Raw genomic sequence first — 261,422 nt, 5'->3', positions numbered from 1 at the left:
TTTTACAGACAAGGAATTTGGGACCCAGGGAGGGTAATTAACAACATTGGATAGTATAGGGAGTGATACCTTATTCTAGATACCGTGCTCTTTGCACTCTGCCACCACAGCCTTTGCGAGTCCTCTCCACTAGCAAAAACCAGGAGAAATCTGTCCCTTTTTGCAATAAGAGGGCATAAAGAGACACCTCTACTAGCTTTTCCCAAAGGAAGCAAGCTTTCTGCTGCTTAATGAGATGTTGGGACTGGTCTTGCAACTTGCTTTGTTTGGAAGTCCGAACTAAACAAAAGAAACTGAAGGTTGTGTTCCTTCATTGGAAGCCTATGGTCAGTGACCACGTGGGCACTCTGCAATCTCACACACTTCCTTTCAGCCCTCAACCTAATGACTTATCTGCACACACTTGAGCAGCTGCACTTTCCTTCTTTTTCACCATGACCTCTCTAACTGCCACACCCATCCTGCCTTTTAGATTGTTTTCTTTCTTCCTTTTAGCGTTTATCAGGATGTCAGTGGTGGTGAGGTTTCAGGGACCACTGGAGAGAGTAGAGTTATTAATAGTTGGAGGAAAGAATCACAAATCCAAATCTTGTGATTTTGAAAGTTTCTCTCATATTTGTTGCATTGCCACTTCCTTTGTGCCATTTTTATTTAAAATTAAGATAAACCTCCTTTTGGAAATGATTTAATAATAACTGTTTACCTTTCAGGAACAGGAGGAGTAGATTATTCAGGGCTGTCTGACAACTGATATGTACTGATGCAAGGAAGAGGAAACCAGGCTTTTTAATCTTCATTTTCTTTGTTTATCATATTAGAAAGCTTTGTTCTCTTTCCAAGTTCACAGGCCTGCATGCCAACCTCTGAGGACAGAGGGTACATGCTCACTCATTCCTGATTTCACAGTGACTCACCCTACAGTGTCAAACTGAGACCGAAACAGCTGTGAGAAAGGTAAAAACTAAAGGAAAACACTATGAATGAAAGATTTTCTATTAAATTATATTTTTTGCCATTACAATCACCCTTCTAAATTAATATTTCAGTGAGCTAACACCAGCATATAACATGTTCACCTAGCCCTATTTTCTGGGGCTCTCAGCAAGAGACAATCTCTACGTTTCAAAGTTAAGCTAATTTGGCCTCTGCCTCTGAGAGAAAAGATGCCTCAGCATTGTCTTTGGTGGATAAGTGGTGAACTGCATTAGAAATAATCTATTTTTCACCATCGTGTCCCTAGGTCCTAGCCCTAGTGGCTACCATAGAGTAGGAACTCAATAAGTATTTGCTGAATAAATGCCATATTCAAAAGCCTTCAAACTATATTTGTGAACTATATTTGTGGTTGAATTAGAATAATTTTATGTAACACTTTAAATCTTAAACAATTATGAAAGGGATGTATTCCTATGAGATATTGTGAGATTTTAATTTCTAGATGTTTCTCTTTCCACACTTGAAGGGATTATCATCATTTTGGGCTGTTACCCTGGCTGAAGGTGAAGGTGTCTCTGGAGTCTATTGCAGTCTGTGGTACACAGTAGTCACTTAGTGTTGAATGTATATGAGAGTGGCCTCCAAGGAGAGGGGGTGCTCTACCTTCCGAGCAGTCTCCATTCACCCCACTTTCCAGAGTCTGCCCTGCCGCCAAAGCCAGTGCTCCCCAATCGCACCTTCTACTTTGGTGGGTTCAGTAGAGCTGGTGCACTCAAGTGTGCCAAGCCCCAGCCACCACTGCCCAAGGATAATCCGGTCCTTCCTACCAATTTGTCCTCTAGTTCATCACCCAAACCTGACATACAAAATATGTAAAACTGCTGTTTTATGACTGGCAATTTTTCATTTTATGCTAGATATATAACCGTGTAAAATGACATTGCACACTTTTTATAAAGTCTGGGCAGTTTCTGGATCATTTTTATACACAAAGGATGATTAATTTGCTAGAACAGCTCTTGGAATTCATGGAAACACATTTACTGATTTATTAATATAAAGGATATTATGAAGGATAAAGATGAAGAGATGCATAGGTGGTGTATGGGAGAAAGGGTATGGAACTTTCATGCCCTGACCAGGTACACCACCCTCCAGGCACCTCTGCAGGGTCAGCTATCTGGAAGCTCTCTGAACCTAGTCCTTTTGGGTTTTTATGGAAGCCTCATTTATGTAGCTATGATTGTGATTAAATCATTGGCTATTGGTGATCAACTTAACCTCAGTCCCTCTCTTCTTCTTGGAGGTTAGAAGATAATCTTGCCTGGTCTTTCCTGTGACCAGCCCCATCCTGATGCTACCTAGGTGCTGCCAGCTGCCAGTCAACTGGTGTCAACAGAAAGACGCCTATCACTTGGGAGAGTCCAAGGATTTTAGGAGTTGTATGCTAGGAGACTGGGAGGATGACCAAATATATCTTTCACAATATCATACACACATGGACATAGAGGATCAATCCAGAGGGAGTATAAGAAGAGACTAATAGGAATTCCAGAAAGAGCAGAAAGACAGAGGGGAGAAAGATAACAAAGAAATAATGCAAAAAGAGCCTTCTGAGTGTTCATTAGGGGGAATGGAAAAGGCCACACATTTTTTGGAAGTTTTAGAACAAGTTATACAGAGAAGATCCTAAGAGCTTTCCAGGGGTAGGGGAACACAAGCTTCTACAAGAAATTAGAATCATGCTGATGTTAGATTTCTCATCAGCTACACTAGAAGCAGTGGAATAACAGCTCCTGTTAACTTAAAAATCACACTATATATTTGGAAAGGAGAGCTTTATTTCTTCTAAATGGGTATAGGCTGCAGGGTGGCCCTTCTAACAGGCTGGGAAGCAGAGCCTCTAGCCAAAGACCAGAGACTGGCACTTTGAGAGAAGGAGGGGTAAGACAGGAATTTAAGCTTAACAGGTTGGTCAAGTATACATATTCAACAGGTTACAGGAGGAGCTATGAATATTCATGAAGGTGGTCCTGACCCATGCGTCTAGAAAAAACATGCATGTAACATTTGACCCATGTTCCCTTGGGTCATATGTTACATAATACATTTAATTAAATGTTACAATTAGGCCCTATATGTCAAAAGGTCTTTTCAGGACATGAAGGCACTCAAGTGCACAGCCTCTGTAAAACCAGCCAGAACCAGTCCATGGTCAGTGGTCTTTTTATCCCCCCCCCCCTGCAGTCAGTATAGTCAATCAAGGTGGTCTTGTTATCAGGAGAAAGTTACTGAAATCAGCCTTTTGTCCAACCAAAGCTGTAATTAGGGTTTATGGAACAGGGGGTGGGGGTCAGTGCCCGTGATGAGCTGCACTTGTTTTAATAGTGCGTATCCTGAGGCCAGTGCTTGTTTAGCTGCTAGAGGAAAAGAAAACTTTGTGGTGGTTAGAACATAGTTTATTCTTTAAGTGTCAGGGTACGTTACTTAACCCTTGCCTGGCATGGCCTTAGACCCTGTTTATAATTCGGTATCTTATTGCCACAAAAAGTCTGTTCTGTGTTCTGTCAGTCTTATGATCTCTATTTTAACTTTAATGCAGATCAGTTGTTGTGTCTAAACCCTAAAAGGGAGGGGGTACAATGAGGTGTGTCTGACCTCTCATCCTATCGTGGCTGGGAATCGATTTTTCACATCTGTCTGGGGACCCCTTGGCCTAGAGAGGGTCCGTTTAGTTGGTTGGGGGTTTAGAATTTTATTTTTAGTTTACACTTCAAAGTTAAGGGGGCAAATTATTCTTAACTTGAGACATCTATATGCAGACAAATTACTTGTGAGAGCAAAATAAAGACATTGTTAGACATGCAAAGACTCAGAAAGCTTACCTGCCAGACACCTTTTCTTGAGGAGTTATTTGAGCATACACTCCATCAGTAAAACAGCAAAGTGATGCAAGGAAGCCGTGGGATTCAGAGAGCAGCAGATGTGACCCGGGATGTCAGCTTTGTGGGTGACTTAGCCACCTACTCGTATTTGAGCAAGAATGGGGGATCCAGGAAAGAAAGGGATTTCACAGAACACAGAGTTGGAGGGACTTGAAGATACACTACAGCCAAAGGTTGAATGAAAATAAGCACCTAGAAAGTATTTTTTAAAAAAGACTCTATAAGAAAATCATAATGTAAATATGAATCATGTTAAAATAAGACATTAGTGGGCTTCAGAAAGAAAAAGATTCCAAGCAATAGAATGGGTAAAATGGCACAGATTTCCTCTTTCAACAACAACAAAGAAAACTAGGGGAAGGGAGGGAGGAAGGAGGGAGAGAAGGGAGAAAGGAAGGAAGGAAGGAAGGAGGGAAGGAAGGAAGGAGGGAGGGAAGGGAGGGAGGGAGGAAGGGAAGGGAAGAAAACTAACCATAATTTTGAGCAGGTGAGCAGCCCAGGGTTGTGATGCTGTGATTACAGAGAAGGAAAATTAATCTCAGCACACTACTTGGCTCTGCTATGAACCAATATTTTCATGAACATGATAATGTTAATACTGTTTTTTGGTTATGGTCTGTTAGATTCAACTTAAGGACAAACTACGGAAGACTTAATTATAGTTACAGAACAGAATGTAAATGTTACCAGTCATGGAAATCTAAGAATTAGAGCACAACTTTAAAAAGTTTGGAGAGGTGAGGAGTCCGAGAGGAATAGGAGCCCAGATATCCTCCCTCACCAAATGGAGAGCCAAGAGACGCTGTCTGCATTTGATAGAACTAAAAAGTTTCAGGATATTAAAGTTACAAAAGTGAACAGCAGGACTAAAAATAGTGATGTAACTATTGTGTTGCAAGAGTCAATAATTAATGTCATAAAATAGCAGCTTAATCATATTTATACAGTTGAAGATCATCAGTGGAAGAATTTAAAACCACAAAGGTTAAGGTGATTTTGGAAGTGAGACGGAGGCAGGGGAAATAAGAAGCAAGGAACAATTGCTTTTTGTTGTAAGTCTTCCTGTACTATATTCACTTTTTTTTTTACTTTGACGACAAAAAACCAAACATAACAATCAAGAGATAATCTATTTTTAATGCTCAGAAATATAATCAGTGAGCCATCTTGTGGCTATTATTAGGAGAGTTTGCTCCTGGTGTTCCTGGATCTCCAGGCTCCCCCACCTCATTTTTTTTCCTTCCTGGGGGACCCTGGATGGTTCATACCTGCAGCTGTCCTGCCCTGCTGAGGGCTCCTCTGTTATTCCAGCTGCAGTTGTCGCTCACTGCCCACCTCTTCTCAGGACACCACCTCCGCTGCCGGTGTGGGCGCCTCCCATCCTCTCTTTACTGTCTTGCCAGTTTCCTCCTCAACTGCTGCCAAAACACATTAAGCAGCATTTTGTCATTATAAACTGATCAATATATGTTTATTTTATAAGTTCAAATGTATGGACTTAAAAACAATATTTAGCTCATAATTATATAATTACTCACAATTTAAAAATATATATCTCATAATATACAAACTCTTTGCTATTTCTGAGTTTTACAACATAGAATCACTTTAAAAAATAATTTTTCCTTGAAAATAAAGTAATATATTCTCATTATAGAACAGTTGGAAAATAGACAGAATTGCTCTCTTCCTCTTCATCAGCTTGGGGTACAAAAAGAAATCCCATTTGGCCAATATTAAAATTAGATGGCTCTGGGTCTCCATCCTACTGCTAAGGAGTAGATCTCTCTTTCCTCCTTCAGTTCTTTGGCCTGAAATAACTCCAAACCCCCCAGGGATGCTTATGCCTCCTCTTCCTGAGGTGTTTTTGAAGAGAGCCACCATGCTCTTTTCCATAGCAGCTGTACCATTGTCCATTCCCACCAACAGTGCACGAGGATTTCAAAATCACGTGCTATAATTACTACTAAAAATAAAGGTACAAAATGAAGTATAAAATATATTTGAAATTCTTTTTGTCGTTATCATATACAGCACTAAGATGTATCATCAGAGCACTGTGCTTAAAAATTCATTCAAAATTCTTGTCTCTGTATGGTTATCTTACCAATTTGATACAGAGTGTGCATAATTTGTTTCAGTCTGTTTTTAATTTTAGGGTTTGCTTGTTTTTTTCTTTAAATATGTAAAACATTTACGTGGATCACAAATAAAATCTCTATAAAAAGATACCTTCAGAAAAGTCTTATTTCCATCCCTACCTCTTCTACCCCACTCCCCACACTCCTACCCCAGAGGATTTTGATTTGGCCTTCCAGTATTTATGCAAAAGTAAGCCATATGTCTATATCTATCTATATATTTATATTCTTATTTCCCCCATTCCTTACACAAAGTGTAAAAGTATTAGTATCTTGAAGCACTTCACTTTAGAGGGATGTGTCTTAAACTCACCTACTTAAAAAAATCTGCAAAAAGGTGCATAATAAACAACTGCATATGAACTTAAGAAATTGCTCATTCTAAATGGTAAATAATAGATACCTATTTAAAAATAAGATGGCAGTGAAGGATACTCATTGTATCATCATGAAAATTTATTACTATTTTGCCTTTGTCATTCCTGTTCTTCCTCCCTGCCTGCCATAAATATGCAGCTGCCTGGGAGAATTTACAAGCCTATATTCTCACAGTACTTTGCTCATAAACCAGTTTCCCATTCATCTCATTGTTTTATAGTTATTTATTTGCCTCTTTTCCCAATAATGTGTGAGATCTGAGAGCAGGGCTCGTATATCTTATTCCTTTTTGTATGTCAAGCAACATGTCATAGGGGAAAGTTCATTGTCTTTGAAATCTTGGCTCTACCAGCTCCCAGCTGCGTGACTTTGTGCATGTTACTTCATTACTGTGGACTTCAGTTTTCTCATTTATAAAAGACTGTTGGCAACATTAAGTGAGAAAATGTGAGTAAAGGGCCCAGTGCATGGCCCAACCATCCTCTGAGCCTCCAGTGCCACTTGGCCACCATTTTGCTTATTCCTAGATTCAACTTGCCTTTCTGTTTGTGACATCAGCACTTTTGATAACTTTTACATATTTATTTGTTTGTTGCCTGTGTCCCAACCAGTCAAAACCCTGATATGCCTGTATTTGCTCTATTGAGAATAAATGTTCTTGCTTCCTAATTTAAAGCAAAAATGTAATGAAGGGGGCGGGTTGGGAACACCTGTTTCACAACTCCAAGGAGCAACATTCCCACAGACTACAGAGTGAACGGTGCCGTCTGAGGTTGTGCAACTTCACAGCCTTGCTTCCTGGCCTCGAACTCACAAACCTGTCTGTTTCCAAGCTGTTTTTTGTCTGCTCTTCCTCTAACCCTTCTACCTGTGCGTGGGATCGCATCCCTTTATTTAGCACCAGTCTTCTTGGAGAAGTTATTTACTCCATTTCCTCCTCTTTTATCAGCAAAATTCTTCCTCTTTTCTATTCACTTTACAATTCATTGCAACCTAGCTTTTGCCTTCCCTAGACTGAAGCGTATTCCAGTAAAATCACTCTAATTTCTAGGTCTTTGCACTTGCTCACTAAGACCTTTTCATCACTCTCTTTACATTGCATTCACACCTCTCCCAATCCCAACTCCATATCCTTCTTATCTGATGTATTTTTCTGTAGAGCACTTAACCAATATATTAAACTTTCACATATTTGTTTACTGTGCTCCTCATTAGAATGTAACCCTAGAGACAGGGATTTTTATTTTCTATTTTATTCACTGATTTATCCTTGGTGCCTTGAACAGGATATGCTCCTAACAGGTGCTTAAGGCACATTCACTGACTTGAACAAATAAATGACTTTCTGATTTCCAAATTCATGTGTCCTTTTCTATGTCCTTCCTGACCTCTTAGGCACATTTGGTACTCGCTTCCCTGACCATACTTTCTCCTGGGTTTCCGCCTCTTTTCAGACCACTTCTTGCTTCCCTTTGTAAGCTTCTTTTCTTTTTCTTTTTTTTGAGACAGAGTCTCGCTCTGTTTCCCAGGCTAGAGTGAGTGCCATGGCGTCAGCCTAGCTCACAGCAACCTCAAACTCCTGGGCTTAAGCGATCCTACTGCCTCAGCCTCCCGAGTAGCTGGGACTACAGGCATGTGCCACCATGCCCGGCTAATTTTTCTACATATATTTTTAGCTGTCCAGATAATTTCTTTCTATTTTTAGTAGAGATAGGGTCTCCCTCTTGCTGAGGCTGGTCTCGAACTCCTGGCCTCGAGCGATCCACCCACCTCAGCCTCCCAGAGTGCTAGGATTACAGGCGTGAGCCACCGGCCTGTAAGCTTCTTTTCTTCTTATTATTTTTAAACATTGGCCATCCTGGTATTTTCCTTGTTATTTTTCTCTTCTCACTCTACACACTTTTCCAAACAAGCTTATCCACACTCAGGAATTCAACTACCATCCACAAGATGAAAATTCTAAAACGTATTTCCAGCTCTTGACTGTGCTCCTTCCATCTTCAAAATGGTCATCCTATCCTAGATCCCAACACATCTTTTTTCTCCCCAAACTTCTCTAAATTCAGGTAAAGCATCAACACACAACTGATCGCCTAAGTCAGAAACTTAGTAGTCACCTTGAACTTCTACTTCCTTTCACCAGCTCTCTGTGTCAGTAAGTCATCCAACTGTGCCAGTGTTATTCCTGCTAGCCCTATCCTCATTGCACTGCCTTGTCGTTTCTTGCTTGTACTATTTCATTAATTTTATAAAATTCCCTTGCCTTTATCTTGCCCTCCTCTAATTTATTCTACACATGGCAGTCAGAGCATTTTTTAAAAAATGCAAATCTGACAATACCACTCCCCTTAAAGAATCACCTTTTTTGTGACTTCTGTCTGTCTGGAGAAATCATTCAAACTTCCTTACAAAGCACAGAAGGTCCTTCAAGATGTGGTATATCTTTTCCCCAGACACAAATATCCTGCACACTGTGTGGACTACTTGAAGTTCCTTAAAGAAGCCACACCGTTTCTTACCTCTTGGACCTTGTACATGCTGTTGCCAATGCACGGGTGCCCTTCCATGCTTTGTCCATCGGGTGTTCTGCGATATCCCCAGGCAGAGACAGGGGCTTCGTTAAGTACCCTCCTTCACAGCACTGACTGCATTACAGCAATTCCTTTTCACACGTCTGTCTTCTTCAAGAACCAGTGAGCCACAGGAGGGAATAAACTACATTTAATCATCTTCATTACCAGAGTGCTTAGGGTAATGGCTGGCACAGAAATTTTACTCCAATTTATTAAATTGAACAATAAACATACTACCCTTCATCATCATCTCACATTTAACATGAGATTCTTATTTAACATGTCCCTAAGACATGTTCTGGGTGGCCCAGTGTTGGGCAATTGTTATGCACTACAGAAAGGAGGACATCATCCAAGTGTAGTGGCAGAGGGTGGCTTGTCACCCAGAGCTCCGAGTTCCTTTCTCTTGGCTTCTGTGGACTTTGTATTTAACCCATCAGGCTTCAGTTTCTGCAACTATAAAATGGGGATAGGAACAACCTGAGTTCTGAGATCAAACAAAAAAATAGAACTAAAGTAACAGCCATGACTCTGAATGGCAATCAATCTATAGGCATTACCATTCTAAAATCAGCTCTGTGCACTTTGTATCTCCTTGTAGTGCAATTACAATTCTGTGTATTCATTATATATGTACCAGAGTCATAGGTGGTCATTTTAGATCATAAACTCCACAAGGACAAAAAGCCTCTGAACCCTCAGCTTGTGGTTAAGAGTCTAGAACTGCATATATGCTGGCTGAAGTGACTTCAACAGAGTTCAGAACAACTTTATAGTAAGTTCAGAAATGACAAGATTAGAAGCAGATTTGCTGTGATTTTAGTTACAAGTAACAAGGAAAAAATGTTTTGTTCCTGGTAAATGGAAGGCATTGGTTTATCCAAAGGAATAAGAAAGAAAATTGATGCCTTGATTGGCAAGACTCAAATCCTTTTAGTAAAATAGGAGCTGAGAAATGGAAAAACCTGCCCTAGATACATTTGCGATATTTTCTTATGCTGAGAGTGGGTGCTCTACAAGTGCCCATTGGGTGACTGTTGCCTGACTCAAGTTACTCCACCACACAAAGCTTTAATGAGTTCCTGGGAGTAGCTCGCCATATCCCTTAATAGTGCCTTACTGCTGACAGCTGCAAGGTATGCATGGTGTTAGCATGATTTCTAGATGATGGAGCAGGAGAAAAGCCAAACCTGAATAAACATCTAGGAATTTAGTTAGAAAAGTCTAGCAAAGAACTACATAAAACAGCAGATAAAAAGACTGGATACCAGTTAATATAAACCTCATTCAGTTAGGTATACAAATTTTTTAAAAAAACAAAAGCTGATGTCTGGTTGCTTGAGCACTGACTCTGGCCTATGGATGAGTTTTGGACAAAAAAATTTAATTTGAATTCTTTTTTTTATGGGGCCTATACGATCCAGTTTTCCACAGTTTCCAACACTCCCTGTTGTCTTGCTTCACTCATTTTACAACCTAGGAGACTTCTAAGACTTCCTCCTGGCTTAGAGGAAACACAAACTAGAAAAAGAGATTTTTTGAGTGCCAAATTGGCCTAAAGTTAGAATTTGGTCTTCAAAATTGGTTTAACCAAGCTTTCAGAACTGATAGGCCCATTTCTTTATCTAATTTATTCTAAAAGCTTTGTTTACTACTGCAATGTGTGAAAGACTTAAAAGAGAAGGGCTTGTTATAAGTAATTTTCCAGAGGACCTTACAAGTAAGCATTTTTCCAATAGTTAAGAACTGTTTATTATGTGCATTCCATGTAGCAGCCTGGGCACACAGGTAGATGGCACCTCATGGAATGTGGACAACTGTGGGAGCCTCAGAGAGAAAGGACCTACTCAAGGCTACCCAATGGTCACAGAGGAGGGACTTGTGCATCTGCTGATCTCAACCCCATGTCCTTTCCTCTGCTCCACGAGGCAACACATGACTTCCTGTCATATTGAGCACTGAAAAGGATAACGGTTTCATAAGTGATCAGCCTGAAGAAAAGTCTGCTTCAAGATTAAAATAAAATTAAAATAGCTAACATTTATTGAGTGCCTACTATGTGCTGATATTGTCTTAAGTGCTTATATGTGTTAACTCAATTCTCACATCAGCTCTATAAAGTATTATTCTCATTTTACAGTTGAAGAAAGGGAGGTACAAAGATTTTTGCCCAAGGGCACAGTTGGTGACTGGCTGGACAAGGATTTGGATCCAGGTAGTCACATGGTATACACATAACTCTGTGTTCACATATTATACTTATATAAACTACATTGTAGCTATTTTCCTTTCATTTGATGGGGGGTGGAGGAGAGAAGGGGTGGGAGACATTAAATTAAACACTAGCCTACATTTGAAATCCAATGAAATATTTCTGGTGAGAAGTCCATGATGTAATCTTTATCGGTATTTTTATTGACATTCATTATTTTATTACTATAGCATCCCGTGACACAAATGGTCAATTTCTTTGGAGAGCTCTAGAACTATAAAATATTTTTTGAAGCTAATGATATGGAGACAGGCTGTGTTTACTAGGAAAACAAGGAGAAAACCATGGGATATGCAGCTTTCAGCAGAAGAGCCACAGCCCCTCTTCCATGAAGCCACCATCTGTTTCTACTCTATCATTGCTGAGTCCCAATGTTCTCATCCTCCTAGCAAATGCTTCCAATTGGAACTTCTTATTCAAGCACATCGGAAGCAGAGCAATGTTTAATGTAGTTTGGACTTTGGCTGTTTTGAGCCATCCATTATTAAAACACATGCAAAGAAATTCTGTTGCTTTTGTGCTGTGTTCTCAATCAGTAACAAAGCACCCACATTCATTAAATTAAACTTTGGTTTTGTATCTCAGAAAAAAAAGACTGAAATTTAAATCTGAGGTAGTACAGGAATAAATTCCTTCTAAAGTATTAGAGGGACCAGGAACTTCTCAGTTGTAAAAATAACATTATGACAGGAGTGTTTTTGTTTTTTTTTTTTTTGAGACAGAGTCTCGCTTTGTTGTCCGGGCTAGAGTGAGTGCCGTGGTGTCAGCCTAGCTCACAGCAACCTCAAACTCCTGGGCTCAAACAATCCTCCTGCCTCAGCCTCCCAAGTAGCTGGGACTACAGGCATGCGCCACCATGCCCAGCTAATTTTTTCTATATATATTTTTAGTTGGCCAGATCATTTCTTTCTATTTTTAGTAGAGACGGGGTCTCGCTCTTGCTCAGGCTGGTCTCGAACTCCTGACCTCGAGCGATCCACCCACCTCGGCCTCCCAGAGTGCTAGGATTACAGGCATGAGCCACCGCGCCTGGCCAGGAGTGTTTTTCTTGACCTAGTTTTTTAAAAACCAATTGATTCTGAGGATTCATAAGTTGATATTCATAAGTAATGATTGCTGAAAGTTATATGAATAAAAAAAGGATAGTCATTAATGAGTAATTTTAACTTAGTTTCCATATATTTGAAACATGGTGATAACCCAAATTAAGTGACTGAGGCAAAGATCTCAATCAATGGAGGTTTATTAAGCCAAAGTTTGAGGACGTGCCCAGGAAAAACACAAACCACAGCCATATCTGTGACTGTTTTTCCAAAGCAGGATTTAGGAACTCAGGTTTTAAAGGGGAGACTGCATACAGAAAGAACAAAAGGAGAGGGGAGTGGGCAGTGAGACAAGTGGTTACATTCTTGTGAGCCCCAGGAAATCTATATTTTATATAACATAAGGCAGATGTTAGAAGAGAAAAAGGGTGAGAAGGAAGCAACAATTACATAGATGTCCCTGGGTAGGTGGAAGAATGTATGATCTTATCTTGTCTCTGTTCTGCACCTGGGAAGATAAACCTGTAGTAAACATTTTTATTGTGGAATTGAATGAACTGTAGTTTTAGGATCTAGAGTTAGCCTGCTGACCCAAAGTTACAATTTGCACATCCTTGTTTATGAGAGGCCAGCAAAGAACCTCCTTATGAATGATCCTTGGGGGCCAGTCCTTGTAGATGCCTGAGGCCTTTCACCTTTCCATGGGGATCTGGCTGATGCATAATGTTAGTAACAGCTGTTCATTTGGAAGAGAGTATTGCATGACTCAGACTCTAGGCTCAACCTTCCCTTTTGCATAAGAAATTGGGGGGGTGTCCTGAGATTTTTATTTTTCTTTATAGCAGTTTAAGAGCAAAGGAAGCTTTTGAAAAAGAAAAAAGATGCCCTAGATTTCTATTATTTAACTTCAGTATCATGACCTATCCTGTAAGACAACTCACATGAGGCAGGAGGCTTCTCCCCCTCCCCCATTTTAAAACAATTTTTAAGTACGGTTTACTTTTGGAGAATTTGACTATTTTCTAGAATTCAAGAGGGGGTGGTGACTATTAAAACCAACAGCTGTTTGTTGATTTATGTAGATATTATACAGGCTTGGCAAAGGTATAGTGTCTGAAAGTATTTAAAAAGCAAAACTAGTAAAAAAAAAAATAGTAGCTGCAAGACTAGGCAATGATTATGAGTTTTGGATGGGCTAGGAGCCCTCTCAAGTGGTATCTCTACATTGGTGGTGGTGTGCCAACAATAGGGCATGAGAGCAGAGGACAATGACAAGATTCCATGGGAATAATCAAGGCCTTGAAAATTAATGTGTAGAATTGTAAATATATATAGAAGTAGCTGTAAGTCCATATATTATTTATATTTAAAGTGTTCTAGGATATTAAAGAAATAATTTGCCAATGTTGTGCAAGAACTCAGGACCACTGTTTGTATTTTTAAATATTGAAGCTAAATGGGTATGATTTGGACATTGGAAGATTAACTACAAAGACTTTGGTCTGACTGGTGTCTGCCCACGGGGCACCAGTGTATGCAATCCCAGCTGTCATTTGCTGAGGTCTTCCTGTGTGTGAGGCACTGGTGAAGGTATTTGATATGTCTTCAGTCATTTAATCCTTTTAAAAAATTGTGTTAAAAAATACATGACATGAAACTTACCATCTTAACCATTTCAAAGAATACCGTTCAGTGGCATTAAGTACATTCACATTGCTATGCAACCAATCTTCAGAAGTTTTTCATCTTTCAAAACTGAAATGCTATATCCACCAACTCCGCCATTCCTCCTCCTAGCTCCTGGAAACCACTATTCTACTTTCTGTCTGTATGAATTTGACCTCTCTAGATACCTCATATAGGTGTAATCATATAGTCTTTGTCCTTTTGTGACTGGCTTATTACACACACACACACACACACACACACACAACGTTTTATCCTTTCATCCATCAATGGACAATCAGGTTGCTTTCAACACTTGGCTACTGTGAATAGTGCTGCTATGAACATGGATGTGCACATATCTGTTTGAGATCCTGCCTTCAATTCTTTCGGATATATACCCAGAAGTAGAATTGCTGGAACATATGGTAATTCTATGTTTAATTTTTTGAGGAATTGCGATACTGTTTCCCGTAATGGCTACACCATTTTACATGTCTACCAGCAATGAACAAGGTTTCCAATTTCTCCACATTCTCATCAGCACTTGTTATTTTCTATTTTTTTAAATAGTAGCTGAGAGGTTTTTTTTCTGACACTAAATACGTGGAATTTTTCCCACACCAACAACTAATTCTCTGGCACCAACTGGGTGTCCAACAATTCAATTCAATTTTGATACTAACTCCAAGAGTTAGCACAGATTCCATTGATTAAGGGCTCAGTCCCACAAAACTGTCCCCACTTCAGACACTAGTTGAAAGTCCCAGGAGTCACTCATAATTTCTGACTGATCAGCTATAAATTTGGGGTTTCCACAGCACCTTCCTCAGGCTTGATAATTCGCCAGAATAACTCACAGAACTTCGGAAAACATGTTACTTAATGTTTACTGGTTTACTATAAAGGATTCACACAACTCAGGAACAACCAAATGGAAGAGATGCATATGGGGGTGGAGATGGTTGTGCAGAGCCTCCATGTCCCCTTTGGGCAGACCACTCTCCCAGCACCTCAATGTGTTCACCAACCCCAGAGCTCTCTGAAGCCCACTGTTTAGGGGTTTTATTGATATTTCATTAAGTAGGAATGATTGATTAAATTATTGGTAATTGAGCTTAATCTCAGGGCTCCTCCCTACCCAAGAGATTGGGAAGGCTGTTGGGGGTGGCTGAAATTCTAACTCTGTAATCACCTGATTGGTTTTTCTGGTGACCAGCCTCCACCCTGAAGCTATCTAGGGATCCCTGCCTTGGGTCATCTCATTAGCATACAAGACAATAAATTCCACTAGTTTTGGGAACTCTGTGCCAGGAACCAGATGTGTTTACCTACTATGCCCTTTGTCTACTCTTTGCTTTCTTCTATAATTATAGTTACATTTCACTTACTTTGTCTATAGGTTAATTCTAAAATTTAAAGCCAATAAATAGCATTTAAGAAATGATTTTGTACATATAAGTCATTATAAAAACAAGTAGGAAGATTGGACCCATTCAAAAAAAATTCCACTCTTAAGTATTTACTCAAGAGAAATAAAAACATATGCCCACAAAAAGACTTGTACTTAAATATTCACAGGCTTTATTCATAGTGGCCCCAAGGTGGAAACAACACAAATTCCATCAACAGAAGAATGAATGAAAAAATTGTACTATGTATAATGGATCATTACTCAACAATAATAAAAAAAATAGAACCACCAGTACACGCAACAACTTGAGTCACCAAAACGTTATACTGGACAAGAACTATTGTCTCTGGATGTGTGTGGAGTACGGCAGACCTCGGCTTGAAAGGCCACAAGGGAACTTTCAGAAATTACAGAAATGCTCTATATCTTGCTTTGCTTAATCTTTACACAGTATTGTGTATGAAACATCTCAATTAAAGAACAGCATAATCTTATGTCTTTGTACCTTGGCTGCTCAAGAGAGACTCTTTCAGGAATCAAGTCCAATGAGCCATTTTATTTTCTTTGTAGCTTCCTTCACTACTGGATCATACTCAAAGCTCATGTGTATTAATTACATGTGAGAGGTTACCTCACATGCCTCCTATAGACTTCTACTTTGCATGTGATTTTATGACCTTACATTTCTCATTCCCAAGCCTACCTCAGATTAGAGGCAGCTGAAAAGTACACCAACAGGTGTATCACCAACTGGTGATAGTGAGTAGGCTGATATCCTGACAGTGAAGGAAAAAAGAAACACTCCAAGTATGACCTCAGAATTTAAAAAGAGTGGGGGCCTGGAATAATTAAGACAAAAATCACACAGTGCTCTATGTTTCCCTAGACACAGGGCATCACGTTTTATAATACGGTTCATCCAGAAATGTTAAACTATATGCAGCATACTCTTAGATACAAGGAAGGGTAAATTTTCTAGAGAACAGCTTAAATAATATTTTTGTTTTGGTGCTTGAAGGGAGAAAACCTCAGATATTTAGATTAATCTGAGCAAGGATTAAAGCCACTCCATGGGAGAACCTAGGACTGGTGGTAAAAGAACCACTTTCAAGTAAATGGCTAACTTTAAACAACTAAGTGCAGCTCCAGGCAATTAAAAGGGGTCATGTAATCCCAACAAGTATTGACTTAGCCTCATTACTGTCAGCATGTCATTTTCTTATTTCTGTAATGATGCTGAGTAATGCAGAAAGCATGCGCTTTCCTTGGGTCACGTGATTGTGAGCACTCCATAGGAAGAGGCCATGAAAAGGTCTTGCTAGTTCTTCTGGGAGCAAACCATTCTAAATGCGCTCCCAGAGAGGATTTGTACTCTACAGAGATTTTATTATAGAAATGTTCTAGTAAACTGGAAAAAAAAAGAAAAAACCAATTCACCTTCCTAGAACACTTACAGCACTACTGTACAAGGTAGGGCAAAATATTAAAAACACTTAGTTGTTGGGTTAAAGGAGAAGCTTGATGAGTAGAACTTTGAAACGAGAGAAAAAGGTGGAATGGCAAAGATGACGACGGTTGTCGGAGACTAAGGAAAACCTTGCTGAACTTTTGCTGAGAAGAGGCACCTTCCCAGGCTGAGGCACTGCATCCTTGAGCTCAGATTCATGTTTGAATAGAGGCCGTGTTTCTGCGGGGATGAAGGCCCCTTGGAAGAGTTCTTGCAGGGAGGCGGATACGGTTGGAAGGGAAGAGCCTGGAATGTCCGTAGTGGTCAAGAGAAATGCGTATGTGGGTGTGTGGGAGGGTATCAAGGGAAATGATCACTGCCAAGCTGATTTATTTTTTAACTGCCAAAGCATTCCTGGGACATTCTCTCTAGTTGCTAGGATTAGAGAGGTAGGGAGTTCCAACAATACATTTATCTATTACAAGTACAAGCATTTTTTTGGTAGGTGTATTTTTAATTCTAAAAAGACAATGATAACATTAAGAAAACTGAAACGAAATGACTCCTCAATTCCGCTACTGTTTAATAGGTAATATTGTATTTTTATGTTTTCTCCTAAAAATTCTCTTTATTTTAACAATACTTTGGGTAAGTTGCCTCTTGGCATAGTATCCGTGAAAGCAGTTTCTGACCCCTAACAAGCTGGGAATAATTCTCCCGTTCTGTATCCATCTGCATTAAATTGGAAAGCTGAACCTCGGAGATAAATTACCTGCAAATATAATTTCATGACTATTTTCAAGATTCCCCCTTTCAACAACTGCTGATGAATTGCCATTCAGCTGGCTGAAGTAAAGGAAGGCAAACACTGTGGGCAAGAAAGCCACTCCACAGTTCTCCAGAGCGGGCTGAGGGATCATCCACCCTAACTCATTGTTCAGTTGGAAATCTGAGGCCCAGAAAGGTCACAGAGCTAATAAATGCTGAAGCTGAGACATGAGCCAAGGTCTTAAAAAATAAAACTTTAAATTTTAAATAATGTTAGAATTATAGAAAAGTTGCAAAAAGAGTACAGAGAGTTTATGTACACCCTTCACCCAGCTTTCCCTAATGTTAACAATTATACAACCATAGTTAAATGATCTAAAACAGAAAATTAACATTGGCAATACTATTAAACTACAGACCTAATTTGAATTTTATGAGTTTTCCACCAGCGTCTTTTTTTGCTGTTGTTGCATCCAATCCCGAAGCCCACATAGCATTTGGGTATTATGTCTCCTTAGTCTTCTCCAATCTGGGAGAGTGTCTCAGGCTTTGCCTTCCATGACCTTGACCATTTGAAGAGTACTGGCAGAGTATTTTGTAGAATGTCCCTCAGTTGGGGTTGTCTGATGTTTTCTCATGATTAGAGTGAGGTTATGGATCTGGGGCAAGAGTACCACAGAGGTGAGGCACCCTTCTCAGTGCATGATATCAGCAAGTACATGACGTTGACATGTCCTATTATTGGTGACCTTAACCTTGATCACTTGGCTAAGGTGGCATCTATCAGATTTCTCCAGTATAAACTCAGTGTTTTTCCCTTTGTGGTTGATAGATATTACTATCTTGGAGGAGATACATTGGGCCTGTGCTGATGTCCTGCCTGTTTTACCTCAAACTTTCACCCATGGATTCTAGGATCTATCAGTAGATCTATCCTGCAACAATTACTACTGTGTTGATTATACAATAGTGATTTTGCACTCCTCATTCCTCCTGTATTTATTTTAGTTTATTTTCCTTATTTAGCAGATACCAGTTAATTCAACATGGCACATAACTCAAAGCATTTAATATTCCATAGCCAACAAGATTTCCTACTTCTCTATTACAAAATACTGGATACCCTGAATATAGCTAATACAAGGTCCTTCTTCCTTTTCTTCTATATCTAGAATGAAACAGATTTCCCATTTAGTACATATTTCTCCTTCACCAAAGGCTGTGGGCAGAAGGAGAAATAGGGCTTATAACTGTCCCTCTGAACCAAAAGCACTTAATGTTGAAAGATAAAACACAAGAGTCACCCCACAGACATTCCTGTGTGTTCAGATTGCAGACCTTTAGCATACCATTACTGGTCTGCGTGGGATTCACAGAACAATGTAAAAGACACTGATTTCCTTGAAAAAACAAGGTGCATTATGAATATAAAGGAGTCACCATCACCCCTGAAAATAACACATTCAGAGAACACTTATTTTACATGATTAGCATCACCCAAGGTTCACACGTTAAAAAAAAAAATAGATAAAAAATAATCTGCCATAAATTCTCACTATGAAATCACAGTAGAATTTGATATCACTCTTAGAATGTGGGAGAACCTCAGAGGCCATGTTCCACCTCTCATCTGATACATGAGGGCCCTGAGGCCCAGGAAAGGCAAGTGTTGGACCCTGGGGTCTAACTCCTGTGGCAGAGCCTGGGTAGGACGCAGGCCTCCAGAAACCTGGTTCAGGCTTCCCTCCACTCCCCTTCCTCTTTCAAGGACTCTCCAAAGCAAAACATGTAGATGATCTCCAAAGATTTACCAACCAATAAAGCACGTGCACTGACACAGGTCAGCGAACTGGTCTTGGAAGATGGTTACTTTGGCCATTGGGCAGGTTTGTAACCAACCTGGGGATGAAAATTCTTTGCATAAGATCTTCAGAGTTCTGAGGGAAGCCCAGTGCAGATTAGACACAACTTCTTGGATTCAGGAAGGCTCTTGTTGGCTGTCAGTCCATGGTGGGCAGGTGGACAGCCACATAGCAGAATCCCAGATTGGAAGTGGAGCTGTCAGGTGTGTTCCAGATTGGAGCAGGACAGCGATACCTATGGCAAGGAGTTTCTATGGCATGTGGAGGATCCACCTTTCCTCATCTGGTCTTTCCCAGAGGGGGGCCTTTAGGGCTGAATGCATCTTTAGGATGAATGGGTCACCAGTCTGAAGTCCACTGCCATGCATTTTCCACCGTGATGGATAAGCCATAGCTATTGGAAGGAAAGGTGTCAGTGGGCGCAGTTCCTTCGAAGCCACCCTCTCCAGTGTTGGTCACCGGAAAAGCCCTGCCAAATGTTGGCACAGTGTTGGCCTTTCAGCTGCAGTTTGCTGCCCCAAGGGAAAAGTTTATTTTGTAGGACTCCTCGACAGCTATGTTCCCACTCAACCTCCATGGGCAACCACTTTCCTGCCCACGTGCAGTAGGCAACCACTTTGTTCCAGGAGATGTGGAGAACTGGATGGTCTAGTCTGTGTAGACTGGTAGAGTCAGGCCCTTCCAGTTAGCACCTTTTGCAGGTAACCACCAGGGAGTACCTGCAACTGCCTGTTGGAGATCAGTCTTCACTTGCTCACTCAACGTGCCTTCAAAGGCAAAGGAGTCACCAAACTTCTCAGCCTCTGTGGATAGCCAGTGAGTTCACGAACTTCTCCAGTTCAGCATCACTGACTTCACAGGCATCCATGTAAAAGGCATCAATAGCAACTCTCCTCGCCAGTGCTTCCCCGTTCTCGTTTACCTGAGGATCATCTGTGCCCATCGTAGGGCAGGATGGGGACCATCTTGGTGGGCATGAGCAGCCGCTCTCCGGGGACCTGGCCTGGACGTTTGGGTAACATGGGCAGCCTACATTGCCAGGGGCCCCGGGGCCACAGTGCAGGAGCCCATGAGGGACTCACCGGTCCCTGCCTCCTCCCTCCATGCCACTCACACAGCAGCAAGAGCAGAGGCATCCAAAGAACAACAAAAAAAGCCTCCTGCATTTATTAATTACAATTCTCCTATAAAGAAGAGCTTTCCTTTCTCCCTGCATTTATTTATGTAGGTATTCATTCAGTTATTTATTTATATTGCTATGTATGGACTCATGGATATTTATTTTATCCTACTAGATTATAATCCAACACTTCATTTATTTTGTCACTCACATTGTTCCAACTTTGGCCATTGGGAACTCCTTTAGGTTGACTCCTGTGTGATTTGGCATGCCACGTCATCGTGGGGCCGTTGGTCGTGGTGCTTTGAGTCCTTCTTTATTTTCTGACACCACAAGATTTTTCAGGCTCAATTAGGTTTTCCCTGCTCTAAGCCTAGAATCAACCACTTCTCCAAGGAACCCCATGAACTATGACCTTTTGATATAAATCTCTTATGTTCCACCAGCTCGCATTACATCTTACACAATTTAGACTTGAACCCTTTACAAATTTTCTCAGAAGTATACCGTAAAGGTAGGTGGAGTTTGTACTTGCTGAGTTTGTTCTACTCGTTGAATATCGCCTGCAGTTGATCCCAGTGCTCCTCCATCCACTCTATTGGTGAGAATGATCCAGTTACGAGGGGGCAGGAAGATGAGAATGTACAAAAGTGGGTTTGAGTGTAGATAAAGGTGTAGATATAGACAGAGGTGATATGAATGCAGATGAGGATATGGATAGGGAGGCTGGGGAAATCCCTGGACGGAATTCACATATACACACCTGAGTTATTTTTGTTTCACCAGTATGCAAATCAAAAAGACACAAAAGTTTTAACAACAAGTCAGAATTTCTGAAGTTTGAGTTTTTTTCTCGCTCTTCCCCACTCTACCTGTTGGGAAGGTGCTCTTTGTGACCTCAGCTTCTCTTCTCTCTCTCTCCTTCTCCAATTGCCTCTGGCAGTTGCCTGGGCTGGTTTATGGAGTCCTGGCAAGCCTGCTTCTTGTTGAATCTCACACACTCATTGGGTGTGTATTATTGTATGCCCTGTGTTAGGGTCGAATAAAATTAAACATATGGATATTAAATGAAAGCAGAACTAAGTTCACAGCACAAATTAAAAGGAAGACTGGAAACAAAAACTAAAATCTAGATTCTCATTTTCTGCATAAATAATAGGATTTTACAAAACAGCTTAGACAAACTATTCCAAATAGATGTGCGTGAATCATGATTTAAATACCTGAAGTAAGTCCCATGTTCTAGCCCAGAATTTAAGAACACTCAAGGATAACAATTGCACATTTCCTGGGTTGCATTATGAGTGCAAGATTGTTTTTCTGCTCTATGAATAGTCATTCCATATCTTTTTGTTTGTAATTTTCTACAAATGACACTACACTTTCTTCTATGTACTTGTCCCTGTGTGTGTGTATGTGTGGCATGAGTATGTATGTGTGTTTATGTGTGGGGGGGAGAGAGAAAGAGAAAGAGGGGAGAGACAGAGAAAGAGGGAGAGATGACATGTTAGTTTCTTACTTTTACAGGAAATTTAATACATGTCAGCACAAATCTAGCCTGAGACTGACTCATTTGGCAGGAAGGACAAGTTCACATGCCAGAGTAAACAGAATGGGGTGAGATCTCAAGAAGAAGGAAAGAGTGGGAAGGCAGTTTACAATTTGAGATATGAGTAGCAGTGTTTTATTAGAATTATTTTCAATCTCCTAGTCAAGTTAAAATTTTATCCTGAACTACACAGAACTTGTTTGAAACTGTCTAGAAAATTTTCTCATCCCTTCTGATCCCCACAATCATTTAGCCATTAAGTCCAACCTATTCGACCTCCTCCACATCTTGTGTGTTTATTTTCTCCTTTCCAGCCCCATAGATACTCACCTGATTTGTCTGGGCTGTTGCTATAGACATATTCCCATTCTCGACTGCCTCTCAATTATTCATTCCTGAAAACTCATCCTAAGCATCTTCTACTCAGTAAGAGCTAGCCATTTCTCTCTTTGTGCCACCACGGCACCTTGTTTTAACCCATTCTCGGATTTTGCCCTGGGTATATTCTAATTGACAGTTTATATACTTTTCTCCCTTATGTGACTGAGGCTGTGAGCTTTCTGAGGAATGGGGATTGTATCTTCCTTATTTTGTACCGCCAATGCATAACAGTATTGGGAAAACTAAGTGCTTGATTCATTCTTGGTCAGTGAATGAAAAAACGAACAAATGAATGGGTAAATAAATGAAGGAGTTCACTCAGTTCACGGATGAAATATTAATGAGTGAACTATTTATTATCAATCTGAGCAAACATTTCTCCCTGAGGCCAATAATTTATAAAGTGGAAGATTATCTCCTTTAAAATGACATTTCACAAGCTGTAGTTTCTTTTCTGCAAATAAATCATTTCCTCAAAATATCCAGTTATTTTTCCTTTTTGAGAGCATTTGTTATTATTATGCCTCATATCTCCACCTAGCGAAGCAAATTGGTAATACAGCAATTAAGATACTTGTACATGAATATAAGAAACACAGTTGTGAAAAATTATTTATAGAAAATTAACCTTCCTTCTCAAAAGTTCAGAAACCTTCAGTTGTATCTACTTTGTGCTTTCCTGAGTTCAGCAAAGCTCTTCCTATTTCTAAATAGCCTATTCTAAATAGCCTATTTCTAAATATCTGTAGTGTCATGGAAAATATATGGGGATATAAAAAACATAATTAGCTTGTCTTTCACCACTTTTAAATCAAAGAGCCATTGATATTTGTTAACACAGATGTTATTTGGATATTTTATAGAATAACATTTTTGTAAACTATGCAAATAATTCTATCAATTTAACTTAAATATTTATTGAGTGGTTTTCACCGCCATATTCACCTGACCTCTCACCAACCGACTATCACTTCTTCAAGCATCTCAACAACTTTTTGCAGAGAAAACACTTCCACAACCAGCAGGATGCAGAAAATGCTTTCCATGGAATTTCGCGCCACAGGAATAAACAAACTTATATCTTACGGGCAAAAATGTGTTGATTGTAATGGTTCCTGTGTAGATTAATAAAGATGTGTTTTAGCCTAGTTATAATGGTTTAAAATTCATAGTCCGAAACCAAAATTACTTTTGCACCAACCTAGTAATACAGTGGGCTGCTTTACATCTGTGAGATTGAATGAACTGCAACCATATGCATCAACGTAATTGAATCTCATGAACATACTGTTGAGTGAAAGAACCCAGACGGGAGTAGATACTGAATAATTCAACCCACATAAATCTCAAAACTGGCACAACTAATTATGCCATTAGAAGTCAGGATTAAGTCAGGTAGCGGTTGCCCTCAGGAGGGGAGTGACTGGAAGAGGCATCTGGGTACTGGCAATGTTTTGTTTCTTGGTCTGAGTACCGAGAACATATCGTACTGTATATTCACACTGTGAGTGTTCATTGAGCTTTATACTTGTGGTTTGTGCACTTTTCTGCATGTTGGTTAGAACTCAACCAAAATTTTACACCTCAGAGAAGTCAACACTGGCCTTCACCACCTACCCCTCTACCCCATAAAAAAACTCACAAACTCCAGTGTGGTACTGACACATACTTAAATAGACCGATCAATGAATCAGAACAGAGTATCTATAAATAGACCCTCACACATGTGGCAGTTTATACTACAATAAAGGTGGCTTTTCAAATTAGTGAGAAATAGATAATTTAATAAATGGGGTTGGGATAAATGAAGAGCCATTTGGAACAAAAATTAGTTTAGCTCTACTTTATTTTTTATTTGTTTACTTATTTGTGAGACATTGTCTCACTCTGTCGCCCAGATTGCAGTGCAGTGGCATGATCATAGCTCACTGAGGCCTTGAACTCCTCGACTCTAGTGATCCTGCCTCAGATTCCTGAATAGCTGGGACTACAGTTGTGTGCCACCTCGCCCAGTTATTTTTTTAAATTTTTTGTAGAGATGGGGGGGGCGTCTCACTATGTTCTCTAGGCTGGTCTCGAACTCCTGGCCTCATGCAATCCTTCTGCCTAAGCTTCCCAAAGTGCTGCGATTACAGTTGTGAGCCATCACTTCTGGCTAGCTCTACTTTATAACTGACACCAAGATTTCAGATGGATCAAAGATTTAAATTTTAAAAATCAAATAATAAAATCAGTCAAAGAAACATTGAGAGAATATTTTCATATCTTCAGAGTGAAAAAGTTTTTTTAAAAGCACAATGTAGTGAACCCCCCCATAAAAGAATGGTGAATCACATTGTATAAACTTTAAAAAATGTGCAGCAAAATCCAAAATAAATAAAAAGGCAGACAAAAAGTTGGGAAAAATATTTCCGATTCATAATGCATAAAGATGGCTAATATCATTGGTATAATAAAGCTCTTTCAGATCAATAAGGAAAAGATCAATAAGTCACCAGAAATATGGACAAAAAAATATATACAATCAGTTCATTGATAAAAAACAAAAGTGCTTACTCATGATGAATGAAATAAAAATGAATGCTACAAAGGTATTATTCGTATAATATTGGAATACACTGAGGATAACAAAAATGTTTTAAAATACACTGAGTTGGCAAGAGTACTAGGCAGTAAAAGTTGGTGAAACCTTTAAAGAAAACAGTTTATTGATGGGCACTATCTATCAATATTAGAGATGAACATATCATTAGAACTTACTGTTTCACTGAATAATTTTACTTTGGGGATATATCTTACAAACATATTAGAACATAAGTAAAATCACACACACACACAATTATTAATTTTAGCTTTATTTGGAATAAAAAAAAATTGGAGGAAAAAAAACCCCTGACATCTATCACTAGAAAACTGGTTAATAAAATGCAGCCATCAAAAAGAATGAAAAAATTGGGGTTTTTTTTTTACAGATATGGAACAACTTCAAGTGAAGAAAGCAAGGTGTAGAAAGCGTAGAATATTATATAGTATCTGCTATTTATATTTTTAAAAGGTTAAAAACAACATAGTTTATAGATTCAAACAAATAAAATTAAAAAATAAAACCATAAAATCTAAGTGAATAGTAAAGAGTTGACTCAGCAGATTTGGGATTGCTCATTCCAAAGAAAAGACTGATCCTCGACTGGCTATCAGCCCTTGAAATATCCTAGCTGGTAAGAGTCTTTGTATATCTGTGGCCTTGGGCCACGCCAGATAGTCTGTGTTAATAATGTGATTTATGGTGAACACCTGTCTTTGCTCACCTGGGGCCCCGGGTCATACTGTATCAGTTTCACCTAGAGTGGAAGAGGTGGGGTGGAGGTTGAGTTGTTAGGGTCAATCATGTCGGGGCTCCATGCCTATGTGTCTGACCTTGGACATAACTGTTTGAGTGAACTTCCCTGGTTGACGAAAATTTGTCCATATCATCACACATCGTTGGGAGAATCAAGTTTTGTCCATATAACTCCATAGGGAGAGGACTACTGAAAGCTGTGCCTGGTTCCTCCTGAACTCTGTCTTACATGCCTTTTTTCCTTTTCTGATTTTCTTCTATACCCTTTCATTGTAATAAGCCATGGCCATGAGTATAACAGCTTGTCTAAGTTCTCTGAATTCTTCTACCTCATTATTGAACTTGAGGATAGCCTTGGGTTCTCCCAACATAGTAGATAAAGTAGTAATTAGAAGGGAATTTATTTCTTCTGATTCTGGCGTTAAAGACTACTGAATGAGCTAAGCATCCAGATTAAGATGAGAGAAAAAGGACAACAGAATACACTTAAAGAAAATAGAAGGAAATAATAAAAACTAGAGCAAAAATTAAAAACAACAAACAAAATTCCATGAAGAGATAACAAAGAGGATCCACAAAAATCAAAATTCATTTCTTTGGGAAAAAGAACCTCAACATAATAGAAAATTTCTGACATAATTGAGAGACAGAGGGAAAAAGAAAGGAGAGGGAGAAAAAAAGCATGAATAGCATTACCTATATGCAGAACAAAATGGTTAAAGAGTCAAGGGAATAAAAGACATAACAATTGACAAAAATTAATAGCTCAAAGTAAAGATATATTTCCTCCCTTCATAGTTGGTAGCATTCATTTCCTGGATCAATAAATTTCGTTATGTATATTTTACCACAAATAAATAAATAAATAGGAAAGGGGAAATTTAAAGAAAAAAGTCAACCAGTAAGTCCTAGAGAAAAAGGAAGAAAGAAAATGCCAACACCAGAACCCAATCTCTTAGCTAACAGAGCTGGTGTTAGGAGAAAGATATCTATCTAAGTGAGGTATCATTTATATAAATAGAGTGAAATACACAGATCTTAAGTCCACTTTGTTAAGTTTTGATAAATGTGTGCACCCATGTAACCAGAACCCAAATAAGGATGTAATTCTAACATCTATGCCAGGGTCAGTAATTGAATTACTGCATGGGAGTATTTCCTCGTTTTTATCTACATAAACCCAACTGATGAATTCTTGTCCTGTGGATGTACATCATCTTCCCATGATTAACACCACAATGATCACCTCCTTCAGAGAAGTCCTTATCCACTTATAAAGATAGAATTGGGTCATGAAAAATTAATACTTTTCCATGAAAACTGTATGATTTGCACACAAATATTTGTTGAATTTTAAAACTGTAAAGAAAAAAAATACTATGTGAAAGGTAGGTATTGCTCTACATCAGAGCTGTCTAAAAGAACTTTCTGAGATGATGTAAATATTTATATCTGTGCCACCCAATACAGTAGCCCTAGCCACATGTGGCCTTTGAATCCTTGGATTATGGTTCATGCACACACCATAGGATTAGAACTTTTCCAACAAAGTAACCGCTGTCAGGAGATATAAATTAATTAGTTAATTAATTTTCACCAGAACAGTTAATGAATTTGTCTTTCAATGATTAACAAGTGCCAATGATTAACAAGTGGCCAGGGTCCATTTTGTTTCTAATAAACTATCAGTGGGACTTTGCAAATTATGAATAAACTGACACATTGAGGATCAACAAATATGTAGGATGTTAAGAAATCGAAAGAGTACTGTAATACAGCAAAAGTTGGCAAAAGAATGGGAGTCACTTTGAATAGCAATAAATCTATAGTTTTAGTTCTCAAGCTAACAAAAATAATATTGACAATGGCTAATACAAAGGTCTAGGTCTGTAGCAGTTAACATATTAACTCCATCTTTTTGAGACAAATGAGGAACAACAGAGAGTGTAAATACATGATGTAAATGAAATGTGGGCCTTAGGTTTTAAGAAAGTTTTAAAAAATTTGGAAAATAAAATGGAAATGAATATGTGAAATTTGGACATTTGCCAATGTGAATGTGACTGAGAAAATCTTTGCTAAGGTTTGTCTGTACTTACTGTACTGCACTTTGCAGTAGAACTAAGATAACAAAGTCAAGGTGGAAGAGTGGCATAGGGCCATAAGTTTGCATACTTGGTTCAGTTCCCAAAATCCAAAGTCTGGTCCTCAGAGTAGAGGACCAGCAACTCAATTTTATAAGGTGAATACCATGTTGAGAGGTCATAAGCCTCCTAGGAAATGTATCATCCCAACTAGATTCACCAGAGCCTAATGCATTATTAATTTAAGTTCTGATTTCTAAAATAACAATGGAGACTATTCTTTTTTGAAATGTCACTGGATGAGAATAGAATGAAAATAGAGGGAGTTTTGAAATATCTATCTAGGCCAGTGGTTCTCAACTAGGGGAAATTTTGCTGCCCCTCTCCTCCCTCTACCCCCAGTGGACATTTGGCAATGTATGGAGACATTTGGGGTATTGAAGCTTTTTGGGGGCACTACTGACATCTGGCTGGTAGAGAACAAGGATGTTGCTAAACATCCTACAATGCACAGAATAGCTCCCCACCCACCACAAAGAACTTTCTGGCTCCAAATATCAACACTGCCAAGGTTGGGAAACTCTGATCTACTCTGTGGAAAAGCCCAAAGGATACTTCTTCTCAAGTAGCATATCTGATGTCCAGTAGATATCATTCTCCATGTATGGTGCCTTTTCTAGACTATCTCAAAATCATCTCTGCTATGGACTGAATGTGTTTCCCAAAATTCATATGTTGAAACCTAAATTCTTAACATGATGGTATTTGGAAGCAGGGCTTTTGGGAGATAATTACATCATGAGGGTGGAGTCCTCAAGAATGGGACCAGTGCCCTGATAATAAGATGAAAGGACCAGACTCTCCTCCAACCTGAAGATATATAATATCAAGAAGGTATCTCTCTGCCAATCAGGAAGAGGGCTCTCACCAGGAACAGAATTGGCCAGCACTTTGATCTTGGACTTCCCAGCCTTCAGAATAGGGCATTCAGAATAGTGAGTAATAAATTTGTTAAGTAACTTAATCTATGATATTTTTGCTATAGCAGCTGGAGCTACAACAAAAGATGATCTCTTTTTACAGACTTTAAATAGATTTCAGTTTTTCTCACTTTCATCGAATTGCTTTATTGCCTCCCTAAGATTATATCTTACTCATTTCAGTTCAAAACAAGAGTCCTAAATCTCCTGAGCCACATATTTACAGATGATTTTTCATTAGACTATTTCTTTAGGTGGTTAATATTCATCCATTTTTATTACTAGTTTCATTATCAGAAATGTCAGCTTTAATTTGTGATTTCAGCTTACTTTGCTTCCATGTCCAAATAATAATAATATATCCCTAATATATTAAAGAAACAGAACTTTTTGTATTTATTATAATTTTATTTTTTCAGGGCGAAAGAAATTTTAGCTCTAATTATTATCATACTGTTTCAACACAAGAAGCCTTTAGTAAAGGACTTCATGCTTACAGTTTTTAGGCTAGTCTGCACCCCACAGCAATCAATTTGTTAAATGTACACGCTTTGACTTTGTTCAAATATTTATCAGTTCTAAAGAACTTGCAAAGTTGAGTATTCTTTTATTCTGTTTTAATTTTGAAACTCACCTTGAAGAAAATTCCCTTTTCAGCGAGTTATATTTTAAAATAGTAAAAATAAAGTAACAAAATTCATTTCAATGCTTTCTCAAAATGAAAACATTATTGTGATTAAACATTATTTTCAGTCTGAGTCCCAATTGATCCACAGGTCCACAGGTTCAGTCTACAGGTTAATAGTCGGTTCAAAAGTCATTATGGCAAAATGGGCCTCTGCCACACAATAGATTCTAGCAGGTAATCTGTGCAAATAGAAAATGTGGGGCCTGCGTTCAAAACTTACGGAGAGAATAAAACCAAGTGTAGGGTTCTTCTGACCTAGGGGCCCTGTGCAAACACAGGTTGGATGCCCATCAGGTCGTGTATTTACAATCTGTCAGTCTTATCTTACCACTGGTGAAAAAAATTTAGCTCTTTTGTAATCAGGTTTAATTTTCTCAACAGGCAAAGTACACTCAGTTTGGTTAAATCAGAGAAGCAAATGTTAAGGGAAGATTTGCTGTGAATTACCAACCAGCAACTCTTGCTCAGTTAAACTAACGTTTATCGAGGGAAGAAAGGAGGAAACAGGGCGTTGATGGAGCTCCCACTACATGTCAGCCATTGGAGATTCCAAATGACTCTTGTTTAACTCCAGCTATCAAGTAGATGAAGCAGAAAAATTTGGGGCGGGGGAGGGGGTACTCGAAATTATGCCCTAGTTTCTCAATAACGGTGGAGTTATACGGAAACTCTTTCCACGAGTTAAGTGAAGCCAGACCTCAGGTCTATTAGTATCTTGGCTTCTTCCTGTCTCCTGTGGGAAGAGTCTGGGCGCGCGCAGGGGGCCGATCCCAGACAAGGTGAAGGGGTCTGCCTTCAAACACCCTCCCTGCTGGACCTGACTCAAGCGCGCGCAGAGAACACCCGGGCGAAGAGCAGGTGCAGGTGCGGGGGACTGGGGTAGGACGCCCACTCCGAGGCGCCGGGAAGCGCTGTGTCAGCCAGGGGGCGGGGCCGTTGGGAACTCGGCCGCGGAGTTAGGATTCGCAGCCGGCGAGCTCTGAGGGGCGGACCTCGTGTGGGCGGGGCCGAGGTGAAGCCCCAGCGGCCATGTTGCGCCTCCGCCTTTCACTTCCGACCGCTTCTTCCGGCTCAGCGCTGCGGCCGTCAGAGGTAAGACTGAGTCAGGGCCGAGGCCTGGGTGCCCTTCGCCCGCCTTTATTGGCGGCTGCGGCACCGCTAGGCAGGTCCGGGCGGACGCCGATGTCTACAAGCAAAAACGCGGAGACGGCGAGCCCGGGCCCCGAGCGCCACCAAGGCGTGGCAGGAGGCCGAGGACCTTGTCCCGAGACGCGCATCTTCCCTAATCCCTTTTGCTTCGCTAAGCTTCCAGCAAAGTGTAACCCGGGGCGCTCGGGCGTGCTTCATCCTAGGGGAAACTCCTGTTGATCTGGTGCCTGCTACATTTATTCAACTTTTTCTATTTCACAAAGACTTCCCTGGACCCCTGCCCGAAGTAGATGTGTGCCATTTTATTGAGGAAACGGGTCTGGACGTATTAGTAGCGCCCACAGACTCCTGATTTGCGGGGCGTGGGCTGGCCGGCCGCCCTGGGTCGCGTCCGTGTCCGGGCATGGGTCAGGAGCGCGCAGTGGGGGTGGCCAGGGGAACCTGCAACTTCGGTGTTCCTTGAGATCTGCTCTGGTGGTAAAATGGTCTCAGCGCTGTAGGGAGCCGGAGGTCATTTCTGATGGGGCTGTTAGGGAAATGGCAGACCTTGAAGGACGGCTTTCCATGTTGCAGGAAAATAATAGCTCTTATGTGTGTGCATGTCATAGCAAGCCATATTCTAAGCACTACGTGAGTTAACTCATTTAATACCTGGAGCAACTATCAAATTGATAGTATTATATCCCCATTTTGCAGATGGGGAAATGAGGAATATAGAGATTAAATAGCTTACCCAAAGTCGTGGAGTCATAAGTGGTGAAGCCAGAATTTGAACGTGGAGGGTCTGGCTCCAGAACCTACTCTAAAACCATTATGCCATAGCATTAAGTAAAGTCACCCGATGGAAACATCCAGGCCATCCTAGAATTATACGTAATTGGGTTTGACTAAATTAAATAATAGGAAGTAAGAGCAGAAAAATAGTGAGGGACCAAATTATAGACAATTTTTAGATCCAAGTGAAGGTGCTATAATTTTTCCCCAGAGTGTATTAGGAATTTGTATGTGGGCAAGCCATGTGAATTTTTTGAAGGAAAAGAGACTTAGTACACAGGTGAAATGTGACCAAGGAATGCATGGAGCTTTATTCATCCTTCTCTCTCTTTTTGTCAGGGACTCTTCATAGTTTCAATCTTATGAAATTGTGATGGCATTAAGCTTGAAGACAATTGTAAAATTAACCGTGTTGTCTTCCATTTCAGTGACTTGCTAGTTCTCTGCTCCTGGCCTAACAGCAAGGAGGATTAGCTCTCTGCACCTGCAGCAGCCAGGTGGGCAAACACTTCTCATCTGCTAATTAATGTGGACTAGCTAACTATGTTTTTAAAAATGACTAACGGAATATACTTAACACTACTGAAATATATACTTACAAATGGTTAGGATAGTAAATTTTATATTATGTGTTTTTTTTTTTTTTTTTTTTGAGACAGAGTCTCACTTTGTTGCCCAGGCTAGAGTGAGTGCCGTGGCGTCAGCCTCGCTCACAGCAACCTCAAACTCCTGGGCTCAAGCGATCCTCCTGCCTCAGCCTCCCGAGTAGCTGGGACTACAGGCATGCGCCACTATGCCCGGCTAATTTTTTTCTATATATATTTTTTTAGTTGTCCATATAATTTCTTTCTATTTTTAGTAGAGACGGGGTCTCGCTCTTGCTCAGGCTGGTCTCGAACTCCTGACCCTGAGCGATCCACCCGCCTCGGCCTCCCAGAGTGCTGGGATTACAGGCGTGAGCCACCGCGCCCGGCCTATATTATGTGTTTTTAAAACAATTTTTACATAATAAAAATGACTAACAATTCCACGTAGGCCATGGTAGGCCTGAAGATGAGCTGTTTATAGGAACCATTAAGGGATAAGTTAAGTGGATTGAAACCCTAGGCTTCTATGCAGGATTGGTTGTAGAAAAAGTAGGAGGCTAAGTTTTAATTTCTTATATATTTTTATATATATATATATAAAATATATATATATATATATAATTAGGATGATGAAAGTGGGAATTCAAAGAAAAGGTAACTTTGAGACATCTCAAATGATTAGGCAAGACAGCGTGGGTCTGGAAAAGGGAGGTAGGTAAAGAAAAACAATTGGTTTGAAAGTGAGAGAAGCTTAATTGTAGATGTCTTGAGTCTTAATATCTTGGTATAAGGGTCCACCAAGGAATTTTAATTTGGGCACTAATACTTGAGAACAATTGGCTGTAGAGATGCAGATTTAGATTCTTTCACCGAGAAATAGCTGAAATGTAGGGTATGGGATTTAGGGGGAGAGAGTATGGGAAAAGAATAGCAAATGGAGATGGTAGGACACAGAGTGGAAGGGAATAACCCAGATCCTGAGTTTTCATGAAGAGAGGATTTGAACAACTAAGTGGTGGTCAGCAGTACCAGTTGCTGCACTGCAGTCCATTGGTTTTGGGGTGAACTGTCTAGGTTGTAAGAGCCAATGGAGTGGGACACACTGGAAATGAAGAAATAGATCAAATTCCAAGGAGTCTGAGAGAATGGGAACAAAAAACACAAGTTGAGATATGTTGAAAACTTGTGAGACTTGTGTGAGTACTCAGATTTCTGAAGATAGATGACATTTAGCTGCTTACTTTTGCACCAACCTAGATTAAAGTCAGGTTGAAGTGGTGGTATGGTATTCCATCAGGAAAGACAATGACCTACCTCAGAAGAAGAAAATGTCTCTAATGAGAATGTGTATGTGTATATATAACCTCTGTATAACTTGTGCTATGGCAAGTATATCCCATTTGTAAACCTTTTGGTCTGTTTGTCAGGATCATCTGCCCTTTGGTGCAGCTGAAAAAGCAAGTAGTAGCATTTGCACAGGTTTTATTTTCATGTGTTATTTTGAAAGTTGAATGAAAAAATCTAAAAACTCGGTTTAAAACGTGTTATTTTTCACACAAAAATTTTTTTGGAAAATATAACTACTTAGTGTATCGTATCAGATATGGTATATCACAGTATATCTAGTTCTTAGCTTATGTCATATTTTTTGTTAAGCCTAGCATTTTTCTTGATTTATAATTGAAGATTTTTTCTAAAACAGATTGTTGGGGGGAAAAAAGCTTTGAGTTTTTTTGAATTTTAATTAAGGTACACTCAAAGAGAGAAAATTGATAACTTGTGGTTTATTAAAATAGATGAATAACAAAATATAGAAGGATAGAAATAAAAGCCAAGCTAATTTTTTCAAGTTTCACATTATTAATATGTATGTAAGAAGTTAAAAAATTGTTCATTAATTCAACAAATAATTATTAGGTACCCCTTATATACTAGGACTATGCTCATTGTACCATGTTTGGGGAAAACAGACATAGTCCCTGCTAGGTATAAGAAAAGTAGGTTTTCTTGTAGAATAATTGAGCGAATAAATTTTATTTCTCAGTCTCATGTATGTGTATTAAAATCATACAGTGTCTTTGTAAGCTCATTGTTAATTTAAGATGGGATCGTGAAGAATAGTTGAAATGAATACTCAATAACTGATAACATCTTGTGGGAGTTTGTTGTTTAAGACTAATTTTTTATAGATTAAAGCATAAAGTTATTAACAGACTAAGTTCTTTGTGTACAATTGTAATACTCTAATCCTAAAGAATCAGTCACTCTTAGAGTCAGGACAGCATAGCAGCTAAGAGTGGGAGCTCTGATGTCAAACTTTCTGGGTTCCAATCCTAGTTTTCCAATGTAAAATTAAATTATTTGGATTTATTGAAGAGATTACTTAAAGATGGGATTGAAACTAATTTTTCTTACAATTTTACAAAGACATTTCCAAAACTAACTTTTTAAGATTATTATTACATATCTTTGTAAAAGTAACCCCCAAACTGCAGCTTATCAGCATATAGTAGTGTATCAAACTGAGAAGACCACCAGAGTGGTCATACCTGTTCCTGTTCATCTAAAGTTTTTTATTTAGTATGCAGGACTGCTTTATATTTTAGTGCTTCTAGGGGTAGAAAGGGAATTCTTCCTTGAGAAGAGCACATTGGAATCAGTGTGGTTCCCCTTTGCCCAGTAGGCACTTATGATAAAGATGGTTCACTAACTTTTTTCTTTATTATTAAAAAAATAATGTGTGGTATTTTATGTGTAAGTTTAAAAGTATTTTTATATGAAAATTTAAAAGATTTGTTGGAGAGAAAACACGCTAGCAGGTTTATCTTTTACTTTTTGGTTTGTTATAAAAAGAGAAATTTTGATTTAAAAGTTTTGTATCACTTTCTCAAAAACTCCCACAGCATAAGTAATTTGATCCAATTTGGTTATAGAAAAATGTCTATCACACTATTAGTGTTCAATAATGTTATTATCAAAATCGTTAGTATCATATCATGTTTCTACTACTTTAAAGTCAACCATAATCATGCCAGTTTTTGGACTTTGTTGCTGTTGATAGGTAGACTATTAACAATTTTTAATCTTCTAAACTGAGGTAATTTGTTGGTAACTTATTATTTTCTTTTTTTTGCTTACTCTCATCCATAATGACAAATCTGCCTGAAAGAATTTGGGGCAATTCACAGCAACAACAAAAAGCTTCTTAATAAATTACCTTATGATATACCAAAATTACCTTATGATATACTTAATAATACCTTATGATATACCAAGGTATTAATGTTTTCTGAAGTGGATGACAAATGTAAGTAAATAAATCTGTGCATGCAATTTAATCAGTCTCTTAATATTATTTGCCAGAGGAAAAAAGGCATGTGAAAAATAATTCTGAGTGGAAAACAATTGTTATGTTCAGATAATTTATCTGAAGACATTAGTTTTTTTTTTTGAGATGACAGAGTCTGCAGAAAGAAAAAAAAAAGAAATGAAAACATTAGTTTTGTTTCAAGTTTTTTTCTCTAGAAATTAATGAGCTTAATCTTTACTAATAGGGGAAGAATGGCATTGAAACAGATTTCCAGCAACAAGTGCTTTGGGGGACTGCAGAAAGTTTTTGAACATGACAGGTAACTATTAAGGAGATACAATTTTAGATATCTCTCATTTTGTTTGTTTTGTGCTGTTTTTAAATAAATCTTTAGATATTATGTTGCCTCACTTCACTTTTAATTTAAACCTGTTTATTCTCTCTCTCTGTTTATCCATTTGACAACTTTACCAGACTTAAATGGCTATAGATTTGACTGTGTGACGTAAAGAGGAGCCTAAAGAGAGAAGTATCTTCAGGCTTTGACTTGGTGTTCTTCTGCAACTGAAAATACCTATGTTGCCAGTAAAAATTCTAGGAACATCTTTCTTGGAGATCTTTTAATATAGAAAAGACACCTGGACTGCTTAGTAAAGATGGCAGATTAAACACATGCTGACTTCCAAAATCTGACTGATATGGCATTAAGTAAAGGAATTAAACACAAACACACATACATATACCTACAAAGGAATAAAGAAGTGGGGGACAGAAGTTAAGAACAATATTTTAGAAGCAGGAACACAGATGGACAGGTAATACCTGACTTAGCTAAATTCTGAGCATCAGCAAGAGAAAGCTGAGAAATGACACAATTTATATAATGCCATAGGAATTGGAAGCACCAGGTATACCTAGAAGTAAGAATAAAAATGGAGCTCAGAAAAAGGAAGATTAGTTCAAAGTCTGTTTTAAAAAGCAAGATCTCAGACTGTCCAGCTCTCTGCAGCTAGGCTACTGCCTCTCCCCAACTATGGCAAAAGATTGGAGGTATATTCTCTAGAGAACGTAAACGGAGAGTCTATACTGAGGAGTACCAGGCATAGGTGGTGGGAGGTGACACTGAAAACAGAGAAAGTTTGCATCCTGAATTTCCTCCACTAGCTTCCAGAGTTTGGGGGGTTAGGCTTATACTCTTTCGAAGAGTTTCCTTGCAGGAAATTTGACTAGCTCAAAAGAAGAGATCTCAAGATATTGAGATTTTCGAACAGAATGGTCCAGCCAGACTTTTATCTACAGTGAAGCAATGATTGACAACCCCACTCACAGGCATAATGCTTTCAACCAATTTTTAGTGTTTCACTCTTGAATATGAGTGGACAGCTAAGATCATTAGACAGTTGTATAAAGTTTCTAATTTGAAAGACACTTAGGGATTAAAAAAAAGCGTTAGAAGAAATGGACTGTGCAGGGAGAAAAACTTCAAAAATATTGCTGTTAATATCAAAGACATAAGAGAAGATAATCGACCCCTGACCTCAGAGGAGGGTGCTAATAAAAATAGTCAAGAACAAAAAAGAAGCTGGGTGCACATGCCTGTAGTCTGAGCTACTGGGGAGGCTGAAGCAGGAGGATCACTTGAGTCCAGGAGTTTGAGTCCAGCCTGGGCAACATAGCCAGACCCTGTCTCTTAAAAAAAAAAAACAAACAAAAAACTAAAAAGAGCCCAGAAACCTAAAATTTGATAGTAGAAATTACAAAACTCAATAAAAGAGTTAGTTGATAAAGTTGAACTTTCTAGAAAGTAGAATGAGACAAAAATAGAAAATCAGAGAGAAGGGATTAAAAAATTAGAGGACCTCCAAGAAGCACAACATTCAATATTAGGAGTTTTGAAAATTAAAACAAATACAAGTGTGAGTATAAAGAATAAAGAAATAATTCAAGAATTCCTGGAACTGAAGGGTTTATCTTGCCAGATTAGAAAAGTTGTCCAGCACCATAGATGGACATGTTAATAGACTTACACCAACAACACTGTGAAGTGTCGGAGCATTAGGAACAAAGAGAAAATTCTCAAACATTCAGACAGCGGAGAAATGGTCTAAGAGTTTTCAAAGGCATAGGACAGCTCAAGAACAGTTCTGGAAACAGGAAGGCAGAACAGCCAATGACCTGTCAAACTGTCAGTTATGCGTGAGAGTAAATGAAGACATTTTCATATATGTAAGGTCTCAAAGGTTTATTTCCCATGTAGCTCCTCTTCTGGAAGCAATGTTTCACCAAAATGAGGGACTAAAGCAAGATAGCTGAGGCCAAGAGACAGAGAAAACAGGATTAGAGGAGAAAAATTGCCAGATAGATGTGGCGATGCTAAGGCAGCAGCCAGAAAGCAGTCTGGAAAAGAGCAACTCAAAAAGTTGGAGATACAATAGCCAGTAGTTACATGCAGCCATTTAAGTTAAATTAGTTAAATTTTAAAAATTCAGATCCACTAGCCACATTTCAAGTGCTCAGAAGTCACATGTGACTAAAAGCTATTGTATTGGACAGTACAGAAATGGAACATTTTTATCATTGTAGACAGTTCCATTGTACAGTACTGGTCTGAAGATTTTTTTTGAGCAGTTGAAATTGATAGAATTGACTGTATTGGAGAGGAAATTTATGAAACTGGGGGTGGGAGATTGGTGTTGAATTATTGATAAGTACAGAGTGGCCACAGCAAATCTCTATGCATGAGATTATATTGCTTTGGTAATTGAGTAGCATCCTAATGACATAATAGGGACAAAGGTTTCAGAAGATCACTTGATAATGCTGTTTTTTATTTTTCTGTAAGTGTTAATCGTACTACTGGTTGAACATGCTTCAGAGCTAATTTATTCCACAACTGCTTGAGAAAGGATTTTTTGAAAAAAATTTACTGTGATGAGAACACTTAATATGAGATTTACCCTTTTAACAAATTTTGAAGTGTGTAAGAAAAGTCTTGAGGCACCAATCATCCTTGTAATAAGATTATGCTTGCTTAGTTTTACCATTTGATAACAAATATCTCTGCACTGGGTATCAGATAATGAGAGATATCCCTGCAGTGAACATAGATTTGATATGGCATATAATGAAAGAAAATGTCTCGACTCCTCTAACAACAGTTGAAGGCCTAAAAAACAGATGTCAGAAACTTTTTATGACTTCAAATCACTAAGAAAAGATTTTTAAAATCACGTGGAAAAATAAAAATATGTGCAGAGAATAGAAGGGAACATAAAGAACAGTTCTCATCAGTATTGATGGGGCTTTTGTGGGAATCTGTACCTAAAGAGTAAGTACAGCCAAGTAACAAAAAAGTTACTAACTCAATGGGAAAAAAAAAAAAATTGAAAGAAAAAGGCAAGTATTTTAGTATACCACATGGCTCATTTTTGAATAGCGCTTGTAACTTCTTAGTATTGATCAACCAAAGTTATATATGGGAGGATGGTGGAAAGAGAAATCTAGGAGGTGCAGAGAGCAAAAACAGGGAGGTGAAAGTTAACTACAATTCTTCCATAATTGTAAGTCAGTAGATAAGAACTAAAACCAAAAAATCAAGAAGAGGCACATTAGTTAGGGAGGTAAATACCAGAAGAATCAGCTAAAAGAGGTAAAGTGATTATCTCTGGTATGTGGCAATGAGAAGGTTGTAGGGCAGGGGAAAACTAGTCTTATATGACAAAGTTTGTAGAATAATTTACTCTTTGCAGTTACCGTTCACTTTATATGTACATGTATAACTTTAGTAAAAAGACAACTTTATTCTGAAGTAGTAAGAGTTTACTTCCATCTGTATGATTCTTTAAATAAACCATAAGAGATCAGTGTTGCATGAATTACTGCTTACATGGAAAAATATCTGTGGTTTTATCAAAATTGTCTTATCCAGTTGTATTAATAGTGATTGTGTTGGCCGGGCGCGGTGGCTCACGCCTGTAATCCTAGCACTCTGGGAGGCCGAGGCGGGTGGATTGCTCAAGGTCAGGAGTTCGAGACCAGCCTGAGCGAGACCCCGTCTCTACTAAAAATAGAAAGACATTATATGGACACCTAAAAATCTATATAGAAAAAATTAGCCGGGCATAGTGGCGCATGCCTGTAGTCCCAGCTACTCGGGAGGCTGAGGCAGTAGGATCGCTTAAGCCCAGGAGTTTGAGGTTGCTGTGAGCTAAGCTGACGCCACGGCACTCACTCTAGCCTGGGCAACAAAGTGAGACTCTGTCTCAACAAAAAAAAAAAAAAAAAAAAATAGTGATTGTGATAAAATATTAATGATGAAAGAGATGTGGTACATTTCAGTGCCCATGAGCAAATGTATAATTTGAGATCTTTAGAATTCATTTTTTATAAAAGGTGATTTGTTATTTCATACATCTCTTTGGAAACAGAAACAATTTTTCTTTTAATAAGTGCCACATTGAGGATTACATTCATTTTTTAAATTTGTTCTGTGCAAAATGGCAGTGCCATGCAAAACATAGGCTCAGGTTGTTTAATAGATCAGTACCCTAAACTGGCCCCATTCTTTCTTTAAGGGGCAAAGTATATTCCTTAAATGTTGGGTGGAATCACATATTTTGGACATTAAGTCACTTATTTTGGACCTTTACTATATACCATTGTGCTTAATTATTTCATTACTGTCTTGATCAATTGAGGGGCATTAATATTTTGTTGTTAAAATTACAGTGTTGAACTGAACTGCAAAATGAAATTTGCTATCTACTTACCACCAAAGGCAGAAACTGTAAAGTGCCCTGCACTATATTGGCTGTCTGGTAAGTATTATGCATTGAGTGTTACAAAGTAGTTTCTTTTTCTTTTTATTAATAACTGGCTTATCTTACCTTCTTATCATGTCTTGGTATGCTTTCTGAGCCCTTTATGAAAGACTTTAGGGGCCTCACATAGTCTACTTTGTTACTTTATCCTGAGAATAATTTCAGACCTACTGAATTACATTTATTTCACTTCTTTTTCATTTAGGTCCAGTAATTTTGCAGAGAATATGAAGTTCTGGACTCAATGGCAAGGGCTTAGAAAAGTTATTTACTTAATTTGTACCTACCTGAGCATTTCTGGAGTTTATAGAACCTTTACCAGTCAAATAAAACAATATTAGGTGAAACCAGGACACCATAATGCACTAAATAGAAACCACAGTCAAGTAACTTCTTAAATTGTTCTGTAGAATATTTTTTTTTTTTTTTTTTTTGAGACAGAGTCTCACTCTGTTGCCCGGGCTAGAGTGAGTGCCGTGGCGTCAGCCTAGCTCACAGCAACCTCAAACTCCTGGGCTTAAGCGATCCTACTGCCTCAGCCTCCCGAGTAGCTGGGACTACAGGCATGCGCCACCATGCCCGGCTAATTTTTTGTATATATATATTTTAGTTGTCCATATAATTTCTTTCTATTTTTAGTAGAGACGGGGTCTCACTCTTGCTCAGGCTGGTCTCGAACTCCTGACCTCGAGCGATCCACCCGCCTCGGCCTCCCAGAGTGCTAGGATTACAGGCGTGAGCCACCGCGCCCGGCCTGTTCTGTAGAATATTTTAATTGGACTCCATAGAGCTGCTCTGGGAACAGTCTGGAAAGTCACAAAAGAACACTAGTGCTTCTTAATCAGTATTTAATATTAAAGACTGTAGAATAGATTGTGAAGAGAGTAAAAGTTTGAGGCCAGCAGTTTTGAAGCTCTGTGCTAACTTTTCTTTCACAAGATATTGCCACTTCATCTTTAGAAGCAAACCTTACAAGTAGAGAATCATAGCAACTAAATTGTGTCATAGAGTACTATTTTAATTTTATTTCCATACGATTGGTTCTTTTCATCAAGGATAAGCCCCAAATACCAGTCTTTGAAAATGAGAATAAATATTCATTTTAAAAGGTAAAAATTAAGAGCTTATATGATTTTTAACTCAGATGTGACTGAATGAAGAGCACAAGTTTTGCTAGAACATTAGGTATTTCCAAAAGCAATGAAGACAAAATTAGATATTTAATGTTTTAGAAAACATGATATTGTATAGCTAAAGATAATGTTAGAAATTGTATAATCCATAGAAAGAAAACTGAAGCCCAAAGAAGATAAATACTTCCCAAGGTCACGTAACAGTGTGATGTTGAAAAAGTTTTTTTGCATTTTGCTTCTGGTGAGAGCTACTAAACTTATATCTCTTGGTTAAAGAATATTAACCTAAATCAGAAGTACTAAGATATTGTGTCATAGGTACCATAATAATAAGGCCTTAAACATCTAACCAAAATTGAAAACTGTCAAGACATATCATCTGAGCTCCATGAATATAAAATATAGAATTTTATTTGTTTACATCAAATGACAGGACAGTTTCCTTAGATGGTGAAGAACAGATAGACCTTGGAAATTAAGGCTTGATTTTCTGAAAAAAGGTAAGATTACCTGACCAGTGCACTTGAGAAATAACAAAAGAATTTCAGGAGGTTTGCTTCCCAGTAAGCTGAAGGAAAACAATGACATAAAGATTACATTAATTGTTAAATATTGCTAAAATTGATAAATCAGCTGAAATCAAAAGATCCGAACTAAAATCCTAAAAGTCTGTATGTAATGATTTGTATCTTTCCTAAGTCAAGGTGACTATCAAAATATCCCTTCATTAGCTATGTACCCAAGAGAATTGAAAATGTATGTCCACACAAAAGTTTGTACATGAATGCTCATAGCATATTATAATAGCCCAAAAGTGGAAACATACCAAATGTCCATCAGATGATGAAATGATAAATAAAATGTGGTATAGCCATATAAAAGAATATTATTTAGCAATAAAAAATAATGAAGTCCTCATACATTCTACAACATGGATGAACCTTGATGAAAACGTTATGCTAAGTGAAAGAAGCTATTCAAAAAAGACCACATATTGTTAAATTCCATTTATATGAAATGCTCAGATTAGACACATCCATAGAGACAGAAAGTAAACTAGTGGTTGCCTAGGGTTGAGGGAAAGGGGTTGAGATAAATGGGAAGTGACTGCTAATGGGTATGGGGTTTCTTTCTGGAGTGATGAAAATGTTCTAAAATTACGATAGTGGTGATGGTTGCATGAGTGTGAATATACTAACAGTATTGAATTGTATGTGTTAAATGGGTGAATTGTATGACATGTGAATTATACCTTAATTAGTTACAAAAAAAATCCAGCTCTTCATATGAAATAAGTATAGTTGATCAAGTAGATTTTAATTAGTAACCATCTACATAGTCTTGAGAGTAATCCTTCTAGTATAATTATCTTCATTTCTGTGAGTCTATAGTTCACTCCCCCCTACTATAGTCAAGGAATTTGTATTCTAACTGGGAAAAAAGCACCAAATTTTCCTCTAGTATTTAACAGATTTACATTTCTCAAGTACAAGACACTGTACACTATGTCCCAGACACAATTCAAGGTTCTTTACGTGTTATCTCATTTAATCTTCCATATGGGGTAGAAATAGGAATATTGTCTCCATTTTTCGAATGAAAGAAGTGAGGCTCAGAATATTCAAGTTGGTTAGTTAAGTGGCTGAGTTACACTTACAACCAGATCCTGTCTGAAATCCAAAACCCATGTTTTCTATATCTGTTACTCTGCCTTTTTACATAAAGTTCAGCAAAATTGCTCACTTTTTATCAGTATTTGGGGTACTTCTCTACCGTGGTATCACTCTAATACCTCTGGAAGATTTACTGGAATGGATTATAGTAGGCAAATAATGGTCTTGTTCTGCTGCCATGACTTATGAAAGTCTTGTATTTCCTAACAGAGTTTAACCATATTCTGAGTTCCCAAACACGTCTGACGAAAGAATTTCAGCAGTTGAAACTTGAGTGATTTTAAAAGGATAGTTATGGGATCATTTAAACTAACACAGTTTTTAGATTAATGCTATTATAAATTTTGTTAGATATGTAATTTTAGTGTCTTACTCAAAATTATTTCTAAAGCAAAAAAAAAAATTTAATATTAATAATAGCAAGTGAGCTTGTTTTCCTGTATTATATAATAAAAAGATTAAAACTTATAAACCATTCACAGTATAGCATGACATAACAGTATTTTTGATCTTCAGGTTTAACGTGCACAGAGCAAAATTTTATATCAAAATCTGGTTATCACCAAGCTGCCTCGGAACACGGCCTTGTCGTCATTGCTCCAGATACCAGCCCTCGTGAGTGTTCTTAATCCAGAGACCCTTTATAAAAATCCCAATCTTTAAGACTAAATTGTAAGTGGAATGATATGTACATTATACAATTCATTTCATATTTTTGTTATCATCTCTTAATCTTGTAAGTGACATCATGCCTCCAAAATACCATGCTATACATTTTCCTCGCTGAATTTTACTCATGACATGGCTCTCATGAGAGGGGACAGCTTTGCTATTCCCATTGTACAGATTAAGATACTTCAAAACAGAGACATTGAGCAACTGAATTCATATGTCATACTGGCACTAATGTCAAAATACTAATGTACAATTCATAGAAAGTTATTTTTTCTGTTCCATAGCTAAACTGTCTAGTCACATGATAATTATGTCTTTTTTTAATCTCTGTTAATCAGTCATACTATTAAACAAGTATCAGTTTTAATATAAATGATTACAGTGTTTTCGTTAGAGAAATGAAAATACCAAATATTTGAGAGAACTCAATCCATCTTGTTTTATGACTGTGGAAGTGTCAGGAAATGGAATTTAAATGATGGCTAAAACTATCAAAGTTAATGGCTAGCCTTGGGAAGCAGTGCATTTCCTTTCACAGGCTATATTATATAAAAGGAAGACATGTCTAGTTAGAAATATAATAACAGATTTAATTCAAAATAGCATCAAAAATAAAAGTACCTGGGAATAAACTTTAAAAAAATTAAGATACATAAAAAAGAAAACTAAAATTTTGTTGAAGATCATAAATGAAGACTTTAATAAATAGGAAAATGCTGTTTGTAGATGAGTAGACTGAATATTATGAAGAGGTAATATCCTTCAAATTACTCTACATGTTACTGTCCTATTCAAAATGCCAATGGTTGGCTTTTTAACTATGGTTGGCTTTTTAACTACATGCAAGTATATAAAATAAAACCTAATAAATTTAAAAGGAATATAGGAAAATTCCACTGGGGGTGGGTAAATAGGGAAACAGGATAGCATGATTCCAAAGTACATTAGTAGACATTTTCAGTTCGAGATAGTGAATTGTCTCCCTTCTGATTTAAAACCACAGTGATAACAAGAATTAAAGAAGTGTTGGTAGTGGGGGAGGGTCATCAGGGAAAGGGTCACGGTACATTCTGAAAGATAAAAAGGATATAAGGCCTTTGACAGGTAAAACAGAGTAAGAAAGCATATGTTCAGAATATATAGGAGGGAACTTCATCCACAAAGAAAGCTAGTGTGTCTTACCTTGGCAGCTGAATACTCCAGCTTTGGAAGGTCATTTCCCCCTCTCACCTCATTGGCCAGAGCTAGTCACATGACCCCATTCGAGGGCAAGAGGGCCAGGAATTTTAATCCTACCATGTGCCACAAAAGGCAGAGAGCTCATAGTATTTGGTGAACAGCTCTAATGCAAATAGACTTGCAGATTTATCTAAAAATATGTTGTTAAACATAGGGTATTACTATGGAGTAGATGAAACCACAAGATTTTTCTTTGATAGGTGGCTGCAATATTAAAGGAGAAGATGACAGCTGGGACTTTGGTACTGGGGCTGGGTTTTATGTTGATGCCACTGAAGATCCTTGGAAAACTAACTACAGAATGTACTCTTACGTAACAGAGGAGGTAATTTGTATTGTAATTATTAACTGATAACTACCAAGAGTTTGATTTTGGACACAAAGTCCTTCCAGTTCTGAGGATTTTAAACTAGGGTATGGTATTGTTGAATTTATTTGACATATATCTGGAAGTTAGTGAAAATTCTGAAGTTTACTAGTACTGTGGTCCTGTTTAATTTAAATAACAACAAATACAATTTTAAAGAATTTATCAATTATATTGAGACCTGTGTATACCACTCAGAATATCAAAGAAAAAAACTTTCATTTCCCTGGCAGCTGGTTCATTTGGATATATTTTATAGTGATAAACCAAGGCTTAATTAGAAAGGATAAACGAATGGTAAAGCATTACTTCTATTAGTAATACTTACGTGCTGTTTATATATTTTTCTAAATTTTACATAATCTTAATTATTAATATGTATATCACAAAAAGTCAGAAACAGGCTGGTCCAAAGAGAGTATCTCACTTGATTGTTCACAGTTACAGATTGAACTCCTTGTTCTACTACTTTCCCCATTTCTCACTGCTGCACTTGAATAGTCTTAAGAAAATAGAAAAATAAATAAAAACTCAGAAGCAATAATATAAAATTTTAATCATCCATAATTCTATTTAAAAATTACACCCCAAAGAACACTTATGTTTTGGCATATTTTTATCCTTCTTTTAGTTATGTAAATAAATATTCCCAGTATTACTTTAATAACTGTAATATTCTATCATATGCCATAATTTACTTTTTTCTTTTATAGAATATTTATGTTTTTACATGTATTTTTACCATAATAAATATTACTACATTGCTTATCTTTGTGTATAATATTTTCTCCCTAAGGATTTTTCCATTAGAATAGATTCCAAGAAGTAAAAGTACTAGGTCAAAAGTATAGAACATTTTAAAAGTCCTTTCTGCGTCATCTTCCTGAGATTACTTTAAGAAGTCTATACCATAAATTCTCCAGTGATATTTTAATAACCATGGTCTGAGGTTTTTGTTTTGTTTTAATCATTACTAGTTCAAACCATTGTAAGACTCTGATTTGGAAGAATTGATTATGTAATTATTTTATATAACTTTGATTAAGTCTAAACTTATTTTCTCTGACATCTTTTATCACACTATTAAATTTTTTTCTAGCTCCCCCAACTCATAAATGTCAATTTTCCAGTGGACCCCCAGAGGATGTCTATTTTTGGCCACTCCATGGGAGGCCATGGAGCTCTGATTTGTGCTTTGAAAAATCCTGGAAAATACAAAGTAAGATTATTTAAGCTTCTAGTGAGAAATACTTCTCTTGAGTAGTATAATATTAGGAACCTTCAGAGATTGAAATTACAATATTTTTTAGTATTAGGACTAAACTTTTCTAGTGTTGAGAATTTCACGGGCTTGGGGGAGTATTAAATTTTATCATACAGTATGTGCTACAGAATAAGAAGCATGGGAATTCTACCAGCATGGTTTCTTGGCATACTGGAAGAATTATATAATGTAGCTTATCTTTTTTATTGCTTTTATTCATATGATAGTTTTGAACACATTCTTTTTTCTTTTTCCTAAAGGTTTACTATTCTTGGTTAATGTTATTGTGGCAGTATCTATCATTTATTTATATTTTTACCAGGAATATCTTTGTAAAGTTGACTTTGATTTTCTGAGATAGAAGAAGATATTCATGATTTGTAGAAGTTTAAGCATTCTGTTCTAAATGCCTTTAATGAAAATTGAAATGCAGCTTGATTGAAAAACATCACAGTAAGCCTTTCCCATTCTTTATTTGAAGCTTTATAGCTTTACATTTTTTTGTTTAAATGAGTCAAGTTTGAATAACTACCATAGGTAGAGTGTCATACTGTGCATAGCAGTATATTACAAGAGTTGAAAAAGGGAGGTGTTGAAGCAGTTATTTTAAGAGTGCTACTGTCTTTAAAATTACAGGGCTATTCATGACCTTAAGATTTGTTTCATTCCTTTCCTTCCCTTAAGAAGGACTTATTCTGGAAATGAAAATATTTCTCATGGCAATTTCTTGCTGTAGCATCAAATATTTTATTTGTCATAAGTTTCATTATGAAGTTCAACTAATTCATGGCATGACAGTGGGTTTTTTAAATAAGTTTCACTTCCATTTTTTAAGGCAGTCTGTTATCTCTGAAGTAGAAAAGCAAACTTAGTTGAATTTTTTTGTCCTTTAAAAAAGGTAGCAGACATTGCTAAACATATACATTGATAAGTGTCATGAAGTTGAGAGATCTCATCTCTGTACCTTATCCAGTGAAAAATAACATTGTACAGAACACAAAATTGTATTTAAAAATCTGTCATATTTAAAGGCATTGCTCACTACTTTCTTGGCACTGTTAGAGAGAAATAATGTCCCGTATTTAATAACCTGTTCACTAAGGCAGGCATGAATTGTTTTATATTACTACAGATTAATTTTTAGTACAAAAAAGGTATAGAAACTCTGAACATAAAATTTTGTTTGTACCTTAATTAAATTGTAGTGCATTGCTTACATTAGCACCTGTTTATTAGCTCTCTTTACAGAACACACAAAAGATGTGTTAATGGAGTGGCCTACAGTCTAAGCCTGTAATATAGCAAAGGGAAAATTGTTCACAGCGGTTTTCATGACAAGTCAGAGTTTTTAAGCAATTTGCAAATACCTATTCATATTTAATTTAGCAAACTATAACTTGTTTTAAAATTTCCTTTGTTTCTGAAGTCTGTGTCAGCATTTGCTCCAATTTGCAACCCAGTCGCCTGTCCTTGGGGCAAAAAAGCTTTTGGTGGATATTTGGGAACAGATCAAAGTAAATGGAAGGTAGGTACTGGATGGCTATCTTAATACTCTTCCTTAAGCTTTCAAGTTTCTTAAAAGGCTGTACACATCACAAACATTATATTACAAGCCTGCTCTAGTTAGGACTCTAGAGCTAAGAATAAGTTGCAAAAGTGTACATAGATAAACAACAGAAACCCTGCTTTTTAATTGCATTGAATCATGATGGTTTTTGTGAGTCTATATTTTTTTTCAGCTAATGGTTAATTTATATTCTTATTTCTAAATTAACATTACTTCTAAATTAATGTAATTAAAAATACCACATATTATAGCTTGAGCGTCCCTAATCCAAAAATCTAAAATTCTCCAATGAGTATTTTCTTTGAGCATGACCTTTGAGTGTCATGTTGTCACTCAAAACATTTTGGGTTTTGGAGCATTTCTGATTTCAGATTTTTAGATGAGGGAGCTCAACCTGTATTACTAAATTTAGACTTACCTCTTATTAGCTATATGCTCAATTGTATAATAGGAACCAAGAGGTTTTAGTTATTTTGTGTATTTGTTCAAAATCCAGCATCTCCCAGATCTGGATTTTAAATTCCAGACTTAAAAGTCTTTAAAAATAGATATTCTAATATGTACACTTAATGTGAATATTCCCATAGCAAGATTGCTTTTTCAAGCATTGGAGCAGGTGCTTCAAAATGGAAGTAAAAATGCCACTTTCTCCTGAGAACCATTTTACTCTTGTGTGGAAATAGGCCATTTGCAAACTGCACCAGGAGTTTAAATATTTTGCAAATGAACTCATCATGTGCATTTTAACAAGCACAAAATACTTACATGGGGAAAAAAACCAATTTCTTTGTCTTACAGTAGTTAAATTATAGTTCTTGTTCAGGGTCATTCCCACATGGACCCCTATTTTATTTAAGGATGATCATTACAATTCTATTATAACAAATTGAAGAGTTAATTCTTTAGTAGATTACAGTTTTGTATTGTTTAGGTTTGGATTTTTAGGACTAGATTATTTAGGTTTGGATTTTTAGGACTAAATTATTAGGACTAGATCCTTTGAGAACTGACGCTACACGTACATTAGTGTTTTGAGTCTTCATCATATGCAGAGTCTATGCTGAGTTCTGAGATGTTTTGTCACAACAATAATGACCTTTTCATGTCCACAGTGGCTTAGACAGTCTAATAGAAGAGTTGGGTAAAAGACCAACTAACTGGGGGTGTAAACGGGAGAGATAGAGGTACAGGTAACCTAAAAAGGAATCTAGTTATGTAATTTTCTCTAAGTAGCAACAGATTTTATTGTCTTCATTATTTAATTTACGATTGGGATCAGGGCCATGTAGAATTATAAAATCATAGAATTTAGAACTAGTTAGACTTTATAGGTCTTCTCCCATTCTCCCATTAAAGATTTATACGGAAAAATGCCATGTCATGAAGAATGCTCGAGATAAAAGGATTCTTGCCACTGGCCTACGAGTGCTTGAAAGTGGGGAAGAGGCTACTACTAGGAAATAGAATTCTGAACACCTTGTAAATAAAAACCTGGCAAGTCAGATTTTAAGCCAACCTAAAAGCGTATTTCTGATTTAATCTGCCTTAGAGCTTAAATAACTTTAAATTTTTATTTGGTTCTAGTATAGTATATTCTGAAGAATATCTTTCTGGGCACTTTTAAATTTATTTTTCAATTTTTCGTCACCTTTTACAGGCTTATGATTCTACACATCTTGTGAAGTCCTATCAAGGTTCTCAGCTAGACATACTAATTGATCAAGGAAAAGATGACCAGTTTCTTTCAGATGGACAGTTACTCCCTGATAACTTCATAGCTGCCTGCACAGAAAAGAAAATTCCTGTTGTTTTTAGATTGCAAGAGGCAAGTATTAGGAAACCTTTGATCTAAGTGATGTCTAATGTCTAAATAAAAAAGCAAAATTCCATAGTACTTTCTTAACTTTATTTTAGAATAAAAATCCTACCTCTAGTAAGGTAGTTTCCAATTATATTAAAACACTTGAAGTGAAAGTGTTCCTATTAAATTAGTGATATCTGAGACCAAATTTGATAGAAAAGCTTTTGGCAGTGAAAAATATTTACAGTTTTGTCCCTACTGTCAAACCAGTAAATAACAAAAAGTTTAATGCTTGAATGATAATTAATCTGCAACATTAATGGATATTTCTTTACATATACACCTTTATTGCCATAATGTAAAAAGGGCAAACTTCTACCTCAGTTATTGTTTATTTTATGTACAAAAGCTGAGTATTATTCGTCACACACATGTGCTTTATATTATTTGACTTATATGCTGATCTATTCATTATGTTACTTGATAGTTCTAGTTATTTAAGAATAATTAATGAATTTCAATTTGCTTGTAAATTTTCCATGACTAAAATACTGTCCACCACTCAAACCTAATTCTATTTATGCTAGTACAGTTTAATTAAAGAAATTCTTTTATTTTTTAAAAAATATTCATAAGCTTTAAAACATAAACAAAATCCTTTTTTCTGGGTGAAATATGAGCACTGAAAATTATACATGATCATGATTTTTAAATACATTTTTATTCATGTTTAAGGGTAATGTGTCAGGCATGTTGACCTAAAATGTAATTATGATGGTGAATGTTCAAAATAGATCCATGTATGATGTGGTACATTACAGTTTACAAAATGTTTTCACAGCATTAACTCATTTTCAACCCTTATAACACCAGATAAGAAATCATTTCTTTCCTGTCCATTTGTTTTAAAGATGGGGAGACAGGCTCAGAGAAGGAACCTACTTACTTAAGCTACTAAATGGTGGAAACAAGACTGGAAGCAAGGTCATTTGACTGCACACGCTGTCCTTTGTCATCTGTCTAGCCATTTCTAGACAGTGTGATGTGCTCCCGAGGAGCAAAGGGATGGAGTTAGAGCCAGCACAAGGAGAAACTGAGCGTAGCCTGCTACCTAACTTAGGCAGCAGATCTTAGCAGTCTTCCTGTTTTGAACAACATATATACCCTGTGGGAAAATATGTCAGCAACCAACACTTATATATACCCATCTCTTAGTATCCATCTCTAAGTAATAAAATTTTTTTTAGATTTATTTGAACATTTCCCATCACAATTACATTTTACATCAACAATCAGCCTTGAGAAATCCAAATACCAATTTCATTATAAATACAGCAGTGCGTTTAACTACATTAACTATAGCTATAAGTGACATACCAAACCATGTATTTTTCCAAATGACCTTAACTTCTTGGTACTGGCCATGTCGGATGCTCATCTGCTTCCCTTCTAAGGCTGTGCCAGGAAATTCTGCTGTTTCTACAAAGTTTCTGCCTGCCAACAAAGTCTGAAAATCTCTTGAGTTTGTTATAAAAACAGCATAGAATTAGAACATGGATGACATTCTTGGAGGGAAAAAATAAACCAGCTTATTTATTTCTAAAATGCCTGTATCCCAAGGAACTAAAGAACATAGTTGGCTGTACTTAATGAGGAGTCAAGACAAAGCATTTAGTTCTTCCAAAAACAGTAAAAAAATATTCAAATCACCAGAGTCACAATCTGCAGCTCAGGCACAATTTTTCATTCACTTCACTTCTAGCAGGTGAGCTACAGTCTGAAACAGATTGTGTTTAGGTTTTTCCTAATTGAGTCAACAACTGAATGAACGTGCCCGAGTAGAGGCTCCAGAGAGGCTATTTCAGATTTTTCTAACCACCCTCCATTGATCTCAGGTTACCTCCGGTCTGAGAGTTTTATCACCTGATTATAAGCATGGTATAATTGTATTTTGTGAAATAGGAACTGTGAAAAATAAAATAAGCTGAAGATGATAGGGATTATATATAAATAAGTGATCTAAGATGGAAAAAAGAAAATGATTACAATTGTGTGTGATTTACCCAACTTCGTTCCTTTACCTCGTTTTAATGGTGTTAACCACTCACAATTTATACTGTCAACTGTCAAATTTTTTTGAGAAGGAGAGATTACTGTATGGGGGATATCTATTTGGTTATTATATCATTTTTCTTTTTCTATTTTGGCTTCAGGGAAGCTAAACTGAAAAAAGTACTAGATAGTAGAATTCTGATAGCTAATATTACAAAGATCAGATCCTAGTCTGAAAGGGAAGGTCTCAGTGTGTCTTCTCTTTAGTTACTGAAGGTATGTAATGAGAAAAAAATTCAGTGGCCTAATACTGAGGAAACTTCCAGAAACAGTATTCCCTTCTTGGAGACTGAGAAGAGAGGCTGTGCTACCTCCTTAAACCTCAGGACCTTTTTAAAAATTCAAAGGCTGTTTTGACCTCTGCATCTGCCTCTTCAGAGAAGAGTAAAAACATGGCAGAGAATTCCAGAAATGCAGGGATCTCACTCATCTCTGTATCCCCATGCTTAGCACAGTTATCTAGCACTTAGACTCCCAGTGTTTGTTAAATAAATTAATACCTTTCAACAGTCGTCTTTGTGCTCTGAAGAGACCTAATAACCTGGGGATTCATATCTGAGCTTTTCTCTGGGTCTGGAAAATATGTAGGAAAACACTGCCTGTTGGAATAAATGCCCATCATAGCTGCTGGAGCACTGTTTCCTTTTTGAGAGTTGAGTGAAGAATGAAAGAAAGAATATGTTCTTTATTTTTATAGTCCAGGAGTCAGAGGTTTGCTACCAAGGATTTTTCCATTTAAGGTGTGAGGGAGAGGAGGAAAGTAAGGCCCCTTCCAGTGTCACTAAATGTGAGCAATTGCACAAGCTGTTTAACACACCAAACCAACTCATTAGTCAAAGAATTTAGTGAAACACGCCACCCCCATTTAATAAGATTGATAAACAGAACTTGAAGTTAGTCAAGGATGACACACTTAGCTCTAATTGTATAACTGCAGCAGAATGCCAGTAGTTCAGATAGGCTCTAGTGCCTTTATGTTGATATTTTTTAAAATCCCTCTTGGTCCTTCATGACAGGCATTTTCTGCTTTCTCCTAACAGTGAATCTTACTTTAAATATCATTATGGAAGTTACAGATATTTGCTTTGGATTTTAGAGGAATACACTGTTATCTTGCAGTATATTCCCTGAGAGCTCAAAAGTGTCACTTGGGTTTAGCCTGGGACTTCTCTGATAATAACAACAATAGTAATGGTGGCTATCCATTACGTGCCTGAAACTGAGGATAAAAACATGGCATACTCAGTCACATTGGGGCTTTTGTCACACAAGTCTTGAGGTATCTGTTTCCCTGTATCTGTGGCTATTTTCTTCAGATCCACCTTTCAATCTATGCAAAAGGGCCAATACTACTTGGTACATTTCACAGGTTTTGTGCCCTAAAAATCATAGGTCTGTTTAACTTCTTAACAATTCAAGAATTATATGAGTGGATAATGTTTTCCTTTAAGCTTCTTTATGTAACAAACTGTCCTTTATCTCAAATTTAACTAACTGGCTGGGACTAGTCTAATCATTAAGAGATGTGAAACCAAGAAATTCCAAGGCTCAGCCTTAATCTTGACAACATTCCTGTCAAATTCACTTCCATGGCAGAAGACAAATAGCCTTAGAAGAAGACATAAGTTACTTTGATGACTTTAAACTAGAAGTTTTCATTAACTGCTGTTCCCAAGGTAAACATTTTATACTTCTCTGGAAGTAAGAGATTGAGAACATTTATTGATTCATCAAAACCTTGGGGATTTGCCTTGTTCTCTGAAACCCCAATGATATTTTTACTGGATCTATTTTTGTTTCTTACGTACTTAGGAAAATTCTCATTTTCCCCCCTAGGAGACCATTCACTAGTTCAGTTAAAAACTTAAAAAAAAAAAATCTTTCTTAGACTTTTCTTTCAGTTTATCCCACCTTTTATTTTAATTGTAGTTAGGGATAAATTATCTAACACCCTTAGAAAGCTCTTAACACCTTAATTTTTTTCTTTTCCTTTGGAGGCTACTTCTTGTAGGAAGTAGGAGATGGTGTCATAGTCACCAGGGAAGGGATTGCCTGCTCATGGACCTACAGTCGTGGTTTTAATGGACTGGATAGATTGAGATCTCTTTCAAGTCAACTGCTTGGCACATTATGTTTTCTATTTCATGATAGTTTTCAATAGGTTTACTGACTTTTTACCCAATTTCATATATTGCTAAGGGATGTCAGGGTTTAATGAATCATTTCTCTCTCCTCAAAGCTATGATATGTTTTTACTGTATAGGTGGAATTCTTAACTTGATTTATGATGGCTGTGTTTGACTTCCCAAATAATGATAGAGCATTTAGGCATTTTTTGTGGGTTTTTTTCTATATTGTTTGTGTACTTATTTTGTATTCTAGCAGTCACTATCTTACTGATGATATTGTGCTGCTTTTGTGAATTGAAACATCTTACCCATGTTTCTGAGCTCTGTAAATCTGAATTCTTTTAATCTTTGTTGAAATGACCCACGTCTGCTCTGCATATTTAATGTGTTACTTCTTCTCTTTACATATTAATAGCAGCATTTAGAAACTGGACTGTGCAGAATGTTTAATTTTCTTTCATATTTTTGCTGCTCTATTAAGGTACAGTGAGAATGTTGAAGTACAAGTATATGATGACCTTGATTTTGATTATAAACCTTCCTCATATTGTAATATTTTGACTACAAGCAAATTAAGTGACCTGAGAGATAATATTGAATATGTCTAATATTGATATTTATGAATGGTAGATAAATGTTTTATTATCTCTGTATTTTGTCTTCTAGGGTTATGATCATAGCTACTACTTCATTGCAACCTTTATTACTGATCACATCAGACATCATGCAAAATACCTGAATGCATAAAAAACTTCAGATAAGAGAATCTCTTCAGGATTACAAAAGATGTAAAAACAGAATTACCAAGCATAAAAAGATTTCAAAACATTGGATTTTATAATGCTAAAAGAGCTTCATTCTATGATTAAATCACTTTCTGAATAAAGATATAAAACCTACTTCTGATTTAAAAAGTTATTTTACTAGTGTTCACATAGAAAATCTTTAGTACTGTACAGCTTTTTCAATGTTATTTGGAAATGTTTATATTAGTCCCAGATCTCAGAATATGAATGTAATCCTGTTTAAATCATGGAATGCTAACTCTGGAACAGAGGATTTGAAGGTGAGTTAGCCCGAACTCCTCACCTTTCCAGGCTTTAAGCCTCTGAGGTCATGGACTGTCTGTCATGTTCATAAGTGTCTAGCAAGAACTTGATTTCTAGTAAGTATTTAATAACTGTTAGCTATAGAATAAGGAGGTAGGCTCATAAAGGTTAATGAATTCCCCATCATTACAAAGCTATTTGTGGGACATTAGAAGACAGGTTTTCTAAACTCCAATCCAGTGGGATCTTTTCTTAACTATTGAGCCAAATACATTTGTGAACATTGGTGTTAAGTGTTAAGACTCTCAGGAGTTAAAGAAGATTCAATCTGAAAATGGCCAGATCAGGAAACTTTTGTTTCATGTTACTGTAAACACATTTTCCCTTAGTGACACGCGAAATTTAACTTGTTAAGCTTACCAAGAAAAGTTCAGTCTCTATAAATACAAATTGTGTTCCTTTAAGAACTTAATAGACAAACTTTTTTGAAATACGATAGGTAAAGCCTGCTTGCTTTAAAAGTATATATTTTTCTGTTAAAGAGCACAAAGGCTATACATTTTAAACATTCAACAAGAGTGAATATTAAATGGTAATTGAAGAAAATGCCATCAGGTTCTTAGTTATAAAATTAGTACTATTTTAAATATCAGTAGTCAAGAGTGAGCCCTAGATGGTGGGACTGCAAACTAGTACAACCTCTGTGGAAAGCAATATGGAGATACCTCAAAGAGATACAAGTGGAACTACCATTTGATCCAGCAATCCCATTACTGGGCATCGCCCCAAAAGAACAAAGGACATTCTATAAAAAAGACATCTGCACTCAAATGTTTATAGCAGCACAATTCACAATTGCAAAGATGTGGGAACAATCCAAATGCCCATCAATACATGAGTGGATTAATAAAATGTGGTATATGTATACCATGGAGTTCTGCTCAGCCACAAAAAACAATGGTGATCTAGCACCTCTTGTATTATCCTGGATAGAGCTGGAACCCATTCTACTAAGTGAAGTATCCCAAGAATGGAAAAACAAGCACCACATGTACTCAACCATCAGGTTGGTATTAACTGATTAACACTTAAGTGTAAATATAGTAATAACATTCATCGGGTGTCCGGCAGATGGGAGGGGGGAGGAGGGGATGGATATATACACACCTAATGGGTGTAGTGCGCGTTAGGGGGATGGACATGCTTAAAGCTCTGACTCGGGTGGGGCAAGGGCAATACAAGTAACCTAAACATTTGTACCCCCTTAATTTACTGAAATAAAAAAATAAATAAAAGGAAAAAAAAAAAGATTGATCCCTAGAGTGAGCTACATATGACTCTAGTCTAAACAGTCTTGTGTCCTCTAATAAGGAAGATCATGTAATTCATGGATTTTTTGCATGTTAATTCATTTGTGAAGAAAGTCCTGTTATTCTAAGATCATTGTATTCTTAATAGTTGAGCTTTAAACTAGAGAAGCAAAACTGCAAGGAAATATATACAGGAAGGGAAGATCACAGCAGGATGGAACTCGTCCACAGGAGGAATTTCTTCTCTCTTGGGAAAGTCTCTGTCTTGCTTTTAAGGCCTTCTAGCTGATTAAGTGAAGCCCACCAGATTACTTCTCCCTTGTTCAGAGTCAGCGAGAAAAACATGGGCATTTCTGTGAATGGTATTGCAAAATTATTTTTTGGCAGCTTTGTGGAGAAAGATACATACCAAAAGAGACCTGTGCAAGGGCATGCATTGCAGCCTTGCTTATAATAGAGAAAATATGAAAATAACCTCAAAACTCATGAATAAAATAGATTACTGAACAATGCATGTAATTTGATACTGATTATATTTTTAAAAGCCATCGAAGCAATATGTATATTTACTATAGGTACAAACATCTCATAGGAAAAGTTCTGAATGGGAATACTGGCAGTTACTTCTGAGAAAGAATTGATGATGATAGAGGCTTTATTTTTAATGGATGATGTTATTTTTACAAACAAGTTTCCCCTGTGTATTTTGAGTTGTAAAATGTTAATTTTAAACACTAATCTTTAGTAAATGTTGAAAACCCAGAAGGAAAAAACAGTGTTACGCCCATCTGTGCCAAGGCCTAGAAACACATCTCATGATTCTTTCTTTGTTTATACTCCTGAGAATTTAAGTTCTGATTCAAGAACACATTGTTGTTTTTCTTTCTTTCTTTCTTTCTTTCTTTTTGAGACAGAGTCTCACTCTGTTGCCCAGGCTGGAGTGCTGTGGCGTCAGCCCCACTCACAGCACCCTCAAATTCCTGGGCTCAAGCAATCCTCCTGTCTCAGCCTCCTGAGTAGCTGGGACTACAGGCATGTGCCACCATGCCCAGCTAATTTTTTTCTGTATATATTTTTAGTTGTCCATATAATTTCTTTCTATTTTTAGTAGAGACAGGGTCTCGCTCTTGCTCAGGCTGGTCTCGAACTCCTGAGCTCAAACAATCCACCTGCCTCGGCCTCCCAGAGTGTTAGGATTACAGGCATAAGCCACCGTGCCTGGCCTTTTTTTTTTTTAGTAGAATTATCATAGCTTACTGTGTGCAACAGTGAGGCTTTCGGAAGAAGAAAAACCGGTGTGAGTCCTGCTTTCTAAAGGTACTTCAGGCAGGTCATTGCATCATTCTAAGGCAATGATTCCTCATCTGAAAATGGAATACATATGAACACCTACACTGTCTAACTCACCGGGCTGTGTAGCAAGACAAGATGCCTCCTTGAAATCACCGTCATCCTATCCAGGTGTTAGTGACTAGGTACATGAGTGCCACTGGACTCCAAAGTGAGGTGTGCCTTTCTTCAGAGGCCATCCAATGGAGTATATTAGAGCTTCTGTTTATGTTTATTTGTAGTTCATCCTCTCCTTTTAAAATTTTTATTTTTTGTGTATGTCTTATATATGTAGCATATTGGTATGCTAATATATATGATTATAAATAACAGTTCATATATTGTGGGTGCATGTGGCAAATGAGCTTTCCAAATTCTTCCACCACAACTTTTTCTTATTAACCATAACTTTTTGAGTGAAGGAAAAGACATTGCGAGGGCCAACACACAGAATATCTATCATATCAATTTGTACCCTGCCTGTACCAAGGCTGGTAGGCTGTAGAAATAAAATATTTTCCTCAAGGAGAACATAGTTCATAAACTTTCCATCCTTTAGTAGCCCTGGTAAAATGTCCTTTTGGTTTCAAAGATAAAAGGAATCTATAACCTTGTTGTATTCGGCCCATCTGAGACTCCAAACCAAGATCAGTGGATTTCCAATTTGATTTGTGTGTCTTTGGCACCAGGTGTCTGGTGTAACACTTAACAAACTTCACTGTCTGGTGATAGTATGTAAAGAATAGAGAATCCTAGCACTCTCTTTCTTGGATCATAATGGTATGCTCAATTAATGAAATAAATTAACATTTTCACCTCATTGGATTTATTGGACAAATTCAGATACCACTAAAAATGAGGCATTGGGGTGAGGACTGGGTGAGGCCAGAGACTATATATTTTTTTTCAATTTGTCCAAGATATTATTTGGGGCATTCTGGGGTGTGTGTGTGTGTGTGTGTGTGTATTTAAACTCTGCATTTGGAGTTATAATAATGAGCACGGACAGGGCTGTTCAGGTGGTGTATTGAAGGTCGACTGCCTTACTGGTCATTGCTAGTTCAATAGGACTATTCTTCATGGAAGAATGAAGCCTATTGCTTTTGTGTCGCTTCTGAAACCATTTCAGTAAAAACACTGCCACCCAGTGTTTCAATTAGGAGAAACAATAGACCATGCACTCTTGAAAATAAAGTTTTCCAGACTGAATAGTAAATAACTCATTTAATATATTCAAATAAGGCTTGACAGACTAGAGAACATTTCCTGCTCTAAGTGTAGAATAATCCAGCCCATATCTTGCTACACAGGGCAGGGAGGCTATCCCAGATGTTGGAATGATTATTTGATGCTCCAGCATGAATTCTAAGATAATCCGGCAAATGTTCCAGCTTTATTCAGTCGTTCTGACCTGGCTTACGGCGCTAAGTGCAGGCGAAGGGAATTCTCACAATCTGAATTGTTCTCTCAGCCTTTCTGCTGCGGTCACGTCCACCCATCCCTCAAGAAATGATCTCCAGCACAATTCAGAACCTTAGGTAGCAGCTGCCCCCTGCAGGGCCCACATCTAGAGGAGCCTGTGTTCGGTGTCTCACCCCAGGAGGACATGCGGCTCATGCCCAGGACAGCCTCTCCTCTTTGCCTGCTACCCCACAGAGGGCCCTGTAGCTCAGGTGAGCTTAGGTTTGTCAGGTGCATCAGATACCAGGCTTCTGTGTCAAAAATCCCAGGGACTACACATGAGAGGTTTCAATTCGTCTCTTCCATGCCCACCTAACTAGGCATGACGGGGAGATGAAGCAGCCCTCTCCGTCCCCAGGGCAGGGAGGGTGGGCGAATGCACAGCGCTCCAACCTCTTTCCCTGACAACTTTTGGCCTCCTCTCCTCATCTAGCACTCTTCACAGAGGGTGTGGGGCAGAATTGGGTTTTGCCATCCGTTTGCAGATAGTCTAGCACCTTCTTTTGGAAGGTGGTGTAGAGAGTGCCCGTTATTTTGGGACCCTTGTTAGACAGAAGGAGCCACAATAACATCCTGCTTACACATAAGTAAAAGAAGTATGGTGATAATAGGAATTACCTCCTAGGGTCATTGAGAGGACCCAATGAAATCACCCAAATAAAACCTTCAGCTGATTACTCTTCTTCTTTTTATTATTATTAGATAATTGGTCAGGGACTTTTGGGCAATACAGCAAGAGGTTGTAGCATAATGATTAAGAGTATGGGTTTCAAGACAGACTGCAGGATTTCTGAGTTCCAACTATACGACTTAGTATTCATGGGCCCTCGAACAAGTAGGATGGGAATTACTGTAGATGCTGCCTCGCGGGGTTGTTGGGAGACTTAGAGGCATCGCTACGCATGCACCTGAACAGTGCGGTTAGGTAGTAAGCACTTGTGTTAGTCAGGGTTCTCCCGAGAAACAGAACCATCGGGATAGATAGATAAGTATATGAGAAGGGATTTATTGCAGAGATTGGCTCACGTGATCGTGGAGGCTGAGAAGTCCCAGGGTATGCCGTCTGCAAGCTGGAGACCCAGGGAAGCTGGTAGCATGGCTCAGTGCCAGTCTGAAGGCCTGGGGACCAGGGGAGCCAACAATGCAGCTGTCAGTCTTAGGCCAAAGCCCTGAGAACCTGGGGGGCCGCTGGCACGAGTCCTGTAATCAAAGCCTGGAGAACCTGGTGTTGAGGAGGGCAAGAGAAGATGGTGTCCCGGTTCCAGGAGAGAGAGAATTTGCCTTTCCCCTGCCTTTCTGCTCTAGCTGGGCACTCAGCCAACTGGGTGATGCCCCCCATGCTGGTGAGGAAAGATCTTGCTTACTCGGTCCACTGGTTCATATAACAATGTTGGTCGTGTGGGGTTTGGGGTGGTGCCGAGGAGCCCAGGCCGGGGCCAGCTGTGGCACGCACTGGTTTAATGGAAGCAGCCTGACATTTATAAGCACACTGCATTTTTTACCTATCAATAATTAGCTTGATATAGAAAGATAAGAAAAGCTCCATATTGCATCAGTTTGGCTCAGGGAGATTCCTTTGCCTTACCTTTCTTGGAACTGTATTGCTGACCAGGCACGGTGGCTCATGCCTGTAATCCTAGCACTCTGAGGGGCCAAGGTGGGGGGATCACTTGAAGCCAGGAGTTCAAGACCAGCCTCTGCAACAGGTGAGACCCCCAATTCTACTAAAAATAGAAAAAATTGGCCAGGCATGGTGGCACGCACCTGTAGTCCCAGCTACTCGGGAGGCTGAGGCAAGAGGATAATTTGAGCCCAGGAGTTTGAGGTTGCTGTGAGCTAGGCTGACGCCATGGCACTCTAGTCCGAGTGATAGAGCAAGACTGCCTTAAAAAAAAAAAACAAAAACAACAAAACTCTATTGTTGATCAAAAGTTTGAGTACCCATCTTTTTGTAATTAAATATTGGATGATGATTTATCTGGTTCTAGGAAGAAGCCTATCCAGTTATCTACTGAGAGATTATACTGCAGTAGCTTCAGCGGGTGAGCGTCCCGTCTGCACCAGTACACAAGAAGGCATCATCACTCTTCATCTACTTTTTAGATAGTGGCAACTTGGTATTCAGATGATGATATTGAACCTTGCTTCATAACTTAATGTAAAAAATTGGAGAGACACAGTGTCTGTTGTTTCCAGCAAATGGTGGACTAAGTGAGGCAGAGTAGAGGGCTAACAGAGGAAAGGGCCCCATTCCCTAAAATACAGTGATGAAAAACACATTCAGAAACTCAATCAAAGTATTTTCACTGGGGAGAGTTATTCCCTTCATTTTATTACTATTTTTTATTTTTATTTTTGAGACAGGGTCACTCTGTCGCCCAGGCGAGAGTGCAGAGGTGTGATCATGGCTCACTGCAGCCTTGAACTTCTGGGCTCAAGCGATCCTCCTGCCTCAGCCTCCCAAGTAGCAGGGACTACAGGTGCATGCCACATCTGGCTAATTTCTAATTTTTTTTTTTAAATTTTTTGTAGAAACAGGTCTTGCTATGTTACCCAGGCTGGTCTCAAACTCCTGGCCTCAAGTGATCTTCCTGCCTCAACCTCCCAAAGAAAAGGCTTCTTAAGCTTCTTCCTGCAAACGTTTGTCTTGTATTCTCGGTGACATTGTGTTTAATGCAACAATCCTCAGTTCCAGATCTGCCAGACGGAACAGTGTCCTCTGCCCATAAATATGTGTATTTCTTTCTTTTTTTCCTATTTATTTATTTTTAAGAGACAGGGTCTTGTTCTGTCAACCAGGCTATAGTGGCACAACCATAACTCACTGCATCTTTCAACTCCTGTGCTCAAGCAATCCTCCTACCTTAGCCTCCCAAGGAACTATAGGCATACTACCATGCCTGGGTAATTTTTTTATTTTGTAGAGATGGGATCTCACTATGTGGCCCAGGCTGATCTCAACTCCTAGAGTCAAGCAGTCCTCCCACCTTGGCTTCCCAAAGTGCTGGGATTACAGGCATGAACTGCCATGCTCAGCCCATATGTATTTCTTAACAGAAAGATGTTTTGGTTGGACACAGCTGTCTTAGCCCTGGGCATATATTGACACAGACTTCCTGCTTACCTATTTAGACGGTCTTCTTCAAGTGCCTTGGCAAGCTTTCTTTTTATTTGTATTGCTGGTACATTAATCATTGTGTGGCATCACACTGTCCTTTTACTTCCAATCTATACCCTTCTATCTGATTGTGTCTGTAAATATCACATAGTTGGATTTCTAAGAAATCCGATCTGCCTTTCAACCATCTAGTTCATTACTGTTCGTGGTGCTTGCAGAGGGATCTGGGTTTATTTCTACTCTGTTATTGGGGCCCTTCCCTTTACCTGCTGCTTCTCCCCAATCCACCTTCTTCCTGTCACTTCTGGAAGGGACTTTCTAATTTCATATTCTTCTCTTTGCTGATCTGAAAGAGACAGACTTTCTTTTCTTTCCATTACAGTTTTAACATTTACATCTAACACAGTTGAAAATAAATCACTATCTCTACCCTCCTCCAAAACAGTATAAGGAACCAGAATATTTTTAACTTTGATCATGCCTTCTCATCTTACATGTAATAACTGGCCAGAGCTTTCTATTTTTTTTTTTTTTTTTGGTAGCAACCATACCCCAAATTAACCATGAATGTCATTAACATACAGCCAATATTTGTTTGGCTATGCCCAGGTGGTTACATATTTATTTTCTGGCCATTCTTTTTTGGGGTTTTAAACCTTCCTTCTCCCTGAAATATATCATTCAGTGCAAGTGTGTTGATGGTGAATTCAGTTTTTGTTTTTCTCAAAATACTAAGTTACTTTCTCTCAGCACTTTCTATTACTCTATTGTCAGTTGGTTTCTGATTGTGCTGTTGAGAAGTCGGCTGCCAATCTCTTTGGCTTTTCTCTTTTGGATGTGTAATCTGTCCTAGCTTTTAGGGTTGTTTTCGTCTGCAGTTTCAGCTCCCTCTCTGTTTAGAGATTGTAGGGAATCTTCTGATTTTCTTATGATAACCAAAGCATTGAAATGGGTCTGTGTTTATTTTATTAAGCATTGCTATTTCTATTTCTAGGTGTGTTGTCAGGGGATTTTTTTTTTTTTTTTTTTTTTGGTATAAATACTTCAGTTCCCTCTTGGGAGCTTGGCTGGGATAATTTTGCGGTGTGAGATGTCCTCTATCACTTCCCAGAGCTTCCGCCAGGATGGGGCTTCAGTGTTCACTATGGAGCGGGTTTAGGAGCCCACCTGCTATGGCCACCTGCTCTTTCCTGCAGTCCCTTCTCACCCCCTGCTAGTTTTCTGTGCCCAGCGAAGATCTACGGGCTCTTATCTTTGTTTTAGGTCTGTAAATTTCTAGAGGAAGTCTCTAAGATATCCTGGGAGTGCCTGTCCAGTGAATCCCACTTTTGCTTATGGTAAACAATACTATCCTGGGGTAAACTGTGGATAATCTAATATTAATGAGGAAAAAAGTCAGTATGTAAAGTTGTACTATGTAAAAATCCAAAAGAACACCTCAAAGAAGATATTTTAAAAGCTTAATGGTTTCCTGTAGGGTGAGATTATGAATGAATTCCCCCAACTTCTTTATACCTTCCAAAATGTCTATGATAAACGTGTCACTCTGATACACAGAGGAGAAAAATTCCAAAATTAAAATAGTAATATTTAATTAAATTCAGAGAGAAAAATGGCAATGAAACTGGAGACTTTTCAGTAAATCCTTTTTTTCCTCTTTTTGGTCTGACTTCGATCTGTCTTAGCATTGCAACTAGCCCAGATAGGCTCAGCTTATCAGGTTTTATCAGGTGACTATGCTTTCTTTTTATCATCTTAATTATTGCCCAGGACTTTTTTTTTTTTTTTTTTAAACTCTAGAACTTTCACCTGTGTCAGCTCTGCCGGGAAGCCTTTCTGTATAATGAGGGCACAGACCTGGCACAGCTGAGCTGGAATCTGACTTGCTCTTTTTCTTACCTGCCGTGACCTTGATTGAGTTACTCGAACAACTCTTGAGTCTCAGCTTCTCCTAATTAGTTTGCATTCTTAATTAGAATGATAGAAGCCCAACTGAGATTGATTTATGTAAAAAGTTATAGCCTCTTGGCAGTACTCATGAAAGATTTTATTACCCAAGCTTTAGGAATACACGATTCCTTTCCTACTGGACCCCAGGAATGCAAACATTAGGGTTTTCTTTGCTGTCTCTTGTCCCTATTTTGCTGTCTCTTGTCCCTATCTTGCTGTCTCTTGTCTTCTGCATGTCGGTTTATCCTCTAAGTCTTTTCTATGTCTTCTGTCTTCAGTCACTTGAAGAAGAAACTAATTAGTCAATTATGAGCTAAGGTGGCTGCTCCTGAACCAATGAACAATAATAGCAAGGTGGGAAACGTCATGTAAGGGCCACAAAAACCTCATGGTTTGTGAGTCAGGAGTGGGTCCTAGAAGCACGTGGTGTTACATGGGCAGTCTCAGAGGTGTCCACTACAAATCTGTTCCTTTCAAGGTATGGCAACCGTTTCTGAGCTAATGCATATAAAGTTTGTTAATTCTTCTAACTGGCACCTCTTTGGTAGCTACCACATGACAAGCACCGTTCTAGGCACTGGAGAACGAGCAGAGAAAAAATAGGCAAGCAGCCTTGTTCTAATGAAGCATATAGTTCAGGCGTAACACCTGACTCATGGGAGCCACTCAATAAATTACACACACACACACACACACACACACATTCATTCTTCCAATAGCTATATGTGAATATATAGGCATGCACTGCATAACAAAGTTTTGATCAATGACAAACCACATATATGATACTGGTCCCATAAGATTTTAATACCATATTTCCACTGTATCTTTTCTATGTTTAGATACAGAAACACCATTCTGTTACAATTGCCTACGGTACCATTTAGCTTAGGTGTGTAGTAGGCTATACCATTTAGGTCTGTGTAAGGTCTCTGTGATGTTTGCACACGACAAAATCACCTAACAACGCATTTCTCAGAACATATCCCTGCCATTAAGTAATGCATTATTGTACTTCCTTCTCCAGAGTTTACACATACATATATACATATGTGCATATGTATATTCACATGAAATGATTGCTACAAACTGTTTCAGGAATGACACCCCACAATTTTTTGTGTGTCCAGAGTCAACCTTTGCATCAGACAAGTCAATCAGAAGGTGGTTTGTACAAATCCAAAGTTTTAATGGCTGTTAAATAATAAAAAGAAGGATATTTGCACTATATACATTCTGTCCACTTATCGTACTGTCAGCTTGTCATGCACATTTTATTGCACAGATAAACAGTGTACAAGGATCTTAAAGACGTCTTAGCCATCTTAGCCATAAAAGGATTGCATTTAAAAGAAAAAAAAAGCCACTTTACAAAATACGGAAGCCATTTATATTATACAGCCAACTTCAGGAAAATAATAAAAATTAATTTCAAAAGAAATAATTTTGAAAAAAAAAATCTCTCAAAACAATGATTACAGAGCTTCACGTTGCCATATATATACATGTAAAAAAATATTTCAGGACCCTGCATTCTGAATGCCCGTGAGGGTGCAGCAGTCTAAATTCCTATTTATATAATCAACTTTCGAATGTTGCTTAAGCTGTATACGCTCTTTGTTCAAAATGTCTTTCTTCTTTACATCATTAGGCTATTTGACAAAACAGGTATTTGTGCAGTACAGAAAAATATTAAAATATATTTTAAGTTAAGTTAAAGTGCACAGTACATTTGATTGGAAATAACTGCTAGCTGCCAATCCAAATTTCCATTTTCAGAAAGCCCTCCCTCTTCCCTAGAGCAGAGGGCAGCCTTTGCACTGGTTCACGTTGGTCTGTGTTGAATGCACGACGTCCTCCCCCATTGTCTTTTTTTGGTGTTCACCTCTAAATTTGTCTTATAAATTGTGTATGCTGCTGCTCTAAAAATTTCTAATGGCTTTTCGCAGAGGTGAAAGTGTAGTCAGCATTCAAAAGACTTTGAAAGATTAATTCCCGTGATATCTGTAACTGCAGCCTGAGTGTGCATGCATGAAACTGCCTAAAGTAGGCTGTCATGTTGTGTGAAGCCTGCTGTGAAGCTCTCAGACCCACACGGGTTCCTTTCTTCACTGGTTCTTCGCTACTCCTATTGTGTTTGCACTTACTCCTTCCTTGGCCACTTAGCCTCACAAACTCCACTTACTTTACCTTCTCCTTAGCCCGCCTTGGTGGTGCATGGAGCTGCCCCTGGGCTCACTGATGACTCACTTCTGAGGTTTCACACCAGAGACTGTGAATCTTGCAGGATATTTTACAGACTCCTTTGAAAACCATCAACTACACTGAAATAAAATGAGCACATCTCAGAATCATTTCCTCTTTTAAAACTGGCAGTTGTAAGAAGTGCTGGTTTCCTGATCCAGGGCCTATGTGCCTTAAGTAACTTTTGATCACTCCCTCGAAGCTTCCCTTAAAAAACTTTTTGGTTAAACAATAAACTTTTTATCATCTCCACTTTCCTATACCATTTCCTCATTATCTACCTTTGGTGCTAGGCTCTCTTGAATGTAACCCAAGTTACAGTGCAAAATTATACTTCAAGACACATGATGCTAATAACACTTGTTACTTCTTCGTGTTAAAATGTGAATGTTTTGTGCATAGCAAAAGAAGTATGAATCCAAAAAAATAATTGTTCACATTTTATCTTCAAGTTTAATATGTCTTTTTTTTTTTCCCCATCACAGCTATTTACAAGTAACTTTGGGGTGCTCCCTTGATTTCAGTTCATTGTATTGGGGGACAGTAGGGCTGCTGGAATGTAGGAAACTGGATGGAATGCAGAAATATAAATAAGACCAATGTTCCACAAACCAAAGTGTAAAGAAAGCCTCCCCAGAAAACAGTTTTATCACAGAAGCACCTGTTTTTGCTTAATTTTTTTTTGAATCATATACACCAGAAAACATGATTACCAAGACCTAGAACTACTGCACACCGAAGAGGATAGAAAATAACTCAGTATGTATAATATTAAAATAAAGTGTTTAACCACAAAAAAGCAGTAATAAAATAGTTTCCTAATTTACAATTTGCATCCAAAGGATGAATAACAACTCACTAATAAATAATATTTATATAAATATTTTGTATGTCGAAAATAGCTTTTTAAAAGGCAATGGTCTCAAGAAACTTCTTGAAAAATTTGGTGGTGAAAAACCTGATTGTGTCCCCCTCCCCCCACTAAACACGTGATGAGTTTGGTTTTAATAAAACAAATGGCGTCTTGCTGCAAAACGGTTGTGCTTGGCGTTGGTAATGGCAGTCGGTGAGCATAGAAGGGATGAAGGAGGCTGTAAAAGGCATTGATGTGCTGTTCAGTTCCGACTCCCCAGCTCCCTCACCGGTTCCAAGATAAATACCTGTCAAGTCTTAACATCCGGGTCAGCTCTGAAAGGTAGAAAATCCTCCCTTAGGCTGAAAACCTTTTCAATGCAATTGGAGTCAGGGAACCAACAGGCAGTGGGTGGGAGAGGGTTGAACAGGGAGCGGAGTTCAGGATCCCTGGGGGGAGAAGAGTCTGAGCCCACCCAAAGGAGCCAGGGTGGGGGGTTGTTTCATGTGAATAGAGTCTTCATTACGGTGACATCTAGTAACGCTTGAACCGTAATGCCCACTTTGACCAAGCCTTTCTCTTCAAGGATGTGATGGGGTAGACACAGTTTTTCCTAAAAGGAAGAAGAACAAAACATCAATTTTTAGATGATCAGACTCTTTATTGTAAAGTCCTGCTACATCCTGGGTGGAGTTTAAGCTGAGTACTCTCTATAATATGCCTGTTTGATCACCTTGGTCTATGCTCCTTCCCTGACTTTCAACCCATTGCAGAGACCTTTGCTGTGTTTGCAGAGAACGAAATAGTTTTTCACATGTGAGAATTGTTTCAGAAAGCCTCCTAATCACCCTGAAATCTGCACTAGATCTAAATATTAAACTTTTACACTAACTGAGCTCCATAGAGTTGGCTGAAAAACACACATCAAAAATATAACAGCTTCTATTCTGATAAAGCAAAATTGCAAATAACCTCTAACACATTTCAAAGGAACTCAAATATTCATTTATACTGACCACACACTGTTCTACTGACCATAGACCTTGATTTAATTCATTTTAGTTCCTGTGATCTCTGGGGTACAGGCATGTTGACAGACTGTCCTTTCTTTAATTTTAACTAGATCCCTCAATAGCCTCCCTTTTAAGACCTTCATAAAACTGTCAAAGACACAAGAGTCCTGCTCCTGGCTCATGTTGCATTTTTGCTCTTGGGAAATACTGCTCAAGAAAAATAATAAATGCAAGTCACTTCTTGTATGTGGAACCTTTCATGCTCCACATGACAGTTTGCAAAAGAACATGAAATAATTTTGCACCTTTGTTATTTGGCCCTGGTCTGATACCATACAAAGCAATCTCCTTCCGGGGTGTGTTTCCCTGGCTGGGAAAAGACCCCACAGCAAATACCCCATCTTCTCTACCTAAGGATAGTGTGTTCTCCACAGCCCACTGTTCTTTTTTCTTTTCTTTCTTTATTTAATTGACAAGAAAAATTATATTTATTTATGGTTGTACAACATGGTATTTTGATAAAAGTATACATTGTGGAATGGCTAAATCAAGCTAATTAACATATCTCTTACCTTGAATACTTATTTTTTTTGTGGTGAGAACACTTAAAATCTACTTTTAGCCATTTTCACATATACATTATTATTAAATACGGTCACCATGTTGTACGATAGATCTCCTGTACTTATTCCTCCTAAGTGAGATTCTGTATCCTTTGACCAACCTCTCCCCATCTCTCCCCATCCCCCCTGACCTCCCCACCCAGCCTCAGTATCCACCATTCTACTCTTTGTTTTTGTGAATTTGGCTTTTTTGTTGTTGGCCCAGAAAGCAGAGAATTCAACTTAGATTCCAAATATTAGATTTGTCACATATTAGTGAGATTGATCATTATTTGTCTCTCAGTGCCTGGCTTATTTCACTCAACAAAACGTCTTCTAGGTTTACCCATGTTGTTGCAAATGACAGGGTTTTTTTTTTTTTTCTTTTTCTTTTTTAAGGTGGAATAGTGATGTTTTTAAGGAGAGTTTAAATGGGATCTGTGTCAAGCCCTGGGGCAGTCAGCCTTTAGCAGAAGAATCAGGCAGAGTGTGCTTGAGGACCCAGATCCCTCTGCCGCCCCAGTGTAGGACTCTCCATAAGTTAGCACAGACACAGGCACTGTGCACTGAAAAAGATCTTCAAAGGACATGCCGTGACATCGCCAGTAACTTGCTCCACTGTCTCCAATGCCAGGGGGTCCTACACTCTCTCACCACTTTACTGTCTCCCACCTGTCCCCCCCTCCCTAACTTGTGGTAAATTCAGAGACTCTCAGCCTTTGACCCAGGCCTGAGGCAATGGCCCATGTCAAAATAAAACAGCACCACTTTTAACCATGATTTCATGTCACTGCTATGTATCAAAATCGCACCATCTTGTCAATGGCATATCAGGTGAGCATGCAAGTTTATGTCAACCTGAGAAAGAATGGGAGGTTCTGTCCGAGCTGTAGCCAGGCTGCTAGGGATGGTGCCTCCTTTTGTGGGACAGTGAAGGCCATCTGCAGCCAGACATCAGCGTCTGGCCTTTTCTGGCACCATCTGCTTGTGAAGTCACCTGAATCTGGCATTGCTTTGCTAAGGAGGGTCCCCATAGGGGCAGGGAGGTGTCTTCTTCATTCTTAGGGCTCCTGCAACACCCAGGTCAACATCTGGCTTGGCAGGACATTATCAGTGGCTGCTAAGTACAGCTCAGCTCCTGCTGCTGGCACTACTTGGAGAAAGTAGGTGTTCACTTAATACCATATGCTAAAATCAATCCCAAACGCATTAAAGAGTTAAATGTTAAGGAAAAAAAAACCCCAAAACACTCCTCCCAGGAAAATGAAGGTGAATATTTAATATTGTCTCTGACAAATGGATGGGGAAGAATTCTCTAAGCTAAAAAAAGCAGTATTAAAAAATCACAAAGGAAAGATCAAAATGATTGCTTAAATACTTAACGCTTCCATGTGTCAAAAAAAAAAAAAACTCGAATGAGAAGGTAAACAACAAACGGCAAAAAAGTATTTGCATCAAATCACAAAGGGTTTTATATGACATAAACTCAACAAAAGCAGTAAGGAAAACACTAAGAGAGCACTAAAACAATGGGCAAGAAATGTAGATAGAAATTTTCAAATGACGGGTTTGCCCAGGCCGTGGAGCCCGACGGACTCTGTGCTTCTCAGCTTCAGTGCTTACTTATGTTTAGTCCTGAATGTGCCGAAACTCTAGTACTAATATTTCCACTGAGCCCAATCTCTACGTACAACATGGCTTTTATGGGGCAAGGTGTCCTGTCCCGACTTTGGCGGGATGATGGGAGAGCGGCCCTTCCCCCACAGGGAGGGACTGTCCGTGCATGAATGAGCAGGGTTCCAGGGGTCTCCAGGGTTCTAAGCTGGAGGGCACAGGAGAGAATGGCTGGGGGCTTCAGAGAGACAGGAATGGGACAGTATCGAGGCCTCTGCCTCCCACCAACAGGACATTTGACCACTTCACAGATTGAGTTGGGTTACGGTTACTCTCTTTCCCAGGCCCTTATTTTTCCAACCAGCATTTTTCACCTTCCGGGCCTCGGCGCTCCTAAGCCAGATGCATGGCTGAGATTCTTCCTCCCACCTTTGCAGCTAGTGATGAGGAGTAAACAGAAGACATAAAAAGGTACCCCTTGCATTCTTCCTGCCTTTCGCTTCATCCAGACCCCTGAAGGAGCCCGGAGGTGCCGTCTGCTGGGGTTGGAGGTACGTAAGGAGACTAGCATAGGAAAAGAGAAGCCTTATATAAGCATCGCAGTTCTGGTTATTTTAGCACAGGAAGAGGGGGTGCAAGGAGACTTTGAGGGGAATCACACTGGAGGCGCTGGCTGGAAGGGTGACCAAGGGGAGCTTGCCAGAAATGGGGAGGGTACTGAGGACTGGCCTGAGGCCATTTGCTGTCACACCAGTTGGGACACTGCATCTCCCACAGGGAGACGAAGTGAGCGTAGAAGTTGGAATGGGGAAGGAATTGCTGTTGATTTATAGTTGGACAAAGGATGACACAGAAGAGAAGAGTTTTCCATGGACCAGGTAGGTGAGGTGGCCTTTCCAGGAGACCCCTTGTACATAACAGACTTTCGGGAGAGACAGCTGTGCATTTACATGACTTGAAATGGATTTAAGTTGCATTGTTATAGGATCCTAGAGGTTTTTATTGAGAATGTGATAGCAGACTCTTAGTATACCCATGGACCTCCTTCACTGTGCTTCTTTATAAAGCACGAAGTGGAGTCATGAAGTAGTATCTTGCATAAAAATAATGCTTCTGACCCCTATGAAAAACTCAGGCTTTGTGTTACTTCTCCAATGGTAGAATCTCGTAGGTTCCCCTCATTTACCCTTCACCCTTCTGAGTCACAGTAAATGGTGTTAGAAAAGGCAGCAAGCAATAAAGACTAATTGCTAATTTTGAAAAACTTCTTGGATACTTTCTACACGCCTGGCACCAATGCTATGGATCTGCATTGGTTATTTCTTTATGGCAATCCTGTAAGGCAGACATTAGTATCTCCATTTTACAGAAAACTGAAACAGAGAGAGTTCAAGTAACTTTGCTAACATTACACAGCTGGTAAGTTCTGAAACCTGGATTTGAGCCAAATGTGCCTGATCTTAGAGCCGGAGCTCTTTCTATGACATCATGACACTTCCCATAAATTCCTTAATCAACAGATGAGTACGTTCAGTCTGTGTTAATGATACAGGAAAAGGTCAGTTGGTCCTCGGAGTTCTTTGATGGCAAGTCCCATCAATTTCAACATCAGGTGGGACCAGCGGATCCTCAACTCAGGGGCAGGGTTGGGTCTGCCACTCTGCTCATTTGGCTTCTCTTCATAGGGAGGGACAGACATCTTGTCCTGGCAGAAAATGCACTCGGGGAATAGGCAGGCGGTCACTGCCTGGCTTTCCTCTTTCTACAGTTTCTTATGCTCCCAAAGAGACACACACCTACTTTCAGGCCAACAACTAGACTAAAATGAAGTCACTCACACCAGCATATTTCATTTTGTTCAGTCTGCTTCTTAAACGTGAAGTCCTGGCACTAAATTGTTTGAGCCTTAAAATAAAACGATCTGTGCATTATCTTAACATAAGAGAGTTTTGGGTTTCAGCTCTGCCACTGAGGGTCAGTTTCTTCCAATGTAAAATGGAAACACTGTCAACCTCTTACAGACTGAGGGGATTTCTCGTCACCCCTCCCTGAGTTCTTTAGTTTGCAGCCGTGCTACCTTCTAGTCCTGTTCCCTAGAACACTTCATTCTCCACACACACCTACCCCTTCACTATCCTTTCTTCCTCCTCTTCCCCTCCACCTGGGTATTCCTACACCTCTTCCTAAGTCTCAGTGTAAACATCACTGTCCCAGGGAGCCCTCATGGTCCCCTGCACCCCATTGGGGTCAGGTCCCCTTTCCATGTGTTTTAGAGAATCCTATACCTGATCTGAGACAGGTCCTTATCACCTGCATTCCTTTTCATTTGTCAGATCAGGGGCATGCAAACTATGGCCTGCAGGCTTATTCAGTCAGCAGCCTGTTTTTGTAAAAAAAGTTTTATTGGCACATGGCCATGCCCATTCATTCATGTATCATCTATGACTGCATTCATGCTGCAAAGGTAGAGTTGAGTAGTCCCAACAGACTGTATGGCCCGAAAAGTCTAGAATATTTACTATCTGGTCCTTTACAAAAAGCTTGCTGACTCCTGGTATAGACTGTAAGCTTTCTGGGGACAGGGCCATGTGTCATGGTCACTTTTTTATCCCCAAGACCTACCATTGGGCCTTGCAGAGAGTGTTCATTCAATACTTGAGGAATGAATGAATGAACATAGAATGAAAAAAGTTGGAGTGAAAAGCCAAGGAACTGGACTCTGACAGTCTTAAAGAAGGGGAAAAAAATGCACATTCTATATACCGAATTGATTTTTTTTTAAATTTTCTTTTTAGAGACAGGATCTTGCTCTGTTGCCCAGGCTGGAGTATAGTGGTGTGAACATAGCTCATTGCAACCTCAAACTCCTGGGTTCAAGCGATCCTTCCACATCAACCTGCCAAGTAACTAGGACTACAGGTGTGTGCCACCATGCCTAGCTAATTTTTCTATTTTTTGTAGAGAGGAGGTCTTGTTATGTTGCTCAGGCTGGTCTTGAACTCCTGGTCTCAAGCAATCCTCCTGCCTCAGCCTCACAAAGTGCTGGGATTATAGGGCGTGAGCTAGAGAGAAGGTCTTGTTATGTTGCTCAGGCTGGTCTTGAACTCCTGGTCTCAAGCAATCCTCCTGCCTTAGCCTCACAAAGTGCTGGGATTATAGGGCGTGAGTCATCTTGTTCAGCCTTGATTGCTTATTAAGAACTAATTTTGAAATCTGAAGCCCATTTTTAAAAACCAAACCCCCTGAAATAAAATCATATTAAAATAGTTTTCACCTAATCCAAAACTATTTTCAGGCTCCTGAAATTTTAAAACATCATCCTTACTCTTTCTTCACTGGTAAAACACCCTTTGTCCTTATGACTCAATCAGCCTTCTCTGTGAATTTTAGAGAGATAATCTAATCCACCACACATTCATTTTAATTTCTTACAAACAAATAGCATTGGGATACCAAATCCCTTTATTTATCTACTCTCACTGATGAATTTTCTACTCAATCATCTTACTTTTGGACTCTGTGGAGCCCCTTTCCACCAGCCCCGTTTCATAAGTGTCTCTCCCAAAGGACAACAAACCAGGAATCCATAAATAGAAAACACAATTAGAAATTAGTTGTCACAAATTTGAAAAATCTTGACACTGAGTGGAGAGCTGTCACCAGTTGAAGGAGGTGAAGACAAAGAAGACAAATGGCTATTTCAAAGAGAAAATGTAAATAAATACTCGATGCTTTTTATCAGACATTGGAAAGAAGTACTGAAAAAAAATGATGTTTCTTGTGATAAGGATATTTAATAAGCACACAAAGAAGTAACACAACTGCATCCCTGACCACCTCTCAGACTCTAAGCAGGTCAGCCCGCAATGCAGGCATCAGCAGGCAGCTCATTAGCATAGGGGCTGGTGCTTACCCTGGAGGAAAACCACAGAGAGGCTTCATATTTTGATCAGAAATTAATGGCTTGGCAATAGGCAGGACAGTTCATTCAAAGTTTTGCCTAAAGGGCTCAATTAATTGTGTTCTGCTAGTTATCATACTACTTAACGAAAAAATATCATCCAATAAATCCCAAGAAGTGCAGCACATTAGGCTACCGATAAATTAATGACATGAAAAGTGAAAGTGCATCCAAAGAAGACTTTGGGGTCCAGAATTAAAATATAAATGTATTCTAGTATGTCTTTTAATTTGTTTTAGTTGAACTATGTCAAGTCAATACTGAAAAATAAATCTAATCTTATACGATTGTTCTACTCAGTTTTTATTGATAGAATTTTCTTCAAAGTGCCACCCAGTAAGTTTTCTCTTTTTCCCTTTTCGCCCATAAAGAAGGGGAAAAACAACCAACCAGCGACCATTAAAGGGAAGCCTCAAAGCGCTGCAGAGTTAGATGGAAATGCTGAGTGCTACTCTGGATGCGCATGAATACATGTATCAATGGGCTGATAAAAACTTGGAATAATCACCGGAAATGTGTTTATTAAGCAACTTATGGCTCAGGGTGCTCATTAGACATTGTACAAAGGGATTTTATTGTGTTACAGATTGAAGAGTACAAGATAGCACCAAAGGCAATTCAGTACATCTGTGGGTTATTTATACACAACTGAGGTTAATTAGATAACTTCCACATACCCTGTATTTCACCAAGCAACACAAAGGAGGAAAAAGCGCAGATAACTCGAGATAGTATCATGTAAAGAATGTTTCCTGTTAGAAAATCTGATCTGATTTAGCAGCAAGGAATCTTTACAAATACATTCTTCTAACTAGGTGGGCTTTCCACATTTTCAAGTCCCCTAGATTCATGAAAATGTTCAGAAAAATAAGATTATCTTCTGAGTAGCCATGTATGAGGACTGTGTGCATCTCAATAAACTAGAAATTTATCTTTAGGAACTTAGCTCGACTATCCCCCCAACCTACGAAACAGTATTTGGCAAATAAGCTGTGAAATTAAGCACAGTGGAGGCTGGTCTGACCTTGGAGCAGGGCCTTCTCATATTATAAAAAGACATCCCCAAATCCAGGAATATCCTGGCCTAGATAAGATTCTAACTTTTTCCCCCCTGCTAATTACAAACTGATCACATTGCTCCAAAAGCAGATATAGTTGATATATAATCCTTTAAGCCGACTTAAAAATAAAGCAGTTTGCCAGTTAATGCCATTGGAAATGAACGATTAAATGGACATTTCAAGTAATAAGAGAAACTACATTCTTCTAAAATAAGAGCAATCTTCTCATTGACTCCTACCCAGAGTAACCCAAGGCCCAGGACCAAGAATGTTCCATAACCCATGGCTTTATTTGAACATGAACACAGTCAAATACATCACATTCTGGACCTGCAGTTATTATGTGATGCAGCAGAAAAGCAAAACGATCCATTACATTATTCAAAAATAGAAATCCCTTCTGGAAAACGCTTTCCTAGGCGCCTCAGAGTACACCTAAGGAGGAGTAAGAAGTAAAAATATGCGGCAAGTGGAGTGCAAGCGACACGCTCCAGGTGGCGCTCTAACAGGCTGTGCGCATCTTCCCCGACGCCCCTTCTGCACGGGCGGGGGCTTGCTCAGGCAGGAAGTGCGCGCACCCCTCTCGGATGCCCTCATGGCTCCCTTGCAGGAAACCAGGAGGAATCCAATTGAATGGCTGGCAAATCAGTCATTCTCCAGATGGTTTTTCAACTCGTCAATAGTGGTATTATTAAAGACTTTAATAGATCATATTGGGCCAAAATGTTGGGTTTTTTTGTCTCCTCTGCAAGGCGCCCCTCTACAGCACAATTGCCTAGTCCTGAATTAGGATCTCTGTTAAATACTGACCCAAAGGAAAGACTTCCATATGCTAAATCCTGTCTGCTCCGGTCCTAGAGCCCTGCTCCCCTCTGCCCAGGGCAGCGGAAGCTCCCCGGGAGGGAGCAGAGGAACCGCGTACGTAGCACTGCTGCTGGCACTATGTCACTATGTGGACGGGGAAGCACGGGGTGTGGATACACTTTGCTGTCACTGTTGTTTTTCAATGAGAGAAATTATTTAAAGGGAACAGCATTCTACAAAGTCTGTGCTTCTGGAAAATCTGATTTGTGAACGTTCAGCTTCAAAACTCGAGAGATTACTGAAGAGATGACAGAAATGGAAGTTGGCAAGGCAAAGGCTCGAATGGAGGAAGGGCCCTGCAATGGATCAGGGTGACAGAGCAGAGCGTTTGGATGCGCATGCAGACGTTATGCGGACAGAGCATTCCAGTGGTAAGTGATATAGACCAGCACTATAAAGAGAATATGGACAAGACAGAAGCCTATAAGGTCCCTGGAGCGGAGGGCAGAAGTTGGTTGTGGGGCTTTCTCCCCGAGTGCCAGCAGAGTGTCAACAGTCTTTCGAATGTGACGAAAATCCAACTGCAGGATGTCATACGGAGAGCAGAGGTCAGCCTATTCCGAGGGCAGCCATTAGAACAGAAAGAGACAGTGCATACAATTAAAAATACACAGAAGAACAGCTGGAAAGAAGCACACATTTTTGGTTACTAGCAAATGGCAGGAGTAACCCCTTATTTCAAGCAGGTAAAATCCTTTCCAACATCAAAGATAAATTTTAATCCATTACAAAAGAAAAGAATACCCAATGTGTTTTACACAGATAGGCAAAGAAATCCTTCAGCCACAATCTCACTATTGAGGAACAGCGTTCTGCAATTTATATATCATTCTGGCATTCAAACAGTTTTAATATTCAAGTGGTATCATGTGGTCACCAGTGGCATAAATATAAGAGGTTTTCACTTGTGACATTAAGGACTTACCCTTACTAAAGGAAAAAATATAAACTTTGAAATTTAATCTCTACTCTGGTACAGTGAATATTATACCTTGGTCTATGTACACTGAATATAAAGTATTTGTCTCTGAAAGTTAACACACACACCTAATTTATTTTTGTTTTAGGATTGTTGACAAACTCTGGGAAATGCTAATCCTAATTATGTTTCTGCATGTGTCAAAAAGTACATTAAATTTCAGAGTTTTGCAACTACACATTAGCCAAAAGTCTAGAGGAGGCTCTCTGATGTGCAGTTAGTACAAAAGTACATCCCCACATAGGATTATTATGTAAATTCCTTCTCCACTTTACAGGTATGTTGCAGGCAAAGACTTCCATGTTTTATCTACTTGACAATTACCATATAAGGAGGCAGAACATCTACTTTATCAACTAAATGCAAAACTAAGATGCTTAGTCTGCTGAGTTGACCTCGGACAGCCTAACTACTGTCAGGAAGCAATTTTCTGATACACTGAATTCCTGAAGCACAAATGACCGCAGCTTAAAATTAACAGTGATCATGATTGTTATGTCAGTTAAGAAAGAAAAGCCGTGGTTTTGTTTCCAAATTAAATAAGGATTGAAAATATTTGTGACATATTTCATAAATGTAGCTTTATTTCTAAATTAGGCAAGGCATCTAACGTATATATAACATATATCTTTTACATGCTTTGCTACAACAATGCTCTTTATTTTAGCCTCACTGCTAAGCAGATACAAATCACAGAACAAGTGAAAGATGATTCTAAGTTAGAGGTTTTGTCTCACTGTATCCTCTGAGGTAGCTTGACGCCCTCAGCTAAGTAGGAATACTGCAATATCAGATGGTTGAATAAGATTAAAAACATTCTAATTTTATTTATAAAGGTAGAAATACTCTTAACATAAGATTAATAAATCACGTTATGTGTATTCGGATCTTGCATCTTTTCTCAGTGGATTTGGAGAAACTAAGCTACCACTGTTAGAGTTTTCCCAAGAATTAAAATGACTACACATAGACTGGATTTCAGTGGGAGACAGATGCTGGTTACAGATTAATAGGTGAGGAAACAGCTAAGAAAAGTTTTCTGTTGTAATAATTATTTTTAATTGCAATGTTTTGCTTGATCAGTGAAATCCAAGCAAAGCAGACATAAAACAGAAGGCTTATATGCAAACAGTAATGTTATTTTCACAAAGGCGGTATTCTCTTGTTAAAAGCAAACCATCCCATCTTCAGCAAGTATTTCAGTACATTTCCCGAATCCTATGGAATATGTCTGGTCTGTTCCCTGGCTACACCATTAGAGAGCCAGAATGAGATCAACTTTCCAGTTTTCAGTAGGACCTTCCACATGGAGGTAAGCAACACAGACTGTCCTGTGTTCCTATCCAGGGAACAATTTCATGATGCCACAGGTTCTGGGCTTAATTAAAGTGGGTAAGACCTAGAGTCACAGCCTATGGTGGTTGGCTTAAATTAAATCATGATCTCTAAAGAAAAAGGAATGAGTCTAAGACTGTTTGGTAGACAAAAATCTGAATCACCATAATTAATGTGTGGAATGTGGGCTGCTGTGGCCATCTGAGAACTGCTCTGTGAGTCAACTCCATGTCACATGGCCAATAGTCACATCCAGTCCTTGCAATGAGGCCATGATGCAAACCAGGGCTGAAATTCTTGATTTCTGACCTGGGATGTTCTGATCTTTGTGCTTCCCAAAATTTGGCCTTACTGAGAGGGACTTAGAGGTTATACTTTATTTCCTTCTGAAAATTAAAATTGGAAAATACTAAAAAGGAAGAAAAATTAAGAGGCAAAATGTCACCATGTATTTACAGAACATTTGTGATTACTACAAGGCATTTGAAAAATACAGTTAATTCAGACTCGCCAGAGGCAAGTGCAGATGTTAATTCCCATTATAGTGAACAAATACCACAATTTTGAGAGGTTAAATGATTCTCTTCGAGTGCACCTAAGAGTGTGTGACCGAGATTGCTATTAAAGATTGCCTCAGGTTTCCCAAACACTGTGGACACAAACAGAAATGTAGACAGATTTGGCAACAGGTCTAGTTTTTATAGGAGTTCTAGGTATACTACAGTCTAAATTCTAAGGGCGAACTGTATCTAAAACAAAAATTTTATCTAGAAATTTGGAACATATTTAATTTATTTAAATATAATTTTAATTTTAAAAGTCAATATGCTTATTACAAAGTATTTTTAATCTAAATTATCATAGCACAGGAATGTTGATGGTCATTCTGAAAATTTAAAATCTAATTTTCTGACAAGGTATAATACAATTTGGCAGAGAGAGGAGAGAAGAGGTAGAGGAGGATTTCCAGTTTTCTCCAAATATATGACAATTATTTACCAATTTTATGGACTTAGAGGATAACTTAATATTGGTATGCTAACTTATTTGGAAATGTAATTTAAAAGTTTTTTAACATGCTGCTTCTAAAATGATTTATTCTTGAATATGCTCATAGGAAAGGCCATCAGGACCACTGACGGGAGGTCGGGAGGTGAGCAGGAGGCGTACACCTGGGAAAGGATGCTAACGTGAACAGTAAACGTCTGCTAGCTATAAAAGATGCAACTGATTCTATAAGCTAGAGATTGGCTCTTTTTTAATAAATTATGAGTTAAAAATTTATGTTAATGAAATAATAACCTGTCAGTCTGTACCTCTGATTATTCAACCTCAGAATTAACCAATATAAATGGAAAATTAAATCATATCTCTCCCAAAAAGTGTTAAATGAGTGTTAAATGATTTAAATGAGTACTGAAGTCATTGATTTGGGGAAGAAAAAGAGGCATAAGGCTCAAAGAGGATAAAGAACTTGTTTCTTCTTTTCTCAAGATTAAAGGCAAAAAAAAAAAGTAGACTCAATGTATAGACCGTCTTTCAATAACAATTTTTGATCAGTTACATATGTATAATTTCCTGAACCCTCAACAACAAGTGTAAAGTAGGAAAGTTATTACTATTACTTTCAAATATAAAATGTCATTGTAAAACACAACAAAAATGGAAATATGAAAGGTACTGAAAAGATGAAAAACTCCGCCATAATTCCAGTTATATCCACACAATCATCGTTCGCATCTGAATGTACATTAGGATTTTATTTTTAACTCCATTTGGCTGCTGTGGAAGCTGAGGGGCACCAAGTGACCTGTCCTTGTGCACGTGGAATGAAAACCTTCTACCTCCTACAGTCTTGAAAAAACCCCCAGGCTGCACAGACAGGCAAGCAGGGGCCATCGATGGCCAAGAACCCTGCCACTGCCAATTGAGTTGCTGCCTCTAATTCTCTATTTTCTCTCTAGAGATACTAAGGAAGATGCAGGGCTGGCAGCTAGACAACAATGTGCATTTCCATTTGAAGTCCCCTCCTCATCTAAAGAGGGCAAATCTGTTAAATTAAAGACCTTAATCCTCAGAGAGGTCTGAGACCAGGACTCCTATTTAAAACTGAGTAGACAAATTTCCCTGGAGAACCAAATAAATATGTTTTTTCATATTGATGCTTCATAAATTGGAGATCTCTCTCAACCTAAGAGAACCCTAACAGCCCTAAATTTGGATCGCTCTGGAAGCCCCCAGTAGCCATTTGTGAATCTGCCACACAGATGTTAGTTAGAGGTCAGGCATGGCCAAGCTGACCCAGAAAAGGCAAAAGAAGCCACAGTATATCCATAAAAAACATCCCGATCCCAAGGCCTAATTGGAATCAGATTCTTAGGTGATATAAAGAATGTATCTTGAAGAATGTGGAAGCCCACCAAGGCCTGTCTTCAGGGCCAAGCTGAAGCTTACACCAGCGGTCAAAGACAGCTGCACAGCAATGACCAGCAGGCGTTACCACCACAAAGGGATGTGGAATGGTGCTTTATGCTGCCTGTAATTCTGAATGCAGCCAACTCTGTGAAGCCACATTTATGAATAAGTCACACCAGAACCCTTCTCTCCTACCCTACTGTAAAGAGCAAGCTTAAAATACCACTGAGAGACAGTCTCACCCACTAATCTCTATTTAGTCACTATTTATTCAGTGACTTTAGGTGCTATGCTGCCACATCCTGCTTGACACATTTCCTGGATATTAGAGAAACCACAGGGTGGTCCTGTGGCTCCGGCTGCTGAAGCACAGACAAATGTTTCATAAGCCTTGACCCACCCTGGAGCAAATATGTGGGGTTGTGTTCATGGGACTTCTAAAGGAAAATGCAGTAAACTATAACACTCAAAACAATTTTAAAATTGTTTCCATCCCATCGTATGACTTTACGTGTAATAACCTAACTAAATCTGCTCAGCTACTGTATTCCATCTATATGAACCTGATAAAATTATACAAACTGCTGACCCTGACTTTGGTTTGTCGTTTCAAACTTATTCTATTACAAAGGGCAACACACACAGGCTTAGGGCACAGCTGTGACTCTTCGATATCTGTAGGACGATTCATCATTGTCAATTAGATATTTAGCTTAGAAAATGCAGAACTCAAGGTCTCCATAGCTTGTGTGTATGTGTAGATAAGTTATGGTTGGAGAAGTGGAAAAAGCTTGCAAATTAGAGGGAATTAATTATGCTGATTACTGGAAAAATCAATGAATATTTTATTAGCCAAATATTCTTATTGATGCAATAAGAAAAAGTAATGATATAGGTCCTCTGTTTTTTTTAGGTACCAGTCTTTAAACATGTCTAATTGTAGATGGAGAATTTCCAGAAGTAGTCTTGTGATTCTATTATATTTTTAATGTAAATCATCAGTTGTACTGTGACACACTTACACTCAAACATCAACCCCCCCTAAGTAGTGAAAGAAGTATAAATATCTAAGGGGGAGGAAGTCATCTGATCCCTAACTTGGTATTATGTTCCTAGATGAAAACATTTCTTCATGCATTCTGAGAAATGAAAACATGCTGTTTTGCATATGTAGGATGATTTGCCAATTGCTTTCCAGTTGGGAATTTTTGATTTTATACAGATTTTCCTTATTTATTTTAACATTCTCATTAAAGAAATTCAACTGCTAACAGACTTTTCCAGTAGCAATAAATCTAAAGTAACTCCAGTCACAAGTAAAATGCTAATGGATTATCCATCAGGATGGATATATATATATGTACACGTACAAGTACACAAACACACACACACATACACACACATAGAGCAAACCTAAAAATCACCTAAAGCCTTAAAGATAATTTCAAAAATATACTGAGTGATACACTTCTTACTAAGCATAGTTAACTGGGTCACTGGGAAAAAAGGTCATTCATGCTCCTTGTATTTCAACCTTCTTGGGAATTACGAGTTGCCTATTTGTGCTAGGGGCACTATGCTAGGGGCATAGTTCAGAAATTATGATAAATTTTGCTCTGCATTTTTATGGTAATTTAATTTCCTTTTCCCCACCTTAAAAGGAAATTGTAATTACCAATCTTTACTCACAATAAAAGGTTAAGGGCATTTGCATTTCATTTTGTAGCACTGTCATCCAAAAAAACATTGATGAGTTTTAAAAAATTGCAGGGAGTTAGGTCATAACTCATCAGTGCTTTCTAGCACAGACACGAATAAGGCATCATCTGAAGCTTGGTGTAAGAGTTTTGATTCACACATGGGAAACTTTACTAGCCCATGACAGAATCAAATCATTAGAAAAGGTTTGTAAGTGTTTTCACACTTATTCAAAGCCAAGAATGTATATACAATATTAAAATGTATACACGTAATATAGACACAGATTAACAATGTTGAAAGCAGAATTGATCACAAAGACATTTAGTGCATTATGTAAAAATTACACTCTTTTAAAAAATGAATTTGTAAGTTTCCTTTTATTGATACAGTTCTGACTTAAAGATGTTTTATTAATATTGTTCTTTTCCTCAAATAAGATTCAAAGCCTACCACTAACTCCCACCTTTAAATCCCACTAAGCTAAAAAAAAAAAAAGAGGAGGAGAAAGAAAGGAAGAAAAAAAAGGAGGAAAGAAAGGAAGGAGAGAAGGGAGAGGGAAAAAAGCCTTTGTTAATTTCAGTAACTAACTCCTATCGCTCAATAGAAATATTATACTGAAATGCAATCCTTTCACATGCTCAAAAATAGTACCGCCTAATAGATTTTTTATATCATCCCAGGGCATTAGGGAAGATAGAAGAAATCATAAGAAATACAGTTTCCATCCATTTCTGTTTATCACAATGATGATAAATTTATCAGTTATATGGTTATCCCCAAATTCTAAGTGAATTGGCTCATATTTGCCTAAGAAATCATTTTATGTTCTAATGGGAAAGTTTTTAAAAGCCCCCAAATCAACCATCTGCCTGAGGCTGAGGCTGAGGCTGGGGCTGAGCTTAAGAGACGAAAAAAGTGGCAAACTATAGCCAGGCTGCTACAAGGAATTGCCATTTGGGCCTTCAGCAAACTAAAGGAATAAAATGTAAGTGCAAATAGAAAACAAACTATAAAGCAACATATAAACATTGTTATTATTAAAGATAATGATTAATGATAATACTAACTAATAATATTTTCAGTGTTGATTTTTTTGACTCACATACCCAAAATGCAACTACAGAGAATGAAAATCAATGATTAGTAGGGAACTAGAGGTCTTCGTTTAAGATCTTGGGATAAGGAAACCATCAACTCCAAAATGTTACCCTGTAGAACCAGCTCACCTGCAGCCTCAGCAATTTCTGCTCTCATAGAATCAAGCTGATTAATTTTTTTCCCAAGTTTGGAATCTCACATTTACTTAAATTATTTTCCCCTTTTCCTCAGAATTGAACATACTGCATAAAGCCATTTTAATTTTACCACAACAGATCAATTTAAATTAAAACTGTACATATTTCTTCAATATTATTCTTTAAGAAAGCTTGAGAGTAAAAAAATATATAAAGCTCTACATCTATTCAATGGTTCAAACACATATATTAAATACAATTTTTACTAAAACATGGATATTTGAACTAAGTTTGATGTTACCTCTGGTACTCCTAATTTTCGGCATGCTTCCAAAAAGTTTTCCACATTTCTTCTGCATTTGGCCATGCTAAGTTTGGGCTATAAATGCAAACACACAGAAATAACATAGTGTTAAAACACACACCATTTTATTAACAGGTCAAATTTTAACTTTTCTAAATGGCACAAGGAAAACATGTTTATTGGATAAAAAGAAAATAATATGTAAGCAAATAGAAGAAAACATAAAATTACTGGGAAACATCCATCTAGTGATAAAGACTGTTAATATTTTGGGTTGTATTCCTCCAGACATTGTGTGTGTGTGTGTGTGTGTGTGTGTGTGTAAGCATACATAGATATATATACACATACATGCATGTATATAGATACCTGTATCTGATGTTTATACACTGTTAAATACTATGCAAAGTTTTCTACACACATATGTATATATGTATATACATATATAAAATCTGTATACATATATGAAATGTGTATACATATATATAAAAATACATACACATACTACATATATATATACACACATACAGTTTTTATGGGATCATACTGTTGTGTAACCTGCTTTAGTTTGCTTATAATACACCATAAACATCACCTTTCCCCATCAACAAATATATTTCTATGTATAGGGTTTCAATGTACCAGGCCAATTAATCTCCTTCCCACCAAAGCTAGTCAGGAAGAGGCAACATCAAAGTGAACAGTGATGAAAATGGTGGATGTTCAGGACTTCACCAAAAGCTTCTCACAAACCTTGGTTAGAAAGACTCACCTCATCCTGTTAATAGTGAGAATGAAGTGACTCTTATTCCATCTTATAGGGGCATAAATGAATTATCATCAAAATCTAAATTTGTAAAGCATTTACTTAAAAAAGAAGAAAAGGCCTCCCTCATCTCAAAGGGAAAGAAAGCCTATTGTCATATACAACAATTTAGTTTGAAGTCTAAACAAATACTTTCCATCTTGGCTAGAGAGGAAGTCGCCCTTCACATGAGACCTACAAAGACGTGACAAGCAGCTGCCTGGGAGGCTTTGTTCGTCCCCCACCCACATCTTAGGATGAGACCATCAGGGAGCCTCGTGCAAACAGGAGGAACAGGCCTGAGGAATGCGACAGGAGAGTAACAGAAGTGAAGGCTGTGGACCTGTCAGGGTATCAGGGCATTGGTCTCTCTGATCCTTCTCTTCCTTCATCTACTTATGATTTAGGAGGGTCAGTTCTGAAACTCCAAAGATGCCCCACATCTTTCAAAGTTCTTAGGTCAGCCCAGAAGAAGTCAATGCAAAGTGTGTTTCAAGCCACAGAAAGACAATTTTCCATCTTTGGGAGTGAGGGAGGGCCTCTTCTAAGATTCTTACTAGCTTCAGGTAGAAAAGTGCTTGTGACAAATGCAATGGCTAGAGGTTAAACCTCACCATTGGTCAAAGAATCAAAAATTATACCAATTACACCAATTGAGATGCCATTGGTTTGCTTATCAAATTGTTAAAGACCGAAGAAATCCATTTTTGTAACGAAGAGCCTCTTAGCATATGGATGATCATAGTGATTCTGTTCACCACTGTATTCCCTCAGCTTGGCATAAAAAATGGACAATATCAGTTTTATGGATGACAAATTAGAAAGCTTAATGCTGGCCATAATAATGGTACTCTCATCCAGAGCCGGCAGTGTGGATAGAATGGTGTTTCTTGCTTACTATGTGTCAGATACTATACTTGGTGCTGAAGATACCACTGTGGAGCCAAAGGATACGATCCTCATGGTCACTTAGCTCCAGTGTAGCTGGAAACATTAGCAAGCTAAAAAAATTATAATGTAATATAGGCTAGTTCTTAATGTGATGGGGTTGCTATGATGGAAAAGAAACAGAACAAACAAGGAAACGCAGTCGTAAGGGGTGACGAAGGGCGTGCCTGCAGAGGACACTGAGGTGGAGGAGAGGAGGGCGCTGGCCAGGCTGGAGGCCGGGGGGGGGACGCAGAAGGCGGGGTGGGCGCAGCGTTCCCCGCAGGGAGAGCAGCATGTGCCCAGCCCAGGGCAGAGAGCAATGGCACAGTCAAGAGACAGAAGGCAGGTTCTACAGCTGTGACCAGGTGGCCGGGCCTGGTCCCAAAGGGCTTCCAGATGCTCACTAAAGAATTTTTTGTAAGTGGACATTTAGAAACAAACTGCATTTCTAAAAAGGACAACTGCAGAGCCAGTAGGTTCAAGATGGCTGACTGGATGCAGCTGCCTCTCCCAAGGAGTGGATGCAAACCAGAGAGGCATTCACCTTTGGATAGATCGTCTACAAGACAGGAATGGGGTTCAACAGAGAAGCCAAGGAAGGCACCAGAAGCGAAGGGGAGAGAAGCGAGGCAGGATCAGAAGTGCACACGGGGAAGGTTCCATGCTCCGCTGTGGACTGCACAGTCCTGGCTGCAGGAGGGCCCCTCCACTCTCCGGGGGGGCCTCCGGCCCAACACAGGGCACCGCCCAGAGATTGTGCGGTGGCACTGCTCTGGAGCGGGGCACAGCGAGGTCCTGCAGGCTTCTGAGCCCTGAGTGCTGCAGCCAGTGCTACTCTGAGAGCCCAGACCCAGAGGTGCGGCGACCTGGGGCCAGAGCTGCATCCTCATCCCTGCTGCCTAGTGGGGGGCGATGTGGGGGAAGGGAAGCTGGGCACTGTCACGCGCTCCAAGGACAAATATTGCTGCTGCTGCTGCTGCTGCTGCTGCTCTGCCGCAGGACACAGGAGCAAGCAAACCCCGACAGCCTGCCCTGCCCCCACTTGAGCTTTCTGCAGTGGCCTGGGGACCAGCCTGCCCCTCCACATGAACATTCCCCAGCACTTGCTTGGACTGTGACAACCACAGGGGAATGGGAGACTTGGGAAAGCAGCGGTGTTTCTGGAGTTCTGAACTGCAGGGCAGGCTGCCCCAAGGGGTCTGGGAAGTGCCGCGAGTGCCCTTTACAACAGGGGAGGGCAGAGTGTGCGCCTCGTTGCACCAGAGAGCACCTGGCCGGTGATCCCAAGTTGTCTGCATCCCTCCAAGTAGAGACCTGAGTGCAGAGACAAGTCTGTAGGGTGGGAGAGTGTCCCCACCCTAGAGCAGAAGTGGCACTGGAGCCCGGGAAAGGATGTGGAGACAAGGACCTCCCCTCTTCCAACCACCCAATGTTGCAGACATAGCTGCCTCTGCGCCCAAGCACGAGCTTTTGGCATGGGAGGGCTGCGGGATGGCCAGCGCTAGGCTTGCGGGGGGACACACCCCCAACAGAACTCTCCACTCCTGAGTTCTGTGTGGAGGGTGCTGCTTATGTCCCTCCCTTCAAGAACGGGCAGTGCTTTTGCAGCCGTCCGGACCCAGAAATCACAGCCCTCGCATCTCTACATCACTGGGTCCACAGCCAGCGCTGTCTGGCAGCCACTTGGACCACAGCGGCTTTGTGGGACCGGTGAGTCTTTTTCCTGAAGAATGAATAAAATACACAAAGGTGTACAGATACACGATCCACAGTGTCCTTGTACACCTTGCGACATGTTTACTGTACATTCACATTGAAGTTCAAGGAGTCCATAGAGTTTCTTTCACAATTTGGGAAAAATTATTACATGAGAATTGGGCACACAGCTCTGATAACTCTATAGCAGTTTGGACCTCAGGTGTAAGAGATACCACAGAGATTCACACTGTCCAATGGATCAGAATTTACTGTCCTACATTCAGGCTGCTACAGGTAGATCCAAAAGAGAAGACAAATTGGTCTCCCCCCCATCCCCTGTGTTTCTGAGACAACAAAAGGAGTTAAACTTTTGAAAGAAAAAATATGTTCAATATTCTGGAAAGGAAACTTAACAGTTGAAATGGGATCATCAGCTAATTTTTGCTGCTGCCAAGAGCAAAGCAAGTAGGACAGATAAAGCCCCTGGGAGGCTTTCCTGGGGAGGAGGGGAGGGCGCAGGGGCGTCACATGAACTTTCGCCCAACACATCCCTTACAGCACATTTTATGAGCATTGTATTTTGAGATTAGGACCTCCAGATTTTTTAAATCTGCCCTATAAACACTAATGATAATATGGCTTATATGTATATATTATATGTAGCACCTCATTTCATCTTCGCAAGAACATTTCCATTACAGAGAAGAGCAAATCAAGTTAAAGAGAGGATAAATAACTTGCCCAAAGTTATAGGTATTTTAGACATAGATTTGGAATTTTAATCCCAAGCTTGCATTCTTAGCTCCGAAACTCTTCTGCCTCTCCTAACAAACAGCAAACAGTGTGAGCAGAGATCCTTCTCTGTATGTCTAAAGTGAAACCGTATGTAAGCTTCAAAGACAGGCCCATCCTGGATTCCTTCACTCTCACCTGAACGACCATACGACCGACTGTAGCTCTGTGATGTCTAGCAAGAGGACCCCGCATGCAGGCTCTATCTCCCCTATGGTGGAGACGCGATTTGGGGACATTGTGGAGTCTCATTTGCGTCCCCCTCCCCCACTGTGTCCCCAGTATCACCCGAGTGTCAGTGAGCACAGTGACTGATCCAGGAATTGTCGAAATCATAACTGGCTGACCGAACTCTCGACAGGCTATGCATGCTATTTTCCATAGAGTTCATGTCTTCTCAGGGCTATCCTAAAATCTCCAAAAGATGATTCCATCTAGAAGGGAAGGGACCGAGCAAAAGGAGCTTTCTGAAAAGGCTTCTCACTGTTGATTATAATCCCTTGGGAGATATGAATCTTGATGTTCCTTTAGTCTTAAAGTTAGCACCTCAATCAGTAATTTCTTTAAAGTGATTTGCTTGACATTTACCTATTTATTTTTAAGTCGTCTCCCTTTTTACAGTAAAAATGTAGCTTCATTCCGACCCATTCCTTCGTTCCTTTTCTGCTCTTAGGGCGGTTTGGGGCTCAACAGAAGAGATCTGAGCAAGGTCCTAGTGATACCACTGGCCTCCTGCACCAATAACACTGCCCCGAAAGCGTGTGTTTTAGGTCAAGGTTAGTTTCCCTTTATATGGTGCTACTTACAACCGCAGGTGAGGGGACGTGGATGCTTGCAACGGACCGCGGGCGGATGTGGTTGACCAGATGGCAGAGGACGACGCCATCCATGAGCGCCGCCCCCAGGTCCTCGTGCAGACTGACCTTCAGCCTCATCTCGATGCTCTGTCGGGGAAATCAGAAGGCAGCCAGTTGCTATCGACACCGAGGCAGCCGAGGGTAAAATATAATTACAGGTATTTACGAACTGAGGCATTCATTTCACTATGGGGGATGAGGATAAGAATGTCCCGAAAACACTGACATTATTTACATCTTTTCCAATATTGAAAATCCCTCTGCGTAAACACAAAATCAGTGTGTCTAAAATTTTTAATTAGGAGAATGAAAGGAATCATGGAATCGCTTCTTGAGCTCAATATTTCCTCAGCCTTGGCTATGAAAATATACAAACAGAATGAATTGATAAACCAAATCTGACTGGCTCAGACGGTCTGCATGGGGGCAGAAGAGGGATTACAGGATGCCTTTTAGACTATGTTTTAGCTGAGAAATCAATTTTTGTTCTTTTTTAAAAAATTAAACTTTTGATTTTGAGTTAATTTGAGATTCATACATATTTGTAAGAAATAATATGGAGAGATTCCATATACCCTGTGTCCAGTTTTCCCCAGTGGTAACAACTTGCAAAAAACCAATCAGGATATTGACATCAATAGAGTCGAGACACACAACATTCTCATCACCACAAGGATCCCTCCAAGTCTGAGATACAGGAGGCAAAAAACAAGCCCGTGGAGCTCACTCTCATGCTGTTCCTCAAGTCCCAAGGACCCTGGCCAGTCTGCCTTCCTCTCATTACCTTTCAGAGTGTTCTTTTGATTGCTTTATACATAATGTCTGGGAGTTTAAGTGCATTTAAGTGGGAGGAATAGGGAGAAGTATGTCTACTTCATCCTCTTGTAAATCAATTTTAAAACCTCAGATAAAAGTTTTTGCTTTGCAACAGAAACTCCTTTTAACTGGATAATGCCCTATGAAAGGATGAATTAATTTGGTGATTTACAATACATGAAAACTTGAAAAACAATGCATATGATAGAATAGTGTTACATAAATATCTTGCAAAATCATATTGTTTGTAGACACATTTTTTTAAAATACTCTTTCAGTCCCTAATTTTATGTCACTAAATTAAAACATAACTGATCAATATGACCCATGCCTAGGATAAAATTATAAGGTATCACTCTTTGAGAGGCATATCTTAGCTTCTGTTCTTATTGGCACAGATCTTGGAAAGTTCGCCTTCCAAGTTTACAGCACATCCAAACACTCTGGGCAAATGACAGGTCTGACTTTCCCCTTGTGCTTGTTGAATCAACCACCATGGCTTAAAGTGGTGGCAAAGGTTTTTTTTTTAATTCTTTCCTCCGGGCCACCTGTTAAATGATATATAGAGTATCATCTATCATAACAAAGATGCCAACCTACCTTAATTTAATTTAAATTTTATTCATAGGATTCATTGCTCATTTGTATAACTCAATACTATCTGAAATTGCATATTTATTTGTTTCCTTCTTATTTACTATCTCTTCCCAATAGACTATAAGCTTCATGACACCAGGGACCTTCTTGTTCTCTCCTATGTCCATCGCCTGGAACGGCAGTCAATAAACATTAGTTACTGAAAGGACAAGATTTAACATAAAATCTGTCTCCTCCAAAAAGATTTCTTATACTCTTCTAGTTCAGAGCTGTGGTACTTCTCTTGGAACATAAAGCACTTAAGTAGCAATTCATAATGTGCTGCCCTTAATAACTAACACCAGTGTCTTCTTCCGTGGTAACCGGCCCCTGTGCTGTTATTTAATCTTCCATGTGGGTGGACAACCACCTACGGAGTGCCCACCAGGAACTGAGAAATGCAACAGGAATAAGGCAGCCACGGTCCCTGCCATCACCAAGCTTGAAATCTATGGCACCCAGCACATGACTTCTTCCTTGGCAGAAACTCAGACGGTTTGTCCATTGAATGATTACTTTAAAAGCTCTGACCAGTTTGGGGTGCAAAGTGAGGATAACTCTAAACATCTTTAAATTAATGCAATATTATTATTAAGTAAATAAATGACAGGGCAGTGTGTTAAAGTATACCTGAATTAACATAGTGCTAGCATTTATACATATGTATGAAGTATTTCTCCTTACATTATCTCACATTAATATATTCCTCACAAAACCCCACTAAAGTAGATTAGTACTAGTTTTTAGCACATGAAGAGACTGAGACTCAGCGTTATTATATGACTTGCCCAATATTGGTCAGTCAGTAAGTGACCTAGCTAGATTTGAAACTAGGATTGTTTGCAATACTTCAAAGTCCTATTTTTAAAAAAATAGAGACAGGGTCCCACTCTGTCACCCAGGCTGGAGTGCAGTGGCGCCATCACAGCTCACTGTGAACCTGGAACTCCTGGGTTCCAGTGATCCTCTGCCTCAGCTTCCCAAGTCACTAGGAGTACAGATCTGGTCACTAGCCACCAGATCTGGCTAACTTTTTAAATTTTTTGTAGAGATGAAGTCTTGTTATGTTGCCCAGGCTGGTCTCGAACTCCTGCCCTCAAGTGATCCTCTTGCCTTGGCCTCCCAAAATGCTGGGATTACAGGTGCAAGCATTTTGTAATTTTTAAATTACAAAAATAGGCCTGGCCCTATTTTTAAAAAATATAGAATGTTGCTTCACTTCTGAAAATTATTCCTCAGTTACATAATATTTCTCGGGTACCTCACGGAGTTGTTCCACCAGCTCTTTTTCTTCTCTCATCTGTTCCATTTTTCTCCGGATTGTAAACTGTGGATCTATAGATTCCAAATTTCTCTGAGGTCTTAGAAACACTGCAATAGAAAGGGAAAAAAAGTTTTTATGTAGTGCCTTGCACAAGTTGCCACATAGCACTATTCATATTAAAACTAAACAGTGTTTTTATGTATCCAAAATAATTCATTTGCCACTCGAAGAAACAAAAGAAATTCTGATTTCACAGGGAAAGTTTGATTCGAGTACTCTAAAGGAGATTGTATTTTAAATGACACTGGATTGTGTGGACTAACAAGCTGTATTTTTTGGTGATAATAAACCGAATCCGGGGAAGGGTCTGTCATTGTTGGGACCATTCCAGGCCACTTCTCTGACAGATGGCCTTTCTCTCTCACCTTTCCACTGTTTTCATTCTAAGTTTTAATTTACACTTACAATTTTTTCATTAAATTCAGATAATTTCTTTCAAATAGATGGCTCTAGAATTGTTTTACTTATTAAAAATAAGCGCAGGTTAATGTTTTTGTTGGCATAAAATTTTTCTGGGTTAAGAACTAAGTGATGATTGATACACAGGATTACATATCCGAGTGTGGAGTGAAAAAATTCTGCCTCCTAGCCTGTCCCTGACAGGGTACCCAAAAAGTTAGCTCTCTGGAGATGAGCACAGACTTCTTTTAGAAAGGCTGGCAAGATTAGAGACAGTTTAAGAGATCATCGCTGGCTTCAGGTCCTTAAAGTTACAACCTCCAAGAATAGCAACAGCAGTGGTGCTCCCTCTATAAGGAGTGAAGAAAATGCATGTTCTTAACCTCCAAAGACTAACATCTTTTAAAGACCAATCAAGAAGATAAAAATATTCTACATATGGAAGAGTGATTATAGCAAGTGTTTTAATTAATTTTTATGCTACAAAGCCCAGGGCAGATTTAAACTTAAATTTCTGTCTTCTTAGAGATTTTTGTCCTAGACTATCAACTTTCTATGCACACAGAGGGAGTAAAAAGGAGTTAAGAGCCCAGATTGGGGTGGGGAAGAGAAGTCCTTCAGAAAATTTTGGGCAGAAAACTCCAATTTTAGAAGTCAATACTGCATAAAAGGCTACACTGCTGTACTGCAATTGCAGAAGTTTCAATCCACTATAACTTAGACAATGTCAAAAAAAAAGTATGCAACTTTTATTCTATCCTGACAAACATTTCCTATGGGCCACTTTAGGAATTATTACAATGTATTAGATTTTTAAAAATAAATATGGTTTACAAATATAATAATACTTTGGATAAAAGACTCGAGTCTATATTCCATATAATAAAAAAATCCCGTGCTTGCTTAACTATTAATATATCATTTTAATCTCAGTGTGTACCTCTTGAACATGCCTTATACTACTCACATCTCAGTATTTTATTTCTGAATTAGTTCTAGGATATTTGTATCAGCATTCTGACACTTTATGGAAGATGAGAAAGTTGAAGTATCTTAAATCCTTGACTGTGCAGTTCCTACAGAAAGAGGATGATCTAATGTACATAAGCCTTTCACCTTCCAGAACCGCAGAGAGGAGTCAGCTTGCAGCTGGGGCCTCTGCCGGACACCCCCGAGGGAAGTCACAGGCAAAAAGAGCCAAAGGCATGTCACAGAAGGGCTGTCGCCAAGTCCCACGAAACCCAAACCTCACAGGAAGTGAGTCCAATTGGTTAAAAAAACCAAAGCCGTGGCCCTCAAAAGGAGGACAGAATGGCCAGACAGGGAATGATGAAAAGTTCACAGAGCAAAGGGAAACAAGGAAAAGTTTTACAAACTAAGAAGCATGGAAGAAATTGGAGAATGAGTTTAACTTGCCTTTACACCATCTCAAGAAAAACAACAACAAAAAACCTACCTATTTAAGCATAGAAACCAGAAGAGAAATATATAAAAATGTAAAATCTAGAAATAATTCATACCTGCAAAGAGAAGAGTCAACCAAATTTTACCAAAAAAGTCAACGAATGCGGGTAGAGTTGGGTAATACACACATATGCCAGCAGGGGGCGCCTCCACGTCGCTTAAACAAGTCTAATTTCTTTTGTAGGTTTTATTTTTCTTTGCCCTTTTCTTCTGGGGGTAATCTCATCTAATACAACGTGTTTAATATTTTCAATATGTTTTTATTGGCATATTTCATTCTGAACATGAAACTATCAGGAAGTTAAATGACCCATGAGCTTTTGTTCAACAGAGCACAATTTGAGTATCTAGGCCTTATTAGAGCGCTGGGTGAGATTTCAGGATAATGCAGTGGTGTCTGGGTTTTAATTTCCTGGAATCGTTTTTCATTTTAAATTCCTGCGCAGCTTAAAAACACAACATGCACGTTTGGGCATTTGCCCTATGAATGTTAGGCAATCAAAAAGTGTTAAAAAAAAAAAAATAACACTTGAACTGTGGTTTTTTTAAAGTGAACACTTCAAATGTACATAAAATTATTGGAAACCATGACTATCTTACTACTAGTTTTCTAAATGCATTAATTACTATGAAATATATGAGAATTTAAAATAATCTATTTAGGCTCATAATAAGCCCATCAAGCACATAAATGCTTATTTTGCTGGGTTTATTACAACAGAATCATTTTAACTGGGGCCATTAAGGTAGTGCTGATTATATTACTACAGTTTTTTTTTCTTTCAAGTCCTATTTAAATAATAAATCCAGTGACCAGTCTGGGTCAAGGCTTCAGGAAATTGATCTATGATAGAATTATTCTGATTTTCCTTAATTTCATGTCACTAAATTTCAAGAACTCCCTTACTTAATTCAGGAGAATAAAAGTTTAGCTTGAGGCTATGAGACAATATTAAGGAGGAGCCCCATGGTGAACACCTGTTTTTCAAATCAAACTACCCCTGACTGCTTAGGTGTAAATAAGAAAGGAAAAATAGTGGCAAGAGAACAGAGTGAGCGTGTGTATGAGTGGTTGTGAGTGTGTGTGTGTTTCTCTGTGTGTAGGGAGAGACAGGGAGGTAGGCTGATTTAAGATAAAGGGAAAAAATGAGTCCTGCTTAAGCTAAACTTACAATTTAATTACTATATGTCAAAGAAGTAACATTTAAAGAATGGAGATTTGTTCATATATGTAATTTATTTAGTAGGAGAGATGAACAGGCGCCCTGCTGGGAATGGTGAGCGATCTTATGCAGAATATCGAACTCACCCTTGCAGGTGCAGGTCAAATTCTACTGATTTTTCCATTATCTCTACATTTCCTTTCACTCTCCTCCCCACCCTCATCCCTGAGCTGGGGATAATTTCCGTCTCCTGCAAACTACAAAATTCTTCATCTGTCTCTCCTGTGGCACTCACCACTTTCTAACAGTAGAGCTATATTTCTCTCCATTATAGATTGTTAAGAGTTTAATGTCTGTTTCCAACTAGTATCCCCTGCCCCTGCCCCAAAAAGCCGTGAGTTGGGCAAGATGAGTTGTTGAATGAATAAATGAAACAAGTGTTTCAAAAACTCCCTCATTCAAACATCAGTCCATTTGTAGAGTGTCTTGCAGAGATTATCCTGTCCTGATAATCAGTCATCTGAACTTTTCCTCTCATGAAAAATCTCCTAGGCTTAGTTTCCATGTTTGAATGTATTAGACTCTGAAATAAAAGTTCCATGAATCTCAGCAGATCTTGGCTGCCTTTTTCAGAGCTGTGTCCATAGTAATGAGCTTCATGCCTAGCACATAATAGACACTTGATAGATATTTAAGGATGGGTACAAGAAATCATTTGTCTAACCGTAAGAATATCTTTCAGTTAAGCAAAGAAAGCAAGCCCAATGCTCTAAAAATTGTCCCAAATGCACTTTATCATTTAATTATTGCATGGAATGCACTCTTTGTATAAAAAAATCAGTCTATGTTATTAACCTTCATTACTTAAATTTAATTCAAGCAGAGATTTCTTCTCTGTGGAAATACGAGATTTTGAAATTTAGCTCTCAAACTTCCGTTGGAAATTAAGAATCTCCACTGGGTAGGATGTTAACAATATACAAAGTCAAGGGCAGCAATATGGTAGCTTTGAAAAAATATCATGTGCTTTAGATTAAAAAAAACCTATCAGTGCTTACACTCAATTCTACACCAAATAAATGAGCATCTCTGAGTGTGGAGCTTAGGTATCTCTAGTTTTAAAAGCACCCAGGTGATTCTAATACAAAACCTGAATTGAGAACCACTGAAAAGCTTCCCAGTTCCTCAGTTTCCTCATTATTATTATTATGGGGAAAATAATACCTATAGCACAAGATTATTGTAAAACATTAAGGAAAAGGTCTGTACACTGGCTCAAAATGAATATGCCCATTCATTCATTCTCTGGTCATAATTTAAAGATCAATTTTCAATAAGTGTAAGTTAGAAACTACCAAGTCATTACAAATGAAAAAGCAAAACTGATCCAAAACAAGCCAGGAAGGGTTTTTAACTTAAAAGTGAAGGGGAACAAGAGAGATTCGGTGAGAGGGCACAGAGCAAGGGAAAGAGCGGAAGTTACGTTTTCAGGTTGAGAACAAACTGAGGTAGGACTGCGCACCCAGCTGCAGGCGTGGGAAGACCTACAGGCAAACTCCCACACGCTCCTCTGCCCATCCCAGGAGGCAGAACTTTGGGGACTGTGGGAAGTCAAACTCCTGAGGAACTTCTAGCCAGTCTTCCATCTTTAAAAATCTCTTTGAAGAATAAGTTTTAGAGAGAACGGGGAATTAAAAATGAGATAGAATTGGAATAAAATATTTGAAAGAATTGAAATAAAAGGGGAATTTTTATATAAAGCACGACAGTGAACAAGGTATAAAAACGACAACTTTACCACAAATAACAACTAAAAAATATGAATGAAAGTCAAGTTACATTATGTTCAGCTGAGTTGGTAATAAGATGCTGTTTACTGACGAAGATTATTTACAAAGGTAGCTACAGATATTGAATAATGGAGAAAACATGAGGAAACAAAACTGATGTTGTAATCAGCTTTGAAATGCCAAGAGAGGTCACTAAACGGGATCTTCTACTGAAGAGGAACTGGTAGGAAGACACAAAAAGTAGGCTGTGTCCCTCTCACGACACTAGCTCACAGACTTGTAGTCATAGAGTGCAGCTTCTTTAATTTAAAAAATGTGTTAGAAAACGTATTCCAATCACAAGGCAAAGTCTAGAACAAAGAGAATGAAGATCTACGTAAAATATCAAATCTGGAAATGTGCACAAATATTTGTAAAGACTGTTTCTGCCCAGAAAATTTTGTTGCCCAAGACATAGCAGATACAAATGGCAAGTAGGGAATAATGATAGCCACTAAACATCTGACATGACTGACACAGCCACGTGAATATTGAAAACAATGCCTTTATTATTATTGTGATAATCATAGCTGCATGTGAAATCCCCGGAGTTTTCACTCATGGAAAAAATACCAAATAATTATTGCAAAAATTATTCTATTTTTTAGAAAGATTTTCATAATGGTTGTTATCTCTAGAAATCTTAGAATTTTTAATAAAAAGAAGGCAGCCTGGCTTACTACGCTGTATCTAGTGTCCTCTATAAACATCTGTAGAATGTTGTGGTAGGGATGATTCGAGAGTCAGGAGCTCTTGGTCCCACCTCCACCTCTGCCCGGCAGTGTGACCCAGGCAGCTCACCTCACCTTCCTGGTTGCAGTCAGTTCATCCATAAGGATAGAAATTCTACCGCTACATAACACATCTAATTCTTTCCCAACTTTAAAAAAAGTCCTTTGGTTTCAGATATCATTCCTAAGGAAATACCAAACCACACATAAATCTTTCATTCTAGGCCTTATTTCCTTTAGACAACATCAGACCCATAAATAGCTATGCTTTCTGAAAAACAAAAATGCCTCCCTCCTCTTTTTTTTTTTTTTATAATTTTTAAGTAAAGGAACTCTCTTTATCAAGAAAGTTTCCATCTAGCCCTCTTCAACTTTCAGAATTTAAAACAGGATGATATAAGGAGGCCTTTTGTTTCAAGGTCATTGTTCTTTAATCACACTTATTTTCAGTTAAAAAATTTATATATCTATGAAATGTTCAAATTCCTTTTAGAACTAACCTGCCAAAGTATTCATTAACCTTCCACATAAGGAAATTGTAGAAGTGTTTTTGGTTGAATTTTAACTAAAAATCACGGCAAGTGTTTTCATACACATTTTCCAAGTATTACCTATAACATAGTTAGATAAAAAGATAAGTATTATCAGAAAATGTATTTTTTCATTGGGTTTCCCTATAAATCATGCTCTCTGTTTCATCCAACATGACTACAATCACTTTGTATTTTGAAGTAAAATGTTTAAGATCTGAACTAGCATGAGTCTAGAATGGAGACATATGTGGTATGTAGATCTAACTAAATATATTTATTTTATTTTCATCTCTTAGACTATTTAAGATATTTAATGGCACAAAATTAAAAGATATCTACATTAATCCTAGCTCAGTGTCCTCATTTTTTTTTAGACATTTGATTCTCAGGCCAAGTTACTATTCATGAATATTATACAGATGAGCTTACACACAAGGTGTTAAAGATCAAAACATGCAAATAATTTGGAAAAAAAGGAGAAGGCAAATGATTTCTCTTCATCTTTAGAAATTTCTCAACATTAACATTATTTTCAGTGCAACCTCTAGGATCAGCTGCAGTACATTTTAGTTACCTTAAAACTCTCATATGGTAAGCATAAATAATAAAAGGTCAAACTCTAAAAGCATTTAGTTTCAGATGTAGGAGCAAACAGAGATAATCCAAATGTGCAAACCCCAAACCCTGGTAAATAAGCAAACCAAAAAACCCAAGCAGAAAAGGTAGGGAAGAGAGTATTAAAAAGTTTTCCCCAAATTCAGAATATTCAAGATAATTAAACTGTAGTTTGACAAGCTGCTGGAGAACACTCCACATGCACTTTTCTGGACTTCGTTTTCTAGGCTTACTCATTATCTCTCGTATCAAGCATGCAGGCAAATATACTCTCTCTTCGCAGCGCAGAACAGAACGTTCAATATTCTCACTGGCTTATTAATGAGAACATCAGAGAATAGGTACAAAGCCACCTACCATTGTCACTGTCTCCTTCAGATGGAACACTGTAGCTAGAGCTGTCCCATGTCTGTGCCTGTGTAAGTGTGTTGAAGGAGATAGGAGGAAGAATGAGGGCTGGGTCTGCAGGAGAGCCAGAGAGCCAGTCCGCGTACAGTTGCACAAGGACCAGGAAAAACCAAAGGGGCAGCAGCATTTCACAAATGGCACAGGGTTTATATGGAAATGGAGAGTGGATTTCATTTATATGGGGTTTAATTTCAAATGTACAATACAGGAGAAGAATGAAAGATGGCGCATGGAATAAAAAGAATGATAAAAACTGAGTGTTAGTACTCATCAACATACACTTTGCATGCAGTTAATATCGTTAATCTTAACAGTTCCGCAAGCCCACAGCCTTAGAGCATTAATGAATCAGGTCAGCAGAAAGAAAGAGTACCCACAGGTTAAGTAGATACAAACTAAAAGAGCTACCAGATACCTTTCTCAAAGACTTTCTAAATAACTAACAATCTTAGCAAATACGATTCACACAAAAAATTCGGTCACACAGGACAAAGCTTAATATGTGTAAATATATCTATTATTTAGAAATAAAACTATTATAGAATCATTGTTTACCATTAGTGATTTCTTTTCCCCAAGGCAAAGTAAAATTTCTTTTTAAAGACATCTATAGGTCTGCTGTCATGCATTCTTTTTTTTTTTTTTTTTTTGAGACAGAGTCTCACTCTGTTACCCAGGCTAGAGTGAGTGCCGTGGCGTCAGCCTAGCTCACAGCAACCTCAAACTCCTGAGCTCAAGCGATCCTCCTGTCTCAGCCTCCCGAGTAGCTGGGACTACAGGCATGCGCCACCATGCCCGGCTAATTTTTTCTATATATATTTTTAGCTGTCCATATAATTTCTTTCTATTTTTGGTAGAGGTGGGGTCTCGCTCTTGCTCAGGCTGGTCTCGAACTCCTGAGCTCAAACGATCCGCCCACCTCGGCCTCCCAGAGTGCTAGGATTACAGGCGTGAGCCACCGCGCCCGGCCAGTCATGCATTCTTGACAGCTGAATCTAGCCAACTGTTTCCTTAATCCTTGACATAAACTTTTCAATAGTGTCTTCAATATTGCTCAGTAAAGAAACCCCCCAAAAACCCAAACAATTTTGATCACTAGTAGAGTCTATTTAACAACAAACCCAATTAAACAATAGATATCAATCAATTTTAATAACTTCTGAGTTGGTCATTTATGAAAAGATATTCCTTACTTTTACAGTAAATATACATATAATAATTCCATATTTAGGAAATATCTTATATTTTTTATTCCATCATAAGGCAGGGCCAGTAAAATAAAAGGACATGGTTCTTGGAATGAATATTTTGGTATGTGCAGTTGTCTTTCTTTGGAGGGAAAAAAGAGAAGAGAAAAATATTTATTTTGAAGAAAACTGTCAGCCCACTTTAAGAATCTAAGTTCTCATTCCAACTTGCTAATTTGAGCAGTCTGTTTTTACTGATAACAGAAATCACATAAATCCACATACTTAATTTTGAAATAAAAATTAATTGGCTTTAAACATTCTAAAACAATAAAAAAGTCTATCTTTTTTAGTCATATGATCTCTAATTGAGATAACCATGTGTACTATTTTCCAGAAAATGTGAAAAATAGATACCATGCTATTTAAAAATTACTAAATCAAATGGAAAAAAAATCCCAATACATAATACTAGTTTTGTAAAGTTCCAACATGCCACTTGATGTTCCTGAAGATAAATCAACATTATTTATAGCAACCAAACTCCACAGAGCTTTCAACAGCTAGAACAATTTCCACATTGATTAGTCAGCATTATAGAAAGGCTGGAAGCTTAGAAAGGAAATTATTTTTGTTTTCTGCTATTTAAAATAAATGCTCCATTTATTTCTCACCACTGCAAAAAATTTGAAATGATTCAACAGTACCAGTACAACGTAAGCCTTAACTTTGATAAGTTTAGATGCCATAAAAGGAATAAAAAAGTCACTGAAATAATCATACAACTAAATTGCAAGTTGCACATTCAAAAGAATATTATTCTTTGGAGATCCATTCACCTTTTGATTTTCTCCATTATGAAATATTTTAAAATTGTGCAAAACTCCCTACAAGGATGAGGAGGAAGTCTGTAGCCCTATGTGACGTCCTCAGTGTGAGAGGTCAGTCCCTGCGGGTCATCACTGCAGGCCTAGATAAGGTGTGTCCACACTCACCTCCATTCCTCCCAGAACACACCTGAGACCATGGAACTGGGAGCCCAGCTCAGGGCCCTCAGCCCAGATCCGGTCACACTCACTTAGTTCCAAACATGAAGAGGCCAGCCATTTGAGTCCTATTGCATGTACAATTTAGCTCTCCCTTTAGCACCCATTAACTCTTGTCACATCCAAGCATTTTCTCAAATGGCTTTTGTCCTACAGCCCGTTCAAACTGCCAGGAAGCCATCACACTTGGCCACATGTTAACCATCAATCAACTTGCTTCAAGAATGAAAAACATTTCCTTTATTAAAGAATCACCTTTTGTTTGTTTTTTTCCCAGGTTCCCAAATACACATATGTATACCTCTCACTGTTGTCAAAATGCCTAACTGGAAAACCTGAGAACATCTGAGTTCTTGACCATCTTTTGCTTAAATGTATCTGAGTCCTTTCTCAGCACTTGCTTAAAAGCATTAGTAGTGAGTGCAGGCCAACTACTAAACAGTAAACAAAGAAAGATCTAAAAGAAGGAAGACAGCACAAGAACTTTAAATAAATGGAGAAACCAGAAGAACCATGTTTTTCTATATAGAGTCCTTTTTTTTAATGTCAATAGTTGTTCTGCACATTGCTTCAATTTACTGTTATAAATAAACTAATAACAAATTAAAGTTGGTAATGCTTTCCCAAAAGACTTTTTTTTTTTTTTAAATGACCCCTGACCACTCATGCAAGTGTTGACATGATCACCCCATTAAGTGAGTAAGTACGTAGAACCTACCAGGCTCAGAAAGCAAATGAGGATGTCTCAGAAAAGAGACACCCTCCCAGAGGAAGGCTGCCCTTTGTGTCAGCAGAGCACCAGGAACCACTGGGGCAAAGGGACAGTTATTTTATCTTCCTTGCGCAAAACCTTACATGCCCCGCTTACTTTGCTCCCATCTTTTTCTCCTTTGCTTTGATTCCAAAGGAAAGTAAGATATTCATTAGCTGATTCACTGAAAACAAAGCTCTAAACTCTAGCCTCCCCCAGCTGTAGCAAGGTTCTGATGCCAGGATTTCAACTCAGCAGAATCGACAAGGAGGTTCACGTTGATAATGCATACATTTAAAAGGCTCAAGAGAAACCACTGAGTTATTTAGTGTCAGAATGGACTGAGGCTTTCATTTACCTGATCGAGGCTTCAGGCCAAAAGGAGCCGTGCTGTTTGTGGTAGGAGAGACTGCAGGGGAGTTCTCTCTGATCTGTGGGGTTAGAAGGAAAGGAAATTAAAAAAAAAAAAAAAAAAAAAAAACAACTGAAGTAAAACTATGCGTGCTTTTCTACATTCAAAGATTATAATAAAACCACCACCTTTTTGCATTGGCTGCATTAGTCCTGGCTCAGAAAAGATGACATTGCAAATATTTTAAGTGGCATAAGCAACAGAATATTGCTTTGGGGTGACCCATTCTATTTTTTATTGGCTCATTATAAAAATATTTTACAATCACATGAAACTGGCAATCTTCTTCTCCTCTAGCACCCTTGTGCGCATGGGTGCATGTGAGCTCGCACACACACCCCCATCACAGAAAGAGGGCGCATCTCATGAAAACTCTCATAACACACTGAGATGAAGAGACAGGTAACACTGAACAGATGTCTCATCTACAGAGAAACCACATGCTGAATCATTTATGGATAACAAGAAATTCTAAATGTTGCCTATTTGAGCGATTTTCAGTCTGTCTTCTTATAAAGATGTTCCCATATTTGGTTTTCAAAGAAATGTCTTATAAAAATCTTTAATTATGAATAGGGCCAGGTAAGGCTATGGTAGCTATTGAGCATGAGACGGATTCCCCAGAGAGTCTTTGATAAACTCATTAATCACAACAGTGTTAGATTATCTATTTCTGTAAAAGATATTCCAATTCAGGCTTCATGAAATTCCTCACCTTCCATTAATCTTCAGGAAACTTACCTCATTTGGAGAATACTGGCTCCCATTACTCTGTAATGTTAGATCGCTTTGCACCTTAAGAAGAGGGAAAAGGCCATTGTTATGTCCCATTAACCTGTGACACTGATGAGGCAAGAACTGCATCTTTCTTTCTTCCCTCACATCCCTGGCCCATAGCACACAGTGACTATATGTTGAATTAATGTGTTAAGTAGCTAAGTAGGTCAACTTATATTTTCTGAAAACATGTAGCTGAATTCACAGGAAAAAATACATCTAAAATATTATATAAACTAAGATAAATAATTTTCCAGAGCGAAGAGTTTAATCCAAAGTATTTGTGGACATCAGCTTACCTTTCTAGGTTACCAAGCTGCCTGTTGGCTCCCACCCCCATTTTAATTATGGGTTTTTAGAAATGGTACAGGACAACCATTCCTACATATGCAGAATCACACTGGGAGCTTTTAATAAATACATACACATGTCTGGACCCCAAATTACCTGGGCAAATCTAATGTTGTCAGTTCAACATCAATTTGCTTTGGCAACTACTGGTTAAAAGAGAATTTTTCTACAGTAAAGCCTGCAGAATTTATAACTGGCCACAGAGGATAGTCAAGATGACATACTGGGTTCCAGAAAGAATGACTGGGTGGGGGGTGGCATCACTGAATACCACTGAGAATACAGGAGCAGTTCAAGTGGAGGTTGACAGCTTCAGTTCAGCTATGCGGAGAATGAGATACTTATGGGGCCTGGAGATGAACTCTGAATACTGGGGAGGGGGCAGGGATTTGGGGCATGAGCTACAGATTTGAAAGTCATTATTATTTATGGAGTGCCTGAGTCCATGAGGTTGGCCAGATGGTCCATGGAGACAGCATAGAGGGTGAAGAACAGTTGCTGAAGGCAGGATCCTGACAAACCACCATGAAAGGGACACACAGACAAGAGGCCCAAAACGGACACACTCTAGTTCATCTTATCCAGATCTGCCTTCTTTATCTAGTAATTAAGAACCCCACTGATCCACCCCAATAAAAAATTGGGTGATAGCTAATATAAATATCCTCACATATGCCACTGAATTAGTGTAAATTTAAGATGCCTGTTCCTATTCATTGTTGAATGCTATTAAAAAATATTCCAGACTTGGACACAAATCTAAAAACATATTTTCAGAATGAAGTGTCATTAATATCCCTATCCGATGAAATGGCTTTGTTAGAACTGCTCACAAGTAACTTCAGGTTTGATTCTTTCCAGAAGCAACCCCTTCCTCTAGTTTTTCCTGTTCTCCCCCGACACCTCCCCCACCTTCAATATAATTTATATAGGAGCATGCAAGTTGCAATTCTTCCTGGAGGGATGCCAGTGCTACTCACACATGACGTGGACAGTCACCTAAAGTGTGTTTAAAGTCAAACAGTATGATGTGCTACCAATTACAAACCACTTCAGAATCCTGGCCTCCCCTTTCCGCCGGCTCCCACACCACGCTGACTCTCCCACGGCCGTGCTGCCTTGACTTAACAGTCTCCTGGCCATGGGTCCAAATCCAAAACTGCCCAAAGGTCTAAGTTAACATCCCTCTCCTTAAACTCTCTATCCATTCCCAGTCTCTCAGAGCACCTAAAACAGACTCGGGATTGCAGACCAGCTCATATTCTGCTCTAAATTTTTCCAAGATCCAAATCTTCCCTCCGCAATTCTTAAAGCTCCTTAAAAGTGAGGAAAACTTCATAGCCTTCATATTCCAGTCCTCTACACCAAAGACAAAGCTGAATCCAGCGCAGGAACTCAACAAATACTGGCTAACTAATGCAAGACTACGCTGAGGAAATATAAACATAATCAAATCATAAATTGAGGATCATCTTTAAGTTCTGCATCATCCATGTCACTGGCTACTTTCTTTTCTTTTCCTTCCTCCACCAGAGCCAGCTATTCCCTCGCCCCTTTTTAAAATCATGGAGACGTGTCTGTCAAGGACAGGGCATTGCCCCAGAGAAGGAAGACAAAGAGTAAGAATCCCTTACACCAAATAGATTTTTCATTCAAACAAAAATGAAAAAAAAAAAAAAAAAAACAACTTATACTAAAATAACACAAAACATTGTAAGTTGGAGATGGAGTAGAGCTATCTTTTTTTTCCTGGAGTATCTGTGTCTTCCTGGTACTCCTGAAATCATGGACACAGGTGTATGCCTTTTCCAAATTCTACTAGAGTGAAAGTTCAAGGACATTTTAAAGCAGCAGGCTTAAATAAAGGTGCTGAGGTAGGTTGGACCTGGTGTATCTTGTGTATACAGAATAGTAATACAATCTGCTGGATGAGAGCAGAAAATTCACTCTGGAGGAACGAGTGTGGTAGCTGGCTGGGAGACTCCAACACCACTGAGCACCGGGCCTTGTGCAGACCTGCAACTTAACACCTGCTGGTTTAAAACATGGCAGGTTGGCAGATGGAACAAACAGATTCATCGTTAGAGACAGGCCGGGATGGCCTAACTGACCGAATGATCGATACATTGCTTGGAAGTCAAATTTCCTACTTTAGGAGGATATTGGGCTTTTCCACATAATACAATGAGAGCAAGCATGGTTCATTGTCAGGAAAACCCCATGAAGCTTTATGAGCACACAGAAAAGTGTCAGATGAGTTTCAATTTAGACAAGCACAAGAAAGTGCATTTAGAGGAACATAATGCACAGTTTACCTAAGTGATGGAGTGTTTTCAGCTCATGGTTAAGACCCAGAGATTGATCTCAAATGGAGAGCTTGATGAAACAGGTCCAGGGCAGCCTAAAATAAAAGGCTTCCTGATGTGTCACTACTGGGTAATTCAGTGATGCCTCCACTCAGGGAAGAGGTGATACAGTGATTCCACTCAAAGATCACGCCAATAGCAATAACAGCATAGGAGACCAACAGCTAACATTTAGGTGCCCTGTGTTGCCAGACTTTTCTTAAATTATCTTGTTTGATCTTTACAATAGGTATTATTATGATCCCAATTTACAGAAAATGAAGGTTACGTTTAGAAAGGTTACGGATTAATTTGCCCACAGTTACCAAGTCTTTGAGATGGGACTGATAACTAACATAATTCCAAGTCCCTGAGCTTAACAACGAAGCCACACTCTCTGGGAACATGGGTTGTCCTTTTACAGTGTTTTTTTCCTAATTTCTTTAACACCCAGACTTAGCCAGTTGAGAGTGTGAAACTGCCTTCCAACAGTACACGTGCAGACATCTCAGGGGTGCACACATTGGTTTGTACACAGTCTCAGTACCTAAATTACCCATCCTAAGCCTATTCACTAAAAAGGAAGGAAAACAGGTTGTAACCTATGTTTCATTCCCAAATTATCAGCTGAAATCTCTCTCTTTATGACTCAGGTAACTTAACCTTTCTCTGGGACCTTCTAAGCCTATCTCTAGTTTTATGTCAAAACTGCTTTCTCTACAGTACCTACATTTCACCCCATGTAACTCCACCTAATCTACCTTTACCCTGTCCCCCCACCAGTGTACCCCCACAAGTACCCCCACCAGTGTCTCTTCATGATACCATTTTAATTCTAGACATTCCCAAATTGTTTGTTCTTGTCTTTCAGGTCCTTTCTAGCTTACTTTCATGTGGCCAGTTCATAGACTTCCTTCTCGGCTCTAAAATCGCATTGAATGGTCCTCCCTCCAGTTCCTGACACCGAACAGGTTCCTGATGTGATCTCAGTTGCCATCACCTGACTCAGCAAGACTACATGACGGAAAAAATTTAGAGATACCAATAGAAGTAGCCAACTCTCATCTTTAATGGAAGGTGAGGTATAATAGGCAGAACTAAAGAAGGTAAAAGTATGAAAAAGTTGAAAACTGTGTCTTGAACAAATCTGAATATTGGCCTCACTAATAAAGACGTTTTACCCCCTGACAAGTCTTTGCAGAATATGGTAAAGAACACTGCACGCAGCTCTGGTTCCCCCGAGAGCGGCCTTACCTCACACCCCGGAGAGGTCTCCAGCTGTATCTGACCACTGTAGGAACAAGGAAAGGAAACACAAGATGTGAAGGGGAATTTAAAGCATAAACGCTTCAATGTAAAAAGAGAAAATACACTTTGTTATAAAAGGTCAACATACTTTAGTGCAGAATCTTGTAATTCTAAGGCTTCTGCTGATCCTGTAGGATACAGGTTTAAAACACTTCTCTCTGTAATATCTGGGCTCAATCTAAAGAGTAGAGGAAAAAAGGATGCTAGTGAATTTATAAGACTTTCATTTTTAATAAATGCTATTGGTCATATTTCATTTAAAATTTTAACATATTAAAAAGTTGTATTTATCTTTAAGTGATGAAAAGCTTGTGATGGAAATTTCGAACTGTATGGTATTTTCCCACCATGTGCCAAAATACAATTTTCCATCTGTTGCTGGTATTGAAATTCAACTTATTTGTACTATAATAGTAATTTGCAATAAAAGCAAAATTTTCATAGGTAGCATATACTAAATTTTATTCTAGAATTTTATCAGAAGTTGATAGAAAAATTTAACAAATTTACAGAAGTTGCTAACAGTATTACATTACAGTAAATGGACAATGGCATATGGTTGTAATAAGAAGCTCTCTCTGATACACACTAATACTGTTGCTTAAGAAATAACAATTCATAAGCAATCTGATATGCATTTTTACTTTTGAAATTGTCTTACATATAGTTTCTGAATTTCTACAATTTTAAGAGGTGAAATTTTATTTTTTAAAGATCTCTAAAGCCAGGAATTTCTGTAAATTATATAAAAGTTACAAAGCCATTTTAAAGGATAGGGATGAATTCATATTATACACGCCTACAAAAATGCTGCCAAACTAACAATGAGAAGGCTTTGAGAGAAGAAAGCAAGTATGAAGGCAAAACAGAACAGCAATATCCAAGTAAACTTTTTAATGTATAAAAAGTAAACCTCTAAAATTTAATCCTGTAATCAGTGACTTGACTTAAACAAAAAACTGCATCTATGAAATATGAGATAAAGGAAAAACCCAATGTAAACTTTCATTACTAATATTCAGTCCAAGCAGCTAGAAATAAATGACCTCTTGATGTGCCCTGTGTTTATCAGAAGCAAAAATGGGGCTCTTTATTGCTACTACACTGGCTCACAGAAATATTATAAAATTAGAATTGCCATATTGTAATATGATAATTATTTCAGGATAAACAACAACAATCTAAAGGAGCCAAAGTAATGGATTGTTTTAGGGAGGAAATGAAATCAATATAGAATTTTACAAAATGATATCATTTAAAAATAGCACTCCGTAAAGATGCAAATTCATTATCACTTGGAGGATTAGTCCAAGAGGGTTGTTTTCTTCCATGATGTGGCACACACCCACCATCTCCACTTGTTCTACATCCTTAGCAATCATAGCCTTGGAAATTTCAGAGCTGGAGAAGAGTCTACAGATCCTCAGAGTTCAACCCCCTCCTCAACAGAGGGTGAGGAAACCGAGCCACTTCCCCCAGATCACTCATATCTCACCACTGGTTCCAGTCCCAGACACCCGTGCCACTGCCATTTCCACAAAACTAGGCTGGTCTTTTTTGCTTTGGGGCTCATATACTAATCAATCTAGACTTTGTAATAAAAGTTTATTGGAAAAGTAATACAAAATTTACAAGACATAAGTATTAAAATAACATCAAGTTTGAGTCCAACTGGGGCCTTCACCCTGTCACATCAGGTCCTCAAGGCTGTGTCCTGGACTGACGTTCCCTTCCCATCGACATGCTTGTCCTTGGGCACCTCATCCTCTTGTGCACCTTCTCTTATTGTGGCACCTTATAAAAATGACTTTTAAATCTGAGTCTCTAAGCCCTAGAACTAAACATCTAGCAGCTCAGTGGGCATTGCTACATTGATACCTTGAATTCTATTCAGCATGTCCTAAACTGAACCCAACATCTTCCTCCTCAAACTTGCTACCCCTCCAGGTTCCCAATCCCAGATAACGAGGTACCAGCGACTCAGGGCTAAAACACCCGGACTGTTCTCTGTGATCCTTCTTACCACCCACCTTCAAACAATCACCAAAGAACAACAACAGTACCTACCATTGAGTATCTACAATACAATAATTTAGAAATACCCACAAAAAATCCATCTTAATATATTTCCTTCCAGTTTTAATTTTTTCTAAGATTCTTACACAATTGGGACCTAATTCTATCTATATAATTGAGATCAAACATTGTACATTTTTATATACTTTTTAAAAGTTAACATTATATAATAGGCATTCTATAATATCACTGGAAACTTTAAAAAACATTTTACTGTCCATATCATGTTCCATCTTATGAATCACCATAATATATTTAAAGCACCCCCAGATTGTTAGATTTCTTTTGTGCTGCACCCCCCCCAAATATTTGCTGTTAAAAATACCTATTCCTCACCCTCCCACTCCTAAATCTTTGTTCATGTCTTTTTGTCTCTTAGGATAAATTCTTAGCATTCATTTTAAAGGCTTATATATTTTTTTAGACTTCTAAGATGACTTTTGGAATGGTTCTGCCAATTTACCTCCCCACTAACGGTTCATATATTCCTCACAACCTTAAAAGGCAGGCACTCATAACCCCGCCTTACAGATGAGGAACCAGGATGCAGAAAAGTCATATAACCCACCCAAGTTTACTGATGTTGGAGCTGGGTTTGGAACCAATCTCTAGCTGATTCCCAGTCAGTTCTTTACCCCACCCATGCTACTTCCCAACTTATGATAATTATACACACATATACATGCGTGTGGCACAAATGGACATACATGGCATACATGCACGACCACGTATGCACATGCACGCACAGGCAGGTACACATACAGGCTCTCTCTTGTCCTGTCTCCCTCTCACTAACTGCCCTGGTTTAGGATGTGGAATTCAGCTCTTTAATTAGGTGCCTGTTAAGCCAGGCCCTGAGCCAAACATTAGGGAGAATTAACAACACGAACAGTCATATTTAAAAACCACCATTGCCAGCCTCAGATCCTTAACACAGCACTAGTAGCCATCCCCTGCCCCACTCCATGCTGCCTGTCTGGTGACTCGCAGTCCTGGCTGCACCTCCGAAGCACCGGCTGACTCTGAGTCCCAGGGGTAGTGCCTGGTGTCTGTTGTGAAAAATTTTCCCTAGTGATACCGAAGCACGCCAGGGTGGAAAACCTCTGTTCTGCTGAGATTTTCCAAGCTGGTCTCCTTCTTTCATGCCTTTCCTGTGCTTTTTATTCAATCCGGAATTTGCTTTCTCCTTGAAACTGCCAGCCACTGAAGGCCCAGGTTAACTATGTCACCCTTCAGGAAGGCCAGCCCAGCCCCCTCCCTTTTCCTGAGGTCAGGCACGCACTGGAGTTTATCACTTTTTACCTCCACTACCAGCATTTGAATCAATTACGCTTATAAATAACTGTGCGAGGCAATCTCTAGCTTCGCTAGTTTAAGATATTAGACGGCAAGAGCTGTGTCTTGTTCATCTTTATATCCCCCGAGGTGCACGCTGTAGATCTTCTCATACTCTAAGCATTCAATTAACATCTGCAAAATTGAAATGCTTTTCAAATCCATTGCTAAAGACGTCCACTCATACTCAACCTGACCTGCCACTATTCTTTCAGGGCCAGACAGCACTGGTGGTGTATTCTCATTGGCACCCTGCGATTCACTAACCACCCTCTTCACAAATTCCCAGAACCTAGCTAGGATTGCTGCAGGAATTCTCACGTTCACCATGTTATAAGACCACATCAGTTTACCAGGGATAAGCTTTGGGTCTATTCCAGTAGCAGATCATGTAGTTAATACCTAATACCTGATATTGCCTTACTGAAAAATATTTTTGTCCATGGGAATTCCATTGCCATTAGCTAAGAAATCAAAAAATACATCCACTGCATATAGTGCCTATTACTGACAAAGGCCAATTCGAACTTTACAATTATCCTGTAACCCACATCTTTAGAAATACTTTACTTGGTTGACATATATTTGGCGCCACAGGAAATAAATACAGTGGTATTTGATATACCAATTCTTTCCTTTTTGGAAAAATTTTCTTTGTATTTTTATAAATCAAGAGTTTAAACTTTAAGCATTATGAAATATACACTTTTACCACATTTCTGTTTTCTAAGAATTACACCAAAAACTCCCATATGAATTTCATGAGTGGTGAAAAAAGGGTGGAGATGGGAGAACTGATCTCAGTCCCTCCAGAATTTGACTCTTTTACTTTTGGACCTTGGGAAAAGAGGCAATGAAAATGACTTTTCTTTGTTGGTGGTTAGACTGAGCCCTGGTTGTTTGTATAAATATTTTAGCAACTGAGATAATGTACTCAATAAACTAGCAGGCATCATTACACATGCAACCTGCCCCGAGGAGAGACACGCGTACCCATTGGGATCCTGCAGCAAGTCTACCGCTTCTCTCAGCTGCTCCATCAGAGCGATGTCCATGTCCTCATCTTTGGATGAACTTATTCTGTAGCGTGAAACCAAGCAGGAGAATAAAAATGATCACTAAAACACGAATATCATCTAGGTTCCCAAGAGCAAACTTAGAAAAATCCATGTGACATATAAAAATGATTTTGACAAATGCAACATCTAGATGCTAGAGTATGGTGGGACGTGCCCCTGGGTGAGTGAAGCAGCTCACTGAAGAGGTCAGCGCTCCAATGGGTGCCCAACTGCTCCTGGGCACAATCAGCCCAGGGACCAGGCGAGTCTCCAGGGTGCTGTCCTGAGTTCTAGCGGGCCTCGTGGGGGGCCCAGCTGGGCAGGTCTGCACTACTTCCAGGCCTTCCAACTCCAACTCTACCAGTGTGGCTTAGTTTTATTACTCTCATGCAGTTCAGGGCTTCAGTGTGGGACAGTGTTTCTCAGTCCAGGGTCTATATGCAGCAACGTCATCTGTGGAGCTTAATAAACATGGCAGGCCCGATACTCCCAAGTCGGTCTCACTAAGGGTGGGGCATTTTATGAAGCTCTACAGATGATCCTGATTTACAGCCAGGGTTGAGAACAACAGATAAAAGATTGAGAATAGAGTTTCCAAAGCTTTATATAGTTTTAAAACAACTATCTCTTTCCCTATGATTCTATAATCAAGCTAGGCCTCCTTGGCTTCCCAGAAAAATATCCAATGGGTAGCTGGTATACACACAGTTAGGGGAGAGGAACTTTCCAAAGCTTTTAAAGGGCAAGAGAGATTAGATGCTGGTAAGCCTTTCCTACTACAGAACATGAGCCAATGACTTTCTGCAAGTAGAGAAAAATTTTAACAACGTAATAAATTCTCACTAAAGGGAAAAACCCAACAAGGTATGATGGAAAGTCAATACCTATATCCCAGATCATGGAAAATAAAATCCTGGGAACCAAAACTCAATTCCCCTGGAAATGGTTCAATGTCTGATAAAATCTCGCATCCTTTCCCCCATAAATCTTGCCAACAAATCTTTATATACAGTAGAGAAGAAAGAATATCCATTTGGTGTGAGATTCCTAGGGTTCAAATGCTGACCTTGGGACAAGATAGTCAATCTCTCTGTGCCTCAGTTTTTTCATCTGTGAAATGGGGGACAAGACCAGAGCTTATCTCTTAGGATTATTATAAAGATGAAATGAGGTATGGCCTGTAAAGTATTTAGCACAGTGCCTGGTGTGTGGTATTTATTAAGTGTTAGCTACGACAGTTGTCAGACTTGGGACCAGGGCATGAGATGTGTATGGTTTTCTAGGATCTCCAACTGGAAGACTCTGTGTAAAGATTGAGACCAGCACTACAGATTGCTTTAGGTCCAGTTGTTGGTTTCTTCAGTCAAATGGAAGGAAAGTAAAACCTCCAGTCTAAAAATTCCAGCTAATTCTCTGAATGACATTTCTACCCACAGCCTCAAATCAGATAAAACTCAAGGCCAACAAAGAAGCACAACCTTGCACTTCACTGCCCACTACTGTGACAGTAAGCATCAGACAGAGAAAAACTGGCAACTTCCTATCATCAGGTAAGAATATCAGCTTGCCCACAGAAAAGCGAACCGAAATTCTATTAGGACAGGCTGCCTGCCAGTTTGCCTGCAAAGTGGACTTGGCAGGGATGGTGGCAACCAGGCCCCTGGCACTCACGTGCCCTCGGCTTGCCAGTGCGCGTCCTCTTCTATCCGTAGCAGTTCTTCACAGTCTTCCGCCCTGGCCTGTGGACAGAACACACGGGTTTCCTGAGAACCTCTGGCCACTCAGCAGTCAGGAGTCAAAACCTGCCCTGGCCTGTGTTAATGGCAGCATTATTCACAATAGCAAAATGGCAGATGCAGCCAAACGTCCATCTGTGAGTGAATGAATGACAGAACGTGGTATGTGCACATAGTAGAATATCACTCAGCCTTTTTTTTTTTTTTTTGAGACAGAGTCTCACTCTGTTGCCCGGGCTGGAGTGCCATGGCATCAGCCTAGCTCACAGCAACCTCAAACTCCTGGGCTCAAGCGATCCTCCTGCCTCAGCTTCCTGGGTAGATGGGACTACAGGCATGCACCACTGTGCCCAGCTAATTTTTTTTTTCTATATATTTTTAGCTGTCCAGATCATTTCTTTCTATTTTTTTAGTAGAGACGGGGTCTCGCTCTTGCTCAGGCTGGTCTTGAACTCCTGACCTCGAGCGATCCTCCCGCCTCAGCCTCCCAGAGTGCTAGGATTATAGGCGTGAGCCACCACGCCTGGCCCACTCAGCCTTAAAAAGGAGGAAATTCTTACGTATGTTGCACACATGGATAAACCTCAAGGATACTGTGCTAAGTGAAATAAGCCAGTCACAAAATGACAAATACTGTGTGATTCCATGCATGTGAGGTACCCAGAGTAATCAAATTCATCAAGTCAGATGGTAGAATGTTCGCTGCCGGGGGCTGGCGGGACGGGGAGTGGGGAGTTGCTGAGTGGTACAGAGTTTCAGTTTTGCAAGATGAGAAGAGTTCTGGAGATTGGTTGCACAACGTGAACATACTTAACACAGACTGAACTGGACCCTTAAAAATGGCTAAGATCATACATTCTATGTTATATGTACTTGACCACAATTTTAAAAAAATTTAACAAACAAAACAAAACAAAAACCACCTGGCCCAGGACAACAGCATCTGTTAACTCATCGGCAAAAACTGAAGGGTAAGCTGGATTCCTTATTGCTCTCTTAGCACCTCCCGGGATTGACAGGTCCCTCCTGGAGTCTGCGAGTCACAGGTGAGTGTGTGTTCTGGTGTTTGTGAGAGGAGGGATATGTGTGTACACGTGTGTGTTGGGAAAAAATGTGTAAGTACTTAACAACAGAAATATGCCTCAAATTGCATCTAATTTTTATGTGTTTCATTTCCGTGAAGGTGACGTGCTGCCCAGAGATGTCAGTTTAGGCTGAGTCCAGCCATCGTGACACAGCTTTCGAAAATAAGGCTGAGCACTTGGAGATCCCATTCTTGGTTCCAATGTAGTACAACCCAGAAATCATCTCATGAGCCACAGTGAACCTGAATTTTGCCAAAACAATAATCCTCATGATTGTTGGGTGCCACAACCTGAACCACAAGGGCTGGTGGAAACGTACCACGGCACCTGATCATGTCATGAAGTGGAACCTGAGCCACCTGCTTCAGTAAAGGGCTTTCCCTCCTCCCTTTGCTGCCTGACAACTTAGCGACTTCACCTGCCCCTTCAACGCCTCAGGAATAAAAGCATCCCTGGTGTGATCTTTCCAAAAATGGAAGACATTCATTGCCAGATTTTAAAAGTCTCCACTTTTCTCTCCACACTACGGATATACTCCCAAGAAAAGCACTCCCCTAGGACACATTGAAAAGAATGTGAATCTTTGTCCATTTTAGCTTTTAATGTGCGGTAATGGTAATTCTGATGAGTTTGCTAACTTGCATGATGCACTGAGTGATGGAAACTGAGCAACTTCCTAATACAAAAGAAAATCATATACTCGAGCAGACAGATGGAGAGGCGCGCACGGCAGGGCCAGCTCCTAACACCCGAAAAGGAAAACAGACACGTTGAGCTTTGAGGTGTTCTGAAGGCTTCAGGGAGGAAGTCACAGCAAGCTGGACATTGAAGTGATGGATTGGTAAGCTTGAATTTAAATTCTAAGGTGCCAAAAGAAGAAAAGAAGTAAAACAATGAGATGATCCTCAAAACCTGCCTTGTAGTTCACGAATTCCGAATGGAGAACATCTGCTCCATCAATAAACTGGTCTCTTTCCTCTCCTGAGTTGTCGTTGTCACCCAAAAGGGAAGGCTTCGGTTGAAATTCCTGATGAAATTCCCCTGTTAGGAAAATAGAGAGGTAGAAAGCATGATTTCATGAAAAGAAGAGCAAAGCACAGTTGATCCTCAGATATGTTATCTAATTATTTTAATCTTCTCTCTTCCCTGGGAAGAAGCTATATGAGTGACCCATGTTTTCTCTTCCCTGTAGGATGTGAGGAAAAGTTAATAACAACAAAAACCCAGAAAGCACCAAACTGAACTTAAAAAGTCAAGGCCCCTGTATGGCTTAGTTCCTTAGGAAAAAATGAAATCTCCTCTTACTTTTTTAAGGAATGGAGAAAAGAAAGTACAAAAGATGGCTTTTGTGCCCTCTGTAATATGTGACTAACTATTTCAAATTCAAAATTCAACAACTATTTATTGAATGGCTACTAAATGGTAGGTATTATGCTAACCATTTGGGGATTAAAAAAAAAGTCAAATCTGACTCCTGTCCTTCCTTAAGCAGCAAATAATCGCAAGGAAGAATGTGGGAGGGGACCAGACAAGAGGCCCAAATCATTACAACAAAAGAAGTGACTGCAAGAAAGGCCACATCAAGGCAACAGCAGACTCCGGCAGAGCACATCCACCTAGAGCATGTTCCTGAGGACGCGGGAAGGCACGAGAGCACCACGTGGAGCTCCTCTGGCTGATCTGAAGACTACAGAGGACCAAACAGGGCCACCCTTTCAGTGCTCTCACTGGCAATGAATTATGTAATTTCTTTATTTGAAACATTTGTCTGAAATACTACCTCCCATCCAGCATAATGTTACATGGTTTATCTGAATTAATAGAGTGGTAATTACATTCGTATATATACTGTTGGCCAGGCGCAGTGGCTCACGCCTGTAATCCTAGCACTTGGGAGACAGAGGCAGAAGGATTGCTTGAGTCCAGGACTTTGAGATCAGCCTGAGCAAGAGTGAGACCCCATCTCTACCAAAAATAGAAAAAAAATTATCCAGGCAACTAAAAATAGAAAAAATTAGCCTGGTATGGTGGCGCATGCCTGTAGTCCCAGCTACTCGGGAGGCTGAGGCAGAAGGGTCGCTTGAGCCCCAGGAGTTTGAGGTTGCTGTGAGCTAGGCTGACGCCAACACACTCTAACCTGTGCAACAGAGTAAGATTCTGTCTCAAAAAAAAAAAAAAAAAAAATTAAGTATACTGTTGTATTTTTGGACAATATATGGTTCTAATCATAATCTCAGGTAAATGGAAATGTTAAACTTAAACATTAAACTTAAAAATCTAAATGTAAGAAGTGAAAGCAAACACTAAAGTTTGAGTTGATTTAAACAGCTCTCTCATCACTAATCAAGGTATATTCAAGCTATTAGGGAGCTAATTAGTATATGAATCCAGTTCTATACTATATTCATACACCATGAAATAGTCTCTGCCGTAAATTAGTAAACACTAAGTTTCAGTATTTTCTTTAAAAGTCATTGTGCAAAGTGGAGCAATCAAAATATTGCCATAATGTAATCCAATGAGGGCTTCTCACAAAGATATGAAATACATTACAAGAATTTTGAAGGTACACAAGACAGTGTTTAGTGATCATTTGATGATTATTAAAGAGCCGCAGAATTTTAGAGCTACAAAGGACTTTTGAGATTGCCAAATTTAATCATCTCATTTGTAGGTGAGGGGATTAAGGTCAACTGACTTGTCCAAAATCAAGTAGTTTCCTGAACATACACCTCAGCTATATTTCCTACACGCATTGTGCGATGTGGCCATGGAATGAAGTCTAGCTTATAAGTGACGGGCACTCCTTCTAGACCCAGCCCACAAAAACCTCCCATGAGCAAACCTTGATGCTCTTCCTCTTCTGGCTTAAAACAGATGGACACAGACACTTTGGAAGCCCTGTGTTAAAGATGGTAGGGTCACAGGATGAATGAAAGAAGCTTGGGTCCTTGAATCAACAATTGGAGGCAACGTGCCTGCTAACCACTAACTCCCAATTGGACTTAATTTAGGCTGTGTTAAGCACTGAGATTTTGGAATTTTATGTGTTATAGCAGCTACAGTTTTCCTAACTAATAGATCTACCATATCAGTATTTTCTTCCCAAGCAAGAACGGATTTAAAGAATTTTCTCTAAATCTTCAGAATGAGAATAGTTCTACTACTATAGTAAGTGGTAGTGGCTGTGTGACCAATGGCAAGTTACTTACACTCTCTGAGCCTTTTCTCTCCTACAAAATGGAGATGATCAGAGTATCCACCCCAGAGTTTTGAATTTTAAATGAGATCACTTTCCCAGATGAACCCAGTGCCTGGTGCATAGGAAATGCTAAGTAAACATTAACTATTATCATTGCCGTATCTGTGCACATGTTAAATTTTAAACATAATGTTTGAAACCGAAAAACAAGCACTTTCTCCACACTTTTCATTCTCAGACCTTTAACTGGGCTAAGGCGATGGCACGAGTCCTCCTTGACGATCTGTTCTTCTTCCATGATATTTGACATTGGCACATTGAGGCTAACGGTGTCTTCATCAGAGGGCTAAAACGACACAGTGCACTGTTTCACTCAAGGACAATTTCACTTACATAAGTGCAAAAACAGCAAAATTGATCCATGGTGTTTGAAGTCAGGATAGTGGTTATTCTTGGGGTGGGGGTGGGACTTTCTGGGGTGCTGGGAAAGTTCTGTTTTTTGAACTGTTCACTTCGTGAAAATTCATGGAGCAAACACTTCTGCACTTCTCTGTCTGTATGTATGTTTTGAGCTGAAATCTTGTCAGTACCTATCTTTTCTAACCTAAGAGTCACAGTCATGGCACTAAAAAGCACAAAACAAAGGAGTAATTGTGAATACATTATCACATTAGCACTAAGTCTAATCAATTGTTTTAATGGTAACAGTACTCTGAGATGTGACAACAAAGCTTATTGACCAAGACTACATCAGGCCTGGTGTGGGCTCAGGCACAGACGTGCACTAGCACTCTGAGAGGCCGAGGTGGGAGGGTTGCTTGAGCTCAGGAGTTTGAGACCAGCCTGAGCAACAGCGAGACCCCATCTCTACTAAAAATAGAAAAATTAGCTGGGTGTGGTGGTGCGTGTCTGTAGTCCCAGCTACTCAGGAGACTGAGGCAGGAGGATCGCTTGAGCCCAGGAGTCTGAGGTTGCAGTGAGCTATGATGACGCCACTGCACCCCACACAGAGGGAGACTCTGTGTCAAAAAAAAAGAAAAAAAGAAAAAGAAAAAGAAAAAAGAAGGTTTTGTATGGCTAGACACAAAAAGTACATAGTCAGCCTCTGTGACAATATCTCATCTATTTAGAGCGCATCTTATGTGCAACATTAAGCTTCTGTTTATTTCTCTGTTTCAGGTTGAGGAGGCTGCATTAAATACATGAAAGTGCTAAACAACTGTAGTAGTTGAAAGGAACGTGTTCTGTGAAATTTTCAGAATAAAGTAATTGGAGATAGTTCTCTCGGAGGGTCTCCTTTCCCACCCTAGCTGACGAAGTTTTTCAGAAAATCCATAATTCCGTCACAAATGAAATATGGAGCCTCATTCCTCTTTCCTATGTCCCCACTTTACTGTTTGCTGTTTAGTGAGCAGCCTTCCACATCTCAAGGATCAGGAATCTCCACAGAATGCATCTCAGGTGATCATGGCTTGCTCCTAAATTCCCTAGGCTGCCACTGAACTCGTTTACTTTTAGACACATTCACAAATTGTTTAGAAACTGAGAGAAAACAAGTGTGCATCTCATTCATTAAATAAATACTCACAGAGCCTCACACTTTCTTGTTTATCTTGAGAAAAACACGCTCTTAATTTATCAAATTAGACAAATGCTAAATCAGACAATGGCAACAGCCAAAGACAGAGAAGAAGGTGTGCTCCTTGAACCCCATAATGAAAGGCAAATGGGGTGTGAGATCGACTGACAAGGATGGTAACATCTTTGCCAAAATCAAAACAGAAAGCTACATAAGGTAATTTAGAACCCTTATCATTCTAAAAAAGCAGATCTCTTGGAGGCATTCTTAGGTAGTGTGGCTCTAAGGTGAGACAGGAAAAGGCCAACAGGAAGATGCGTGAATTTCATTCTTTTGACTATAATCCTTTCTATTCTCCCTTTTTCTTCCACCCAGCTCTCATCTCAAACATTTAGCAAAATTCCAAAGATATGCATCTAATTAAAAGGGAGAGAATAAATCTTTGGCCTCCTTTTAGAATGATATTAGCATCCTACTTATACTAAGTGAGAACAAAAGGATAATGAAGTTCTTTGTATAATGTTTTATTAATGAACTTAATTAGTCTGAGGAGAGAGAGAAAGGATAAAGCAGAGTCTGTTTTAACTTAATAGAAAATATGCTTAGGGTGAGTAATTTCCAAAACAATGGTCCATTTGAGGGGACTTCAGAGTTTTAATAAAGCTGAACAAGATGAATTAAAATACAACTTGTAAAGAAATGTGTTAGCCTCCCCCCACCCCCAACTCTAGCTGAACCACAGGGAACTATTCTTGTGGCTTCTTGGGTGTCATTTTCTTTTATTGACACTGGTCCTTTTCTGCCTACTCACTGGTCTTCCTTTCAAAATGTTCTGTATTTTAAGGGATCCTATTTTCTTAATACACTGCTTTATAAAGCATTTTGTGAAAAATAAATTCAAATACTTTACTTATTAAACTTCAAAGACCTGAGGAGAACTGGGAAAGGCTTTTTCCTGGAGTCATACATAGGAAAAATGTGAATTCCTTAGATGAGGTAATTAGGCTATTAATGACAACTTCAAAGAGCATTATAATGTCCCAAAACTCAGTAACTTCCCTCAAAAAGGGAAGAATATCTGGTACTTCCCCTACCACACCTTTTTAGTTTCCTGGGTCAAGAAGCTCCACTTCATGGTACATTAGTGTGAGATTTGGGAGAATCTAATAGACTATATGTGAGATAATAAATGTGTTAATGAAATTATTTATAACCACTATAGGAACCTCTAGTTTGTGAGGCCTGTTAGCTTACAAATAACCAAACTTTTATCCAATTATCTGAAGAGAACACAATCTAAGAGTTTTAGGAAAACAAATATTGTTATAAAAACTATAGCAACTCATAAATGCATTTCCTATGGGTAAAGTGCTAAATATACACATGACTCCTTAACATTTATGGATGCATACGAACAACTTTTTCCTACATTTCTCTATCACTTAAAACCAAACATATTTATACAAGTACTTCAGGGGCACTTGCACATTAATTAGTCATTTCATAATATTTATGAAGCATTCAAGAATATTCTAGATAATGTGTGACAGTAGGAGAAGAAGAAGATAGGGACTCGAGGTATTTGCAAAACATTAAAGATGCAGAATAAGCTAACAACGCTAATATTTACATAACACTTAGAGGATTTCAAATTGCTTTCATAAATGGTATCACATATTCTCATGCAGATGCATCAATGCCCTTTACCAGAAAGGAGTTCAGTGAACACTGACAGATACATTTGGAAGCAGGTAGGAAATAAATCTGATCACTGACTTTACCTCCGTGGCAGACAATCGCTTATCTCCATTGTCACTTCCAACTCCAGAATCAGAATCCTTCTTGCTGGGATAGATGTCATCAATATTGAATTCATTTAGAAAAAATTAAAATCACAAAGTTCACACCAAGATATATCAGTTTATATTCTAATAATGACTTGGTTATACAAATTATTATTATTATCATAAAGCAACAAATCAGTTCAGTATTAAAGAATATTAAGACAGGGGCCTAATGAAAATCTGACACTTTTACTGTCTAAATACAGTACAAGATAAATTCTTTATGTTCATGGTTTCATGGATTTACACTCTAACCAACTGGCCTGCTCTTAGATGTCAAGTTGTTTCTTTAAAACAGTTACCAATTTTCTTATTTTATTGATTCTAGCATATAAAAAAAGCAGTAAGCCACATAATTGCCTTTACCTCTTATGTGATAAAATGGGCTTACTTTCAATAATTCTGTAAATTTTTATCCAGTGATTAAATACATTTGATAGGATCTTTACAAGATAAACTAATGGATACATATTTTAAGCATTATATAAAAGTAACGTTAGGGTAGTCTGAAATTTTAAGTTTACCTCATTTAGCAAAAAGTGAAGGAAAAGATTTCTGCAGTGAAGAATTCTCAGAAAGGACTTACATTTCTATAAGTGTGTTTGGTGTGGGAGTTTTGTTTTCTGGAAGTTCAGGACTTGATTTATGCCATAAAAAGGCTAAGGACTTGTGAAAGGATTCTAACACTTCCATTCAAAACAGGAAGTGGCAAAAACTACACACCCTGCATTTTTAAAAGACAACTAAAAAATAAAGCCGGCAATTTTTCTTAACAATGTTCTGGAGACACATTCAAAATTAATAATTGTAATAAAGGCGTATCTGAGTTTGATATAGTTGTTCTAAGGAAAAAATCTCCATATTTATATTATAGATCTTATTTATATAAGTATATATACATGTACTCAGGAAGGATTATTGATTGATTACTGATTATTGATTAGGAGATGGTAGATGAGATTAGAGATGTCAAAATGTTCTCTACAGCATCAATTTCCTCTTTCTTATTTCAATAGTTTCTCAAACTCCAAGTTAAAAATTTGAATTGGTTGAGTGAGCAAATAGATTTTTGCAGTTAGTTACCTGGAAGGTCTTTGCCTAAGCAAATTCTAAACAGGGGCTTAGAGTGAAGGCATTGACTCACCTGTCTTCCACGTGCTGATGTAAATGTGGCCTCTCCATGGTGTGGAGATAAAGGGAGTCAGTTGTTTTAATCTGGCATGCTTGTATGCTCAGATACTTAAATATGTGCACTTTGCCCTTTGTGCAAATCTGTGAAGAAATTAATAATACATATTTATGTTTCAATGACAAAACAAAATGTGAATACCAGATCCTGACTCTGTGTATATCGTCTCACAATTTCATTTTTAGTAACACCCTAACATTGCACACTAAATTTAAACTCTGCAAAACATAACGGGAATCATTTCCTCCAAATTCTCCTTTAAATAGAAAATAACGCTCAAGCAATTTCTAATTTTTCTTTTTTTTTTTTGAGACAGAGTCTGGCTCTGTTGCCTGGGATAGAGTGCCATGGCGTCAGCCTAGCTCACAGCAACCTCAAACTCCTGGGCTCAAGCTATCCTCCTGCATCAGCCTCCTGAGTAGCTGGGACTATAGGCATGCGCCACCATGCCTGGCTAATTTTTTCTATATATATTTCAGTTGTCTGGCTAACTTCTTTCCATTTTTTTAGTAGAGACAGGGTCTCGCTCTTGCTCAGGCTGGTCTCGAACTCTTGAGCTCAAATGATCCTCCCGCCTCGGTCTCCCAGAGTGCTAGGATTACAGGCATGAGCCACCACGCCCAGCCCAATTTCTACTTTTTCTTGAATTAAACTACAAAATTGTAACAGAATTGTATTCAAGTATAAATATAGTGTAAAAAGTATAAAAGTCAGATAGCTGACCGAGTAACACTCCAATCACAAAAGATGGCAAAAGATGGCTTGAAAATAATTTTCAAGCCCATAAGAAAGCAATTGAGAGCTTTAAAATAATTGTAGATTTAAGAAGTTGTTAAATTATTTTAAAAAAGAAAAACTTTAAAATATCTACATGGTTAATCATCTGAAAGCACATATATTTCATTTTTTTCTCATACAGTTGATATATTTGATCTTAAGCCCTATCTCTAAAGAATCAATAATCACATTTTAAGATGTTTAAACTCCATTTTCTAATATTCAAATAAGAAATACATCATTCCTTTTATAAGCCATATACTCCATGAGAAAGTTTCTCAAAAAATGAGAACTAGGCTGGGTGCGGTGGTCCACGCCTGTAGACCCAGCACTTTGGGAGGCAGAGGCAGAAAGATCACTTGAGGCCAGGAGTTTGAGACCAGCCTGGGCAACACAGTGAGACCCCATTTCTACAAAATAGTAATAAAAAAATTAGCCAGACATGGTAGTGCATGCCTGTAGTCCCAGCTGCTCTGGGAGGCCGAGGCAGGAGGATCATCTGCATGCAGGAGGTCAAGACCAGCCTGGGAAACACAGCGAGATCCCCGTCTCTACAAGAAATAAAGAAAATTAGCTAGGCAGGGTGGCATGGGCCTGTAGTATGTAGTCCCAGCTGCTCAGGGAGGCAGAGGTGGGAGGATCGCTTGAGCCCAGGAGTTTGCAGACAGCCATGATTGTGCCACTGCACTCCAGCCTGGGCAGTGGAACAAGACCCTGTCTCCACAAAAAAAAAAAAAAAAAAAAAAAGAGAGAGAGAGAGAAAGAAATAAACATAAAATCTGGGGTAGGCGTGACCAGGATAGTGGCCAAATGCTGGTAAATGGACCTGATGCAGCAGAAGACAATTTACTGTGGTCAGATTCAGGCTGCATCTTCTGAAAGACTGTGGCTGCTAGTGATTGTATCTAATACCATCTTAATTCAGCAGAGAATCGAAAACGTAGTCCTCAGGAGAGCTGCTTAAGTGCTACTGGTAGCGCATCCCACGGTACTGGCTTTGCTGCCGGACCCCTCACCTGTGCTGGAGGAGACTGCAGAGGGTTATTCTCGAGCAGTAACACTTGCAGCTGCTTCATCTCTCTAAAACAAATGGGAATCACGAGCACTTTGTTGCAGGAAAAGTCAAACTTTACCAAGGGAAGATCTACCAATTCTAAAATAACAGAAAAAAAGAAAGAAAGGAACAAACCTTAGAAAGCAACAAGATTAAAAGTCTGCCTGAAAACATTCAAAAATTAATTTTCTGCTTATCAGGAAGAATATCATCTAGCATAACCAAAATCAAGTCGTACATTAGGTCTACATGGTATGTGTATGTAACATTTTACTAAGGGGGGGCGGAAATCTTTCATGGGGAGCCCTCAAATTTTAAACTGTTGTTCGTTTTGGTGAGAGTTGGAAATACTTGACATTTACAATATCTATTGTTTAAAAGGCCTTTTATTCCAGCAAAAGAATCACATAAGCCACATCACACAGAACATGTTTATGTTTTAACTTCAAACTGTTTCCCAGGAGCACTTGCTAGCACATGAATAATATGCTAATTATAGAATATTCTTATCTACTCAATGTATTTGAACTGGCATTATCCCAGAACTAGTTACAATAAATATGTCCATGATGTTTTTCAATTGCACTTAAAAAAATGTTACCTAATTCAGAATTTTTTGACAGGCCCTGTAATTCTGGTTTGATGACGCTTAATTCTACTGCTTTTAAAAAAGTCTTCTGTAGCTCCACTAACAAGACAGAACATTCTATTTAGCTTAAAATCCCCACCCAGTGGCACAGTTAACACTCAGTAATTTCAAGCATTCAAACCAACATTGGCAGCTGCTAGCTACAAAGTCGAATATATTCCATAGAGCAGAGAGAGGCCGCGCCACGCCAGACACCCAGGGTGACGCTGGCAAGCCACTGAGATGTCTGTCTGAGGCTATGGAGGGTTCATTTCAGAATGAGGCCTCAGAATTTTTGTTATGAGATCTGTTAAGGGGTGAAATATGGTTTTGAAATACTCAAGGAGTTCCAAAGGGACGAAGGGCAAGAATGAGATCAAGAAGAGGAACTGAAGGCAGTGTCCCGGAGCAAGAATTCACACCATTCCTCCTCCCCCTCCACGCTGCCCTAGAGTTTCACTTTACTCAGCTACACCACTTCAGATGACACCAAGAAAGAGTCTCCCAGTGACCAGTATCTCTTCTCGGAATTCAGGGCACTCGGGGGATGTCAGGGACTTTCCTTCTTTATTACTTATCGAATTACTTTGTCTAAAGGAAAGAAGTAACGGGACTGCAATTGTTTCTAGACTAGAGGACAGTGGACTCATGAAAGTGAAAGGATAAGGAAAAGTGAGATCCCCTTTCACCTCCCTGTTTGCTTCTGAAACAGCTAAGCATTAGGGGATTCCATGCTAAGAGGAGTACCTCCTTGCTGCAACCCAGAGGGACACTAACGTGTCTCGGACACGGTTAACTTTACTCACTAAACTTAGGTCGGCCAATCAGCGGCAGAATTTAACATGACTCCGGATCGTCAACAATTTTTTGACACTTAAAAAATGAAGATTTCAAAGTAAGACTAGAGGGCTTAGTTCATGGAAGACACAGCAGGCAGGAACTTACAGGTAAATAAAACATGGAATGATTTTATAATGACTATTTCCCTTTCTTTTAGTTCCAGTTTGGAACATAATTGCCATTGTAATTTAGAAAAACAAGAACTGGACGGTTTTACAACAATAAAATGAGGGAGAAAGTGATAATCCTGCAACATCATTCCAGCATAGGTCTAAAGAAATGAAGCAGAAAAAGGGAGTGAGAAAAAAATTAATAAATAAGAACAAATCCCACTTCTCTCTCCCCACTGCAAAGAGAGGCAATGAACGGCTATTTTAATTTTCTGTTCATACTGGTCCTAGAAAGAATAAAATATGGTCTCCTCATTGCAGTTGTTATACTACAACATCACAAAACTGATATGGGTAATTAGGCCACAAACTTTTTTTTTTCCTCCTCAAATTGAAAACATATGAGGAGGGGTACCCAAAGAGGAAAGACATGTAAGGCAATCTGGAAAGTCTTTAAATTCACTGCCTGAAAGCATTATCAATGCTCTTTTGTCAATAGAGTTCTCCAGAGTGAAGCAAAAAAAAAAAAAAAAAATTTGATATTCAGGAAATTATATTATTATTTTTTAGAGACAGGGTCTCACTCTGTCACTCAGGCTGGAATGCAGTGGCACAATCATAGCTCACTGCAATCCCAAACTCCTGGGCTCAAGTAATCCTCTTGCCTCAGCCTACTGCTTGGACCACAGGTGCACACCACCATGCCTGGCTCCCTTTTCTCTTTTTTGTAGAGACAGGGTCTCCTACATTGCCCAGGCTGGTCTGGAACTGCTGGCCTCAAGCAATCCTCTTGCCTAAGCATCCCAAAGTGCTGGGATCATGGGCGTGAGCCACCACCATACCCAGCCCTTAGGAAATTGGGAAATTATTTAAAAAAAAAAAAAAAGATTTTCTAGTAAACTAAAATTTTAACTTTGAGTGTATTTTAAAATATCAAAACTGAGAAAACATAATTATGGAAAGTATAGCAATTTGTAACTGATCTTTTAAGGGAAAGGAATGCTTTCAAGGTAAGAGATTAAGGAGTGGCAAGAGAAACAAAAACCTAGATTTTACAGGTGCACTTTCCACGTTTCTAAACTATTAAGGCAACTGCACAACGATTAAACTAATTTTTCCTTTTGAAAATGAGAGTTCAACCATCTGTGATGTTTTCATAATGATTAACGTGGGTGCTTAGATTTAAATAAAATTTTGTTTAGTGGATAAAAGGTTATATGCATGTAAATTTGCTTTTAAGAGTTTTCTTTTTGTACTTGCTTAAACTCAGAAAAACAGTCAAAAAATGTTTCATACATTCAAAATCTTTTATACATTCAAAAAATGAGATTGCACAAGGACAAAATGAAAAACCAATATATTTATTTATACCAAGTCATCTCAAGTAATAAAGTAAAAAAATCTTATGCTGAGATAATTTCTACTTCTGTAAAATGCTAGTCAGCATGAGAAAGGTGAAAGATTGTAGGCAGACACTTGAACCTTCCATCTATAATGGACACCACATTTTATAAAGTTCTTTCCCTTTCATGAGCTCCATTTTCTTGCCTGGAATAAGGAAGCATTTCAAGGCAAAGATCTAGATGCAGGAACAGGACAGTAAAAATCAGGCAGCTCTCAAATTGCTGCAGTAATGTCAAAGAACCAAATGCTGACTGGTTCCAAATACATGCTTTTGTTTGGGGCATGTTTTTAAACACATGTTTAAATATATGTTAGGTATGTCTAGAGTTCCTTAAGTCAAAAGAATGGAAATCAATGTGATCTTGGAAAGAGCATGTTGTGAGGAGCATTCAGAGTTCCGAGGCTCATCAATTCATTCCTGATCCAGGTCCAAACCCAAATACAAAATTCAGACCCACTATCCCCTACAAGGCGCCTTCCAAGCTCCTGATTGTAAAAAAGGAGAGAGGAACCAACCCTACTCACATCTTGATCTCGGACTTCCAGCCTCCAAAAGTGTGAGAAAATAAACTTCTGTTATTTAAGCCATCCCATCTGGAGTTCTGTCACAGCAGCCCTAGCAAACTAAAACCCCCACGCCACCCCTATCCCCGCACAGCATTGTACAGGGGAATGATCTTGATGCCGTAGCACTTGACTACAATTACAGTGTGAGCATCACTCTTCCGTTATCTGCATGTGAAATTCAAATCATAATTATGAGCAGTAAGCATACACGCAAGATCCACCCTCTTCCCAAAGGTACACCAAAACAATAATCAAAGTCTCCCATTTTCTTCATTTTTTTCCCTTTTCTTTTTTACCTTGTGGTAAAACTTTAAGGTAATTTCTTCTGACATTCAGTTCCCGCAGAGATCTCAACTGACCTATCTGCTGGGGCAGTGCGGTGATCTCGTTGCAGCTGACATCCTGCATCAAAAGCAGAGAGAGCAACCATAAATGCCTTTTTCCACGAAGTCAAGCATTTCATGTGACATCTCCTTAAGGAATTTAAATATTTGGACAACTACACAGGTATGCTCTTATGCTGGTCCCCAGGTCCCTAGCATTAAGGCTCAGCACAGAGAAGAAAAAGAAAGTTCAAGGCTTTAAACACCCTCAGAGGAGAGAAAAAGGGAGAAAAGAGAAGATGTTAGTAGTATTTGGTAGCTGCTTTGCCAGCCTCTGGCCTGACACTTTCACCTGCTGCAATTTTATTTAATTCTCACAACAAACCCCTAAGGCAATATCACTAGCCTAATATTCACATATCAGAAAATTGAGGCTCAGAAAAGTTTAGCCAGTCGCCCAAAGCATGAAAGTGCCAGAGTTAACACAGGGCTATCCCACAGTGACTCTAAATAGAAAATGACAATGCATCGTATCTTGCCAAACTCTCACATTTTACAGTGAAAATCTATGACTATTAATGCACTGTTTGGATGCACTATTTATTTAAAATGGAGTTCTCACCGTATGGCTAGAAACCTCATGGCTGACCACCTTTCCACACATTTTACAGGCAAGACTATGAAATGCAATTTTTGTCTTCTTTGCTTTAGAAGGCAAATACTCCATTAATCCTTGATTAGAATCACCTCTGGACACATGCAACATGGAGGCCTTGACATTTATAATCTTCTACATCCTCATTATCTCCCCTAATCCCACTCTTCCTCTTGGCCCTGGGAGTTGTGCCCTGCTCTCCAGCTACCCCTGTAGTCCAGACCTGCACTGCTCTCAGCCAGCTGGGCACTACGGTGGTCTCCTGACTGGTTTCCACACGTCAATCTCCTCCTCGGATCCATCCTTCGCAGAGCTGCCAGAGTGCACATTTCATTATGTTGTCTCCAGCTTAAACACTTGCAGGGGATCTTTGGCAACTACAGAATAAAGTCCAAACTTGGAAGCAAGACCTAGAGTCTATGACGAGGGCTGCTGGTTTCTCCACCACCATTGCTCTGAATATCCTTCCTTGTACCCCACACTCCAGCCATGGTACTGCTTCTTGCAATTCTCAGCGTGTGCCCAGCTGTTTCAGTCCCCAAACTTGTTCAGGTTCTTTCCCTACCTGATGTGCCAAGATTGTCTGTCTCTTGTCCCACTTACTCATCTTTAAGCCTTAGCTGCCTCTTTAAAATCTTTCCCAAGGCTTCTCTCTGCCACTCTGAACCCACATCCGGGGACAGTGACCACTCTTCTTTCTTTGTGATGCTACTGATAGTGGGTTACTATAATTCCTTTGCTCACATGTTTGCCTTCTGCTTTAAGCCTGTCAGCTCCTAGGTGCGAGGGACTATATCTTATTCACTCTATCCTTCTGGTGCCTCGTGGAGGGCCAGGTATAAAGTAAAGGCTCAATAAATGTTGGGTGAAACTTGGATAATCTACTTGTGGTGATACCCCATAACAGTGTGGCTCCATCTCGTGGCTGGGACCCCAGGATGCCCCAATATGCACACTAAACCCCGTGCAGGTCCCACTTGGTATCATAGAACCAAAGGTAATTATTTGGGCTATGAAAGATCACAGTGAGGTCAAGTCCTTAGATATCCCACTTCACTTTTGAACTTGCAAAAACTGCCCCCTTACACCTTAGAATGCAGCAAAGCCCGGTTTCAGACATCTGTCTGTTTCACTTTCATGCAGATGAGATGAACCTGTCACCCACCTATGCCCCCAAAACCCCCAGGCTCCAGTTAGACCAGGGCTACACACAACACAGTGGGTCCCTATCCTCCAACCTAATCTCATCTCACTCCCCAGGTGACCGGCCAACCTGTCATGGTCATGAGGGTGCTCAATGGGTGTCACTTGACGAAGGGGACAACATTGCTCCTGCTAAAAGGGAACGAAGCTGCAATCTATAAAGCCGGAGTGTACAGAGTGTAGTCACCCCACCAAGCTTCTCTGCACAGCTGTCTGACGGGGGGTGGGGTGATACGGCTGAGAGCGCTGGGTGTTCCGTGGCATCACCCTCAAGCTGCCGTTGCTGCATCCCTCCTGGCCCAGAAAAATCACACACAATTTTAAGAAAAACACCCCTGGTGTTTAAAACAAAAACAAAATAAAAAACTTCACAAGCACATTTGCAGAAACAAGAAGGTCTCAGGAAGTAATTACAGAATTAGGAGGTCCAGAGATTTGTTCAGTCACTCTCAGCCTCTTGCTGAGTTGGTAAATTGCTCCGTCTTTCTGAATATATTTCCACATACGAGAAGTGAACGGTGAAATGCCATCTTTTCCCAATTACGGTGGCATCTGGTCAGTCACAGAAGCCAAGAACCAAATCCTTTCAATGAAAGCTTTATCTTTCTTTGCCTTAACTAAGTTACAAATAAATAAGAGTTATCATTCCGTTCTATGTAAAAAGAGCCCTCAAACCAACGGTACACACAGGTGAGCCCTAGAAATACATGAAATCAAGTCATCCTATGGGACTTACGACCACGTGGTGTTGTTGATGGGTGGAGAGGGTGCAGTGGGGAAGAATTCGTGGGAATTACTTTCCATCGATAGAGAAAATTTCCGTCATTGACATCTAAAATAAGTTTTTGTAAGTCTTGTGAGGGACAGCACGAGAAAGACTCTTTTGCAGATCATGGAAATCACAGATTTTCAATGTGAAACTGACAATTTTCAGAAGTTTCAAGGACATAATGTTTAAGAAAAATCTTTCTCTTAAAAAATAAGGGTGGGGGAGAAGGAAGCAGAAAGATAATTGATATATTTAGGCAGCATACTATTCACAGCATGAAATATGCTGATATGAAACTAACCCTTGGTCCATATTTTAGTGACTATATTCACCTTACTCTTTGCTGGTCATGCCTGTGTTCTCCATGAAATCAAGGTACGCTGTTTCTCTGAATATGCGGTAATCATTTCCAACATACATTTCTAACTTAATGGCTTTATCAAAGAAAATCAACTCCCCTCAGCTATATTTACTTATTACTAGTAGGGAAAATGGTTACCTAATTTACTTAAAAAAAACTTCACATAATGATAAACACAAGTTTTCCTTCTGACTTGCAGGACAGGACATCTGTAGACAATTAGAAACACAAAATCCAATTGTCCATTCATATTTTCAAGGGTATATAGTGAAGGTCAAATTATTCTAATAGCTCTCCATATTGTTGTCAGTTACTTCCTGTCCTGACAAAATAATTCGGGGGGGGGGCAATTATTGTCCAGACAGATCTAACACATAAGCAAGATAAAGACTTTTCACTATTGTATAATTACATAGTGTAGAAAACAGTGAAAAATTCTATTCTCTGAACGAGTCACTGAACCTTGCCAACTTTTAAAGAAGCTATGAATTTCATCACAAAAATAAAGCCCCGTGGGTAATTATGTCTTAATGAGCCGGGGGATGAGGAGGAAGAAAGAGGAGATAATAGTCTAGGTGTTTGGGGATAAGATATTTCAGTTCTGAAAATGTAAAAGCAATATGCCTAGAGTGGCCTTGTTCTCTAGAACACTTCTGTCCAAATTTAGCCTAAGATAAAGTATGGATTTTTGGAGTTACTTAAAGAAGATAATGATTCAGGAAAATAAATTTATAAAATAACACTAATGCCTCACACTTCTGCAATTAGTCAGAATTTATTGGGTTGTAAATTACAGATTCAGTTACTTATTAGAATAGTCAAATAAATCCCTCCTGAATTTTCTGTTAGCCCTAAGCCATATCTTAGAGAATAATTATTCCAAACTTCAGTGAAATCAAATTCCCATATACTTAGTGTTATAATATTACAAACATGCAGGTAGATTAAAAAGAATCATTATGAGCATCTGTCATAAATATTTACTGAGTTTATTCTTTTTGACTCAGAAATAGATCTAATTATAATATAACTACTCAAGCTTAAGTTTTTATGGACGAGGCAGTCCAACTTTGTCATTTAGATAAAAAACTAAATGGAGAATTTGGACTATGACTTAAAATATACTTATTTTCCACTGGTTTAACCAAAAGCCACAAGAAAAACTTTGGAAATTAAGATTCTCTTTTCATCAAACTAAAAGAAGTCTCTAGTGTTAGATGCATGTTGGAGATTAATACATTTTTGTTACTAAGTACTAGCTGCTAATTAACTTTCAGAATGCAAAAATGACAAAGATTTAAAATACCAGAATAAATTCAAGGATTATTAAACTAGGTAATGCTCACTTTTGGAAAAAAATTTTTTTTTTTTTTTTTTTTTTTTTTAAGGAGTGATAGCTCATGAAAACCGACATAAATACTGAGCGCAGATGATCTTGATTAGAGAAGAGATCCAGTGAGACTGGGCCACACTGTGGAGTCGCAGGTGGTATTCTCACAAGCAACCTTTCTCTCACACTCAGGTTTGCACAAGTTTAGTGTGGCGATACTATTGCTTCCGTCATATTTTTGTGATAAATCTAGCTATTTACATACTTGAAGAAAATGCAAACGTTCTGACAGGAAATGCAAGCTATTAACACTAGCCTCCCATCATGTAACCATGATGCCCTTTTGTGGAAATCCCTTTTGTATGACTCACGGTGTAACTTTGGGTAAATGTTATATACTCTCTGTGTCTCTATGGAAAGAAGAGTTGAGGATTAAATAATTCTAATTTTCTTCCAACATCAGGAAAATCCATTTACTACATCAGAAATAATGAAATGACTTTTGTTGAAACACAGATATATAACAAACTTAGTAAAAACATCCATTTTATTTTCTGAGCAATAAAAAAGATCTCAATGCCTGTGGTCAGACTTTCTTTTTTTAAAAAGAAAAATCAGTGTGTTCATTTAAACTTGAAACTTTTTCAAGCAACCTCTGGTATAATAAATTATTCCCTCTCACACCAGTGTCTCCTTTCCAGTGTAGGACTCTACTTCATACCCCTTCTACACCCATAAACACATGCCCTACCCTGCTGCTCTTCCTAAGAAAAGCAGAAATGGAAACAACAGAATGGATCTGAGGGAGCCCAGTTGTCCCAGAGAAACCAGACAGGTCAGGAGGCAACTCCAGGGACCATGACTGGACAAATGACTATGGCGGCCAGGCGAATTTATGTCCCCACTATACCTACCTCAGAGATTATATAAAAATAATGAAGAAGGGATTTTCCTCAGAAGCAGTTCGATACATCATGTGTCTATAATCAGTGCTTGAATTGAAACTCTCCACACAACCAAACGTTTCATGAAAAGAGAATAAAAAATAGTGTATCTCGTTAAGGCCAAGAAATGTACCTTCCAACCAGTTATTACTTGAGCCAGGCCTTGTGAGCTTTCTGATTGTAAAAGCAGGTTTCTAAATCAGTGATACTGTGCTCTCTTACATGAGAGTAAGAGCTAGAAGACATGATTTTCACACGCTGCATGAGTCGGGGCGGGGGGGGGGGGGGTGGCGCGGGACAGAATTGAGAAAAACCAAACAAGACAGCCCATCTCTGAACCTCACCATGTCACCATGTACAGGGGACCAAAGAGAAAATTCGTAGATCTTTGGCAAATGCTCCATAAAAGGCTCTCAATTTATTGTGTTCTAACTTAGTGTGTTTGTGCAGTTGCCTGTTAATTATAATATGTGGCATTACACAGCACCTCTTACCAAATAAACCTTATTTTCCGGCATGATTTCACAGTAAAAGAACCATGTTTTCAAAATGTTAACAAGGTTTTAATGAGTAAAATAAGGTTTGGTCAACACAAGAGAACTCTACAGACCCCCTGCCTGCCTGTTGGTCCCATGGAAACAAAACAAGGAGAGAGACATTGCCCGCTTGTACCCAACTCTTTTTTGTAACATTCTCCTGTTCACTTCCAGCTGTTCATGGTGGGCCACAACTTTCAAGGCAAAACCAGTCGAACCAGGGAAGGCCAAAGAAAGAAATCAGGGTCCCTGTCCATGAGAGGCTTACAGCCCAGGTGAGGAGACAGTGGCTGCATCGTGGTGTGGACTTTGATCAGAAAAACCTGGTTTGACTCCAGCTCCACCACTTTGTGGCCTCATGGCTTTGCGTAAGTAATTCCAAAACTGAAACTTGTCTGTAAAATGTAAACATGACACCTACCTTGCTGGGTTACTCTCAAGATTATAGGAAATAATACACGCCATGTACCTAGCAGAGTGCCTGGTATACAGTAGGTGCTAGGTAAATGTAAGTGCTTTACCCCTTCCCCCATAGAAAGCACAAGCAGACAGACTTACAAAGCAACAGACAATGCATGCAGCTACAGTTGTAAGGTGACAGGGGGGAAGAAGTCATTCAGAGTGGCCACGGAGGTTGGAAAGTTCTAGATCATTCGCATCAGAAATGAACCTGCAGGGCCAGTTCCATAGAGTGAAGATTCTGTAAGTTCTCCTACACCTGCAGCAATGTGGAAATACAACCTGGCCACTCTTGTTGACTCAAAAAAAGGATGTCTCAGTAGTACTTCTTAGTGGCTTCTTCAGGGGAGGAGGAACAACCACTTTTTGATACTCCCTGGACAGTCTCAAATGGCTGGACACGCCAATGACTGAATGGAAATGCTTTTTGTTTTAAGATTCTTAGACAATTGTGATATATTTTAAAAAGTAAGATATTGTTTTCCAATGCCAATTCCTTTTAAAAATGAGAAAGGACAACTGCTTTCTTGTAGATAGCTAAGGTGTTTTTGTTTTTTGTTTTTTAAGTGAATGTTGAATGTGAAATGTTCATTCACTCTTGGAAGAAAAGAGAGTTTTACAACTGAATTTAAAATACCCTGAATCTGGCCAGGCACAGCGGTTCACGCATGTAATCCTAACACTTTGGAGGCCGAGGCGGGAGGATTGCATGAGCTCAGGAGTTCAAGATCAGCCTGAGCAAGAGTGAGACCTGTCGCTACTGAAAATAGAAAAATTGGCCTGGCGCGGTGACGCATGCCTGTAGTCCCAGCCACTCAGCAGATTGAGGCAGGAGGATCACTTAAGCCCAGGAGTTTGAGGTTGCAGTGAGCTACTGATGATGCCACTGCACTCTACCCAGCACGACAGAGCGAGACTGTTTCAAAAGAAAAAAAAAAAAAAAAAAGGAAAAAAAAAGATACCCTGAGTCTGATGTAAAATATTTAAAAATATTTCTTCCAAAATAGTTAACAAACAGTGCTTAGAGCCTAGTAAGGTTTTATCAGCACTGACACACTCGGGCCTTCAGGTCTTCTGAATGCCTGCGGAGCTCCCAAATATTTCAACAAGTTTGCTACTATGAGATTACAAAACAGGAGCCTTCTACCCCAATTCTAGAATTACTTCAGGCTCTCCAGGGAATTTCTTTTTTCTCCAGTTGATAGCTAAAAATAATCTGGTATGGTCTCCTATAGTTAACACTACTATTTTAAGCAAAAAGATATGAAAGATAAGTAAGAATGGATGGAAAGTAATCTTTTTTTAGTCTGTGACCTTAAGCAAGGCCAGTCACTCCCTGTGGTGAAACAACAACAACTTAATACATTTTCACCAACTTCATAAATATAAATGCTTTTCACAAAGATCAAGCTTGCTCATACACATGGGGCAGCAGTGTCTGGTGGAATGGCCACTTGCCACATGGCGCCACCGAGCACCAGAAATGTGGCCACTCCAATCTGTCATGTGCTGTCAGAGTAAAATACATACTGAATTTTGAAGATTTAGTATGAAAAAAAGAATGTAAACTATCTCATTAATATTTTTTATATTGTATACATGTTGAAGTAATAATATTTTGGCTATTCGGGGTTAAAGAGGATGGACCATAGTGGCTCATGCCTATTATCCTAGCACTTTGGGAGGCCAAGGCTCCAAGGCTGGAGAATCGCTTGAGGCCAGGAGTTCAAGACCAATCTGGACAACACAGTGAGACCTTGTCTCTACAAAAAACTTAGCCAGGTATGGCGGCGCATGTCTGTAGTCCCGGCTATTAGGGAAGCTGAGGCAGGCAGATCCCTTGAACCCAGAAGTTCAAAGCTGCACTGAGCTATGATCATGCCACTGCATTCCAGCCTGGGTGAAAGAGTGAATCACTGTCTAAATATATGTGTGAGTGTGAATGTGTGTGTGTGCGCGTGTGCATGCATATATACATATATATAATTTTACTTGCTTTTTATTTTTATAAATGTGGCTACCAGTACATTTAAAATCATGTTTGTTGCTCACATTCTATTGCCACCGGACAGTGCTGGGTGAGGGTGTTTCAGCTTAGGTTACAACTTAGCTACACCAGGGTGACCTTCCATACATTGCTCACTGTCTCTCTGCCTTGAATTTCTTCATTTGTAAGATGTCAACAGCTTGGAATAGATGCCTTTTGTAATAACCCATGGCTTGAACATTCTAGGACTTGAGGGTTCAATGGCTATTGCTGGTGGAGAAAAGACACAAGGATCAGGTGCTGTAAGTGGCATGACAGTGCTGTAACTAGCATGCAGGGCTGTCCTCACTAGAGCTGGGCCCAGGACAGGGTGCCTAAGAAAAGCCTGGGCCCCCCTGAGAGCCACCCTGCAGCTCGTGTATCCCAGAGCTGGAGATAGCACTGTTTACACACGCCAGCCCTGCAGCTGACGAAGGGTATTTGAGGAAAGCCCTGCTCTGGTATGGGGCTGGCTCCCGGGCTCAGCACACGTGCCTCCTGCTAACAGATGAGCTGGTCCACAGCTCTAGAGCACAGCTGATGGATGGCATGTGGTGTCACTTAAGCCCAGGGTTCATGGGACAGAAACACAAATCAGCTGCCAAAAGGTTCCAGAAGACTGACCTTACCAGTGTGCCATCCATCGGCACAGGAACCCGAGGAGCAGGGGTAGGGGGCGTGGGGAACCCACTTGTCAACTTTGTTCACAATTGCTAAAACGTGGAAGCCACCAAGATGTCCTTCAGTATGTGAGTGGCTAAACAAATGCTGGTACATCCAGACAAAGGAATACTATTCAGCACTAAAGAAAAATGAGCTAACAAGCCATGAGAAGACATGAAAGGAACCTTAAATGCATATTATAATACTAAGTGAAAGAAGCTGTATGATTCCAACTATATGACATTCTGGAAAAGGCAAAACCATAGGGACAGTAAAAAGATCAGTGGTTGCTGTGGGTTGGGGGAGATGAATAGGCCGAGCCAGGGAGGGTTAGGGCAGTGAAACCTCTCTCTGTGATATCACAATGGTGGATTTACCCAAGCCTGCAGAATGTACACCACCAAGAGTGAACCCTACTGTAAACTGTGGACTTTGGGTGACAATGATGTGTCACGTGCCAGCACTGCAGTGCCAGGTGGCCCCAAAGCACCAACCACGCAAGACAAAACTTATTGGTCATCGATGTTCTAGACTGGAATCTACTGGAAGACAGGAACTGTGTCTTTTCCATCATTTTAATCCCATTGAGCCCTGAGCTTGACACAAGGTCAGTACAGCATAAATATTAACACTTACTTGCAGAATAAATTATGACTACTGCGTTTTAGCCTCTTCATTCATCCTTGTTAGCTCATGGGAAACCTAGAAGGGATTCAGTCTTTCCCAGTTTAGAAACAAGGTAAGTAATTAACCTAGTAGTGAAAGACTGAAATAGAACAGTCATGTCAGCCTCAGGCGCACATTTATAACTGATCTCTGTCCGTCTATAACTTGTTCTTCTTTTCTATCCCTGGGGATATGGTCACATTTTAAAGTTACATCGATTCAGGACAATGGTTTCTAAAATCTTTACAGAATCAGAGCACTCAGTTTCTTCTGTCTTCTGATTTAATTATATGCCTTCATGAAGTGTGGCCTACTAACTTATTTGTAGATTACTTTGCCAGTTTAGCCATAATTTTCATAAATTTATATGCAATCTGAAAAAACTAACTACAGTGTGATAACCTGTACACTTCAGGAACTAACCTCAGGAGCTGTAAACTGCAGGAAGCCTGCAAATTTCAGGAACTGTGTCTGTCACAGCAAAGGCAAGGCTGTTCCTCTCCCACTTAATGTCTTTATCATACACTGCCCTCTAACCAATCAGGCTCCTCCTTGTCCAACCGTAGCAAAAAGTCTTTCTGAATACCTTCACAGGCTATGATCAGTCAACCAACAAAAAAGAGCATCTTAAAAATCGTAACATACCAACTCCATTAACTGTTTGAGCTGACCTATCTCTTCTGGTAATGATCCAAGTTTGTTGTTACTTGCGATTAAGACTTTGAGAGGCAGACCACACAGGCAGGCGGGCAGGGCGGACAGCTGATTTCGACTGCAAAGACAATACAACAAGAACACACGTAAACAGAAAGGCCATTTTGTACTGTCTGTGAACATGTTTTTAACAAGAAAGGAAAAATGGAGTGATCTGAGCAGACATTTTGCAAATATGAAAAACCCGATACATTTTCTGTATGTGTAATAACGCAAATTACAAGTGTGTAAGAAATCAAAAATATATTTTAATTTAAAAAAAGGCATGGGCAGTCCTGAGGGCACAACTTTCCCTCATAGAAGAAATGCCATCAACCTTCCTGCAGAGGCTGAGCCCTCGGCCCGCCAGGAGGCAGCGGGACAACACATCCTGCACCAGCAACAGCAACGGGAAGCTGGTGCCAACTGTCCCTTCCTGACAATGCCTGCAGAACATCAGCTAGGACCAAAGCAACCAGAACCACGAAGGTGTCCTTTCGTTCATGTTAGCAGTGGTGGGGAAGATGATTTTGCTGCAATTCAAAAATGACCGGGCCGATTTCCAACGTTTTGACTCAGCTTCCTTTTGTTAAAAAAAGAGTTGCTACAGTTAAAGTCTGCTTTGGTATCTGCGAGAGAGCCAATTAAAAGGAAAAAAGGTAAAGCTGGTCTTTTGGCAAAGCAAAACTGTAGCCCAGAAGAGGTTTAGTTCTACAGAGCGGCCAAAAAAGTCTGAGTTTCACCTCTGCTCTGCGTGAAGAGCAGATGTCTTTCAACTGTCTATCATCAATGCCTAGTTTTCTGAAAGATAGAAAAATATTAGATAAATGAAATCTATGAATCATGCATATTTAGATGTCAGTCATCTATTTCAACCTCCTTCCCCACAAAAAGCCCCTTTTTTTCTGCTACCAAGTAAAGAGACAGATGGTTTTCGGTGTCCCTGACTTACATTCTCTGCCATCCTGGTGATGAAGCCAATGACCACACAGTGAAACATTTAAAAATCTGTGTGTCATTTATTTCAACTATTTGAAATTTCTGTGTGTTTGTGAACACATGCATTAATTTTCAGAAGTTGTGTTCCTGTGTGAGTGTATTTATAGGCACATGTATTAACTATATCTGTGTATGCAAGGGAGAGAGACAGACAGATTGGAAACACTGCAAAATATTATCAGTGGTTGTTTTGGGATATAAGTACAATGAGTGATTTTTTTTTTAATATTTAAAAATTTTTTTTAATATTTTCCAAAAATTCCTAAAAGTGCTTTTATAATCAGGAAAGAAATGTCATTATAAAATGGTAAACTTGATCTGGTTGCTTGTTACATGGTGTTCCATCTGTGAAAATTTATTGAGACATATACTTATGATCTGTGTACTTTTCTGTATATATGTTATATTTCAGTTAAAAGTTTTACTTTCCCTCCACCCCCAGATGAGGAGGCAGGAATCTGGTTAACCAAAGGGCATCTCTAACTGATGGGCTCAGAAAAGGCAGGTGCTGTGCTGTGCAAAGAACCTTTCTCATCCGGGCACTCCCCCTGGCGACCCCTTGCTACCTCTCCTGCTCCAGGCCCCAAGGCCCAGGTAACTGGGCAAGAAGAGATACAGTCATAGCTGCTCACCATTGCCCAGATCCACAAAGAAAGCTATTTCCAGAAAGAGGCAGCAAAAGAAGAGCTTTCTCTAAGAAGGTCTAGCAGAGGGAGGAGACTGAGAGCCCTCCTGGGGGGTCCCTGGCACAGGAAGGACCAGCTGTCTCTTCACTTCCCCTGGTTAGGAGGACAGAGAGAATAAGGGCAATGGGCCCGCACTGGCACTCTCCCCGGGTCTCTGGGGGCAGGGGCAGCTGGGGCTGCCAGCCTGTCTTTCTGTCCTCTCACATCCCTGCCACTGCCCTCTCGCCTGCAGGGGCCCAGTGGGGCTCTTTTGGAGGGATGAAGGGTCTTCCTGGTGCCCTGCTGGGAGGGCTTTCAAGCTCCAAAAAAGGCTCCTTAGAAGACACTACCTCCGGAACAGAGAACTCAGTTTATTAAAAGGTAGCAAGTAAATAAATTTGAAATGTAATTCGTGGTTATAAAATACTTACTAATATGCAATTTCATAAAGTGAGGATTGGCAAATAAAAATGTTAATAGGACAATTTTATTATTTTGAAGCCATACTGAAACTTCCTTTTGAAGAGAGGATAATGAGAAGCAATATTAGTATATTCAAGAAATGTCTACACTCCTATTTTCAGCAGAATTAACCACCACAGGTTGAGATCTTTCCTATATTTCTTTGCTTGGAAACTCAAGAGTTAAAACTGTGCCCAGTCTCACTACTTTGATGCAGGCATCTAACCAGATTTGCAGATATAGAATTGGGAGAGTCATTAATCATACTATTTTAAGCAATGCCAAGAAGGCTCTGCTCATTCAGATGCATGAGTATTTGAGATTACACGGGCTTACTCTCACTGGAAGTCTTCCAGGGTGGGTACTAGTTTAAAATAAAATAAAATTTAAGCTTATGAAAGCATTCCTGTCTCTTTGATGGGAATGAATGCTTTTTACACTAAAAGCTGCCAATTGAATAGCCTATCTCCTATTTGTGCCGCATACATTCCTTGTTTACACCGTAGTTATCATCTGTAGACTTACAGTGATGCCACAATGCCAAGAATTTAGTCATAATGCAGCATGCCACAGACCTGGGGCACGTTTTGTTTCTTCTACTTCGTCCATCTGCTCCCTCAGCCTCTACTTCATATATTTTATCACAGGATGTTCCTGTATTACTTGTAATTTCCCCAATAGAAAAAGGAAATACACATGCATACAAAAACCCATTAGCTCTCCAGCAAATATTTAGACAGGAGAGGAGAAGCTGTATTCCCTTTAATCCTCGACCCACTAAAGACCACAGCAGCAGCCTTAGCTTTTAGAAACCACTCATCTGGCAGCAATTTTTCTCAAGCAAATAAGCACCTCAGGCCACAATCCACTATCATATTCCTGCTGGGCTCCTGCAGCCTCGCTGGTGCTATAAACAAGGGCCTTTGCAGAAAGGATGTTTAAAAATATGGCCATAGAGTATCTGATAAGGTAATGGCCAACATTTATTTTCAAACCTAGTCTGTGAGCCACATCTAAAAGTAAAATTTAATTTGTTTTTCTTTTTCTTTTCTTTTTTTGGCTCACTCATTACAAAAAAAGTAAATCTGTGGGAGAAAAGGGCTACTCATTTAGAAGTAGAAATTACACATGCAGTCAAGGTGGCCTGAGCCTTCTTGCTGTCTCCAGAGCTGAGCCTGCCCCCACCCCCATCTCTTGCCACTGTCCCTGCCCAGAGGAGCGGGGAGGCAGTGGGCTTTTACCACGCCTATTGCGAATGCTTCCTCTTCGTCTTTCTCAGGTGAAAGACTCCCTGCTAGATTTGTCTGTTTCCTCATTTCAAGAGGAAATAAGGCAGCTCAACAAAATGGAAACATTTTTGGTAGCCTAAATTTGCAGGATAAATATCTCTTGGCTTCAAGTACCAGTAGCCCTCACTTAATTCCTAAATTAAGGATCTCACGAACCACTTGGTTTTACTCTGCGAGAGTCTTATTTTAATGTATTTTGACTATGGCACTTATTAATGTCCACATTTTGAGAATCAATGTTAGTATCTGATATTCTTTCTTACTGGTTTACCAAAAGGTTATTTTCTTGAAAATATGTGATTATAAAGACATGCTATATTTTCATATGTGATTTTATTATTAGGAAATAATACATTTTTTAATTCTGCTGGAATATACCTCTATATTTTTAGTGTATGGGTTCACTTAATAATGGAACATAGAAAATTATTTTCACTTAGAAAATAATCTATAGAAAAATTCTTATAACATTTCCCTACTCAACTGGCTGTTTGGTGTGGTCACCAGTTGTGAAATTAGAAGACCTAGGTTCAAATCCCATCTTTGCCAAAGATTATCTCTATGACTGTAGGTAAGTCACTGAACCTCTCTGGTTTTGTCAGCTATAAAACTGAGATAATAAGACCTACCTACCATGAGATTATAGAAGCAAGAGTGCTTCGTCCAATACTCCATCCCTATATAAAGATTAAACCATAACCAACTGCTAATGTGGCAAAGCAGTGGGGAGCTGACCAAAAAGAGTATATGTGTGCTCAGCCTGATTTTACAGTCATGTGTTGCTTAAGACATGGATACATTCTGAGAAATGTGTCATTAGCCTCTTCTATCATTGTGGGAACATCAGAGTGTACTTAGACAAGCCTGATGACATGACCTGCTACCTGCCTAGGCTATATGGTATAGCCTATTGCTCCTAGGCTACAAACTTGCACAGCACATTACTGTACTGAATACTGCAGGCAACTGTAACACAGTGGTACTGATTTGTGTACCTAAACATATCTAAACACAGAAAAGGTAATCTGTTGCCCTACAATATTACCACTGCTACAACATCACTAGGCGACAGGGATTTTTCAGCTCTATTATAGTCTCATGGGCCCACCATCATATGCAGTCCATCATTGACTCAAACATCATTATGCAGCATATGACTGTATTTATCAATTTACCGTATTTCTTAATTGCTAAAATTTCAGCCATTTTTAAAATATGGTTTGGTGTTTCTTTCACTCATTGAAAACATATCCCAACTAAAAATAAAGATGATTGCTCAGAGACATGCTGGGGAGAACCAGGCTGGGCTACAAAATTTCAGGCCAAAGCAAACCAATTACCCATTTCCAGTCTGGATAACCAAGACTAGAACATACAATCCTACGAGCAATCTTTTCTTTCCCATCTTCTCTAATTCCAGGACCCCACCATTTCTCTGGGAAAACAGGAATACCCACCATCTCTAGTTACTACTTGGTTTTCAAACAGTAACAGAAATAATGATGTGAAACCATTAACTATCAAAATATTATTTAAAAACATGCCACAGGCCTGAATTTAAAGGGCCACGTAGAAAGCAGGGAAGGTTTCATGGTGGGGACACCCCAGGCTCACCCGAGACTGGGTTTCCGTGTAAGTCTCAGTGAGGGAAAGGACCAAGCAAGTATCTGGTGGTTATTGTTACTGCTTGAATATTTTTGTCATGCTTGGCACTTGACCTACAGTAAACAACAGTTTTTTTTTTTTTTTTTTTTTACTTTATTCAAGTAAGTTTCCTTTTCATGGGATGCCTCACCCAATTTTGTTTTTATGATGTTTTATGCCTACACTGTTTGCCTCTCATTAGAGGCAGAGCAATTTTTTTTTTTCTGTTTTGCATATGACACCTGACTGTTAATTGTCTTCATACACACAGGGCAGTGAACAATATCCATAGAGAACCATTTCCTGTTTCCTGCTTGTTCCATTCTGAAAAATCCACTGTGGCAAAGTATCTCGCCCTCGTTTCCCCTAATGACTGAGCCCTTCCCCCTCATCGCCAGCCCTCCCCCGGCATTCCCACCATCATTACTTGTCTGAGACAATTACCAACAGCAGCAAGAAAAGCCCAACTTTGAGTTAGTTGCCTGGTGGTTATTTTGGTCGACTTTAATTTTATGCTCTAAAGCAAAAATCAAATAGAGACTATCTTTCTGCTCAACTGAACAACTAAAAAATAATATTTTATGTGAGTTTTTAAAGACAGAAATTTAATTAAGACTAGGTGTATGCATTAAATCTAGCAGCCTACGTTTACATCTAACTGTGAGAGCGATTATGCTAACTACAACTTGAGTAGCACAGTCATTTGAAAATGTAACATATTTCAAAACCAGAAACACCCAAATCATCATTTCACTTGAATCTTGAACCAGTTCTTGTTAGCTATACCAATCAGTTTCATACTCCCCCCACACAAAAGCCATGTTTTGAGAAGGTGACGAATTAACTTTAGAAAAGAAACTGTAAGAAAAAGAAGAAAAAATGAGTGTCTAAGCAACTCAGCATTCAGGCAGATTTCTGCAACAGCTATTTCACTGTGCATTTTCACTGTGCATACCTGCACCATATTTGGGCTACTGCAACTGAACTGGTTTCCCACAATAACAGCCTATCAGTCTCCTCTTGAGTATAAATAAACCATTCTTAAAATATTCCACTTTTTTTACACCCCTAACGGTCAGCAACCACTGCTACCAATGTCTATAGTTAGATTTCAAAGGGCAGTTAGTTGATAACTAGCTTCATCTCGATTGTTTTCTCTCCTTTCTGCTATGAAATTTCTTTAATTCCAAAAGCACCACAGCCTATATTGTGCTTTAAAAACTATTACTTTAAATTTCCTTTATTTTAAAATAGATCTAAATGCTCAAAATCAAAGGAGCTTTGGATGTTCAAAAAGAACTCAACATCCAATACCAGCAAAAATATTAATTTGTCAAACATCTTCGGAGGCCACAATATAAATGTGGGGTTTTAAGTATTAAGATTGTAGTGGCCTAAAGCCCATGTCTTAAAAAAATACCACTATGCAGAACATTGCTGCTGGCACATAGGAAACCATCTCTAAATGACTAGGAAAGATGTACTGGCATCAGAGATAATTCTCCCACTTTTTGGAGCTATCTTCCAGTTTCTTGTTATCCAGAAAGTACTCCTACCTTCCTTTTCCATGTCACTCCAAGAAAGCCAAGAAAATACGTATTTTTTTACTTTAACATTTTAAAGAAGGGGATACTGAGACTGACTTAAGTGAGCACAGGCTCCTCAGGTCAGTTTTTACCCAGGGACATTGAGTTAATAAAAATATTCAGACTAAAAATTAAGATACTTGAATATTATCGTTTACCATTTGAAGATGTATGTGCCTCTCCATCTATTTCTAGGAATTTTTGAATGTGTAACGCAGATGAACACGCATGAATATTAGTCTGTGTACATCCTCTTTTTCTGACTCATCCTTCCAAGGAAATGAGTCTTCAGAGAGGTTCTATTGAGCAACTTGACAACCACTAAAAACTGGATTCTTCTTAACGACTCTAATATTTTTGCACACTAACAGAATCTCTCTCTACCAACAATACTAAAAAACCCACTTACTTTACTCAAATACTAGATCTTTCACCGCTGTTTCTTAACCCATATTGCAATTTGTATGATGACAAGCATGTCACAAAACTTGATTCAATGATTAACATTTCTTGGGTAGTTATTATATAGAAAGCACTGTGTGGGCATTCAGACAAATATTCTATCATTTATATTCACAATGATCCTGTAATGTAAGTATTAATACCCTCCACTTTTCAGACACAAAAACTGACATTCAGAGAATTTAAATAACTTGCTCCAAGCTACGTGGCTAGTGAGTGGCTCTGTGCTCAGGTTGGAAATCACGGGGGTCAGGCTTCAGATCAAAGTCTGTGGTCTTCTCGCTACACAACATAGCCTCTTCCCATTTACTCTGGAATAACAAGTGAAGCTTAGCCAGGAAAACTGTAGAAGGAGGGCACAGAATTCTAAACAGCAGGAGCATAAACAAGAACAGGGATCCAAGCTATGCTAACTTGGAAAAGAAAAAAAAATTGGCTTAAGTTTAGCACATGCTGGATCGTGAGGAGTCACTAGGATATCTAAGAGTAACTGAATGTCAGGCAATTGGGGAAATGAGGATTGAGGCTCAACAGAGTCGAAGGGCTGGAGAATATATTTGAGACACAAGAGTCATAGGTCTGAGAGAGAACATTTAAGGACCAAAGCTTTGGAGGAGTCCAGCATTAAGCCACAGAAAGAGAAAGAACATCCAGACATGGGAATAAAGAAGAAACAGAAAAAAGGCAGAAAAGTGAGCAGGAAAGCTCATGACCAAAGCCAAGGGAGGAAGGTGATATGGTACCAAATACCGAAAAGAAGCCGATTATTTTCTACACCTGCTGGGTGCCTGCTCCATTCAAGGGCCTGTTCTAAGCTCTGAGAAAATACAAAATGTTTATGAATGCTAAAACTTCATCTCTAACAAGATTAAGCAAAATCTCTCCGAGCTGATATCGCCCGCATCCCACCTGAACACTGATCACATATTTTAAAAGTGCTGTAGCAGCAGATGTTTCCTTCTGGGACTCTAAAGATTTAAGTTAGAAAATTTAGTGACTCCTAAGGAATAGAGTGAGACTTCCTTGTGGATCTTACCATGTAAGCTGACATGAAAGGATTCCAGGCTAGTCCTGAGAGCTCTCTATGCTGTCAAACGTTCAAAGGTTGCCTCTGCTGAAGATCCCAGATGGTCCTCTCCTCCTGGTACCGAGGGCACAATGGTCTCTTTCTCGTACTGATCCACCAGTGGAGCCAACCCCTCGACACAGTTTACTTAAACTCCCTGAAGATTACCCATTCAAAGTATTGACCAAACAAAAAAATGCACTAACCTCAAAACACACTAGGTACTGCCTCAGCCCCACACCCCACACCACTACACACAAGCAAGCTCTCACAGTCCTTAGGGTACAGGATCCGAAAGGAAGAATTTCACAATCCTCCCTGAACATCACTGCTTTTTTTCCTACCTATAGTTCTGTTCAAATAGTTCATGAAGCTACACAATTCTTGTATGTGGTGATATAAATTTGAATTATTTGGTGTATCAGGAAAAGTTGTGAACGATTTTGCAATGGGCAAAAAGATTACTGGGTGTCTTGTCTAGTGCACCCTTCCAAGTTATCTTGGTCTACAGACAGAAAATGTGTTAGAGTAGAAGAGATGGGAACCCCTGAATTAAAAAGTTATATGTAGTGGATTTACCAAAACACAACATACAATACTTAGAGAACATATAATGAATTTAAGTACACGTGTAACAGTCACAAAATTATGCATAGGCTATAAAGCAAATCTTGGCAAATTTAAAGGATCTATATTAAACAGAAAATGTTCTTTGATATAATACAATTAAATTAAAAATAAACTTTAAAAGATAACTTAAAAACTATTCTGTAGAAATTTAACACCCACAAGCAAGAGAAGTAATACTGGAAACTGGAAAAGATTAGGAGTGATTAAAAAAACACTGCAAATCAAAGCTTTTAGGAGTCAGCTAAAGCACTATGTACAGGGAAATCCATGGCCTTAAATGCTCCCATAAGAAAAGAAAAATAACTAGAAATCAATAAGCTCAATATCTAATCTCCAGACATTAGAAAAATAAACTATGTATAAGAAAGTAAAAAGAAGAAAATATGATAGAGAAGACCAGAAATTAATGAAAGAGAAAAGAAAGAACCAATAGAATTGGTCAATGAAATAAAAAGCTGATTAAAAAAATAATTAAACCAACCTCTGAAAAATGAATAAATAAAAAGAAAGAATGCACAAATTTACAGTATTAGAAATAAAAAGTGGAACAAACTATAGATATAGTAAAAACTTTAAAACTACAAAATCTTTCCTTCATTTAAATACTTCGGTTGTCCCCCTGGAAAATTCCCTAACAACTATTTTCACAATTATGAAACTGTCCTAAGGGGCAAGGAATGCAATGGAGATAGTGTTCAACACAAGCTGAAAGTGCTTGGCAATCTATAAAATGTCAAAGAAATATATATTTATGAAATAATGTGGCCTAGGGAAAACTCACTTTCCTATTTCCAACCTAAGGGAGGGTTGTTGAAGGCTCGGATACAATGGTGTGATGGCTAAATCCCGCTTAGCTGTTAAGAAGTGGTGGTGGTGACGATAAAGATGATTCCAAAAATCCACACCTTCTTTCACAAGTGTATGTTCTTCTTCTTCTTTTTTTTTTTAAATATCTCTTTTCTCATCTACAGCACTTGTTACAAGACTTAGTAAACTGCAATGTTTTTAGAGGACATAAAATAAGTTGATTATTGATGAAATGGCAATGTTTCCAAGGGCTTTTATCTGTCTAGTTAGAAAAATAAATGTAATTTGGAACTTGTTCATTTTAGGACTGTAGAATAAAATTACTAGAAATGAAAAATCCATACAAGGAATTAGGAGTAGGTATTTACCTCATTTTCAGGGCACTAATCCCCAGCACAAAGATCTTAACAAAGATCTATTAAGATCAGAAGCACAACTGAAAACAAAACCAACAAATTCTGACAGTGCTCTAGCTATCAAAGCCATAATATTCCTTTTGTGTCTCTCTGTTCTTTTTTTCAGTACAAACAGTGATCTCAAACAATATCTGTGATCAGGTGATATGTACCACTGGAAAAATCCTCTTTGGAAGTCTTGCCAAGTATGGGCTATCTTAAAAGGAATGGAATCTGATAAGACATATCCAATTATTAACTTACTGGCACTTAATAAAACACATCAGCTACCAATGCCAATGGACATAACTTTACAGGCACAATAATTTGAAAAAAATTTTTGGACCACTGGCTGTAGGTTCCACCCTGAAAACAAATGACCAGTAAGCACTGAAACCATACATGGCTGGGCGTGCAGGTGGACTGGCTGAGCCCACGGCCTCTTCCAACCCTGCCATTCTATGAAAAATAGTTTAAATTTTAAGTCAGTTCACTTTCAAATTCCAACTCAGTTCACTGTGTTTTAGTGTCTTTCTGCTGATCTGTCATTTCACAAAACACAACCTAGCTACCAAGAGCAGCTCCTATATATATATAATATATACATTCTATATATAATATATAAATACACACACACACAAAAGTATTCTCATTTTCCCTTTGAATAAGATCATCATGAAAGGATATGGGATACCAGTTTTTATTGAACTGAACAAAACTCCTCTCCACTTTTAAGTTTAGGAAAACATCATCAATATTCTCTTTTCCAGGGAGAAGAAACACTACCTTGCAACGGAGACCATTTTCAGAAATGTCAGTGCAAGGAGAGGAGACGTTTCTTTGGGGCAATCAAAATTAATTTTCAGCTCACAACCAAAAATATAAAATCTGTGCTTTCTAAGGCACCCCTAGCATGCAAGACGCTTCCCCCAGTTCTTCATATAGAGTGCAATACTCCGAGTATTAAAGATTATTTTTCAGTATGACTCCCAAAGGAATGTGGGGATACGGGTTATACGGCCATCAGGAAGTTGGCTCTTTCTGCACATTGTTTAGCAGCCAAAAAGAATGCCAGGCTGCAGAGAAAGCAGCCAAAACAGATTCCTTTTATGGTGTGATAACATTTTGTTCAAGAGACAGCCCTCTTCTTTACTGGCAATGCCTCAGAACCCACTCCTCGTAGAGAGATAGAGGTTTCTAATGAATAAACCAGGCCTGGCTGGGAGTATTTCACCCTAGGAAAGCAAAACCACTCACCAACAGTTCTGGAAGAAATATGATCAAATGCTACAAAGAACTTTCATTTTTTGGCAGCCTCTAGCCCTGAACCTCTCTAACATGAGACTTTCAAGCAAGGTTCCTATTCTTAGATTCACAACATCCCTACTGTTGCCAAGAGTTTTGCGACTCCAGGTTATTTTATTTTCCTAAAGTACATTTTCTTCATGAGCCTCATCAACAACAACCTCTCCAACAACTTAAAATAGATTTTAAGCTCTGTGAGGCTTTCCTGTGTAACTCAGGTTCAAAGTGTTTGTTCCTATATAGAAACAAGTCTCGCTTAATCACTTTTATTGTTCTTGGCCACATTTCTTGGATTAAGACACTTTATAACAGGAAGAGACACAGTGGCACATATACTAAACTAACATAACCTTTTGTTGTGAACACCAAGAAGCGAAGATTAAAAGCCCAGATCCTTCAAACACAGGCTACATAAACAGCAATAAATTAATATTTTCCATAAATATAACGCTTCTGTTATGCGAGAAAATGTGGGAAACATTTCAGTGTTTTTAACTGGATTTCACAGTGAAGATTTTTTTCACTTGCTAAGTAAGCCTATTTCTAGTCTAAGACATGAATGAGGTTGTTGCCACCAAGCGGCTTTCTGACATTTAAAGATAACATGTCAGGCAAGAAGTTGGGTAGGCAGTGACATACCACCACCACCATCATCATCATCATCACCATCAAATTTTCACGGCTACTTACTCTGCTGAAATACAAAATATATTCCAAAGTGTGTGATCAATTCTGAATGTTTCCCATAAATTCAAAGTAGCTTTCCTACTTTGGAATGTACAAAATTAGTAACTTTTATACGTGATTTAGTAGGAGAGGAAAAAAATTTAAATATAGTGAGAAGAAGTTTAAATTTAAGTATAGAAACATGAAATCTGTAAAAATTTGAAAAGCAGCTTCACTGTACTATTTTATCTAAAAAGTCTTTCTTCCTAGTTAATAGAAATCCTAAGAACTACAGAAAAAAGTGTTTGGGAGCACTTAGTTATAAAATTAGATAAACTTACCTATTTGTTAAAGCTCTTTCAGAGCACACTATATTTGATATAGTCTATCTTAAGTGTGGGCTCAAAAGTAATTTATAGTTTCTTTAATTTTCTGAAATCCATATTGACTACTCCATACATTTAAATTAATGATAATGTCATGCATTGATTATATACTTCTATTTTGAATATAAGCTTCTTTCTTTGGCATAATATCCCATTTATAACTATAACAGAAAAAAAAAAAAAACAACCTAGATTGAAGCAACTCATTAGCTCTTCCACAAGGCAGTGTGTTTGTAGCACCCTGAATCGCTGTTTCTTCTTCAAGTAGGGGGATTTTTAAGTCTCTTCCCAAAAGCCAAAGGTCAATGAAGTCCACCATGCCTCCTCACCATACCCGGCGAGAAATATATCCTATTTTGTTGGCTTAATAATATTCATGAAGAGCAGAAAAGACTTGAAAAGACCACAATAGCCAAGCCAGTTTGTGGAAGACATAATGTCATGATCACACACAAACACAATATTCCGAGTTCTGCCTGGTCACCAGCTTGGAGTGAGGTGATAGTTTGAGGACAAGAAGAACTCACACAGACAACACTATGGTGTGGGTGACACTACTCAACGTCTTAACAATTTTATTAGATGCCACTGGTATTTTTTCTAGATCATATTACATATTCACAAGTGAACAGATGTGATAGTCACTATTTCACAGATACAAATAAATTTTTTTGGCAAGAACAATATTGCACTCTACCTCAAATCACTCTCGAACTGAAAAATAACTCAATTTCAAGCGACCAATTCCTAAAAGACATGTTTCAACTATATCCAGTGATCAAATCGGAATTAAAGGCCTTGTAATAGAATAACACAAGATGACCATCTTCTGGATCACTTTAAAGCTTGCCCTCATTATTATTTTATGTTTATACATTTATATCCATGCAATAAATTTTATGGGTGGTATCAAAAATAATTATATATGTATATATAGTAATCTGGCTTTCAAAAAAGTTTAGAGGATATCCATATATTTTTCATACACCGTTATACAATACCTCTGAGAGGTATGAAACATGCTTTTTCTTAATTTTCTCCATTTAGTTATCAAATTCTTTCAAGGAGCACACAATACTAGAGAATAGGTCTCAAATGTGGTAATATTATTATTTTTTAAATTGATAAATATTCTCTTATTTCCATACTCTTTGTGACATTTTTGGCACAGGTATTCAATCTCATGGGGACATTAAAACCCACACTAGGAGGGTTTCCAGTGTGTTCAGGCCCTAAACTTTAGGAGATGCGGCTATGGGCATTCACGGGCCAAGCCTGGGGTCCCTCAAGGGGAACTACTCAGCCACGTCACCTGCCAGGGTGGATGTGCTTCCTCTGAGTGATGAGCAATGACTTCCACCAGGAAAACATGGTAATATTTTAAGTAAAAGATGTGAGCAAAGAAAAACAGAACAAAACCAAAAATGACCAATACAAACAGGAGAAAAGAGAGAGGCAAGCATGAAATTAAATAATTGCAGGCAGAAAAATGTAAAGCACTGAGTGTTTAATGGTCTCTTTATTTCCTTCTCCTGTCCATTACCTTAGGAATTCTTCACAAAACTCTGTTTATAATGTGCCACACAGTCCTCTTCAGCCATCATCAATTTCAGTGATTTCTCTGTTCTTGCCTTAAATAATCTTGAGATCCATACTCCAATATATTCTTCCTACCCACCTGAAGACAGCACTAATCTTCTATACTCAGGTAGGTGCAAAAAGAGCATCATCGTACCAAAATCATTTTTACTAATGTTCTAAATATATAATATGAATTTTAAGATTATATTATCTAGTTATTAGAATTTTAAAGTCTATATCATTCATGAAGAAAAATGTCATCTATACCCCAAAATTTCTCAGTGCATACGGACTTAACATAACCAGCCAAAGTTAAATCTATTGCCTTATTGCATACAGGACTATTGGGGTGAAAATGCCACAGCAGGACAGGAATGGGTAAATAAACTGCATATACTTTCCCCTTTGAGGGTTGGGATTAGAAGACAGATGTCTTAGAAAGACACTGAACCAAAATCTATAGACACCACTACGTTCCCTTCATCAAGCAATTCCAAGGTAATTAGCATTCTTCTACGGCAGAAACAGCAAGAAAACTTAAAATGGTCAGATGAATTAGAAACCTACAGAAGTGAAGATTAGATATACAAACCTCCAGATTAACCTAACAGTAACCTACACCTTGCTTAACTAAAAATGAGTTAAGACTACTTACAAACATGCCTAGTATTTTTTTCAAGCCTGATGAAAAACAAAGGCATTCCTATGGGAATGAGATGAAAACCCATTTTTGGCTGCAAAGAAAACAGAAGGGCTGTAATTCTCAGTAGCCAACTAAATCAAAACTAAAAAACACTGACATAATTATCTGGCAAATTGATGCTAAACCTGCTTCATTAGGAATTTTGAACTTTGAAGATGGGTATACTTGGTAGGCAGCACAAACCTTACTAATTATGTACTACCCGCTTTATACACCAAGGTGATGCAACTGACATGTGTCAAGGCTACACTCAGGATTAAACTTGGAGACCTTGTTTTTACAGTAGTGATAGATTTGATGAAACAGCTCCCCTCTCTCTCCCTGACATCCCAGATGTGAGGCAAGGATTTAGAATTTGACCAGACAGCATCCAGTTGCAAAGTCTAAAACCAAAACCTTAAAATAACTGATTTTCTTAACTTCAGGGCTACTCAGGGGCATTTTATGTTACACTGTCCTGTGCGTAATCAATGCAGATTACTAAACCATTCTCAGCAAACATTGACCTAATTTAGTGGGATGTAAAGATAGCAAACTTCATATGTGGCTAGAGTTGCTCAGTGCTCCTGCTTAACATTCTTAAGGAAACTTAAAGTGAATGGGTTTAGTCAGCACTAGGTAGCAAAGCCCAATGCTACCGAAGCCTCCAAAGACCAGCAAGGCTTTCTTCCCTTTTTGCCTGATTTGTTCTAACAACCAAACTCTTTTTCACTTCCTTTCTCCTCCAAAATCTGCATGAATACCTGAAGACAACTTCCCTACAACCTTAATAAGCACCAATTAGACAAAGTATAAATGATGCAATATAAATCATGTTTTTAAAAATCTTGTCATATTGACATGTAGAAAATTCTAGCATCAAGAACAATATTAACAACACTACAAATTTATCACAAAAGATATCTCTTAAAAGATTTTTGTGTGATTTACTCCAAAGAGTGATCAGGAATAACAAAGAGGAAACAAACTGACAGAAATGAAAGCATAATGATTTTGTATTTCTTTCACTGAATTTGATTACAACTTCTACAGTTAACCTACCTCAAGTTTAGGTAAGTCAGCATCTGCAGATTGACGATGGCCTCAGGAATGACTCTGATACAGTTGTGATACAGATTAAGGATTTCCAGTGATACAAAATGGCACAATTCCATTGGAACTTCAACCAATCTGTTTTTAGATAAATCTACAAGAAAGGGGAAGAATATGTTGTCAATAAATCTTCAACATAAGCAATACAATCTTACCAACCATGAGCACTGTTTTTCTTAACACCATAAATTTAGATCAACATTACTTTTTTTTTTGTACCTCTGTTACTACGGCATTGTGATTTCTATTTCCCTGCCAAATTCAGGGACACATGGGACATGGAAAAGCAAAAATATTGCTAAAACTTTTCAGTTCTATAAAAATTAAATGACATATTTTTTAGCATGGTTTGAAACAGCAAAAGATAGAAAACAAATAAAATAGCAGAGAGCTGGTTGAATATTAATATACTATTAATAAATATAAAATAATACTGACATTAAATCAATTAATAAATATTAATATATTAATTATATGCCATGTGATGGAATATAATATTAAACATTATATTCCATAATGAAATACTAATATTATGCAGGCATTAAAATAAAGGAAGCAGCTCTATATGTGCTGATATAAAACAAACTTCAAGATATACTGCAAATGTTTTTGAAACGCCAGTTAAAGAACAGTGCATATAGTGTTTGTGTTTTTTGATGAATATTTACAATTCTGTTTGAATATAATTAGATTATCTATGGAAGACTACACAAGAAACTGGTAAAAGTGGTTGTTTCTGGAGAGAGGATCTCTGGCTGGGTGAACAGGTGTGAGGGGGGGAGACTTCTCACTGTAGGTACTTTTGTACCTTTAGAAATATGAATGCATTGCTTATTTGATTACATATGATATGCAATACATATACATTATTATAACATGCATAATAATCTATATTATGTAAATACAAATAAATATATATATCATCCTCCCATCAGCGTTCTTATTCTTTCACTACACAAAGAATTTCATTTCACTTGAAAAGACTTAAGCAGCCAGGACAAACTGCAAAGTCCCTTGTATTAAATTAAGGAAAATATTGAAGCCAGCTTCCTTTCACGGAGATTTAGAACCTCAACAGAAAAAAATTCCAAGAGGTCTCTCATGTTCCTTCTTCCTGAAACCCTTTACTAGACATGGTGATTTTCATGTGTTACACTGGTGGAGACCTGCCCACAAAACTTGTTTGTGTTGTTTCCTTCAGGTTCAACTCAAAGAAAATTCCACCGGGGCTCCAGTTTACATTCCAATCTTTACCTTCCCTGAGAATTGCTAGAACTAGACTGTCTAGTTGAATGCACAAGATACAGAATACACGTGAGTAGTACGCTTTGATACCTATTTTAAGTAACGGTGATGTTTTCATGATTCGGTGTCACTCATTTTTTAAAGAAACAAAAAAGTGTTTTTGTAGAAATACTGTCATATGGCTACAAACCTTTTAAAAGATAATGGGACATCAAATTAACAATAGAAACCACTCTGACCTGAGAATAGGAGACCAGTTCTAAATCTACAACCACCTAAGATACTTGAGAAAGTTAGTCAACATTCTAGGCCTTTGTTTCCAAATAGGTAAAATTAAAGTGTATGAAACGAGTTGAGTTCTAACTAACATTCCTTTCAAATCTAAAATTTCAGTGAATAAGTCAAATATATTCAGGACTTAAGTATTTTAAGTCAAAAGTATTCAGAATCCAAATTATTTTGTTACATCATCATAACTAGTAGCATCAGTTAAATATCATAAAATGTTATAAAATACAAACCCACATGTACTCTAAATATTGGCACAGTCTTTAATGAATTTGTCATTTCATTGTAGAATCTATACCATATAATCTGAATTTTAAAAGTGTTCTGTTTTCAAACTTGGGGAAAATGTAATGCTAAGAGAAAAAAAATGTAAAATAGCTTATATAAATTAAGCTAATATTCAATTTGGGGCTAAACTTACAAATGGCATCATTATTAACAATTTGCTAAAAAGCATGCTAGAACAATGTTATAATTAGCTTATAAGTCTGGTATTTTCATCATCATTTACAATACAGATTTTATTTGCTCTCCTTCCTTCTTATCTTTTCCTCCATAATCTCCAGATTTGAGGGGAAAGGCTGGCATTTTTCCCTCCTGTGAATTTCTCCCCTGGCCGTCTGACTTTCCTAAGGGCTCGTCCGTCAGAGCCTCTTAAGAGGTGGGATTAGTCTTGCCTGCTAGGAGGTATACCGGTGACACCTTAACTTTATCCTCATTATAAACTGCATCTGATCTCTTCTCTTTAACTCTTGTTTTTTAATTGTGCTATTCTTTTCTCTTCTAGAGACGGAGTCTCACTCTGTCACCTCGGCTGGAGTCCAGGGGCATAGTCATAGGTCACTGCAGCCTCAAACTCCTGGGCTTCAGTGACCCTCCCACCTCAGCCTCCCAAGTAGCTGGGACTACAGGCACGTGCCACCACACCCGGCTAATTTTTCTTATTTTTTGTAGGGGCAGGGTCTTGCTATGATGATCAGGCTGGTCACAAACTCCTGGCCTCAAGTGATTTTCCAGCCTCAGCCTCCCAAAGCACTGGGATTATAGGCGTGAGTCACTTTGTCTGGCCGTAGTGCTATTCTATATTGCTACTGAATATTTATTGCTATTGCTATTCTATCCTAATTGTGCTATTCCTGCCTTTTTAGGATTCTTTTCTGAAAGGAGCCAGGCAATACATTATAAATACATGAAGTTATAATGTGTTAACAGTAGGCATCTGCCATGCCAGGTCTGCACCGCTAGACAAATGAGGAAATCTCCACGTCCACTGAGTTAGTGAGAATTTAGCCACACACTAAGTCCCCGGTCATCCTGGGCTTGTGCTACGGTTTCTACATACAAAATCTATACACAGCTTAAACTCTTTCAGTGTCTACACAAAAACAGTTGCCTAGATCGTCATTGTTCAAGTTAAAACAAAACTGAAAAGCGGAAAACCAAAAGCTTTCTTTTTTTCTTCGTTTAGATTAATTAACCATATGCTGAATTATTTTACATACCATCAATATACACTAAGGGCAGGGTATCTACAGAAATGAAGAACCACTTAGGGCCCATTTTTAAGGAATTTAAACTTTGCAAAGTAAGATGAGGCAAACCCAGAAGGAAACATAAGGCAGGAAGCCCTAAGTGTGCTTTTATAAAGGTGCAAATAAAGAGCAGGGTGCTTGGTGGGGGAGGAACTACAGGGAGCCTGCACTGAGCATTTTGAGCATGCCAGACAGTGGAAGAAAGAAATCTAAGACTTGGCTGTAATTAAAGACATGAGTGGGCATCAGTTCGTGGTGCACAGAGACGTGAGCATTCCTAACTCGCAGACCCACACCAGAAGGCACCACTAATGATCACAGACACATCAAAGTGTGAGCAAGAAAGGTCACTCAACTCAGGAAACAGGCAGACTAAGAGTTCATAGATAACAGGCAAATGTTAAGAAGGCAATTAGTATCTTTATCTTGAATGACAACCAAAACCAGGGGGGCAAATCAGCCAGGAGCTATGAAAACACCCAGTGGGGTCTAAGCCACAGAAAGATAAGTAAGCTTTTAAAAGCCAGAAATACATATGGATGAAGAATTTGTGTTTGTTTTTATTCTTTATTGCTCTAATTCTATTATGAATATACCTGTATAGAGGTATATATAGAGGTATCAATGAATCAGCTCATGAGCTATTTTCCTGAACACAACATTTATTTGCCTAGTGTTTCTCAGTCTTGCTGGCACACTGAAATCACTTGGAAAGTTTTTAAAAATCCTGCAGCCTGGAGCTCATAGCCAGAAACTTTAGGGCGTGACTTGGACATCAGGATTCTTGAGATGTCCAGTTGATTCCCACCATCTCATGGGAAACCGGCTGAGCAGATGACCTAACTTATCAAACTTTCCTGACATAAACCAAACCTAAACAGGTGATGCTCTCCTAGGGACAGAGGTGACCCTCAGAGGGGTTGTGGTTCGGATACCAGGCCAGTACCTTATCAGGTATGCTAATTTGGAAAAGGAAATCTTATCTAATACAGAGTTAACTATTGCTAGATTAGACCCTTACTCTAAATTCTTTCTCAGCTAGTTTCTGATACAATCAGAGCAACAAAAATCCAACCTGGAATGGAGTTTTGCATGTTTTAAATTGGCCTTGATCATAGCAAATGAGGGGTTTTTTCCCCCTTACTTAATCCTCACTACAACCTAGTGAGGCAGGTGCTGCTGTCATTTCCAATTGTGGGCAGACACTTAGGACCAGAGAGGTTAGATCACTTGCCTGAGGACACAGAGCTAGCCTGTGGCAGAGCCAAGAATTAAACCAGGTTAGGATAACAACAAAGTCCTGTCCTGAACCTTTACTGATTCTGCCTCACAGGACTGCAATACAGGCAGGGGCAGTTGCTCATACGGGTATACCTTATAAAAATAAAAATAACTGACCCCTTTCAGGTGACTGGCCTGCAGGCATTAAAAAGATTCCAGAGCTCTGTACTAAAAGCAAGTGAACTCTGACCAGGTCTCTGATATTTTTTCCAGAAAGAAGAGCACGTGCCGTCGGTGCCTGGTTTCCTCCACTCAGTCCAAGATGGGCACTGTCCCGTCTTACTGCAAACCCAGCCTGGGGCCTAGATCTGCAGTGGGTAGTGGGGTACACCACGGCTCTCGCAAACACACCCAGGCGGCAAACCGGAACCCCAGAACTACGTCCTCCCCGTGTCTGCTTCTTAATGGAAGCATTCACATGAAAGCTGTGCAGCCAGAAATAAAACAATAAGAGTCACCACTGCCAAAACAAGCTTCGCAAATCCCTAAAATAAAGTAGCCAGATGAATAAAAATAAGCAGGGTAGGGCAGAAAAACAGTCAATGGAATCTTGCGTGCAGTCAGCACGATCGGAGGCCCGGCGCTGTTTCGTATGAAAAAGGAAAGCGGTGTCTCAGGAGGATCTGGATGAGGGCCCTGCTCTCCAGCCACAATATCCCGTTATCAGCCACCGCAGCCGCGAAGCAGACGCACTGACAGACCAGGACAGCTGGGAACCTCATCTGCAACATCTTGCTTTACGGTCAGGAGAGAAAGTCTAATCTTGGAAGTCGAGATCATGCCCAGTTCTAGCACGACCCAATGATACTAGAAACATGTTGTGATGGAAATTTAATTTTAGAATGTTAGCGCTAATCATGATATCTCAACAATTGAGTGAAATGTGTATCCTTCACGTATTAATCTAAAGCCCTGGTCTGCCACCGAGTGTAAGGAGCCTGCTGTTTGCCTAATACTGGGGAGGGCTGCTCTGTGCCTGGCCATCTCCACCCTCTTGCTGTTCCTCCTGGGACCACTGCCCCAGTGGAGCTAGTTCTGAAGGAGGGATGGTCTAGGGTCACCTGCCCTTTTTGGACAATCCATACCCATCTTCAGCTGGGTAGGCAAGGGTCTCTCTAGAAGAATCTCAGCTATATCTTTCTATCCATTCTGAAATTCCTCCCACTGCTCTGCAACATCCTCGATGTCTGCCCCTCACTCCCTACTCCTCTCAGCACAGACACCCCACCCGGCCCCATGACTCAGCACCCACAGGGGCACACACGTAGAACTGCACAGGAGGAGTGCAGCTCCGGGCCATGCAGCAGAGCCCACGGGCTGACTCGCCCCTGACTGCAGGACAAGACCACCCTACGCTTCCAGGGCTAATTGGGCAGAAATAGTAAGTGGATCCCTAAAAATTTTGAGTGAGTCAAGATCTCAGGCTGCTTCTCTAAGACATTTGATAAGCAGTTCCTCAATACGAACCAGGAGGTCTTCCACAATCACCTAATCAAAACTTTTACATATCCATCTTCAACCCCTTTCTTTGTCCTGTGTTTCCTTTATTTTCTTAGCATTCAGATAGCTTTCAAATATAACATACCATTGATTCATGTATATTATTGTTAGTTTTCTCGCTCTCCCTCCTGGAATGTAAGTTCCATGAAGGCTGGGATCTTTGCATTGTTCACTGATATACAGAAAGAGCTTAATAAATGAAAAATGTGGAAGGAAAACGGATTCTTAGATCAAAGAGCTTGCGTTCAAATTCTGAACCCATCACTTGGCTAGGTGGACTTGGAAATCATTATTTAATTTCTCTATGCCTCAGTTTCTTCACCTGAAATATGAGGATAAGAGTACCGGCCCCACCGAATTGTGGAAAGGATCAAATGAGAGGATACATCCAAAGCCTGGCACGCAGTGAGGTGCTCTAATAGTCTCTGTCATTATGGTAGCTATTACTGGGTTCCACGAGACACCAAGAAATAAGGTCTGGACTGGGAAGGAGCTTAAAATGTAACTGACAAGCACATGAAGCACACTCTACATGCAAAAAAAAAAAAAAAAGAAGAAGAAGAAGAAACCCCCAAACCCCAAATAATAATTCCATATAACGAATGAACAATCTACATGTCAGTTTGAAGGCTTCTCTTCCCACTAATTTTGCTTCCCTCGCTCCATCCACTGATCAGTGTATCCATCTGATCCTCCCTCACCACAGGGCCAACCACATGGGCTTGGTTCATTTGCACCTGATACATGTTGGGAAGAAGAAGTGAGATGATGCATACAAAGCAGTTAGAAGTGTCTGGAATTCCATAAGTGACATTGAAAATGAAATATAACTAGGACATGGAGCCTGCTCCAACAATCTCATAGTGCAGAAAAGAAGAGAGATACACAGCTCAATAGGTAAACTCTGCAAAGAATAGACATGGGTACAGATTTTCCCCCTGAGAAAAGGTCCCCAAGGTCGTGCAGGAGCCCACAGGGCTGCCTGGAAGGTGCAACACGGTGTGGGACTCTGCTGGGGACAGGGCTCCCGAGGCCCCAGGCAGGGCACGGGGCGGGTGTGGGGCCAGCCCCCAGGCAGAGCAGGCGAACAGCAGCAGCTCAGATAGCATGAGGGAAAGGAGGGCAGGGGACCTGGGGTTCTCTGGGATGCAAGAGGGAGGACAGAGGTCTCTGAAACTTCCCTTTGTGAGGCTATAGAGCTCAAATGACTTCACTAAATCACACAATTAAGTATCTGAAGTGTAACACATATCTTGCTGCTTGACTAATGCTGAGCAGCTGATGACAATACCTTACCAGCCAGTTCATAGACAGTCTCTGTCTCACTGCACTCAGAGCAAGACTAGTGACTAGCGGTTAAGGGAACTGACAACTGCAGCAAGGTGAGTAATCTGGGGAACGCAAAGTGAGTCCCAAGGCTGCTGAGTTCTCGCATGCCCAGACGTACATTACATTACGCTGGGATCAGAGAAGGGAGGGGACTTCTGTAACGGGACCCAGAATCAAGGCAGAGCAGCAAGGACTCCATGGCTGCAGCCTTGCCGGTGTTGTATCCTCCTTCCGGGTTCGCTACGAAGGATGAAACAATGCACTGCTGTGAGTTTATGATTACATAAATATGGAAACTCTCGACCGTAAAAGAAATGTTATTTGCTGAGGAAAAATAAAAAGCCCTTTATAATAAAAATGGCCAAACCATAAAATTTTTCTGCGATTTTTGCTGGAAGCTTTTGAAATGAAATATGCGATAAAATAGTCTATTACCCTTCAGTTAATCCTAACCCTCAATTAATTAATTTTCTTTTATTATTATGTACTTTTAAAATAGAAAATAAATACATTAGGAAAGCTAAAACTACCTCACGAAAGGTAAAGAGCATGCAGAGCTTTTGTACTTTACACATATATGATTGATTTTCTCTCCTATTTAAAAAAGCCTTTTAGAGGCAAATCAATTTTTTTGATTTTAATACAATGTGTTGTAAATAACTGCACATTTGAGATGGAAATGTATTTTAAAAGACTTCCAAGATAAAGAAATGAATCTTCCCTTTTATCTGGACTAAATTACAGTTCTACTAGCCAGATAACCCATTTACTCAGGTTTTCCAAATACTTGTGTTAAAATAAAGTAGAGGGAGGGAAATAGCCAACATTTTGAAGTAGAAATCATGCAGAATGCAAAATTTATACCATATGGTGTTAATTGCATCAAATTTAATCTCAAGTGAGGTACAAATTCAAAAGCTATTCACAGGCTCTATGCCAATTTCAACATATTGCTTAGGAAGTCAAAGGAGCCACCATCACCACAAATTTTACCCAATTAAAAAGAAACTCTTAAAGATATTACCAGTGATATTTTTAAGTAGATAAGATTCAAGAAATTTAAAGCTACTGTAATATATCTAATTTCAATATTCCATAAAAAACAAATTTTATATATGAGTCTATTTGAAAATCCATAGTAATTTTCTTGTACATCATGGAAATACTGTTTCTATCATGAATTACATATTATGCATTCACAAATGTCCAGAGCAGCCTAAGTTGTAATTTCATTGATATGTCCTTCTTGGAAACCAGACACTGTTTTGGGGAATTTTAAAGTCAGCTTTGTTCACTTTTGGCTAAAGTAAGAACTTGAAATTTCAAACAAAGCCCCTAGTTTAAGGACAGCAAAATAGGCAATTGATGATGCTTTTCTGCTCTGCGAAAACTCCTTCTCCAGAGTCACTGAACACACGTGTGCCTGCTGCGTGCCAGGAACAGGTCTAGGCAGCAGGCACAGCGAACACTGGAGAAACCCCTGCCCTCCACAGCTCACATTCTAGCGGGGTGACGTAAACAAAACTATTAATAACAGGTAAAAATGCATGGCATGTTAAAGAGATCGAAGTGCTTTTAGAGGGAAAAATAAAGAAGAAAAATCAATTAGGAAATTTGGGGGACGGGCTGCAACTTTAAACAGGGTGACCTGGGGAGGAATTCACAATTCAGGTGACACGTGAGTGAAGAGAGGACATAAGAGAAAAAGGTGCGGGGGTACCTGGGGGGTGAGCCTTTCCCGAGGGACCAGCAAGTGGAAAAGCCCTCGGGTAGGGGAGGGCGGCACCCTGCAGGAACACCAGGAAAGGCTGCGTGGCTCCAGTGGGAGGGAACAGGCTGAGAAAATGGGAAAATGGGCGGATGGGGTAGCCAATCGCATAGGGCTTTTGGCTGCTGTAAAAATCTGGCATTTACTGGCCATTGCAGGATCTGACTCACCTTTTAAAAGGCTTTCCCTGGATTTACTTTCAGAATCTAGGGCGGGGAGACCAGTGAGGAGGTGAGGGAAGACGGGAGGGTGTAAGTGGTACGTAGTCAGATTCAGGTTCTAGCCTTTGAAAGTTGAGCTAACTGAATTTGCTCATCGGATAGGGGTCTGAGAGAAACAGAGTAGTCAAAGATGATTCCAAATTTGGCCTCAGGAGTTGGAAGAATGGAGTTGCCACCCTTAGACGTGGGAGCCCACAGGCAGATACTGCTGGGCAGGTCATGAGTTGTTTTGGTGACGTTAATGTTGAGGCGGCCGTTAGATACGCAGGTGAAGAACTCAGGTAGGGAGATGAGCAAGGCTGGAGCTCAGGGCACACATGTTGGGGGCTGTCAGGGAATAAATGGCACGTAAAGACATAAATATCACCAAGCAATGAGTGAAAATTTGGGAAGAAGGTCAAACACTGTACCCTGGGACACTCCAACCTATAGAGGCGGGAAAAGGAAGGATAGTCAGAGGGAGTGTTCTGTGGGGAAGGAGGAAACAATGGCCATGTGGGACCTTCCCCCGCAAGGAAAACCACCCAGACATTCACTCGCTCTGTCATCTATGGACGTCTGCTATGAGACAGGCACACCACCTAGACAGTGTAGATACAGGCACGAGTGAGACTCAATTCACCACCTCAAGCAACTCAGAATCTGACCGGAGAGGGAGACAGGTGAACAGAACAAAAGGCACAATGAATTAGATCTACATTTATCGGCATAGTTAAAAGCTCAGCTCTGTCTGTAAAGGTTGAGAAAGGTTGCAAAGAGAAACTGACCTGTAAGCAGGGTCTCTGGATAAATCTCTGGGAGCCTGCCAGGAAAGAGTGGAAAATCCACTCCGGATTAGCAGGCGCAGCCTGGAGGAAGACCGGAGGGATGGGGTGGCTCTTTGGGAACTGCCACGGCTGAGGCACACGGGACTGATGCTCAGGGACCCACGGAGCCAGCTGTTAGAGGCAGTCGCTACAAAGACCCAGGTGGAAATGAGGTGAGCCTGAAGTAAGGCAGAGACAGGTGACAGGGAAGGGAGGAATGGCCGGGGGGGATATTTGAGAGGTAGACTTGGCAGAGTTTAGTAGTTAATTAAATATAAAAAGTGAGAAGAAAGAAGAGCTAGGGGCCTCTGGGGGTTTCTGGCATGGGAGAATGCCTGGAAGTGTGCTACTTGCTCAAAAGGAATGCAGAAAAAGAAATAGGTGTGGGGGTGATGGTGAGAGATAAGAGTCATGATGAGTTTAGTCTGAGACCATTGACTTAAGATATCTGTGGAACAACCAAGCAGAGGGTCTGTTGACCAACGGATTGTGGGTCTGGAGCCCATGAGAAATGTCTTGGCTACAATGTAGGCTTGGAAGACATCAGCATATAAATAAGCAGTGGCCATGGGTGACATCACCCTGGAAAATTGTGAAAAATGAGGAAAGAAAATGAGCTAGGACAGAAACTTCCAGCAGCTGCTACCACAAGGTCCATATGCCTTTCTCTTGTACATCACAACTTCTTGAAACGTGGAGGCTTGGCTCCATGGCTCACGGGCCATGGCAAGTCCTGGAATTCAGACCTCCTGAACCAAAATCCAGTGTGATTTCTGCTACAGTACTCTGCCCATGTGGTCATGACACAACTCAGTGATAATGATGGCGTTCTACCCGCCCTGACCAACTGTGTATCACACCATGACAGAATTTAATTGCTACGTTATCACTTACTTCTTAGAAACCAAACATGATCCATGCTTTAGAAATAACTATTCTTTCAGCTATACTTACGGCCACTATCAATTCCCAAAACAACAAAAATATTGTAGACTAAACTACCAAAGCGATTGAGAAGTTAGACTCCTTCCAGAAATACTTCCTTGGGCGATTTTTTTTCCTTAGCCCAAAAATATGAAACAAAGAAAGAACTGTCTACAAAGTGCCTGATTTTCTAATTTTTAAAGTTCATGTTTAGCTAGGGCAGCACTGATAAGAAAGACATTTTTGTGATGGTAGCTGAATATAGTATATTCCATTGTGAAACATGAATTTTAAGGCTAGGAATAGTTTATTTACTTCAGAGGATTTCTGCATCCTTTTTTATAGATCTACTTGGAAGTTTCTTGGTAACTTACAAAGTAATAAAATTGTTGACAATAAAATAGAAACCATTTCACATTATTTACTAGAAGCTATAACAGAAACACAGTTTATCTAACTTAGGTAACTATATTTAACTGATATATTATTTTCAAACATATCATTTCTAAAATACTTAAATGTAAACAAAAGGCTTAGTCTCTTGAGACTTCTCTTTTTCCTCTCATTCTGATCACATAATTTATACATCTAGAGTTCATGAATAACAAATAATTGTTGCTCACATATTTTTTTCAAACAAGAGGTTTTCTTAGAAGCTCTGAAAAGAGGTACTGTTTGTGGAATATATTCAGAGGTCTACCCTCTTTAAGCCTCTTGCATTATGCTTTAAACTTGAAAACTAAGTAGGTTTTATCTTTTCATTATTAATTGCTTTGCAAACAATTAGAAATCCAAATCTGTTAAAAAATCTTTTTTTCTCCCCTGAAGTTAAAACTGCATATTAGCCCCATGCTAAAGTGGACACAAAAAGAATGCAAAATTATCCAGTGTTTGCAATGAGAATTTTCTAGGTCTCTGCCAGGATTCAGTCGGTAATAACTGCCACGACATATGCATATATGGGGGCATACATATGGCACCAGGCTCAAAATGCTGGTTAACTAGCAAATGCAGGCCTGCCAGTACCACACGTCTTCACGGTCACTACCTATTATTGAGCAGTTACTGTGTCCTGTGCGCACCAAGTGTTTTCTATGAATCGACTCATAATCTCATAACAATTTAATGGGGGTGTTATTCCCACTTGCAGAAGAGGAAACTGAGATGCCGAAAGGTAAAAATAATTTGACCTCTAACACATAGCTAAAAGGTAGAAAAGTTGTGAATGTATCTGATGTGCCACCAAATTGTACATCTAAATAAAAATGGTTAAAATGGTAAATCTTGTATATATATTTTACTATAATAAAAAAAATCACTAAAAAAATTTGGAACAGGCATGGTGGCTCATGCCCGTAATCTCAGCGCTTTAGGAGGCTAAGGCTGGAAGACTGCCTGAGGCCAGGAGTTCCAAACCAGCTTGGGCAACATAGGTAGGCCCAAGCTCTGCAAAAAAATTAGCTGGGTATGGTGGTGCATGCCTGGAGTTCTAGCTACCTGGGAGGCTGAGGCGGGAAGATCACTTGAGCCCAGGAGTTCAAGGTTACAGTGAACTATGCCCACACCATTGCACTCCAGCCTGGACGAAAGAACAAGATCCTGTCTCTAAAATAAATAAATAAATAAATAAATTAAATAAACAGCTAGATCTGAACTTGATAAGTTGATAGGTAGATTAAGAATTTAACAGTAAGAAGAAACAGTAAAATAACTAGGGAAAAAAGTGGAAAACCTGGGATTTAAACCCAAGTAATCTAGCTTCAGAGTCCATGCTACATACTAATGGTCTTCCACAAATTACTATTTTATGGATAAAAACTACCCAAAGTGCTAGTTTTTAGCACTGCCTCATTATCATCAAATTAAGTTTCAGAATAACTTAACAGTACTTCGTGGCTTGCTGGAAAAGATGCAGTGTGCTGGGATGTCTCGCTGCTGAACCCATAAGGGACAAGTCCCAAGACAAATTTGGAAGCCACCTAGAAAGCCTCCAAATGGCAACCATTTCATTCGTTGTAAAGAGACAGTCACTCTCAATAAGCATGCCAAAGGAGAACGCATGCCAAGTGCACTACTTTTGGGCCTGCAGTGTGAGGGAAGTGTTTGCTATGGAAAGGGTGCATAAAATAATCACACTCATGTTTGAAGAAACCACATGCATACAGCACAGAACAAACAAAATTACAGTTTTCCAAAATACCTCAGAGTTGAAAGCTTGCAAAAGCCTCAAATCTTTATTGCAGATCTTAAAATAGAGTTCAGAGAGGAAGGAGGGGGCAGATCCCAATCTTGAGGTCTCCCAGTGGCCTTCAGACAAAAAGATTCCCAGATCCAGGGAGTACATTTCTCCCTGAAGGCAGAACTAACTAGAAGGAAGGCGGAGTGGCATTGCAGAAAACCAAGGAGAAAACCAGATCTCCCCAAAGCCTACACTTACACAGTGAAGAACTTGTAAATGCTTCAGACACATGACAGCCCACCTCCTCCATTTTACCATCTCTCATATATTAAATTAACTACTGTTTTCTCACCATTGTTTTGGAAATCAGTTTAGCTGCATTTTACAAAGGAAGGAAAGTCAAAATGCACCTCTCCCCATGCATTCAAAGCCTCACTGCAGAGTATAATTTCCGGTTAAAAAACAATGCAGTCCTTTCCCAGTCCCAATTTCTGAATGCACACAAAAGCTTGGCAGAGAACTAAAAGAGAAACAGAACTGACTGCTTGGTAGAGCTCTTGTCAAATTGCGGGACTTCAGAGAATGAAGTATTATAAATGTGCCTTGGATTCTTACACAACAGGTCAGGCTAAAATAAGAAAGGCTCATCTTTAAATTCAGATGCCCCTAATTTGTAAAACCCTCAGTCCATCCTTGCTAAATCTAAATAATCAATATCATTCATTGATCAATTTGCTGAGGAAGTAGTAATAATAAATAGCGATAACCTTCCATAATTTTGGAAGCAAGGACCACAACGAGAATGCTCATTTTTATGACTTATGATCAACTAACTGTCCCTGGAAGGAAGAGAACAATATTCTGCCCCAACCATCTGCTGTTCCACCCACTGATGTCGCCCCAGGGACCCAAATCCTAGATAAGCTCTGGGACTTTCCATATGGCCATTATCATCAATTTTCAATGAGCACTTGTTGAGTGAGTGGCAAGAATATTGCAAAAGAAAAATAAAGTTAATCGGTTGCCCTGTGGTTCTAAGAATGAGGTTGACTGACATCATAATTATCATCTTCACAAGCCCTAAGGAGTATTTCTGTATCTTTCCCTTGTCCAGAATTCTCCCTGAGACCCACTTTCCTTCCCCACCTTCATCCCTCCATCTCCACTTACTCCAATCCTGTCTTTAAAGACCTGATCGATTGCCACCCCCGGGGGAAACCTCTGCTCCATCCAGCTATAAGGATGTCTGTCTTTTCTAAGGCCTCCTGTAGGTAGGCCAGGTGAGGGCTCTCACTCACGTAGCCCTTATACTGTGGTTTGTGTCTGTTCAAGGTAATGGGCATAAAGGGAGCTACTCAATCAAGTTACTCGTAGGAAGTGATGTGGGACACGAATTCCAACCTGCATTGCTAGCTCCTAATTTGTCCTCCTGCTCCCATTTTTCCCCATGTCCCAGTCTTTCCTGCCCATTCCCATACACACGCAGGCAGATAGCCCGTTCCCCAGCCCACCTGGTAGCAGTACCACTGAGCCCTTCATGAAGTCTAGAGCTCCGCTGAGCATCCATGAGATGGGCCCTGAGGATGCTGGGGAGACTCAGGGAAGGCAGAGTCAGAGGCTGAGTTACAAGGGGCGCCGGTGAATGCCCATCGACAACTTCCACCATCTGTTCCCCATCATTTTCAAGCCTTTCATGATCCATACAGTTAGAATCATTAATCGTGCTTATTTTTATTTTTGATTGGCACCTAAGATGACGCCAACTATTATTTCCATAGCACTAGCATGAAAACGCAAAAAATAAAAACAACAGGTCACATTAAGCAATAAAGGACAAAAATGGGCTACAAACACAGAGACGGCAATCAGTTTTCACTGGTACTGTTTCATTAACTGGGGAAAGGTGTCTTTTTCCCCGACAAAGGATTTTATCCTGGTTTCATTGGTTTGCTTTTGTCCCTGGGAAGTTCTGCAACTTTGCCCTTGAGCTTTTTTCATATGTTGTCCATAGCTTACCCGGAACATAGCATTAAAATTCTTGGGAAAGGCCCTCTGAGATATCTTTATTTACTTCCTGGAGTTCAGGGAGATTTAGTGGCACACTAAATCTCCCCAAATTCCAGGGAGAATTCACTGTCAAATTTAGAATGAGTAAAACATTCAAAATAATTTAAAAACTTACTATACAGATAACCCAATGTGCATATTCCAAGATGTTTAGCAGCAGCAGTAGGGCTGGATGCTGTCTGTCCGACTATGTGACATGTTTCTATAACATGAATTAGACTGATCACAGGGAACTGGTGGTGCCATAACGTAGGCGTCATGCTGGTTCATCCATGATTTGTCCCCACACGTTACTGTTTTGTATCTGCAAGTAACAGCAGCTGGATGCAAAGAGCATAGGGAAGCTGAACAGAGCACCTCACACAGCACCAGAGTCCACTCTGCCTACTCCCTTCGCAGTCTGAGCCTGTTGGACCTTGTGTCCTAGACGTGCCTTCTGCACGATTCTCTTTGCGTGATTCTCACGGATCTTTGTGCATTTCCCTCTCTGCTCAATACCCACCAACCTTATATCCCTCCTTACATTTCCTTCTATCAAGCAACCCCACATTTTTTAACAAGTTAAAGTCATATTCACCAAAGCATGTCTTTATAAAGCAAGGATTTAATGTGTTTCTGAACTGTGCTCCTGTTTTTATGATGGTTTTTGTTGTTTTTGTTAGTGCTCTGGTTGCAAAGTAGCACAGATTTAGAGTGGTTGGCCCCAACCCGATATTTCCCGTAATCCAGGTTGTTCTGAATGCATGATTTTGCAGAACATGAGCTCTTCAGGAATATGTAATTGACTTATAGCAGAGACACCTGTAATGGTAATACAGGTCATGAAAACTGAGAAATAGAGAAAATAATGAGGATGACTCAAGGATATCACATGGATCCAAAAACGATGAATAAAAAGAAAAGCCTAGGAAGACAGAATTATATTTAGCCCTTCAAAATACGCTATTGTTGTAAGTGATCAACAACCAAGAACCATGTTTAGCCAGGAACAGTGATGGCAGCTCCAGTAGGAAAGGAGCCTGGACCCAGCATCCTTGTTGATCTTGGCCATAAAAGTATGTGTGTCTGTGTGAGTGTGAGTGAGTACACGTGTGTGTGTGTACACACTAGGGTAGGGTGGACCAGATTTCAAGGGCAGGGAGGAGAGGAGGGAAAGATCAGGAAAACAGTAGGGCAGGCAGTGACATAATGACACAACGGAGCATTGGACAAGGTCCCTAACTCTGCCTTTAATGGCCTTATAATAACGCGTTTAACTTCTCTGGGCCTCAATTTTCTTATCTGTCAAATAAAAATCCAGCCACATTAAAACTCTACGATTCTAAGCCAAAGGGTTAGAAATAGAACCACCCCTTTGCACTACCTTAGTTCCCAGGAAGATTGCTCTAGCTTGCATCATATTTACGTGTATAAATACCAGCATTCGCAGAAGCATAGAGATGCTTAAGCTCAAAATGTTACTATTGAATTGTGTATATATACGTACACTCTCAAACTCTGGTCAATTGGGGGACCTGAATCTTTCCAATTGGTACAGGACAGGTATTATTATTTCTTCTCTTTCCAAGTAGTACATCTACAAGTAAATGATAGAACCAAAATTCAAACTTAAGACCATCAGACTACAAATCCAAAGCTGTTTCCATTTTACCATGCTGTCTAAATAAGAGATGTAGGTGGCATTTCAAAACACCTAACCATTCCTCAAACATTAATTTGAGAAACACTCATAAAGAAATTAAAGGAAAATACCACCTGGTGTTTGTTTCATTTATAATAAAAACAGGAAGTCAGGAAAGTCAGGATATTATGATCACTTTCACTGTTTTCACTGTCTTAAATAAATTTGCATAAACCCACTGCTGGAGATGGTTAATGAAAGAAGACAAAGAAAACTAACAATAGCTATTTATTTGATATACTAACATATGTCCTCTTTCCTCTCTGGTCCTTAATTTAAAAATAGAAGGGCAACACAGCCTGCAGACAAATTTCATTATTGCCATCCATGCCATCCACAGTCATAATAGTGTAATATAACCACAGGGACTGTGCTTTAGAAAGAGCTAAATGCACATCCATCTGTGCCCATGAAAAGAGCTAAAATTGGTCTAATGAAAATCAAGTCCAATATTACACATTTTGCACATCATATGTCATTATCAAGATTCCCAGGCTTAAAATTTACTTAAAAAGAAGGCAATCAAAACACAAAGGAAGTGGTTCCACTTCACAATTCCTTAAATTATATAGAACATTACTGAATATAAGACCTATCTGTTAAGCACAGTGGAAGATACAAAAACACCATAGTCTGGGTGGCTTAAACAACAAACATGTATTTCTCACAGTTCTAGAGGCTGAGGAGTCCAAGATCTAGGCACCAGCAGATCCTGTATCTGGTGAAGTCTCCACTTTTTGCTTCACTGACAGCTGTCTGTGTCCTCACGTGGTGGAAGGGGAAGGCAGCTCTCCGGGGCCTCTTTTTATTAGGGCACTAATCCCTTGACGAGGGCTCCACCCTCATGACCTAATTACCTTCCAGGAGCCCCATCTCCTAATACCATCACACTGAGGGTTGGGCTTTCAACATATGAATTGGTGGGGGGTAGACACAAACACAATCTATAGCATTGTTCCAGTCCACTATTTTGGGGTGATGTGTTCCATGGTAACAGATAGGTGGAATAGAGGGATATGCAAAAGATGTTAGGAGAGTCTGGAAGAGGGTACTCCCAACTAGGACTGAAGGAGTCAGGAAAGAAGTAAACACTTAAGTTCCACCTCAACATACCAACAGGGCACCACTAAGCACTTGGGCAAAGAGAAGGCTGGGAATCCAAACAGATAAAATATCACAGTGATGATGTAGTGAATCTGCCTAATACAAAATTCCCCTCCACAAGTAAATGCTATTATTAACAACAGTTAAAATGTATCTTGACAAAGTAATTAACATATACGGAGTTGCTAGATTAAGATCACAATATTGGGATTTTCCCATGAAGGTGTTAATAGTGTTTTCCTTTTCTCTCCATCCTGATAAAACAGATTGTGTCACCAGAATAAACAGATGAACTCTAACTTTGCGAGGAGTCTCCCCCGCCCCTCCTGCCCAATCTTCTCCCATCTCAGGACATACTCACAATGGAAGCCCTCTATGCTTCACTGATTCCCTGTTAAGACTTTTCAACTCACGGATCCCCTGAATCTCAGCAAACTCACCAATTTAAGATGCATTCATGTTCTCTCACCAAGGAAAAATGAAAGAGCATTCCCCTGAAAATGGAGATTGATCTGCTATAATAGCCGAGTCTTAATGAACAGGGACGGGTTAGGAGATGGGAGAGACTGAGGAACTGCCAAAGCTGAAACTAAGTTAAGCGGGTCATGGCCAGTTCTCAAAGTGCCTTCCCTGATAAGGCATGGGACACTTCCACTTTCAAACTCCACACCAGTCAAACCAAATGCTGGAGAACAAAACATATGAAGAAGGCTCTTACAATGGAGTGTTCTATTTTGTCCACAAACCTTATAATCTTATATGAATTCAGTCTTGCAGAAAATTCACTGCAAGTTAAAAACAGAGACGAGTCAAGAAAAGGGAGCGGGGCAGCTGTGGAAGAAAGAACGATCGGATTGGCACAATCACTAAGGGAAAATGGCAGGCTTAAACATACCCCTGACTTGGTTAGTTGACTTTGAACAACCAAAAATCAACAACAAAAAGTGGCCCTCCAAGGATGAGCAGACATTTATATAGGAAGCTAGAGACTGGACACTTCGCCTTATAGGTACTAAAAAGCTAAATTTTATAAACATTTTATTTAAGACTCTTAAACTAATCATATCTGTGGCTTTCCTTATCTTGCAAAATACTTGCCTTCTCCTCATTACAACCCTTTTATTAAATATTTGCCTTCCCCCACCACCACTTTTATGGCAAAGCCCCGACACAGTCTGCACATTCTAAGAACCACAAGCATTATCTCTTCACCAAGATTGTGCATTGTTATTGTCATTAATAAGAAATTGCTCCCAATATGAGGCAGGATTGCACTCAACACACCAGATGATAGGTCCCCAGCTCATATGGAAGCTACAGCCCCCACCAGCTGCTCTCAGTGAAGTATAATGTAAAGCTCAGCCTGAAACCACTCGCCCAATTACAGTGCATGCAAATGACAGACCGGCATCTTTTCACTACACTAAAAGCTTCCAGCCCTGCTTGCTCTGGGACACGTGCCAGTGGGATCAGCTATTACACCGTGGGTCTCTCCCCAAATGCCGTTTTCCCAAAAGGCTTCGGCTCACTGAGCAGTACGACACGACGACAAAGCTGCTTTACTGAAATTACTAAGTGCAAAGTCTTGAAAGAAACTGAAGCAAATGCAAAAGGTTCACAACAGAAAAATCAACTTTATTTGCTAGAAAACTCTGAAGGCGGTCAAGTCATTCAAATTAGCAAGTGATTTTCTTAGCTTCATTCTTAGCAAAAATTAATTTCAATAAATATACTACCCCCTCTACAAATTGGAATTTCTATTTCCCTTTCACCTTACAGATTATTTGTTTTTTTAACAGTTCCCCTGGAGTTTATTTAAGAAGCAGCATTATTTGAGTGGTACTAGTCATACCAGATATTCTAGGACCAAACTTTCATGGAAGCATGAAAAGAGTGGGGAAGCTTTACTGATACTGGAAATGCAATCCACTTACGAGGGTTCTGCAAGTTAATGCCTGCTTCTAGAGACAGAGTCAGGATTTGCACTGATTTTTAATGAGCTTCTACAGGTGCTACACTTGCAGATGCTTGCCTGTTCGGAAAGATGCAAATCACACCCACCCAAGCTGAAATGAATTAAAATCTATTTAATAGCCGAGACTATATAGCAGTAGGTTATATTTTATTTCCTCTGTTGGGTTCCTATGTCACTAAGTTATGATATACTCTATCAACCAGGCAGGTGGTTGGCCAACTGGAATTCAATCAACACAGAAGAAACAGGATACCCTGTCTTGGGAAAAATTATAGAAATGAGTGGGCTTACTTGACTTCAGTTTTTAAAAGTTCTTTATTATACAAATGTTTCATTGAAGGGCTTCTTTAAATAGCAACTTCTGTTAGCACATTGCGTTGAATTCAATTTACTCAGGAATGATTTACACACAACTTAACATAAACATTTCCATTACATAAGGAAGAATAATGTAGTATTTGTTTTGTTTGGAGTCCAATGTCTGGAACATAGACATAATAAGCCTGTACCTTATCCATCTTTTAAATCCCTCTCGCATCTAAGAGTATAGAGAAGGGACTAGATAAATGTCTGCAGGATTAAGAGATGAAGGCAAACTTCTCATAACTACACCCTCATCCACTTGACTTTTCTTTTTTATCATCATAACACAGTGCACCAAAAAAATCAATTGTTTTAAAAAGTTATCCTTATTGATTACAAGGCAGCTACTATGTCAAATTTATCCAATTGCAAACACTGTAAATGTCTAACATAAAATTTGGTTTTTTTTTCTGAGAAATCCAGTTAGAGCAATGAAAAATAAACAGTGCAGAGCCCCATCCTGGCTCACCTAGATTTTGCCAAAAGCTTTCCAACTAATGCCTTGCCCCATACTCTCCCCTCTTCTAATGCCACTAAAATTAATTTAGGATGACAGAAGCCTGTCACTCTTTTGCTCAAAAACCTTCTAGTGTTTCCTGCTGCCCCAGACCCAAGTCTAAACGTGATGATATAGCATCCAAGCACCCTCCACTCAGGACTGAGCTCCAGGGCGCCAGCACATTCCTGTTCATTTGACAAATGTGCACAGCATTCCTACCATGCTGGGCTCTAGGGGTAAGGCACAGGGCTTGCCCTCAAGCTTCTCAGAGCTAAGCAGGAAAGATGGATGTATGAACAGATGCAGAAAACACACTGTGGTACCTGCATCATACTCCCCCACACTGGCAAATGTCATTCTGCAGGCAGAGAAGTGTCAGACTTACTATATTTACATAGTACCAGAAGAACCCATGACAGGGGAGAGGGGGAGGGGGATGAAATGGCTGCTAGGTACAAAAAATGGTGCTCATTCACATCCCAACTTTAGGACCCCAAAGCGTCCTGGGTGCTGAGGCACAAAACGTGAAGAGCAGGGTCTTCTGGGAGGAGGGCACGTGTGAGCAAGGCAGATGTCAAAGACCCAGTCCCTGTTCTCAGGGCCAGCTACACCTAAAACAATACCTGCTTAAACAGATTTAAATTACATTTCTTCTGTAAGCCAAGGAAGGTAATCATAAGTCCCCCATAACATTTCCACATGTGATATAAAGCAGTTAATTATCTTTGGTCAATGATTTACTTGATGTCTTTAAAATGGAAAAAGAAATAAACGCTTCAGTGTAGTCATACTAAAATTCAAATTAAATGCTAAGCGCAGAACCGTCCAACTCCAAAGGCAACATTTTCCATAAATAATAAAGCAAACAGCAAGTCTCCATTGACTTTAGCTATAGAACTTGTCATTGCTTCAGAAACATGTGGTAGGTCACAGACGGGTCCCTTCGTCACTGCATGGCTCCCATTCTGATTAATGACCTAACCAAGGTTTTTGCAGTGATTAGAACATGCTCTCCTTTGAGCCCCACACCTGTTCCTAGTGGAGAATACTGTACGCTTTCATTTTACTCTATACTTTTCTTTTTTTCTCAGGCAATAACTGAATATAAATGCATACCCCATGGAACAGTGAACATAGCAAGTCATCATAAGTGTAAAAACAAGACGAAAATCATCTGCTTTTGTATCTGTTGGTACATAGACGGATACGCAAGAAACTGGTAACACTGGTTACGTCGTCCAGTGAGGTCAACTGGGTGGCGGGGGACAGACCTGGGAAGGAGTCTGCGAGTCTGCACTCTACACCTTTTCATACTTGTCAAATCTGGAAACGTGTCAATGTATTACTGAATCAAACTATTTTAACAACCAAACACAGACACTAGAATTACATTATCGCCATTCATAATTTAAATTAGTACTGAAGTAAAGGGAAATTTAATGTACTCTTTCCCTTGAACGTGTATTGAATCCAATATTGAAAGAAAGAAAATGTGAAACACAGTTTTGTACTTCAGGAAATGTGTTACTGGCAGTAGTAACACAGGGACTGAATATGTGGGTGTAGAATTGAGGAAAGGCTTTAACATAAGGATCTATTTTAGCTAAAATTCTCAACGAATGAAATCTACCAGGCTCACAATTTACTCCGTCTCCCAAAGAAAAAAAAAAGTAGTAAAAGTAACGCAATTCCAACAGCCTCTCCATCCAAATGTTCACTTTCCTTTCTTCTGACTTCAAACACAGGGCTTTGTGTATGATTTCATTCTAAGTATGAAATTACCCTGAGGAGGATTTCTGTCCTGAAGTATCTTTTCTTTATAAAACTGCTACAATCTCTCAGCCTCTGTCCCACATGCTGGCCCTCACTTTGAGGCTGCTCTGCTGAACGATTCATTCCTTAAAGCAGAGGTCCCCAACCTATAGTGAGTTGTATTATTATTTCATGATATATTACAATGTAATGATAATAGAAATAAAGTGCACAATAAATGTAATGCACTTGAATCATCCCCAAACCACCCCCCACCCCCATCCGTGTAAAAATTGTCTTCCATGAAAACAATTCTGGTGCCAAAAAGGCTGGGGACCACTGCCTTAAAGGATTTCCTGAAAATACTTGGTTGCTGCTTCAAACCCAATGTCTTAAACTAAAAGAAGTCAGAGGAAAAATTTTTAAATAAGAACTTTAGACATAAAGTTAGTCTAAAGATCCCAGGAATCTGATAGAAATTTTCTAAAAATATTTGTAAATTGTGAAGCACCCCATCATTATAAAAATTATTTCAACCTAAGGGAAATTTCCCTCCCCTTCCCAAGACAAACCTACACAGGTAAAATACAACAGAGGAACAGATAGAGCAGCAATAAGGTTCTAAGCGGCTCCTAACTGAATCCAACTCCAAGCCTCCTCACGGGCAAAACTAAAAAAAAGAAAATGTGACTAGTTAGAAAACGGCTATAAGAAAAAACCTCTACACGTTTCTCAGACTACACTAAGTTTTGTTGTGGTAGTGGTTTTGCTTTATCTGAAACTTAAGTCTTAAAGAAATGCCCACTGAGGGCCTTCATGGGGGCTATACTGCAGTCTAATGTCCAATTCTTAACATAATCTCTCCAGGAAGTGCAGAAGGTTCTGTATTTCCAAGGTTCTTTTGCAGCCCCTATTAAGGGAAAAACACGAAAACAAAATTCAGGCAGACAACACAGAAGAATAATGTTCCCATTCATCAGGCTTCACTTAAAACTGAAGTAGCTACACTGTCATATACAGTTACACACCGCACCACAACCTTTCCATTAACAATGGATCACATATACAACAGTGGCCCCATAAGATTATCATGGAGCTGCCCTATAAAGGTGTACCATTTGTTATCTTTTAATTGTATTTTTACTTTTCTATGTTTAGATACACAAACAGTTACCATGTGTTACAGCCGCCTACAGTAACATGCTGTACAGGTGTGTAGCCTAGGAGCCATAGGCTATACCATGCAGCCTAGGCGTGTAGCAGCCTAGGCGTGTAGCAGGCTATACCAGGTAGGTATGTGTAAGTACACTCTATGATGTTTACACAGTGACAAAATCACCCAACCACGCATTTCTCAGAACGTATTCCCATTGTGAAGTGATGCATGACTGTATATGAACACACGTCACATACATTTAGTACGCAGAGTACGGGGCACATTACGGGCATCATTATCAGGGCGTACAGCTTCTTGAAAGGAGCGGCTATGTCTTATTTATCTTTGTGTCCAAGTATATAGTAATACCTGGTGCCCAGCAGATTCTCAAAAATACTTGTCAAATGAATGAATGAACGAACAAACTAAAGGAAAATTAGGAAATGGCACCCTAACATGAGGGGGAAAAAAGTTCTGGGCTTATCTGGGATGAGAGCTTTTAACTTAACTGCTTATGCTTAGCTGCTACAGAGAGAAGGCTGGATCTAGATCTCTTAAAGAGAAGGGTTAGACAAGGACCAACGACATCCAAATTTCCTCTACGGAGCAAAGAAAATGGTTAGACCTCAGGGGACCTGCATCTGAAGCTTGCCCTGCGAGAACCTGCTCTTGGTTACAAGACAGCTTCTCTCAGCCTCCCTGGGTAGCAACAGGAATGTACTGCTCGGATGACCCCCTGATGGCTCCTACTTCAGATATTCAGGCTCCAACTCACAAAAACAGTGTCGACAAAAACAGTGTCGGCAGGGACCACGCAAATTAGCCGATATCCTTATTTTACAAAAGGAAAAAGGGAGACTTAGACAGATGAAGTGACTTGCCCACACAGCTAGTCAGTAACAGGTCTGGGATAACAACCAAGTTCTTCTGGCCCCTGGTCCAAAGTTGTGTCTAACTCACCACACTCCTCTGCCTGAAATGAAGGGCTGACTCCCCGGCTATTCCCGTCTAAAGCATCCAAGTATAAACAACCAAAATCACAACTTCAGACCTGACACAGACTGCCTGACGGTTTTGAGCACTGTGTGGTGCTATCCCGAAAAGGCAAGCAGAAAAGATATTTCAGATCAGTTACCTTCATGCAGAAGTAAGAGATTTATTCTGGGGTGTGTTTTACAAATGATGGTTTACTCCTGTTTTTTAATACATTACTATTTAACGTTCTCTGGGAAGAACCTGGAACTAAGTGACTCAAGACATTACATTTCTACTTTCATTTTTAGAAACTCACTAAATAATAGATAAACATCAGTCTCCACTGCCACTAGGAACTTGCATCTCACCGTGCTGTGATTTATACAGGTCACGCTCACAACCAAGGAAGGGGCGAGGGATGCTTTCAGGTTAAGGGGAGAGGAAAAATCATCTGTCAGTTGATGGTTCTGTTTAAGCTTATTTTGATGGCAAATAAACTATTTTTATGGCCCTGTGGCATAAAAAAATAGTTTACAGGGCTCTGTTTCTGTTTTTTTGCCATTTACTTTCAAGTTTTATTTTAGATGTTGGTCTTGTGCCCGGGGAAACTCATCTGGGAAGAGAAAGTACTGACTTCAGGGCATAGGTCTTGTATTGTTCCAATTCACTAAATAAAGCCATTTTTCTTATCTGCAAAACTGAAACCCACTCCAGGATATTTTTCTTTTCCCAATACACAAGTACTCTGCCAAATGCATTACCACATCATAATTCTAAGGCCCGTGTTTACATTTCTAAGAAACAATGTTTAATTACTCTAGAAGCAAAATATAAGGGAGCTACTCAAATTGTTAACAAATCATAACTACAAGAGGTGCCTTGTACCAGGGGTATAAACAGAGAAGGAAGGCAGAAAAGGGACAAGGGACTCTGCTACATCTGCTGGCTTCTCCTCCCCAACACTCAAAGCATAAAGCTTCCTGGGAAATGTTTCCATCAAACTATTAATAATAGTAACTCATTTTTAAGACATCCACATAGAATACCATAGTTGGGCATGTCTGTACATGTCAGAAATACTCGGAGAAAATACAATTGAAAAACATCCGATCTCAGGGACAAAAACATTACAGAAACACTTATGCTTAAAGCCCTTTTTAGTCTTGGGAAACAATAAGACAAAAGCAGGTCCCAGTGCAGGTTCACAATGAAGGTCTTGATGAGGGAACAGAAGGCAGTTCAGAGCTCGGCTCTAAAAAAGCAAAATCGGCTATAGTTGCATCTTATGCCACTAAGCCACGGAAGAAATATTTTTAAGAATGACAACTAACCCGTCAGTATCAATAAATCAGATGCATTGCTATTCAATGAATTCATCAGTGTGGACAAGAAAACAGTGATAGTCCAAAAAAGAACAGCACTCTCACCATAAAATTTACAAGGAGGTGTGGCTATGGAATGAGATCAGAGTCCCAGATGCCCAAATGTCAGACGGTAATTCTGAAATGGTTTCCTACATTATCATACAACTCCAACAGGATTTTCTGAGTCATTGCCATCTCTTCCTGGGACAGAATGTTTTGATGCTGCACTGTGATATACAATAGAGTAAGTCCTTCCTACGTCATTATTCATCTCGAATGTCATAATACCTTTGATCGGAGTCTAGCAGCCCCCAGCAGAAGGAATTACCCAACAATATATAAGGGAATTGAAACAAGGAGAAACCATTATATTCGTTTTCAAATGAAAAATAAAAATGTCTATCAGAAAACATTCACGATAAAATTCTAAGTGTGACTGGGGAATAGTATCTACCACTAGAGATCGGATTTTATTAAAACTTTCTTTTTAAATATTTCCTTAATTGTGTATGCTTTTCCCTCTAAGAGCAGTTTGAATTGTTTCATCTTTTATGAATTCAACATTTTTTTAGTTTTCCTTATGTGGATCTGTTTGGCAGATATTTAGTTTTATGATTTTGTTCATGTATCATATCTTTAAGCTCTTTTCATATTCTTTCTTCCAGTCTTTCTCTAACAATTTCATCTCCCTGGAACCAGACAAAAGGTCCCCAGAATTCAGTGATGGCCAATTATCACACCACACTGCCTCAAAACGCATAATTAGGAGGGGTGGGGAAAAATGGGGAAATATGGGTCAAAGGATACAAAGATGCAGTTATCTTGGATGAAAAAGTCTAGAATACAGCATGAGGACAATAGTTAAAAATATTGTATTGGATACTAGAAACTTACCAAGAGAGAAGACTTTAGGTACTCTTACCACAAAAAGAAAGAAAGGTAACTATATGAAATGATGGATATATTCATATATTTGAGTGTAATAATCACTGCACTATGTATACATATATCAAAACATGTCATATACCTTCAATATATACAATTAAAAAAATAAGAAAAAAAAATCTTAAAAAACACGTACAACCTGGCTAACCTAAGGAAGTGTAGGAAGTGCTGATACAAAGCAATCTTCTAATGCTTTTAATTCTGGAAAAAAAATGGTGTTTGTCCCAGGTTACTTCAAAAGCCTGAAGCGGAAGGTAGGAATTTAGCAGACATTTAGGAACATACCAGATTTGGATGCTAAATTCTGTGGTCACCCTACTTAAGTTGTATCTATTTGAACGGCTTCAGCTACAAGCTACAGATAACCCACTTCAGGTCCTGCACCAGACCAATTAAATCAGAATCTCTGTGAGCGAAGCCCAGGCATCTGTACTCTGAAGTTCTCAGGGTGATTCTAATGCATGCTCGGGCTGAGAAATCACTGCTCAGGCCAATCATGCTTCAGGCTTCAAGTCTAAGACCTGGAGCACAAGGGAGGCACAGCCCTGATCAAAGCTGAGGGTTTATTATCAGGAAGAAAGGTGGGTGGGGACAGGCACTGATGGCTGAGCACAGTGTGGAAGTAAAATTTTAGAAATTCATGGAGTTTTTTTTTTTTTTTTTAAGGAAATTGAAAACCTGGTAACATTTGTTATGGTGATCTGAAATAATAGCGTACAAATCACAGGTTTCTACAGTTTTTCATTGACTTTCAACAAATTACATTATCCATCAATGCACATATATACATATATACTGAACCAGGAACACTTACAATTACTTAGTCATTCCTTTCTATGATGTCAATAGGTTACAAGGAAAGTGTCTTCCCTAAATTTCAGTTTTTAATTAATCAAATGCATAAATGACAAACTAGCCTTCAACATGAGTAAGGAAATAGCTTTGTTATCTTCAAAATTATATTGTAATTTTTTTAAAAGATCATCTACTTATCCAGCAAGACATTCATAAGGAGTACAGAATTTTCCTTTTTTTTCATGATTTTGTTTTGAAAACACAAAAATAAACTCATTCAAAACAGACAGCCCCAACATGCTAGCTATACATTTTCCCTAGAAAATGCTAAGGTAAAATAGAGAGGTCAAACTGATCTCACACCAGGAGAGGTGCTTCAAAATCAAGATACACAAGCCTATCTCTCCAAAGAGGTAGGAGTTTTCAACAAAACTGTGAGCTCTCCGTATGAATTTATGTATGAAGCCTATAATATAACAGGCAAGGTACCAAAGCATTCTGGCATGTCAGGTTACTTCTTGCTTTTACACACATTTAAAACTGTAAGAGTGAAAGAACTATTCATGACTATTCTACTCATTAATATATTCATACCTTTATACTGTATATATAAGATACATACATTTTTATTGAAGGTATTAACTTTAAAAAGCAGTGAACATGTAAGTCATTTCTTGACCTATTTTATTTCATTGTATAACTAATAAAGCTTCATTTATGTAATATCTTTTGAATATTTTCATCTACCTTTTACCCATAGAACAGGCTGTCAGTTTCTTTTTCCTGGGGAAAACTGAGGTCCCTTAAGAGCAAGATTTGCCATTTTATTTTTCAATGATAGTGACATTACAGTATGGAAAGAGTGTCCACTTTGCTTCCTAGCACTGAATGCCACATACTAACTACCATGGCAAATAGTACCCTAGTTTCTTTTCTTTAGTAAGCTCTAGATCAGTGCCCAATGATAGAAATATAATGTATGCCACCTATGTAATTTAAAATTTTCTAGGTGTGGTGCGCACCATCTGGGGGATGGACATTTGTCCCCCCATAATATGCTGAAATTAAAAAAAAAATAAAATAAAATTTTCTACTAGCCACATTTTTAAGTAAAATTATTTTAATAATATATATTATTTAACCTAATGTATCCAAAATATGATTGTCTCAACATATAATTGACATTTTAGAATTACTTATTTTACATTATTCTTTTTTAATACTAAGTCTTTGAAATATAGCATGTATTTTACACATAGCATATTTCAACTTGACACGAAATTTTTACTGGAAATCCTTGATCATAAAATTTGGAGTTGAAAAGGTACATTCACATACTCAAGTTATTCCAATCATTGACTTGAATGACAATTTTAAAGTTTCAATTAAAATTAATAATTCAGTTCTTCAGTCATAACACCGTATCTCCAGTACGCTTTAGCCAAATGTAGCTATTGGCTACAGTACCGGGCAGCTCGGCTCCAGATCATAAGAACACAATGGTGCTTAGACACTGCCCTGGTATTCTCCGGAAGGAATGCTCCAAAGTATCATGTCCAGAGGAGCCTCAAGGAAAGAAGCTGTGGCACCTCAGGCCCGTATGAAGCTCACTCCAATGTGGGCAAGTGAGAACAGTTGGCCCTCACTAGCCTAATTGATGCTGTCGGGTAAGAGTCTTGGAGGACCTGCATAGTGGATCTACCTCACTATGCGACAGCTGCAGAACTGGCTCTCCGAGGCAAAACGGACCAAGGACACTAGGACCTGAGTCTTATCCTGAAGCTTCCTAAAGCATGGTGCGGTTAACTGAGACAAAAATTCCAAGGCCCCTAGATCCCAGCACCTCTGAAGTTGTTTGTAACTTTGGTTGTAAACTGCCTCCCAAACAACGTTTTAAAGTCACAGTCACCTCTTGAATACACACGTTAAGAGAATCAGCGATTATCCAGATAAATTATATTCTATGTCATTTTCCTAAGCCAGTTCCAGTCACTCTTGCAAATGCTGCTTACTTAAATGCCTGGCAGTGTGGTGGACGGCGCAGAACGTGTCAGATGGACACAAACCTGATACTGTATTAACTCCCGGGAGGAAGATTTGGGTGGATAAATTAACAAAACTTTACAAGTTTTTAAAGAAAAACTATAAATATAGTGACCATGTTTTCCCCAAAATTAAAAAAAAACAAACAACAGGATTATATGGTCTGAGAGAGGCAGAATAAATCAGTACTACACCCTAGGAAATCTGCTTTTGAAAATAAAACAATGGGGAAAAATATATATATAGAATCATGTATGATTAAGTGTTAAAACACAAGGTTTAAGTGATTAACTTCTACAGATGTTCAAAGGGACAGAGCACTTTGGATTATCATGTCAAACTCTTTCCCAAATAAATCTTTACCAGAATTAAAAGGTCTAAGAAGTGAGCATTCTACTCCCTCCTCTTTATTTTTGTCTGATTTTGATAGTGAAGATGGTGAACAATACACACGTCCAACTGCCAGCCATGACAAAAAGGTGACAAAGGAAATGGAGAAACTAGCTCCTGGACACCATGGCTACCACAGCTCATACAGTGCATCCTCTTCTCCTGTCTTCATATGTCTTTGTTCAATCTAGACACTTGTTTACGGCTTCAAGCATGTCCCTTTCCCAGATGGCCATGCACTCAGGTAGCTGTGTGTGTTCGACAATCCTTCCCATCCCCATCTCGTCCCCTCCCCTCATAGGCTCTAACCTCACCTTAGGTGTGCTTGCCATTGTTTGCTTTAGTTTGCAGTTGTAGATTTTTTTTTAATTACTTGATTATTGCCTGTCACTCCCTAGATTGCAGGTGCCATGAAGCAGGGGCTATCTCTGTGGTGTTCACCAAGTAGGCACATTTCCTAGCGTAGAAACTTCCACCCCACAGAGGTTCAATAAGTCTTTTGGTTGAATAAATTAATTAGCTATTTTGTTAGACCACTTAAGACCTCTTTTCACTCTGAAATTCTAAAACTCTCTATGACACCTTCCTTGAATAAAGCCCTTTCACCTTCAAATAAGAAGATCAGTAGCTGGGTGTTTATAAAGATGTATGATTTCTTTCCTTGTTGCCAGTTTTATCAAAAGGCAGTTTTTAATCTTAGAGATTATGCAACTGAATAGCAGTGGATACAAGTGGTACACAAACTCGGAGAAAACTGATGTCCCCATCTTGTCAGCAGAACTGTCACCCTCTAAGGAGGAAGAATGTAGCTGCTTTGTTCAAGGCAATAACTCTGTCCCAGAACAGCATCACAAAATGGGGAGGGCACAGGGGCCTCATGTTTCACGCCCAAATGCAGAGCATGTCACAAAGAGGCTGAGCACAGCAGACAAAACAGTGCTCGTGCCTGCTTGCTGCAAGACGTGCTAATCTGGTTTTAAATTGTGGTGACAAGTTAAAAGACAAAAACAGCTAACTTGTACTCAAATAGGTTCAGTCGCTTAACACTGAAATATGCATTCTTCTCAATTATTTCCTCTTAAGTACAGGGGTGTGTGTGTCTGTGTGTGCGTGTTGCTGTGGAGTGTGCAGGGAGAGGTCTTCTTTTGATCACTTGAAAACATACAGCAATCAAAACATCTTTAGCCTGGCACCATGTTTGAACCTCTTGTCTTCTTTCAGGTCTAAGGTTGATGACGAGGCTTTGCGGACACTAAGAAAATGCTTGGGAGGAGGCTGTTCATACCTGGTTCACTCCGGTGTGTTACGCAGCTCGGGAGATCACACAATTACCTGCTACATGCTTCCCCGTCATGAGATGAGCAAGTGAGGGAAAAGCAAGTTCCTAACAGATTATTAAATTGTTTTCCATCAATTTTGCTTAAAAGAGGATGTATACAGTGTGTGCTGTAGCAATTTCTAGAAAAATTTAAATTTCCAACTAACTTAAAGAGTTAATTGTCAGTTACATGGAAAATAAATCAATTTTTAAACACCCACTGCAGTATATAAAAAAAAATCCAAGTTAGAAAGTTCATATTTATGAACTCTTTTAGCAACAGACTGGCAAATGTCACCGAATTTTAATGGCATCCATTTGCAACTCACTTTCACCTTTGCGATTGCAGTAAGAAAGGAAGAAAGGGGGAGGAGGGAAGAGATATAGGTTATGCTAAAAACTCTCCAATCTGTAGACTCAGGAAGCCAACTTGGGTTTACTTTCCTGAAGAAGGACGGATGATAAAAGTATGTTCATCAAATACTTGTTATAAAAAGACTGTACGCACTCTACTGAGCATTTACTTCTATTTTCCAGAAATTACTCCAATTCTGTCTTATGGTCTTTTCCTCATACTGAGTGGAAATACAAGTCAACGTTACCCCAAATGACACAGGGCACTGTCAGTGGAAACTATGATCAGCAATAGAAACAACACACATAAGTCTCTGTTTAATTCCAAAGCAAATCAGCTCTAATGATGAGAGTACCATCTTCCGCTTCTGTCTGCGCCACATCTGGAAGAGATATGGGAACGTCTGCACTTCTCTTCTGCCCTGTGACTGGTGTGAATGCAAGGGACTGGGAATCAAACCTAAACTTGGACTAAGACGAGTAAATGTCCACTGGACCCCAAGTTCTGGCAACTTTGGAAAGGCATCTGTGACCTATGACCCCCACTTCACAAATCCCTGACTTCCTGGATCACACCACAGGGTGACAGGGTCACAGTGCATCCACCTGAACTCCCAGCCTCCTGCTTTGATCAAAGGGTGACTCATCACCTTTAATCTCCCGCTAACTCCTGGGGAGGAAACCTGGGGCATCTCTGCCTCTCACATCCTTCCCTGCTTTCAGTTCCGCTACACCCGAATCAGCACTCATTAACTGTACCAGGAGGGAACAGACCCACTGCCTGCTGCAGACTCTTCTCCCGGAGCTAAAGTTCTCCATTAGGAAGCGGGTACACCTCTCCGCTTCTCCACCCTTCCCCGCCCTGCCGCCTTGCTTGCCTGGAAGTTGCTCACCTGGTTAGTTGACAATAAATGACAATCATTTTCCTAAGATGTCTGAGGTCCTGAGATTTTATACCATGCTTTAAATGATACCAATAAAAGTGTTTAATATGCCAAATATAATTTAAAATATATGCGTGGAAATAGGAAATTTAAAATGGAAGAGGGGTAGGGGTTGGTTATTTCTGATAGATAATGCCTGACCCTAACAATGTCGATGAATAGCTTCAGTCTCAACTCCAGGACGGTAATGGCTGTGTCTTCCTTTATAAGAGCATCTTTTTAGGGTTTGGGGCAGCAGTATCTGCACACTGGAGACATTCAAATAGGTTCAGTTGGTTAACATTGACTGAATATAGTTCTCTTTCTCAATTATTTCCTCTTAAGTACAGGGGTGTGTGTGTGTGTGTGTGTGTGTGTGTGTGTTGCTGCAGAGTGCATGGGGAGGAGTCTTCTTTTGATCACTTGAAAATATATGGAAATCAAAACATTTTTACCCTGGCACCACGTTTGAACTTCTTCTCTTCTTTTAGGTCCAAATATCTGGGGTACTCATAGCCCAACAGGGATAAAAGAAACTATAAATTTCTGATGTAGATGATATTAGTTCCTATTGCCACTGTAACAAATGACCACAAGCTTAGCGGCTCAGACTCTGTATTTGCCTACTTGCCATCCATTAATTACAAGGCCAACCACATTTATTATCTGCCAGTTCTGGAGGTTAGAAGTCCTAAGTGAGTCTCACTAGACTGAAACCAAGATGGTGGCCGAGCTGCATTCCCTCAGGAGGATCATTCCTTGCCTTTTCTGATAATGATGACCCCAAGGAAAGGTTAAATTATGTTCTACATAGTCAAGATTTTAGAGAGTAAAGTACTTAAGGGACAACTTTCGCCAAAAACCGTTAAAATTAGAATGTGAGCACTTAAAGGATATTTCAGTTATCTGAAAAGTGAAATCACACTGAACTCTCCTCCTCAGCAGCTGGGGGAGAGCTCTGCTCTGGAGTCAGGCAAAGCAGGTCCCGACTCCCAGCTCTACCACTAACGCGCTGTGTGACGTTGCAGAAGTCACTTCACATCTCTGAGTCTCCATTTCCTCTGAGAAAAAATAGCGAACTAACTACACAATATCTAAGATTCCTTCCAGCTCTGACATCTTATATTTTATAAGTGAACTGTCACTATTAAGCTTAGAATGTGAATTCCAATCGAGTATCTCAGTCATCACCACAAACTGTAGGTTTGTTTTTGCCTCATAACCAGAAATGTAATATTTTTACACAGCAAGGAAAGTGAAAGAGAAAAGAAAACCCAAAGGTCAAAATTACTCAAATTTCTCCTTAAGGAATTTATCTCATGAAGAAATACCTAATTTCCCCCCAATCAGGATGTTTAGAAATCCCAGTCATGAATGCTCAACAAAAATATTTACAGGCATATGACAAGAAAACACATGATGATGATTATTTTTAAAAAGAAGAAGAAAAGGGAGGGAAAAGAAGGAGAGAAAGGAGGAGGAGGAGGAGGAGGAGGAGGAGGAGGAGGAGGAGGAGGAGGAAGAGAAGTTCCCTCATCCTCAGCCCATACACAGTAGTCTGTGGAGCCTCTGAACAGAAAATACTTCACAATTTTTGTATTAATACGTCTGCTCCTACAGGACAAAAGCATGTTTTCAAAGTAAATATGAATGGATAAAAGGCACAAGGCTTCTGGAAAATAAATATGTAAAGTAGCATGGAAAGAACACATTATTGTTCAAGAGTCAGGAAGCTTTGGAGCCCAGCCCAGGAAACACTCTGTAACCTAAGGTGTGCCCTTCCAAGTCTTGGTCTGTTTGTAAAGGATTCAGAGATAATTCCAGACATGTGTGATTTCATGTCAATCCAACTTTCCTTACAGAAAACATGTTTAAACTCAGAATAGTTAAGATTTGGAAAGGATGGGTGAAAGATTATTTCAATATACTTTTCACTCCTGCTGTAGGCTAAGAAAGCAGATGCATACTGGCTTGCCTCTGCAAAGGGAGGAATTCATAGATCAATTCCTTGAGAAAATAGCACCACGACATAATTGCCTGTCACTTAGCCAGGCATCAATTAGACGGAATTTTCTCATCCATCTGACTTTTTGCTCATTACACCTCAGCCCATATCAAATATGGCTTAGAACACTCCCTCATGCACGCATTTCTCTCATCAAAGCATGAGGAATGGAAGAGTTTGTGTGTTGCTAATTTGACAATGGTCAGTACATTGTCTGGTTCCTTACAATAAGGGTTGAAAACTCTGTGGATAGTGTTGTGATGAGATAAATGACAAAAAGTTATTTACGCTTTGAGCTCACCTAGTTCAAAGCACTGTATAAATTCCTGTCAAAATTTTCTGGTGTATCTCATTCCTTGGATAATGAAAAAAGAGGCAAAAGGGTAAACCTTGTAGGAAGCCAGAGACTGAGGGCAGAACAAGACCAACAAGTCTTAAGTTCTGCCTGCTTTGCTCCAGCTACAGTTTCATGCTGATTCAGTATTTTGGGGGGAAAAGACAGACAATTGAAAATTAAAACAACGCTATCATTAAGTAAACTTTTCCAGCACACTGGCCCACTGTGTTCCATTAGAATTAAACTATCCCGCTGCCTTGAGCCATCACCACCATCCCATTCTGAGTGGCCACAGGGAGATGGCACAGGGCTAGACCCAGGGTGCAACCTCCACCCGTTGCAGCAAACTCCAGCAGCCACAAGAGTCTCTGAGACCTCTCCCCACCCCCACCCCAGTTAGGGTTGCCAGATAAAGTAGAGGATGCTGAGTTAGATTTTTTAGTGTAAGTATGTCCCAAATATTACATAGGATATATCCATACCAAAAAAAAAATGTTTATATGAAATTCACACTTAACAGGGTGTCCTGTATTTTTATTTGCTAAATCTGGTAACTCTACCCCTAATTATTTCAATACTCCTCCAAGGCCTTCGATAATACAAGAAGAAAAATAAAATCTGGCCAAAGAAACAACTAGAGAGGGTGAGGGAGAATCAACAAGCTAATTTAAGGGAAAAAAAAATTTCAACAATAGCAAGGGCAAATGATTTTAGAGAACACTATAGTAACCAATAAAAAAATGCACTGGTCATTGAAATTAAAGGGTTTACCATCATTATCTGAAATAAACCAAAAACAAAGGCACTGGAGGTCTACAGGACATAACCCCTTTTCATAGTACTCTGAATACTGAAGTATCCAATTAGAAAGGGGAAGGTGGGTTAACAAGTTTTTAAACAGCATGTTTATAACTCACCAATGCTTAAAATGTTCTCACATGCAGTTTGACTCAGCCGTCTGCAGTAAAGGCAATGTTTAAATTTCGTGGTGGCATTCAGTGTTAGCTCCTACGGTTTTGCAGTTAATTACCTGCCTTAGTGACACATATGAAGCCTCCCTAGATTCTTTTCTGTTATACACACAACACCTCTGGACACCAGCTTTGGAAACGACCCATCTGGGTTATGTAAGGAGGGCGGCTGACAGAAAGAGAATGGGGCTGACAGAAGATTTCAGGGAAGATTTGAGTCAAGGTCAGGAGGAGGAAACTGGATGCTTTCCCAGTACCTCAGAGCCACAGTGTGGCTGTTATCCCCAGTGATCAGACACACCCGTGCTCAGAACACAGGGCCACGCCAAAAAGAAATAAACTATAAACTAGAGACTGTCCGTATCTCTGCTCCACACATACAATGAAGAACAACGAGCCTTCTCCTCCCTAAATCACTGAAAATGCAAGAGGCATGGAATTATTTGCAAGACGAAGCCATGGGATATAGATGTTTTATTATAAAAATACAGCCACGTATTCAGCAAGAAATGATTTATTTATTTGCCAAAAAAAATTGTGGAGCCATGGCTATCAATAAACAACTCTCTAATAAACAGAATTTCAGCCTGGTGTTAAAATAAAGAATTAAGAATATATTCTATAGCAGCCTCTCCATTTTATTTTAAAGCATCAGTGCCCTTTGATTAAGAAATAATAAGAATGATGTTGAGCATTTTTTGGGTGTCTGCCATTGTGCTAAGAGCTTTGCATAAATTTATCTCATTCAATCTTTATCACACCCCTATGAGGTTTTTTTTTTAAAAAAAAATCCTTATTTCTATTTAATTTGGCAGGTAGACAGTCTGAAAGAAGTTAAGTAGCTTGTCTAAGGTTACAGACACGGTAAACAGCAGGGGACTAATTTAGATCCACTGCAGACTAATCCAAAAACCATGCTTTTCACCCTGAATGGATACCCTATCACAGATTCAATGACACAGTAAATGGTGGCATAAACTATTCCAGGAAACTCACTTAAATTTCTCTGGCTCTCCATTATACAATGAAGCCAGATAATCTTCAAAGACCTTCTGATGTCCAAAAATCCAGGCTCTACTCAATTTGAACCAAAAATTCCTCAGGGTCAGTTATACATAGTCGCATTTAATCTCCCTGACACCTCTGAGGCTTAGAGAAGTTAAGTGGTTTCCTCAAGGCTACACTGCTAGAATGGCAAGAAATGATATTCAAATTCTGATCTTTCAGATCCACATCCTGGGCAGTCACCTTTAAACCACAGCTGGAGCCATGAGCTCTTACTTATATGATAACACTGAAAGTCAGTAGACACAAAAACATCCAGGTTACAAACCCAACTACAACACACTAGCTATTAATTCTTAGGTTTACCAAATGAGCTCATTTCTCCCAATACAAAAGAAAGTAGCTGAAAACTCGGACTTGGTAATTGGATAGCAAGAGTTAGGCAGCATGGTATACACACACACACACACACACACACACACACACCACACTATCTTTATCCAGTCATCAATTTATGGGCACTTAGGTTGATTCCATATCTTTGCAATTATAAATTGTGCTGTGATAAACATTTGGGTGCAGCACTGATGCCGTGATCCGTGACGCAAGCCTAGCTTATGTCCCTAACACCCCGGGCATTGGTGACCTTGTGGGAGGCCTGCTACTCCATACCCCCACTAAAAGCAACCTGGTCCTACATGATCACTACAGGGTAAAAAGAAACTCAGCAGGGCTGGGTTTAGAAGGTGACTGGGTAGCAAGCCACCTACAAATTGTTATGGAAATACAATTAGTCTTATTAACCTAAGACTTAATTCCTTTAGGGTTTTGTGATACTTTAAATGGAGCTGAGCCTCATCTGGATTTAAAAGGATTTGATGAGAAAATTTAGATTACAAGAGGACATTGAACTAACCCCAGGGGACAAGTCCTTTAACCTTTTTAAAAGCATCTATTTACCTATGAGCAATGACATAATTACTAATCACTCTCCTCTCTTTATTAAGACAACTTTTTAAAATTTCTAATCTTACTTTTCCTTTATTTAAAGATTATTTTCCCACAATTTGCATCAAACACAAGCTTTTACATACAGATAGTCTCTAACCTCCAAGCAAGTGACCCACGTCATTCTACACCATCTGTATGTCTCTTTCTGCATACAATTTTCTGTGTTCTGTAGGGAGGAAGAAAACACAGAGAAGAGGGAGAATGAGGAGACTCTACCAGACCAGAGGCTGATGCATATTCTCCACACAGGGCATCATGTTAAGGGCTCAGGGGAATAAAAACAGGAACAAGACCAGCCCCTCCCCTCAAAGCATCCATGAGGGAGGCCATATTGTGCTATTCTAAGTGACAGTGAAGCCCAGTGGGTATGAACCTATGCTTCTAAGGGATAGGGCAGGCTGACATGTGATTTCCATATTGTTGAGTCTTCCTCTGTGAATACCCCTAACCCCCCAAGTATAAATCTGATTCTATGGAATATTCAACCTGTTCTGCAAGCCCCACTTCCCAAGGAGTAGCTGCCTAGAAACATAAAACCAAATGGGCAACCAGAGCTAGCATGACTTTCACAATCAAATTGCTTTAAAATGCCGACAGAACGACATGCTGGCAATAGGTGATCAGTCACAAGCAGAAAAGCTGACTATTGCTATGGAATATGAACAACAAAATTCTATGATGCCAGTGCTCAGTGTCTGTTAAACTGCACGACCAAATAATATCATAAAATCAATTCAGTGACCAGCATTTTATGTAAATTAAATGGAAATACATATCTTTAGTAATAACTGTACACACTTGCAACTTGCGACAAATAGTTTGGGTTCTGTGTGTGTGTGTGTGTGTGTGTGTGTGTGTGTATAAAACTGGTCAGGATGTAAAATGTATTTCCTACTGAGGGTCATGATTTATAAAGCTTGGAAAACATTCTTAGGCTCAGTAGTAAACTCAGTTTGGAATAATCACAGCCAAAGGGAACAGCAATAAGGACCGTGAACCAAGGAAAGGCAAACAAAAATGAATAAAAATAAATACTTCCTTAGAAGGATTAACCATACAGTTCACGATCTTGACCCCAACTCTGTTATTCTTGGCTTGAAGTAGTCCAACTATCTGAGAAAACTAGTGCCAAACACCTGAAAGATTTCAAATGCAGGTGTCTGGAAGGCACATACCAAAAAAACAAATAACATCAAGTTCTGAAAGACAGGAAGCCACCATCCCAAACCAAAAAGACATTACCAGAATAAAAATGTTTATGTTACCATGTTAAAAAGCCTAGCAAGTAGACAACGCACACTGTCAACTTGAAGGTCGTCCCTGGAACACACCACAGACAGTGTCCCATGGGCAATGCATTGGTTTGGGAAAACAAATTAACACATTTACCCAAATTATCTGTTTAATCTACTAAATGTTTACTTTGGGATATTCAAAACAAATATTTTTGTTTTTGAAATGGCTAAAAGGTTAACAAATGAGATGGCTAATATGTTTACCCTACATCTTTTCCAATCCCACTCCAATCCATTTGTTATTTCCATAACAAATAATATGAACTGTCTTCATGGTCACTGACTCATTCATTTAACAAAAATTAACTGAGCATTTACTAGGCTGTAGTCACAGTTCTAAGCCACAGTTCAAATGTAAGGTAAACTGGTTCTATCCTATTTGTTTTTAACCTATATAGTTGAGGGGCTACACACATGGAAGATACAAATATTTCTAAAGTACAACTATTTAAAACTATCACAGATGGCCAAAATTTCTTGACAGTGTAATAGCTCTTCAACAATAAATATCAGACTATTTAAAAAATACAACAGAAAATAACAAGTGTTGGCAAAGATATGGAGACATCAAACCCTTGTACACTGTTGGTAAGAACGTACAACGGTGCAGCCATTACAGAAAACAGTATGATGGTTCCTCAGAAAAAGAAAATTGGAATTACCATATGATCCAGCAATCCCACTTCTGGGTTATACAAAAAAGAACTGAAAGCAGGATCTCCAAGAGATATCTGCAATCCCATGTTCACAGCAGCCATTATTTACAACAGCCAAAAGGTGGAACCAACCCAAATGCATTGACAGAATGGATAAACAAAATATACTGTATATGTAAAATGAAATATTATTCAGCCATAAAAAGGATGGAAATTCTGACACATGCTACAACATGGATGAACCTTGAGGACATTTTATTAAGTGAAATAAGCCAGTCACAAAAAGACAAATACGATATGCTTCTACTTATATAAGGTACCTAGAGTAGTGAAATTCACAAAAACAGAAAGTAGAATGGTGGTTGCCAGGGGCTGGTGGGAGGAGGAATGGAGAGTTGTTTAATGGTACAGAGTTTTGGTTTTGCAAGATAAAAAGAGTTCTGGAGTTGGGTTGCACAACAATGTAAATATACAACTGTACACTTAAATCAGTCAAGATGGTAAATTTTACATTTATTTTACCACAATCATAAAATATATATATTTATCAGTGTTTAGCCCTGAGGTTTTACACATCACACAGTGTTGCCCCTGGTTCTGGAAGCAGAAAATTTTTCAAGGGCTCTGTGTAAGTTGAACCTCAGGGTGTGCAGCCACCTAAGCATTTCCCTTACAGAAAGCCCATCCCGGAAGTTCTGACTCTTTCATTCATTGTCTAACCAAATAGCCTTGCAAAACCATTTCCTCAAAACACAGAACAGAGCTGTTTTTTGTGTCTTTTTTTTTTAAGCGGTGAAACTACAAAACAAAATGTTATAGGGAGTGCAGAAAGATAGCCAACTTTTTCCCTTGAATTTATTGAAATTAGATTTTTTATTTTAGCCTGTAGAATTTCATCCTGAAGTTGGGTTTTTTTTTTAAACCTATAGACTATCATCCGTTCAAATGTAAAAGCTTCTATAAATCTGCAACCATCTCTTCACCCAGACGGGTAAGTTCCTGTAATGCCTATTTTTATACTGATTGTACAATGAACCAGGCACCCCGGCTGTAAAGGGGCCAGACAAAACCACCCCAGGGCTTCTCAGAAGAGGCCATTTTTGCATATCAACAAACAGTGGTGTTTCTGGACTTTCTGGAAGGAAGAGTACACTATACGCTGATTTACTCTGAAAAATGCCTCAGAAACTGTGGAGTTTAAACCCTACTGTCATTTTACTAGATTTATGGTTCTAGACCAACACACCAACATATATCCACCTTTGTAGTGATATACCGACTATAAAATAAAATCAAGAACCTTTATGATCTAGCTATACTTAGAAATTTTGGAGGAACAGGGTAGGATGGAAGGAGAGGAGTTTCTACATACAGTGATCCTTGTTATTCATGATGACAGTTCTGTTCTATAAGTCCCCTTAAACACTGCCATTAGCAAATACAAATCCTTTGCTCCTAGGGGAAATACAGGGTTAGGTTCCTACAAGTTTCTGGTCACAACATTTCATCAACAGGTCAACTCATAACCTTGTTTTATCCAAGTTTCTGTCTAAAAACACCTTATCTAATATAAATTGTTGGATCATCAACATTAAACTCATGGCGCTGTCACTCATGCTTGATGAGAGCTTAGCTAACACATGTATTTTTCTCCATAAGGCACATCACGGCCTTCTTGCACTTAAAAACACTAGACAGCACTTCAGCCCTATGCTTTGGGGGCCATTTCAAACAGTGAAATCACCAATAAGAAGCACAAAAAATGCAAAAGACGTGTTACTTAATAGAGTGCAACAAGGGCACTTGTTTATAGCATAAAAAGTGAAACAAGGCCAGGCGCGGTGGCTCACGCCTGTAATCCTAGCACTCTGGGAGGCCAGGGTGGGCGGATCGTTTGAGCTCAGGAGTTCGAGACCAGCCTGACCAAGAGCGAGACCCCATCTCTACTAAAAATAGAAAGAAATTATATGGACAGCTAAAAATATATATAGAAAAAATTAGCCGGGCATGGTGGCACATGTCTGTAGTCCCAGCTACTCGGGAGGCTGAGACAGGAGGATCGCTTGAGCTCAGGAGTTTGAGGTTGCTGTGAGCTAGGCTGACGCCACGGCACTCACTCTAGCCTGGGCAACAGAGTGAGACTCTGTCTCAAAAAAAAAAAAAAAAAAAAAGAAAATTAAGAAAAAAAGAAAAAAAAATGAAACAAAAAGGCAGAGAATCGCCTTGTTCATCCTCAGCTGAGTACATGCGCTGTGAGCTACTCAAATTTTTCCCTGCTCTGTATATGTCATTAGTGACCAAAGAAGCATCTTGTGTACTGATTTGGGGGTTACAAATAAATTTTAGCAAGTAGGCAAATTTGCAAATACAGAATCTGCAAATATTGAGGATCAACTGTATTAACCAACTTAGGAACTTTCTTAGATTTAATCTTAGAGTAATAACATGAAGTGTATTCAAACCTATCAGAGGGGACTCTTTTAAAAGGTCATTTAAAAATTCAAGGGTTCTGAGCTGCATATACTGAGCACTAGTCACTATCTGCTCCCTTGCATCCCCCAAATTCAGCAGGCAAAGTGCTGGGCAAATGGCCGATGGCCATGGACCTAGCAGTGTTGACTACTAGCACCCACCACCGCAATGTCTGTGTGACTTTGACCCAATCACAGGCTGCTCATCTACCCAGGACGGGATTTCCCACAGTCTCCAGAAAGCACTTCCTCAAAATCATTCCCTTTGTCTATTCATGCCTTTAACAGCTCATATGAATGTAACTTCAAGTTAGAATTCACTGACATTCTTGCACATTCTAACAAAGATACCTCTGTTCCAAGATCTCTATTTCATCTCCATATATAAGCTAAAATTTAAGATTTAAAATATGACTAAATTTTCCAATTTGCTATTCATGGAAACACCAAGTGTCTTACATCATAAAAATTGAAACATCTGACAGGCTGCAAATACTACAAGATCGTTGTAAATAACAAATGATTTTTTTTTTTTATCTCCCTAGAGAAGTAAAGATACTTTGATTTACAGTCACTATCAGACTGTACCAAATCATGCCGCCTCCTTGAAACATAATGTTTAGAGCCACAGTACCAGGTACCCTGGGAGTTCATTAGGATCACAGTATTTCTTCAGAGCTACAGGAAAAGTTCAAAATTCACTAGCCTAACACGCTTGGGCGTTGGAAGAGATAAGCGCTCAGGATGTGTTCCCAGGGAAGGAACCGTTTTTGATCAAGTCCACTCCCTCCCCCACGATAACCATCCAAACCTCAGCTCCTCCTTCTTTCCTCTGATACTAAAATAGGAAGCACTGGTCTCAAAAACTTCTGCTTTTTGAAAGTCTCAAAACTGGTTACATATTTTCTAAAAGGCTTTTTGACATTACAATTAAAGATGCTTTTAAGCCTTCATTAAAGTTATGATTAATACGCTTCATTTTAAAGATGTACTTGCTATTTTTAATTATTTCCCCCACTTTGAACATCCCTTTCTTATATAAAATATTCGAAGCAAAAAAAGTCTGGCCTTGCTTTGGATTTCATGTGTCTGATTTTACTCTGCCAAATGCCAGCAAAATTCTGCGTCTGCAACCACTCGTATATGCCTAGGGCCTTTCCTGTTCTTTTTGTTTCCTTGACTCTATTCCTGTCAGGTGCAAACACTCCAGAAATGCAGAATTATGACACAGGAACTCACACTGAGTCATAGCTGGAACCCATCTCTCTCCTGAGTTCACAATTAAAAACAAATGAAATCTAAAATTACATTTCAAACATAAAGGTAGGTGGAAGTTTAAAGTGCAGATGTGGCTTCAGCTCCAGCTGGACACGCTCAGAGGAACAGATGTCAGTAATAAACCGAGGAGAGCTACAAAGGTTAGCTCATATCCATCGTGAGTCCTACGTGAAAATGCTGACCTGAAGCTGTACCGCAGCTGCTTTTATACCCAATCTGAATGTGTGATGCGTAAAGAAACAACCTGGAAAGGAATCCAGAAATGCTGTGGAGACGCAGAGGTCTGCCACGTTAGAGGGGAGGCGGTCCGCGTATTGCATGGTTAGAGCAGTCTCGTGCAGCACCAACAGGAAAGCTACAGTTCCTTCTAACAGCTGGCACCAGGCCTAGGCATCCCTCTCAGTTCCCCCAAGGAGAAAGAAAACGTATGACCCACCGTTACATTCATTCAAGTCTGCCACAGGGGCATACGCTTCTTGATGGGGTCTGGGGAGATGAGAGAACAAAACTATAAATGACCAGGAATGGAATAAAATTAAACCTGAAGTGACCAGAGCAAAAAGCAAACTTAGGAATGATCATCCTGAAGATGGCAATTAAAAACAGACCGTAAACTCAGAATAAGGTAGGAGAAATCCTAGAGCCTAAAAGTTAGAGAAAGTTATAGCAGCAATACTGAAAACATAAACGTGGCTTAGATGAAATCCGTTCATGCTTTCTTTATAGATGTAGACGTATAATTACATAGATTAGAGTCAATCGGGTTTTTTTCTAATTACGCTTATTACTGGATCTTATTACAGCATTCACATTTCACAGTGAGATATGTTTTCTTTTTAGAAAGCAGTAACTATACACTTGAAAGTGTATAGTAGGGGCAATTTTCTTTTTCATGTTTTGCAGCCAGGAAATTTTATTCACCAAAGCTAAACGAAGCAGTCACTTATGAAGTCATTTGGACTAATTTAGCCCAGTCAATCTGCAAAACCTTACACACTAAATTCTACTGTACAATCTCAGTTGGAAGTCATCTCCCTGCCCACCAACCTCCCAGGATACCTGGTACCTATCCTATGATCCAAACACTCTCTACCTCAAGGAGGCAGTGTGATTTGGCATAGTCCACAGTGACTAGAGGTCTAAGACTCTGCTTCGCCAAGAAGATAAAGAAAAAAAATCACTTATTATTTTGCAAGGATTCCATCACTGGATTTTTCTCTGCGTCAGCAGAAAACAAATATTGCACACCTGTCCCATGGTAACTGTCTTAAAAACTATCAGCAAATACATTTTTTAAAACAACTTGCTATTAGCTTAGAAATGTACTACAGTTTGTTTATTTTGTTTAGTTGTTAAATATGCACTTTCTACTTTTTTTTTCCTGAAATTAAAGAGGAATCTAGTGCCAAACAGTAAGAAGACAGGTAAGAATGAAAAGACAATGAATGTCTTGTTTTCTGGAGTCATACTGCCTGGGTTGAAATCCTAACTCTACCACTTACTGGCTGTCTGATTTGGGGCAAGTTACTTAACTTCTCTGTGCTTCAGTGAGGATAACAACGGTCACTACACCTCTTGGGGTTGTTGTGAGAACTGAATGAGTCGACCAAATATATAGAGCACTTCAAATTGTTCCTGTCACATAGTAAATGCTATTTGAGCATTAGACATTATCTATTTATTATTACCTACATGACCATGTCCCAAAATGCTGTATCATTTGAAGTTATAATACTTAATCCATAATGATATCTTTATATTTTACCAAAGCAAATTAAAATTAGTTTTAGATAGGATATTATACATGAAAAAATATAACAGAAAATAATTCCTTTTTTTTTTTCTATATCGTTATTGGTGGGCTAATTTAATCAAAGCTACCACCCCAGACAAATATGAAATCAGATAAGAATGAGTCTGGAATTTAGAAGGGCAAGAGAGATTGGGAGTCTCCCGGAATAATACAGTGGTAGGACCAGCCTGCCCTCAGGCCTGGCCATCAGAGAGAAGGATGCCCTGCCCCACCCCCCCACCCCGGGCTGCGCTGCACACACCAGCCGTGACTGCCTGCAAATTCGCAGGCCTGCCCACTAGTGTGCCAGGCAGCCACTCTCATCAATCCACACAATGAATTTACTCAGATCGCCTCACCTATCTGAGACTGTGGTTTACACAGATCACATGGATGTTTCACTAAAGTCACTTTGGTTTCTCCCAGTTCTAAAATTCAGTGACTCTGTGTAGGTGTTTCGATTTCTGCCTTTGTATTTAATATTCTCTAGCATGACCTAACCAGCTGCCAGGTACTGGGATTCCCAGAAATCTTTGAAGAATGGCATGTTCCAGTTAAGTAAATTTGTCAGTTCAGGTCTTATATGAACGACTTCCCGGCAAAGAAAAAACCTCTTAAGAAAAAAAAAAATATTTTTCTTTCAAGAGTTGTTGAAAACTGTTTGAAAATACACTGATAAACTTTAGTATTGAATAAATGGAAATAATGGGCATTGCTTAATATTTTTTTGATGACCTGAAGCCTAAGGGGATTTGAACAGATGGACACTGGAGAGGGAAGGGACAGAGAAGTGCCAGGGGCAGGGAGTTTTAGGTAGAAAAAAACCCACAAACTTACAGAAGCCATAAACCTGAAAGCATGGTTCATATTGGTTTTCTGTACCGGTGCAAGAACGAAGGGACGTTATCAGTCTAGAGAGGTAAGATAGGGCCAGACCACAGGACAAACTAAAGAGTTTGGACTTTAGCCCATAAGCATCAGGGAATCACCAAAGGTTTTTGAGCTCAAAGAACAGAGATTGGGAAGAGGATGACATGATCAAATGAGTGGTTTAGAATAAAATTGGAAACATGTAAATGGAGTGGGTAATGCTAAGTACCATTTGCCGCATACTTGCTAAGGGCTTAACATACTTTACCAATTTAATCTCACTTTATTGATGAGTAACTGAGACATCAAGGAATTAAATCAGTGATCCCGATCAGTGGGACTCGAATGTCCTCTAATGACTGCCAATGAGAACCAGTGGAGAAAACCCCATACCATTAAAGGAGTTGGCACCACGTGTGGGACAGAGTACATGCTCCATAACTGTTAGCTCTTCCTCCCTTGCCCTTGCCTATTTTGGGTTGCAAAGGGGAAATCCAGAGGCTAAAAGGACAGAATGACAAAGTGGCATATTTCACTGGGGCGCTATCACAGGCATTACGTAGTTCGGGGGCCATGAGTGGTTAACTTGGGATTCAGTCTCCTGAAAATTGCTGCCTATAAGCCATCGCTCACTCTCACTCAGGAATACTCCTGTTTTAAACAAAAATTAGCAATCCAAAGTCAGGAGACCATCATTCTCTATTACTGGAGGCCTCCATGAAGTAATGCACTTTAAGAAGCCACCCAACCGTGCGTTCCAGTGGAGAAATTCGTAGGGTCTCAGCATTGCATTGCTACATTCAAAATGAGGGCTTGAGTTTTGCCTATTCTGACTGTTTTAAAACAAGATTCTATTCTGATTCCAATAACACGTGATGCTAAGGAAGCCTTGAAAACCAGGAACATTTTTTCACCCAGTTTCATGGCAAAGTTCAAGAAGGACTCCACAGTAAATACTTAGGTTTCAAGTAGATGACTGAGCCGCTTTCGTTTCTGAAATTGGGAATAACATTTTCCTTCATATTAATCTAATGAATTGAATTGAAAATAAAACTGTGATTAGAGGAGGAAGAGGGCAATAAAGGATGCACTAGGCTCCACGCCACTGTTCTTCAGTTGTTCAAAACACCATTATTGGTTTCAAACATTCTTGCTTGTCAGTGGGGGTTAATATCTTACTTGCCTAAAGGCATGTGGCTTGATCTGACGACTTTCTGTGGCCCCTTCCAGGTTTGAGAACTCTAATTTAATTAGGCTTTGCTAGGCAGAGAGCTCTCCAAAATCTTGACTCATGTCTTAATTGCCTGCAGGAACCTAGGGGCTAGTGTGGAACGCTAGTTGAATAAATAATACTTAAAAGTAAATGCTGAAAGCTGCCTTTCCTACTTATCAAATGCATATTCAGAATATTATTTCCTTTTCTTCCAATTTAATTAAAGTATCCACTCCATTACACCTTTTCATAAGGGAGTCATGTTGAAGTCATAATAATCTTACTGGAATCATTTTCTTTTCAACAAATTAGATACTAACAAAGGTTTATCCTTACAATTGAAGAAAGGAACTAATTCATTATGAAAATGAATAACATACATATGTGCTTATCAAGGGCCCCTAAAATAAATATTTTCATATGAAAACTGTGTTTTTATATCCTAAAATTATTTCCAGCATTTGGCATGGAGCCAAGGCAATTCAAGAACTTTGCCATTTATAGCAAAGTTTAGGCTAAGTTGCAGGGCACACCAAAAAAGTATACTTGCTTGACATTTTAAGGCCATAGAGCCAATCAGAATGTCCATGCAGGAAGGGACTTTGTCTAACTGATACTCTGAGCTCTGTGAAAGTGAAAGAGTCCATATGTTTCCGTGGGTGTACGCCTGGCAGAGCACTTACAGGGTAAAAAAAGCCATAGCAATGGAAAACTAAGGTCAGAGAAGACACACCTCAACTTCTCAAGGGAGAATCCAAAAGATAAAATGAAAGGACATTCACTGATATATTAATATAAACCTATCTTCTCACTTCACTTGGGAGTGTGTGAAGACTAGAAGTGAGTGAAAGTAGCTACACTAGGGAAAAGAGAAGGTGAGTCCCTTCAGCATTTGAGAAAATATCTGCCTACCAAGCATAGACAATTCAGAGGTGGATCCAGAAAACTCCTTTTCCCATCCAATTTAAGAAGAAAGTTTCAAATGGGAATAATTAGCCTATGATGACATTGAATTGAACTGGGCTTCAAGAAATTATAGGAAAAAGCCAACACCATCCCTGCTATTAGTAGCTCGCAGGGCAAGACAGAAAAGCACACAAGACAGTTGCCATACTGTGTGAAATGCCCTATGAGTGACACGTACTCGCGGCCACAGACGACCAAAGAAGGAGAGGTCGGAGGGGATGAGGTGCGGGGGGGGGGGGGGGGGGGGGGGGGGGGATAATGTTTAGTTAGGACTTTTAAAAGAAGGAAGAGACTGTAATCAGAAGCTTACAAGCGTTACCTTCCAATAAAGGGATTATTCTCCACTTTTCTCAGTATCACAGAGGCCTGGGTTTTAAGGAAAATCACTCCACAAAGACAGGATTGACTTTTTCTTAATCTCCTCTAACTCACCTTCCCCCTCCAAATTAAATGGCATAATGGCCTCCAAACGTCTGGCCTAACTTCCAGTTTGTCAGAAATACAGGCACGAGAGAAAAACTGAATAGCCCCACGGGAAACGATCCATCAGAGACATCCTCCATGTAGGACTTTCTCCAAGGCAAGTGGCCTGGTTTCTTTAAAAAGTCAGTGTCATAGAAAAATGTGAGAGAACTGTTCTAGACTCTAGAATAAACATAAAAAAGATTTTAGGGCCAATAAGATGAATTACAATGCATGAACATTGACTGGATCTTAGTTCAGGGAAAAAATAAACAGCCATAAAAAACATTTTGGAGACAAGTGGAAAAATTTAAATATAGACTGGGTATCAGATATCATGAGAAAATTACTGTTAATTTTCGTATTTTGAAATGTCATGGTGTTTATGTGGCAGAATGCCCTTATATTCAGGAGATAGATGTTCAGGAATTTAGGAGGTACCATAACGTCTGCTTGTCCCAATTTACCTCAAATTGTTAAGCAAAAAATATATATACATATACACACACGCACATACACAAATAGGTAAAGCAAATGCAGCACAAGGTTAACAATTAATGAATCTAGGTAGCAGGTACATGGATGTGCAATGAACTGTTTTTTCAATTTCTTTATATTTGAAATTTTTTATAATAAAAAGCTGGGAGCAGGGGAAGAAATGCTGCTAAGACCTAAAACATGTGAAAAGAAAGTAAGTACATCTAATGAAACTTAAAAGAGTCAACAAGGAAAGCTATGTATTATTTATCATGTAACTAGCAGAGATATTCAATCAGACGGAAAAATTACTTATCTTTGAAAATTGCTACCACTTTCAGTATCTCAGATTTGTAGGGGCTTTCTACTATAATCTATCCCAGATTTACTGTGTAAATAAAAAATATTTTATGACTTCAGATGGTAGCGAAACTGTATGGTTCTGGTTTTCATGGTTTAGTGCACAGCATGTTGTAAATATAAATGACTCCAAGATAAGACAGTCAGGAAAGATCAAATAACTCAGCATTTACAATTCTGTCAGACATGTATGACTAGATTTACCCATTAGGGAGAAATATAGCCTAGAGTTTGCACATTCCTCTGATTTTCTCATAATAAATTATATTTCAATATTCCCTTAATGCTAATAGTCATAGCCCGCCATCCCTTAAATACTCTGTGGTCCCAAAATGAAATGGAAATCCTAAAAATAATTTCAGCAATTGAGAGGAGGAAGCAGAGCGATTGTCAATGTCATACACTGTGTACAATAATTTGAGTGATAGATGCATTTCACTGTTTCTCATAGCTTCTCTAACCCATGTTAAGATTATAATTTTAAGTCTACATATTACCACAGATGTTAACAATAAGGTAGATTTGTTTTAACTTTTCACCAACAAAACCAGTGGCATTTAATGAAGTTCATCTCTAAAACTTTATTATAAAACAACACTAACAAGAAGCAACTCTGAAATCTGTCTCTAATTCCTAACTAATCATAACTGTCAAAGGAAACATTTGGTACAATCTAATTTGTCTTGAGTCAAACACTTCCTCTCTGGAATCCACAATATGTTCTAATACCCTTATTAATTTTCTTCTGGTACTTCTAAAATGTCTTTCACATACTGCAAGGTTACACGAAAATGTCCTGAAAGGCTGTGTAATCTGCCTTAATTCATCAATGCTGAAAATCAGTTCTCAAGCGTCAACATTTTCCACCTGATCGGTATTACTTACTGTCTGCGCACTCTATTTGTAATGTGCTGCTCAGGCCCTTGCAGAAGGCACACGACGTGTACCATTCCACTGGCCGAAGAAAGTGTGCTAAGGCCACTTCTCCACTCTTCTCTAGAATCAGGGCTAATGGAGATGAGTAAGAGGTTTCACCTTGAGCAAGCAGTGTCCTCAGGGTGCTATTGTTAGACCATTTACAACTCAAGCAACTTGGATTAGTAAAGAAAGGTCAAGACTTATTAAGCCTCTTCTAATATCTGTCAGAGCTGGTTGATCTTTAGCAAACTACACAACATCTCAAGGGTATGAGCTAGAAGCCACTGCCGAGATCACTTAATGGCCAAAACTCCTTTTCGTGATAAGGAAATCAAGACTCAGCGGGATTCACCGTCACCACTGCTAAAACTCAGACAAAATCCTAGGTAAAATGAACCACACCTGTACAAAATGTCTAATAATCCTTTCTGCCTGGAAAGATCCAGTGCCAGGGAAAGCTGCTCAAGCCAATAAAACACGGCAGCATAACCCAGCACCCTACCCTGGCCCCCAATCCTTACTGTTACAGCTGCAGCACCCTTCCCTAATCCGGTGAGGGAACTCAGTAGCAGTTAACTGAAGGAAAAAACAGATGAACGATGCTCCCCTCAGCCTTGCTGTGGCTGTCTTTGGCTGCCAATGACATGTGACAGGCAACCTTTGACCCCCTACGTGGCCCTCCAAGAGCCCTTCCTGGGCAACATCTGCAATACTGAATTTAGTAAAATGTGCCATCTCTGTGGTCGCAGCCGCTGATCCTTCTCCCTGCCTTTCATCCTTTCGTCCTCACTCTCTTTTTACAGTCATTTATTTTGTGTCATCTATGAGTCAGCCTTTTGCTAGATGCTAGACTGGCATTAAACACGTTCCATTGCCGCGTTCCCATGGCTAGAACCTGAGGCTTTTAAGGTTTTAAAACTCAAAGTAAAAAGTAAAAATAAATTTTAAAGTACATTTTCCTCCCAATACTGGCCTCATTTGTGACTAAGAACTGGGAGATTACAAAACAGAGAAAACTCTAAAAATGGACACCTGCAAAGCACAACCAAATCTGAATGTATGGTTTAGATTTTAAAAGGAAAAAAACTGACAAAGACTTAAACCACACTCTCTGTGGTTTGCTCCTTCAGCTGGAAAGGATTTCTTAGTACTGTAATTACACTTGTTATGCCAATGTGCTGGGGGGGGGGGGGGGGCAGGTGGGAATGACAACGTTCATTCTTATCCCCAGCACATCCAGTTATATCCACAAAGATAGAGAGGTGTAAACAATAAAAATACTTGAGTGAGCAACACACATTTAGGTAAAGCACATTTAGGACAACTAGCTTCAGATCACCTTCCATTTCTATGAAATTATTTCAAGTTATAGAAATCCTGATTGCCTCCTTATGAGTAGCAGAAATACATGTGCCAAATGCTTTTAAAACATCTTAACAAGTAGTTTCAAAATGTTTGAAATATATGTCAGAAATTCTACCAAATTGGTCCTGCTCATTTCCGAAACCTCACTAATCATGAGAGGAAAAAGACATCTGTTCATTTTAAAATAGCTGGAAATGTTTCCAGTTACCTAGGAAAAACGCAGTTCTCTCAAAAAACTACTTCTTAATGTCACTATAACCTCATAAATTTCCCTTTACTTTACAGTAGTGAAACAAATTGAGAGTTCTCTGTTCTTTCAATGCCTAGTTGGATGGAGGCAGTTTGAGGAAGGAACGTCTATGGTAGACTAAAATACGCTTCTCCAACAGTTCCCCAATGACAAACAAATTCCACCCATAGTTTACATATAGCCTCATCTCAGGAAGATCCACTTTTTTTTCATAACAAGTGGTGCTTTAAAAAACATCATTAATAGATTCCATGCGGGTTTTGACTATAAAACTGTCATCAGACTGAAATGGCCACGTTAAAATGAAGAAATAAACGATTCAGTTCAGAGCCCTTAAGAAGAAATCAGAGGGAAATAACCTTAAGGGACAAAAGCACATGGGAGTACAGTTAAAGAGCCCGACAGTGCAGGGACCACCACAGGCTCCGGCGGTGGCTGAGGGGCTCCACGTCATCGTGGGAAAGAAAGGTGCCTGCGTGTTTCCAACATGAAGCAACGCAAGCGACGCAGCCCAGACTCAGGACTGAAGATCTACTTGCCTTGCAACACCAGGAAAAATAGTTAACTTCAGTGTCTTGAGCAACGCTCTTCAAACTTTAATGAGCACACAGATCACTTGGAAACTTGTTAAAATACAGACTATGATTCATGAGGTCTGGGGTGGGGCCTGAGATTCTGCATTTCTCACAAGCTCCCAGGTGATGGCAGTACGGCTGGTGTGTGGACCAAATCTTGCGTCGCAAGCTCTTAAATCACATGTGAAAAAATGGAATGAACGTGGCATGCTACGAGAAGGAATGAGGCTATGTGTGTAAAGCACTTTAGGTTCCTTGGAAGAAGGCCACCATGTAACTAAAATTAGAGCTACCCCCGTAGTGCATTGAACGGACTATAATTTAAGTGTCTTAATTATCCTATGTCTTTGAGTACAACTGCTATTGCCTAGAATTTCAGAGTTATATGTGTTTTGGATAAGTCATAAAGAAGTTGATTTTTACAAACAAATCTAATGTTTTTCCAACCTTATGTGGTCATTATGATAGTTAAAATAATGTTCTAATAAAACGTGTGTGTACTTCCTGAGATATTGGAAAACAACTACCATAGTTCCAGTAATTTTTTTTCTTTTCTAAGCTAAACATCATTTCTTCAACCATTCTTTGAATAAGATTTTTATTTATTTCACTAAAATAATGTTCTAATAAAACGTGTGTGTACTTCCTGAGATATTGGAAAACAACTACCATAGTTCCAGTAATTTTTTTTCTTTTCTAAGCTAAACATCATTTCTTCAACCATTCTTTGAATAAGATTTTTATTTATTTCACTATTTTAGTTGCTCTACTCAGAAAATCACTGTATTTATCTGTATGCGTCATTCTCCTGATTACTCCCAAAAAGCTATAAAATGGCCGGGCACAGGGGCTCACAGCCGGAATCCTAGCACTTTGGGAGGTCAAGGTGGGAGCATCACTTGAGGCCAGGAGTTGGAGATCAGCCTGGGCAACAAAACAAGACCTCATCTCTACAAAAAAAATTTAAAAATTGACCAGACATGGTGACACGTGCCTGTAGTCCCAGCTACTCAGGAGGCTGAGGTGGGAGGATCCCTTGAACCCAGGAATTTCAGGATGCAGTGATCGCACCATCATACTCCAGCCTGGGTGACAGAGTGAGACACTGTCTCTTAAAAAAAAAAAAAGAAAGCTATAAAATAATAATAAATAGAAACATAATATTAGTATTTACTAAATGTTAACTATTTGTCAAATACTGTGTGTTAGTAGATTATCTCACTTAAATCTCCCACCATTCTGTTTTATCTCATTTTGCAGAACAGGACAATAGGCCCCAGAAAGATGGGAGACTTGCCCTAGGCCACACAGCCAGCAGATGGCGAGGCCAGGATCTGTAAAAGAATGAGGAGACTTCAGAGGTCCATGTCTTTAACCACTGCACACATTGCCTCTACAACATACCTAGAAAATATTCTATATGAAGGGAGAACACAGTATGTGAAAATGTTTCCTGACCTCATGAAATTGAAAATCTAGGTGACTAAACAAAGCAAAATTCCTTATCTGAAACATTAACAATAATACAAACACATATAAGTGATTCAGTTAAAAAATTTGTAGTGATCTAGTCAGATCGAATCATATCGTTAACATTTATTCTATTTATTTCATTAAATAAAAGAATCTAGGGGGTTTAATTACTCTTAATTACCCAGAATCTAAAAACTAGATAGCCTGTCCAGAGGTGAATACTGACACAGTGTATGCAGCCAGGAATCTGAGGCCATCCTTGTAGCCCTGTGTTCACAGAGTAGCTTCTGAATTAGAAGATTTCCACATTAAAGGTCAGAGGAGTAGGTTTGCCTCAGAGGCGGGGGAAAAAATACAGTACAACATACCAAACCAGGACCTTCAGTGCAGGAAATAGATCATCGACTTAATTTATCAAGAAGGATGTCTTGGTACAATGAGCCTCATTCTTTTCAATTTGGCCGGCCTTCTCACTGGCTGTATTTCTTTAGCACCCAGAAACGAGCAGATACTAGTGCCTTCAGCATGCCTAAATGCGGATGGGCATGAGGGTATAGCCAATGTCACCAGGAACTTTAAAAAAAGAGAAGCTAGAATTGACTTGTCTTGGTGGCTGTCAAAATTAAACATATAATGTTAGAATTGATAAACTTGAGATAAAAAGTTTTCCAGTTGTATGACATTAAGATCAGTCTTTGGGGAATCTGTGGCAGAATAGTCCTTGAGAGCAGTATGCAGAAACTGGATGGTTTCTGGCTTGGATTAATGTGGATTTCTTGGGAACACATTTTTGAGAAATGTATTATATCCCTGGCTGTACCCTTGGCTGAATGGAACTGTCATTGCGTTCTTCCTGGGACAGCAAGTCTTTGCAGTGGAAGGTGCCATAGGATTTGGAGTAGGAACCTTTATTCCTGAGCCCAGTGACCTCTGTGAAGTGCTTAGTAGCATCTACCATTTAATTCCATCGAATGCAACATGTTCACTCCTTTGTTAAGACAGCCAAAAAACTCAAAAGCAACCACACAGAGTCTCTTATTGATTTCAGACACTGGAAAGATGAAATAACAACAACAAAAATAGTGGGTGAGGGAGAGAGAGAGAGAGAGAGAGAGAAAGAGTTGTTTTCCAGAACCTGCTAACAAGGATCCTTTGTGTCTTTCAACACATTCAGATTTTTAAAACTGTCAAGGCCCCGTGAAATGAGCAGCTTTTAGCTATGCCCCTCACTTTATTAAAACAATTTTTAAAAATTCTTTTGGATTATATAAAGGAAGGACAATCGATTATGGAATGGAAGGAAGACGAAAAAGAACAGGAGCGCGTGGGCTTCATTAGGTAGAACGATCTGAAGGCCCAAGCCACCTTTTGGCTGTGATTTTTGTCCCACCTTTTCTCAGTGTCATATCAAGGGCATTCACTGGAGTCAAACTCCTTGGGTTCCATCACTAGAAGGACCACGTTTCTTTTTTTTTCTTTTTTTCTTTTTTTTGAGACAGAGTCTCAGTCTGTTGCCCAGGCTAGAGTGCCGTGGCGTCAGCCTAGCTCACAGCAATCTTAAACTCCTGGGCTCAAGCGATCCTCCGGCCTCAGCCTCCCGAGTAGCTGGGACTACAGGCATGTGCCACCATGCCCGGCTAATTTTAAATATATACTTATAGTTGTCTAGCTAATTTCTTTCTCTTTCTTTCTTTTTTTTTTTTTTTTTAGTAGAGATGGGGTCTTGTTCTTGCTCAGGCTGGTCTCAAACTCCTGAGCTCTAACAATCCACCCAACTCGGCCTGCCAGTAGAAGGACCACTTTTCAACTGAAAACTTATTTATCCTTTGTACTTCAGATTCCACATATCTAATACGGGGATGATAACGATAGCTCCTTGCCTGATAGAGTTCTTGTGTGACTCAGATGACATAATAAACCCACCGTGCTTGGAAGATGCCCGGTCAGTGGCACAGGCTCACTAGATGCTAGCTATTCTTATTGTACCCCTCTCTTTCAGTTCCCATCTCTGAATTCTTTGTGCCCCATGTCTTTTATTCCAATTCTCCATTCATTTCTTGTTGCTGTTGCTTTGAACGTATTTCTGTCCCCAGCGTTCCCACCTTGCCTTACCTTAAGCCTTTTCCTAAGAGTGCTCCAGGCACAGGCAACACCATATTCTGTCTGGGCACAGAGGTCTTGGGGGGCCTGGGGCGAGAGACAGGAGGCAAAAGCTCTCCAGCTGCAGTGGGCTCCATCCAGAAAAACAAGGAAATGAGGAGACTGAAGGAGTCAACAAAACCCACACCTGCAAGGTGCCAAATGTCACGGTACAGTTGACACATGGCCTACTTCTGACAAAACAGTGCCACAGGGACTGTGTTTTACTTTACTTCATTAAGCAAGGTAATGCTAGATGCACTAGTGAGGCAGTCTAGTGGCTCACCTAGTGACATATTCATTAACAAAAGGGTGAGTGCCAGCTACATACTTCAATATCCAAAGTGCCATTAAAATACTACTAATAAAATAATAATACTAATAATAATAACAGAGGCCTACAGTCAGCCCTTGTGCATAAACCCCTTTTCCTAGAGCTTTATTAGAACCAACTCGACACTGAAAACTTTGGAATTTCTACCAATTCCCCCTTGCCCTGCTCTTCTTTGTTCCAGAAGCTCTGTCCTTCCCAATGTCACTAAAATCCATTTAAACGTTTGCATCTTGGTCCACTCCATGTCACAAATGTCTCACAGGTGACAGGTTTCTCCACTCGTCTGTGTTAATTAACCCACATCTTATAGGATCAACAATGGCAAAAAGGAAGGGACTTTCCTTTCGGTCTCACAAAAAAGTTTCCCATACAAGCCCTGCCGCAAAATGTGAATCAACAGGTGGCTTACTGATTTCACAGATTTGTCTAAGTCAAAAAGTAAGTGTCCCCAATTCCTACGTTAGGGCCCTTGGAGCAGAAAGCAGTGTGCACTGCCCCCAAATGCTGGTGTTACAAGAAGACATGAGTTCTTCTATGTTTCTTTGCAGTTTTGTGGTTGTAGTTTCAACTGTTGGGTAGGATGCATATTGCAAATTACCCTTTGGGTGATTTTTCATTCCCTCATCCTAACAACACAGGATTCTGGTAAGGAGGTAGAGAGAGAAGGGCCCTATGAGAAAAAATAAAATAACTGAGCTCTCTATACTATTTTAGAACTTTAGATACAGGCTATGTCAGGTTATAATTTGAGTACAAGTGATACAATTAGTTTTAGAACTCCTTCTTCATTGAAAATCATTCTACAAAGCTTTTTCAGAGCTAGCTCATTATCAAACAGAACTTAATTATTTAAACATTGGAGGCAGTTGGAGGGGGGCGTGGGAGAGGAACAAATGCTATAAAGAGGCCTTGGGCTAGAAACTCAAAACAAATTTTCATGCCAAAATGCCCCAGGGCTTCCCGTGCGCTTCCCACTCCACTGGGAGGTTTCACTTCTTCATGAGCCACTTTCTAAGCCTGTCTTTGCCAGGCACGGACTGCAGAGGCCTTTGCCAATCACTCCGCAGCTCCGCGAAGTCAGCAACGTTACAAAGCTGAGGTTCTTCAAATCGGGCACCTCCAGGTTTGACATTTAAAATTTCCAGGTGATGAACAATTCGACAGATGTTTCTGAAACTAGATTTTTGTTTAAACTGATAATTATTTGGATGTTCGCATTGCTCAGGTGCGTCAGGAACAAAGTAGCCAGCTGCCTTCCCCTGAGTTTAAGGCAGGGTGAACTCAAACACAGGAACAAGGTGGCGGAAAGCCAAAAGCTAGTTTAGAAAAGAAATGGAAGATTATTTGCTCTTGCTGTGATTACTGAGTGTTATTACCTCTTTATTATTCACATTATTGGACTGATAAACCCCAGAAAAGGAGCTGGTGACCCTACCCGCTACTCAACTCAGCCGAAGAAGTGATTGATAGAGGGAAAAATAATCTTTTTTCCCCATTAGCTACAAAGTGGTCATATATGGGAAAACATTCCCAAAGGGGAGGGAGGGGAAAACCCTAAACAAAAAGACACGGATGTCAATCCATCGAATGTTGACATCTTGTCCCACAGAGTTCTAAGATGGTCCACTTTTCATAGTGATCAGTGTTTCTCTGACAAGTTGAAGAAAACACTGATGATTACTAACAGAGGCAGAGTTCAACTGTGCTCTGTGGGGCTGTATCAGGCGGCAATCCAGCCTGCAACCTGCTGCCCGTAATCAGCTGCTGCAGTCGAGCATGTAAGGCCGCGCCTGTTTAGCCGAGTCACTGGACCAGTGTTTCCAAAGAAGCCGTCTGTTGGCACATTTTGTTTTTATTCCAAGGGCTACCTACAAAGTCTTGTTAATGCAGCCCTCTCCCCGTACACAGCAAGCTTCTCTACTTCTCTCCTACCACCGACATCCCAGGGGGAAACGGCCCAATGTTCTTTATGAGGGAGAGAACTTTTATTAGCCTTAGGTTTTCTCTGCAGAGTTGGGAGGCTGCAGTCTGGGCTGTACCAGTTAAACACATTAATAAAAATAAGAGAATGCCTCGCCCCCCAAGGGAGCTCCCCCGGGTGTGTTTCCCCGTCCTTTCTGGCTCAAGAGCCACACCCTGTACATCCAGCTCCCACCATGTAAGCGTCTGATTGCATAATTCAGATGTCTCCAAATCCAAGCTAGCAACTGTCGTTTCTGCACCCGCTCACAGGGACTGCCTTGGCCACTGAGCTGTTTCAGTTCTCAAGGGAGTCTAAAGGACCAGCACATTACTTTTGGAGGGAATAAGGAAATTGAAAAAACAGGCATAGGCTACTGTAAAGGAGACTAACATGGTACTTGCCGCTGAAATGCTGGTTTCTGCCATCCAGAAAGGCACTCAGAATGCATCCAGTTGTTAATCAGACAAGACAAAGACTTTTACTGTCTGTACATTACCAGGCTCCAGCCCTCATATTTTCCTCCGAATTTTAATGAGATCCTCCAGCTGCTATTAATGTGTCATCCGTTTGCCTCTATGATGCACTAAAAGCAACAATGTTTACACAAGGTGGCACCCAGGCCCTGGAACTGTTGGGGAAGCAGGGCCATTGTCTGCATGGGAAGCTTCTAAGGCTGGGCAGAGTGGTATTAAGTCATGGAGACTTTCACCATGCAGGCGCCACAAAGCACGTATCCTTTCTGCTCTTCCAAATTAAACACAGACGGCCACTGTTCACTTTGATTTTAAAGCTAGCCGCAGCCAGGAGATTTGAAATTAAGGCTTCCTTTCCACACCTAATGCATCTCACTGCTGGAGGAGTCTAAGAGGTGGCCACATGTGCATGTGGTTATAAGGGGGCAAATAAAGATTCGCACTAGGTTTTTCTTTCAGCCTAAGGCAGAGACTCGATCTCTGGAAACTAAAAGCAAAGCTAAAGGGGTTTCCCTTTACTGGGTGCCTCCGCCCTTCTGCGACTCCAGTGGCTACGCCACAGGAGCAGAACTGAGGAGACACCCTCAGCCCTTAGTCTCTGAGCAACTGTAAACGGCAGCAGCCTGGGGGTGGGGAGAACTCCTTGGAACGCCCTCTGCAATCTGCCTGCAATTTATGATTTCCTTGGAAGTCCTTCCCCTTTTCCTTTCTTGCTGTTTCTTCTCCTCTGTTTGTCTTATGGTCACTGGGACGCAGCTCACTAAGAATTAACTGGCTGCAACTGCACTCAGCAGTAAGGAACTCCAGACCAGCTCTCATTCTACATGAAAGTTAGTTACCGTGTTGCCACCTATGAGAATTCATTCATTTCATTCATTCTTTGTTTCAACACTTTATGTGCACACCCTCCCCTTGAGGGTGGGTGGATGGGACCTGTGAATATGATGGGATATTATCCCAATGATTACATCATCTCATACGGCAAAGGGATTTTGCAAATATAATTAAGGTCCCTAATCAGTTGACTTTGAATGATCCTGAGTGGGCCTGATCTAATCAGGCGATGCCTTTAAAGGAGGGACTGGGACCCACCCTGAGGCCAGAGATATTCTCCCGCTGGCCTAGAAGGAAAAAGCCACCTTGAGTTCTATCACTACAAGGGACTGAACTCTGCCAATAACCTTGACCGTTAGGAAGAGGACTCCAAGCTTCACATGAGAGAAGCCCCAGCGAACACCTTGATTACAGTCTGGGGAGACCGCGAGTCGAGTGCCCAGCGAGGCTGTGTCTGGATTCCTGACCCACAGAACCTATGAGATAATAACTGTGTGTTGTTTTAAGCTACTAAGTTTGAGGCAATGTCTTACAAAGTAATGAAAAACTAATGCAAATGCCAATGTAGGCGTAGCACTGTGCTGGGATGCTGGGGACAAATCAATAGAGAAGTGCAATACCATAGGGAGAGTATGAGAAAGGGTAAGTATAAAATTCTGTGAGACCACAGCAGGGACCCTCTGATCCTGGCGGGGTGAAGTCGAGAACACCAAGAGAGAGAGAACTAGTATGTCTCCCCAACTTTTCAAAGGGCACCAAAGTAGACAACACTTAAATCCCAGAGCTCTAACCAACAACAGCAACGTGACCGTGTTGCAACAGCTTTCCTCGGTCTCAAAATATACATAGACAATCACCATAAAGAATGCAGTTGTTTCTGCTGAGTTCAGCAGCAACTGACACACTTCAGTCAGGACTCCCAGGGGTTAGATGGAAAGGCATTTAAACGGTTTCTCTTGGGAATTCTAACAAGTTTTACACTGACAACCTGAAGTCTATGGGAAAAAAAATTAGAACAAGACCTTCTCATTTAGGACCTGCCTAAAGGGAGCACTACTATTAGAATATGCTGCCATTCGTGAGAACCTCGCTAAAAGTGCCTTTGAGTTTCTTGTTTTGCCAGCTCAGACGACCGCTCTAGAGGCCACATGAACACAAGGTCTAAGGCAAATGTCTAATCCATCTGGCTTTCCCCTGGTCGCCAGCAAGCCTTAAGGCTGCCACTTTCTTTGGCCATAATCAGCATGTGCTTAAGGAACGCTGACTAATTCCGACATCTGTCCAGGCAGGACCGAGGGAGGTAAATCCACTGCCAAAAATAAAAATGCATTCCAAAGTCAAATATTAGTCACTTTCAGATGATGTACTATTTTGTATCATTCCTGCCAGGGGTTTCCTCCTTTACTGCTGTTAATCATGTTCATTCCCTCTCCCTCCGGACTTCTCCACCAATCTTCACTATTTCACCAAAAGCATCAGCTCAAGGACTCAGGAGACTGCTTCACTCTCTCATTTCGGCCAAAAAGAACTTCTTCAGGGAAAATTTAAATAGAGAGAGAGGAAAAAAAAAAAAACATTATGTACCTAAATATAAATTGGGCAATGGTTTCTGCATCATTCAATTCCATTTAAATCCATCCCGTGACACAGGATGATCTCTGTTTTCAAGGCATTGCCCAAGGCTGAAGAAGCACTGCTGACACCTAGTCAACACAAGAAGAAGCTGAAAAACAACAAACCCTATGCAATGCTTTGGAAACCCCTGGCTGAGGATTTTTACAAGTAGGAATGAGACCCCACCACCAACACCAGACGCACACACGTACACTCTCATGCACAGCTTTTAATTTTTCAGATTCATGCTGCAGAGCAATGTGTCCTTCAACTTGGAGACAGAATCATTTGTGTGTATTACACATGAATGAGAAAGCCCTCCCAAGCCCAATTCTACTGCCAGAGCCACAAGATTGCGATAAGAGTTCTTCAAAACTGAAGTATCACAAGAATGGAAAGACAGGCACCACATGTACTCACCATCAAATTGGTATTAACTGATCAACACTTACGTGCACATATGCAAGTAACATTCATCGGGGGTTGGGCAGGTGGGATGGGGGAAGTGGCGATGGGTAAATTCACACCTAGTGGGTGTGGTGCGCACTGTCCGGGGGATGGGCATGCTGTAGCTCTGACTCGGGCGGTGCAAAGGCAATATATGTAACCTAAACGTTTGTACCCCTGTAATATTCTGAAATTTTAAAAAAGAGTTCTGTATTTAGATAACCATACACACATCTTGTTTTGTGATGCTAAGCCCTGCAACAGGCTATCTTCACCAATGTTTGGGGTACATAGCTGAGCTTAAACTGCACGCCTAGAAAAAGGATCCTCTACAGCAGGGAATATGAACCTTTGTGCTGATGGCACCAGCCACATAGCGTCCTTTCCAGCGATTCTCTGCTAGTATGGTCAGACTCACTAACAAAGTAGGACAGGAATGGAAAGAAGAGAAGACCCTAACAAGATTTCTACCCATTAAAAGAAGGTGGTTCTTGTCCGTCAGGTATATTTTGGCTTGAAATTTTTCATTTATCTCATATCCATTGGCCAAAAGAATCTGTTAGTTCAATATTCCAGAACATACTTGTAAATATTTCCTATAAACCTCATCCAAAGACTAAGACTAAGCAGAGTCTTTTTTTTTTTTTTTTTTTTTTTTTGAGACAGAGTGTCGCTTTGTTGCCCTGGCTAGAGTGAGTGCCGTGGCATCAGCCTAGCTCACAGCAACCTCAAACTCCTGGGCTTAAGCAATCCTACTGCCTCAGCCTCCCGAGTAGCTGGGACTACAGGCATGTGCCACCATGCCCGGCTAATTTTTTTTTCCTATATATATTTTAGTTGGCCAGATAATTTCTTTCTATTTTTAGTAGAGATGGGGTCTCGCTCTTGCTCAGGCTGGTCTCGAACTCCTGACCTTGAGCGATCCACCCACCTCGGCCTCCCAGAGTGCTAGGATTACAGGCGTGAGCCACCGCGCCCGGTCTAAGCAGAGTCTTTATTCTTACCACTGCCAGAAAGAATTTTGCTGTCTGAATTTATGCAGACAAGGAAAAGATCAGGGGAAAACCAATAACCATCCCATATACCAAAATGAGAAAAACACACACACACAAATTAATTCCAGACCACCAAAAGTAAACAAGTGAGTGTTTCATAATCAGTTTTAAGTTATGAGAAATAAAAATGAGAAAAAAAACATATAAACTAATTGCAGATAACCATAAGTAAACAAGTATTTTACAATCAGTTTTAAGTTACATGGGTAGACTTTTTAAAAACCTTTCAAATCATTAAAATTTGTTTACCTTCGTTCAAAAATCTTTAGAACATGCACATCATAGTTTATATGTTTGAAGAGAGGGAATAATTGAGATGGAAATGCTTTAAAAAGCGGAAGAGGAAACCCACAAATAATTATTTTAAGCCCTCAAATGGATGAAGGAAAAAAAGTGGCTCTGTTTATCAGTCAACCACCCAAAATAGTCTGAAAATGCCACTTCTTCCCTGATCACGTATTGCAGAAGAGTCCCACCCTGTTCTCCCCTTGCGTGGCGTACGTGACCTTCTGTCATTATAAATCTCTAGGTTTCTCCTTCACTTGACTAACTGGCAGCTCCAAAAGGCAGGCACCGTGTTTGTTCGTGACCGTCTCTGACGTAGCCAGTAGGGACCTGGCCTCCACTCATTCCATTCATTCATCCAGCCATTTCTTCATTTACTGAGCTCAGATATTCACTAATCTCCTACCCTGGGCCAGACACTGTCTGTCCTAGGAACTAGAGGGACTCGTCACAAAAGAAAAGAAAAAACAAGGTCTCTCTCAGCATTTAATGATGGAGTGGGACAATGAAATAAAGAAGCAAACAACTAAGTCAGAAACAAATAATAACAGCAAACATCTCTCAGATCTCAGGCGCTGCTCTGAGCTCCTTGCACATTCAACTCCCCAAAGCCCTCTGAGACAGGTACTGTTATCATTTCCATTTACAGATGAGGAAACTAGAGCACAGAGAGGTTATGGAACTTGCCCAGAGTCACTCGGCCAGGAGATGGAGGAGCAGGAATGCTGACCCAGGCAACGCGGCCCCAAGCCACCAAGCACGCTGCTGTCTTTATCACACGCAGTCAGAAGCAGTAGGAAGGGGTGAGCTCGTAGCAGTTTACCCATACTAGAGAATAAGTATGTGCTGGATGAATGAATGAATAAATAAAATAAGGCAGCACGTCTTAATTTGTGAAATATGAGTGTGAATGCAGAACTTCTGGAAGCTTTTCAAAGTCTTTACAATGTTTTATGCCCTTCTTTTACCCACACCCAGGCACTACCTTCTCACTCTATCTTCTGCACCACCCCAAGTTGGAAGATTTTGTTGAGCTTTTTTTCTTTAGTATAATGAAAATATGGGCATAAATATTTTTTCAAACTATACACCTGTCCATTAAGAATCACCACTGTGAGGTATTCATATTGCTATGCAGAATTAGCTTTTAGATCATCCTGTTCTCTCTTTCATAAATGAAACAAATTGGCACCTATTTCTCTCTTGCTCTCTTTCACTCATTCATTTTATCTTTCACCAAGAGCTAAGACACCATCCCATATGACAAGTTGTGACATTAAAGTTGTCAAATTAAAGGCACAGAGCTAAACGAAGTGTTGCACTAAGTCTCAGGATGCTTCAAATAAAATGATAAACATATATGGTCAGGGGACTCTAGCTTCAGAGGACCAAAGCCCTCCCCTCAAAGAACAGAAAGCTTCAAGCTGGGGGGGACAGCTGGGATAGGGAGTCCCAGGCACTGCCTGGGATGGGGGTACGGGAGGAAGAGGAGTGCAGGGAGTGGACTCAGCCCCATGCTGGCAGACCAAGGGAACAGAAAGACAGCTGTATGTGACAAGAGACATGTTCCCATACTAGTGACAGAGAGAGACAGATGCATGTCCCCAGCATGGGTGGGGATTGGGAGCAGTGAGAAGACCCCTCCTCTCCAAAAATAGCCCCCTTTGTGGGCACCACAGTTCAAAAAACAGCTACTACCAATGTTTCTCTCTTACACACACACACACACACACACACACAGCCACTACCAATCTCTCCCTCTCTCCCTTTCTCTCTCTCTCACACACACACACATACACAGACACACGAGCCAAGTGCCATGTACTTATGTTTTGTCAACCATCGCAGCAACCCCGTGAGATAAGCCGTATTACTTTCACTTTACAGATGAGAAATCAGAAGCTCAGAGAGGCGCACGAATTGCCCAAAGTCACCCAACTATTAAGTGATGGAGCTGGAATTTGACCTTGATCTGTTGGACTCCAAGACCATTACCTAAACAGCTGCGATGGTTTTAAACCCCATGGATGGTAACAGCAAGAAGGGCATGGGAGCCAGTGAACAAAGACATCGTGATTTGAGCCTTTGGCTTTTCATCTTCTGGAAGGGTGTTCATGTCACACACAATGCTCGGAAGCGCCACAGCCCTTGGAAATGATACAGCAAGCCCACTCTGAGAAAACCCAGCTCACACAGCTAGCGTTTCTCCAGTTATTGAGCACAAAAAGCAAAGGGTGGAGGACAGTCATTGCCCGTCTTCACTTAAAAGTCTACCCTTAAATCTCTGGCACTGTGCTAACGCGCAACGCTGCAAATACCACTGACAACTGTTCTCTTGGCACGCAGCACGCTCAATAGTAACACTCTGCTGATAAAAACAAAAGTGGGGGACATATTTCAAGGCCCAGGAACTACATCTGATGCAGATCTGTCCTTTCTTCGTGCTGAGTTACTTGCAAGAACAGCCAAGAGGCACAAGACTGGTGGGCAGTTAAGGGAGGCGTGTTTTGAGCACCAAAAGTCTAACATACTGTAGCATATTTTTAGAACATAAAGGAGTTTCTTTTTCATAGGCTTGGGTTTTTTTTAAATAGTGAGTTACTTTGAAGGATGAGCTCTATCTATCTCACCTCATCTTTGTTTTTACATTGTCTCTTCTAAAAATGCAACATTCTTTATGGGTTCTACTGTCCCTACTGCCTGATAGGCTCATACTTCTAACAGAATAAAAGGAACCTTTGATTTTTTAAATCAACCTGTAACTGACTGGAAAGTTTCACTAATGTCCAGCCTTATGCTAGGCCCCGCAGAGAAAAAAAAAAGGAATAAAGAACGAGTTCCTCATGCACACAGCGGAGCATCTCTAGGAGCAGAAAGGTCAAGTTTAATTTTGATTTCTCCACTTACCAGCTCTGTGACTGTGAGTTATTTCTTGATACAGAGCTTCAGTTTTTTGGAGACCACGATAACTAACGCTTAGCACTAGGGTAAGGATCACGTGAGACAATATGCTAAACCACCTCCACTCCATGCCGTAGGAAACGCACAGTAAATGTCAGTTTCCTTTCCTTTCTGCTCTCATCAAGGCATTTGTAAGGAGCTGGCAAAGAGCAGTCAAACTCAGGTCACACTGGCTTTGAATCCCAGTCCTGCCATTTAGTAGCTATGTGATCTCAGGTATTTCTCTCGGAGCCTCAATTTTCCAATCTGTCAAATGGGGAGAAAATATGTACTTACCTCCTAAGATTGTTTTGGGAATTAGAGAAAGCCACGTGAAGTGGAGAACACAAGATCTGACTCAATAAATAAAACAATTACAATTGTTATTGTTTATGATTAAGTGGAGAGAAAAGACAGGAAATTAAAGAACAATTAAGGACTCAATCATTGTAAACTGTTATAGACCAAAAGATGGAGGTGAGTGAGGGAGAGGGAGGCTGGAGTTTGGGGCATCCCAGAGAGGCAGGAGTTGAGATTCTGAGATGACGGATAAGGACTGGAGAACTTGGGTTTATTATTGTTGATGCTGTTGTTTCAGTTTCATTTTATTTGGCAAGTGCAGTGAGAAAAGAAAAGGTACAAACAAAGGCAAAGTAGAGGCACTTAACCTGAAACATATGGGGACATTTTTTAAAAAGGCAGCTGGAGCCAGGGAGGCCCTTGAGGAGGGCGAGAGGAAAACCCAGTAGGATAAGCAGGGTGGCGCCAGATTCCAGAGGCCCTGAGGATCCGCTGTCAGGCAGCTGGGCCTGCCTGGGTGGGCGGGCAGGAGAGAGCCACACGCAGGGAGTGTGCAGCATCACAGTTGTGATTTAGGAAGTTTGGAAATGATATGCCACGTGGTCCAGGGCCACGGGACATAAGCAGGGGAGCCAGCCAAGCGCTCGACTCTCCCCAGCAAAGGACAGTTCTCTACATCGACAGTATGCTCAAACAACAGGGGTTCGACCCCCGACTCCTCCACTTCTGTGTGGGGATCTTGGGCAAGTGTCTTAACATCTATGAACCTCAGTTCCGCACGTAAGGAAATTTAAGGTGAGTGATACCTAGTTTATAGGCCCAGGGGACAAAGGAAGTCATGTCTGCAAAGTGTCTGGCATCCAGTAGGTGCACAACAAATGCTCTTAGGCCTTGGACTCCATTAGCCAACATCATCCCGGTGATCCTAGGAAACCTGGTGCAGCATGAGATTTTTCTATCAGTAAAACAAAACGCCACTTATTAAAAACAGAATTAGAATATTTTATGAGTGAAACTACATAAAGAGGGTTAACAAGCTGTTTCAAAATAAGGAAAATGAAAATCAAAGAACCTGTCCACTAAAATAGAACTATCAGTCTTCTAATAGTAGGCATTGATTCAGCCGTAAAGCCCCAGTTATTCTGTGTTTTAAAACAGTTTGTCAACAGGAATCAGCAGCAGGCAGAAAGCTAAAAAGGTATTGGAAATGTTCTACTTCTTAAGTCGGATAGTGGGTACACAGGTATATTTTTAGTCTACTTTATAAAGGTTTTTAATACGATTTACCTGCAATAAAATACACCCATGTTAAGGGCAGAGTTCACTGAGTTCTGACAAATTCATACTCCTGTGTTGTCACCATTACAATTAAGACACAGAACATTTCCATCCTCTCTGTGTCCCTTCCCAGGCAATCACCTCTGCACCTCCAGTCTCAGTTTTCTATCCACTTTCTGGTGGAAGTGGTGGAGGTGTTATTATTAACTAGCCCAGGGCGAGAAGTATAAACTCAGACTGTCCCCGGCAAACCTAGATGAGGATCACACTACTCATGACCATCCTCTAATAGCATCTCTTGTGATGTCCACAGAGACCTACTATGTTCTCTCAAAAAATGAAAGAGTGTTGCACAGACTTATGCAAAGTGATACGCCCAAAAGCTGAAATCTTTTATCCAAGGGGGGTGGAGTTTTTTTCCAATCCAATCTACCATGTTGTATTAAGAGATTATAAATAAACTGCCCAAGGAGAGAAGGGTCCGAGAGACACAGAGACACAAGAGAACACACACAACGAAACTACGAACCCAGTTGAGAAAGACCCAGGCTGCCTGATTATGACAGCACTTAGCTGGGTGATACCGTCTTTGTCACTCACCCTCCTAAGAGGCAGACATTAAGGGCTCTCTCAGGGCACATTACCTCAGCACTCCCACTGTGCAAATTTCACATTAAGACAAGTCTTCGTTAACATACTGATTCCAAGGACTTAGCTGTGGAGGGTAGGGAGGGGACAAAAGCAAGTCTTCACAGCTGCCAACTGAATTTTATAAAATGCATGAGATTTAGGCATATTTGTACTCACCAGTTTATACCATAGCACCTTTTAAAGTACTGCATAGAGACAAGAAGGCATTACTTGTAAATATCTGAACAAACCATAGCTAAGTTTATGACAAGCCTGTAACATTGGAATGACTGCTACAACTAAAATTAACTTGGATTTATTTCTAAAGGCAAGGGAAAAACACATAATTGCCTTAAATTGCAAGCAGAGATTATCATCTGATCTCCTCCAGGGGAACTACACAAAGAGATCTATTTGCCTTCAATTGCACCGATTCCTTTAAATCACATTCAATTTGCACACATGCAAAAAATTCTGGGTTTCTACCCATAATCTTATGCTGCCCTATTTCATCTACAAGATTGTAGATGCAATTAATGTCCTAAAGGATCTTTATTACAAAATAAGACATACTTTTAGAAATCAAATCAACGATCCTTATTACTTAATAAAACAGCTTTTTGGAATGTATGTCCTCGTATCCCAAAGGTAATGGTCTAGAAAATGAACTTGGTCTCTCACCCAATGGCTATGTGTTCATTTCTCATTGGAGGGAATAAAATCTAGTAAAATATCAATGGACTCTTTAATTAGGTTATATATTATAAAGTCTAATAAGTAAAGTTTGTACCAAAACTAAAAACCCAAATGTCTACTTACATTTTTTAGTAAAAGACACCTTGAAGAATTTTTAAAACTAACAATTGTTGTTTGCTTTAAAACACAATTCTTAGAAATGGAGCTGATACCTGGCCACTACAAGCAGGTGAGGATTAGGGCTGGGACTCCCCGCATATGCCTGGTCCTCTGCGATCATTTTCAGATTTGTGGGGGAAATCACATTAGTTGGGAGTCTGGGTCCTACTCAGGGACAGACTCTGAAATCTCTACGCCACACCAAGGACCATCTATCAAAATGCCCTGGCTCGATTCTCATCTGCAAAATCTTTCTCTGCTCTGTTCCTCATTGTAAATATGTAAAATATTCAGTAACACTGAAATAGAGGAGGTTCCCGCGCTTCTTCAACAAGAGTTCAAGTTCAAATTTGGCTCCGGCTTTGCTGGCTCTTCAAATGTACTCAGATGGCCTAACCGATAAATTCCCTTCTCAGTAACAGACGATTCTACCTACCTCCCCGGTGTTCTGAGGACTGAATGGGAAACATTCTGAAGGACCCTGGCCCTAGATGTGATTCTGCCCTAACAGACATCATCCCCCCCACTTCCACTCCCCTGTCAGTATCCCCAGGGCGATGCTGAACCTATCACAGTGTTCTCAATGAAATTACTTCTGATTAAAGTTCAAAATAAACACAGGATGCCAGTTAAACAGTGAGAAAAGAAGAGATATGTTTAAATCTATATATTTACTTCTAAAGCTCTGCCTCTTCATAGACATTTTCTCACTTCTTAAAGAAGTGTTTGATATACATCTTCCGAACAGTTGCCAAGAACATAAAAGGATTCACAGATGGGTTTTTTGCCAAGAGCATGAAAAGGTGGTCAATTTTTTTTTTTAAATCTGGTAGAGCTTTTAAATTAATGGTGAGAGGGTGAAGAGATGCCCCCCAGGTCCTGCTCTGAGACCCCACCCTCCACCTCCTCCTCCAATGTGCAGGTCAAAACAGGAGCAGGACCCAGCACCCTTCACCTGCATACAGAACGTGGCACAGGAATACTCTTCCCCGTTCTCCACTGTGAGAATCCTGAACTCATTCCTCTCTATCACACTCCCCGTTAGAATTTCTTTGTCCTGGTAGAAATCAAATCAGAACTGAGAGCAATGTCAGGCTGAGGAATGAATGGAAACAGCATAAAAACTCAGAAGATGTGGTCCTGACTCAACCACTGACTAGCAGCATAACCCAAGGAAAATCATTTCACCATCCTGCCTCAGTTTCCTCACGTGCGGTGTGGAATGATAAATACTGCTTATGCTACCATCCTTCCAAAACTGTCACAAGAATATAAATAATGCTTAGACATACAATTATGTGCTCAGTAGCATTTCCTGAGACTCTTAACCATGGACCCCGTCGGTAGCTAGTGAGCACTGGGCTAGATCCTGAGGACAGGACGGTGAACAAACAGGCTTGATCCCTGGCCTAGTACAAGGGCAGCATTAAGGTCAGCCTCATACAAGTCCGAGGTCAGTTTACGCAGGGTGGGGGAGGAGCAGTAGCTACCAGCTACAGCAGGGGTGAGTGAGTGGGTGTTATGGGCTGAACTGTGACCCTCAAAATTCACATGAAAACGCTAACACCTAGTGCCTGAGAATGTGACTATATTTAGAGACAAGGCCTTTAAAGAGGTCATTAAGGTTACATGAGGTCCTGTGGGTGGGCCCTAATTCAATCTGACTGGTGTCCTTATCAGAAGAGCAAATTTGGACTCACCAAGAGACCCCAGGGATGTGTGCACACAGAGAACAGCCATATGAAGACGCAGGGAGAAGACCACAGCTGCCAGCCCGGAGAGAGGCCTTAGTAGAAGCCAACTCCTTGATCTTGACTTCTAGCCTCCGGAGCTATATGAAAATAAGTTTCTGTCATTTAAGCCACCCAGTGTACAGTGGGAGACGCTGAGAAGTAAAAAGGTGTCATGTGAGAAAAATTAGGTCAGCACCAGGAAAATGACAGCAGACCAGCAAAATGTGCACAAGCAGGGTATGGCTTCAGGGTGGATCCCAGGTGATGGACCAAAAGTGCAAAGACCAAGAGCAGGATGTTAACGTAGCACTTTCTGTGCTAGGCACGGAAGGCATATACAAAAATCAAGAAAAGTCTTATCTAGCCTAACCTCACAGGCTAATGAAGGAGGGAAATGCTTAAACATGGGAAGTACCAAAGGGGAAGGCAATAAAACTGCCATAAGGAAATAATGCAAAGATGCCTTAAGGCTACACATGATTCAGTGCTGAGATCTGCAAGGAGCTGCTGGTGGGAGGATTGTTTGTTTTGAGCAACAAACAATGGGGGACTCATGAGAGTGGGGGCAGTAGAATCTTACAGGGCAGGGGGCGGAGAGACAAGAGGTAAATGACTTGGAAAAGCAAAATGAAGGCAATCAAGAGAAAGGGCAAGTCAGGCAGTTGGCTGCTGGTGCTATGTTTGAATTGTCACCGTTGCCTGCAGAGATAAAGTAAGTTAAATTGGAGCTAAGCTGATTGAACCGGGTCAGACGTACTGATGCTACTCCTCAGCTACACGGCATAAACATTGAAAATAAGAAAGAGTAACAGAGGGAAACATTGTATGGCAAAGCCATAGGTACTTCACTGCAGGGGTCGGCTGTCAAAAGCAAGGCCACGTGAGAAGCCGGAAGATTAGAAAAAAATAAGATGGGGGCCTCTTTCTGCCCATTTGGTGAGAACAGTGGGCTGGAGGGCTCCAGCTTCATCTCACAACCATGTTAGGTCCTCCTCCAGCAGAGGGACTGAGGGAAAAAAAGCAAACAGCAGGAGAAAGAAAAGCAAACATCTAGGGAGATCCCAAAATCAAATAATCTGCCCCTGATGACTTAAAAATATTCTGTAAGAGTTTCAGGTACAGTAAGTTGAACTGCCTCAGCGTGAACATCATATTAACACAGGAGCAATTTCTTATCAAGCAAAAAAAAAGGGAGTATTTCTGTTATGCAAATCAAACATATTGTTCTCCTCTGATTTTTTTTCCCCCAGCCATATCCTCCTTTATGGCCAGTGAAGGAAGATACAGTTGGGAAAAAACTTCGAACATATACAGAATCTGACTATAAAGGCATTTCCCTTCTATTGCATTGCTAGACCAAGAAAGAGAAGCCAAATTCTCACAGTTCGTCGACTTTCTGTTCATGTAAACAATCTCACTCTATTTTTGAATTACTTTATGGGAACAGATGGCTTCCAAATGTACTATTTCTTACTACAGAATATGGAAGCAATATCACTGAACTCTTAAATTAAAATGCAGACAAACACAGGCGTATTTCAAGCTTGAGTCTATATTAGTAGGCCTAGTTTTCCTACACTAAGTCTTACTTGGAATCCTGATCTTTCTTTTCTTATTATCTGAAATCTCACAGCAAAGTTCTGATGCAAAAAAACCTTTCATGCAACAAAAGAATAGTAGCAATAACAGAAGCTAAGCTTCGCATGAGTTTTGCATAAATAAAGGAATCAGCTATGTAAATACAGTTGGGTTTCATGTCTTACATCCTGAAATCTTCTATGACAGATTATAATTTTGTAACTTGAAATAATTGCTGCAATTAACACCAAATTATGTTAATTCCAACAACTGACATAATCATCAGAAAAGTTCACAAATTTCTGGAATTTCTACATCTAAACCCAGGCCAGGTTCCCCTGATATCTCTCTAAGACAGAATTCAATTTTTCCAAAAAGCCAAACCAAATCTGGAGAGCAGCCTCACAAACACGTTTTTGTGAGGCTTAAACAAAAGCTCAAGTTCTGTGGCCTGACTGATAAACCCATAACCACCTTAAGTAGAGTTAACAGCATTTCTGCCATTTAAATTACCAAGTGTCTGGAAAAGTACATACACTACAACACCTGTGGGGAGATGATTTACAGGGAGATGTTAAGAGTAAGTAAACGATGCCCAGCTGAAATATAAAAAGTCTTTATACATAAGAAAAAGGGGAGGAAATATAAAAGTACAAACAAAAGCGGGAAACAACTTGCGTTTAAACAAACAATGATGAAGTTGAGTAATAGGGTAGAAAAAGTCTATTTACACACCAGAAGGACAAGAAGGGCAAACGGAAATTGACTTCTGAACTGAGTGACATCAACATGGATTTCAAAAATTATCTATACCAAAGAATTACTAAACCATGGCATGCAAAATTTCAGTTCACTACCGTAATTCAAAAAGAATTCTTAGTCAACAATGTAAATAAAAATTTTTAAATGATAGAGTGTGCTCATTTTTGGCCTAATATCATACACCCACCAAAAATCAAGTAAGATGTTACAGTGACTAATGAACTATCTAGGAGAATTATTTCAATGATGAAGGTCAAACTTTGGGTTGTTGCTTTATAAACTGGTACAGACCAAAAATTCCCAGAGGTTTCCTGGCCTATAATTGTATGCTAGTATTCTAGGAGCATGATTAGTATGCTCTTGCCTTTTTAATAAAGCAGCCTACAATGCAAGCGGTGAGAATAGCATGTATGTTTGTGGAGATTGTTTTTGCCATACCATAGACATATATGCGGAAGAGCACATCTGGACATGATTCAGAACCACTATATATGTCACCTTAGTTGCTCTAAAAGCTTTTATTTTTTATTTATTTATTTTTTTGAGACAGAGTCTCACTCTGTTGCCCGGGCTAGAGTGAGTGCCGTGGTGTCTGCCTAGCTCACAGCAACCTCAAACTCCTGGACTCAAGCAATCCTCCTGCCTCAGCCTCCCTAGTAGCTGGGACTACAGGCATGCGCCACCATGCCCGGCTAATTTTTTTTTCCATATATATTTTTAGCTGTCCATATAATTTCTTTCTATTTTTAGTAAAGACGGGGTCTCGTTCTTGCTCAGGCTGGTCTTGAACTCCTGAGCTCAAACAATCCGCCCGCCTCGGCCTCCAAGTTCTCTAAACCTTGACAAGGAGGAAACTGATCAAAAGAAAAAAATTATAATAGGAAGGAAAAGGATATGACTTACAGTTCATGAATGGAGGAGTATTTAGAAAACTGTATATATAATGAATAAAGACATTTACATGATAGTGACTACCACAATAAGTGATAGGTACACCAGTAACCAATAAATTTTGCCTAGACACAGTGGCTCATGGCTATAATCCACTTTGGAAGACTGAGGTGGAAGGATCACTTGAGCCCAGGAGTTTAAGACCAGCCTAGGCAATATAGTGAGACCCCCGTCTCCACAAAAAAAAATTTAAAAATTAGCAAGGCCTGCTGGCACATACCTATAGTCCCAGCAACTGGAGAGATGGAGGTGGGAAGATTGCTTAAGCCCAGGAGTTAGAGGCTGCAGTGAGCTGTGATCGCACCACTGCACTCCAGCCGGGGTGACAGAATGAGACCCTGTCTATAAAATAAACAAATAAATAAATAGAAATAACTAACGAATTTAATTCAATAGCAAAAAAAAAAAAAATTCAAAACTGGACATAGGCTGGAAGAGGTGGCTTACACCTGTAATCTTAGCACTTTAGGAGCCCGAGGAGGGAGGATTACTTAAGGCCAGGAGTTTGAGTCCATAATTATGAAACAGAGTATGTTGTTGAGAAGGAATAGATGTCTTTATCAAGTCTGTGTGAATTCCAATGATTAAAGAGTATTAATATCCCAAGGATTCATTGCTATAGGATGGAAGCGGGGTGAGGGAAGTCAGCCTTCAGGAGATAAGCCTGCCCACAAACCTCAGAGAAGATTCTTTCAGTATGTCTAGACATTTGAGAGAGCTGGCTCACACAGTCTAGGGCATTAGTCCCAGAAGCTGACAAATCCCAGACCTCAGCCATAGCCACAGTCCTCAATTAAAGGGTCATAGGAGCCGTGTGCTCTGTTACCCCATTACAAGGTGGGAGTGGGGTAGGAGGATATGACCAGACGGACAGGTTTCGGTGCCTTCTCTTCCTCTTTTCTTTATTGAATCTTAGACTGTCAGGTTCTCACTTCACATATGGGAACCATCTTTCCAACCACAGAGTGTTCACAGGCACTTCTATCCAAATCCTACCCATCCTACAAAACCTGATCCAAATCCTACTTCTGCTAGCAAAGTCTTTCCTAATAATCGGCTTCACCAAAATGACCTTTTCCTCTGACTTCTGCACACAATGTCCATGAGTGCTACTTGACAACTCACCTTGACCTGCCTTGTGGCTCCAGTGGCTTCCTGGAACTGTCACTTAATCAGCTTCTCATGTATTCCTGTCTTGTCTTATACTTTGCATATCTCCTACAGAACTCTCACACATAAACGGGTATTTTTTATGCTACACTTTTGTATTCCTGCTGGGATAAGCTCTTCATATAGTCTTTCCTGCTTACAGCCACCTCAAAAAGATATTGGCAACGAAACACTCCACCCTTTCCTTAACTTTCAAAGACGGTTCCGCACATTACGTCTAAGAGCTTCCTTTTTGTTTTCTAGAACCCTCTGCAATCAGCCTAAGGCAGACACTTTTTTATTTCTCTTTTCAACCCACTTTATTTTAGTCATACAAACACCCTTCTGAATTTCTGCATCCAAACAATATTATTCAACAAGTCAACACTAAAAAAAAAAGTTTACTTTACTGATGTGCCTATTTGTGTACTTCTTTTCCTCAGGCCCCATTTTATGCTTCAGTTTATATTTATTACCAGTCATGATTTGTGCTCTTGCTACAAGCCACCTCGAGTCAATACAAAGCAGCTTGTGTATTCATAAAACAAAGATACTGTATCTATCCTATAACTCTTCCTACTCATCCTGCAAAATCTATTTCTTAATTTATCTCCCTGTGGCCCTCCAACTAGAATAAAAATCCATAAGAAGGGATACAGAGATTCTCTTCTGGTCATTGCTGTGTGCCGGGTGCCTAGATCAGTGGCGTGCACTTAGTGGAGCTCAGTAGCTACCTGTAGGACGAATGCTAAATGAATGCATCTCCAGAAACCTTCCCAGATTCCGCACCTCTCCACCCCTTCCCTCTGCTGAATGGGGAGTGTGGTCAAGAACATAAACGCTTAAGTGAGGCCACCAGGGTTCAAATCACTGGTCCATCATCTTGGTAGGGGTATAATCTTGAGCATATTACCTGGTTTGTCTCCATCTCAATCTCCCCATCTGTAGATAAGGGTATGACCAGGTTCCTAGTGAGGACCGAGTGAAAAAATGCAGATAAAGCACTTGGCATACAGTGAAGTGCACCCAGCAAGTGCTAGTCATGGCTCTTTTGTCCCTTTCAGTCAATGACACCTGTGCCAGGGGGCCTGTGCAGCTCAGTCTTTCTTTCCCCATCTCACTTGTTAAAAGACTAGAATCTGACAACATAACTTATTTTGACTCAAATATAAGTAAATTCATAGGCTCAAAATGAAAGCCTGAGAGGTTTTTCCTACGAACAAAGTGTATGCACTGAGTGACAGCTTAGATGCCCTCTCAGTTTCTGAGCTTACATCTTGGTTTTCAAGGCTGTTCAGCTCTGCATAGGTGGCTGCCAGAAAAGTGACTTTTAGAAGACATAAACCAAATGGTCTATATTTATACAACTTAACAATGCAAAAAAGCTTACTATATCACTCCCTGTCTTACAAACTTTATGGAAAAGTACACGCTACATCTTAGGTCTTAAGGATCTTCATATGCCATTCTGATTTTAAGAGAGATTCTTAAACCAAATATGAGTCCAAGAGAAACCATTATCTTTATTATATATGCTACTAATCATACTTTCAATCCTACTTGAACTCTTTATATGTAGGAAATGTCAACACTGTGCACGCTAGAGATCATTTTAACTCTTACTTTTACTTTTTGCTCTTCCAAATAAGAATCTGTGATCAACTAAATGTTTCTTTAGAACAAAGAGAAGAATGTCTATGGTTTACTGCCAGCGTTTGACCAAGGCAAAGATGTTTTGCAGAAACAAATCTTTAATTCATTTGAGTATTCAAGTTCCATGTAAAATAACTGGCTACTCTAAATACTGTTCTCTCTTTATGGCATTGTCTTAAATGTCTGCACAACTTAAGTGACATCCTTCTGCTCCTCCTCCCCCAATTAATATTGTATTTTTGGATGAGGAATTAACATTAAGCCTCTGAATTTTAACTAGTAGATTTTTCTGAGCATTAAGCATGTGCAAGAGAGCTCAGTTATAAACCTGCAAATCTTACACCCTAAGTTGGCCATAAACAAGCCGAGAGAAGAACAGAAACATTTTTAAGCACATACTTCAAATGGCAAGTCTGAACTGTACAAACACATATTATAGGTCATGCCAGCTCTATTTTCCGCAGTCATATCTAACCATTCTATAGTTCATGGCAAGCTCCATGGCAGAAGGAAGTAGAATAACAGATTTTTTTTTTTTAAGTTAATGATTCAGCCAATTCTTGGAATAACTTCCACTTGAGAAGACGTAACTAAGAGGTCCTATCAAAAGAGACTCTCCAGCTGTTGCCAGCCCAGCTCTGGAAATTCCCTCTTTCTTGCCCATTCCTGACTATCCCTAAATCCAAATTATAAGTTTAATGACCCTAGAGAGCCCTTTTGTCTCTAGTGAACTCAGAACTCTATCTAAATACTCATTAGGGCTCTAAATAAATGTTTATTGATTTAAAAGGGAAAAGGGCATTGAAAACCTAGCCTCCAAAAGCCCACTGCCTGCTCCTTTGCCCACCCCCTTCTTCCTCTGTAAGAGGAAACTGGGAGATCTTGTGCTGGGAGATCTTGTGCTGAGAGTCAAGCCATCCAGGATCCGGGGGGCCTGACAGTCTATGGGGCAATGACAGCCAAGATGTCTGGGCAGTGGCTCCAAAATGGGCCACCCACTGCCTGGGGAAATGTTGGGCGCTTGCTATGATACAAACCCTCCTCCAAGGAGCTAAACCGGATGGTTGGAAACCAGGTCAGTTCTGTACAGACCCCGAGGCCCGAGTCCCATTCCACCACCCTCCTTCCTGTTTATAGATCGCGCGCCTGCAACTCGAACTAACAAACAGAAGGCGGACGTTTCAGAAATATGTCAACACATGACATAACTTGAAAAAGTTACGCTGCTCATTGGCGCGAGTTACGACTTGCCAACCTCACACAGGAAAACCAGCTCACGTTAATTACTTTTCTTTTAGTATGCCATGCGGTCCCTTCCGCCGCCCGGCAAAGATCCGGTTACTGAGAACCAGGTAGCCTCGGCGTCTGGAACCCGACTGTGTGGGCGGTGAGCGAAAGGCTAGGAAGGAGGGAGCCGATCGCTTCCGAAGCGGCGGCCGATTCGGGTCACTACAATCCCAGCGGCTCTCTCCTCGCACAGGCGCAGGAAGAGGAAGCCTCGGCACCTCGCGGGCGGCACCAAGTTGCCCGATCGCTCGGCGATGTCGCCGCGGGGGCCTCGAGGCACCGCGCCGATGCCCTCGGTTCGGCCGGCCGAGGGCGTGCCACCTTTGTCTGGGTCGCCCCAGCAGGATGGGCGACGCCTTGATGCAAAGACGCCTAGAACTGGTTGGAGGCGCAGAAGCGGCTGTAAGCGCTCGGGTTCCCAGCCCCTGCGCGGGGCCCAGGAAGCCGACTCGTACGCCTGAAACCTCCCACTTCCACGGCGCGCCCGCAAGTCCCAGCCCCGCGGTCACTTCCCCGGCGCAGCCGCCACACGGTCGAGAGCCGGAGACCCGCGCGCTCCCGGGCGCAGCGGCCCGGAGCACCCCAGCTTTTCCCGCACTGACCTGCCGGGCGAGGCAGGGGCAACGTGCCCTCTGCACGGCCCGCTTCTCCCGCGCCCACGCGTGTCCCTTCCCAGGACGAGCACAGGCCGATGACCCCCCTGGCGACACCAGATTTCTGACTGGCCACAGGGTCGGGAAAAGCACGACAGCCAGCCACCCAGACATCCCGCCCACACCCACCGCCTGCCCCTCGGCCCTCTCTCACCTGCCTGCACCGTGTCCGAAAGGTCGTGCCCAGGGGCCGCGGTCCGGGGAAATTCCTTCAATTTCCTGGCGCTGAGGTTCAACCCCCCAGAGTTGGCCGCCTCCTCCAGCGCGCGCTCCAGACCCCGGTTCAAGGGCAGGTTGAAGCCCCCGCTGCCGCCGCCGCCGCTGCCCGCCCCGCCGCTGGCTCCGGTTCCTCCGTGATGCTGATGGTGGTGGTGGTGGTGGTGGTGGGGGTGATGGTGTGGGTGCAGAGTAGATACCGAGAGAGCAGGGACGAAAGGTTGGGGTTCGCTTCCCGGCGTCGCCATCTTCTCCCGGGCCCCCCCACCCCGCCCCGCCGCTCCTGCGGGGGGGTCACAGCTTTGCCCGCGAGGGAAGACGGCAACTCGGGCTGCGTCGCCGCCGCCGCAGGGCTCCACTCAGAGACGCTGGAAGAAGGGGAGGAGGGCGCGGCAGGCGCGTAGAATGGGGGGCGGACGGGGAGGCGGCAGTGGCAGCTCGATCTTGAAGGTTTCCTGTCCCCGGGAAGCTAAGGACTGCGGCGGCGGCGGCGGCGGCGGCGGCGGCAGCGCGCATGTGTCTCCACCCGCCCCTGCTCCCTCCTCTCGGCGGCTCTCCCCTCCTCCGCCGCCTGCTCTCTCCTCCTCCTTCCCCCACGCGGTCTGTCCAGCCCGAGCCTTCCTCCGCGCCGAGCCGGGTTGGCCCCCGCTGCTTCGCTGCGACCCACCCCGCAATCGGGGTACGTGGGGGGCTGCTCGGAGGTGACTTTCAGATAGGCGCCGCCTCTGGGTTTCCTTTTGCCGCCCAGGGGGTTTTAGGGGACGGGAGGCTTTAGGTGGTCTGAGAAAACAGCGGGAGGCAATGGATGGCATTTGAAATACTGTGAGGTTACGGGAAGGAGAGAATTATCTAGAGTTGTCTTAATTCTGCGAGTTATTCTGGATGTTTGACCTAGAATTCCCCAAGAGGCATTTATTCACTATGGGGTCAGCCAAACAGATGCCCTCTGGCCTTTGGGCGCTTACGATAAACCAGGCACCGATCTAGGTAGTCCACGTAAATGATTAATCGAGGAACACCAAGAGTGGAAAAAATCGTTTCCCCCAGTCTACAGAGGAAGTTAAGAAACCTACCTAAGGCCACCCCTGCAGTCAGAGGTGCAGCTGGATTCCAACTGGTGGCCCTCAGAATCTAGAGTTGCTCTCTTTCACTGTATACCCCTGGGCCAGACTTCAGAGCGAATAGACAAATACAAGCAGGGCAGGATGTTTCCTGAGCAATGGTAGAAATCTACAGACACAGGAAAGAAAGACTTTCAAAATGAGGTCAGTTTCTATAGAGGACAGAATACATTATCATATAAGGGACAGGGGCTGGCTATGGCCGATTGTGCCCCGGAACTGAGTCGTGCCGGGAGAGGTTAGGATAGGAAGCCAGAGACCCCAACAAACCAATAACTCAGTCACAGCCTGAGCCCGAGCTCAAAGTACTGCCAAAGTGTCCTTGCGCCGCTTCTCCTTGCTTCTGTGGGGCAGCGGACCTGACAGGTCTGCTTGCAGGCGAATTCGCGTTCTGCCACCCGCGACCCTGTAGCGGGCACCCAGGCCAATGCTGGCACGCCGGCGGGGACAGAAAACATCTGAAACCATAAGACAGGCCAGCTGGAAGATTGATAACGTCTTCCCTTCCCGAAGTTGAAGTTTCAGGCCCAACTCTAGGGCCTTTATTTTTGCTCTATACCTAAGACGTAATTGTCCCTCCGGGCGACAAGGGCTTGAGGAGACAAGCCTGGGGGTCGAGCAGGAAAATAGTACAACCCGTGGAGTAGGGGAGCCCGTCTTTTCAGTGGTAAGGCAGAAGTGTGATGGCCTAGGCAACAGGCTGGAACTTGTGATTTCATGGGCTCGGCACCTAAGTATGGCATGATGTGTCCCTTGCATGGACTGCACACAGAGTCGCCCTTGATTCCTACGGGATTCTTGACTGAGAGCAAAGCTTTGTCATCTGCTCAGAGGAGACAAGCGCCACCTGCTGGTATACTCCTCCCAAACCGCCTCTCTCCAACGCCTTTCCCCTCTGTCTCCCTGGCCTTTAAAAACCAGGCTTCAAAATTCATAATATTAATAATAAACGAAAATATATTTACATCACACAAAAATTAACCTGTCTTCCCCTTTCCTCACTAACCTGTCCCCAAAAGTCGAGTGAGAAACAGAGAGAAACTCTGAAAAAAAATTCCAGTTGAAAAGCTTCTGCTGAAAACAGATGGTGGTCTGTGTGCAGGATAGGATTGAGCACTTCTGGCTGACTGCAAATTTAGTTCAGACCAAGAATTGTTGTGATGCATCATATACAGCATATTTAAAAAAAAAAAAAAAGACCACCAATTCCTTCTCAGAAAAAATAATTGATTGAATATAGGTTTACAGCTTGCTTTTTAACAAATGACCAGTCCCTGTGTAAAATTCACCTAGTCATTGTAGTTTCTCTACCCTTACTAAATTACTAGATTACTAAAGTGTAAAAACTCCATGAAATAGGGATCTACACATCTTTACAACTGTCTCCCCGTATCCCAGCAGCTAGGGGAGTATTTTGTATATAATGAATGTACAATGAATGTTAGTAATTAAGTATGTATTGCATAATAGGCCATGTGTTTAGCAGGTTGCCACTTGAAGTTTCAAATGATTTCCCTGAATGAAAGAGTTTTTCCTTAAAACAGGTGCAAATACTTGACACTTGAAATTAATCTTGATTATTTCTAAATATACAAGAAACTTGAGAAGCCATTTCCCTTTGCTCTTTTGCTTCTTCACTCCTTCTTCAATAAGATGGACATCTCCCTTTTGTTTAATACCCTGTTTACTTCTTCTGAAAACAGTACAATTTTTCTGGGTATCAAGGGCAGGGATCAGGCACTTTTTTTTAATCCATCACCTAGAAGATTCAATAAATAATGTTGTCTGGCTGAGATATTTGTATGTTTAATGCAACTAATAACATCAACATGAATTTCTCTGAAGATAATAAATCATACTACTTTGGAAGCGTTTCAGGGATTTTTCTAGTGTTCCAAAACACAAATCTGTGAACCAGTTGGTTAGTGACAAAGTGACCTGGATGAAATGAGAAAAATTCGGACAATGTCTAGTTTTTCATACATCTGAATATATTCAATTTCAAGAATTGTGACAGTAAGACTGTGCCTTTCCCATTTTTTCTGGTGGGAAAAAAAACCCCAAAACAATGATAATAAATTGTAGTTTTTTAGTATCTTTTTTTTTTTTTTAAATAGGTTACTAAAGTCAGTTACCAATTATTTTAATGTTATTTTTCTGTGAAATCAAAAAGCCTGGGAACTACTGTACTTTCTTAGACTCTTGGTTTTCTTAAAAGGGAGTTAGTCATATGTAACTCCAGTTACCTGCCTTTGAGCGTTTTCTCAAGCTGTGTTCACACCGACTATAATTGAATGCCATGCCTACCAATCTTGGGAGAGTGTTGGTTTGTTTGGGTCTCCACCCTCACCTCCTTTCTGTTTTCTAGACATTCTCGTTTTAGAATTTATCATAAGTCTAAGAAAAAAAAGGATGCTGCCTGCCTTTATGTTTTAAAATATTTCACAGCCAATTACTGTCCAGACCCAACCTTTTTACTCTCTTCCCCAAACCCCCCAACAAAAGAAAACCTCAACCCCTCATAAGGGCTCATCTTTCCTTCTCATGGAGCAAAGAAGCTACTACGCTATAGTCAGGCCCTGCCCTGCCTTTTTCCCCTGTTCTCTCCCAGACTAGGGAGACTTTATTTAAGTCCTCCTTTCCCAGCAGCTCCTACAGAATAAAGAAACTACAGCATCTGGGCCACCGAGATAAAATTCTCAAAGAAGCTGTCTTCTGGATGACAATAGAGGAGCCATCTGTGATGAATGAATAATCTATACTTTAGTCTTTGTTCTATTTTCATAAATGCATATATTCGGTCTCATGATGAAATGCCAATTTTGTAGGATTTTTATTGTTTTTAAAGCAACACTTAAAAAAATTATATATGATATAGTATTACCAATTATATACCAGAGATACAACATGCTGACCTCAGATTTATGAGTGATAATAGCATTTTGCAAGAACCTATGAGAAAAATATAGTTTGGACCACTGTGGTTAAGAAGCAGATTGTAATGAAAAAAAAAAATATATCTTTGCCTTAATGAGCCTGAGTTCTCCTTAAATAAGTTATAAGGAAAAAGTGTCAGTGAGCAACAGCTGACCCTCTGGTTCCTGTCACAAGTTTCTTAAGAGGCTGCCAGCTGAAGTCACCAAAAAATAAGGACTGAGGGGCACCAGCTAACAAGACTTTAACTTATACAGAAATATATTTTTAAGTAACTTGTTTTTTAAAGATGTGAATGTATATGTTTGATAATAGATAATATTAGATAATAGCTTTACTGTGATTCACCCAAATGTTTCACCTGTTCATTATATTATGTTATTGGTTTATGATATAGGTCTATTGTGCTATTGCTTTGTAATATAATGAATACATGAGTTATTTAGGGGAACTAGTTCTTTGCTTATAAATAACTTGTTTAACTTGCATGGATAAATTGAAGAAGCATTATACAGTGTGTGTTCTTCTGAACTTTAGTTCTTTAGGCTGCTAAAAGGCATGCATGTGTAAAGGATCTTATTGCCAAATAAGTTGGGGGGACAGAGTTAATTAAAAAGTTTAGAAGTTATTTTACTATGGGACCTCTCAGAGTCTCTGATATGCTAATGAACGCTGTGAATAAACAAGAAGGAAAGATGATTCACATACAGTTTTCTCATATATATTTAAGGGGGACAGAGTTAATTAAAAAGTTTAGAAATTATTTTACTATGGGACTTCTCAGAGTCTCTGATATGCTAATGAACACTGTCAATAAACAAGAAGGAAAGATGATTCACATACAGTTTTCTCATATATATTTAACCAATAATTCTCTTCTTGCAAGACTGTTATCCATGGACCACATTTTGAGAAACTCTAGACTGGGGTAATCTCTCTCACGGATGTTATCTATAATTTATCAAAGTTTATCAGATCAAAATTTACCTCCAAATCGATATTTTAAATGATGCCAAGTGTCACTAATGTAGCACCTCCTCAGCAAATACCACTCCAAGCCTGTTGTTTATTATGTAGATTTTTAAAAGAACAAAAAAGTCTTCCCATTTGTACTTAAGGTACTTTGTATCTAACTAAAGCAGTAATTTATATGTTCTCCAAAGGCAGTTTATAAGACTCTCGATGTCATTACAGGATATTTTCTGAACCCAAGTCTGTCATTAGTGCTTAGTTAGATGCAGAACGGCTCCCTGAGTGGCTGTTCTCCCCAGATTTAGCAGGAAATGCACTCCGGCTATAATGATATTAACTTCCCATACCCAGGTGCTATCGCTATTCATATGTACAGGGTTTAAACACTAGATGTCAAAAATCTCAAGTTATTACTCAAATCCTTCCAGTGCAACATTTAAAGAGGGGTCCTACCTGGACTTAGGAAATAAGGCTGGACGATGAAGCAGTAGTGCAGAAGCAAAGGACACGGTCATTGCACTTTTACCTCCTGGTGAACCAGGTCAACAGATAGCTCAACACACAATTCAGAAGCAAAAGCAGTTAGCACTTTCTTCAATTTCTAGTTGGTGCAGAGAGAGCAAAGTCATGATTAGTGGGGCTGGGATTAAGGGACTGACCAGGAATGAGGGTGAACAGTACTGGAATCCCTCACAATCCCCACAGGGGAGTGTGTGGCCTGCAGGTCTGGTCACAGCCCCTGGGAGCCCCAGACCATTTTCCAAGAGCAAGGATAGTCTCAGGCCCACGCCAGTTGAAGAAAATAAAAAACCAGTGCCTGGGGGTATATATGGTAGAGCCCCGCGCGGCGGCGAGCTGTGGTCCAATCAGGAAGCAGTTGTACAGCACACAATGGCTCTGCCAGGGTGAGTAAGAAACTAACAGCGACTGCTTATGGGGAAAGAAAACTGAAAGCATAGGATGAGAGAAAGACCTATCTTTCTCTGGATACCTTTTTGTTCAGTTTAAATGTTTCACCTTGTGCATCTATAATTAATTAATATAATTAATCAGTTAATTACATTTTAAAAATACCAGTTGAGATTGAAACTTGCAGCACTAGTCAATGCAGTCATGGGTGGGTCCTGAGGAAGCTGCAAGTGGTATAATGCTTTGCAAGATGAATTGGAAGCTATTATAGAATAGTGTTACAGTGATATAAGGTCAGGTAAGGAGTGCTCAGACTAGGTTGAGGCACAGGACATGCAGAAGGATGGATGGATTGGAAGTGTTTGGGAAAAAGAAAACAGAGCGTGGTCATTCAATAAAGATTTCTGAGCCACCTTTAAATCACAGGCAATGTTTGGTAGTAGTGTTGGAATAGAACAGAGCCCTTTCTCTGCCCTGCAGCCAGCAAATGCCAGACACAAAGAGATGAGGGATACAGAAAACCTCCTCTGTCTTTGAGAGAATAGTTCTAGGGCATCTAATGAATATCCAGACTGCAAAGGTAAGAAGAAGGCAAAGGAAGTAGAAAGAGTAGGTGAAAGCTACTTACTCCAAGCACTTGGGCGTTAAGGGGAAGGAAAAAAAATAAACAGATGCCTAAAAAACAAATAGAGCAGAGAAAACAGGTTGAATTTTTAAGATGGGGAAGATCCAAGAAGAACTGAAAGGAAAAGAAAAAGCCCATAAGGAAGGTAAGGTTGGAGAGTCCAGGAGGAGGAAGTGGGGATAAGGATGGAGTGGACAGTGACAAGTGTGACATCCAGGGAAGGGGAGGAGATGCGAAGGATGGAACCCAGGGGAGACAGAAGGACTCAGATGCCTCCTCTGCGCCTGGAGCAAAAAAAAAAAAATCAGGAGATTTACCTAAGTAAGAACACTAATATGCCAAAGTAACCATGGAGACACTTTTAGGGACTGTATGCTGATAGGTCAAGAATCTAAATATATACCATCTGGTAAGAGCAGAATGGGAGGGGGGATTGGAGGTGGGCAGGAAGATCTATGAACAATCCAAATCAGAAACCACAGAGCAGGTGCCCATTGTAATCAGAAATATTTGATCTTTGGTCTTCAGCCCTAACCTAGCACATAAACCTGTCACTGAAATCTTGATGCTGCCCACAAGTGCTGTTTTTCCTCTCGATATGTCTATTTGTTTATAATACTTCTATGGATTGCAAAATCAAATACTCCTTACAACATACAGCTTGGTGTTTAAGATAGAAAAATAAACTGGCTCCTAGTAAGAGGCCAGCTGTCTCCAAATACCTTTCTGCAGACAGGGCCACACCATGGAGTTTGGACACAGCCCGTCAGCTCCTTGGCCAGGGAGGCCTCAGGAATCCAGTCCAGCTTCCCCATTCCACAGATTGGGAAACTGAAATAAATGCATGGAGATGAATTGCCCAATGGCATGGAGCTAACTAGTGCAAAATGTTGGTGAGGACTCAGGTCTCTCTTTCCTATCCAGTGTTTTCTCCTGGTCCTTCATGACAATGGAAATCACCGACTGTGCCACCACCTGCCATGTTTGGGGATCTACCCGTGTCCTATCAGTGGGTCATTTGCTTTATTAAAGGGCTGTCATCTAGGGCACTGACTCACACTGCTGATGCTGGGTAAGGGCTGTGGTCGGGGCTGGTCCAAGGGACCTGAGATGGTCTGGCCATGTGTCTCTGGCATAGGACAGTTAGTGTACCCCAGGTCAGAGGAGGGGTGATGGAAGTACCCAAAGGCCAGGCATAATACAGGGCCATGAGTTAGCCGATATGTTCTTCATGTAGTGAATTTTCAGGCATGATCAGAGAAGCTGGGTTCTCTTCACTTCCACACCAGTAGCTACAAAATATTTTGGGGGTGACAGATCCTTTGAGTTTTTTTGGCAAGAGATGTAGGTGTATATATGTCTCTCCCCAGAAAAATTAACATGAAATCCTACACATACAGTTTTGTATATAATCTCCAAAGTATTAGAGATTCTCTGAACCCTCTAGTGTTGCTCAAGCATCATCTCATCAGCTCCAACTCTGAACAAACCTTCCCAATTAAAAAAAAAACCTTGAGAAGTAGTTAGTTCCATAAGACTCTCTCAGATCAGAAAATATTCTACTTTTTATGTACATGTTTTTCTTCTCCTGAATCCCAATATTTCCTGTGGGCACCAAAAGAATTGTGTGACATTAGAATTGTCTTCCAGCACCTTCATGGGGTGGAGGTTAGTGGAGGTGGTGCTGGTGATGCAGACTCATCTGTGTGACCCCAAGTCCCATCTTTAACACCCTAAACTCCTGTTTAGGCCTCCGCGGCCACATACCCACTTTGATCCCCACCCAGCCTCTTCTAATCACTGCCCACAGCCAGGTTGGATTATTCACGTGTGCGCAGGCTCTTTCCAGTGTTGCTGCCATCTGGCTAATGACAGGACACCATATGTCAGCAGCAGGATATGGCCACCCGCCTACGGGTCGGGGCACAGACCTGCCTTCACGAACAACATGGCTGCCCAGTGTGGCGCTCATTCCCCAGTGACACAAGACATCTCTTGCAAGAATCTGCAAATAGGACACAAGTGACTGAGGTTCCTCCCACTCTGGGCTGAGTTGGTGGTAAATAGCATGCACGTGTTTGGGCAACATGTAAGTCATCCCCATCACCTTCTATTCACCTAGAACTTAGAGCAGCTCCAGATGTTTCACACGTAGGCACAGAGATTATCTAATTAAACAACCCTTTACTCCTTCAAGTTAAGAATCAGGAGGCAAGGTCTGTATTATTGAGTTCACTGGATACATTCACCGGGTTTTCACCCAACACCATCCCCAAGGGGCTCCAGATTGCTCAGTGAATTACAGTGGAGGGGAGAGAAACTTGTGAAGCCTGATTTCAAAAAAAACCACATTAGATACCTGCAACAGAAGCAGGTGCATTCTGTTCTCACACTTCGGTAGATGGGAAACTAGTACGCATGTAGATTACCTGGTATGGCTGGCACTGAAGTGTGTAAGTTGGGGGGTGGGAGTGAGAGTGGGGAGACCTAAAAGTGCAGATCCCCCAGACGGTGGATGGTGGCCTCGTGATCTGGCATGAGAGAATAACAGTCTTTTAGGTCCTTGCTACAGATGAGGTTACACTGTTCTTCACTGACCGTTTCAAATTATAGGTGCCTCTTTCTGTAAATGGGACCGTTCGAATCCGGATGGCTGCATTAAACAATACCTGTCTCACTTTATCACGCTCAGAAGTCCCAGAGATGCTCTAGGCTTAAAGTTTTCTAAAAATGAGGCCAGACTCTTAGTTGCTTCTCCCTTCAAACTTCCTTTTGACTTAACAAATAATTTGAATGCAAATGAGAGATATTAAATGCAGGGCTCTTAATAATTGACTGTTTTCTTAGTCATTAACTATTGAATTAAGTAGGCAAACAAATATTTGTTCAGCATTCATTAACCCACCCCTGCCTAACTTTAGCAAGCTAGGGAAAAAACCCAGAGGGCTTTTCCACATGGAGGGAGGTGGAATGTAGAGCAGCCACATGACCTGGTCCAGTTAGCGAGAATAGTGACAATCTGGTATTAACTTAAAATGTACTTTTGCAAATTGTAATTTACATGCAAATTTTCTCCCTTTGAACTTGCTCTGGATTTTTCCTTCAAATGAGTAAAATAATAAGCTTTTATAAACTCCATTTCATAAGAGCAGAGTAGTTCAGTAAAATAATGCATGCTATAACTATTTCTTAACTACTGTGCTAATTAGAGTTCTTAAAGACCAAGGTCATTGAAATACTATGTGTAATGGAAAGATTACCGAACTGGGAATGAGGAGGTGGAGCCCTACTTCCAGCAAGGCTGCCAGTCAGCTGTGTTCCTGTGGCCAGGTCATTTAATTTCTCTGGAACTCTGTTTCCACATCTGTCAAATGAAGGGAGTAGGTAGTTTGTACCTAAAATGTCTTTGTTTTTTTCTGAAATTTCATGACTCTCAAACTTACAGTTTGATCGACAATTTCAACTTTCTGCTCTACTGAAAGCATTTTGACAGTACTTGGCACCCAGAGAAAGACATATTTCTAATGTGTCCCCTGCCTCAATAGAGTAAGATAAAATTATCAGTGGCCTGAAGCTGGTAAGAGAAGAAACTACTATCCTGAATAATCTGTAAAACAAATAATAATCTGTCATACAATCATATATGTGAAATATTACAACCAAATTCAGTTCTAAAATTCTTCTTAGTTAGGTTGCTATTGTATATTCTTCCTCTAATAATACCTTATTTCTATAGTATCAATAAGATTAAGAATCTTAATTTTGCAGAAAAAGAGCAGAAAATTCTCCGAGGCAATGAGAAATGATTCAGTAAAAGCATTGAAAAAGGAATTGAGAGAAGGGCTGTCCCAACCATCAATCTCAAAAAGTAGCTAGTTAGCCAAGTGGTTTTAGGGAAAGTACAGAGTGATCAGAATTTTCATGCTGCTTGATGTGCTGATGTTGTGGACACCTGAGTTATGAATAAGGAATCATGATAGTGAAGTAACTCTAACATTTGTTTCTGGTTATATTGACACATGCATACAAAATATATTCTGTTAAAAGATCATTCTGTTAAAAGATCATTTTTTAAGAGTAAAATTATGACTTTCATACAGATACAAAATGAACACGTGTTAAGGAATTTATTTAACTCAATAATGAATGAGTGAACCCAGTAAGATATTACAGCCAGTTCCAAGGAAAATTCAAATGAACATACACATGTGTAGGCAGATCTGGAATGCTGAAATGAATTCACAAGCAGATATAAAGAGCAGTCTATCTGCAGAGCAATAATCAATTGCCGTCCACCCGACACAAATAATCTGCAATCTGTGCATAAGAATCATTTGCACTATTATTATTTTTCTACCATTTACAGAGTTGTAAAAGAGCTTGAGACAATGAAAGGGGGCGATAACTGCGAAGGGTACACTAGACAGGACACCAGTAATCCTTTTTCTTTTGCTTTTTTTTTTCCCCTTCGGAGTTTTTCACAATGTTTTCTGATAATTCACATTGAGGGAGCGGAATGTGGTAGAGCTCAACAAACCTAGGCTATGGCAACGGGAAAACCTGAGTTTGAATTCCTTTGTCATCTTGAAAAATACATTTGGCTTTTCCAGTTCTGTTTCCGTATCAGTAAAATGAGGATGATAATACCTACCTTTCCAGGTTATCATGAAAGTTAAATAAGATAAACATATAAAGAAATTAGTGCAGAAAGTTCGTAGCATACCTAAGAGATAATGAGTCTTTACTTTTGGAGAAATTTGTTTTTCTGTGATCCAAGTACAGTTAACACAGATAAAAGTGCTTCGTAGGCCAGGCAAGGTGGCTCACACCTGTAACCTCCTAGCATTTGGGGAGGCTGAGGCAGGAAGATCAGTTGAGGCCAGGAGTCTGAGACCAGCCTGGGCAATATAGTGAGACACTGTCTCTACAAAAAATAAAAAAATTAGCCAGGCATGGTGGTGCATGCTACTGGTAGTAGCAGTCCCAGCTACACAGGAGACTGAGGCAGGAGGATAGCGTGAGCCCAGGAGTTTGAGGTTGCTTTGAACTAGGATGATGCCTCCGCACTCTAGCCAGCTCAAAAAAGCAAGACTTGTCTTTAAAAAAATAAGAAGAAGAAGAAGAAAAGGTGCTTTGTAAATTTTAAAATCCTATATAAAAAAAATTAGGTCATTGCTGGTGGAAATGCAAACCACATTGGAAGAGAGTTGGCAGTACACCATATGATCTAGCAATTGTGCTCCTTGGTATTTAACCAAATGAGTTAAAAACTCTATCCACACAAAAACCTACACACAAATGTTTATAGCAGCTTCATTCATAATTGCTAAAATCTAGAAGCAACGAAGATGTCCTTCAATAGGAGGATGGATAAACAAACTGTGATACATTCAGACAACAGAATATTATTCAGCTACAAAAACAAATGAGCTATCAAGCCACAGAAGGAACCACATGAATTAAACTTAAATGCAAATTGTTAAGTGAAAGAAGCCAATCTCTAAAGGCTACGCACTGTATGATTCCAACTATATGACATTCTGGAAAAGGGAAAATTATGGAAATAGTAAAAAGATCAGTGCTAACGGTTTGGGGCAGGAGGGAGGGAGAAATAGGTGGAACACAGAGGCTTTTAGGGCAGTGAAATTATTCTGTATAATATTACAATGGTGGATACATGCACTATACATTTGCCCAAATTCACAGAATGTGCAACACCAAGATTGAACCCTAATGTAAACTATGGACTTTTAGTTAATATATCAATATTGGCTTATCAGTTATAATAAATGTACTACACCAATGAACGGTGTTAGTAATAGGGGAAATTGGGAAGGAAGGATGAAGGAGTATGTGGGAATTTTCCATACTAGCCACTCAATTTTTCTATAAACATAAAACTTCTTTCAAGAAAAGTCATAAATTAATTTTTAAAAATTAATTATTTCCTTGTACTGGCTGTATGATTTTGAGCAAGCCTTCATTTATTTTTTTTTCTTTCTTTCTTTTTTTTTTTTTTTTTGAGACAGAGTCTCACTCTGTTGCCCAGACTAGAGTGCCGTGGCATCAGCCTAGCTCACAGCAGCCTCAAACTCCTGGGCTCAAGCAATCCTACTGCCTCAGCCTCCCGAGTAGCTGGGACTACAGGCATGCACCACCATGCCCCGCTAATTTTTTTTTTTCCTGTATATATTTTTAGATGTCCATATAATTTCTTTCTATTTTTAGTAGAGACGGGGTCTCGCTCTTGCTCAGGCTGGTCTTGAACTCCTGACCTTGAGCGATCCACCCACCTCGGCCTCCCAGAGTGCTAGGATTACAGGCGTGAGCCACCGCGCCCGGCCTCATTTCTTTATCTATAAAATGATCATAAATGCAGGATGGTCCCTGGCAAGGTTGTTGTGGGGATGCGGGCTCTAGCTCAGGGCCTGGCAGCACTGATACTGAGCAGGGGTACCCAGGATGCCTGTACCGGCTGTTCAATATGGAACACTTCCATACCGGTTAGTAGGTAGCTGCCCTGATCATATCCCACACACAGACCTGTATGCCCAACCCTCCCTCCAGATTCCTCACCCTTCCTCAGGACCCAGCAACTAAAGGGTTAGTGCATGACACAGCAGGGGACCTCAGATCTCCTACTGGGGCTAAGGCTAATGACAATTCTGATTGGTCAGTGCCCATGCCATACTGTTTGTTAAATGTTTGCAATATCATCCCTGCTACCTAGCCCTTGAGGACTAGTAGATATTGTTATTAGTATAACTTTCTGTTATTTAGATTTTATGAGTTAAGCACAGTGTTGCTTTTATCAAAAATGTCAATAGCATATGGCTCTACAGGTGCCTTAAAGGATTTTTTTTTTTTAACTATGGGAAAATCACTATACTCAGAGTGGGGAGTTTTTTTTTTTTTTTTTTTTTTGAGACAGAGTCTCACTCTGTTGCCCAGGCTAGAGTGAGTGCCGTGGCGTCAGCCTAGCTCACAGCAACCTCAAACTCCTGGGCTCAAGCGATCCTCCTGTCTCAGCCTCCCGAGTAGCTGGGACTACAGGCATGCACCACCATGCCCGGCTAATTTTTTCTATATATATTGTTAGCTGTCCATATAATTTCTTTCTATTTTTAGTAGAGATGGGGTCTCGCTCTTGCTCAGGCTGGTCTCGAACTCCTGAGCTCAAACGATCCGCCCACCTCGGCCTCCCAGAGTGCTAGGATTACAGGCGTGAGCCACCACGCCCGGCCAGAGTGGGGAGTTTTTTTATGCCAGGTTGTTGTCTGGGCTCAAAATGCATGCTGCAAAAATTTAACTGCAGGATAATGAAAAGCAAGGCAGTCAGCTGATGCAATCATGTTACATAATTGTTTTAGCCTTAGTATAGCATTAAAGAGTTATTGGGCAATCATTGGCAATGATCAACTGATATAAGTGAACAGCACTGTATCTAATTTGGATGCCTGTTCTTGTTAAGTAGAAATCAGATATTGCCTTCACCAAGAAATTATTAAAAAGCAACTGATTAGAATTTGTGACTTCTAAGAAAAAAATGAAGTGAGAGAGATGAGACGTTATCTGGGGAATTGGGTGATCTGAACTAGATTATCCAAGAGGTATAGGACATGCTTTTTCCTTAAAAACAGCTTGTTTTGTCCTTATTTTTGAGTCTGTCCAGCTGCTTGAACAGTCCCTTTGCCATTGTCTGTGCTGACTCAAGGAAGGAGTTAGAGGAAGTCAACACAGGACGATTGTCAACAGAACAATGGGACAATTGACACGACTACCTATGCCAGCATCATGGTAAACAAAGTCCTCTCTGTGTTCTTAAAAACCAGACAAAGGAGACTCTTTTTGGTTCGACCAACAAAGAATAATCCACTAGGTAGATCAATCCAATTGAATCCACTCCTCCACCTAGGAGAACAGCTCTAGAGTTAGGAGGAGGAACCCATCGAGAGAATCTTCACCAAGTAGCTCACCCAGATGGCCCCATTTAGGTGGCAACTTACTATATGGCGTGTTCTCACTCTTCCCACATAGTCACTGCCGAGGATGACGTCATCTCCAAATCACACTTGTGTACTGTCCGTGAGTCTTTCTCAGACAAAGACATCTAGCTTCCATTCACCCTTACTCTCAAACCTGCTCTCAGAAGCCCACTAAGGAACACAGCAGAGGAAAGGCCTTTTCGTGAACACGATCTATTCTTTTGCAGAGACTGGCACAGTTTCAGGAGTGCGGTGGGAGGAGTAGACATAGCAATTTTTTTTTTTTTTTTTTTTTTTTTTCTGTTAGCTCTATATCCAGCGAAGAGAAACTGAGAATGCCTTCACACAGCTGCCGTCTTTCTGGGGTCTCTCCTCCACCTCTGCCGCAGGTCCTGCTTTCTCTGTGGTCCAGCCCTCACCCCAACCCCTGGATTGCCTGGCCTGCACTGCAGTCTCTCCTTTCATTCTCTCTCCTGACTCTCACTCATGGCACCATCTGGGTATTTTTTTCCACTAGTTTTGAGGCTGGCCATGAACACACATTCCTGAATAGGAAGACTGTCTCCCGAGATAGTAGGGAAACCCCGTTACATCCAGGCCTGTTGTGTGTTTGTCTAAATTTGTTTTGTTTCTTTATCCTGAGTAGGAAGCATCATCTATCCTTTTCTAATATGTCTGTAAATAGGCCTTTTTCCTGTGGAAAAGGACTTGCTTTAATATAATTCTAAACTATGGAATAAAGCTGACAAAAGCATTGTCTACGACTGCAGTCCCCAACCCCTGGCCCCTCAGACCCAGGCTGCACAGCAGGAGGTGAGTGGTGGAGGAGCCAGGGAAGCTTCATCTATATTTACAGCTGCTCCCCATAGCTCGCATCACTGCATAAGCCCCGCCTCCTGTCAGATCAGTGGGGGCACTAGATTCTCATAGGAGCAAAACCCTGCTGTAAACTGCACATGGGAGGGATCTAGGTTGTGTGCTCCTTGTGAGAATGCAATGCCTGATGATCTGAGGTGGAGCTGAGGTGGTGATGCTAGTGCTGGGGAGCAGCTGCAAATACAGATTATCATTAGCAGAGAGGTTTGACTGCACAATAAATGTAATGTGCTTGAATCATACTGAAACCATCCCCTACCCTGGTCCATGGAAAAATTGTCTTCCATGAAACTGGTCCCTGGTGCCAAAAAGGTTGGGGACCACTGGTCTATGATATAGTCATAGCTGTCTGCAGAGGTATCCCTGCCAGTATGGTGTGTATGTTCACGTGATTTGCCAAAGGTGACCAAGGAGACCTGACAATCAGCTAAAGCCATGAGCTTCTGCTGACTGTTTATGATAAGTCCCGGCCTGTTGCTGGATGTCCTCTCACCAAAGCCACATGACAAATGCTATCTGTGGGTTACTTATCCCAGTAGGGGGGCCAATCTTTGCTCTATTATCCCATTGTCTTAAATGACTGCATTTTAATATCTGATAGTAGTAGTCACTTTTCATTACTCTTTTTTCTTAAATTTTCTTTGATATCTTTATCTATTAATTCTTCCAAATATAATTGAAAATAATTTTGTTTCCCCCTCTTGCCAGGATATTCACTAATTTTAAAATTAAAAACACACACCCTTACAATGGAGAGATCTGGCTGTCACCACCTTAACCATCTAGCAGGTTGTAGAACAGCCTGAACGATACGCCTCCGCCTGTGATGCTGTATGGAACACATAACATGACCTGGGACGTGTTCTTCCTAAAAATGTTTACCCTGAACGTGTCAAGCCTTTTTAAGAGACATAGAGACTAGAAGAGCAAGTTAAACTACACCACAAAGACATCATCAAACATATCCAGGACAGAGGACAAAGAATTGTCCTGATCTTTGTAAAAGATCAAAATTATTTTAAAAGTATTTCAAAAACTATTTTTATAATAACAAAATTATTTTTAAAAAGCCAATGAAGTGAAAAATAAAGTGGAGGACTGCTTTATAAGAAAAGAGCCTAAAGAGACAATAACTAAACATATTAATATTAACAATTGTTGAATCTAAATGGTGAATAGTTTGGTGTTTATTGTACTATTTTTTCCAACTTTGTGTTTGTTTAAAAAGTTTTCATAATAAAAAGTTAAGGGGAAAAAATAAAAACATTTGTGATGTTTCTAAAATAGTCCATTGAGATTTTGATTTTTAACTGCATTAAAACAATAAGGTAATTTGGAAATAATTAACATGCATATAAAATCGAATGTTTCTTTTCAAGAACGTGAGTTTCTCCATTTATTCAAGTGTTATTTTATATCTCTCAACAAATTATTTTTAGCATTTTTAATAGTGGTCACCATATTCATAAGCTTAATAGTAACAAAAAAAAGAAAGCAATTTGCTTTTCAAACACAAACTATGATTTTTGCTTAATCATTTTCAGTTGCACCTCAGAGACTAGCACTAAAGGGAAACTTTGAGGTCTGCCTTATTACTAAAATACTGCAATATCTGCTGTCCATAATATCTTGTAATCAAAACTGCCTTGTGTGTTTGATGGGATGAAGAGAAAAAGGGATCCCAAACTCCATGCAGCTGTAGTCTTCCAAGCACATATTTTCTTGGGAATGTGGTATCGTGTTATTACAGGAACCTACTTACTTGGCCAGTTCTCTCTGAAATACTGAGTAGGATGACTGCATGAGCAAGGGTTTGCTAACCCCAGGAATAGAGATTGTTTTTCAAAACTTGATATTAGTGGACAGTAGCAGCATCCGTTGTTTTGTGTGCTCGGCACCCCCACACTCATATAATGGATTTACCTCCTCTTCCCAGTGAAGTGTTATTATGAGGGCCGTAGTGTTAGAATAAGGTGATTACTGGTGATCTTTCTAGTGTCAGAATTTAGTCTGTTGAGACCTTCCCTGAGACTTTGAGATTGAGACTCAGAGGAAAGTGTCTGTGTGCTGTCTCTCTCTCTCTCTCTCTCTCTCTCTCTCTCATTCGTTAAAGGCCAATTTCATAGTTCATACAGAATGTTGTATGGGTACTCGAAGTGTGTGTCTACCGAATGCACATAGCTTTTGCACCATTGTAAAGTTGAAAAATTGTAAGCGGAACCATTGGAAGTCAGGGGCCATCTATACGCATTGTTAATTATCTGAAAATGTGTTTCCAAGTAGCTGGATATGAGAAAAACAATTAGGAAAAACTTCAGTGAAATACTTTTCATTGAATATTCTATAAAAAATACAGGATAGAAACCCAAAGACAGAGGAAAGGAGGTTAAAACACATCTTGCTTATATTGGTTTGGGCTTCATTACACAAGGGAAAACCCAAGATTTTCTTTTTTCTCTTGCAACCCGACGGAAGATCATGTTGGCCTTTGATGCAGATGTGTTTAACTGATTAAAGAGTTTGCAAACTGTGGGGACATTTTCACTTTGTCAGATTGGCAAGCAACAGAGAAAGAAGATTTACGCATTGGAAAATGGTGTGGGAGCTTTTGTTGTGGGATACTTTCTAGAAGCTGAAATATTAAAATCTACTCACTCATAAGCAAACACAGTGTCTAGAGGATGCCAAAACATCTAAGCATGTGTTGATCAATTAGATGACAAAAGAAAATTTGGCCAATGAATCAAAGATTTTTCCTACATGATGCCAAACATCTGGATATTTGGAAGCAGCTGTTTGGCATCTTGCGGACTAAATAGAAGCACCATTGTACCACTGTGTCCTGAGATCGCCTTGTGTCTGATCGGCCACTGTCCCTAAGATCCAGTCTTCATGAACACTATTGACCAAGCAGGGCCAGTACTAGTTTGGACCTAGGTCAGGTAGTAAAGTCGATGAAACAGAATTGCTTACTGGGATTCAGGCCTGAGGAGTAGGCATTGGACAGATGTGTTAGGGAGACTAAACCTCCTGAATGCAACAGTTCATGAGACCACAGAGCACTGGAATAAGACAGGAAATAGTGTGGAAATCAGGGTCAGAGGGGTATCTCTTCATGCTCCAGACAATGGCACTTAGGGAAGGAGGTTGCATCATGGGCCAAGACACTGGCTGCAATTTCACTGTTGGCTGAGTCAACAGCGTGGTATAGTGGGATGAGCATAAAACCAAAAGTTAAATCCCTGAGCTCTGCTTCTGGCTCCACCACCAGGGTGCACGTATGCCCATACGCTCTGAAACTCAGCTTTCTAACAGGTAAAACAGAGAATGTCACAACTACCTCGCAGAACTGTTGAGAAGCTCAAATGAGATTATTGACATGCTTTGTAAATGGCAAAGCGGTATCAAATGTAAGTTATCATTAATAGTTTTTTATTCCCATTTTTTGAGATCATGTAAAAGTTAAAATGATTAGCTAAAATATGAGGGGTATGGTAAGAATATGTCAGAGAGTTTTTGGTGGGGAAGAGTTGTCTTGAAAGACACTGGGGAAACCTGACTAGAGGAAAGCCTGAGGTTGGGAGAGAAACAGATGTGGGTGGGAACTCCAGCTTCCATGCCGTTCAGCTGTGTATCTTGCGGGTCAGCTGCTTCTCCGTGCTTTGGTTTCCTGATTTGTGCAGCGGGGCTAATGATAGCACCCACCTCAGAGAGTCCTTGTGAGAATTAAGGAGACAATGTCGGCAAAGGTCTGTACGTGGCTCAAAGCAAACGGGAAGCTGCTGCTGCGATTATTAGGAGCAAGTTTTCTGTCCTTGAAAAGGCTCAAGGAGAAGTGGAATCCCAGTCCCTCCAAGGGGGTGACGTGTGAGGCGATTGGACAAAATGACTTCTAAACTTTCTTCAAATTCAAAGTTTCTATGAGTTTGTAACATAAAAATACACAATTGCAGGAAAGAAACAAGAAATGAATTTGATCCTTGTAAAAGATCATTCCACTTACATGCAAAATGAGAAGCTAGATATGAGTGTAACATTAAAAACTATGCTCTGAAGCTTTTTACTGACACCGAATCCAGGCTATTATTGAGCCAAAGCCCAACACAAATCACTAGTGAGCTTGTTCACAATGCCCCAGGCATTGAAGTGTCAGGATTTCAACTTCTGCTCTTGTTGGGTTGGTCCCAGTACAAGATAAGGGACCAGAAGATCTTGTTGGCAAGTTAAAGAATGAAAACAGTAACAGCAGTTATCAGCGTAACTATGCCATTAGTGCTAACTTAGTTTGTAATTGCTGGCAGAAGAGATAAAGTTCTTTGGGGCAGAGCTATCAATGTTTCTCACTTTGTAAACAAAACACCATTCTTCCTGTTAAACTCATCTTTTAGGAGAGAGGAAGGACAGCTTAGCTTTGGACACTGAGCCAAGAGGAAGGGCAGCCCAGCTTTGGACATTGAGGCCTTGTTGATAAATCCATGCCATGAAAAGAAAAATTCTCTCTAGCAAAGGATAATTTCTCTTTGTCATTGGTAAAGTTAAGTGAAAACCAAAATAAACACAGCAATCTTGACTACTTTTCTTCATTTATTCGTGGCTTCTTACATTCTTTTTTTTTCCTTTTTTTAAAAATTTCAAAATATTAATTAAGGGGGTACAAGTGTTTTTGTTACCAGGATATCTTGTATAATGCTTAAGTCAAGGCTTTGGTGTGCCCGTCACCAGAATAGTGTTCATTGTACCCAGTAGGTGAGTTTTTATCCCACACCCAGCCTCCTGCCCTTCCCCTTCTTGGTTTCTCATGTCCTTATATTGCTTTGTGCGCATGTGTACCCATCTTTTAGCTCTCACTTATTAGTAAGAACATATGGTGTTCAGTTTTCCATTCCTGACATATTTCACTTAGGGTAATGATCTCTCTAGTTCCCTCCACATTGCTGCAAATACTTTATTTCATGCCTTTTTATGGCTGAGTGGTACTCCATGGTATATGTGTGTTTGTGTGTGTGCATGTGTGGGTATGTATATGCCACATTTTCTTTATTTATTCATGAATCGAATGGCACTTAGGTTGATTCCACATCTTTGCAATTGTGAATTGTGTTGCAATAAACATTCGAGTTCTGGTGTCTTTTTGATAAAATTACTTCATTTCCTTTAGTAGATACCCAACATGGTACTGGTATAAAAGTAGAGACATAAAGCAATGGAACAGAATAGAGAACCCAGAAATAAAACCATCTGCCTTCAGCCAATTGATTTTCGACAAAGCAGACAACAACATACACTAGGGAAAGGAAGCCCTATTCAATAAATGGTGCTGGGGAAATTGGACAGCCATATGCAAGAGAATGAAACATGATTCCTATCTCTTGCCATATACAAAAATTAAGTCAAGATGGATTGAAGCCTTAAATATAAGCATGAAACCATAAAACTTCTAGAAGAAAATGTAAGAAAAACTCTTTTAGACATCAGCCTAGGCAAAGAATTTACAACTAAGACTCCAAAGACAAACATAGCAACAACAGAAACAAATAAATGCGACTTAATTAAATTAAAAAGCTTCTGCACAGTAAAAGAAATGATTAACAGAGTGAATAGAGAACCGGAGAAAATATTCACAAAACTATACATGCAACAAAGAACTGATATCCAGAATCTACAAAGAACTCAAGCAAATCAGCAAGAAAAAAACCAAACAACCCCATCAGAAAGTGGGCAAAAGACATGAATGGAAGTTTTTCAAGAGAAGATAGATAAATGGACAAGAAACCTATGAAAAAATGCTCAACATCACTAATCATCCAAGGAAATTAAAATTAAAACTACAATGAAATACCACCTTACCCCTATTAGAATGGCCATTATTAAAAAGTCAAAAAACAGTAGATGCTAGTGTGGATACAGAGAGAAAGGAACATTAATGCACTATTGGTGGGACTGTAAATTAGTACAACCCCTACGGAAAACAGTATAGAGATTCCTCAAAGAAATAAATGTAGACCTACCATTCCATCTTGCATTCTTTTTTTCTTTTTTTTTTTTTTTTGAGCACCACCTATTTGCTCAGCACATCACAAAGCCTTTTACATGCTCTGCTGGGCAATCTCCATTCACTATTCCAGATCCATTTGCCCCCCTGCTCTGGGACCCCAAGAAGCTGACCTTTTATGGGTGGCATCATCCAAGCTCCATTGACTGGTTCATAGTTGAGTTTGGCCACTGGGAGGCAACAGCGAGAGTTGGAAGGACAGGAGGAAAAGAGGTTTAGCTTATTTATTCACAGCCTCCCACCACCCATCCCCTCCCTAAGCTTTAGGTACTAAAAATCCAGACCCTGGGTAGAGCTGTTGGTAGCCCTGAGATGCCCTATCATCCCTGGTGGCTTCCCTCAACCCTGCTCACACTTTTGTAAATAATCCCTTAAACAGATGGCCCTTCAGAGTGTGCCATCTGTTTTTTTGCTGGGACACTGACTGATACACATGCTTATTTCCAATGGACTATAACCAGAAATGACATAGTCACTTTGAGGCCAAAGCAGTAAAGAGCCAGGGTGGTTCCTCCATTTACCAGGAAGCAAAAGCCTCTAAGTTCCTATTTGGGAAAAGCTCAGGTCCTTGATCACTCTTGGAAGAAAGCCACCTCCCTTCTGCCCCCTGACTCAGACTGTGACATAAGCAAGAAGTAAACTTTTGTCAGGTTAAAGCCACTAAAATATTGGGGTTCATTTGTTAATGCAGCAGGGTCTATCCTATCCTAACTAATTCTCTCATATAATTTGATTCTTATAACCACCTTATGAAGGAGATAGTTACATTAATCCTCATTTTTATAAATGAGAAAACTGAGATGCAGAGAGCTTAAGTCACTTGCAACCAGACCAGAAGGAGCAGAGCTGCTGCACAAACGCAAGGCTTTTCTGACTCCAAAGCTCAAGCTCTTAACAGGACACAGTATAGTTTCCCCTAAATCATACTCCTTTATATGGGATGGGGGGAATGTCTTTTCTCCACTCTTAGGAAAACACACATGCTATCAATGAATCTTGCAAATGATGTTGCGTCCAGGACAGGCCCACTGGCCAGGCAGAGCAGTTGATCCAACAAATGTTTATAGGACTTAACTGAAGCCTGGAAATCCATGACTAGCCCCTTAATATCCTTGCTTAACTCCTTTACCTGGAAAAGAGAGATACAGGATTTGCCTTCTTGCCTAAGGTTTATAACATTATTCCTAAGCACCACACTTTTCCATTTTACTCTGGAATGAAAACTACTTCTTTGTTGCCCCTGTTGAGTACATTTTTTTCAGAGAGACTTTGGGGCTCCTTTGCAAATATTTTTTTAAAATAAATATGACTCAATGTACTTCATGCCCACTATATGGTAAAGTCAAAAATGATTAAAATGGTGAATTTTAGAGTGTGTATATTTAACCACATAGAAAAAAAAATGTTCTAAAACTTGACTCTTCACCCTTGATTGATTAAGGCACAGGATTGCCTTCTCGCCATGGATTATTTGCTTTGGAAAATGTATGTGCAGTGCATTTCCAAGGTTTCATTATCAGCTGGAGGAAACAGGCTTTGTCATTTGCAGGAAGAAATCGTTGACTGTAGGTCAGATCAGTTCCTTGCATTCAACAATAATGACTGGGTTTTTTTCTGTTACCAAAGGAAATTCAGCAACACTGACTTCTGAAATTTTGTGCATAGGAAGGAAAAGCCAAAGGAGTGCTTGGTGGCCCAAGCCGGAAATGTGACCTATTGAGCTCTCCAAAGGCAATGAGGTCAGAGCAGCCCTTTATCCTCCTAAGCTGGATGTGCTCAGCCTCAGCAGTTTGCATTCCACCACTCTTGGGGATGAACTGGAAGGCTCAAATTCTGATTTCCAGTGTTCTGTGTGTTTTCTCTTAATCAGTGTGCCCTGGCTTCCTTCATGGAGTTGTCAGTGGGTCTGGAGCAGGTCTTCGTGTGTGGAAACCATTCTATTCTATTTACGTTTCCTTTGCCATGACAGTCTCCTTGGAAGAGAATGCTTCAGCACCTGTCGAGTGGTCTCCCTGGATGGCCCCAGGTTTCATCAGGTTCCCATCCCTTCAGGCCCAGGCGTGGGAATGACTTCCTGCTGTACTTGTCCCTACATGCTTCTAGACCCTTGTTGGACGTCTTAAGCCTGCCTACACCTGCCTAAATGTTCCTGTCCTGCAATTCTCTAAATCTCCAGCTGAGCGTCCTTCCTGCAGCCTGCAGAGGCCTTGACTGAGGGATTCTTAGTTCCAACGAGCTCCTGCCCATTTGGGTCAAAGTCCTTGATGTCACAAAGCTGAAACTGCGTAACCTGGATTGCTTGTAGAAGCTTGAGCCACGTTTAATGTTTCAATATTGACAGTGCTATAGTTTGTGCCAATGAAGGTTTACACTGAAAGAGATCATCTAAGCCCTTGCTCCCCAAAGTGTGGCCCACAGACCAGCAGCATCAGCAATACCTGGGAGCTTGCAAGAAACGCAGAAGCTGAGGCTCCACCTCAGACCTACTGAACAAGAATCTGCGTTTTAACAAGGTGGCAGGCAATCACGGTGCATGTTAATGCTTAAGAAGCACTAATGTAACCCAGAGATCATCGTATGTTACTCCACAGGCAGAGCATAGCTCTAAAAGGGTTTTTAAGACAGGATAGTGGGTCAGGTTTGTGAAGTATTTCAATGTTTTGCATACTCCAGGCTAATGAGAGCAGAGAAAATTTGGATTATATCCTCTTTGAATACCCTTTCCTCTCAGATATTTTATGTGATCCTATTCTTTTTTCCTTCTTTAGTCTATCTCTAAAAAAATCTGAAAAAGTCATTCACCCTATAGTATAAATTAATGGGAAGATCCATTTCATTAGATCAAAACCAAACATTATTTAAGTGTCTCCTATGCACCAAACAGTGCTACACAGCAAGAAATGATAAACTAGCAGTGGAAAAAGAGAAGGGTGGTGGGAGGAATTAAGAAATACTCAGAAAGTAAAATCAGCAGAATTTAGTAATGGATGACATAATACCACAGTAGGGGCTGGCATTGAAAGAGTGTGTAGAGACTTTTTTTAGCCCATGTGGTTGGTGTTGGGAGTGATGCTGATACAATAAATGAGATCAGGAAGATAGGAGGAGAAGCAAGTTTGAGGAGCAGGAGGTTGACATGCGAACTAGGTATATCAAGGGCACTTATATATGAGCCTGAATTTTAGAAAATTAATTTTTTTTTAAAAATAGGAACTAACCAGGAAAGATATGATTGATCCAGAACTACGATGTGGGGGTGAGTGGCTTGTTCCTCTACATTTTCAAGCATAGAATAAAAGTAAATGCCTTCCTAATGCTCTGCAAATTTGACAAGCCTCAGGTGAGCTCTGCATTCTGCTTTTCTTCCTTGGAGCAGGCCCTGGCACCCCACCCTCTGATTATGCCAGGTGCATCCTCCCCCAGCCCCACCCCTGGAGCTCCTCTCCCTTGGCCAGGACGGGAGCGGGATGTGTTTGCCCCAGGTCCCCATTCCTTGCTGTTCCCGGATGCGGCACATATGACTTTGGTTTTTGGTTTTTCACATCAATCCTTATAGGAAATAAGAGGACAAGAGACGTCAGAGCAAGAACCAAAATGGTCTCTTGCATAGTATTTCTACTAGGAGTAATTAGATCTTCTGAACAATTCAGCTTGGCACTTTTCCTGAACACCAAAAGTGTCACTTGGGAATTAAATGGGAAAGGAAACGTGTTGGCTGACTCTATTGAGGGTAAAAACAAAGGAAATCCTAGTAATGAGAATGATGTTATGTGTTTTCTTCCAGAATTAATAGGTTGCTCTCTGTTTTCTTCTTTCTTTTAGATTTGTTTTGTTTTGCTTCATCTTTTCTTTCTTCTTACTTGCCCTACTCTGGGGACCGAACCTTGGCCCCTGTACAGAATCCCACGTATTGAGATTGCAATCTGTGAGGTCTGCTCCCTGCTTTGGAGAATGAAATCAGAGGCTCCAACCTCAAGTCTTCTGAACACAAAGCTACAGAACTCAGATAAATGAATTCCAAATGCTGCCCTGTGCATGACGAATAACAATTCCTTGCACCGAACTGGATGTAGGATTTATGTGACATTTTGTGCTGATAAATAAAGTGTCACTAATCAGACAAATAGCTTGTGGTTTCTTCTCTCTTTTTTTAAACAAATGACATCAATATACATTTTTCTCCTCTTTTTGACAAAGAAAAGAAAAACTTGACCATCAACCCTGTCGTATTTGCTCTTCAGCCATCCTTAGATTTTGTGTAGCACAAAGTAAAGCTGGTGTTTTTTTTTTCAATGAAGTTCAGTAGTAAAACGACTAATCTGGACAGTTCCACTCAATCAGCACTCCTTTATTCTCGGTTGCCGGACTTTCAGGTGAAAATCATTTATCCTGCATTTATCAGAATAGTTTTTGAAATGTGACCTTGTTTTTGAGGAAGGCTTCTGGGAAAATCTTTTGAATTGTTCGAATTAGAAGCAAACATTGCCTTGTATATTTGATTGCTAGAGATAACTGGTGGACTTCCTCCTAACAGCAAAAATTAGTGCAATTTCTTTACATGTATTCACCCAATAACATTCTTTGACACTTACGAGGGACACATATTATACCTGGTGTGGAGAGATTCTTGCCCTTGTAAAATACACTTTCTTGGCAGGAGACAGATGTGTAGTGATGATAACAGTGTGATGAGTGATATAACAGAATTATGTGAAAAGGGTCATGGGGCGTGGAATAGAGAAGTCCTAATTTTATAGAGAGGGAAGGAGGTGAATAGGAAAGCTTCATAGTGCAGGTGACATTGAAGCAAGGACTTAAAGAATGAGCATGTGAGTGGCATCTGGCATGGGGAGGGAAAGGCATTTCAGACAAAGGTAAAAGGGTGAGAAAGGCATGGGTTTGCCGTACCTGTGTGTGTATATTTAGGGTAGGAGCTCTAAGAGAGGTAAGACAAAGAAGGACTTGGAACCAGATGGTGATTGTCTTATGGGCCAAGCTGAGAAATTTAGATGTTATCTTAGAGGTGGTGATGAGCTGCTAAGACAGTTTTAATCAGGCAATTGCTACTTTCATTTTCAAGAAAACATCCAGAACCTTTATTATTAAGAGAAGAAAATCTCCATCCCATAGGACCTTATTCCCTAAGGTTCACCTTCTCTTTCAGATGGGTCCCTGGTGGTCACTACCATATTAGTCAGGTCTGAAAGAGATCTCTGGACCAAGCTGGACAGGGGTTTCTTCCAATGATTCAGTGATTCCTCAAGATTTGATAAGAACATTAAAGAAGATTATGATTCAGTGATTAAGTGAAGCAAAAAGACATTCAACAGATTTTACTTAACTCTGCTTCTATAGAAATAAACAAAAGTTAGGATAATCCAGTTTACAAAATGTGGCTTGCTCTCAGGATACAAAGGTCTGGTCCCATGCATCTCAAGGTCTGCCCTTTTGGGGTATGTATATGACGCACACCCCTATGTTTGCATGAAGATGTACTTATGTGAGTGGTGCTGGGGGCTGGGAGAAATGTTATGAGTATGCTGCAGTGGCCCAGGTGTTGGAGGTATTGTCTTTGCATAACTTCCAACAAAGGGATGGGCTTCCAATAATAGTATCTGTGCTGTGCAACCCTGTTCCCAGCCATAATGGACTGTTTTCATGAAGTACTTCTTGCTCAAGTA

At 39.8% G+C, this 261,422-nt stretch overlaps 2 protein-coding genes and 1 pseudogene across 4 annotated transcripts; 1 reads left to right on the top strand and 2 right to left on the bottom strand.

The window, feature by feature from the left end:
- Positions 1-19,582: 19,582 nt before the first annotated feature.
- LOC138382463 (formylglycine-generating enzyme pseudogene) lies at positions 19,583-20,466 on the bottom strand (annotated as a pseudogene).
- A 10,102-nt stretch (positions 20,467-30,568) lies between these two features.
- Positions 30,569-55,067, top strand: ESD (esterase D). 2 transcript variants are annotated; one of them, XM_069467241.1, is made up of 10 exons: positions 30,569-30,678; positions 31,938-32,006; positions 35,651-35,725; positions 40,135-40,223; positions 43,549-43,647; positions 45,147-45,271; positions 46,413-46,532; positions 48,004-48,102; positions 49,802-49,969; positions 54,853-55,067. In XM_069467241.1, exons 3-10 carry the CDS (start codon positions 35,658-35,660, stop codon positions 54,931-54,933), a joined length of 849 nt encoding a protein of 282 aa, XP_069323342.1. In that variant the 5' UTR covers positions 30,569-30,678; positions 31,938-32,006; positions 35,651-35,657; the 3' UTR covers positions 54,934-55,067. The 2 variants fall into 2 exon arrangements, with proteins under 2 accessions (XP_069323342.1, XP_069323343.1); XM_069467242.1 differs by lacking the exon at positions 30,569-30,678 and adding an exon at positions 30,726-30,958.
- Positions 55,068-65,571: 10,504 nt separating this feature from the next.
- LRCH1 (leucine rich repeats and calponin homology domain containing 1) lies at positions 65,572-234,747 on the bottom strand. 2 transcript variants are annotated; one of them, XM_069467684.1, is made up of 19 exons: positions 234,206-234,747; positions 154,561-154,705; positions 138,826-138,952; positions 128,542-128,647; positions 124,659-124,795; positions 122,821-122,948; positions 121,614-121,677; positions 118,494-118,599; positions 115,968-116,092; positions 113,902-113,969; positions 112,166-112,252; positions 107,850-107,939; positions 107,708-107,744; positions 103,722-103,775; positions 102,927-102,999; positions 92,380-92,489; positions 89,616-89,753; positions 84,582-84,659; positions 65,572-68,113 (listed from the first exon to the last, which is right to left on the bottom strand). In XM_069467684.1, the coding sequence occupies exons 1-19, from the start codon at positions 234,513-234,515 to the stop codon at positions 68,003-68,005; spliced, it is 2,094 nt and encodes a 697-aa protein (XP_069323785.1). In that variant the 5' UTR covers positions 234,516-234,747; the 3' UTR covers positions 65,572-68,002. The 2 variants fall into 2 exon arrangements, with proteins under 2 accessions (XP_069323785.1, XP_069323784.1); XM_069467683.1 differs by lacking the exon at positions 65,572-68,113 and adding an exon at positions 76,963-77,169 and having other exon boundaries at positions 234,206-234,744.
- Between the last annotated feature and the right edge of the window lie 26,675 nt (positions 234,748-261,422).

Source organism: Eulemur rufifrons, chromosome 4 (assembly GCF_041146395.1).
Source record: "Eulemur rufifrons isolate Redbay chromosome 4, OSU_ERuf_1, whole genome shotgun sequence".
In the NCBI taxonomy this organism is placed as follows: Eukaryota; Metazoa; Chordata; class Mammalia; order Primates; family Lemuridae; genus Eulemur; species Eulemur rufifrons.
Note: the sequence above shows the minus strand (reverse complement) of the source record. Positions and strands in the feature narration are given on the sequence as shown.

Excerpts from the sequence above, each read along its gene's own strand:
- ESD (XM_069467241.1), top strand. The coding sequence starts at position 35,658 with ATGGCATTGAAACAGATTTCCAGCAACAAGTGCTTTGGGGGACTGCAG. Across the intron at positions 40,224-43,548 it reads TGCACTATATTGGCTGTCTG|GTTTAACGTGCACAGAGCAA; the intron begins GTAAGTATTATG and ends TTTGATCTTCAG. Across the intron at positions 49,970-54,852 it reads TTGTTTTTAGATTGCAAGAG|GGTTATGATCATAGCTACTA; the intron begins GCAAGTATTAGG and ends TTTGTCTTCTAG.
- LRCH1 (XM_069467683.1), bottom strand. The coding sequence starts at position 234,515 with ATGGCGACGCCGGGAAGCGAACCCCAACCTTTCGTCCCTGCTCTCTCG. Across the intron at positions 128,648-138,825 it reads TCAAACAGTTAATGGAGTTG|GATGTCAGCTGCAACGAGAT; the intron begins GTATGTTACGAT and ends CTTTTGATGCAG. Across the intron at positions 107,940-112,165 it reads TTGCTGCAGGATCCCAATGG|ATTGAGCCCAGATATTACAG; the intron begins GTACGCGTGTCT and ends TCTACTCTTTAG.